General features: G+C 57.1%; 16 protein-coding genes across 26 annotated transcripts; 12 read left to right on the forward strand and 4 right to left on the reverse strand.

Annotated features, from left to right (window-relative positions):
- The first annotated feature begins 15,196 nt into the window (after window positions 1–15,196).
- TMPRSS5 (transmembrane serine protease 5) lies at window positions 15,197–17,963 on the forward strand. The gene is made up of 9 exons (XM_058856851.1): window positions 15,197–15,357; window positions 15,604–15,717; window positions 15,891–15,934; window positions 16,072–16,234; window positions 16,355–16,527; window positions 16,950–17,048; window positions 17,222–17,364; window positions 17,568–17,720; window positions 17,825–17,963. Exons 1-9 carry the CDS (start codon window positions 15,197–15,199, stop codon window positions 17,831–17,833), a joined length of 1,059 nt encoding a protein of 352 aa, XP_058712834.1. The 3' UTR covers window positions 17,834–17,963.
- ZW10 (zw10 kinetochore protein) lies at window positions 17,950–26,455 on the reverse strand. Its single transcript, XM_058857105.1, has 16 exons — window positions 26,298–26,455; window positions 25,833–25,967; window positions 25,383–25,484; window positions 25,174–25,251; window positions 24,915–25,074; window positions 24,584–24,733; window positions 23,977–24,168; window positions 23,626–23,789; window positions 23,264–23,446; window positions 22,845–23,083; window positions 21,997–22,068; window positions 20,849–21,018; window positions 20,166–20,296; window positions 19,783–19,914; window positions 19,376–19,578; window positions 17,950–19,195 (listed from the first exon to the last, which is right to left on the reverse strand). Exons 1-16 carry the CDS (start codon window positions 26,412–26,414, stop codon window positions 19,075–19,077), a joined length of 2,349 nt encoding a protein of 782 aa, XP_058713088.1. The 5' UTR covers window positions 26,415–26,455; the 3' UTR covers window positions 17,950–19,074.
- Window positions 26,456–26,808: 353 nt separating this feature from the next.
- On the forward strand, window positions 26,809–28,661 carry LOC131588320 (T-cell surface glycoprotein CD3 gamma chain-like). The gene is made up of 5 exons (XM_058857106.1): window positions 26,809–27,194; window positions 27,485–27,691; window positions 27,987–28,118; window positions 28,277–28,317; window positions 28,464–28,661. The coding sequence occupies exons 1-5, from the start codon at window positions 27,122–27,124 to the stop codon at window positions 28,524–28,526; spliced, it is 516 nt and encodes a 171-aa protein (XP_058713089.1). The 5' UTR covers window positions 26,809–27,121; the 3' UTR covers window positions 28,527–28,661.
- Window positions 28,662–29,703: 1,042 nt separating this feature from the next.
- LOC131588262 (T-cell surface glycoprotein CD3 epsilon chain) lies at window positions 29,704–33,030 on the reverse strand. Its single transcript, XM_058856996.1, has 7 exons — window positions 32,771–33,030; window positions 31,735–31,755; window positions 31,451–31,465; window positions 31,125–31,325; window positions 30,689–30,841; window positions 30,278–30,324; window positions 29,704–29,991 (listed from the first exon to the last, which is right to left on the reverse strand). Exons 1-7 carry the CDS (start codon window positions 32,817–32,819, stop codon window positions 29,935–29,937), a joined length of 543 nt encoding a protein of 180 aa, XP_058712979.1. The 5' UTR covers window positions 32,820–33,030; the 3' UTR covers window positions 29,704–29,934.
- A 1,994-nt stretch (window positions 33,031–35,024) lies between these two features.
- Window positions 35,025–39,628, forward strand: MPZL2 (myelin protein zero like 2). Its single transcript, XM_058856990.1, has 6 exons — window positions 35,025–35,358; window positions 36,721–36,887; window positions 37,221–37,431; window positions 37,645–37,789; window positions 38,201–38,288; window positions 38,762–39,628. The coding sequence occupies exons 1-5, from the start codon at window positions 35,304–35,306 to the stop codon at window positions 38,259–38,261; spliced, it is 639 nt and encodes a 212-aa protein (XP_058712973.1). The 5' UTR covers window positions 35,025–35,303; the 3' UTR covers window positions 38,262–38,288; window positions 38,762–39,628.
- Window positions 39,629–40,328: 700 nt separating this feature from the next.
- On the forward strand, window positions 40,329–46,443 carry MPZL3 (myelin protein zero like 3). 3 transcript variants are annotated; one of them, XM_058856983.1, is made up of 6 exons: window positions 40,329–40,440; window positions 41,232–41,398; window positions 41,802–42,012; window positions 42,713–42,878; window positions 43,563–43,626; window positions 45,438–46,442. In XM_058856983.1, the coding sequence occupies exons 1-6, from the start codon at window positions 40,383–40,385 to the stop codon at window positions 45,462–45,464; spliced, it is 693 nt and encodes a 230-aa protein (XP_058712966.1). In that variant the 5' UTR covers window positions 40,329–40,382; the 3' UTR covers window positions 45,465–46,442. The 3 variants fall into 3 exon arrangements, 2 of the variants coding, with proteins under 2 accessions (XP_058712966.1, XP_058712965.1); XR_009279542.1 differs by having other exon boundaries at window positions 40,330–40,548; window positions 42,727–42,878; window positions 45,438–46,443; XM_058856982.1 differs by having other exon boundaries at window positions 40,337–40,548.
- A 1,410-nt stretch (window positions 46,444–47,853) lies between these two features.
- On the forward strand, window positions 47,854–53,301 carry LOC131588286 (junctional adhesion molecule-like). Of its 3 annotated transcripts, none has more exons than XM_058857031.1 (8): window positions 47,854–47,988; window positions 49,730–49,778; window positions 51,032–51,189; window positions 51,497–51,719; window positions 51,871–52,000; window positions 52,317–52,377; window positions 52,561–52,656; window positions 52,822–53,301. In XM_058857031.1, the coding sequence occupies exons 2-8, from the start codon at window positions 49,736–49,738 to the stop codon at window positions 52,981–52,983; spliced, it is 873 nt and encodes a 290-aa protein (XP_058713014.1). In that variant the 5' UTR covers window positions 47,854–47,988; window positions 49,730–49,735; the 3' UTR covers window positions 52,984–53,301. The 3 variants fall into 3 exon arrangements, with proteins under 3 accessions (XP_058713014.1, XP_058713015.1, XP_058713013.1); XM_058857032.1 differs by having other exon boundaries at window positions 47,895–47,988; window positions 49,549–49,778; XM_058857030.1 differs by lacking the exons at window positions 47,854–47,988; window positions 49,730–49,778 and having other exon boundaries at window positions 49,796–51,189.
- A 134-nt stretch (window positions 53,302–53,435) lies between these two features.
- SCN2B (sodium voltage-gated channel beta subunit 2) lies at window positions 53,436–58,431 on the forward strand. Its single transcript, XM_058857033.1, has 4 exons — window positions 53,436–55,127; window positions 57,600–57,766; window positions 57,930–58,140; window positions 58,223–58,431. Exons 1-4 carry the CDS (start codon window positions 54,428–54,430, stop codon window positions 58,420–58,422), a joined length of 1,278 nt encoding a protein of 425 aa, XP_058713016.1. The 5' UTR covers window positions 53,436–54,427; the 3' UTR covers window positions 58,423–58,431.
- Window positions 58,432–60,526: 2,095 nt separating this feature from the next.
- On the forward strand, window positions 60,527–72,364 carry SCN4B (sodium voltage-gated channel beta subunit 4). Of its 4 annotated transcripts, none has more exons than XM_058857034.1 (5): window positions 60,527–61,439; window positions 68,585–68,748; window positions 69,393–69,618; window positions 69,833–69,962; window positions 70,043–72,364. In XM_058857034.1, the coding sequence occupies exons 1-5, from the start codon at window positions 61,373–61,375 to the stop codon at window positions 70,134–70,136; spliced, it is 681 nt and encodes a 226-aa protein (XP_058713017.1). In that variant the 5' UTR covers window positions 60,527–61,372; the 3' UTR covers window positions 70,137–72,364. The 4 variants fall into 4 exon arrangements, with proteins under 4 accessions (XP_058713017.1, XP_058713019.1, XP_058713021.1 ...); XM_058857036.1 differs by lacking the exon at window positions 60,527–61,439 and adding an exon at window positions 65,372–65,501; XM_058857038.1 differs by lacking the exon at window positions 60,527–61,439 and adding an exon at window positions 67,705–67,763 and having other exon boundaries at window positions 68,585–68,726.
- A 122-nt stretch (window positions 72,365–72,486) lies between these two features.
- On the reverse strand, window positions 72,487–79,894 carry TMPRSS4 (transmembrane serine protease 4). The gene is made up of 14 exons (XM_058857141.1): window positions 79,766–79,894; window positions 79,464–79,641; window positions 76,343–76,373; window positions 76,149–76,262; window positions 75,860–76,012; window positions 75,644–75,773; window positions 74,848–74,949; window positions 74,724–74,764; window positions 74,155–74,314; window positions 73,860–74,026; window positions 73,570–73,665; window positions 73,306–73,445; window positions 73,015–73,164; window positions 72,487–72,884 (listed from the first exon to the last, which is right to left on the reverse strand). Exons 2-14 carry the CDS (start codon window positions 79,470–79,472, stop codon window positions 72,873–72,875), a joined length of 1,305 nt encoding a protein of 434 aa, XP_058713124.1. The 5' UTR covers window positions 79,473–79,641; window positions 79,766–79,894; the 3' UTR covers window positions 72,487–72,872.
- An 833-nt stretch (window positions 79,895–80,727) lies between these two features.
- On the forward strand, window positions 80,728–83,947 carry LOC131588207 (uncharacterized). The gene is made up of 4 exons (XM_058856852.1): window positions 80,728–80,825; window positions 81,542–81,931; window positions 83,651–83,684; window positions 83,843–83,947. The coding sequence occupies exons 1-4, from the start codon at window positions 80,728–80,730 to the stop codon at window positions 83,945–83,947; spliced, it is 627 nt and encodes a 208-aa protein (XP_058712835.1).
- Window positions 83,948–84,165: 218 nt separating this feature from the next.
- Window positions 84,166–89,962, reverse strand: IL10RA (interleukin 10 receptor subunit alpha). Of its 2 annotated transcripts, XM_058857140.1 has the most exons (7): window positions 89,829–89,962; window positions 89,006–89,126; window positions 88,737–88,915; window positions 88,312–88,478; window positions 87,851–88,001; window positions 87,568–87,692; window positions 84,166–87,453 (listed from the first exon to the last, which is right to left on the reverse strand). In XM_058857140.1, the coding sequence occupies exons 1-7, from the start codon at window positions 89,890–89,892 to the stop codon at window positions 86,512–86,514; spliced, it is 1,749 nt and encodes a 582-aa protein (XP_058713123.1). In that variant the 5' UTR covers window positions 89,893–89,962; the 3' UTR covers window positions 84,166–86,511. The 2 variants fall into 2 exon arrangements, with proteins under 2 accessions (XP_058713123.1, XP_058713122.1); XM_058857139.1 differs by lacking the exon at window positions 89,829–89,962 and having other exon boundaries at window positions 89,006–89,438.
- A 2,861-nt stretch (window positions 89,963–92,823) lies between these two features.
- Window positions 92,824–101,939, forward strand: TMPRSS13 (transmembrane serine protease 13). Of its 2 annotated transcripts, none has more exons than XM_058856991.1 (13): window positions 92,824–93,012; window positions 97,417–97,591; window positions 97,834–97,935; window positions 98,543–98,665; window positions 98,744–98,873; window positions 99,088–99,180; window positions 99,265–99,308; window positions 99,561–99,720; window positions 99,804–99,976; window positions 100,320–100,418; window positions 100,651–100,793; window positions 100,877–101,029; window positions 101,134–101,939. In XM_058856991.1, exons 1-13 carry the CDS (start codon window positions 92,992–92,994, stop codon window positions 101,146–101,148), a joined length of 1,431 nt encoding a protein of 476 aa, XP_058712974.1. In that variant the 5' UTR covers window positions 92,824–92,991; the 3' UTR covers window positions 101,149–101,939. The 2 variants fall into 2 exon arrangements, with proteins under 2 accessions (XP_058712974.1, XP_058712975.1); XM_058856992.1 differs by having other exon boundaries at window positions 97,468–97,591.
- A 4,493-nt stretch (window positions 101,940–106,432) lies between these two features.
- Window positions 106,433–116,020, forward strand: FXYD6 (FXYD domain containing ion transport regulator 6). 2 transcript variants are annotated; one of them, XM_058857091.1, is made up of 8 exons: window positions 106,433–106,555; window positions 112,804–112,866; window positions 113,060–113,101; window positions 113,213–113,287; window positions 113,416–113,452; window positions 113,661–113,710; window positions 113,836–113,879; window positions 114,323–116,020. In XM_058857091.1, the coding sequence occupies exons 2-7, from the start codon at window positions 112,809–112,811 to the stop codon at window positions 113,862–113,864; spliced, it is 291 nt and encodes a 96-aa protein (XP_058713074.1). In that variant the 5' UTR covers window positions 106,433–106,555; window positions 112,804–112,808; the 3' UTR covers window positions 113,865–113,879; window positions 114,323–116,020. The 2 variants fall into 2 exon arrangements, with proteins under 2 accessions (XP_058713074.1, XP_058713073.1); XM_058857090.1 differs by lacking the exon at window positions 106,433–106,555 and adding an exon at window positions 112,320–112,556.
- Window positions 116,021–117,018: 998 nt separating this feature from the next.
- FXYD2 (FXYD domain containing ion transport regulator 2) lies at window positions 117,019–119,783 on the forward strand. The gene is made up of 6 exons (XM_058857092.1): window positions 117,019–117,135; window positions 117,755–117,793; window positions 117,933–118,007; window positions 118,569–118,605; window positions 118,728–118,758; window positions 118,884–119,783. Exons 1-5 carry the CDS (start codon window positions 117,042–117,044, stop codon window positions 118,750–118,752), a joined length of 270 nt encoding a protein of 89 aa, XP_058713075.1. The 5' UTR covers window positions 117,019–117,041; the 3' UTR covers window positions 118,753–118,758; window positions 118,884–119,783.
- A 7,083-nt stretch (window positions 119,784–126,866) lies between these two features.
- On the forward strand, window positions 126,867–219,382 carry DSCAML1 (DS cell adhesion molecule like 1). The gene is made up of 33 exons (XM_058856979.1): window positions 126,867–126,989; window positions 134,920–135,237; window positions 137,542–137,688; window positions 190,704–190,850; window positions 192,095–192,373; window positions 193,022–193,297; window positions 193,774–194,070; window positions 195,944–196,216; window positions 199,251–199,529; window positions 199,739–199,858; window positions 199,997–200,173; window positions 204,505–204,704; window positions 204,981–205,077; window positions 205,174–205,302; window positions 205,694–205,861; window positions 206,021–206,091; window positions 206,959–207,199; window positions 208,111–208,257; window positions 208,334–208,489; window positions 209,014–209,153; window positions 210,253–210,406; window positions 210,575–210,692; window positions 210,782–210,945; window positions 211,126–211,224; window positions 212,847–213,035; window positions 213,119–213,406; window positions 213,493–213,648; window positions 213,769–213,799; window positions 214,147–214,265; window positions 214,389–214,541; window positions 214,734–214,928; window positions 215,324–215,635; window positions 218,505–219,382. The coding sequence occupies exons 1-33, from the start codon at window positions 126,947–126,949 to the stop codon at window positions 218,960–218,962; spliced, it is 6,141 nt and encodes a 2,046-aa protein (XP_058712962.1). The 5' UTR covers window positions 126,867–126,946; the 3' UTR covers window positions 218,963–219,382.
- The last annotated feature ends 3,949 nt before the right edge of the window (window positions 219,383–223,331 follow it).

Genomic DNA, 223,331 nt, shown 5'->3' on the forward strand with positions numbered 1-223,331 from the left:
TGTGTCAGGAGTTGGTAAATGGGGTTTAAAAGGCAAACTGACACTGGGAGATTATCTCCACTCTCGTTTTTTCCCTTTTATTTTGAATTCATTTCAGGCTTACCCGCGGAGCCTGCAGGATGTATCAGCGCAGCAATCAGAATCCTTATTAAAAAAAGAGCGGGATTGAGCTGCTAATTCCACAGAGCCATTCTGCAGCTCGCAGCTCGCTTGTAATTCAGATTCAATCAGCAAATAAATATGATAACAGGCTGCTGTTTATTGAACCAATAGAGAAGAAAGCTCTGTCTTTAGGAGCTGGTGGCAATGCTGTGGGACTTGGCACGGCTCCTGTCTGGCTGCTGGAATTGGGGAAGCAGGAGATCCTTTTGCGGGGTGTATCCAGGGTGTTTCCGTCACCTCTTCTGCTGCCTGACCTTTCCACTGTGTTAACCAAACCACCAGCCCTGCTTTCGTCTGTCCTGTCCCCCTGAGCCCATTCAGACAGCCCCATCGATCCCAGTATTGATCCCCATCCCAATGTGATTGCCACAGAGCGTTCCCAGCGCGGCCGGTCCGTGGGGAGGCAGCTGATGGGAACAGACAGGGCTCTGTCTCCAGCTGATCCAGCAGGATCTGCCTGTTCCCAGCTGGGATCTCAGCAGCTCTGGAATGTCCCAGCACCGTCTCCTGCCTCGAGTCTCTGCTCCTGCACCGAGGGAGAACCTGGAGCATCCTCTGCTCCGAACAACCCCGTGTGCAAACGCCAGGCTGGGAGAGAGGAGCTGGAATTGCCTCAGAATTTTTTGAAGCTGTGCAATGTCAGTTTAACTCAGCCACCAGCAGCATCCGATCCATTCCTGTTTATTTACCTAACTCTCTTTAAAACATTAAATTTGTGCTTTTTTTTTCCCCCTGCAGAGCAGCCCCAGCAGTGCGAGAGCTGCACAAGGCATGTGTGCTCCTGCAGCTCATGACTCCAGCACTGTGAGTGACTTGTTCTGTTAGCATGATAAACACATGCTGGAGAGGAACAGCACTAATTATGACCCTGTCACCTTCATCAGCTCCCCACTAATTGTTTTGGCTTTTTTTAATCTCAGTGCTTGGAGATGAAACATGATGTTTGGTTCTGCAAAGGAGTTGAAAAGAAAAGAGAAGAAAGAATTGCATTTTAAAATAGAAGCATCAGGTAGATCTTTCTGTTGGATTTGAAATTCAAATGACAGAAATTATAACTTTTTTGTGTGTTATTAAAATAAGGCATGGGAGGTTTTTAGAGGACTTTTCTAGGACTGCCCAGGTCGAGTCTCAGTCCACTGCTTCACCTTGGCTTGTGCTCTCATGATGCTCCCAGCCCAGGATCAGGGTTCTCTGTGTCACAACACAATAAAACTTCCCTAAATCTCTCCAGGTGTTGCCAGACAACTCAGAAACCTGTGATAAATCTCTTCCTCATTTTTTTTTTGAGAATAAAGGGTGATATCTCCTTATTATGGGCTCTGTGGATCTTGGGAGAATAAGGATTAGGATTCAAGCCTGCAGCAAAAAAAAAGAAAACTCAAGCATCTTTTGTTCCTCTGGCTCTCCAAAACAGCAAGTAAATGGAGCAGAATCTGGATTTTCTGCTGGGCATTGCTTGAGAGTGATGTACAGGTGTGAAGAACTGCATCAGTCCTACATACAAAATACTGAATATTTCACAAAATGAGAACCAGGACTAAGGTTTGGGCAGGGGAAAAATCTCCCCAGGTGCTCCTTCACCCCCTCCCAAGAGACAGATTCGTGGCTGCACCAAGACCAGAATGAAACCTGGGAGCCACCATTGACTTCCAAGGCTCAGGAATGTTCTGACAATTCAGATTTGTATGAAAGAAGGGATCTCTGAAAACTCCTAGCAAAGCTTGCAGGGTGTTATTCCACCCGAGGAGAGCTCTTGAGATGGAGAAGATTTTCAGCCACCTGAGAATGTTCCATTTCCAATATTCCCAAAGCAGTGAGGGAGGCACAGCTCAGTCTGTGGCAGCTCAGGTCTTGTCACAGACCTTCACACAAACTGGTTTTGTTTTTTGTTTTACACCGGTCTCTAAAGGAATATTGGAGAAATCCGTGGATCTCTCCCAGTGCTCCATCCTGTCCTCTGTGTCCTCACCTTTGATCCTTGCTGAGAGCTGTTTTAGTGTCTAGATGTGCATCCCCTCATGCAAAGAGCAGCAGAGCAAAAAATATCAGTGCAAGGCAAGGCTCTGCCCACCCCCGGGAGATTTGGTGTGGAAAACGACTTAATTTGGTGTCCAGGCCTTGGTACAAACACATACATGATAAAACAGCCGAAGAAATGAAGCCAAATATATAAATATGAATGAAAGACAGAAGTGTGATCAGTCCAGGGTCTGATTTCCCATGGCTGCCCTGAGCAATTTCCACAAGCAGTTGTTTCAGCAGCCTGTGAGAGGAAATTGGCTGGGTGAGAGAGCTCAGGGTTATTCAGTTGTGCAGGTTTCTGTTCCACCACATGTTTATAATCAAGAGCAAATGTCCAGGTCTGCTGAGCTGGGCTTTGTAAACACCTCTCGCCGGCCACTTTTGGAAACATTCCCCTTTTGGTGGAGGATAAAGGAGAGGCTGTGTCCTTTCCCATCATGGTGATAAGGGGCACAAAGAAGGTGTTGTGTGAAATATGGAATCAGAGAACTGTTTGGGATGGAAGGACCTGAAATCCACCCAATTCCACCCCTTGCCATGGGCAGGGAACCTCCCACTGGCCCAGGCTGCTCCATCCAGCCTGGCCTGGAATCTCTGCTGTGTCACACTGGCTGCTTTCAGCTGTCCAAAGGAATCTCGGGCTGCTGACCAGGAATTAGGAGCTCCTCTGGATGTGGAGGGAGCATCAGCTCCCCCCGAGCCGGGTTGGGAGGCAGAGTCATGAATAAACATGATTTGCTCTGCGACTGACGCACGGCAATCAAAGGCAAACTCGTTTAGAGTTTGAAATCCGGACTTTAATTGCCAGCCCACGTTTACCTGGCTGTGTAGGCAGGAGGGAGAACTCTTCACCCAGCTGCATGGGGATGCTGGCTCTTGGGAGGGGAGGAATTGCTGGGAGCTCTTCTGGGAGCCTTCGTTTCATTTCCAGCTCAAAGCACAGGGACTGTCCTTCCTCTTGCTTGGCACACAGAGCTTTAAATAAAGAAAAGACCCTTTACATCTGTAGAGTAACCAAACAGCAGAGCTCAGCTCTCAGGCTTGTGGAGGGATGCTTGTCTTGGTCATTTTATTTCCCAGCTTGCAAATATTCAGATTATCCAGGGTAGTCCAGGAGTGGGGATGGAAAACTGTCATTCTTGGGTTTCTGGCTAATCCAGCCCAAACGGGTACAAATTCAGAAAGCAAAGTTCCAGCAGAGCACTTTCAAGGGATCAGGGAGTTGTTTTCACACAGCCTGGTTGGACACAGCTGCAGTAAATGAGAAAAAGGGCTTTTGCTCTGCATTGTATTTAATAAAATCGATCCTCGCTCTCAACAAAGATCAAAGAAATCGAAGCCGTATGGGGAGACACTGAGCCCTGTGGGCTCAGATTAATTCCACTCCCCTCATTCCCGTGGCACTGGCAGCACCACTCCATCCCCATGGAAAACCAGGCCTGCTGAAGCCATCTGCAGCTCTGGAACCTCATTAACCCCGCTGACAGCAGCCCAGTCCAGATTTCCTATATCTTCTTTTTCATTGCCCTTGGTGGCCAAGCAGCGAGGCAAACAGACTGTCCCTGAGTGATTCTGTGAGAATAACCCCTTGATGTGTCCCTGCCCAAATCCTGCACAGTGCTGGGAAACCACCCAGAGGTGCAGGAGCTGATCTGTGGGTTCAGGTGAGGGGGGCTCAGCACCATTTTCACACCCACACTGGCAATGTGTGGGGTTTTGGCCAAACTTTCTGCCCCATCTCGGTGTTCTCTGAGGCACCACTGACCTTCCTTCCCCCTCACCAGGGCTTGAGCTGGCCAAGCTTTAGGACCAACATTAATTTTGAGGTCACAGAGGAACGTCAGAGGTGTTGATCCTTATAAAATAACTCCTGAGAGCTATTAATGTGACAGCCAGTGAAAAATCAACTTTTAAAAAAAACTGTTTAGTCACAACCTGGACTTTTTTTCTCTTTGGCTTCTTGTTGATGTTCAGGCAAAACATCTGAGCTGCCTCTTCTCCCAGCTTGCTTCCCTCTCCCTGCTGGCTCCTGGAAAATTGCTGTGGATCAGTTCAGCACCACAGGCCAGCCTCGGGGAGGAGAGGGGAAGATTAATTGAAGACTTAATTTCTTCTCTTTTCATTGGATCAGCCAAGTGGGAGAGGTGCTCCTGGAGGCCTCGTGTGGGCCGTGAATCAGAGCCCCCAGGCTGGGTTTGTGTCAGGGTCAGGATGATTTTGGAGCAGGCAGAGCCCATCCGTCACAGGCAGGAGCAGCAGAGGGAAAAGCAGCTCTGGGAGGAGTGGGAAGGGTCAGGGGTTAGGAATGGCTCTGCAGGAGGGTGGGGACAGGGACAGGTCCCAGGGAAGTTCTCCAAGGGGCAGCAGCCAGCTGGAGCCAGACGAGCCAAACTCGCTGGCCAGACTGTCCTGGGTGCAGTAAATCAGCCAGGGAGAGCAGGGCATGGGGGAGATGAAACGTGCCTGCACGCTCCTGCAGCAAAGCTGGAAAATCCCAGAGCTGCAAATTTCTTTTTCAGTTGCTTAAATCTTTATGATATTTTCCCCTCAGGTTCTCCTGCAAACACACAGATCCATGTACAACAGGGTTTTAGTTTTCTCTGATAATGGCCCAGCAAATTCTGTTTATAAGTTGAGCAGATATTGTTATCCCAGCTGAAAGGATCCCAGGAAGGGTCAGGCTGGAAGGGACCACCTGGTCCCACCTCCCTGCTCATCCCAGAGCCCAGGATCGTGTCCAGATGGCTCTGGAAAATCTCCAGTGAGGGAGGTTTGATGAAAGCACTCCCCATCACTGTTCCTGCTGCAGGAATGTGCCTTTGGGAGAGCCTCACTCAGGCAAAGTCACATTTGCTGCATTAGCAGCACCGTGGATTTCAGAACTGCACAAAGAAACGGCTCAGTTGGGACCCCAGGTTTATTTGCTTGGCTGTGAGTAGTCTGAGTCGCTGGGATGGGATTTCCACGTGCCAGGGATGCTTTCAGCAGGCACATTTGGGATGGGATAGAACATTTGGAATGGGATAGGACATTTGGGATGGGATAGAACATTTGGGTATGGGATAACATATTTGGGTATGGGATAGAACATTTGGGATGGGATAGGACATTTGGGACGGGATAGGACATTTGGGATGGGATAGAACATTTGGGATGGGATAGAACATTTGGGATGGGATAGAACATTTGGGATGGGATAACACATTTGGAATGGGATAACACATTTGGGATGGGATAGAACATTTGGGATGGGATAGAACATTTGGGATGGGATAGCACATTCTGCAAGTAGAGGGGAGTTGGTGCCTCTGTCACAGCAGCTCCCACTCACCCTCCTCACCTGTCACTGCTCCCACCCCATAACTCTGTCCCTTCCCATTTCCAGCTCTGACCAGGGTGTTTTTCCTCTGAAAGGCTCTTTCAGGAGTGGCTCAGGATTCTCCCCAGGATTGTCTCTCTCCCCGTTTCCAGCTTTACCCAACGGGACAGATTTGCTGCCTCTGCCTGGTTGCCGTGTCCAGGCTGGGAGAAAACAAACCCATGGAAACCCAGAGGGGCTGAGGAGCTCCAGAAACACCAACCTAATGGGCTGGAAACTGCAGACAGACGCTGCCAAGCTCCAGATCGAATCATTTCACATAAACAAGGGCTCTGCCACAAGGGCTCCAAATCCCACGCAGAGAGGACTTGAGAAGATTTTTTTTTTTATCCTTTTTTGCTCAGTTTAACTCCTCCCCGGCGCTTTGGTAGCGGTGACATGGAGACAAGCAAGTGTTTTATCTCTTGGAAACCACTCACATCCTCCCTCACCTCCCTGCTCTGTCCACAGAGCTCCAGCCCCATTACACAGACGATTTATGTCTGTGCTTCTCAGCTTTAGGCTGCCGGCAACTTCGGGAGGGTTATTTGTCCTTAAGTACTTGTAATTCTTCCTCTGCAGGAGCATAATCAGTCATTATCAGCGGCAGTTGCAGACTCTAATCATAAAGCTGCTATTTCTGCTTAATCCTAACCTTGCTAAGTATTAATTTGATGTTTAATCCCCCTGGTATCTGGCAATATTGGCCTGTTATTATTGTCGTTGTTGCTGTTGTTTATGTGACAGTGAAAAATCAGCACTGTAGGAGTCATATCCTTAATTATTTACCATTTATTTGCCAAATCTCAGTTGTTCTCTTGTTGTACTGCTGTCTCTCAGGGCAGTGTCACCCCGAGGTGTCCCCACGGTAGAAGGGACAGGTGGCACTTTTAAGGAGGAGGGGACAGGAACAGCACAGCCTCACTCTGCTCTTTTTATCCCTCCACCATCCTTTAAAAAAAACAAACAAACGAAAGAAATAGCTGCAAACCTGTTAAGCTTTCAAACACGAGGTGACAATTTATCCGACACTGCAGAGCTCACCTCGCGAGAAGGAAGGAGCAATTATCAGGAATGCCATCATTAACCAGTAATGACCTGCTGGGATCAATAGAGCCACTTCACAGGCTGGCTCCGTCCCCGGCAAACGCTGCGATTTGTCCTAAATCACAGCAAAAAAGGCTCTTTTTGGTGCAGCGATGCTCTGGAGATGCGGCCTGATCTGTCCAGCTTGGCAAAGCGGGTGCTGAGCCTGGTGAGGAGCAAAATTCCATCCCCAGGGTCCTTTGGGGAGAAAATTCCATCCCCAGGGTCCTTTGGGGAGCAAAATTCCATCCCCAGGGTGCTTTGGGGAGAAAATTCCATCCCCAGGGTGCTTTGGGGAGCAAAATTCCATCCCCAGGGTCCTTTGGGGAGCAAAATTCCATCCCCAGGGTGCTTTGGGGAGAAAATTCCATCCCCAGGGTCCTTTGGGGAGCAAAATTCCATCCCCAGGGTCCTTTGGGGAGCAAAATTCCATCCCCAGGGTGCTTTGGGGAGAAAATTCCATCCCCAGGGTCCTTTGGGGAGCAAAATTCCATCCCCAGGGTCCTTTGGGGAGCAAAATTCCATCCCCAGGGTGCTTTGGGGAGCAAAATTCCATCCCCAGGGTCCTTTGGGGAGCAAAATTCCATCCCCAGGGTGCTTTGGGGAGCAAAATTCCATCCCCAGGGTCCTTTGGGGAGCAAAATTCCATCCCCAGGGTGCTTTGGGGAGCTGCTGCTCCAGCCCTGCCCCGCAGCATCCTCTCTGCTGCTGCTCCAGAATTCACAGAACTCACTGAATTCACAGAACTCACTGAATTCACAGAGTTTCAGCCCTGGGTGGCAGCCTGCCTCTCATTTTTATGGCCCCAACAATGAAAATTAAGGCAGGAAACGCCCGCGGGGACCTTCAGGTTAATTTGTACAGTAAAAGCGCACATTTATTTTTATTGTAAATCTGCGGTTTCTACCTGAGGCTGAGGGAGAGCAGCCAAGGCACACTGAGCTGGGCTCTGCTTTCACTGCTGGGCAGCAATTCCCGGTTTTTCTGGCAGAAGAAGGTGCCAGTTGTGATGTCCCACAGGGGCACAGAGAGCTGGACCTGCAAAGCAGAGAGCTCCAAGTCCCTTTGGATGGATTCTTGCAGCCTCTGTTCTGTTCCCACACGGGGGGGAAGAAAAATCCTTCACTGCCTAAATTTTCAATGTATAACTTTGAAAGCTTAATCATATTCTTTTCACAAAGCCTTATGGTTTATATATATTTGGGTTTTTGTTACTCTTTTGTATTCACCCTTTTCGCTGTCAATTTTAGCTTAATATTATTAAAATTGCTCTGGCTCGCTCTGCTTAAAATTCTGCAGTTACAGGATTTTTTGGGAAGAAGAAGTGCTAAGTCAAACGCTTTCTCCTATTTCTTGTTTGTCTTTAATGACTCATTAGATCATCACCTCTGAGGTGAGGGAAGCCTGGCAGGCAGCTCTGGGGGCTCAGGGCTGTGCTCTGCTTCCCTGGGATGGGATTTGGGGTTTTTGGGACACAAATCCCCTCCAGAGGTGGTTCCTGAGGAGGTTCCCAAAGGACGCGGGTCCCAGTGGGTTAAAAGCATCATCCTGCTGCAGGAAGGGGCAGAATTCTGCTTTCTTTGCAGGGTGGAGGGGGTGAATCAGCACTAGAGCCCCTCCACCCTGCCCAGGAGGGATCAAATCTGACTTTTAAAGGGAAAACTGGAGAGCAGCAAAGCGCTGCGGGTGGGAATGGGGAATGGGGCTTCCTGCACCCCTTTGGTGCAGAAATCCCTGTGAGCTGCGGCTTCTGGCCCCGAGGAAATGTCGTTATTTTATTTTATTTTATTTTATTTTATTTTATTTTATTTTATTTTATTTTATTTTATTTTATTTTATTTTATTTTATTTTATTTTATTTTATTTTATTTTATTTTATTTTATTTTATTTTATTTTATACTTTATTTTACATTTTTTATTTTATATTTTATTTCATTTTGTATTTTATTTATTTTTATTTTTTATTATTTTACTTTTATTTGTTTTAGTTTCTTCTTTCTATTTTATAGTTTATATTTTATATTTTTAGTTTATATTTTATATTTTATATTTTATATTTGATATTTTTAGTTTATATTTTATATTTTATATTTTACGTTTTATATTTTACCTTTTATATTTTATCTTTTATATGTTACATTTTATATTTTACATTTTACATTTTACATTTTACATTTTATATTTTATATTTTATATTTTATATTTTACATTTTACATTTTATATTTTATATTTTATATTTTATATTTTATATTTTATATTTTATATTTTATATTTTATATTTTACATTTTATATTTTATATTTTATATTTTATATTTCATTGGGGTTTTTTCCCAGAGGGTGGCAAGAGCAGCATCCCCGGAGCAGCAGCTGCTGCCCCCTCCCCGCGGAGCCGGGCAGGGAGAGGCTGCGGGGAGCAGGACAAACCTCGCAAGGTTTTGTTCTCTGCCTCCCCCACCCCAGGGTGAAAACCAAACCCCTCCCGGGGGCTGGGCAGGGGCAGCCCCGGAGCGGAACCGAGCCCACCCCGGCTGCCAAAAATGCCCCAAATTCCCTCTGTTCCCCGATCCCGCACTCCCCAAGGCAGATGAGGAGCGATGTTAAAGATAAAAGTGTTTTTCCCTCCCCTGCCTGCAAAGCCGGGGCTGACTCATCACCTCGCACGGGAGAAAAGCACCCAATTCCCTGCGGAAAATGAGATTTTTTCCACGTGCAAAGAGCATCTCCCGGCCGCGCTGGGCTGAGGAGCCGAGCCCTGGCCTTTGTCCCAGGGGTGATTTATTTAATAGCTGATTTATTTCATTGCTGATTTATTTCATTGCTGATTTATTTACTGCGATATCGCTGATGTGGGGAGGGGGCTGTGCTGGGGGGGTTTCACAGCACCCAAACCCATCCCGTTCTGTGCCCGCCGCTCCATCGCCTTTAAACGGGGCTGAGCCTGGGGCTGGGGCACTGCCCTGAGCCCTGCCGAGCTCCGGATGCTGCAAAATCCCAATTAACCAATTAACAATTAAACTTCAGCCACTTCCTTATAGGAGCGTCAGCTCTGGAGCTTTATGGACACGCCGAGAGTCGTACAACCCGCTGGTTCAAAAATGAAAAATAAAATAAAATATTAAAATAGAATAGAATAGAATAGAATAGAATAGAATAGAATAGAATAGAATAGAATAGAATAGAATAGAATAGAATAGAATAGAATAGAATAGAATAGAAAAATAAAATAAAATAAAATAAAATAAAATAAAATAAAATAAAATAAAATAAAATAAAATAAAATAAAATAAAATAAAATAAAATAAAATAAAATAAAATAAAATAAATTTGGGTTGCCGGGACCTCCTAAAAATATGTGGCGGCATAATATAAATAATATATTATGTATTACTGTATTAATATATATTATACATATATGTATTATTGTTATAATATATATTATATATATTATTTTTATAAAATATATTTTTATAATATAGATATAATCTTTTAAATAAGATTAAATTTATTTTTCAGTCACAGATGGCAATTCTGTTAGGCCAAGCATCTTCTTATCACCCCACAAAAACTCTGCTGGGCCACAGGGGGTGGCACAATCGGGCAGGTCCCGAGGGCTCAGGATGATCGTTCTCCCATTCAGGCACTTCCTAAATGAAATCCCTTTTATTTTTTCCCCCTTTTCCACTCGGTCCGGGCTGCTTTGCAAACCTGAGCATTCCCGAGCTGCGGGGAGCTGTGTGCCCCCAGGAATGCTCTGATTCCCAAACTGCTGCAGAAATGAAACACAAAAAGTGAAATATTATTTTATTTTTTTGAGCTTTAGGTGATCCTTCAGGGAGATGTTGAGGCCGCTGTTTTAAAGTGCTGAGGAACTCCCCTGTGTGAATTTACGGGAGGAAATAAATAAGAAATGTGGAGGAAATAATTAGGAAAGCTGAAGGAAAGGATACTTTGAACCTTCACTCCCCTAAATGTCGCGCCTTGCAGCATTGCTGCAGGTAAACACCAGCCCCAGGGGAGTTATTTCTCTCTCATTAAAGATGTTTCACTGTGTAGCCTGGAGAAATGCAGAGAATTGCAGGTGGGAAGGGGGTTCCTGGTGCTGAAGGAGGTGTCGGGGTGGGCAGGGGATGAGGCAGCGCTGCCCGGGCAGGGCTCTCTGAAGCGCTTTTCTCTTTAACCCAATCCATATTTCCTGATAGCTTTTCATAACTTTGTAATTGCAGGCGGCGTATTTATTTACATAAGTAGTGGCTGTAATTACAGAGAATGAAAATGTGTAATTATTTAATTAGGATCCATAATGAGGCTGTGTGAGGGAGCTCGGAGGCAGATGCTTTTGGTGAGCAGCGCTGGCCAAGACTTTGCTCTGTGTGGTGGAGGGGAGGAAAGTCGGGAGCCAGGAGGATGCAAACAGGAGCTGAGAGCAGGAAAAACGCTGCTGCTGGCTGGGGAAACCTTTATTTCTGTTCCGAAGGAGGAGGCTGGGCTGAGTAACCTCTCACTCGAATATCTCAAACCCTGGCAGGAATATTCTGCCGCTGCTGGATTCTTTTCCTTGCTGAGCTGAACAAGGACAGATCTCCCGGGAATGCTGGCGGCTTTAAGCGCCAGCCAAGTTCATTTTATCGGGTCTTTGGCAGCCTCTAAAGAGCGCCCAGAGGCCCGGAGGTCTCGGAAGGTGGATAACTTCTGGCAGGACGGTGATTTCAGCTCCGCTGGACACCTCGCAGAGGCAGAGCCCTGCCGGGGATGTGTCCCCAGGGAAGCGCTGGAAGCGTCTCCAAGGGCGAGCGCCGGACTGGGAAAACCCTGCGTGGATTTCAGTGCCCTCTCCAGGAGCAGGGAGTGACAAAACCCAGCCCAGCACCTGTTTCACTGCTGGGATGAGCTCCTGGGAGAAGCAGGACGGGGGTTCAGGGGTTCAGGGAGAGCATCTGCTGGAGATGCGGCCCCTGGAGCATCCCCCGGGCTCTGCCCGCCGTCCGTGGGCTGGGAGCTCTGTGTGCCGGCTCGGGGCTCTGCAGGGACTCCCGGCTGCTGGATTTGCTGAGCTGGAATGTTCCCTGCAGGGGTGGCACCGTCACACGCCTGGGTTCCTGCTCAGCCCTCTCAGCGAGGGTGGATTCACCCTCCGTGCCAGCGGAACCGCTCCAGGCTGGGGATTCCTGCCTCTGAAGGAGCACAGCAGCCCAGCTCCAGCGCAGGGGATGCTGCAGGGACCCTGCGGGCCCGGGGACATCAGCCAGGGAGGGCGAGTGGCCACAGCCCGGGGCTCCGCTCCCTCTCGGGCTGGCAAACTGCTCCCAGCTGCCGGCTGCCACCCCGGGACGGCTCCCCTGCACCTAAAACCTCTGCTTTCAACGCAGGGAGGGAGGGAAAAACAAAGCAGAAATGCCATCCCGCCCCCTGAAAAACCTTTTCCTTTTCCCTTTCTGGGATTTGGGTCCTCGGCAACTTGCAAGGGCAAAGGTTCAGCTGACAAGCGACAAATAAAGTGTTTGGAAATGGGAGGAAAAAGAGCCTAAAATTAATTTATCCTTAACAATTATTCTTTTTCTTTGACTCGTCTCCGAGAATAAATCCCTCGGGATATCTTTGTGCTGGAACATGATACAGAGAATGAAAAATTTCATCCCTGACATCCTTTAATTCTCTATTTACTGGGTGATGGATGAGAATCCAGGGCCCAGCCCTCTCCTGGCTGTCCACGCTCTGCAGAAACACGAACAGAGGGGCATCAAATCCCTGCCTCTCTCCTGTGATGAGGGAAGGTGGCAATGCCCTGCTCAGGGCGAGCACCGAGGTGTCCCCACCACAGTCACGGCACCAGTGGGGTCAGGACATTTCCCCCGGCTCCTCTGAGGCAGGAGAGGAGCGATGTGCCCATTCCGGCGAGGTTGGCACCATCCCTGCAGGGAATTGCCTCGAAATTGTCTCTGCTTCACACGGTGCCAGCTGCCTTTTAAACAAATTACTGTATCAGGCTGCGGCACTGCCTCCATCCAATTCCTGCCAGGGAGAAACCAGTTTTCCTGAAATTGCCTTCCCGACTCCATAATCATTACCCAGCAAATTATCTCTGAGTTTCTGGCAGATTCTGGGAGGGGAGACGACCTGAACGGGTCCAGCAGCGGCCCCGGGCTGGGAGGAGCAGCCTGGTGAGTCCCTCCCCTCCTCGGTGCCCAGAGGAGCTGTCAGAGGATGCTCGGGCTGGATTCCGGGCCTGGGCTCTTCCCTCCCTTCCCACTGGTGCTCCAGCACCATCTACAGTCCTCCCCAGGATGCTCCAGAGCCACAGGGAGCATCGCAGGCTCAGGAAAGGGTCAGACGCTGAGCCAGGGTGGATATTTGGGGGATATTTGCAGCCTTTCTGGCCTAAAGTCTAACTGGGACAGGGGGCTTGGAGAAAAAAATCCAAACCGACCCCAAACCCCCCCGTTTTCACAGCAGCTGCCCGGCACAGGGTGGGTTTGTGCCACAACACACCGGGTGTTGCTCAGAGAGAGCACAAACCCTCACCCTGAACCTGCAGGACAGGTCATGAAACATTCATGAGAGTTTAACATTAAAAATTCATTGGTGCTTGGAGCACGGAGCCACCAGCTGTGTCTGCCAGGGATGGAGAAGTATGGAAAAAAAGCTTTTATTCCATGGGACAGCTCTTCCAGCCTGTTCAGCTGCTCTTGGTTTTGGGGACTGGGGCAGAGGAGGATGATGCAGCAGCCCAAGGGATTTCTGTTCCACCAGAGCTCTGAAAAATCATCTCCTGCCCCAACACAGCCCAGCCACGGGTTTGAAACTCCTCTTTCAGCAACAAGAAATTACCTGGAGAATCAGGGGCCAGCTGAGAGTGGCTGCCAGACCTCTGCTGCTCCCTGAGTGCTCCAGAGAGGCAAAATCCAGCTCCTGGGGAGGTGGGGAGGATTCCCTGAGTGATGTGGGACAGTTCTCAGCTGTCCTTCACCTGTCCCAGCTCGGCTGGAGATGCAGGGATGGTAAAAAGCCGCTCCAGGCTTTTCGCTGATTTTTTTCCCCCACTTTAGGAAGTTTTGATCCCCAAAGGAGTCGGAGCCCGCTGCTGTCAGGGCTGGCTGGAGCTGCAGCCCCCTCAGCAGCTCCTGGGGCTTCTCATGTGGCAGGGAACGGGAGGGGCAAGGGGGCAGCAGGTGGGAGATGCTCTGGGGGCTGAGGCAGCCCCACAGCTGCTGCTCTGGCAGCCCCAGGGAGGGACAGCAGCGTCCCTTGGGACACCTGGGGCATGGAGGGGGAGCTGAGCCACCAGCCCAGCCCTGGCAGCAGGAGAAGGGGGGTCTGGGGACAGGGAGTGCCTTCAGCGCACGCACAGGAACCTGAGCTGGCTGCTGGGGACCTGAGCTGGCTCCGCTCCTCCTGCCATGGTGAGCGGGGATCCCACAGCTCATTCCCTTCCCGGGGACCCAGCCCTGGCCCTGAGCTGCTCTGGGCTCTGCTCCTGTGCCCAGCAGTGTCCCCAGAGCCTGCAGCACGCCGAGGATGCCGCGCACAGCCCCGGGATGGCCGAGCCCAGGAGGGGAGCAGCGGGGACACAGCCCTGCCCAGGGCACGGTGGGTGAGCTGCTCGTGGCCCTCGGGAGCAGGGTGGGCTCTGGGTGCTGAGCTCTGGGTGCTGAGCTCTGGCAGAGTCCATGGCTTAGCCCAGCCCCTCCTGCAGGGAAGGAGCAGGTGAGCCCTGGAAATCAGTGCACGACCTGCCAGGGGCTTCAGCAGGGGCTTGGGAGAGCTGGGAGAGCCACAGCAGCCACGCTGAGCCTCTCTGCCTCCCTTGCAGGTCCTGCTCAGGTGTCCTTTGGGGCTCTCTGCAGTGTCAGGAGGCTGCTCCTGCTGCTGGGGGTGGCCGGGCTGCTGGCAGGGACAGCGGCTGGGACGTGGCTGCTCGGTCAGTGTCCCCCCAGGACAGCCCTGAGAGCCGGTTTGGGGTGCCAGCAGCAGGCTGGGAGCGATGGGGGCTCCCTGCTCAGCCCTGGCTTGGGGTGGGGCACAGCTGTGCTCCTGGAGAGGTTCACTCACCTCTTGCAGTGGGCAGGACTGTCCCCAGTTCTGGCCACCTTTGGGTGCTGCCAGGCTGTGTCAGCCCAGCCTTGGCACCTTCTCTGTCTCCTGAAGTGAAGCACGTGAAGGAGCCCCAGGCAGGGCAGGGTCCCCCCCAGGAGCAGGATTTGGATGCGATCCCAGCGTGTGATGATGGTGAGGAGGAAGAGCCCGTGGTCCGGGGGGCTCCCAGCACAGGTTTGCACCTTTGATTGATGTCACAGCGGTGGGGAGAGGGGAGCCAGGCATGGCAAGGGCAGAGAAGAGGCTCTTTAGAAATCGATATCTGCTGCATTTTACAGTTTTGCTTTTCTCTTTAGTCCTGCTGAACCCCTCAGCACCGCAGCTTTATTGCACAGAGGGATCCCACAGCAAAGGCAACTCCTTCACGACTCCTTTGTCTGTGACCCCTCTCACTGGGCTCATTTAGAGTTTCTAATTCATCAAGTGTTTTTTTTCCTTGTGTTTAGGGTGGGTTTTTTCCTTCTCAGGCTGTGCATGACCCTGCACAGCTTGGCTTTAGTGTCTTTCAGGATCAGCACAGCGAATTCCTTGCTGGAAGCACGGCTGGAAGCACATCCCGGCTGGCTCCTGGTGTGCCACGGGCCCTGGGATCCCTCCCTGGGCACCCGGCTGTGCCAGCAGCTCGGGTACCTCAGGTGGGCACGGCACAGCTGCTGCCCTTTCCGGGGGGTGTTCGTGGCACAAACTGTCTGAGGGCTGGGGGTTTGTCGGGGCAGCAGAGCCAGGTCTCACCATTCCCTGGGGAAACTGCAGGAGCAGCTCCAGAGGGCCCTTCCAGCCAAAAGCTCATTCCCAGCTGCCAGAGCTGTGGGACTGTGCCGCTCCCACAGCAGGGTCCTGCTCCTGACCCCTTCCCGGGACATCTCCTCTTGCTCCTGCAGCGTGACCCGGCAGAAGGGGGTGAAGCTGGCCGATGTCCCGGTGGGTGCTGGGCAGCAGTTCCTGCAGGTGACACCCGGGCAGGAGGGCAGCCTGGAGGACACGTGGCAGGTCAGGTAAGGGCAGCTCCGGGGCGAGCAGGGTTTGCTGGAGCCTTTTCTCAGGCTCAGGCACAGAGATGTGCGGGTGCTGCACAACAAACCTCCCTTGGGAACGGCTGCAGCCGCCCTGGAGCTCCCCAGGGATCTTGGCTGAAGTTTATTCTGACCAGAGCCCTGCTCCCACACAGGAGCAGCTGCCAGTCCGGTCGAATTGTGGCTCTGCAGTGCTCAGGTGAGTGATTCCCTCCTCTCCTGAGTCCCCAGGATCTCTGCCTGGATGCAGAGGCTTTTTTCCGCCCTCTTCCCCTGCTCCCCTCGCCCTCCAGCAGGAAGGGCTGCAGCTGGAGCCTCTCCCCCTGTTCCTTACAGAGTGTGGGCTGCAGGCGGGGGCCCTGAGGGTGGTGGGGGGCACAGACGTGTCCCCTGGGCGCTGGCCCTGGCAGGTCAGTGTGTGCCAGGGCTCCCAGCACCGCTGTGGGGGCTCCGTGCTGGCCCCCGAGTGGATCCTCACAGCAGCTCACTGTGTGCACAGGTACCCCGGGCTCCCTGTGCTCCATCCCTGGGCTCCCTGTGCCCGTCCCTGTTCCCTGTGCCCGCTGCTAGCCCACACTCGGTGCTGGTTGCCCTGCATTCCGGTCTGGCTCGGTTGCAGGCAGCTCCCAGCCCCAGCCTGGCAGGTTTTTGCGGGCATTGTCACCCAGGGCTCACTGAAGCCCGAGGCGGGGGTGCCCGTCCGGGACATCGTTCCGCACCCGCTCTACAACGAGAGCAGCCTCGACTACGACATCGCCCTGATGAGGCTCCAAGTGCCCCTCAATTTCTCAGGTCAGAGTCCCGGTGCTGCCCGGTGCTGCCCGGTGCTGCCCAGTGCTGTCCCGGTTCTGCCCGGTTCTGCCCGGTGCTGCCCAGTGCTGTCCCGGTTTTGCCTGGTTCTGCCGTGTCCTCCCGTGGAGTTTTCTATCCTATCCCACAGGGAAAAGCTTCCCAACCCCAGCCTCTTCTGAGCCGCTCCAGGGCAGCTGTGGCAGAACCAGAATCCCAGCACGGTTTGGGTTGGAAGGGACCTTAAAGCTCACCCAGTTCCACCCCAGCGTGGCAGGGACACCTCCAAACCCCGTCCAGCCTGTCCCCAGGGCACGCAGGCTGGCACGGGGGGTACAGCGTGCCCAGAGCTCCCGGACCCATCACCGAGCCAGGCTGAGCTCCCTGCCGGAGCTGTCCCCTCGGAGCTGTCCCTGTCCCCGCAGGTGCCATCCGAGCCGTGTGCCTGCCGCCGTCCCCGCAGGACCTGCTGCCGGGCACGCAGTGCTGGGTGTCGGGCTGGGGCTACACCACCCCTGGCCAAGGTGAGCTGTCCCCGAGCCTCCCCCTGCCCTGCCCGGGCTGTCCATTCACTGCTCGCCCTGCCTTCATCCCAGCCCTGCTCCGGAGGGCCTGCATGCATCCCTTAATGCAGTCACCTTCCCCCGCTGTCCCCTCCCGCTCCCTTCGCTGTCCCTGTCTCTGTCCCTGTCCCCAGCACAGGTGGCCGGGACGCTGAAGGAGGCTCTGGTGCCCCTGATCGGCACCCGGAGGTGCAACAGCTCCTGCGGGTACAGGGGTGAGCTGACGGCCAGGATGCTCTGTGCAGGACACCTGCAGGGCCGTGTGGACGCCTGCCAGGTAGGGCTGGGAGCAGGGGGACACACCTGGGGGTGCCTGCAGCCACCCCGGGACACCCGGGGGGACACGGGCTGCCCTGAGCTTCACACCCGGAGAGCTCAGGGCCAGGTGGGACGGGGCTCGGGGGTGGCACCGGGCAAGGGGTGGCACTGGAGGAGCCCAGGGAGCCGAAGAAGGCTGAGATTCCCGGATCTGCCCCGCAGGGGGACAGCGGGGGCCCGCTGGTGTGCTGGGATGGAGCCATGTGGCGCCTGGTGGGAATTGTCAGCTGGGGCCGGGGCTGCGCTGAGCCCAACCACCCCGGGGTCTACACCAACGTGGCTCAGCTGCTGCCCTGGATCCACCAGGTCACCCAGGTAAGCCCAGCTCTGTGCCCAGACAAATCCCAGGGTCCCTTTAGGACAACCTCTCTTCTGGTACTGATGGCTTTTTTCGTTTCCTTTTTTATTGATTTTATTAGATCCCCTAGAAATCAGGCAAGGACAGACTCCACACAGCAACACTGCCCTTCCCACAAGTGAAGAACAGCCCAGGACTGGCTCCTCCCGTCTCTCTGTAACCCAAACAGACTCCCAGATGTGCTCAGTATAAATAGTTTATTAAAGAAAATAGCAAATTACAATTCTGTGAACAATCAACAGGGGAGAAGTGTTTTTCAAAATAGGTTTTTTGGATGACTGTGTTTGAAGGGGTAGGGGATCCCATGAGATGTCAGTGTTCTGGGAACACTCAGAGGGGGAAAAACAAAAACAGAGGGGTTCTGCAAGGACTGCAGTGACACGAAAGCCTCAGCCCCTGTAGAAATGCCTGGAAATGGGAACAGGAGTGGGACAAAAGTGCCAATGACAAGGAGACAACAGAATAAAACATTAAACTCTGTGACTGAAACTCTTCTAAGCACTACAGGGTAGGAAGGACTTTGCTCCACGTGTGCAGCACCTTGGTCTCTGGGCTAAGTTCAGTGAATGCTCTGAGTTTTTCAATTAAAATAAATGTACAATAACCCAAGTGTCAAACATAGCCTTTTGTGACTTCATGCTGTGAGTGCACCTTTCATTCCCTTTTTATTTTGGTTTACATTTCTCTCAGCATTCCTGAAGGACAGAAAACAGAACAGCAGAAAGACACCAGAGTTACACAGGTCACACCCAAGAGAAACCTAAAGGAAGGAGCTGAACTGGCTTCTACAGTTGGGAAAGTGACATTGGAAGGTTCTAAATCAGTTTGAAGATATTTTCTATGAAAAATAAGAGAATTTTCATACTTGTGAGAAATCCTGTGACCTGTTCATTCAGCACAGGATCTCCTTCCCCCACATCCCTCTCTAAAGTGTCTCTCCCTTGAGGTCTGCTCCTCAGGGGAAGCTGGGGTGGGAAAGTTTGGCACTTCTTGGAGGGATATCAAAAGCTCTCCAAGTCTGTGGGCTCCACGTATGGTTTGAGGGACAGAAGAGGTCACAGAGGGGCTGCAGGTCCCCTGATGTAGAACTGCATAGAAGAGTCCCAGCTGAGCACTGCAAACGCTCAGCCTGAGATGAGGTTACACAAACACCGAGCCAGGAAATGCTCCTTCCCCCCAGCCAAGCTCCAGGAAGCACCTCCCCAGTCCCAAAGTTTTTCAGACCAGTACAAGAAAGATGAAATAAAAAAAAAATGTTTGCAAGTGTCAGTTTGCTCTTGCTGTGCCACAAGAGGCAGGTGTAAACTGGAGTCACTTGATCTTGGCCAGGGCTGCTGCTCTCCTCTCTGTGTTCTGGAACAAGGCTCGGATCAGACTCTTCACCTCAGCTGCTGAAAACTCCTCTGCCAGAGGCCCCTTGCCATCTGCCCACCTGCATGGGAGACAGGGAGAGTTTATGTCACCAAGCTGCCCAGAAATGGCACCCCAAACAAGCCTCCAAGGACCTGTGCCAGGAGCTGGTCCTGACCCCTGTTAGCAGCTCCTGCCTTTCCTCTGAGCTCCAGCTCCCTGGCACAGGTCTGGAGAAGCAGCTGGAGAGGAGAACACCTACTGATCCACAATTTCTTGGAGGTTGGCCTGCAGGATGATCATCAGCTCCTTGAATGTCATCCACTTCTGCACATAGACTGGAACTTCCTCTTGGTACTTCTTATTTTTGTCTTCTTCAAGCAGAGGGGTGAAAACTTGGGGTCCCTCCTCCACCATGATCCTGCAGAGTGAGTACAGCCTGTCTGCATCCTCTGCAGAGATATCCTGGAAGGGTGAAAACATCAACAGAGAGAAGTGAGATTTATTTTCAGAGTGCCAAGTCAAATGAAAAATTGGGATTGTGAACATTTCCCATGGACACATGATTATAATTTCTGTGTGAATGAACTGCTCTCCCCTGAACTGGGATTTTGGGAAGAGCTTCTGGAGGTGACAAATGCTGTCCCCAGCACCCCCCATGGCTGTTACCTCCAGGGCAGCAATCCTGGTGACAATCTCTGCCAGGGCTGTGTTCAGTAAGGCCCCCATGGCCTTGCAGTACACGTTCACAGGGAGCACATCCTGCCACACCATGCCCAGCCTCCTCAGCTGGTGCAGCACCTGCAAGGCAACAGCTGAGTGTGACACCAGACACAACCCTGGGAAAGGCACCAGGGGGTCAGGTGAGTACAAATGGGCAGAAACCACGGAGCAATCCTGCTAAAGACACAGCCCAGGACAAAAAAACACAAACCATCACATCAGAAAATAGATGTTTTAGCAGTTCCACAGCTGCCAGGGCTGAGATGACACACTGGACCCTCCCCAGGATACCTGCAGGCACTGGGATGTTCTTTCTCTGCCTTCCTTACCTGCTTTATGGCTTTATTTGCTGCACAGTAATTCTCCTCGTCATCCATGTTGGAAAAATTCCTGGCACTCGAGAGCCTCTCCAGGATTTCTCCCTTCTGCACTCGCATCTGGGCCAGAAAACACTCTATCCCTTTAGGAGCAAAACAAGCAGAGAGAAGCAATTAAGCAATTATGAAATCTGCTCTGCCTATTTATGACTCTAAGTGCTGAATAATGAACTTGCTACAATGTTTTATTTTTAATCAAGTTTCCAGTCTCCAAACAGTCTCCCAGAGCCAGTTTAACCAGTGAGCTCTTGTGCAGCTTGCGTTGCTACAACACTGCTGGGAAAAAAGCAGAGTAGGAGAATGAATTGTGGACGACTCCTGCCAGCTCACACAAACTTATCTCTGAATTTATTTCTGTAGAATAACAAATGAAAAAGACAGAGCAGCAGATCCCAAAACACAGTGCTACATCTTGCTGGATACTGAACTGTTCTTGGGACTAAGAAAATAGAGGTTTCAAAGAGCCAAAACTTCCTAATTCAGGAAATGTTTTTGCCTCTTGTCGAAAAAATACCAATCCACTGCTGGCACTGAGTGAGCAGCCACACCTCCACGAAACCATTCAGCAGCAACTGCCAGGGTGAATTCCCACATGATCCACAAACACATTTCAAGAGGGGAAGGTGGGGAGTTACCCAGCCTCCTTATGCCAGGCACCAGGTCCACGAAGGTGGCAGCCCCGTTGCTGAGCACGCTGGTGCTGCGGAAGCGGAACTGGTGGCCCAGGGTGAGCAGGTGGTGGGCGATGTACATGCAGTTGTTGTGGTGGATGGCAGCCAGCTGGGGCAGCTTCTGCAGGTTCTCCCTGGCCCAGAAAGAAGGGAAAAGGAAGAAATGGGTTTATTTACAGCTGGTTCTGGTAAAAAAAGTGGTCGTGTCTATCCTAGAGAAACGCACGGTCTGTCAGCAGATGGTGCTGGCAAGGCCCGGCTGACATCACAGTAAAAACATTTGACCTCTCACATCCTCACAGGAACTGGCAGGAAAAGAGTCTGAAATGCCATTTGAACCCTGTGTTATCCTGTTGCACTGTATTAGGAACATGAAGCAGTAAAATACAGACTCTCTATCAGAGTGTCACAAGAGAGCAAGTTTTATTATTCCAGATCTTCTTTTATAGACAGTTCCAATAAGGTCTGAGAGGTAAAACTCTCATTGGTCATTAAACCAACACATCACTACTACTGGACAATTGAAAACTACACCCCTTGACTGTTTCTTGCAAGAAAACAACAAGGATCCAAATAGCACCTGCAAAAGTTGTCCTTCTCCAAGGACTGCTTGGATTCCTCCTTAAAATTCCTCAGGCCACACTTCCTCAGGCCAGTTTAAGAAAGTTATGTGACTTGGCTTCACACAGGCTCTGTGCTCCCTGCTTGCTTTCAGCATCCATATTATCCCACACTGTTTCCAGCCATGGACTTTCAAACAGGAGTAAATTTATTAGAGCAAAGTCACAGTGAGGAAAAGGGAGAGAAGTTCTCTGTCAGGCTTGTGAACTTTCCATCTTCATTGCTGTTCTTTTTTTTCACAGGAAAAACATCATGAAAAACCTGTGCATCAGATCTGAGGTCAAAGCTACATGGCTGGAAACAAACACAGCTGTGTGAGAACTTCACCCAGACCCTTGATAAGAAGACTGACAACACAGAAACTCTCAAGCACCTGCTTTGCACAGGTATGGTTTAAGAAGAGATTGAATAGTTGATTTTTGCTGCTGGAGTTCCACTTGTAGTGGAGAGGTGGGACTGTTGCAACAGGAGTATTGCCCCTCAGAACTCACCTGTGGTACGTGGGCACCACCTCGTAGAAGAGCTGGAAGATGTTCCTGACACAGTCGAAGAGCTGCACACAGCTACAAGGGAAGGAGGGCTCATGTCAGCCTGGCATTAATGTCCTGTTCACAGCTGACCCTCAACCTGCCCCACAACAAGGTTTTATGAGCAGAAGCACTGGCACAAAGAGGGGATTGTCAGGATCAATGACAGCACTGTCAACACTCTGGAAAAGTCACAAAGGCTGTGGTGACCTTGAGGTTCGGTGTGGAAGGGAGACACGTGAAAGCCCAGAACAAAGGGGACACTGTCCCTGCCCCTCCAGGTGTGCAGGAACACTCAGCCCTCTCTCTGCCCCTTGAGGGCAGCTGTTACCTGGGCAACTCTCCTGCTTCATGGCTGTGATCTGTGCTTGTTAAAGTTAAGTTTGTGTGGATTCTGTTTGTTTTTCCCCAAGAGCCCTGCCAACTGCAGGGCTGGAGCTCTCTGCTTTCATTGGCACAAAGTCAGCAAGAACTCTGCTCACAGTGAGGCCAGCACTTGGTTTTGGGAAGAGGAGATGGCTTTGATTTTTCTAAACAACTGACTTTTCTAAAAACCTGAACTCCAAGGGCTGCTGAACCTGAAGGACCAGCCTGCAGCGTGTCAGTCTCCTGCCCAAACCCAGGGATACATCCTCCAGCCAAAACAAGACTAACAACTGAGTCTAATTTTTTGGCCTTTTGTATCCTTTAAAGTTCTTTTAATCTATTACCAGATGTTTGGTGTTGCTAGAGGCTGACACACAAGTTATAAATAAATAAATCAATATGGATTTGACAAATAATGATAACTAATAATACCAAATAATTCCTACCAGAGATCTGTGCTGGCTGTGGCCTCCAGCAGGGTGTGATAGGCCAGCTCCACGAGCTGCTGCACCGAGGAGCTGATGCGGCAGGTGGGCAGGCACAGGGTGAACGGGCTCAGCCTGCTCTCACTCCCCAAATTCACTGTCCCACTCTGCAGGAGGCTGGAGGGTCTCTGCATTTTTAGGTGGTCTCCTGACCCAGGATCAGGGAGCTCTGGGAGGGCTAGGCTGGAATCAGGTGTGATCTAACGGAAAACAAGAGAGGGGGTAAAAAAATTTACAGCTCAGAAAGGAGAATCTGCCAAGATTAAAAAGCACTGATGGCAGAGATTGAAGACTCAAGTTAAACACAATACTGCCGCACTATTAAAAAATATTTAGACTGTTTTCCAGATGGAAAAACTGTGTGAGGCATCCCCAGTCACCTTCACAGTGTTGTGTATTTCTGAGGTCATCAGGTTCCTGGCTGCCATGATCACATCCTGGCACTTCTTGTTGGCAAAGTGGGAATCGACATTGCAGGCGTATTTCAGCAAGGCAGTCGTGTCTTCCTTCAAAAACTGCATCTTCTTCAGGGCTTTCTCAAATTCCTCTGTGGATTCAATCACCTGAGGAGAGCAGATGTTTGTTAGCACAGTCCCCTAAAGTCAGGGAACAAAGTAAAATTGGGTAGAAAAGCCAAAAGCAAAGGATGAACGAGGTTTTGGAGGGCATGAACCACTGCAGTGCCATCCCACTGGAGTGCCTGGGCTCTGTGCTCAAACCTGAGGAGGTTTTTGGGACCCACCTCTTTGTACTGCTCCAGTTTGCTGCTGTTGGTTGGGATGGAGTCCACCAGGCAGTTGTGGATGAGGCAGTCTGAGAGCTCCTCCCAGATGAGCTCCCCCAGCAGCTCTGCCAGGGTGACTCTGCCTTCCTTTCTGCCTTCCCCAGGCTGCTCCAGAGGCACATCTGCATCCCAGAGAAGAAAAACAGATTTTAATACAGCTGCTTCCTGGGCCAGACCCTCCATCAGCTCAAAAGCCTTCCCTCCATTTTCCTTGCACATAATGCTGACTAACAATCAAAATTCCAGAGAACACTCATTAAATGAACAATGTACTGCTCACAATAATTCCCAAAGAGAGGAACTACCTACTTAGCAGGTGTTTGTGCAGAACTTCAAAAACCAGCTTGATCTTGTCAAACACCTCCATAGGAGAGGACTCGTTCAAGACAAGCTCCTGGGACCTGAACCTCAGGATGAACACATCTGGCTGCTCCTCTGGGACTGGCTCCAGAGATGGGTGTGAGATCAGCGGCTTCAGGATATACTGCAGCAACAACTGGCCTGAGGAAAGGGAAAAACAGAGGTTTTCCAATAGCAGATTGCTCCAGGGAGGTCCAGCCCTGACTATTCTGGATTTGGAGACTGCAAGAAGTGGAAGGAATAATCCCTTCATCAGCTCTACCAGGGAATTACCAATGAGGTAAAACTCTTCAAGCATCAGGCTATGAAACCACACAGTCATAGATCAAAATGAACCCTGAATTGTCAGGAAAGGAGAAATAATTACAGGTAGATAATGGGATAAATATTTTCCTATTAATAAGAGCTACAGCATTCACCTCACTGCGAAACACCAGCCAGGAGAGGAAGAAGTTTTCCATTGTCCTGCTGGAGTGAAGTGGATCTCACTATCCATGTTAAAAAAGCCTCAGCTATCCCCCTGAGCTACTGGGGCTGTTTCTGGGGTCTGTCTTACCAAAATCTTTGAGCCTGGAGTGCAGCTCTCCCAGGACAGCCAAGGCCTGCAGCACAGCAGCCACGGGTGGGACAGCAGTGTCCTCGTCCTGAGGCAGCAGCGTGTGCAAGTGCAGCTCTGACAGCACCACGGCCTCCAGGCTGCTGCTTCCTGCACACAAACCACACCCAGGGCTGTCACAGGGTCACAGAGAGGCAAAGATCTACCCCTCCCCAGAGCAGGAGCTCGCTCAACCCCCTCAGCCCAACAGTTTTACTGCACGTCCCACCCTGCAGGTAAAAACAGGCACTTCAGTAGGGCAGAAAGGTGAAAAAAAAAACCCTGTGAGCACCTTTGGAAGGGGGAAGCTTCCACACAATGAGCTTCTGCCACTCCTGCCTGAGATGGTAGATCAAGTTCTGTGTCTGCACCGTGAGCTCCGTGCCCAGGGCCTTCAGGATCTTCAGCTCAAAGCCCCTGCGGGACTCCAGGCTCCTGAGGCTGCTCCGTGCCTGGTGGGGGAGAGCAAACACAGCCCTGAGCCCTGAGCCAAAGCATCCTCTGGAACTGACTCAGTGCATCCAGCACCACTGCCAAGGGCTCACTGGTACCTTCTCCAGCTGCTGAGCTGCTGCCACGTACTGCTCCTCCAGCAGGGCAGAGCTGCACTCCTTGATAGAGGAATCAATCTGCAAAGGCCAAGCACACGCAGGGGTCACTGCAGCTCTGCCCTCACCCAAACCTGTCAGCCACAGGCACTATCCAAAACAGAATAATGTCTCACACTGAGGAGCAGGATGCTTTTGCTCCCCCTCCTCACCTCCTGAAGCTTTTTCAGGATGCTCAGGACCAGCGTGTCCCTCTCCAGCTGCTGCTTCAGCTCTGTGAACTCAGCAACAGCAACGTTTAGATCTCGCTGAACCTAAATTAATGACATTTTTCAGTTCATTGACAGCATTTGTTAGCTCTTCTTAAATTTCATTTATCATTTATTTCCGCTCATAGAACAATTTGGTGAGGAATAAAAAAACTCCATCCTTTTATTCCTGTGTTACACCCCCTGCCACAGCCAAGGCTGGTCCCTCTCTCTGAAGGACAGTGTGACAAACTTTTCAACCCACATGAGTGACAATCCCTTAATGGCAGCTCCTAATGTACACCCTGGTGCCACCACAAGGCATTCTTTAGGGCTGACAGCACCCAGGGATCTTAGTCACAGAATCACTCCGGGTTTGGGATGAAATGGAGCAGAATGTCCCCTGGGAGTCACCTCGTTCTCGATGCCCGCCTTGAGCGAGTCGATGTTGTTGGCCAGCCCCTCCACCTGTGCCACCAGGTCCTCTGCGCTCTGCATGCTGGGCAGGAACTCGCTGTACTTCTTGTTGATCATGGTGCACACCTCTCCCTGAGGACAGCGAGCAGCAGGACAGCGTCACCCCGGGGGCAGAGGGACAGGGCCGGGGCAGCCGGGATGGAGCAGGGCTGGGCTCCTGGGGCAGAACCAGGGCTGGGTACCCTGATCCAGCTGATCTGGGCTGGGCTCCTGGGGCTGAACCAGGGCTGGGCACCCTGATCCAGCTGACCTGGGCTGCACACCCGGTCCAAAGCAGGGCTGGACACTCGAGCTGAGCCAGGGCTGGGCACCCAGTCCTGACCGGCTGCACCGCAGCGCCGGCCCCGCGTCTCTCCCCGCGCCCCCTCCGTTCCCCGTCCCTCCGCCGCTGCCGTCCCTTGCCTTGAGCTCCTCGACGCGGCGGGAGAGGCGCCCCACTCGGGCTCCCAGATGCTCCTTGTCCAGCCGGCCCGAGCGCGCCAGCACGGCCGCCACCAGCGAACCCTCCCGCGCCGCCATCGCTGCGCGCCCTACGGCGGCCGCGAGGGACACGGGACCGCGGCGCGGAGCAAGAGCGGGGGACCCGGGTTCGAGGCTGCGGGGGGACAGCCGGAACCGGGGGGGGATCGGGGACCGAGGGTTTGGGGACACGGGAATGCCGGGGGGGATCGGGGACCGAGGGTTTGGGGACACGGGGACCCAGCAGCAGTGGGTGCTGAAGGTTTATGGCTAGCAGAGGACACCAGTGGGTGCCGGGGCCGTGGCTATGGGGGACAAGTGACTGCAGGGGGACATGGAAATTCTGGGGGTTCCCTAGCTGCTGCAGGAGTCTCTGGATGCCGGGGGGCTCCATGGGTGCCGGGGGGGCTCCATGGGTGCCGGGACACCTGCGGATGCTGCTGGGTTCTGTGGCTGTGCAGGGACCTGGCGGTCCTTGTCGCTTGCGGGTCCGTGGCTGCTGGAAGCCCCTGGCTGCAGAGGGTCCCTGGCTGCCGGAGGACCCGAACCTCAGCCCGCCACATCCTCCCTGTCCTCCCACGGCTGTCAGGCTGTTCTGGGGTGAGCAGGCAGGCTCAGAGCCCCCCCTCCATCCATCCCCGGCTGCCGGGGAGGGAGGATCAGCCCCCGGCATCCGGTGCCTGGGGCAGCCCCGGGCGGGCGGTGCCGCGTGGTGAGCGGCTTTCCCCACGTCCTGCGAGCGGGGACAGAGCCAGCACCGCCGTGCCATGACCAGGGGAAAGGTCCCGAGTGCCTGGGCACTGCTGGCCGGGCTGGCCGTGGCCAGCTGGGGGGTCCGAGGTGAGTCCGCAGGTGTCGGGCCAGCGGCCGGATGCTCGCTGTGGTCCCTGGATGTGCTGGGAGGGCGCTGGGATGGAGCCCCAAGGCTGGGTGAGGTTTCCCAGCAGGGGAGGTTTGGGATGTCGATGGGGAAAAAGGAACCAGTGCAACAAGGATGGCGGAGCCTGCTTTGCCCAGGGTTTTTTTGGGACAGCCTGATGTGATGCTTCATCCCCGTGAAGGAGCTCTGAGCTCTGCACTGCTGTCAGTAACTCAGGGGTGAAGCTCTCTGCTCTCTTCTCCTTCCACAGGGCAGATATACGTGAAGGAATTCAGCGGGAAGGTGTTCCTGGAATGTGTGCGAGGCCAAGGCAACAAGAACATCACCTGGTGGAAAGATGGGAGCACTGTTGGGCACGAAGCACAGCTGGACCTGAGCGCGGTTTATGATGACCCCAGAGGCCTCTACGTGTGTGAAACGGGGGGCCAAAGGAAAAGCCTCCAGGTGCACTATCGCAGTAAGTGTTGCACATCTGCTTTTCCAGAGCCAGAACTGCTCGAGGTTTTCACCCAAGCCGAGTCTTGAGGGAATTTTTCCTCATCTGGGAGTGTCTCCACCGGTTTGCTGCGGGTTCCTTTGCGTGTGGTGGCACCATGACAGCTCTGCAGCCTTATTTAGTGCCCTGACCTGCTTCTGTGGCCCTGCCCTGGGTCACACAGCAAAGCCAGCTGCTCTCTGTTGGACTGGCAGAGCTGGCTGAGCACTCTGGGTGTGCCCCTGCCCTCAATGTCCACGTCCTTTTGGGCTTCCAGTGTGCCAGAACTGCATCGAGGTGGACGCTCCCACCATCTCGGGCATCGTCATCGCGGATGTCGTGGCCACGCTGTTCCTGGCAGTGGCCGTGTACTGCATCACTGGCCACGACAGGGGACACACGTCACGAGGTGAGGGGTGGCAGAGACCTGAGCGCTGGGCCTGGCACCTCTGGGAGCTGTGTGTGGCACCCAGGGGCTGCAGCCAGCTCTTGGGTTTGTGTGTAAATGTTCCCCACACTGCCCATGGCTCCCCTGATCCCTGACCTTGAGCTTCTCTCTTCCTTCAGCTTCTGACAGGCAGAACCTGATCGCCAATGAGCTCTACCAGGTGAGTGTGGGGACACCCCTGTGTGTGTGGGGACACCTTCAGCATCTCAGTGTGGAGAGAATCTTGCCAAAGGCTGATCCAGCTCGCCCTCCCAGGGCTGGGCAGGTACAGTTTTGGCTCATCTGCCCTTTTTTTCCTCCTCCCAGCCCCTCAGAGAGCGGGAGGATGAGCAGTACAGCCGGCTGGCTCCCACCCGTGCCCGCAAGTGAAGTGAGAAAACTCTGAGCCTCTGAGACTGCCTTCATCAACGAGCTGGTTTTGCTTGGAGGTCCCTCCAGGGTGGGCTGCTTGCAGCCCTGTGCTCATTCCTTGCACTTCTACATTCCTGCCATTAAAGATGAGCCTGCCCCACAGCCTCCCTGCTCCATCTGTTGTGTCCAGGTCCGGGGAAGGCACCCATGGGATGGGATCTGGTGTCTTGGAAGGTGCACATGGGATGGGATTTGGTCCCTGGGGAGGTGCACATGGGATGGGATTTGGTCCCTGCACGTGGGATGGGATTTGGTCACTGGCAAGGCCAGGTCTCCACTCCCCAGCCCCATGCAGGCACAGCTCATGTGGTCTGAGCCCCCAAAACAGGACACAGAGCCCAGACAGGGCCAGCCAGCATCACCTCAGCCTTGGAAGGACAAAGAAACATTGTCCTGGTGCAGGTAAGCACAGGGGCAGAGCTGTTGCCACTGCAGGGGTGCTGATCCTGCTGAGAATCAGGAATGTGTGGGATGGCACTGGCTGGGGCGAACACTGGGGCAATTGTACATTGATGTAACCCAAAAATGGTGGTAGAAGCACCGGGGTGTAGCAAAATTTAGGGGGTTTTGGAAGCAAAATTTAGGCCCTGTACACCCAGAGCCTGCTGGTGGGCTGAGCAGGCGTCTGTGCAGCAGCTCTGGCTTGCAGAAGGTGAGAAGGTGGCCCTGGGTGGTTTTGGAGCTGCTGGGGGTTGGTGCTGTGTGTATCTCCCCATCTTCCTGCTCGGGGTGCAGGGCCTGTTGTGGCAAAGGAGCCCAGCTGTGCCTCTGAACCACATCCTGGTGCTGCTGGGCTTCACCTCCCCTCCTGCAGCCCAACCACCCCCAGCCCTGCTCGCTGCTGCTTCCTCTGCTCAGGGGCAGAAACGGGGCTGGCTCGACCTGAAACAGGCATCAAAAGAACCCAGGGGCCCTGCTTCGCCTGTGCCATTGCTGCTGGGCCCTTTGGGGGTTTTACTGCCTGACTCTGCCGCGCTGGCAAATGGAGGTCGGGCTGTGAAGGGGAGAACAGGACGAGGTCAGAGGCAAATCCCCCTGAGAAGGATCTGCTCACAGCCCAGGGAACCACCAGAAACAAGTGGAGGCACTCAGGGCAGAAATTGAACTGGAGCAGAGAGAAGTGTGAGGGGAAAAGGAGACCAGGAGCCACTGGTGAGCCTGCAGTCCTTTAATGAGAATGAAATCTCTTGCCAGTGTGCTCATTTCTGTTCCCTGATGGCAAACCCAAACACAGCCCTGTCCGGTGGCCACCTGGCTTATCCCAAAATGCCAGAGCTTCAGCAGAGCTGCAGAGAGCTGGGAACAAGCTGGGCAGAAGCGTTTGGCCCCAGTGCTGCTGGCTTCCAGCCTGTCATCCCTGGGAATTTCAGATGCCTCTGGGCCCCAGGCCTGCATACACCTCCCGCTGGCCTTTCCTGATGGGCTGTGGGAACAGCAGAGATCTCGGTTCAGGAATCCTCACAGTTCGTGGAGAAAAGCACAACAGAGCAGGGGCAGTGCACAGGGAGCTGCAGTTCTGCTGCCAGAGAAATCCCTGTGGCAGCACCAGGAGCAGGGCCTGCACCCTCACCACCCTTTTTTCTCCACTGCCACAAAACCTTGGAGCTTGACTGGATGTTTCTTCAAGGATAAATGACCTGGCTATCAGCCCCAGCCCTGGCTATCCCTCCCCAGCCAGCAGGGATGGAAAGCTCAGGGACAATCCTCACCTCATAGTCCGGGTTTGGGACAGGGGGAGGACGCTGCATCTTCTGGCCTGAAACAGAGGCACAGAGAGGGTGAATCCTTGGGGATTCCTGCCATGAGGAACCTCCAGGCTGATCCCAGGGCCAGGCACACCATGGAGAAACTCCCATGGATTTATTCCCAGCTCTTGAAGAGGCAGCTGCTGCCAGGAGCTGGAGGGTTGGCTCCAGCACGAGGGCCTGGGAAATGGCTTTGGCACAGCATCCACTCCCATCCCTGCACATCTCCAGCCTGGAGGGTACACAGGGGAATCAGGAGCACTGACTGGGAGCTCATGGGGAGCAGAGGATGCCCCGTCATGCCCTGGGGAGGAGGGTTTCACTGGGTGCCCCGAGGCTGGCACAGGGAGAAGGGACATCTAGAATGGCTCTCACCTCGTGGTCGACTGTCCCCACCAGAGCTGGCTCGTCCCTTCCTGCCTTTGCTGAAGTAATAGACCAGGATCAGCACCCCCAGGGTGGTGAGGAGGTCTGCAGTGATGATCCCTGCCACGGTCAGGGCGTCCAGCTCCTCGCAGTTGGCACACACTGCAGGGGATGAGGGTGGGGAGATGCTCAGAGCCAGGGAGAGCCCAGGTCCCACTCACCTGAGCGCTGGCACAGGGCTACAGGCGGCTGGGAAGGGGAAAAGGGCAAACTGAGAGGAAAAGGGAGATTCCTTCTGCCAAAAAACGGCTCTGGGACTCTTTCACTGCCCACACAGAGGGAATGGCCCTGGCAGCACCACACTCACCCACCCCAACACTGCAAACCAAGTGTCAGCTCCCAAAATCTGCCATTGGCATGTGCAGGGTCAGGGCTCCGCGCTCACCTCTGGCATTCAGGTACAGCTGGCGCTTCTTATTACCCGAGGAGCAGCTCAGGTTGGCAGGAGTGCTGTCATGATCCTTTATAACAAACTTCCTCTCCGTGGTGTCCTCTGTTCTCCCAGACAGGTCCCACCGGATGCCCTCGTCCTCAAAGGGACACGTGATTGTCACCGTGGTGCCAGAAATCTCCACCAGGAACTCCTCTTGGGAAGAAACACCAATGAGAAGGGAAACCAAAGGCAAAACTCAAATATTTCTACTGTTTTTTCAGTCATCTACAGTCTTTGCATCCCACTAAATACTACAGAATGCAGTAAAATTCACTTACCCTCCAGTTCTTCATCTGCAAAACAGAAAATAAAGAGTGTTAAAAAATCATCCCACCATTGCCTCACTGCTTGGTCTTGTTGGAAATGCCCAACACTGTTGATAATTAGGGACCAATTTCTCCAATCAGTAAGATTACTGCCAGTAAATGAACAGTGACTATTTCTATCCTGCAATATTTACAAAATTCAGATATTTCTGTTTGACTCTTAGTCCTCACTTTTGAGGCATATTTGGGGGTTTTAACATGATAAATAGTTAAGGGTGGTGGAAAAATACACTTACCCTGTTGAGCTGTGGTGCCAACTGCAAAGAAATGAATAAGAAATATTAAGTAATTGAGCTTCAGATATCACACACCTTTCCTACTGCCAGGACATTATTTCTGAACTCAGCTGCTTGAAAGAGATGTTTCTAGTCCTACATTCGTGCTGAAGGCATCAGAAATATTCTGGTGGTGAGACAGGATGTTGTTCTGAACTTGGAAGCCATTTTTAACGCAGCTTAATGCAGAATGGAAACCTGAATCATTTTCCGACACAGCTCGGAAAAAGGGTTGTTATTGCAAGAGGTAAAACCCAAAATTCTGCTTTATTGTCATGGAGCAAGCACTGCTGGAAAACCCTGCTAAGAACCTCTGTCCTCTGCAAGAGAACTCGCTGCAGAGTGGGACCCTGATGTTGATTTAACGCTGTAAAACAGTTTATGTGTGTGGATTTTCTGCCTTGTAGGAAACAGCTTGCTCCGTGGAAAGCTCTGGAGAAAGAGTTTTTAGGAGCTGTGAATCAGATCTGTGATTTCCTTTAAAGACATTTGTCTTCCTGCAAAAAGTAACCCAAGTTAATGATTGCAGGTTTGAATTCCACAGACAGAGGACTTGGCTGGAGAGAAGGTGACCCGATGCTTTTTTATTTTACACAGATGAATTTAAACCCGAAAAAAGAACTGGCCACTGATAAACCACATTTTCTACCTTCACTAACATGGGTATTTGCAGCAGTTTGGCAGAGCAGTTCTAGTTTTATTGTAACAACTCTGAGTGGATTACCTTGCACGCTTATCTCTCCTCATTACTGGCTCCTTTAGAGCCTTTATGGGTGCTCTGCTCTTCATCCTAAACCAGCGGGGCATCCCAAAGCTCGGGTGGGAGCTGCCACCACACCCTGAGACCCCGCCAAGCCTCACGTTATTTACCCGGGATCGCAAAACGCTTTAAGAGGAGTGCTCAGATAAAGGATAAAACCAAAATGAAGAGTGCGGAACCTTTACGGTTCGCTCTGCACCGAGCTCCGACCCAGCTGCCTGAGGTTTGGGGACTCACCTGCACACAGCAGCAGCCCCAGGAGGGACAGGGACTGCTCCAGCCTCATCCTCGTGTTCCTCCTGCTGCTCCTCTCCACCACATCAGACCAGCGTGGCTGTGGCAGGAAAGAACACGGTGGCTTTCCTAGAAAGAGGCTCTGGATTGTTTTTCCCAGAATTGCTGCAGACCCGAGAGGGGCTGTGGGACTCACTCTTTCCAGAGCAGCCAAGGCAGACCCAGACACGCGAAATAAGTCCAGGTCAGGAAGTGCGGAGCTTCAAAATGTCTTCATGGGACGTCACCAGCAGCCAGGGGAGGCTGCTCTGCTCTGCAGGGCTCGGGACAGCTCCTGGAGCTGCCCTGGGAGCAGCAGGAGAGAGAAAAGAGCTGGAATCAGATTTGCCATCAGGACCTTCCCAACAGCTTCTCAAAGTGAGAGTTTGAGAGGTTCCAACTGTGGCAAACGACTTCACGTGGAATCAGGGCTGGGTTGGGTGGGAAGGGACCACAAAATCCATCCCATCCCTGCCATGAGCACCTTCCACTGTCCCAGGCTGCTCCAAGCCCCATCCAGCCTGGCCTTGGGCACTGCCAGGGATCCAGGGGCAGCCACAGAGGCTCTGGGCACCCTGTGCCAGGGCTCCCCACCCTCCCAGGAGCAATTCCTTCCCAATATCCCATCCATCCCTGCCCTCTGGCAGGCTGAACCCATTCCCCCTTGTTCTATTCCACAGCTGCTGACGAGCAGCCCCTCTCCATGTTCCCTGCAGGTCCCTTCCAGGCACGGGCAGGTGGGAACACAGGAGCATCACCCAGAGCTCAGCCCCCAGAGCCGCTGCACGGGCACAGAACCGGGGCCATCGCTCCCTGCGCATCCCCTGCGCTCAGCCCCTCTCCGCGGGCTCTCCGGAGATATCCCAGCAGCATTTTTGGGAGGTTCGGGCGCTCCCCTGAAGTGGCCTGGCCCCGCTAGAGGGGGCTCCTGTCCCGGCCAGCGCCGCACGCCGGGGCCGGTCCCTCCCAGCCGGGTTTGGGGCAGGACTGAGCCCCGTGGCACCGGGCCAGGGCACCCCAGGCTCTGCTGCCCTCGCCATGGACACAGAGGGAATGTTGCTGTGCCCCGTTTCCTTTATTGGGGCGCTCTCTTTGGCCGTCAGGGCTTTCTTTTCCTTATTTGTGTTTCCAAGTGGAACGTCACAGAGTTTAGGTTGCTGGTGAGTGTGCCAGGGACGTGTTCTTCTCTTAAAAGTTGGGAGTCCGCGTGTTTTGAAAGAAGATGAAGGTTAGCAAAAGTCTGCAGGCAAAGGTGGGAACAGGGGCTGCTCCCAGCCCTGGGCAGAAACAGGATTAGGAAGTTACAGCAAATTGGCTGATAAATTTTAAACACAACCTTAACAAAGCCCCAGAGTGATAAATATTCACTGTGGCAAGGGAACAAAATATGCTGGAATAGTAAGTGAAAGGAAATCTGGGGAGATGAAGTGATGAAGGGCTAACACGGGCCCAAATCACTCCCAGGAAAATGGAGATCCTTGGTGTCCGGGAGCTGTTAGCAGGGATGTGGTAGCACACACAGGATTCCCTGTCCTGTTCTGGGGACAATCCAGGGAGCTGGCAGCCTCAGAGCTGTTTTTCCATGGCCAAATGGCTGAAGAGAGCTCCCCAAACACCCAGGGGTTCGGACACTCTCCCCTTGCACCCCTGCAAAGGAAATCGGCACCAGCCGCAAGTGAGACCGGTAACCTGGGATGATTTCTTGGGACAGGATCGTGAACCGAACACAAACACTGCCACGGGCAGCGATTTATGGCCCTCGAATGCAAACATCCTCATTTTGCCAACACACAGGCTCCGATGGGTTTCGCACTCTCACAACTTCCAGGTGCCGCCTGCAGATTATTCTGTGTCCCACGGAATTCCTCCCTTGTGGAGCACCGTGGTGTTTCCCCAGCGGTGCCGGCCGGGCTGGACCCATTTTCCGCTTGATTCTCCCAAAAACTTCCCAAGCTCCAGGCTCCCAATCCTCGGCTGCAACCAAGGAACGTTCCAATCATTTTGGGGTAGGTGTCTGTGTTTGGTGGGACGTTCCCATCCTCTAGATGAGGGCCCGCTCTGCGGCCACCGCCGGTCAGCTTTGGGCTGCTCTTTTTCGGGTCGTTTGCAGGTTTTTTTGTCGAGAGAATGGCTCTCATTCCTTCGAGCCACCTATGAACACCTCCAGGCAAATGTTCTTTTACCTCCCACAAGAGGGGAGTGGTTTCGGGTGGCGGCTGGGAGGAGGAATGATTGCAACACAAAAGAACAGGGGAATATGGGAGGGAGAAGAAATTAATCTTACCTTGGGAATCTCGCTGATTTACGGCAGAGGTGAGCGGGGCTGGGCGCACCTTGGCAAGGAGCGCAGGGCGAGCGCTCCCCTTCCCTCGCCGGCAGAGCTGGGGGCAAGGAATCTTTCCCGTCGTGCTGGGAAGACTTTGAGAAACTCATCCTTCACCCGGTCCCGGAGAAGCCGGGGCGGATCTGTCCTTGCAGCCCCGGCCTGGTGTCCCCGATGCGCGGCCGCACCTGGCTGGGCGCTGCGCTCGTCCTTGGGGCGCAGCTCCCAGGTAAGGAACCCTGTCCCCTCTCCTCCTCCTGACCCCCTGAGCTGGCCCTAGGGCAGAGGATTCCCCCCGTGCTTGCTGCGGTTCTTTCCCTGCGGGGCTCGCTGGAAGTGGCACGAAGCGCTTGAGTTTCTTCCCCAACAGGTTTTGGTGTATTGGAGCGGAAGAACATCCATCTCCTCCTCTGATCTCCTCCTCTGCTCGGGTTTCAACCTTTCCTTTTTCTCTCCTGCCAGGAATCTGAACTTTACTCCCAGCCGGTTTGTTTTTTTTTTTTTATTTCCTTGCTACCTTTGTTCCTAAACAGTCTGGGATTGTCCAGGAGCCCCGGCTTCAGATCCTTTACACGGCAAAGGTTCCAGACACGAAAAACCCACTTGAATTTTCGGTGGTTTATATCAAAACACCTGGATTTTGAGAATAACACATCCTCCTTTCCCAAATGCGTCAGCACACGGATGTAATCTGCCTTGGGGAAAAAAAAAAAAAACAACCCACAAGTATTTTACTCTTATTTCTCGCTTAGTTCTTTTCAAGGAGTTTAAAATGAAAAGATTTGGCAGCGAATCCGTGTTTGACCCACGTGATCTCTGCCCGTGAGGTTTTCCACGTGCGAATACCTTCCATGTTTTGGCATTCCAAGTATTTTCCCTTTGAGATAATGAATTATGTGGAAGGAAGTATTTAGTCATAAATTATTTACAAATACGTCTTTATTATGAAGTTATATTTTACAACCCTAGATAAGCTTTCTTTTTTTTTTTTTTCGTGAATCACACTGGGGTGAGTTAACTTCCTGTGACAGGATATGGATATTTTCTATTTCCTTCACCAGAAAACCATTAATTTTTCTTATTTTTCACTTTCCTTCTCTCATTTCCTTGCTCTCCCTCCTGCTGGTTGTGCCTCTTCCAGGGGAGCATCGAGTGAGCAATGCTCAGTTATTTTTAATGCAGCAGTTGTGGGGATGTTTCTTGGAAAAACAAATCCACATTTACCTTGAGGATTTTCTCTGCAATTCTCCAACCTGACTGAATTTATCTGCAGCTGCCCAGCTGGGCTATGAAGCCTCTAAAACTGGCTCTGGATGTATCAGTGAGAGCAGTTTCATCATGGTGCACACGAGGTTGAGTAGAAGGTGTTTAAAGGGAAGTTCCAGCATGGGAAATAGCAATTTCTGAGTGGATTTCAGTCCCGTTTGGAAGGGTTTTTCTGAATAAATCTGCAGTAGCAGCCCACTGGAATGTGCCTGGGACACTCAGGTTATCCCTTGCCAGCTCAATAAGGCTCCCGGGAGCTCAGGCTGATAAGAGCAGTGCTGAGCTCAGCGCAGACAGTGATTTCCCCCCTGTGTTTGCCCTGCAGCGCTGTGGCTGGCAGCAGCCGTGGAGGTTCACACCGCCAAGGAGGTGGTGGCCGTGAACGGGACCAACCAGCGGCTGAAATGCACTTTTTCCAGCAGCAGCCCCGTGAGCCAGCAGCTCTCAGTGAGCTGGAACTTCCAGCCCGAGGACCTGAGCGCTCATGAGCCGGTGAGTGAGATCCCCGTGCTCCGTTTCAGGGCTCCCCCTGCCCCAGCCCCCAGCAGTGCCTGGGTACAGACACACCCAAAACCCACGAGTCCCTTTGGACCTTCGTCACTTGCAGTGATTAATCCACGTTTTGTTTATAAACCCTGCCTAAAAAACACGCTCATGTTTAATTTTGGGTGGTCAGGGTTAAAATGTTTGTGGCTTTCTGAAGCTGGATCTGCTGACACCGCAGCCGAGCCCTGTCTTAGGCGACATCCTGCACCTGACAAGACTTCAGGAATGTTCCAGGTGCCTTCCAACCCAGGCCATTCGATGTTTCTGTGGTTTTTATAGGTATTTTACTACCTGAAGGAGCCCTACAAGCCCCCCTCGGGAAGGTTTAAAGAGAGAGTCACCTGGGATGGGAACATCGAGCGTAACGACGTTTCCATCATCATCTGGAACCTGCAGCCCAGTGACAACGGGACCTTCACCTGCCAGGTGACAAACTGGCCAGATGTCTATGGCACCATCGGGGAGGTGCGACTCCGGGTTGTGCAGAAAGGTGAGAGGCCAAGAAACCCCCCAGAGCTGTGTGGATTTAACCAGAGTGACCTTCTTGCACATCTGGGAAAATTATGGGACAAAAGGGGTTGTCAGTAGAAGGCATGAGGGAAAAGGAGGAGCCCGAGGAAAGGTTTTATTCACAGATATGGGATCCCAGCCTCCTTCCTCCCGTGTGTCCCTCTGCTCCATTCCTGTGTCTCTCCCTGTGCAGTGAGTTTCTCAGAAATCCATTTCCTGGCCGTGGCCATCGGATCTGCCTCTGTCCTGATGATCATCGTGGTGATAGCTGTGATCATCTGTCGGCAGCATCGCAGGAAAGCGCGAGACAAGAGGCTGGAGGTGGCAGACACGGAGCGGTGAGGACAGGGCAGGGAGGGGGAGGCTCCTGGGAGGGCTTGACAAGTTTTATCACCACAGCCTTTCTGAACGATTGGCTCGGACCCTGCTCTGAGCATCTGCAATGCAAAACTGCCAAGCCAATTAGCGGTAATTGGCTGTGTGCAGGCAGAACAGAGCCCCAGGATGGACAAGCTCTGGAGTCCTCGTTTGGCTCTTGCCCTTCTCAGTGGCTCCTCGCTCAGAGAAGGACGCAGCTGCTGTGGTGGTGGGCAGCTGGCCACCCTGTCCCCTGAGCTGTGGTCACCACACAGGTGGCACACTCAGCATCTCACCTCAGCTGTGCTGTGTGTGACTCAGGACATCCTGCTGCTCAGAGTGACACTGATTTGGGCTTCTTTTCTCTCTTTTCTTCACCATTTTTATAACAGTAAAGAAAAGGAGAGCCTGAAGATGGGGGAGGAGAAAGAGCCCATTCCACTGGAAGATTAAAGACCTTCCCTGGTGTGCACAATGCAGGTACCCATCCAAACCTTCTCCAACAGAGATTCCCTCGGGTATTTCCCTGCCATGAACAGTCTGAGGCCACAGTCACACTTTGCTGCTGAGGATCCTTCAGAGAGATCTGAACAATCCCTGAACAATCACAGCCTCTTAAATGTACAAGAGATTTCTCCACCCTGGTGTTAAGGAGCATTTGTAGGAAAGCCATTGTTGCTGCTTTCCATGGCATTCCTGCTTTGTAGATGAAGAGGGATGAATTACTTCCCTTTTGTCAGTTTTGAATCTGCTTTTTGATTACTTTAACCTTTATTGTTTTAAAATTGCAGCAGGAAGACTGGCACTGTTTTCATATTCCCTGTCTTTGCTTAAGCGTGTCAGCATAAATTTTACCCACAGTTTCTGAGGTCAGCAGTTGCCTCTATTATTTTGGTTTTTGACAATAACCCTGAGTAATGGATGTTTGTTTTTCTTACAATCTTTCTTCTCAGGTGCTTCCAAAGCAGTTGGTGAAAGCTTGTAATTTGGGGTGTTAGAACAAAGCTGGATTACAGACGCCCCACGCTGCCTCTGCTCAACCTGAAAGTCTTGCACGGAAAGAGGGTGACTTTATATGAGTTGTAAATTCCCTCCAGTGAAGCAGAGCAGGAGGATCTTGCCCCATGAACAAAGAACTTTTCTTCATCTTCTCACCTGCGGAATGTGAGCACAGTTTCTCTGGAAGATGAAAGTGCCAAGACTGACTGAACCGAGGGCTGGGAGGTGTTTGAGCAGATGCACTCCTGCACCTTAGAAACCACAACGTGCCTTTGTGTTGCCCTGGGTTTATTCCCTGAGAATCCTCCCTGAGAAGGAAGACTGAGCAGTGAGGTCTCAGCTGGTACAACAAACATCCTTGGAATCCTTTTCTACATTAGATGGACAGTGTTAGAACTGGGCAAGGTGTGCTGTTTGTTATTAGGGGTAACATTCACCAGCCAGGCTGGTTTGCACATCCATCACTTGCAGCTTTTGGAGGGTTTGGGGGTTGAGAAGAGTTTTCTGTCTGGGTTCAGCAGCTCTCCCCATTCCCATTCCCACTGTCACTATCCCAGTGCTCCCCTCTGTTCCCCAAAACTGGAACCCATGGAGTTCTAACAGTGTCTAACCAGTCCTGTTACAGTATGTACCCATCCCCAAATCAAAGCCTTGGCCTGTTTGTTTGTAGAGTGTTTTTATGGCTTTATAATGTTCCAGCCACATTCCCTGGCTGTTCCCTGGCTGTTCCCTGGCTGTTCCCTGGCTGGCTGTTTTCATTTTCACTCACCTGTGTTGTAAATAAAGGCACCTTGCTGAGAGCTGTGCTGGTGTGGCAGGGAGCAGTGATCTGACACCTCAGATGAGCAGATTGTTCATCCCCAAAATCGGATTCATTACCTGGCGTGCAACAAACCAATAATTAAATACTTCAGGGAGATGTTGATTATTGGTTTCAGAAGAGCCCAAGCCTGGGTGCTTGGCAGTGTCCCACGAATCCAGCACATCCCACTGGACTTTTACCACCATTATTTATACACAGAATTCAGGGTTAGTGACTTTCCAAGTGCAGCCCCTCTCTGGGTTATTAATTCCCATACAAGTTGTGTCACCTCAGCCAATTCTGCCCCTGCTCTGGGGCAGGCTCGACACCTGGTCAGGGTCTTTTTGACCTGTAGGTGTGAATTTTGGTATTATAACAGATAGTTCAGCTCTAGGATATATAAACCTTGGCTGTTTTTCCCAGTTAGCAACGTACACACAGACACACATCAACATCTTGATTTATTACATCCCTAAAACTTGTCAGGGTGTCCTTGGCTGAGGGATGCAGCTGCTGTCTGTTCTCCTGATTAGGTCTTTTTTGCTGATTGAGCTTGAAAATCTACAAAGATCTCACAGAGAGGAACATCCTGGCTCGATATAATCCTGACACATTCCTCCTTTTGCGGAAGCACCCATTAAAAAAAAAAAAAAAAAAAAAAAAAAAGGAAAAAGGGAAAGTGCAGCGAGTGGGCTGGCGGTGACAGGAGCCGCTCGGGAATTTGGGGACAGCCGCTCGTCCCGGAGCCAGCACGGGCGCCCAGATGTGCCCAGATGTGCCCAGCCAGGCGCCGCGGCCATTTCGGGGCTGCCCCGCCCTCACCTGCGCCAGGTGAGCGCCATGTTCCGGGGCTGAGCCCGGCCGGGATGCGGCTCCCAGGGGCGGCCCGCGGCCGCCTCCTCCTCCTCTTCCTCCCGCGGGGGGCTCTGCTGCTGCTCGGTAACGGGGGGCTCCGGGCCGGGCTGGGATGGACGGGACGGGAGCGGCGGCGCCCGCGGGGGACCCGGGCCAGGAGCGCTCGGGATGCGGCTCCCGCCGCCCGGGATGGTCCCGGGGCAGCGGGAGGCTCGGGAAGGGTGGTTTCTGGTGCTCCATGCTCTGGGGGAGGTGGGAAGCTCGGGAAGAGCCGTCCGGGAGCGGCGGGAGGCTCGGATAAATGTCCTCCCGGGACGGAGGGAGCGGGAGCGGCCGGAGCACGAACGGGGCCGCAGCCGCTGGAAACGAGAGCTGGGAGCGCTCGGGGCTGCGGGAGACTTTTGGCCCGGTGCGTGCGAAATTCAGGCCACAAACACAGGGCAGAATTGCTCTGAAGTACCTAAAGCCGGTGTTTTGCAACCCCTCAGAGCCCCAGCTGATCCCATTTCTCAGCTCTTTGCCTCCACATCTAAAATCCTGCGCTGGTACTGCCCAGGTGCCTGATTTGGAGCCGGTTCCAGTCCCACGGAAAATCCGCCAGGGAAGTTTTCTGCTTTCCTGCGAATTTCAGTGTTGGGGAGGGACTCAGTGCTGTGCTTCAGTCTTTGAATCCGGCTGACCTGCACGCGTGTCGGTATTTTGGGGACAATTTCGCACCTCGCAGGTAACAAGAAATGAATCCCTGCCTTTTGTGCCCGTTCCATCAGGTGTCTGCAATGCTCTCTCCTTGGAAATTAAAGCCAGTCCTAAAGTCCGAGCTTATGTGGGAGAGCAAGTGCTGCTGAAATGCTCCTTCAAATCCAGCTCCCCCATCACGGAGAGCCTGCTGGTGGACTGGACCTACCGCCCCCTCGCTGGGGGCCACATGGAGCCAGTAGGTGGAACAGGGCCAGGCCCCTGGCCATGCTGAAAATCCGAATTTTCTGTTGGCTTCGCTTGCCTGCTGCCTCGCTTTGCGGTTTGGGAGTCTCGTTGTTGCCTTCTTTCCCCTGGAAAAATTCCTTTGGTGTTCTCTGGGTGAAAAGATATTCTAGGGAAACACAAAATAGCATAATAATGATAAAGTAGATAAATGTGGGGGTTTGTCACAAGTGCTGCATTGTGCAGTGCACGGAATGACTTTAAAGATTCAGCTGGTAGCTTTGTTTCCCTTAAATAGGAAATATTCATCCTGACTTCTTAATGTGTCATTTATTTTTGCAATGCAAAACCCAGTTCACTCTGCTTTCTTGGGTGAGTGTTTTATTGCCACAATTATTGCCTTTCTCTCCTTGCAGATTTTTCATTATCAGTCCGTCCCACACCCCACAACGGCGGGGAAGTTCAAAGACAGGATCTCCTGGGCTGGGAATGTTGCTAATGGTGATGCTTCCATCGCTATCCAAAGCCCAGAGCTCAGTGACAACGGCACTTTCATCTGCAGCGTGAAGAACCCTCCAGACGTTTATCACAACATTCCCCAGACGCTGCTGCTGGTTACAGAGAGGGGTAAGGCTCCCTGCCCAGAATTTGGCCTCACCCATGCCACAGAGCTGCTTTGTGGGATCCTGGAATTCTGAGAGTCACATGGGAAAGGCTCCCTGGGCTTCCCACGCTGGAGTTTCAGCAGAGGTTACCTCAGCCCTGCTCTCTGAGCGCAGTGCTTTGAGAACTCGTGAATTGATTTGGGGCAGGAAGGGACAGGGGGAGCTGTGGTGATAGCAGGAATCAAAAGTGTCTCTTTGTTCACAAGTTTCAGCCTCCGCAAATTGCGGCAGAACAAGTTAAACATTGAGGAAACGCTGGCCTAAAAATAATCTCCACATCACAAGAGCTGATTGTCAGTAATAATTTCCTCATCTGCCCTGCGTGCCAGCCCTGCCCCAAATTCCCAGCTCAGCCGTGCTGATAGAACTGTGTCGTGCCCTGCCTTCCTCTGCAGCTCCCTCCACCTGAGCCTGCCTGGGCTGGCTTTGGGGACAGCAGAGCCCTGCAGGTGTGGGGACAGGAGCCCCACAGGTTTGGGGAGCAGAGGTTTGGGGACAGGAGCCCCACAGGTTTGGGGAGCAGATGACAGGAGCCCCACAGGTTTGGGGACAGGCTGTCTCCAGCCTGCCAGCCCTGTGTTCCACGTGGAAGGGTCACCAAGCTGTGCCCTGGCTCAGTGTTTGTCCCAGGGGCTCAGCCAAGCTGTCTCACTGGGTTTCAGGTCTGGCCTTCCAGCTGACCTCAGCAGCTCTGCTGTCCATCCTGGTGTTCCTCCCTTCTGCCCTCGTGGTCATTCTGCTGCTGGTGAGGATGGGGAGGAAGTTCCGGGTGCTGAAGGAGAAAGGAAAATGTGGCTACAAGAAATCCTCCATCGAAGTGTCTGATGAGTAAGTCCTGGCTGGAGCCTGTATTTCCACTTTGGGGCGTTGCCCAGGCACGAGGGATGATTTCCCCACTGGCCTTCAGCACAAACCAACTGCAGTTTGGTCACTGGTGTCTGCTGTCAGAAAAGCTTTGGGAAATCTCCGTGCTGGAGCACAAACCGAGTGCTGCACATCCCCTTTTCTCTGTCCTTTGCGTGAGGAATGCCAGGGAACTGAAGCAGTTCAGGGTCAGACACATTTCACTTCTGTCATGAGGTTTGTTGGAGCCTGAGTCAGCAGCATGTTTTGAGTGTGTGAGCTTTGTGTGCTGCATTTTGGGGTGAAGGCCCCATAACAGCAAAATAAACCAAATAATGTGGTGGCATGAGCAGAGATGCCAGGTACTGAAGGAGCCTCAGAGACTGAACTCCCTTCTGCTCAATTCCCTGCAGAATGATTTTTTTTTATTGCAGTCTTTGAATGTTTCAATTGGTGAGGTGAGATTTGCCAGTCAAAAAGCAACTTTTGTTTTAATCTTTGTGGCACTTAAGTGCCACCTTCAAAATGAGGCATCTGGCAGCTTTCAGACCTTTTGGCTGTGCTGAAAAACTTCCAGTTCCTTGTGGAATGACCAGAATTCACAGTCCAGAGGAGGTACTGGGATGTCTGGGGGGAAAAGTCCAACCTGATCCCGTGCTTTTCCTGCAGGCCTGAGCACACAGACACAGGCTGCTGCGGGGGAAAAATCAAGGAGTGGTGCCTCAACTGTGTGGTAAGTGCAAGTTGGAGTTTGACACAGTTTGGGTGCTCAAAGAAGGTGCTAAGAGCAGCAGGTAGAGTGTCCTAACACCTCTGGGTGTCCAAAGTGTGCCCCAAAGGCTCCTCAGAGCTTCCCAGCTGTAGGGAGTGAGAGCTGCTGGTTGCACGGGTGGGGAAGCTGTCATGGGGTGCATCAAACTGAATTTTGATGTGCCTTGATTGGAATCAGAGCTGTCATTTTAAGCTGACAGATCAGGGCTGAAGTGCCAGCTGCTGTGGGGTTTCTTTAGGGGAAGTTTGGGGTTGGCAGTGCTGGGGAAGGCAGGCAGTGACCCCTCAGCCCTCTGTTTTTTCGCAGAGGTGGTGGAGATCTTCCTCCTTTCACCTCATTCCGACAGAGCATTGCTAAACCCTTGTGGTTTGTTTGTTTGTTTCTGCTTTTTGTTTGTTGTGCTCTCTGAAGTGGTGGCTGCCCTCTAATTCTGCTGCTTCCCTTCCCACCCCAGCAGCAGCTCCTGTTAATCAGGTGCCTCGTGCCCCAGCTCCTGGGTGGTTTTGCCCTTGCTCTGTGCGAGTCCTGTGTGCTGGGATCGGCATTCCAGAGTAATTCCAATTCGAGAGGGCTTCCCTTCTTTCCCAGTGTCCTACAGAGCTGATTTACCTCAGGGGCAGCTTTGCCTCTCATGCACGCAGTCAGGACGTGAGTTAAGGAGGATTTAAATATGTGTTGCACTCTCCTAATGCCGGTGATTTAAAATGTCCTAAATGCCCAAGCCTTCAGACAGGCGCGTGCTGATGGTTTCTATTAGATACAGGATGAAAAACAGGCAATTACGTAAGTTGTACATAAAATATTTACAGTTCTGCATTAGACGAGGCAGGCACAGAGCTGCAGGGTTGGGAAGGAGGTTTTGGAGAGGTGCAGGAAGCAGGAAATGCCTCCTGCCAAAGGCAGAGTTGCCTCGGGAGGTGGAAGGGCTGTTCCAGGTGACGTTCCAGGAATCTGGGAGGTGCCAGGAGGAGACACAGGGAAGGATGGAGCTCCAGTTTAGTGAGGAAATGCTGCCAGGACATGGGAGACCTCAAAAACTGAAAAATGACCTCTCATCCTTTGGGAGGAGTCAAATTGGAATGATAAAATCCTGCTGCTTTCATGTAGAGTGTTTTGTCAGGTTTGATCCTTTGCTGTCTGATGTTGAAATATTTATCTGCTGCCCTCTAAGGATTCTGCATTTTTGAGGTTTCTCTAATGCGCTTTCTCATGCTTCATATGTGACCAAACAATTAAAATTGCAAAGCCAATGGAAAATCTCTTTAGACTGGAGATGTCTGGAGCGTCAGTGAGATTTTGCTTGCAGAGCTGAGGAGTTTGGGTGAGCTCCCAGCTCGGAGCTGCAGAGCTGCTTGTGGGGACAGCACCAAACGAGAGCTGTGGTTACAGCAACCACGGCCTTCTGAAAGTGGGTGCTTGTCAGCCTGGCAAACAGTCATTTGTGCTGCTCACTGCTGTCTCTGCAGGGTAGTGCTGCACTTTCTGGTTCATCTTGAGCTGCTGCTTCTCTTAAAATGCATTTCACATGTGGGTTATGGAGTGGTGATTGTGTCTGGGAGAAGTCAAACAGATTTAGCGCTTTTATTTATGTGTATATTTACATTTATACCAGTGTTTTTGCAAGTCCCCTGGCTTGTTCAAGCACAGCAGCATTTTAGGGAAGCATTTAGGCTCTTGCCAGAACCCAACCCATGCTCAGCACTTGGCTGAACTCATGACTTGATTCTTTTCTTCACACATAATCTCAGTTTCTCCCCATGTTCCCTGCTCAGGACACGGATGAGGAGGATCCTTACTGATGGAAGACTGCAGCTGTGGAAGAAGACTAAAATTACAGCACTGAAAATCCTGGTTAGATCCTTCCAGAGGCTGCTGGATAACCAGTGCAGATTGACGGGCGTGCTCTGCTCTCGGTGGATTGGAAGAACAATGCTGATGGAATAATTCACTCCTATTTAAGCACAAAATAATGATTTTCTAAAAATCTTTCTAATTTATTGGGGAAAGGAAAATCTCTTGCCCTTAGATGTGCAGGGCCTACAGAAGCCCCAGTGCCTACAGTGCCAATGTGCCTTGGTTTTCCTACAAATTGGTTTGGTTTACTGGTTAGGGTTTGATTTTTTTGGTGACATCCCTCTTTTCCTGAGCCCTGCAAATCCAGCTTTTTGAAGTGAAGGCTTCTCCAGCTCTCTGGGCACTGACGAGGTTCATCCTCAGGTTTTTTGGAACTTACTGGCTCACACCAGTTTGATGAAGTGATACTTGGCATTCTCTGTCGTGGAGTGAAGAGAACCTACTGCTTTTGAAGTGTTTTTTTATTCAGCTGCATCACTGGGTGCCTCTCCTTCTTGGAGAAGTGAAGCACAATTCATAGAAAACGATTTTTTTTCCTTTTTTTAAATCAGAAATGCAAATGGGGACTCTGTTTCTGGGGACACACAACCCCATCTACCTCAGCCACGGACTCAAGCACTGCCCAAAGGAATGTTCTGTTTGCAGTAGTTGTTTTCTTCCTCCCTTCTTCTAGGACCCATTTTAGGGAAATGGTTAATTGTGCAACATTACTTCCCCTCGATGGAGGGCATTTCTTCTTTCACCAGCCTTATCCAACAATGAATGGCAGAGAGCAGTGGAATTCATTCACTCAATCCCTAAAAAGCTGTTTTCTTTCTGTATCAGTCAAATATTCTCCTTTTACATATGTGCTCCAGTTTTACTGTTGATTTTACTGTGCAATTACTAATAAATTGCATTATTCCATTCTGGGCTGTGTGTCTCTTTATTTGGTTAAATACAGCTGAACTCATAAAACTGCCTTCCTGAGGTGTGAAAATTGTCATGTGATGATGGGTAAAGGTTTTTAGGGAGCAGATTTAACCCAAAAGGGAACAGCTACGGTCCCCCTTCAGCATCTCTGCTGGCTGCAGCTTTCAGGTGTGGTGAAGCTCTCACTGAGAAGTAGGTCAGCTCTAGATCTGGGCTTCCAGATAAATGCATCTTTCTCCTGTCTACTATAAAGCAGTATTTAAAATGTTTGTGCTCCCTGGCGACACAACATCTGTCAGCCAAAACTTTCCTGGGAAAGGCTGGTGCTGGGATCATGCAGCCCGGGGGAAGTGGCTTTGCTGTTCCACTCCCAGCGCTCACACCCCACACGAGTCCCCCTGGGCGGTCAAAGGCTCTCTTTGTGCTGCAAAATGTGGATTTCAGCTCTGGCTCCTTGGCCATGGGCGTGCTGGATCCTGGGAAAATATTCCTGGTGAGCTGAAGCCTTGGAGCTGTGAATGGTGCTGAGCTTTCTCTCCTATGGAAACTTCTTGGTGTGCCCTCGAAGCCACTGCTCCTGGGATGGAGAGCAGAGGGATACTGGGATGGAGTGGGATACTGGGATGGAGAGCAGAGGGATACTGGGATGGAGAGCAGAGGGATACTGGGATGAAGACCAGTGGGATACTGGGATGGAGAGCAGAGGGATACTGGGATGGAGTGGGATACTGGGATGAAGACCAGTGGGATACTGGGATGGAGAGCAGTGGGATACTGGGATGGAGAGCAGAGGGATACTGGGATGGAGAGCAGAGGGATACTGGGATGGAGAGCAGTGGGATACTGGGATGGAGAGCAGTGGGATACTGGGATGGAGAGCAGAGGGATACTGGGATGGAGAACAGGAGCTGCTCTGGTGTTTCGAGGAAAGAGGAAGGATGAAAATGGGTGTTCAAAGTGGCCAGGGGGGTTGCACCAGAGGAAAATCAGCAGCTGGTGTGTGTTTCAGAAGGAGGCAGCTGCCCATGCTGCACCAGGCAGGTTCAGGGGCCCTGGCAGCAGCAGGAGGGAGGCACAGCCACGTCACCCAGTGCTGCTGCTGCTGCTGCCTCGCTGGGACAAGACCCAGGTGCAGCAGTGACAGTTCTCTCAGCAGCTCTGATCCCCAAAAACAAAGCAGGAGGGAGCACAGGGTGTGAGCCAGGAAGCTCAGTGTCCTGGACTGGTCATGGTGAGTGGTCAGGGCAGTCCCTCACAGGGACTGAGCCCCAGCTCATCCTGTCAGGTGCCTCCTGAAGCTGCCCCATCGCCCCTGCTTCAGGCAGATGCATCTGCAGTTGGTTTCCCCTCTCTGTTGCACATCCTGATTTGTTGTTCTTCTTTCTCTTGCGTGTGAAAGTGACCACCAGACTCAACCTTAGAGAAGGAACCAAAGGCTGCCAAGGAAGATCTTGCATATGCAACCTCAAGATGATTTAGCAGCTGATTCACGTACTCTGACCCAGTCGCTGAAGAGCCCTTCGTGCAAGACAAGCTGACCTCTCCAGGCCACGCTAGGTGAGTATTTTTTGCTGTAATACTTATTTCTGGATGTTTTTTTCATTTGCTTTTCCTGAGAAGAGGACCAGGGGAGCAGAAGTGCTGTCGACTCAGATGCCACGTGCAGAAGCAGGGAAGGGTGAAGGCCACGTGGTGTCTGTGCCCCTTTTCCCCCAGTGTGCTTGGGAAAGGCGATTTGGATGTGTCAGCACTGGCACACACAGAGCAGCCTGGTGAGTGGGTGCTGGTTCCAGCTGGTGCCTCCCAGCACCCTCTCACTGCTGTGTGTCACAGGGGGAGACCCTGCAAAAATGTGCTCCTGGGCAGGACCAGAAATCCTCCTCCAAACCAGGGCAATAACCCCAGCAAGGACTTGGTGGCAGCAAGGACTCTGGGCCCAGAGCCCCAGCTCAGCTCTTGGAGGTCCTGGGTATAGAAATCTCAGCTTCCCACAGCCAAACAGGACTGGGTTTTGAGCTGGCTGCTGCTTTGGCTGCTGCGCAGGGGTGCTCCTGGGAGGGTGCAGCTCTGCAGGTTTTGGCAGTGTCTCTGGGAAAGCAGGATGCTGTGCCTGCTGCCCTGAGCTACGCTGCCCTGAGCTGAGGGCCCTGGGGCTGAGCAGGAGCTGTGTTTGTAGGTCGGGTGTGCACCAGCACGGGCTGTGCAGCCAAGTGTGTCAGGGCAGAGCTGCACAGAGCACAGCAAACCACACAAAAACACAGCCCCAGAGGGGTCCTGGGCTTTGAGAGGCAGATGGGAGAGAATTCCAGAAGGTTTGCTGCCACTTCTCAGGATATGCTTGTGGAAAGGGCAGGGCGATGAAGGTACAAAGCTGTAGTGATTTTCTCAGCCTAGAACTGATCCAAGGGTCCCCAGCAGCTGATTCTGGGCCTGGAATCCCTGCCTGAGGCTGAGCTGGAGAGCCTATCACTTGCACAATGGAGCAAAAAGAGAGAAGCCACCAAAAATGCCAGAGATGATTCAGCTCTTGTCTTTCTATTTCTATTTAATTTCTGAGGTGTTGGAAAATACGTGCTGGTAATGGCAGCCTCAATTCCAGCTTCACATGAGGGTTCTCCAGACGGGACAGCTGCTCCCAGTAATTATTTACCCTTAAATGAATGGAACAGGGACAGGGCAGCAGGGAGGCTCTTGCCTTCCTTTGGACACTGGTTGGCACATTCCTGGTGGTGACAGCCAGTCCTTCCCTGGGCTGCAGGATAAATCTACGATGCACAGAAGGGAGATGTCAGCTTTATTCTGAGAGATGTGGAGCAGGTCAAGCTGAATTCAGAGACCAGATATGGTGCTGCTCCAGCAGAACTTCTCACCATGTGCAGCACCCAGGGGCAAGGATTTAGGTCTGGGGTAGGGGCTCTGTGTTTTAGGACCAAACTTCTCTGATTCTGTCATATTAAAACCATCTGATTGCTTTGGGGGCAGAGTCAACCTGCAAACATCTTGTCTCTCAGATGTCAGAGGCTCGACCCCCAAACCACCGGAAAGATTCATGACTTAGGGGAAATCATGAAGGGGTTTAGGCTGAGCTCTCTCCCCCACGTTCCTCTTCCTTTCCAGGCTCAGTGTGGTCTCACAAACCAGAGCCCCGGTCTCTGCCCTCTGTGCTGTGCTGACTTTCAGCCTCCCAGCCTCAGAGGCTGCACACCAGAGTCTTCCTCTGACCTTGAGCTGGCTGCCAGTCCTTGGTGTCCTGCCCCAGGGGACACTGGAGCACTGTCACCTCTGTTGTTCTTTTCAGAGGGAGATGAAGGTGCTGCTGAGCCTGACCCTGCTGCTGGCATGGCTGGGTAAGCTCTCAGTTTTATTCCCCTCTGCTTTCCCCTCTGCCTTTGCTCTAAGAGCCATCAGGGTCTCTGCTCCCGTGGTGAGAAGCTGCTCCTCTCTGGGGTGCCAGTCCCTCCTCTGGCCCTGCGTGTGCTGCATCTCCCCTTCCTGCAAACCCCCCTATACACAGGCTGCAAACTGCACTGGCACCCCTGGATGTGTCCTCTGTTGAGGCACCAAGGCTTCGAGAGAAGCAGAACTGCTTCACCAACTCTAAATACAGGGAGAGGTTTCCAAGGTATTGATTTTGGCTCTGCTCGAGGCAGGCAGCTCCCTTGGTCTTCTCTGCTGGCAAATATTTGTCATTTCCAACTCCTTGGCTGGTCAAGACCAACAGAACTTGTTTGGGAAGCTGCAGCACTTTGCATTCATTGTTTACAGGGTTTCAGAGGAGCACTTGGTGCTTGGCCAGGGCCCAGCCCTCGGTGGCTGTGGACAGGCTGAGCAGAGTGGCTCGGCCACGAGGATGAGCATACCTGTCTGAGCAGCTCCCCGCTGAATCAGCTCAGCAAAGAGCAGCCAGAGCCTCAGCCTCCCCTTGCAGTGCCACTGCAGGCTGAGGCAGGGCAGGTTGAGGAGCTCCCGTGACATTTTCTGCCCCAATCGTTTCAGAGAATCTTTTAGTTCAGATTTAGTTCCTTTAGTCCCCTTCCTCTGCATCCCAGCGAGCTGGCAGCCGCTTCGTGCCGGTTGTCAGCCCTGTGCTCTTTGATGTTCCCCTGGTTTGCTTTTTTTCCCACTGTCCAGCTTCTCTAGAAACCCCAAGCTGTGGTTATGTGGCCAGACAAGTACAAGCCCAGGTCTGGAGCCTGTGAGCAAAGGGGAAGGAAGCCAAATGGGCAGTGAGGGAGGAACTGAAATTCCTGTAAATTGCCCCTGGCCTGGCACAGATGAGAGCGGCACAGGTTCTCCCAGCCAGTGAGTCACAGGCACAGCCCTGCAGGAGCTGCAGGCTTTGGCTCCGAGGCGTGGAGGGCAGGGGTTGTGCTTCCCAACTCCCCTTCGGCTGGATCACACGGCAGCAGCCCTTGGTGTGGAGGATGTGCTGCCCCACATCCCGGGCACGCCACGAGCAGGGGTCAGGCACGGGCTCGGCCTCTGCACCGGTCAGGGCTGCGAGCCCCAGGCTTCCCCGGAGAGGAGATAGCGATGGGGACAGGCAGGCTGCACCTGGCCGTCCTCCCTGGGCTCATCGTGCTGTCCTTGTCCCCGGCAGAGCGCTGCAGCGGGGCTGCGGGGGTGTTCATGGAGCCTCAGCTCCGAGCTAGGGCTGGAGACTCTGTGCTGCTGCCGTGCCTCTTCCTAGACCCCGAGAGCAGGGGATGGACCCTGCACAAAGTGGACTGGCTGCACAAGGCAGGAGCCGGCGCTCAGGTGGGTCGGGACAGGGATGGCAAGGGAGGGGACACGCGGTCGGTGGCAGGGGAAGGAGGGTGAGGAAGCCGTGGGGAGGCTGTGGGGAAGCCCATCCGCCAGGCCACGAGGAGAGGAAGTTTCCATGAGTGGAAGAAGGGTCCCCGTGTGGGGCAGGACCCCTCGGCACGGCCGCTCTGGGTGCTGCGTCCCGGGAGAGCCGGGCTCCGTGCGAGGAGAACACCACGGGACAGGGAGAGAGCTGAGAGCTCCTGAGAAGGGACAAGCACCTGACACCCTTCACCCGCCGCCCTCTGTGCCCTGGCAGGAGGAGACGGTGTTTTTTTACTACAGCAACTACGCCGTCCCCGCGGGCCGCTTCAAGAAGCGGGTGCAGTGGCGGGGGAACATCTCCCGCTGGGACGGCTCCATCCTGCTGCAGGACCTGAGCGTCCACGACAGCGGCACCTACGAGTGCCAGCTGCGGCTGCTGCAGAACAGCAGCGTCTTCAAGAGCCGGACTGTGCTGCTCGTCAGCCCGGCCCCGAGAGGTGCGCCCCGCCGCTGCTCCCCGCTCCTCCCTCATCCTCCCGCATCCTCCCGCATCCTCCCGCATCCTCCCGCATCCTCCCGCATCCTCCCGCAGCTGCCCCGCGGCTCCGCGGCTCCCCGCGGTGCCATCCCTCGCTGTCTCCCCGGCAGGACGAGAAGCAGCGGCTGCCGAGGATGCCGCACAGCCCCCGAGAGACTCCGGGTTCTGGCCGGCCGTGGTGGGCTGTGGCTGCGTGGCCGTGGTGGTGGCGTTCCTGGCCGGGCTCTGCGTGAGGAAGAGGTACCAGCGCTGCCTCTGGGTTTGCGGGGGTGAGGAAGCACCTCCCTGCAGCCCTCCTGCGCTGCTCTCCCTGGCCCAGGTGCTCTCAGGTGTGAGGGTTCAGCTCCCCAGGTGTGGGGTGCAGCCTCCTGCCGCCATCTAGTGTCACCCTGGCCCGGCCGGCGTCCCCTCGGCTCCCAATCCCCCCGGGATGTGCCAGCAGCAGGGGTAGCCTGGCCCAGGCATGTGCAAAGGGATGTCCCGGGAGAGGGAGGGTGGGACACGAGAAGCAGGTGAAGCTCCTATGGAGGTGACACTGCTGCTGCCTTCCCTCAAGGTTTGCAACCATCACAGCCCTGGAGAGAATGGGGAACAGCAGCAGCAAGAACAAAGCAGAGGTGAGAGCTGAGGCTGGAGGGGTCCCTGGGTTGGGTGTGTGGGCTCAGGGCTGGGGAGGCCGAGGGAGGGGATCCTGGCCAGCTCCAGCCGTGGCTCTTGTTGCTTGCTCTGTGACTGGGGTCAGGCAGCCCCTGTATGTTTGGGGGCTGCTCGGTCCCAAACACCCTGCTCCGCCCCGGCAGGAAGCGATTTACTCCTCAATCCCTGGAGCTGAGGTACCCAAGGCTGAGCAGGAAGCAAAGAAGAAGAGGAGAGCTGAGGACACGTACATAACCATGGTGAGGAGCTGCAGCAGGTGTGGCGGGGCCCCCACATCACTGCCCCCCTCACCAGGGTCGCAGCATCCAGGGACTCACTCCCTGTGCCAGACCTGCATCCTGTGCCATCCAAACACACCCTGGTACCCATGCTGGGGCTCACACCCTGCCCCTTGCTCCCTGCAGCACCCCTCTCACGGCCGCGACAACGGCGTCTATGTGGAGCTGGCCAAGAGGGCGATCCCGACGGAATGGATGGCAGAGGGGACACAGGGAGATGGGCAGAGCCAGGAGCCCCACAGCAGGTCAGGGGAGGCACTCCCCCGACCTCCAGAGCAGCAGAAATAGCTGTGCTGCGGGATGGCAGCCCCTTGTCCAGGTGTGTCCGAAACACCTTTGTCCCTCTGAGGACTGAGAACCGGTGACATGTCACTGTGTGCCCTGTGCCAGGGCACTGCTGGGGCACAGCCCACCCCAGCTGTCTGCAGGGGACCAGGGGACACCGGTCCCTCCGGCTCTTGCCCTCTGGACTCTGGAGGGAGTGGGCACAGCCTCAGGCTCCAGCTTTGGTCCTGGCCCAGGATGAGGATCTCCAAGGGGGGAGATGCAGCGGGAGCCGTCATGGTATTTTTCTGTAGATAATAAAACTCAGGGAGTCTTCCATCAGTCTTCCCTGATCCTGTCTTCGTTTTACCTCCTGCCTAAGAATGTGATGTCCAAGTGTGCCAAAATCTGCCTGGCCCGGGGCCTGGGAGCCCCTGTACCCACGTACAGCCTCTCCCGGGGCGCCTGCCAGCTCCAGGTGGGAGCAAAGCCAAACGGGACAAAAGAGGGTTCCCTCGGGAGCAGGATGGGGACTGAGGGAAGCAGGACAAAGCCTGCTGGCCGTGGGGTCCCCCACGTGTGTCCCCCGGCCATGGGAGAGCAGCCGGGTGATGGGCAGCGCTGGCCGGGGGGAGCCCAGCCACCCCTCCCGGGCCCCCGGGGCAGCGTCTGGGCGGGCGCTGGCGCTGCTCCCGCTCTATCTCTGGCTGCTGGGCGCTATCTCTGGTGCCGGGCGCTATCTATAGATGTTTGACACCTCCAGGTGCGGAGGGAGCCGGGACCCTCCACCTCCCACCGCTGCCGGCACACTGCAGCGCGGCGCTGCGCTCCTTGGTTCTCGTTGACACCCTGCTCTCTTTTCCCGCAGGCAGCCGCGGGACGGCATTTAGGAGGAACCAGCCCCCGGAGCTGGATTTGGGGGCTCGGGGCATCCCACAGGGCCTCTGTGGGGTCGTGGCAGCCGTAGCAGCAGAGCAGAGCGGGCTTTGCCTGCCCAGGACGGGAGGGAAAGTGCTGAGCGTGCAGTGTTTGCAGAGCAGAGCTGCTGGGACGCTCCCCGTGCTTTCTCTCCCGGCTGTCCTGCCTCCCTCCTGACCCTGGCGAGGCAGCAGAGCCCCTCTGCATCCCTCCTGTCCCCCCCGGGCTCTGCTGCACGGGAACCAAGGTGTGCCCCGGCTCTGGGGCATCGCCCGCCTCTCTCCCCAGTGATGCTGTCCCAGCAAACGCCACCACCCCGTGTCCCGGGGCCTGAGCAGCTCTGTCGCTGCCTCTCTGGTCTCCAGGAGGTCACGCCTTGTCTTCCCTGCACCCATCTCTGCAGCTGGAATCCAGGTTTGGAGCCCAGGGCCCAAAGGCTTCCTTGACCGATGGTGCAAATGGGATCAAAGACTTTCTCCAGCCCTGTTACTGCTGGGCAGAGCCTCCCCATCCCAGAGCTGGGTGAGGAGAGGTGTTATCCTGGGAGAAGATGCTGCTGGAGAAGGGGAAGGAGCCTCCAGCAGTTTGGCAGCCCCGGGCAGTGATGGAGCTGTCCGGGAGCGGGCAGGTGACCAGGAACACCTCCACCTGCTGCAGCCTACCTGGGGCATCCCGGCTGGGCTGCTCGGGCCCCTCTGCTGTTCCCAGCCTGGAGCAGCCCCTCTGCTCTCTGCCTGCCTCTGAGAGGGCATTTCCAACCCTCCCGGGCCCCTCGGGGCTCTCCAGAACGGGAACAGCCGCCGCGGATGGTGCGAGCAGGGCTGGCCGCCAGCCAGCACAGGGGACACAGCTGCATGTCCCCACTGCCCCCGGGGGTCTGGGGGCCGCAGGAGCCCACCGTGTGCCACAGAGCGGGGAGCCGGCAGTGCCAGGAGCTGTCGCCTGCAGTTCAGGGGAAAATTTTTCCGCCCTCCCACTCCGGCGGCTGCAATCCACCAACCACAGCATTTACTGCTTTTTTTCGCCCCAGCACCGCTCCAGCCATATTGGGCTGTGGGGAGAAAGCGGCTCTAATGTTCTATGTCACCTGCAAATAACCCGGGCGTTCGAAAAAGCACCTCCACCACCTCCACAATCCACACCAACACCACGTCCTCTCCACACACAAAAGTCCGTCAAAATGAGCCCGGAAGCCTGGCTCCCGCAGCCCACCTTGTTCCTCACTGGCCTCACCTTGCTCCTCTCGCTGGGTAAGTGTCGGCTTGAGCCCCCTTGCATGTGCCCAGGTGGGGAGACACCCGTGTCCCCGGCCAGGACCCCCCGTGTCCCTGTGCCGGCCCCGGGAAGCGCCGTGCCGCAGGGATGGGGACGGAGGTGGTCTGGCGTGTGCCCTGACGAGAGCCACCAGCCAGGGTGACCTGCTTTCGTGCGGGGTGGGGGGTACGGTGCCACTGCCTCTCCTCCTAAACACGGCCCGCATCCTGCTGGCTGCCTGCGGAGCGCAGAGCCCTTTGCACGGAGGAGCGGGCTGCCGTGGGCACGGGGCTGGCGAGGTGCGGGCAGCTGGGCTGTGCCGGCTTGTGCCTGTCCTTTGGGGTGCTGGCAGGCGGGCTGTGCTGGCTTGTGGCTGTCCTGCGGGTGCTGGCAGGGGTGCTGTGGCTGTCCCTGTGGCTGTCCCTGGGCTGGTGGCCGCGCTGGGGGTCGCGGTCCGTGCGCGCTGCCCGGCCCCGCAGCAGCCGCGCTGTGTCAGCAGCTCCGCATCGATCGCGGCCGGGAGCGCACCGCTCCTTTGAAGTGCTGTCCTGGAGCTCCTGATGGGCTGCTTTTCCCCGAGGAGAGAGCCTGGGAAAGGAGGGTACAAAACCTAGTCAGGGCTGCTGTAGAGGCTGCTGTAACCGTACCCCCCCCAGCCTGGGTGCAGCGTGACGGAGCGATTGGGAGCCTGCGCAGCGCCGCAGGACGCGGCCTGGACGGTCCCTGGGGTTTCGGGGGTTTATTCCCCCACCTCTGTTGTCCCCCAGGGCTGAGTGCCCGGCCAGTGGCAAAGTTTGGACCCACACACATGGGTGCTCCCAGGTCCTGCCAGGCCGTGGTGTCCCAGGTTTGCTGCTGATGTCACCTCATCCCTCTGTAGAGCCCTGGGGAGCCCCAAGGACAGGGGACAAAGCCACTCACCCACCTGCAGGCTCACTGGACATCGTGTGAGGGGCACTCAGATTCCACACAGGGATCCCCACCAACCATTCTTGCAGGGACAAGCCGGCTCCTGCCTCTTCTCTCCCATCCCTGCAAGGTTTTCTTGGAGGCATCAGCGGTGGTGGCTGCCACTGGGCAGCAAGGCTGTGGCACTGGATCAGGACACCTCTTCCTTGGGTGCTGTGACTCGTCCCCAAGCACCAGCTGTGCCCACCCCTGTGTCCCTGAGCCCTCCCTGCACTGGGGAAGGATGGAGGTCGTTCCCCACGGCTGCCAGCAAAGCAAGGAGCCGTCCCCAGGGCTTGGCCATAGCCGAGGGCACTGCTCTGTCCCCAGGGAGCTTCAAAGTGCTGCTGGTTCACAGCTGGCAGTGGGAGCTGGGGCTCAGCACAGCTGTACCTGCAGCTTGGGAAGGGCTCTCGTCCCTGGCTGCAGAGCCTGGCCCCTTTCCTGCCCTGCTTGCAGGCGGAGCGCAGCGGCCAGCGGAGCAGCCCTGACATGCACCCAGCTTGGCCTCGGGAAGAAGGTTTGAGAGCAAAGAGCAGCAGCCCAAGGGGAGAGGTGAGGTGATCATAAAAGCACCTGGTGGCAGTGTCACTGTGCCTGCCCTGTAGGGTGTCACGGCCCCCCAGGACACTCTGTCCCTCCCAGGGCTCGCTGTCCCCACGTCCCTGTGCTTGTCAGGGCTCAGCCTCGTGTTTGCAGCCAGCCTGGCTGCACAGGAGCCTGCTCCCCTTGCCCAGCCTGGGGATAGGTGCTGGATGCAGGTGCTGGGTTTGGGTGCTGCTGTGGGGAGCTGCAGGGAAGGAGTGGAGGAGGGAGCAGGGCACACACACCCCATCCCTGCCCACTCCCCAGGTGATTCCTGCCCTGATAGCTGCACCAGGTAATGCCCCTCTGTATCAGCAAGGCCAGGGATCAGGGACTGGCCTCGTTTCCCCAGCAGCGACCAGGATCTTGCTCTGGTCATTCCCAGCTGGAGAATCCTTGCGTGGGCACTGCTGGCAGGGGAAAGCATCTGCATTCCCCCCGGAGCCCCTGGGGCCGGCCCTGGCAGATCCCAGCCCTCGCTGCTGCCGTAGCCGTGTCCTGCTGGGAATGAAATGTGATGAGCTCAGCCATAAATTTGCGTGTGGCTGTGGCGCCGGGCCCCGCTGCTGACGCTGCAGCCTCGCACAGCGCCATCGATCCCGCAGCAGCAGCACAGCCTCGGGGGACGGCCGGGAGCAGGGCTGGCCTGCAGGCAGCAGCGTTCGGCAGCAGGGATGCCACAGGAGGGTCACCAGCCCTGGCAGAGCAGGGACGGTGCTCTTCCTGTCCAGCCAAGGGACGATGCCAGGGCTGGGGCTGCTCCCCTTGTTCCTGCTGGGCAGGGACATTCCGGTCCTGGCTGGATGCAGAGTGCGTGGATGTGCCTGGAAGGCGATGCCAGGCCCCAGGGAGAGCTCTGTGCAGGCAGGGCAGCACGGGGACGTGGGCTCAGCTGCCAGGATGGCTGCCTGTGACACCCCCCAAATTCATCGCAGCACCCCCAAGACTGGGCATGGAGGTCATGGCCCCTGCCATCATCAATGCCTTGAATGGCTCCTCTGTGAAGCTCTCCTGCACCTTCAACTCCTGCTACAAGGTGGAGAACAAGCAGTTTTCCCTCAACTGGACGTACCAGGAGTGCAGTAACTGCTCGGAGGAGCTGGTGAGTCTCGCTGGGGATGTGCTGGGGGTGCTGGGACCAGCTCAGAGGGTGTTGCTCGGGGTTTCTTACAGGGCATCACATGCAGGGAGGGGGTGCCTGGCTGGGAAATGATTGCTCTGGGGTGTTGAACGCTGCCTCAGCTGCTGTCCCCGTGGCTGCCCAGTTCCTGCAGTTCCGCACCAAGATCATGAACAAGCAGCTGGACCGCTTCGGGAACCGCGTGGAGTTCACCGGCAACCCCGCCAAGTACGATGTGTCCTTCACCCTCAAAAACGTGCAGCTGGAGGACGAGGGCACCTACAACTGCTACGTGCTGAACCCCCCGGACCGGCACCGGGGCCACGGCAAGATCAGCCTGAAGGTGCTCACCAAAGGTCAGTGTTCCCCTGCGCCGCGGGGCACCCATGGGTGCGGGGCTTGCTCCCAGAGCCCTGAGCCCGTGCCCTGTGTCCCCAGAGCTCCCAAAGCACGACTCGACAGTGGCTGTGATCGTGGGTGCCTCCGTGGGCGGCTTCTTGGCCGTGGTGATCCTGGTGCTGATGGTGGTGAAATGCGTGCGCCGGAAAAAGCAGCAGAGGCTCAACACGGACGACCAGAAGACAGAGGAGGAAGGGAAGACGGATGGCGAAGGCAACCCCGACGAGGGCACCAAGTAATGCCCCCCTGCCCGCCCCTCCCTCCGCTCCCCTGTACAGCGTGACCCTCTTGATGTGCTTCCCAGAGCAAGGATTTCTGTCTCCCCAGAGCATCCCTCCTTCCATCCAAACACCCAACCCAGCCTGGAGCAGGGCGCAGAGAGAAGGTCCCCGGAGCCTGGCTGTGCTGGGCAGGGCTGGGGAACGGGGGCTGAAGCCCCTGAGGCTGAGCTGGGACCAGCCTGTTCCCTGCTCTGAGAGCTGTGAGGAGGTGCTGGGGACAGGCTGGGGCGGGTGAGGGGGGACCTGTGCGGTCCCCACGCACAGAGGGACTGGAGTAGGGGGTGCCAGGAGGGGCAGAGGGCTCTGGGCAGACCCGTGCCCTGTTGTCTGCTCACTGTCCCGGTAGAAAATGCAAGCAGGGGGCAGCAGTCTGCCCTTGGGGTCATCCCGAGGTGCTCCTGCTGTGCCTGGGCCACTGGCACTGGTGTTCCCATCCCGAGGGATCCCAATAGCTGCCGGTCTCCTCCTTGCAAGCTCGTGCTCCTCAGGGACTGTCCCAGGCTGCTCAGAAGTCAGTGGCCAGGGCCATGCACCCACCCAGTGTCTTGGAGCTTTGCGGTGCTTTGGAACCATTGACGGCTCTTGGTGCGCAAGGGATGGACCCTTCTGCTTCTCGGGCTGGTTTTGGGTCTGAGCATCTCAGCCCAAGGTGCTGGGCTGACTTTTTTGTGCTCATTTCCTTCTTGGGGAGGGTGATTGTGGTGGAAAATGTCCTGCTGATGAGCCAGACAGAGATGGTGGGGAGTGCTGGGGTGAGGTTGCTGGGGACAAGGAGCTGCTGAAAGGAGAAGGAGCTTTTGGGCACTTGCTGGGAAGGACTGGGCACAACAGCAGGCCCAGAGTTAGGACAGCTCAGCCACCCTGGAGCAGCCCTGTGATGCTGAGACTGCCTCCTCCGGGCTCCCTGCAGGGCACTGCACACTGTAACTGCCATGGAATGCACTGCCAGCGTGCCCAGCCCCGTGTGCCACCTGCCTCACCTGGCAGCTGAGCTGGGTTCAGGCAGGCAATGACCCAGGGCAGTGTCCCCCGTGGCACCGGGCTTGAGCTTTTCTTCTCCTGTGGCTGCCAGGAGCAGGACAGTGCACAGAGCCTCGGGGGACACTGCCCAGGGCCAGGTGATGGAGGTCCCGTCACAGCAGCACTGCCAGGGGAGAAGGGACACCTCTGCAGTGTCCCTGTGCAGAGAAGGGACACCTTTGCACGTCCCTGTGTAGGTGCCATGCCAGCAATGCCATCGGGCCCCAGGGATGGCGGGACAGCTGTGCCCTCCCTGCTCTGCCCCATCGCTTTCCACCCCGGCCCCACACGCCCTGTCCGTGCCACTCGACCCCGCTGGGCTCCACGCCGCTCCCCTCCCATCCGCAGCAGGAATGTGCCGTGTCCCACGCGTGGCTCCCTTCCCCTGGGCCCTGCTGCCCGGGGAGGGCCGGGCTGTCCCCACACCCCGCACAGTGCCAGCGGTGCCGCAGGGCTCCCGCACCGCCTTCTGCCAGAGCCGGGCTGTCCCCGGCTCCTGGTGGGACTGAGCCAGCACCTCGGGGGCACAGGGGCCTCTGAGTGTTGCACATGACCAGTCTTGCATCTGCCTTTCATTTCTTTTCGTGCACTACCCGTGGATTGCAACTTGCCAATGCATCTGTCTGTACGTAGCTGTGCACAGCAGCGAGCCGACAAATACAGATCTGTACACACAGGAGGGGCTGCTGTGCCTTGGGTGTGCGCCTTCCCCTGGGCTTCTCCTGCCAAGCGCTCTGCCGAGTGTGGGATGTTTTTATTGCTCTTTGTACAGTCAAACAAACAAAAGAACAACAAAACACCGACTTTGCCCTCGATGCTTTTGTGCCGCAGCCTGGAGGGGCGGGACAAGCCCCTCATCTGCTCTGCCTGGGGGGATGAGGCTGCTCCGGAGCGGAGCTTGGTCCTGCTGAGGTGCTTTGTGTGCTGAGGGAGCCCGGGGCACCCTGTGTGTCCACAGCTCTGTCCCTGGGAGCTGCCACAGAGCCAGGGCAGCGCTGGGGGTGCGAGCGTGGCCAGTGCTGCCCCTCCCTCCCACAGGGAGATTTCAGGGGTGCTCCACACCCACTGTGGGGCCTCCAGGACCCTGTCAGCTTCTCCACCTGTGCTTCTCAGAGAGCCGGGATTGATGGCTGCTCATGGCAGGTAAGGCTCAGCAGGCTCCGTCAGAGCCCAGGGCACACTCAGGGTGATGGACACCCGTACCCGGCTGTTCTCCCAGTCCAGCAGCGCCGTGGGGATGCTCCCGAGCAGCACGACACAACTGGGGCACAGTTAATAGGCACATCCATCAGTTCACCCACCGTGGAGACACGAGGGAAGCTCTGACAGCCGTGCTCCACCGTGCCTCTCCCTGCTGCCCTTCACTCCGGGCTGCCAAGCGCCGGCGCATCCCAATTCCTCACACAAGCACGGTCTGGCCACACACTGCCCCAGGGCACTGTCACCACCTCTTTCCACCTTCCAGCCCTGCCTTGCCCCCTCCCAGCCCCCTACTGCTCAGCCCATCGCTGTTCCCAGCAGCAGTGCCAGTGGGATGAGCTCTCCCGGTGTCCCTGCCCCTGCCCGCCCGGACACCGCGCCCTGGGCACCTCAGAGTGGGGTCAGCGCTGCGGAAAACTTCCAGCTTCCCACGGCACCTCTCCCTCCCTGAGGAAGGGCACCCAAATCACCTCCAGCGTCCTGCTGACAGTGCTGCAGCTCTGGGCTGCTGCCGGGGGGTGCAGCCAATCGATCCCTGGCCCGTGGCAGGGAACAACTTTGCCGTGCAGGGAGGAGCAGCTCCCCGGAGGAGGACGTGGGGTTATCCTCACCCAGCCTCTGGGGGTCAAATGCAGCCGTAGGCAGAGGGGATGGGGGACCCCTTGGCACTTGCGGGGTGCTTGTTAGAATGATGCTGGCAGAACCCTTGAGGAGAGCAGAGGATCACAGAGGAGACCCCGTGGGACACAACAAAGGTGAGTTCTCCTCACTGCAGGGGACTGAGGACAGTGACAGCAGCCCCCCAGCACTGGGGCTTCACGGATTCTCCAGAACCACGGACAGTCCTTGTTACAGAACACAAAAATTTCCTTGGACAGGTTGGGATTACAGGTGTTAAAGAGCAAGAGAGGGGAGTGGGAGCTGGCAGGGACCTCTGGCTGATCCTGTGCAGAGTCACAGGGAACTGCTGGGGTGTCTCAGGGAGAGACAGAGTCCCTGCAATGCTGCTCTGCTCCCGGGGCTGAGGAGTAAAGGGGAGCGCCGGGGAACAGAAGAGCCTGGGGCAGTGAGGGGTGTGAAGGGAAGCTCTGGAGGGACAGAATAGGGTGGGTTCGGTGGAGGCGGCCTCGGGCTGTGCCGGGTCAGGATCAAACTTTCTCCTGGGATACAGCAGGGTTGCCTCAGCGATCCTTGCAGATGCTCTGCAGTGGCTGCCGGGGGACACGGCCGCTCTTCCCCTGCGTGTTGGAAGGGGCTGAGGAACCTGTGCGCTCCGGAGGGCAGGCGGCTCCGCGGGCGGGGGCGAGCAGGCAGCGGCAGCGTAGGGAGAGGGGAAAGCATCGCTCCGAGGGAGAGCCGCAGGCAGCCGAGAGCTGGAATGACAAAAGCAGCCGGGTACTCACCCGCAGTCTGTGCCCGGGACCTCTCGCTCAGCTTCCAGCCCGGCGAGTCCGTCCCAGCCAGGACAGTCCTGCAGAGCCTGATCCCTGCGGTGCCTCCTGCCCACTGCCAGCTGCCGGGATGCCGGGCCACCTTGTCTTTTAAAGGTCACAGCCAGAGGACCTTGCAGTAAATAAAAGGTGCTGATGGGAAGCTCTGTTCCGGCGTTGCCACCTCCTCCTCCCCCTCCATCGGCAGGAGAGCTCTGCCTGCTCCGGGAGCGCAGCGTCGTCTGGCTCGGGCAGGTTTGGGAGGTGGCTGGGACTGTCCCCCAGGGGCAGCCCCTGGCAGGATGCTCCAGGGCAGCCGGGGCCAGCGCTGCGCCTGCTGCGTTCAGCTGGGAGCTGCAGCCCAGCTCCTCTGCTCAGCCCTACCTGGTCGGCACCCACGTGGAGGGAGGCAGGAGCCCTCCTCGGAGAGCAGCAACCTGGCATTTTAACCCTCTCAGCTCCGCCAGTGCAAGGTGAGAGGGACTGAGGGCACACAGGCAGCCCCCCGGCAGGCTGTGAGCCAGCTGGCAGCGCCCCTGTAGTGCTTTAGATTCATTTGAGCCCTCCTTCCTGTCCCCCAGGGAGGTGACAGCGTCCGAGCACGGGGTGCTCGCGTTCCCTGAAACCAGACTCAGCAGCCTGGTGCTGGGCTCAGCAGAACAAGTTTCCGCTGAGCCGCAGGAATCCCGGGTCCCACGCCGGACGTTTGAGTCCTGCCGAAATCCCAGGGCCAGCTGCTGCCAGTGCCCTTCCCCGGCCACCGGCCGGGCCGGGGGACAGCAGAGCCCTGTCCAGGCCCGCGGCAGTGGCAGATGTCCCACGGGATCAGTCGGCCGAGGAGACCGGCTGGAGCTGCCAAGTGTGACAGCTCCATCAGGCGCTGGTGACAGGCAGAGTCCCGCTCCCAGCCCCGGGGCTGAGCGGGCACAGCGGCCCCGGCGCGCAGGGGAGCGGGCACGGCGCCAGGCCATCACCTCTGCGGGATGCTCAGCAGGGCGATGTGGCTGCAGGGCCCCGCCAGCACGGAATAAGCTGGGTGCCCAGCTGCTGAGTGCACCCCGTTTGTGCCGGTGGCCACAGGAGCTCTGCCGTAGCCAGGTTTCCCAGCCTTCCTGCCTCCGGAAGGATTTAGGGCTCTGCTGGCAAGACTCTCAGCGGCAGTTTAGCCAAATGCATCCCAACTTGCATCCCAAATGCAAGTAAACTTGGCAGGCACCTGAGCATCCCGGGAGGGGCTCCTCCACGCCTCCCCCTGCACCAAGGGAGGGGTGCTGCTGTTCCAGGTCCGCACTGTGCGGGTCCTGTGTGCTGGATGCTGGCCTCAAAGTCACCTGCACCTGTGCCTCTGGCCCCAGAAGCCACCAGGCACCCCTGCAGGGGTGTCAGGCGTCCCTGCACCCCCTCGGATCTCTGCCTGTCCTCTCACAATTAGTGATGCTCCAGCAAACGCTGCGCTCCTCCTCCCGTCTCCACAGAGCGCCTGCGGCTCTGCTCCCCTCGCTGTATCCATCACCTCGCTCTATCCATCAGCTCCCTGAATCCATCCCCTCCCTGAATCTATCCCAGCCGCCCGCCAAGGCACCTTCTGCTGCATCAGCAGAGCCGTGCACGCCGCTCCCGCAGCGCCGGCTGTCAGCGCTGCCCTGCCCGCTCCGCCTGTATTTTTCCTGCCTCTCTTGCCAGCTCTGCAGCCCTAACGCCTCAACCCACAGGCACTGCTGGCATCCTCTCAGGCTCCCCCGGGATGTCCCCGTGCCCTGCAAAGCCTCCTGCTTTCCCTCCTCTCTGCTGCTTCAGCCGGGAGAGCTGCGAAGGGGGCTGGATGGGGATGGGGTGCCCTGGAGGTGACAGGCTGTGGCACCTTAGACATCCCTGCAGGTCAGCTGCTCTCACACCCAAAAACCAGTCAATGCAGCTCGGGGAGGCCATGCCTGGTCCCTGGGGTGAGCTTTGCCAGGACGTGTGCCCCGCATCACTGCAGCCCAGAGAAAAAACCAGCGCCGCTCCTGCTCCAGGAGTGCGGCAGCACCTCCTCCCCTTCCCACCATGGCTGTTTTGGGATGCGTCACCTCCCGCAAGCGCTGCTCTCCGCACGGGGCTCGTGTCTAATGGAGCTGGGCAGAGGTGAAGCTCTGCCTGCCCACACCACGCCCCGGGGGCTTCCATTAGGCGAGCCCCCACCGCCGCCTTCGGGATGCGGTGTGCCGAGCGCGGCCCTAATGGATGCGAGGCAAGGAAAAGGTTGCTGAGACGAGAACTTTTGTGCAGCCAATTATCCCGGAAAAGGATCACGGTGAGAAAAATGAGTTCTCAGAGTGTTCACTTTGGCGCCGGGTGGGTCCCTCTGCAGCCATCGGGGTCTGGCTTCGCATCCCACCCGTGTCTGCTTCTGTCTTGGGGATGGAGGGCAGGGACACCTGGTGTCACAGTGCTGAGGTGCCCCAAATGAGAGCTGAGCCCCTGCCTCGTCCTGTTTTGTTGTCCTGGGGAGCCACCGGCCTGAGTGGCGCTTTGGCCTCTACCCAAGGTAGCCCAGGACACCAGTCCAGTGTTTCCAGGCCACCACAGAATCACTGAGGTTGGAAAAAACCTCTAAGATCACGTCCAGCTATTAACCCATCACTAAACCATGTCCCCAAATGCCACAGCCATATGTTTTTGAACTCTTCCAGGTTTGGTGACTCCACCACTGCCCTGGGCAGCCTGTGCCAGGGCTGGACAATCCTTTCAGTGAAGAAATCTTCCCTGATATCCAACCTAAACCTCCCCTGGCACAGCTTTAGGCCTTTTCATTTTGTCCTGTCATTTGTTACCTGGGAGAAAAGCCCGACCCCCACCTGGCTCCACCCTCCTGTCAGGGAATTGACGAGAGCGAGAAGGTCCCCTCGAGCCTCCTTTTCTCCAGTTTAAACCCCCCTCAGCTCCCTCAGCTCTTCTCATCCAGCCGGTCCTGCAGCCCCTCCTCTGGACACACTCCAGCACCTCAATGTCCTTCTTTCGAGGGGTCCAAAACTGCACCCAGGGTTCGGGGTGCGGTTTCATCAGTGCCGAGCACAGGGGAACCATCACTGCCCTGCTCCAGGGAGCGCTCCCCGATGCCCCGGGCGGGCGGATGCGCGGGGCGGGAGCGCAGAGGGATGCGCGGGGGATGCGGAGGAGCTCGGAGGAGCTCGGAGGAGAGAGAAGGAGAGCGGAGGAGGGCTCAGCACAGCCCCGCCCGGCGCGGCCCCGCCCGGCGCCGCTCGCCCTCCGCGGGGGCGGCCAGAGCCGGGCGCTGCGGGCAGCAGGGACCGCTCCGCTCCGCACCGCCCCGCACCGCAGCCATGGCCCCGGGCTCGCCCGCCGCTCGCCGCCGCGCCGCGCCGCGCCTGCTGGCCGCGCTCCTGGGTAAGGGGCGCGGGGGGCTGCGGGGACCCCTCCGGGTACCGCCCGCGTCCTGTGTCCCCCCCACCCCGGCTCCCCGGCGGGGACCCTGCCCCGGGGAGCCGCGGCAGCCCGAGGCGGGGGTCCCCGCTCCTCGCCCAGCCCCCGCACCCCGCCCGCCGCGCCCGGGGATGCCGCCCGCGGGCGCTAACGCCGCTCTCCGCTCTGCAGACGGACGGTCCGGAGCGCCGGGGATAAGTCACTTGGCCAAGGTGACTTCGCAGCCGAGCCCCAGCTCCGAAGTCCCGGCTCCAGCCCCTGCCCTGCCCGCACCGGCGCTCCCGTGGCCAGCGCTTCTCCTGCGAGCACTGCGGCTGCACCCCGCTTTGCCCCGCTCCTGCGCTGCCCGGCCAGCGGGGACCGCGCTGCCTGCCTGCCCGGGACCGGGGGATGGCCGCGGGGAGGCCGTGCACTGCTTCAGCGCCAGCACGCCCGCCGACAGGTCATTGTCTTACGGTTCATTCGGTACAACCACCATCCGCATGTGCTTGTCCCTGGCGCGGGGACCGACCCGCGCTGCAGGGCCGCTGCTTGGAGCATGATGCCCAGCCCCGTGTCCGGGGATGCCCGAGATCCCCCGGCACAGGCTGCAGGGAGGGGCTGGCAGCCGTTCCCTCCCCACTGCACACCTGGGGCAGGCTCCAGCCGCCTGCATCAGCCTCACGCACCCGCCGCACTCCTCCTGCTCCCGTGGGTCATCCTCGCGTCAGCCCGGGACCGCGGGCTGGCTGTGCAGCGCTTGCTGCTGGGGCACTCCCGTGGGAGGCGTTTTAGAGGGCAAAGTTCTTAAGTTAAAGGATGCTGGAGACTCAAAAAAAGCATGTAAGTACCTGACCCCCTGCGAGGTTTGGGTGCCAGCACCTGAGCTGGCAGTGGGGTGGTAGGAGAGACTCGGAGATGCTTGAGACCACTCGGGGGTCTGGGGTCCAGGGTGTGGAGGTGGGAACCTGGTCCCACAAGTCGCTCAGGTGGGCTGGGAGCTGGAGAGGGCGCTGGGCAGGGGATGCAGGGCGGGTCTCTCTGTGCCTCCGTGGAGGTTTTGGGGATGCCGTGCTCCGCAGGGAGTGGCAGCGGGCTCCTGGCTGCAGCACGGAGCCGCGGCACAGCCCCTTCCACAGCAGAGGTGAGGGCCGTGTGTCCTGCCCCAGAGATCACTGCAGCCGGCTTTGGGCTGGCCACCGATCTCCTCTCTTTGAACCCCGCTGGAGAGGAGCCCGGCCAGCCTGCCAGGCATGGCTTGCTGCCTGCGCCAGGATGTCACGCTGACTTCTGTGGGCAGTGAAAGTTTTTCTGGAGCAGCTTTTCCACAGATGGCAGTCCGGGGTGAGCACAGTGCCCAGCGAGCCCCTCACTCGGGGGGCTCTCCCTCTGCAAGAGCAGAGCGCAGGCAGCCAAGGCTCCGGCAGCAGGGGTGGCTGCTCCCTGCTTTCCTGTCTCTGGGGAAAGACTGGTGCCTGCAGGCATGGGAGGGAGCCTGGAGCCCCCAGGGGAGTGGCCCTGAAGGTTGGGGGGCCGGTGGTGCAAAGCAGCTTTGGGAGGGTGTGGAAAAGCAGCGCTGGGAGCTGATGTGCGGCAGGTTCAGTCAGCGCTCCCACAGCGTGTTTTCCTCGGTGCTTTATTTAGTGGTGACATATCAATTTTGACTTCCTGAGAGCACAGGATGACAGGAAGAAGGTCAGCCTCGATTTACCCCACACACTCAATTCAGATTACATTCTAAGGGTGGCAGACAGGTTTTAAAGTGTTACAAGCTGCAAGGAATCATCTTTCCTGTGAGTGAGTGTCCGCTTGCAGCACGCTGCAGGCTCAGACTTACCTGCAGAGCCAGGCATCCCTCTGCCAACTCCTGCTCCAGAGGGACAGCTCCTGTCCCCTGGGACACTCCTGCCTGTGAAGTCCCCTCTGTAGCACCCCCAGGGCTGCTCTAGGAGCCTGACAGCTGCAGGAGATTCCATCTGCCTGGAACCACTCCCCGACGTTAGCTCCGGCCTCTCGAGCAAAATGAGGAGTGCTTCTGTGTAAAGTTAAATAACTCCTCGCCTGCAGTGCTTGCAATGCAGCACTGCAGCAGGGCCCGGAGCCCAGGATGCAGGGCTCTCAGGCTTGGCTCCGGCTGCGACGTGCCTGGGGAGTTGTTAGCACCGGCTTGTGTGGGAGAATAAATCAGCAGCTGAGGCGGCTGCAGGGAGAGGCGAACCCCGGACTGGGCAGTGTGTCCGAGTTAAGGTGTTGGGGCAGCTGGGGATCGGCTTGTAGCTGTAGGAATTTGTGGATTTTGTGCCCAGGGAAAGCTCTGCAGGGGTGGCTGAGGTCTGGGAAAGGGGAGGATGGTGCTTTGCTGGGCCATGTCACATCTCAGCCATGCCACATCACACACAAACGGGACAGGGCCGTGGTGGGATGGGGATGGGGAGCGGGGCTGCTCCTCTGGCCAGGACCAGAGCATCCCTGTGCTCCCAGAAAGGACCTGTGGTGGCCCAGCCCAGCGCAGTGCCAGTCCCTGCACCCCTGGAGCGCTCAGCTGCCCCTGGGCTCTTACTGCTCCTCTCACCCTGCTCACAGAGAGGCAAGGAGCGGGAGAGCTCATCCTGCAATTTGAAGGTCATCTGGCAGCTCCAGAGGGAGCCGGGGCTCTCACTGCTGGGCGTGAGGGGCTGCTCCGGAGGGCCTGGTGGGGCTGTGGGAGGTCGAGCGGGTGGCAGGCGGCCAGGACAGCCACGCTAATTACTGCTCCAGCTCCCGCCTGAAGAACAGAGCTCTGCTTCGCCTTGGCTTTCTTCTCCCCTTTTAAGGTCTAGCTGGAGGCCTGTGGATAACATGCAAATCAGGGCTCTCATTTGCACGCTTTGTTCGTGGGGATATTCTGGCTCCCTTTGAACCCACACTGTCTCTGTGGGTGACCCAGCCCCGGGTCCTGCAGGATCGGGTCCCCTCTGTCACCGAGCCGTTCTAGGGCTGGGGACAGGAGCATTTGACGCCTGGTATGCCAAAGGGGACGAGGGGTGACAAAGCCTTGGCCTCACTCTCTGCTCCCCTCTCCCTGCCAGGTTTGCACATCTTTGCCATCGCCTTCGCCTTGGAGGTGTCGGTGGGGAAGACCAGCACGGTGATGGCTCTGAATAACTCCAATATCCTGCTGCCCTGTACCTTCACCACCTGCATAGGCTTCCAGGACCTGGTCTTCACATGGTATTTCAACTCAACAGAGCTGGTGGGTGGCTCTCTGGGCTCTGCCTCTGCTTTCCTGGCAGGTCCTGTTGTGCTTCCCCAGTGCAGCTCAGCACTGCAGCTCTCGCAGTTCCCTTTCTCCCGGTGCAGGATGCCCTTCTCTCCAAGTGTCACCAGCTCTGGGGGAGCTGTGCAAACGGGGTGACTCAAATACCCCAGAACAACGTGCTTTTGGCACAAAGCTGTTCTAGATTTGCTGCTGCCCTCAGGCTCGTTTGTTTTCATAAATTTGCTGTTCAGGTGCAAATCTGCACTTAGGGCAAAATATGGTTCATTTCCTCCTCCTTCGCTTGCTCTGAAATATGAAAGGTTCTGTATAGATTTACTTCCTGCTGGGAATATTTGGTTCCCCACTTCCTCAGCAGGGGGGCTGTTTTGGAGCAGTTCTGGCCAGCAGAGGAGCTCACTTTCTCTGGGGATCTCTCATTTTTTGCATGGTCTGTTCCATCCTCTCAGGACAGGTTGGATCTGCTGCATCCCAGCAGGATGTTCATCTCCATGACCTGAATGGGGTGTTATGGGCCATTTGTTGGGGGTGCCTGTGTGTGCAGAGCTGAGCCTGGGCACCTTCAGGAGAATGTGAGCCTTTCCTTCACCCAGCTGATCCTGCTCCCCCTGCCTCTGCAGATTTACCACGGCAAGATAAAGAACAAAGCCACGGAGCCCACCCTCATCTGGCACAACCCGCGGGTGGAGTTTGTCGGCTCCACCACCAAGAAGGACAACAACATCTCCATCGTGCTGAACAACGTGGAGTTCAGCGATGCTGGCAAGTACACCTGCCATGTCAAGAACCCCAAGGAGAGGAACGCCCAGCACAACGCCACCATCATCCTCACTGTGGTCCATAAGAGTGAGTGCTGGCCGGGGCACTGGGGTGGCACTGGGCCAGGGGAAATGCCCACACACCATGACAGGCTCTGGTTCACTCTTTTGCTGGTGCATGGAGGTGGCTGACATCCCTGGAAGCCTGGGGTGGAGGAGGTTCTGGGGTTTTGGGGTGGGATGTGCAGCTGGGAGCTCCCTGCTCCCCTCCTGAGCTCCCCTCAGCACCTTCTCTCCCGCAGTGGTGGAGACAGACAACACTGTGACAGTCATCATCGTGAGCGTGGTGGGGGGGCTCATCGGCCTCCTCATCCTCTTCATGCTCATCAAGAGGGTGGTCCTGTTCATCATCAAGAAGACGCAGGACGGGAAGTGAGTGCGGGGTGCTGCGGTGGGTTGGCGGTGAGCGGGGTCGGGGGGCTGTCAGCTGCCCGTGCGCTCTCCCTGTGCAGGAAGGAGTGTCTGGTGAGCTCGTCAGGGAACGACAACACCGAGAACGGCCTGGCCGGCTCCAAGGCGGAACAAAAAGCACCACCAAAGGCATGAGCGAAGCAGCGGCGCCCCGCGCCCGCCCCGCTCCGCCGCGGGAGCCCGGGCACGGGACGAGCCTTCCCCTTTTGTTTTCTTTCCGAACTGCCAGCGCTTGAGACATGTTTCTATTACACACGTGCCTGCAACCTGCACTGCTTCTCGGAGAAGGCTGCGGCTGCCGGGGGGACTGGGAGCTTGTCGCGGACTCGGGCTGGGAGGCTGCTGGGGCGGAGGGAGCCGCCGGCTGCGCTCTGAGCGCGGTGCCGGGCAGGCAGGGCAGGGGGCCGGCTGTGGGCACCGGGGGGCCCGCTGGGGCGTGGGGTGGCACGCTGGGTGCTGAGCTGAGGTGGCTGGGAGCTGCCTGCTGCATCCAGGAGGTTTCTGGAGCGGGGCAGGGATGCTCAGAGCTGGCCGTGCAGATGGAGTGGCGCAGGAGGACGGGAGGAAGCAGGGTTGTGATAAGCACACTGGAGAACCAAATCAGTGACAGGCCCCTGGCTGTGCCTCGGTCCCCAGCAGGGCTGGGGGGGCTGGCCCAGGGTCACTGCTGGCCCGGGATGGGGTGAGGTGCCACATTTCACCCTGGCTTTGTCCCCGCGCATCCCTGGGAGCGGGGGCGCTTCTCCCCTGCAGCCATCCCGGGAGCGCTCCCTGGCTTTGTGCTGCCCCCTCCCCTCTCTCCGGAGCTCGGCACTCGCAGCAGCGATGCTTTTGATGCTGGTGCCAAGGCTGAACTCGCTACGCGGATGTTTTTGTACGAGATTCCAGGGGGAAAGCAGCCAATTGCGTTTCCCTTTCGCCGTGGCTTCCATGTCCACGCAGGGAGGGAGCACAGCCGAGCCCTGGCGAGGGGAGCCGGGCCAGGGCTGTGCCCGCTGGGCAACCCTGGGCAAGTTGCTCTGCCTCTCCATGCCTCAGTTTCCCCATCTGTAAAATGGGAATAATAATACTGCTCTACCTCACGGGGTGGGGGTGAGGTTTCCTTGGCTATGGTGAAGTGTTCTGGGATGAGGGGAGCTGCAGAAAGCCAGGGGGTCTTTGTGAGTGGACTCACAAGGATGTGGAGACACAAAGTGTCTATGAGCGACAATTCCTTTAAATTGTGATTTGTTCCCTGTTTCTGCAATTTGTGGGTGTGTGACAGTGAAGCTGCAGGACAGGCAGGTCCCCTGTCCCCACAGTAAACTGGGATTCACAGCTGAGCCATGACTTGCTGTGAGGACTTGTGCCCTGGCAGAGGTGCTGGAGTGGGAGGTAGGCGAGGATTTGGAGGCCAAGGTGAACAAGGAAAGGCTGGGTGCTACTTTCTCTGGAGATGCTGGTGCACAGTGGGCTGGTCACCCCCGGCTGGGCTCGGGGCACCCATTGGAGCAGGGCCGTGTGCTCGGGACAGGGGACAGGTACTGGCACCTGGCCCCAGGCAGGTTCCCTTGGCTGTTGATAGGACAGGCAAGTGGGAAACAGGATCCTGATCTTTTCTCTGAGGCTCTGGGGACCTCTGACCAATCATTTGACCTCTCTGTGCTCTGGTGTCCCCATCTGTGAGCTGGGGCCGGTGAGGCTGAGCTGCCTCTCAGGAGGTGTGAGGTGCCCTGCACGGCTCTGCCACAGTCCCGGGGTGGAAGGCACGCTGGTGCCAGGTGTTGTGACACGCCACTGCCACTTGTGAGAGCCCGGGAGGAGGGTGAGACCTCCCAGTCACCCCGAGAGACCCCCGGCCCGTCCTTGGAGGAGCCCTCCCGCGGGGGAGGACAGCGAGGCGAGGAAGGGAGTTTTTTAAAGAACTATTTTTAGCTGTCCTAACCTGTTGGCCTTTTTTAGCCGGCGAGTGGACGCAGCTCCACTTCCCGCCGGGTATGCAATGCTGCACTATGCATGGATTACTCCTCTGGCTTGATGGGAAAAGTCCACATAAGCAGTTTTAGGAACGTAACTCCATGTGCACACGGGTGCTCCGGGGGAGCGGGCTGCCTCGGGGGCTTGTGCCAGCTCCGCTGGGGTCCCTGCTGCCCCCGGGGCTTTGGGGGGGCTGCAGAGGCTTTCCGGGGCGTTTTGGGGAGGGGGCCCCCCCGGGGGAGTGTGCTGCCACAGACACGTGTGTGTCCAAGCAAATGTAAATCTGCGTGGGAGGAACCCGCGTGTAAGCACAGGGTGTGTGTGCCGGGCTGTGTGACGACTTACAGCACATCTTTGCACTGTAGAGGTTTAGTTAGCTTTGCCTTGAATGAAATAAAGTTTACGTTTACTAGAGAAACTCGCCGTGGTTTGGGGTTGCTGTGGGTGTCTGTTTAGGTCTGGGGGGGGGACTGGGTAAAGATAACCCCGTGAGGGAGCAGGAGAAAGGCTCGGGAGGCTGTGTGAAAAAACAAATCCTTTCCTTTAATGGGAATGGGGGATGCTCGAGAGCACAAACATCATTTCTCCCAGTACAACAGGAGTGAGCTGACAGCAGCTTGGCCCCCCAGGAGCCATCCTGCCACAGCGGGGTCAGCACAGGGCAATAAATTAATCTTTCTCCGGAAGGGAGTTTGAGCCGGTGAGATTCCTTCACGGGATCGGTGGCCGTCACTCCAAGTCACCCTCTGCCTGCTTGGCTGGGCTCTGGAGCCCTGAATCACAGCTGCCAGCGAGGGTTTGGGAGCCTCTGCTCACCTTCCGTGGCTGGGGATCCATGTCCCTGCTGCTGCCAGAGCAAGGGCAGAGGGATGGGGAGGGAGGCTCGGGGCGAGGAGCGACCTGTTCCGGCAGGTCTCAGAGCTCCGACTGCGAGGACAGAGAGGCACAGAAGGAATTGAGAGCTTTGAAAGGGCAGCCAGAAGCAAGAGGAATGCAGCTGTGTCCTTAGGGAGGCAGCTCAGCAGAAGGGAGCTGCCTGTCCCCCTCGGGCACTGACCCTGCGCACGGCGTAGATCCAGTCGAGGTAGGCACGGACGCTGGTGTAGACGCCGGGTGTGCTGGGGGTCCCGCAGCCCTGGCCCCAGCTGACGATGCCCACGACCTGCCAGTGCCCCCCCGAGTAGAGGAGGGGCCCGCCGCTGTCCCCCTGGGAAGGACAGAGCCTCAGGATGGCCCCGCAGAGTGACGGTGCCCGCAGCAGCCGTTCCCAGAACAGCTCTTCCCTCAGAGGAGCCGTGTCAGGGGTGGGTACAGACCCAGCCAGCCCTGTGCCCAGCCCAGGCCCCACCTGGCAGGTGTCCACGCCGCCCTGGGGCAGGCCGGCACACAGCATCCTGTCGGTGACATCGCCGTGGTAGGCGGCCAGGTTGCAGCTCTGTTCATCGATGAGTTCCACCTCAGCCTGTTGCAGGCGCTCCGACAGCTTCCCTGGGTGACACACGGCCTCTCAGAGGGACCCGGGGTGAGGAGGGAGCCCTCTGGCCCCTCTGCTCCTGCCAGCAGCGCTGGGGGCTGTGCCTGGTCCCCGTCACCCCCACGCTGTGCCACTCACCGTGCTCCTCTGTGTAGCCCCAGCCGATCACCCACAGGGGTGTGCCTGGCACCAGCTCCTCATCAAAGTAGGGCAGGCAGATGGGCTTGGTGCTGTCTGGAAAGGAGACGTGAGGGGGGGGCTCACAGGAACAGGGCCCAGACAGGCTGGGGACAGCCACCAGCTGGGCACCCCACTCCCTGCTCCAACACTCGGTGCCCACGGAACACTGCCACGCCGGGCACGGCCACCTCAGCGCCATCAGGGGACACCTGTGACTCCTGCCCCCAACAGGGCCCTGCCAGGCTCACCTGAGTCATGCACAGGGGAGCGCAGCTTCACCAGGGCGATGTCATTGTCCTTGGGGGACACAGGTGTCACCTCCGCCAGGAACACCTTCTCCACGGCGATGGTGGCAGCGCCTGACAGGAGGTCGGAGCCGGCTTTCACCCGCCAGCTCTGGATGATGGGGTTGTTCCTGCACACAGATAATGCTGTCACCACTTGTCCCCCCGCGGGGACAGGCACGGAGCCCCGTGCAAGCTGTTAATTGCGGGAGGTTTAAGCAGCACGCGGCTCCAAGCCGGCAGAGAGGCTCCCACTCACTTGAAGCAGTGCGCGGCAGTCAGCACCCAGCCGGGCCCGATGATGCTGCCCCCGCAGATGTGCTCCTTCCTGTACTGCAAACTGACCTGCCAGGGCCACGCCTCGATGGCAGCCGGGCTGCCCCCCAGCACCCGCGGGGTCCTCACGCTCTGCCCGCAGTCTGGGGACAGCAGAGGGGACAGGGACGGGAGGGACACAGCAATCGGAGGCTCCCAGGGACAGCAGTGTGGCCAGGCTGCTGTCACCCCTCATCCCCAGGCTTGCTGGAAGAGGTCCAGCCATCCCCTGCCTGCTCCAGGCCCCCAGGATTTAGTTTAATCAGGGTAATTCGCAGGTAAAAGTAAAGCCATTCAGGCAGCTGGGTAAACCTCCCTTAGGCGTTTCATTTCTGGGAGGTTTGTGCTGGCTTAACGAGGTTAACAGTAATTAAATCCATCTTTCCTCATGCAAACACTGTGGAATGGGCTTGGGATGGAGCCACACTCCCACGGGGCCGTGCCAGGAGCGAGGACCTGGAGCAGGATGAGGCCCCAGTGCCCACAAGGTCCGGCCACCATCATGGTACTTACTGGAACAAAAGAGTGACACAACCAGCCCCGAGAGGCATTTCCTGCAAGAGGAAGGAGAAGAGTTGGATTTGGCTCCTCTGCCAGGCACCACAGGCTCCAGCTCGGGGGTCCAGTCCCCACTCACCTGCCTGGCTCAAGCACATGGAGGCTCCCATTGCTCAGCACGACCTCACGGGGAGGCAGAGGCTGCCCCACGCTCACCTCCACACCCTGGAAAGTTGGGGTGCTGGAAAACATGGGAGGACAGGGCATCAGCTGTGGGGGAGAACAAGCACCTCGGGAGGCTGGATCCCACAGGAAAAAGGGGCTTCATTGGGACAGGGATGCCAAGGTGGGGATGTCACAACCCTGGAGGGCCAGGCCACAGGAACAGGGGCAGGAGCAGCTGAAGGAGGGGAGCATGTTCCCTGCTAGGCAGAGAGAGCAGCTGGCTCTGGGAGAACTCATGGGGGTCCTTGCTGTTGTGACATTTGGCACCTGTGTTCAAAGCCTCAATCACTGACTTTTTGGGCCTGGAAAACACCAGGTTTGATTCAGTCTGGGCCCCTACAGCGGCTCAAACACCAGAACCCATCTTCAAGGGGAAGTGCAGGGCCCTGAGCCTCCCTCCCAGGTGAGCTGTGCTGTCACTGAGAGCCTGCGCTGCTCTGGGGAGGGCAGGGCTGCAGTGGGGGGATGCAGGCAGAGCAGGAGCAGGCAGGGTGCCAGAGCAGGACACAGCAGGACACAGCACTCTGCTCTCATGGGATGCTGCCAGGACTCTGAGCCAGCTCCTGGGGACTCACAGAGTGCTCTGCGTGCTGAGGATGGACTGAAACCATTAGTGCAGAGCTCTGAGTGCTCCAGAGAGAAGCAGAGCCCCACTCCAGAAGAGCTTTCAAGGAAGAGGGAAGGTGAAGCAGGGGGAAGCAGCCGGGTACCTGCTGTATCCCATCTGCTCGCAGGCAGCTCTGGCCAGCGCCGGGGTGAAGTGGTCATGGCACACACAGGACCAGGCTCCGGTGTGGCTGTTGAGCACCTGCAGGATGGATCTGTCTTTGGAAACGCGGGCTGGAGGCAGACACAAAGTCAGTTTTGATGCAGGGTGGCCGCGGCAGCCCAGCCCCCGGAGCTCTGGCGGGGTGTCCTGCTCTCACCCCCGGCCGGTGGCCCCTCGGGGACCCACTGGGGACAGTTGGCCTCGTCCTCGCCCTGCAGACAGTCCAGCTGCCCATCACACACTTGCTTCAGCGGCACCAGCTTCAGGGGCTGCTTGCAGAACAGGTAGTGGTGGTCCAGGTAAATCTTCACTAGAGGGAGAGGGGGGCTCAGTGCAGAGCTCCAGCTCCTGGGCAGGCTCAGGGATGGCACAGGGGATCAGCAAGGAGCTGGGTCTGTGATTGCTGAGCCGGGGGAAGGATGGGGAAGAGAGATCAGGAGCTGTACCCAGGAATCCAATGGCAACCAGGCAGGCGAGGGTGAGCACCACGGCCAGGACAAGGATCCCAACCCGCTTGAAGGACTGTGCGTCCCTGGAGGATTTGGGTCTCGTGTAGGGACCTGCAACACGGGGGAATGTGGCCCTGCATGGCCAGCTCAGCCTGGCACAGCTCATCTCTCCCAGCTCCCACTGGTGTTACCTCTGCCGTTGAGCCGCTCCGAGGCTGAGTCCTGCAAACCAGAGAGGAAAACCAGATATGAGCTGAAAGTGCAGGTAAAAAGCATCAGGAAGGTGGGAGGGTCAGCTGTAGTGAGGGTGGCTGGCCCCGTGGTGAGCTCACAGCCCAGGGAGGGCAGCAGGGATGAGCAGGGAAACCGCCCAGCCTTCACCTGAGGTGGCTTTAGAGCTGCTGGGAATGGGGGTGGCATGTCCTGTCGTGACAACGCCCGGCTCTGCGGTCACCCAGGGTCACCTGCTGCCTTGTTCCCATAGACACCACCTGTGCAATTCCAGTAACCGGCTCTCCATGGTATAGAGTTACTGTCATTAACACACCAGAGGCTTAAAAAGTCACAGATGTTGCGAAAGAGGCTCTTTCCGATGTGCAGAGAAACCCTGAGTCAAAATACACACGCCTGCGGGGCTGTGGCACACGGGCATGTCAGGACGGGGGCTGTGTGTTGAGGAGGATGAGGAGCGGGGTGGCACAGCCCCAGTGCTCCCAGTGCACCGGAGGAACCAGCCCGAGCCAGGGGAACCAGCACTCCCAGGGCGGGGAGGGAGGGAGGGCTGTGCAGCTGCTAAGACACGGGGTAAACACAGCCAGGGCTGGAGAGGGGATGACTCAGGCATCGATCCACTTGAGCTCCTCCAAATTATCCTCCTGTAACAAATCCTTGTAGGAGAAAGCCCCGGCGAAGGGAGGGCAGGTGCTGTGAGCCTGTGCTCGGTGGGCGGGTGGGTTAAAGCCCCTTCAGGAGGGTTCAGCTGGGCACTGTCGGTGTCTGTTCCGTGTTTTCCAGCCCTGGCTGTGCTGTGCCATGGAGCAGCAGTTTGGAAAGGTGCTCCTGCTCCACTGAGCCTGGCCCTTTCCATGCTCTGCCAGCCCCAGTGAGCTCTTCTCTTTTGCTGCTGCTTCTGGACTCTGCCAGCACAGGTAAGACAAGATTTTTGCATGAACAGAGGTAAGGAAGGTTTAAACCCACTGTGATAAACCCACAGATCCAGGTGCACCATCCAGGAGGGTTTGGGCTGTGGAAGCCTTTGCTCCTAGAGCTGAACAGGTCTGCAGATGATGGTGTTTGTCAAACGAGAGCAGAGGTCCCTGTGCCATCCCAGGGCTCAGAGGTTGGACTCATCAGAGCGATGTGGGGGCACTGGGGATGTGGGACAGCTGAAGGGGGCTGTGCCATGGTCAGAGGAGAGCCCAGCCCTCCCTGCACGGGTCACTGTGCCAGGGCAAGTTTAGCCATGCACACACGCTCCTCCAGCAGGGTTTGACAGCAAGTGCCAAGCCATTATCCCTGGGTTAGCTCAAGAGGCAGGTTGGCTTCGTGAACCAGGAAGCGTTGCCTCCCTTGTCCTGTCCCTGCAGCATGGCTGGGGCTGCTGGTTTTGGGAACAAGAAGTGACCTGTGCAGGGGAGGACTGACCCTGCCTGGTGCCATGTGGCTGTGTCCCAGCATGTTGGTGTCTGGCTCTGTGGAAATGCCAGCAGCCTTTCTCCCACAGCCAGGCTCAGCTGGCACCCGAGTGAGGGCAGCTTGTGCCAAATTCCCCAGCCCTGGACGGGCTCTGCTCAGCTCCTGGGGTGCAGAGCCCGTTTCCTGGTGGCAGGGAGCTGCTGGGAGCTGCTGGGAGCAGGATGGGAAGGGGAACCTGGGTCCTGCATCTCCCTCCTCAGCTGCCCTTCCTGAGCTGCTTGCTGCAGAGAAGGGAAGAACTCCCGGAGGGAATTTTGTAACGCTGCACCAACATCTGCCAGCACAGGCAGCCCAGGGCACGTGGGGCCAGTCCTTCCTCATGCTGACCTCTTGTGTCACCATGGGCCTGGGCCGGGCACCACCTGGATAATGGGATCCTAACGGTTCCCTGTGGGAACGGTCCCAGCTGGGGATGGATCCTCCAGGCCCCACTGCAGCAGCACGGCCGCCCCTCTGTCCCCACGCTGCCCATACTTGTCCCCATCACGTCATCCGCTGCTGGGCTCCTTTCCAAGATGCCAGGTCTGGTGTGGATGCAGATGAGATGAGATTATTGGGTCTTTGGTTTGTTTTTTTTTCATTTTCTTCAGTCCATGAACCTCTTCTGTTTCCAAGGGATTCAGAGCTTGGAGATGCCTCTCCATGGCTCCTCTCAAACCCACACTAGGAGCAAGAGCTGCACTGGTTAAATCCAAAGCAAGGCAGGGCTGTGCCTGCTCCTGTGTGGAGTGGAGGCGCGTGATTTCCTGCAGAACTCAATGCTACCGGAACTAATTGAGCTCCCTTGCTGTGTTCTCCTCCGAGCACTTCATGTCACCACATTAAGTGACCACCTGGCTGTTCCAGGCTCCAGCTGAGTGCCAGCCCAAGAGCCGTGGAGTTCTGGGCTCTCCACCCCTTCCAACGTGGAATCCGTGCTGGGGGGCTGCAGGTGTGCAGAGCTGGCCTTTGTCCCTCCCTCAGGAGCAGGGGGGACGTTCCTTCACCAAACCAAGCTCCGCAGGGTGATCAGGTTCCGAGGTGACTCCTTGGCTGCGGGGATTTAACTCGTGGGTGTGTGTAGACATTGCAGGGAGTGAGTTCCCCACCCTGGAGGGGTTGATGTCTCGGTGTGCTGCTGCTGGAGGTTTTGCAGTGCCCAGCGAGCTTGGTCATACATGTCTGCCCTCTTGGGGAAGTGTCTCCCTCCCAGGGAGGGACTGCATGCCAGGCTGGGGTTTGGTGGCCGTGGCTTGTCTTGCGCAGGGTGCTGCAGGTGTGTCCCCTGAGGGAGCTGTGCTGGGGCTGGGAGGGCCTGGCTCTCACCCAGGCGGTGCCCAGGAGTGGGATAAGACCCTCCAGAAGGTCCTGTTCCCCCCTGGCATGGGGGACACCGCCTTGCTTGTGTGCTCCCGGGGCTGGGAGAGGGAAAGGCAGCCCCAGAACTGTGGGAGCAAGGGCTCACGGGGGTAGCCGAGTGCCGTATCCATCCACAGAGGGGTGTGAGGAGCAGGGGAAAACCCTTCCTCGGGCCTGGGCTGCCCCATCCGCTCTGCACCGCTCCGGGCTGGGAGCGCGGGCGGGCACGGGGGGTGCGGGGGCCGGGTGCCCATCGCGGGGGGATGCCCGGTGACTCACCATGTCCATCCGGCTCCGGCGTGCTTCTCCCTCCTGCGGAAAGCCGGCAAATGTGGCGCTGCGGGCCGCGGGGAGGCTGCGGCAGCCCCGGTGCCCTGGAGCCGGCCGGCGATGCTCCCGCACCCCTGTGCCTGTGCCCACGCCGTGCTCGCTCTGGGGCAGGACCGCCCCAGCCCTCCTTAAAACCCACAGGGGAGTTGTGAAACAGGAATTATGGTTTGTATTGTAATACAACACCGGTCTATCAGCAGCACCACCACCTGCGGTAATCTCCCGAGCATCTGCCACTGGAGGTGACTCACCTGGGGCTGCTGTCACCAAACAGCTTATCAGAGGTGAACGGACTAATTATTCCTGCTCCTCCTGATGATAAGAGGATCCATTGCCATCCCGCTCTTTGTCCGGCTCTTCCGCGTTGCGCTGGGCTGTCACAGCGGCGTTGGGGTAGGTGGAGGAGGAAAGGAGGAGAGTTTGAGCTCTCGGGTCACTCGGTCTGTGTGTCCCCGGCAGCCCCGGGTCACGGCTGGCAGTGCTGCCCAAGTTAAAGGGAAGGCAAGTGGGTGCCCATGGAAGAATACCCCAGGCTGCAAGGGGGGGACCACGGGGTCATCTCGGGGATGGCTGAGGCTCATGGATCTGTGATTATCCAGGAATAACAGATCCCTCCGGGAGGGTTTGCCTTAGTCTGGCAGGATGGGAGGAAGGCTGAGGTGTGCAGGAGCCAGTGCCCCAGCGGGGTGAGGATGGCCCAGGGAGCGGGCTGGGGTCAGGGACGCTGCTGGCTGCCCTCTGTACACTCGTGCTGGAGGTGCTGGGTGTGCAGGATGTGCCGAGCAGCTAATTACCCCCTTCTCCTGTGGAAATCCAGCTTTCCCAACGGTCCTGCTGCTGCCAGACTGTGGAGCACCCACGGCCTGAAACTCCTCAGGGAGCTGTGCCATCCTTGTGGCAGCTCAGCCCTGCCAGCAGGGATCCTGCCCGCTCCCACAGCCTGGCCAGGGATCCACCTGTGGCTCTGCAGGTAAGGGGCACCCTCCCCACACTCACACTGGGGATCCAGCCCCCTTGGGGGTGTGGGGACCTTGTCTGGCTGTGTCCTCAGCCCTCGTGCTCCATGTGATGCCCACAGAATGTGGGATGTAGGGTCCAGCCAGAGGCTGCCTGTGCTACTGTGGCAGATTTCGGCTTGAGCGATGTTTTGGGCTGCAGCAGGGGGAGCTGGGTCCCTGGTGCACCTGGCATGTCCTGGCAGCCTCCCCGGAGCATGCCAGAGCCAGCCCTGCTGCCATGGAAGGACGTGCTGCACGACAGGAGCAGCTCTTCCTCCTCTGAGGATCCGAAGGCTCTGAGGAAGCAGCTCAGGTCTGCAGATGTTCTGTCACAGCCCCGCGCCTCCGGGGCTTTGCTTCCTGGAGTGCAGCTTCGTTTGCAGCCAGTCACCCTTCCCTGCTCCCAGAGCCTGGCGTGACACAGGTTTCCGAGCATCCACTGGGGTCAGGCACAGGTCAGGCCGGGCTGAGCCAGGCCTCTGAGTGACCACCAGCATCCCTGAGCCACACGGACATCGAGCGGTCCCAGGCACTGGGGAACTGCAGTTCCCATTGTCCCCTCTGTGTTCTGCTGGCTCTGCAGCCCCGCAGGCCCCCGACATCGCCCCTGCTCTTGGCTCCGAGCTGCTCGCCCTGGGCAGGGCTGCTCAGGGCTTGGCTCCTGCCCTGGCCACCCACTGATGTGGGGCACGGCAGGGTCGGAGGCTGTGCCTGGGAAAGCAGCGCGGAGCAGGGAGGAGTTTTGCCCCGGATGCCCGGTTTCCAGCTGTTAAGGGTGATACCTGTTTGTCACTTTTCCCCGCAGCCACAGGAGGTGGATTTCCCCCTCTCTACAAACAGGAGCTGAGTCCCAAGTGACGCTCTGGTTTGGGGCTTGGAGAAGATGATCAAATAGAGCTGTAAGTGCATCCTTCTGGGACATCTGACTGGGGGCAGCTGGGGACAGTCACCCCTGTCCTTCCCTGTCCTCTGGGGTCCTGCCTGAGTCCCCAAGCCTGCGCCACATTCCTGGCTGCTGGTCTTTGCCAGGAGGTGGCAATGGGAGGACACGGCCACTCGGGCACCTTGCCAGGGCTGCACACACCCGTGTCCCGAGTGTCCCTGCTCCTCGGGCTCCCGGGACTCCCAGATCAGCCTCTTCCAGCAGCGGGAGGGCAGAGCTGCCCACGCAGGCGGGCTGGGCACGGCGATGTGCCGTCTGTCGTGTCTGCCGCAGCTCTTCCGCTTTCTCCCTCCAACCAGTTGGACCAGTGGGCCAGGACTGGTGCCCAGCCTCGCTGCAGTGTCACCAGGAGACGAGGGGACAGGCAGGACGTGCCAGGCTCCAGCACAGACAGGGCTCTGCAGCAGCAGCCTCCAGCCCGGGATAACCGGGGGCAGCTCCCGTGGCACAACAGCGGGACATGGACCCCCGGACAGGTGAGTGGTGGCCTTTTCCCCCCTCACGGGGCAGAGGTGGGGTGTTCACAGCACAGGCAGCACTTTGGTGACCTTCCTCCCCTCTGCCCCGCCAGCTGGGGCTGGGGCTCACCGCTGCTGCGGCTCTGTGAGCAGCGCTGCTCAGAACCATCCCCTGGGATGCGGGGATCCTGCTCCCGAGGGTGCCAGGGCAGGGATGCCTCCCACACACGGCACGGGGCAGGGCCTGGGCACGGCGCCGTCACCCTCCCACGGGCAGCGGGCGTGGGGACGGGGCAGTTTCGGCAGCCGGCTGATTCAGGGAGGCTGCTCCTCCTGCCCCGCAGCTCCTGCCGTGACTCACGGCTGCTGCAGCTCCCCGAGCTCGCCCACACCGGGGGTCCCGGGGCTGCAGCTCGCCCCTGCCCCTCGCTGAACCCTGCCGGGAGGGCTGGGTATAAGGGAGAGGGAGGCAGGGCTGGTTCCGCTCCCCTGCGATGCTCGGCGGCCCCCGGCTCTTTGCGCATCCCACCAGGTGGAGCGAGCGCTGCAGGACGCCCTGGGACCTTGCTCACGGTGTAAACACCGTGACCACAGGGGAAATGTTCTCACTCCGCTGGCATCTGCCTAAATTTAGCTGCTCTTAGGTCATCCCTTTCCGCTGTCTCCTCGCTCCCGGTGCCGCATCGAATCCGGTCCCTGTGCCCGGCGCTGGCCGTGCTGCGGGGCAGTGCCCAAAGCCCCCGTGCCCTCCCGGCACGGCCCCGGCACAGCTCTCAGCACAGGAACCGATGCTCAGCGGCGGTGCGGGGCACCTCGGTGTCCTGACCATCCCGGAAATATCCATTGGGGCTGGGTTTTGCCAGAGCCTGCGGCACGGAGGGGAGGGATGGAGCGGTGCCCAGCCCGCAGAGGTCCCGCGCTGCCCCGTCCGTGTCCCCGTGTCCCTCGAGCTGCTCGTCCTGACAAAAGCATCCTCTAGAGGGAACTGCCAGCCCAGAAATGGCTCTAGCGCCACCAGGAAAGGAGCATCACCCCACGAGGGCGTGAGCGGGACCAGGAGTTAAGGTAGAGCACGGTCAGGGTGGCCACCCCCCTTCCCAGTGACCGTCCCACCTGCCAGCTCACCTGGGGACAGCGGTGCTCTCCGTCATGCGGCTTTGGGGGCCGCAAGGATCTCCGTGCCCAGCCCTGGCAGCCCTGCCTGCCGTGGGGACAGCACTGGCGAGCTGTACCCCAGCTCCCAGGTGTCCTGTCCCCTGCAGGGGACACCCAGGACCCCAACCCTCCCAGACGGGTCTGTCTGCAGAGCCCCTCCTCGCTCTGCTTTCCAGGACAAGAGCCCATCAAGGTGATCGGGGTTGTCCTGGCCATCGGGCTGGCCCTGATGATCCTGGCGAGTTTTGGCTACAGCTGCATCCGGTGGTACCGGAGGGGCCACTCCCGGCTCCGTGAGTACGGGCAGGGGACAGGGGACAGGGGACAGGGGGAGAGGGGCTCAGAGCACGGGACTGCAGGGATTGGGGTGTGGGGAAGGTGGGAGATAGGGTTGGGGGGCTCTTGGCCAAGCTGGGAACCCCCTGAGGTGAGGAGGGGGATGCACAGTGATGTCCTGGTGGTGTCCTGCTGCCTGTCCTGCCTGTCCCCATCCTGCCACGCAGATTCACGGCAAAGCAAAGGTGGGTTCATGGCAACACATGGCTCTGACACCTCTCTCTCCTCTTCCTCCTGCCACCCCAGGGCCCGACTTTGTCTTCAACCTCTACCACTCACGGTGAGTGATGCCCTGGGGGGACCAGGGGCAGGAGGGCTCCCTTTGTGCAGTGCCAAGGTGTCACCCCCTGCTCCCCAGTCCCAAATCCACCCAGTTCTGCTGTTGGCAGGGGCTGGCAGGGGCTGGGCAGCTTGGTGACCTCTCTGCTTTCCCTGCAGTGGGCTGGGGTCGGTGGCACTGGAGCTGGTGCCACCATTCAGCATCAGTGGCTCACTGGGAACTTCCGGCTACGAGCCCTTCCACAACCAGGGGCCATGAGGTGAGAGCTGGGCTGGTGAGCAGCCAGGACATCCTCTTGTCCCCCTCTGCCCCCCCGTGCTGTGCCCCAAAGCCTCCGTGCTGCCTGTAGCCCCTGGGCATCACGGCTTTCCTCAGGACAGTCCCAGGGTTTTCCAGCAAAAGTCCTGCCTGTGGCTCTGGGGCTTCAGAGGCTTTCCCTGAGCTCTGGTTTTGGTTTCTCCCCACACAGGCTTTGGTTTGTATTTCCTTCCTTGCTGTCCCTGGGATGGGACGTGTGGCCAGGGACAGAGGGATGGGGAAAAGCTCTTGCAGCTCTTCCTCTCTCTGCCTCTCTCACTCACAGCCTGGCACCAACAGAAAAAGCAACCAAAACCAGCCGGGGAGGATTCCTGTGTTTTCACTTCTGCAAGAAACATCTCCTGAATTGGTTGGATTTCAACTGAAATGGCAATGGTGCAGTTTCTGTTGCTAAAAAAGCTTCACAGAATAACAGAATCGCTGGGACCTCTGCAGACCATCTGGGCCAACCTTACCCAAGGTCACCTGGAGCAGGGGACACAGGAACGCAGCCAGGTGGGTTTGGAATGTCTCCAGAGAGGGAAACTCCATGAATTCCCTGGGCATCTCCTCCATCTGCAGTTCTCCCTGGCTCTCTGCAGCCAGGGGTGCACAGGGGGGCCTGTGGCCAGGGAGAGGGGCCCTGCTTGGCCAGCGGGGGCTGGTGAGGCACGGGGGGCATTGGGACCATCTCTTTGCAAGTTTCTCCCAGAAGAAGAACAAAGGAAAACTCGAGAGAGCCACGTGGTTGTAGGGAAACCAGTGAGGATAGAGTGGGATTTCCAGAGAGTCAGAGGGACCATCTGTGCTCTCGGCTATCAAAGCTAAACCCTGTGGTCTGTGGCTTTCTCCTGGCTGAAAGGAGATCTCTGACTGCTCATGGCGAGGGGGAAATGCCCCCTCCTGGGGCCTGGGAGCCCTCTGTGATGAGCAGGATCCAGCAGAGCCCTGCATGACGCAGGATCCAGCCAGGGGCCTGACGTCAGCGGCGTTTAAAAGAACAACAAAAAAAGCCGTGTTTTTGACGACTCCGTTTTCCAGAGGAAGTTGAAAAAAATGAAGAAGAAAACAAGAAGCTCTAACCCCCAAAACACACAGAGGCAGAAGAGATGGGGCCAGTGGAGGGGCAGGAGGAGGATCCCAGTGCCCTCCACATCCCTGTGGGCTGCAGGGATGGATCTCAAACGTGAGCAGTGCCACGGGAGATGGAAGAGAAGGAAACACAGCAAGGATCAGCCCCCTTCTCCTGCCTGCACTGAAAAAACTGAAAATAAAACCAAAAACCGTTCACCTGAAAACCACATTTCCCAAGGAGGGTTTTTGCCAGCAGTTTTACTTCCCACCATGAAGGTTCCCAGAAATGAAGTGCCTTTTGGAAAAACTTCCCTGTGACCCAGATGACCCAGGCTGAGCTGTTCAGTCTCATCCTGTTTCCATTCTGATGACAACTGTTCACAGCATCACAGAATCAGTTTGTTTGGAAAAGATCTCTGAGGTGATCGAGCCCAGCCCATGACAGAACACCACGTTGCTGAGCAGAGCCCTGACTGCTGTCTTTCCTCCACCCCTGGGTTTGACTTGTTCTGCTCCTGTCCTTCCCTGGTGATGTCCCATGGGATGTGCATCCCTGTGGAATCACTGTGATCGGCCCAGCCCCTTTTCCCTGCTGCTCCTCTGGTGATTGTTCCCACAAATCTCCCAGGGACAACCACCCAGGAACTCAGGTGTGTGAGGAGCTCTTGGAGAGCTGGCTTGGTTCTCCCTTTTCCCAGCTGTGACATGGAAATGCTCCTCACCACGTGAGGCAAACTGCCTCCTGCTGATGGGGAATGTCCAAATCCAGAAACAGAAAGCTCAGCTTGGCCTTAGGAGAGGATGAACAAATGGACCAAATAAATAACAGCAAGTTTTTTCTGTATTTACAAATGAAATTTAATAAATAATGTCTGTAGACAGACCATAGTGTGGGTAGGACTGCCACGCTGGGCTCGTAGGTGCATCCCATATCCTGTGCTGGGGCTCTCCCACAGGGGCTGGATGCTGAAGGGTCTCTGCAGGGTCAGGAAAGTCTCTTGGTCCATCCCTGTGGGGTCAGGCAGGGCAGCAGCCCCGTGCTGCAGGGTGCTGATGTCAGGCTGACGTCTGCTTTCGGCCTCTGTGTTGTGAAAGGTTGGGAGGGCATCACAAGTGTGGGCATCAGCAGGAGGAGCCCAGCTGGCCCAGGAAAGGGGGAAGTGAAAGCACAGGACTGCCCCAGGCCCTGAGGATGGCCCTGAGCCCATGCTGGGCTGCTGAGGAGGGCAGACAAGGCAGAGGTGCCCGCTGTGTATCCCTGTTGGACTGGCTGGAGGGATCACTGGGGGTGCCCACAGCAGCACTGGGGCCAAAGCAGCCCCACCAGTGGCTGAGCTGGTGCTCCTGGGCCGTGCTGGGCCTGGCACTGTGAACATTCAGGGGTCGGGGGTAGCTTATCCAGTGGCACACGAGGTAGTTGGGTCAGAGCACAGGGCTGTGGTCCCCAGGGGATGGGTCACAGGCAGCTGTCCTTGCTGTCCCTGCTGAGCCAGCTCAGGGGCGTGATGGGCAGTGTGATCCAGCTGGAGCTGAGGCTGGACACAGCGGCAGTCCCCAGGAAGGCAGTGTTGTTGAAGATGTTCAGGTTGAAGGGAGTTTTCAGATCAGGACTGGCTTTGGAGGTCAGTGGAGCACCTGGAGCTGCCCAGCTCAGCAGAGTGGGGGCTTGGGGCCCCGCCTGGCTGGAGAAATCCCAGGCAGGGGCTCCCCGTGGAGCGAGGTCCTGTGTGAGGGGATGCTCGGGCAAGGGCTGCTTCAGGTACCCTTTGGACACAGCCAGCTCGGAGCACTCCACGTCCAGCACGGTGTCGGTGCTGCCCAGGCCCTGCACGGACCCTGCACAGCCCGAGAGGGGCACTGCCTTGCCCGGGGCCTGCTCTGGCTCCCTGCTGCCCTTGGACTGCTGCAGGTACCCCCGGAACTCCACATCTTCCTGGCAGAGCCCGGGCTCCCCTGGGCTGGCATTCCTGCTGCCAGAGGAGCAGCCAGGAGCAGGGCAGGGGCTCTCCAAGCCCACCCCGCTGTCCTCAGCCTTGGGCAGCTGCTGCCTGTAGCCCTGGGGCTCGGGGCCCGCGGAGCAGCTCAGGGACGAGGAGGAGGAGGAGGAGGAGGAGGAGGAGGAGGGGATGTGCAGGCAGATGCCGCTGTCGGTGCTGGTGCCGCTGCTGTCTCTGCTCCCCATGGGCCCCAGCAGGCACAGCTGGTCCTTGGGCCATGCTGGGAGCTTCCAGCCCTGCTCCAGGGGCAGCTGGGCTGTGCTGGTGCTGCTGTCGGGGCTGCTGTCCAGCCGGGGCTCCTTCTGGCACAGGAAGAGCTGCTGCGTGGGGTCTGCATCCAGGCTGCCCGAGGATGGGGGCTCCTGCTCCACCCAGAGCGAGCTCTGCTTCATGAAGGACTTCTGGGAGAGAGAGAAAGAGGGGAGTGAGCTGTGCTGCATGCCTGCCATCCCTGCCTGCCTCTCCCAGCACTCCCCAAGCCTGCACCCTTGCTCTGGCCCCAAAGGGTCCCTTACCAGGACTGACGGTGTCCTCACGGGTTTCCTTACATAGGTACAGGCCAGCAGAGCCCCCAGGAGGCCCAGCATAAACAGGGTGATGAAGGAGGAGCTGAGGATGCCCGGGAGAAGCTCTGCGCTCCCTGCAAGAGAGGACGTGACCAGGTGAGGGGGGAGAGGGGACTCCTCAGTGCACACAGCACTGAGAGGCTGCCCTGGCGTGGACCCCCACACCCCCAGGGCCAGAAGGCTGGGGGGGGTCGGCATGCCATGATTCCCCCCTTGCCTGGGTCCCACTTACTGTCCCTGTGGCCGGTGGTGACGCACTGCTCGTCGGTGCGCGTGGTGGGCACGGGCCTGTTGGCCATGCCGGGCTCCACGCTCAGGCAGTACTCTGTGAGCCACAGCAGCTCCCCCAGGGTGAACTCTGGGCTGCTCTTCACCACTGTGAACTGCAACAAACAACACGGGCTGGCACCTGCGAGCCCCCAGCTCCTGCTTCCCTCCCTCCTCCTCCTCTGCTGTCCCCGGGGGAAAGTCCCCAGGGTGTGACACGATAATGATGACAGCAGCTAGATCCAAAATCCCCACAAGAGCTGGAAACCTCCTCCATAAAGCACACAAAGAAACCCCTCTGTGCTGCTGTGGCTGTGAGAAAGGTCAGCATTTACTCCTACAGAAGACCATGCCTGAACAATCTGGTTCTTGAGCAGCACCGTGTGGGACAGACGGGGACAACACGAGAACAGCAGCTCCTCTCACCGTGTGGTTGTCCTGTGTCCTCCTGACATACACGTGGTACTGGGTCATTTTCTTCTGGAAGTCTGTGTACTCCACGGTGATGTTCCCGCGGTGCAGGAGCAGCTGCAGCCGCACCTGGATGGAGTTGCCCACCACGGAGAGGCTCTGGCTCGCCAGGCGCAGGCCAGCTGGAAGCAAATCAGTCACAACAGCAGGTCAGGGCTGTTTCCTGTTCACAGCTCTCAGCCTGTGCAGCACCAGACTGAGCCGTGACTGTCCCACCATCCTCAGGTTGTCCCATCGTCCTGCACAGCCCACCTGCTCTCCAGGGAGGTGTGGAGGGAAATATCCCTGCTCTCACTCATCCCACAGCTCTTTGCAGGCAGTTTGTCATCCTGAGCATCCCCAGCAACTCCAGCACAGGGTGGAGGCACAGCCCAACCCACCTTCCTGTGGGGAGAAGGCGCTGCTCCTCTCCCAGGGGGACGTGAGGTTCCCGGACACGGCCCTGACCCGCGCGAAGTAGCGCTGCTCCTGGTCCAGCGTGTAGTAGGTGAGGTCACAGGAGTGCTCCGAGCTCTTCCCACACTCTGGGATGGCTGTCCAGGGGACAACTGAGCCATAGCTGTGGGGAGAAGCACCAGGGGTGAGCAGAGAGCTGGAATCAGACTCCAGGCAGGGCAGGGCGCTCATGTTACCCCTCGCTGTTACTCACACTTTATACTCCACGTCGTAGCTGGCATTGCTGGGGCAGCCGTGCCCCGGCTCCCACCTCAGCAGGTGCCACGCCACCTCTGCAGCAAAGCGCACGGCCTGGGGCTTCTGCAGCTTCTCACCTGTGGGGCACACGGGGAGCTCAGGTGGGAGCACAGCCCTGGCCCTCCAGCCCCACTGCAGCCTCAGGCCGGCCAGGACAGCATCACCCGTGATGGGTGACGTAACAGCGCTGACCACCCGAAACATGCGAGCCTGTGCCCAGATTTCTCCTTCCAACTTCCAGGATTTGCTCAGCCCCCTGTTTTCCTTCCTCTTTCTTTGGGGACAGCTCAGCTGGGGCTGCTCGGTGCTTTCCTGCCCCAAAAGGGAGCTGTATTTGCATCCCTCATCCCCTGCCTCTGTTTGGACTCAGCTTTCCTGTTTTGCTCATCTGCTGCCTGGGTGAAACCAGACTTTTTCACACCTCCTGCCTGATCTCGGTGTTGTCACCTGGCAGAAAAGCCCCGCTGACAACATCTGCCACCTTTCCCTTGCAGGCTTCCTGGGCAGCTGCTGCCTGCCGGCAAGCACCCAGCGCTGTGTCCCCAGTGTCCCCTTGTGCTCACACCACTGGGGACAAGCGGGGCTGGAGCCTTTGGGCTCCCAACCAGCAGCGAAAGGCGAGCACCGAGCAGGGAGCCCCGGCTGTGCCCTGCTCCAGAGACACCAGTGAAGGTGTCCAGGCTGCAGCTCCAATCTCACCCCATCCCAAGGAACCCACCCGGAGCTGTGAGGCTCAGCCCCAGCCAGCAGGGAGGTGAAAAGCGTCCCGAGAGACTCACCGTGGGTCGGGCAGGGGAGGAGCAGTGCCAGGCACAGCGCCAGGGCGGTGGCAGAGGGGACCATGGCCCCTCAGCATCCTCCGTGGCAGCAGGGCGAGCGCTGTGCCCCGGCAGGAGCCGAGCACTCGGTTTTTCCCCCAGGGGCTGGCTCAGTGACGTCTCGGAGGCGTTCGAGCTGCACCAGGAAAGTCACTGAGCAGCCACTTCCACTTCTCTTCGCTGTCCACCCACTCACCCCCAGCCAAAGCCTCAGCCTGGGCTGGGCTTTTCCGACAGAGTTTACAAGGAAGAATTCTGGGGGCTTTTCTGAGCAAAGCGGGGCCGTGCTGAGAAAGGCAATTACGAGTACAGGAGTGATGTTTCTGCCTTTGCTGCTTTGCTGTTAAAGGAGATGTTAAAAACACAGCACAGGTGAGTGATAGCACCGAGGGTGACCTGTCCCAGGGGTTTTCCTGAGCACAGCACAGTGTCCTGTCCTGCCAGCAGCTGAATCCAGCCATGTTCTAACCAGCCCTGGAGTCCCAGGGGGGTTCTGGCTTTCCCTTCCTTTGGGCTCAGCCTCCTGCCTCAGCCTGCAGTGCCCCTTTCTCCATTTCTGGGGCTGAGTGACAAGCTCTGGGCTGTCCTGTGTCCTGCAAACACCCTCACACAGGGGTGACATTGGAAATCCAGCATCACACAGGGGCTGCCACTGTCCCCAGGGCTCTGGTAGCCCCCCAGGTGTGCCTGTGACCCCATGGCTGTGGGGTCTGGCCCCGCAGTGATGTCCTGCCTGTCTGGTGATGCTGGCAGCTGATTCATCACCCAGCACACTGTGTGTGAGTGCTCTGCTTCGCCTCAGAGCCTGCTTGAGGGCTTTCCTGGGGTCCTCATATGATGAAGAGTGATCTTCCACACAAAGAGGAATTTCCCACTGGGGAATTAGTGGAAAGGATGCAGATAAAAAGAAGAGAAACCAAAAGTGCTCTGAACAGACTCAGAGAGCATATAGGTGGGCACAAACATGCAGGCTCTTCTTTGAAGAACCATCTTAAAGGCCTGAAGTGGGAGATTTCTCCTGTTTTCATTGACTTATCCTTTCTGACAAAGGGCAAAGGCTTCCACAAACTTGCAGCCTGGCTGGAGTACCAGCAGCACATCCCCTCCCTGCCCTGGGTTTATTCCCATCCAGGGCAGAGCAGCTGATGTCCTGCCACTCTGCTCTTGGCCCCTAAGTCACATCAGAGCTGAGGAGTCCTGAGATGAAGCACAGCCAGTCCCACAAAAAGCCAGAGATTGTGTTTTGTGTAAGGCAACGACAATTAAAAGCAACGGGACCAAAACACAGGGAAGTGGAAGTTCTGTGGAAAAGCTTTCTGTGGAAAGGGGCTGGCCCTGTGGGTGAGGCAGTTCAGAGCCTTGGGAGAAGTGGTTGGCAATTTAAAGGAAAATGAAAGAGGCTGAGGAGGAACGAGAGTTCTGCAGAATGTTCGGATGGCGAGTGGGACTCGGGCTGGAAGCTGAGCTCTGCAGGGAGGGCACTGCCAGGTGCCACACGAGAGGCTGGTGAGGGGACAGTGTGAGCTGGGGGTGACGTGGCTGACCCTGAAATGCCTCCCTGTGAACACACCACAGAGAAACCCAGCCCAGGAGCGCCTGGGTCTGTGCATTTCCCTCCCTGCTGTCCCCCAGGAAGCTTTCCCAGGGTGACAGCAGGGTCAGACAGGTGATGCTGCACCGAGCAGGGCAGGGATGGGGCCCGAGGGCTGGCTCTGCACAGCCCTGCCGCAGGACAGAGCGGAGCAGAGTGATCCTCATCCCAATTCCCTCGTGCCTGGAGGTCAGAGCAGCTCTCCTGGGCTGGTGGAGCCGGCTCTGGCTGTGTGTTTTAGCTCCTGTTTAATGGCTGGGAGGGCAGGAGGGTGCAGGGAGGGCTCACAGCAGCGTTACCAGCAGGAGAGGTGAGGATTTCACCCGGGAGCTGTGTTCATGCTGACATTTACCATCAGGCTGCTGGGTTCAAGCCACACACCCTGTTCTCTGGAACCTGCTCTCTGTAGGTGTAGCTGTGAACAATTCCTGGAGCTGTTTCCTGAGAATCCCTTTCTGAAGAAGATGCAGCAGCTGAGGAGGGCATGCCTGGCTCAGGGGTGCAGCTTGGCCACCCCTGCAGAGCCTGCAGAGGCACAGGAAGCAAACAAAAAAACCCCAAAAAACATTCCTGCCTGTGACAACTACCGAGGAGTGCGCTGTGGAGCGAGGGCTGGCTCAGAGCCCCTCTGTGAGCTGGGATCCTGAGAGCAGGAGGGGTTGGAGGGATCCAGCCCAGCCTTTCCAGCCTCAAAAGGAAGGAGCTTTGCAGCAGGGCTCCTCCAAGCTTGGATGTCCCTGCTTGTCTCCTGCCCTTCTGATGAGCAGGTGTGGGTGGGGAGCTGGATGAATAAGGGACTTACACTATGAATAATGCCAGGAGAAATGTGTGGCACTGAGGGTCATGTCTCTGGCTATCAGAAAGCACAGAATGAAACTAGGCCCTTCTCCTTTAGTCCAGGTATTTTCACCTGTTTCTACCCGAGTTCTTGATTAAGCACAGCTTCCCCCAGCTTTTGCCTGCAGGGGAGGCAGGAGGCTCCTGGAAGAAGCATCATTCCATTAGCAAAGGAATTAAAAGGCCTCTAAAGAAACTAGAGGGAAATGGCATTTCATTTCCTTTGGAACAGAGAACTCTTGACTTCTGGGTCACACCAGAGAGGTTCTCCTGGGGCTGGGCATGTCTGTCCATCCCCTCCTGTGCGCTTGGCTGGGCAGGAGAGCTGTGGGTGAGTGCGTGGTGGGTACAGAGGGGAGGAAGGGGGGTTTGGGTGGGCAGAAGGGCAGCGGGGAACCCCGGGATGCTGCTGTTCCCTGGGGCCAGGTCTCACCTTGCAGATTCTCGGCGCTCGGCTGGCCCTGCCCCGCATCCCTGGGCCGGCACAGGGCAGGTGTTTTGCAGGCTGCGCCTGGAGCAGTTGGGAAACCGGCGGCGCCGGAGCCGGGCGGCAGGTCCGACAGGTTTGCTTCTGGCGCTGGCACTGACGTACGAACCCTCTCGCCAAACACCTCCTGGCCCGGCCCCTGCTCGGCACCGCGCTGCTGGCATGGCCGTGCCGCAGCTCTGAGCCCAGCCCAGCCCCGACCCCGGCCCATGGACGGCAAAACCTCCCCGGTAAGTGCGGGCGGCTCCGATGGACCCGCTCCCCTCGGGGTTCGGTGGAGGGACCGGGCTCTCCCTCGGCTCTCCGGGTGTTCCTTCGGAGCAGCCGGAGGGAGCAGGAGCCGGGGGAGCTGCCTGAGGAGCTGCTGCCTCCGGCACCTCCCTGGAGGGAGGGCAGCCGGCAGCATCCCTGCTGCTGCCCGGTGCTGGCAGAGGTGTCGAGGCTCTCGGGTGCTTTGCCACGCCGGAGCTGCGAACCGAGGGGACCGGCTGGTGCTGGCAGAGGGATCTGGTGCTGCTTGGCACATTCCCGAGCTCTCTGGCACTTTCCAGCAGCACTGCAGTGGTGGGCACGGCCCCGCCGCTCCCCTCGCCTGCTCTCCGGGCAGTTTTCCTGCGCCCTTTTTGGGCTGGGCTGACTGGGACCTGCTCAGCCCTGGATGTGGGGCTTTGCTGAGCATCCTGTCATGAGGAAAACATCCATCCCAGCCGGGCACCGGGCGAGGCAGCGAGTAATTACCGAGCCGAGCAGCGCCGGCCGTGCCAGCGACATCCGGAACGAAGGCGGCGGTGCCGGCGTGGATGGGGCTCCGGGGGAGGCAGAGCTGTGGGCTCCTGTTGGATGTCAGCTGGCTCTGAGGAGATGCAGAGTGGTCCCAGCTCTGGGCAGCCCCAAAGCAGGGTGGCATCACTGCATCTTGGTGATAGTGGGGCAGGAACTGGGATGGCCACACGCAGAGGCAATTGGCCAATACTGGACAACCCCACCGGGCCACCTTGGCATTGTCACTTGGGTTAAACAGGCCAAGTTTAATCAGGAGTGCCAGGAGCCTCCCCGGGCTCTGCAATGGCTGCAGCGTCTCTTTGTCTTTCCAGGCCTCTGTTTGCCCCTCTGTGGAGTGAGGTGAGCAGTGGTTACACAGCCCTGCAACATTTTGGGTCTGTGGCCAAAGGCTGCTCACAGTGGCACAGGATGACCTGTCCTGGCCACATCGGGCTGGCTCCATCGACAGTCGGGCACCTGCACTTGCAGTGACGCTGGCTGGCTTTGGGATTTCACTTTGCTGTGGGTATCAGGGTCTTGGCAGTGTCCTGACCCTGCTCTGGTGCTGGGCTCTGTCCCCTCCCAGGTAGGCCCCACTCAACAGTGGCACTTGAGCAGGACATTGTCACCCAGAGGGACTAGGGGCTCTCACAGGCTGGGGACATCTTTGTCCCTGGCGAGGACAATGTCTCCGTTGTGTGCTGGCTGAGCTGCCCTGCACGGACAATTCACAAGCAGGTGAAGGAGTTCCCAGGCTGGACACAGGGCTGTGAGCAGCTGGAGCCGTGCCGAGCTCAGCTGGGGAGGAGGATCTGAGGCAGCTCCTTCCAGCCAATTTAATCCAGGCTGCCTCGCTCTCTCTCCTCCTGATGCTCTGGATTTTTGGGAGTTCCTGTGTCCTTCCGCTCCCCCAAGACGTGGCTGGGCCCTGGGTCTGGTTGCAACACCCAGGTGTTCCCTGGCTTCCGCTTTCCCTCCCACTCCGAAACTGCGGGTGACTGCTGGCTGGTTTCCCTGCAAGCTGAGCCTCCAGCCCAGCCTGGGTTACCTTTCCCCCGGTGATTGTCCTCTGCTGCCGTGGGTTTGGGGGCCTTCCCTCCACACCAGGGTGCAAAGGGGATGGGCACCTCGGGGCTGCTGTCCTTGGTTTGGGTGCCTTGCCCAGCTCTGCTCCAAGCCTCGGAGCAGGGACAGGGAGTGAGGTGCTGCTTGCACTCCTGACAGGTTTAGCAAAGGGCTCGTGTTGCAGACAGGCAGTGTCCACTGCCTGCAAGGTGAGCAGAGCTGGCCAGGAGTCCCTGAGTGTCCCCAGTGTCCCTCCTGGGTGTCCTGTGGAAGCCATGGGTGCCCCAGACGGGGGCTGGCTGTGCCCCTCTCCCCACAGCTGCCTCTGGCACGCATCTCTCTCGTGGCTGGTGCAGCATTTGCAGAGAGGCCATCGGGGAAAGGGCTCAAACCGCAGCAGCACGTGTGATCCGGGCACGGCTCTGACTCTGACTTTTACTCAAAAGCCAGCAAAGGATGAGTAAAGGTTTTGTGGGCAGGAGCCATCACTTGTTCACCGGGGTCATGCACTTCTCTCAACAGAAACATCTCTGCAAAACCACCACTGTTTTCTCTGCTGCAGTGGCCCTACACTGCTTACCCATGGAAGGTGCTACCTTCTCTGCCAGGCCTCCAGAATTACTTAGACTTTTAAGGAAATAAGTAGCTGAAAGTTCACCTGCATGTAAGAAAGGGCATGTGCTTCCTGCTGAGGAGCAGTCTGACCTATGGCACATTTTGGTGTTAATTTGATATATTTGCACACTGGAGGTGGGAGTGCTGCTGCACCCAGCATTGCTGGCTCCCTGGGGAAGCTGGCTGTGGTTTCTGTGTGTGATGCAGGGGTTTCTCCTGTGCAGGATTGTAGTTCTGCTGGTCTGATAAGCAAAGGGTTACTGCTGCTGCAGGGTGAGATGTGACACATCAGATGTGTGGAGATAGCACACAAATGCCAGGGGAGAAGGGTATTTACAAAACCTTCATACAAAACCTACATAAGCAGGGGAAGTTCTTTGCCCAGGAAAGGTTCCTGGCATCCCCACTGCTCTGCTCAGGACCTGCCACAGCTCTGGCTGTCACCAACAGCGAGCACTGAGGGTACCCAGGGGTGCCCCACGATGTGAGAACTGAAATCCCATCAGTGTTGGGACCGCTCAGCTCATTAGGGGAGGGCACTGCAGGGCATCCTCCAGCCCTCTCAGCCCCGAGGAGAAAACTGAGGGGCCCTCCGGGGCTCCCCGGCACCTTTGGGAGAAGGAAAGGCTGGGAAATCCGGGTGTAGGGAAAGCTGGAGCGCGTTCCTGCTGTCCGGCAGAGAGGGGGTGACAGCGGGGCCGATGCAGCGGAACACAAAGTGCCTCTCTGCGCTCCTCCCCGTGCGCAGGAGCCCGGGGATCTCCACACGAGCCGGGAGGAGGCTCCCCATGGCCGGGGGACATTAGCGGTGCCCGTGGCACTCCCGCGGGGTGGGAGGAGGTTCGTGCCGGTGCTGGCCGGGAAGGCTCCCGGAGCCCGGGGGGCTGTGTCTGTGCCGGGATGAGCTCGGCAGGCCCGGGCAGGGCAGGGCAGGTGTGGCCCCGGTGCGGGGCTCGGGCCGTGTGCGGGACGCGCGGCCACGCCGGGACCGTGACTCACCCGTAATGGGCAGGAAGTCACCGCCAGCCAGGGCACAGCCGCCTTCCCAAAGCAGCAGCCTCAGCCACCTGCTCATTAGGGCTCCTGCTTCCCGGCAGGAAACACGGGGGGAGAGAAACGAGGGGAGAGAAACGCCAGCTGCAGCTCCTGTGCGTGTCCCCCTCCTCCAGAGCTGCGCTCCAGCCCGAGCGCTCCTCGCTGGCTTGGGCGGGGAAAGGGATGGTTTATGGGCATGGAGAAAGGGATGGTTTATGGGCATGGGGAAAGGGATGGTTTATGGGCATGGGGAAAGGCGATCTCCAGCAGTGCGGGGCCAAAAATCAGAGCCAGGCTCGCAGACGGATGTGTCAGAGCCCATCTCTGGGTGGTAAGTGGTCCCTGCAGGGCGGTGGCTCCACTTCCCCCGGGGCTCCCCTGCAGAAGTGCTGTGACAGAATCCCAGAATGATTTGGATGGAAGTGGACTGAAAGCTCACCCAGTTCCAGCCCCCTTCCATGGGCAGGGACACCTTCCGCTGGACCAGGTTGCTCCAAGCCCCATCCATCCTACAAAAGGTAGAGGAAGCAGCATTTATTTTGGGATTTGTTCCTCTCTGGAGGAAAATGAGAGGCTCTGGCTTCTGTCACCAAAGGAGCATTTGGAAGAGCGTATTCTGAGGAAAGGAAACAGATACATATTCTTTTGTGAATTCATGGATGAGGAGTGACACAACTGCAGAGCAGCATTCCAGGGTGCAGGACGTTTCAGGGCTTGGAAAACACCGATTATTAAGTATTACTAAATGACAGCTGGAAATTGCACTGTATTTTTCAAATGGCTAATTAAGGATAGATGCATAAATTGGGGCACTGGCCCCGTGGAACTGGGCCACAGCGTGACTGTCACGATGCCAAATACCCGGCTGATTGCTCGGCTCACAGTGATGGCTTTGGGAAGTTCAGGCACCTGGAGGGGAAAACCCAGTGACAATGAGTTTTTTTGCCATCCTGGGTGGGATATGGCTCAGGTTCTGGTACAGAGAGAGGCACTGGGGTGGTGACTCTCCATGGTTCTGTGGGGAACAGGCTCGTTGTGATGCTGGGGGAGCTCAGCTCCATCTCTGTGTTGCTCTCACCTTCACAGCTGGCAGGGTGGCAGCTGGGGGACTCTGGTGGGCAGCAGTCACTGCTGGTGACAGTCCCCTCTGCCCACAGAGCACTGCCTCGCCCAGCAGTGTCGCCCCCAGCCTCCTCCATGTCTCCAAGGTCAGCAGCATCTTCGGTGCCCGACCTCCGCAGCCTCGAGAGAACGTCCTGGGCATCAGCTTCAAACCCTACAGCCCCGAGTCCGGCCCGGCCCCCAGCCCCTGCTCAGCCTGTGAGAGCTCACGTAAGGACGGGGTCCAGGGTGACCCCTGGTCCCTCTCAGCATGGGGAGGGACGGAGGGAGGCAGGGATGTCACAGACAGCTGCAGGGGTGTGAGGGGTGTGGGGGCAAGGGACAGGACAGTGACCACAGGGCAGGCTGGGGTGTGCATGGCCCTGCTCTCCCACAGCCCAGAGGTGGGCAGCAGGGTCTGGGTGCCCCGAGGAGGCAGCTGCCCCCTGACCCTGCCTCTGCCCTGCTGCCAGGATCCTCCATGTTCAGATCTCCCTGCATGAGCCAGCGGCGGCTTGCGCTCATCTTCTGCGTCTCCGTCCTCATCGTGCTGCTCGTCGCCCTCATCCTGCTGTGTGAGTGGGGTCCTGGCCTGGCGTGGCTCCTGGAGGGGACCTCCGAGGAGATGGGGGTCAGCAGAGCCTGGGGATACCCACACTGGGAAGTGCCAGAGGAAAACTCCTGGCCGAGAGTGTGCTCTTCCCATTCCCTGAGTGTTCCTGACATCTGCTGGAGAGACAGGAGCTGGGGAAAGGAGAAAAGGAGATCTGCTGCCTGGGCCGGTGGCAGCATTTGAGGCTTGCTCTGGTGGACAGCAGGGAACCCAGCAGCATCCCCAGCTGCCCTCCCCAAGACAAATCATGGTCTGATGGAATCCCTTTAATCCTGGTGACATCCAGCTGCCACTCTGCAGCCAGTGGGCTTGAAGCACTCACAGGCTGAATGCATTTTCTGTGGGTGAAGGGAGAGGGGTTTGCAGCAGCTGGGCAGCACAGGGGGGTGTCAGAGTGGCCAGTCCTCTGTCCAGCAGCTCCTCACTTTGCCTCAAACACACCTCACACTCACACCCGGTGACTGGGAACACTCCTGTGCCTGGCACACCTCCAGACACCCGCCCAGGTGGGTCACAGCCCTTCACCCATGGCCAGCCCTGGCCTCAGCGTGGTGTTCTCCTGCTTCCAGTCATGTTCTGGCGGTCACAGACGGGCATCGTGTACAAGGAACCAGCAGAGAGCTGCAGGGACAGCGCCGTGCGCTGCGACGGCGTCGTCGACTGCTCCCAGAGGAGCGACGAGCTGGGCTGTGGTGAGGCACCGGGAGCTGGGATGGTGGGAATGAGGGGAGCCCCGGGAGCACCCCTGACCCTCCTGCTCCATCCCACAGTGCGCTTCTCATCCGAGGAGTCTTTGCTCCACGTCTACTCCAGCACAGAGAGCCAGTGGCTGCCGGTGTGCAGCAGCGACTGGGACGAGTCCTTCTCCAGGAAAACCTGCCGGCAGCTGGGATTTCAGAAGTAATTCCTGGAGGATGGGTTGTGCTGCTCGGGTCCTGGGGTCCTGCCAGACCCCTGCCCTGGCTGAGTGCAGGGTCTGCTGTGCTGTTTCCCCCATTGTTGTGTTTTCCTGCTGGAAGGTGGCGTGTCCAGCGCTGCTCTGGGCACAATGCAGGGACCAAGGGGTCAGTGCCTGGATGGGGGGACCCTCACTGCCTGTCCTCTCCCCTCCCAGTGCGTCACAGACCGAGTACATCCCCCTGCGTGTCTCTGGCAAGAGCCTCACGGTGACTGATGAGCGAGAGACCATCCAGCAGAGCCTCAACAGGTACCAGGGTCACCTCCTGCCCTGTCCCTGCCCCGGTGCCACAGGAATGGGGCTGAGCCTGGGTGTCCCTCCTCTCTCCTGCAGCTCCCAGTGTCTCACGGGAAAGTACGTCTCCCTGCGATGCACAAGTAAGGAGCTGGCCGGGACACAGCCGAGGGTGGGCCCCCTTTCCAGAGGCTTGGGAACACTTTTCCCCCTTCTCAGCACAGGCCTGGGCAAATGGGACATCTTCCAGCAAATTTTCTGGGTGGTAGAAAAGTACCAGCATTGCATTCCCTGCAATAAGTGTGGTTCCTGTGGGTGGTGGGGATGCTGTGTGTGTCCCCCTCCATGCTCCCTTTCCCCCTGAGCCTTTCCCCCAGCCCTGCTCTCCCCTCCAGCCTGTGGGCAGAGGATTTCTGGCCGGATCATCGGTGGGAAGGAGACCTCTGTGAACAAATGGCCCTGGCAGGTCAGCGTGCAGTACGGGCCCATCCACATCTGCGGTGGCACCATCATCGACGCTCAGTGGGTGCTCACGGCTGCCCACTGCTTCTTCATGTGAGTGCTGCTGCCAGCCTGGGCACCCAGCCCGGCCCCACACCCCGGCTCTCACTCCCTCCTGCCCCATCTCACCCTGCCAGGAACAGCATGAAGATCCTGGATGACTGGAAGGTGTACGGAGGGGTGTCGGACCTGAAGCAGCCCATGGATGGCATCCCTGTGTCCCAGGTCATCATCAACTCCAACTACAGCGACGACCATGACGACTACGACATCGCCCTCATGAAGCTCTCCAGGCCCCTGACACTCTCAGGTGAGGTGTCTCAGCTCACCTGGCCTTGGCTGGGTGGCGTTTGGGGGACAGGGAGATGGACAGGACCGAGAGGCTGCTCGGGAACCATGGGGTGCGTGGGGCTGCTGCCGGCTGGAGCATCCAACTCTGCTGTGGCCACATTGCTTGTCCCTTGGCCAGGAAGGGTCTGGCACTCGCAGCCGTGGGCTCAGCTGTGCCACCAGCCCCACACGGGGCCCGGGAGACCGTGCTGGGGTGTGCAGAGAGGAGAGCCTTTCCTGCGCCCCACGCTCCTCCCTGTGACATTTCTCTCCCGGTGACTCCTCCCTCGCTCCTCGCCCGGCTCCCGTCCCGTCTCCTCCAGCCCAGGTGCGCCCCGCCTGCCTGCCCATGTACGGCCAGCGCTTCCAGACCGGCCGGTCCTGCTTCATCACCGGCTTCGGCAAGACCAGGGAGAATGAAGGTGAGGGAGGACTGCGGCTCCCCGCGGGCAGCTCCTGCCCACCAGCACAGCCCTGCTGCGGCCCTCGAGGGCTTTCCCGCAGGGATAACCCTGGGGATCGCCCTCCCAGCCGCGAGGCTCGGCAGAAATGAGACCTATGAGAAACAGCCGCTTCCTCCCTCGCTGCGGAGGGGCCGGGGGCGCTGGGGGATGACGAGGCCCCCCCTGCCCCACAGCTTTTCCTGCCTTGCAGATAACACGTCCCCGAAGCTGCGGGAGGCTGAGGTGAAGCTGATCGACTACAAGATCTGCAACAGCGACAAGGTGTACGAGGGCTACCTGACCCCCCGCATGATGTGCGCCGGCTACCTGCAGGGAGGGAAGGACGCCTGCCAGGTGAGATGCGCTGCCCGATTTTGGGTACCCGCAGAGGGGCGTCCCCTGCCTCCCCTCCTCACCGCTCTGCTCCTCCGAGCCAGGGTGACAGCGGAGGGCCCCTGGTCTGCGAGGACGATGGCCGCTGGTATGTGGCCGGGGTGACGAGCTGGGGGACAGGATGTGGCCAGAAGAACAAGCCCGGAGTGTACACACGCGTGACAAAGCTCCTCAGCTGGATCTACAGCAAAATGGAGGTGAGGTGGCAGGGCTGTGCCTGGGCAGGGTGGCCCTGGAGAGGGGCTGTACCCCCAGCCCAGCCCCTGGCACCTCACCCTGCGCTCCTCTCTGTCCTTTGCAGAGCGAGAACGACTAAGAGCGGGATGGACACTCGCCTGGGCTGTGCCTCTCCGGCTGGCACGGCCCGCTGCCCCGGGCTGCTGCCAGGGCACGATGGCACAGCCAATCCCCCACCCCTCTCTGGGCTGTCCGTGCAGCCAGGGACCTGTGGCTGCCCCCGAACTCTGCAAACAGCACCTGCAAAGTGACCCTGCCCTCGCCTGGCGCCGGGGGTGACGCGGTGGTGACACCGGGGGGACACAGCCCGTGCCAGCGGCTGGCCGTGCTGGCTGGGGGACACCTCCTTGCCCCGTGTCTGTGGCTCTCCTGCTGTAAATAGACCTGTCCGGACGGGCTGTGCGAGTGCTTCCTGGCGGGGCCGGGGCGCACTCAGAGGCCGAGGGGCTGCCGGCAGAGCCCGTGGGGAGAGACAGAACTCTCTCCTTTTGCCAGGTCTGTGCCACCTCGGGGTGCAGGGTGTGCCAGCTGTGTCACAGCTCCGGGCCACGCTGCGGCCACGGGGACCCCCGGGGCGCGGATATTCCACCCTCCAGGAGCCCCGGGGTGCGGATATTCCACCCTCCAGGAGCCCCGGGGTGCGGATATTCCACCCTCCAGGAGCCCCGGGGTGCGGATATTCCACCCTCCAGAGGGGCCGGAGCCCCGGGGTGCGGATATTCCACCCTCCAGGAGCGCCGGGCGCCGCTCTCGTGTTTGCGGAGGGATTTAGGAAGTGCCTTTTACGAGCTGTGCCAGAGAAATGCCGCCTGTTTATTTTTCCGTGCCGTGGCTCTGGGCTGAGCCCGCTCCGGGGAGGGTTTGGCAGCTCTGTGCCCTGGGGTGGCTGCGGGAGCTGTGACAGGAGCCAGCGGCAGCCAAAGGCCACGCCGGAGGGTGGTTTGGAGCAATCACCCTCCCAATGTGAGGCAGCCCCGGATCTCCCTGCCCTGCCCGAGCGCTGCCTGCTGCCTGCAGGGATGGCACAGCCAGCCTCTGCTCCCTGCCCCAGCACGGACACATTTCCCTCGAGGAAACAAGTGCCTGCGTCTCCTGGGGGGATGCTGGGGCGCACAAGGAGATCCCCAGGGCGAGCAGAGGCTGCCTGCTCCCCTCCCCAGCCCTGTGGTCAGCTGCAGGAGCGTCCTTTGGAGCCTGGCCACCCCGCACTCTTGTAATAAATGTTTTGGTAGCGCCCCACGTGGAGATGGCTCTTTGGGATGGGCTGGAAAGGAAAGCAGCGATGTGCCGAGGATCCCTGGGGAGCGGGCGTGCGGGGCTTGTGATGGAGTGGCCCTTCCTGCCCGTCACTGCTCGTGGCTGGGAGAAAAGCGATGTTTTAGGTTGCTCAGGTGCTGGGAACGTCCTAGCACTGACCACTTCCCCTAGAAAAGGTTGTGGTTTGTGTTGGGATTTTGGGAGAGCGTGTCAGCTCCGGTTCTGGGTGTGCAGAAAGCACCTGCCTGTCCCTGGCAGCGGGGCTGCACCTGCCCGCTGCCGGGAAGGGCTGGCTGAGCTCCTGGCTGTGCTGCGCTTCTCCTGCACTTGGAGCAGCGCTGCCTGGCTGCCCCGGAGCTGAACCCAAACAAAGGGAGGGAGCCGGTGCTCCTCGGGCAGCACCAAATCAGCCTGACCTCAAATCCCTTTGCAGAGCTGCAGCCCAGAAACCTCCCACGGACACAGGGGCTGCCCGTGAAGGACGGAGTGTGCAGGGCCCAGGGGGCTGTTCCCACTTCAGAACGTGTGACAAGAGCCTCGGGCACCCTGCTGAATCCCAGGAGGAGTGGGGGGCTCTGCCCCACACACACTGAGGCTGAGGTGCTGCAGTCACTGCCCCGAGGCCACGATTGCAACACGATTTCCACAAACAGAAGCAGCAGCTTGAGTTAGAGACGGGCCCCTGACTTCCCTGTTTTGTTTTGGTCTGGTTAAAGTGGGAATTCCGTTAAATCACAGACCCAGCTTATGTTTGTCCAGAGGCGATCTGGGGGTTTCTGTGGATAAGTCAGAGTGAAGCAGCAGCTCATAGTGGTTTATTGCTGGAGAAATTGATCTTTTGAGAAGGAATAACCCAAAAATTGGAACCCAGTAGGAGCTGATCTTGCTGGAGCTGTGTTCCTGGGACCAGTCATGGTAACATTTCAGCACATGTGGGACCTTCTCCTCTGCTGTGGGTTTCTCCTCCTCAGGGGTTATTGCTCCTCTGAAAGTCTCTCCCAACAGAGAAATGCTTTCAGTCCCTAATACAGATTTAATTTATTTCTTCTAAACCTGCCAGCCAGCAGTGTCACCCCCCCAGGCCCACAGGCAGGTATGCTGTGTTTTCCCAAGGGATGAAGTTTTCTAAGCAGATTAGGAGTGATTATTTTCCCGTGAAGCCTGGCCACGGCTGTCGTGCTCTTCCCAAACACCGTGCAGACAAAACAGACGCCCTGGACACTGCCTTGCCTCCACTCCTGGGAGAGCAGAGTCTGGTGGGTGCCAGCCCAGCCCCGAGGAGCTCCTGGGACAGCCCAGACCATCACCTGTGGCTCTTGTAAAGCCCTTTGCTTGCTCAGTGTCCTGCTCCAGAGCATCTTCCGAGACAAGGGGTGCTGAGCACATCTGGCTGGGCTGTTCCCAAGTTCCTCTGTGCTCTGGAAATCGTAGGCCAGCATCCCAGGGGGATACAAATTACAAAAATACAGCCTGGCAGGCACCACGTGAATTACCGCCCATTAGCGGTGGTTTTCTCGATCTCTCCTTTTATAGCTCTTTGTTCTGCTGTGTCAAAACAGATTTGTTTATAGGGTTTCAGCGATGATGTTTCTCTGCAAAAATGCTTTTCCTCCAGTTGGGGATTGGTTCCTTTCCATGGTCAGTAACATCATCGCTTGGCACGGAGTCGCTGGACTTCAGCTGGAGCTGTGCTTGACGGGGCAGTGCAGGAGCCTCGGCTCCATCCCCACTCCTGCAGGGATCCAGGGCACAAGGAATGACTTGGACCTGATGGAAAATGATGTTATTGGGGTAAACGCAGCCTTATGGCTACACACAGCTTTTGTCACTGCTCCGCTCTCCCTGATGGGGCCAAGGGCTGCCTTGCCACTGAACAGGAAATTTCCAAGGTTGGCATTACAGAGAGTGACCTTAAAATCGGAGGGGAAAGTTCTGGAGAAGTGGATCCGTTCCTGCCCCAAGCCCACGGGGAGGAGACGCCTGCTCCAGGGTAAGGGACACAGGCTCAGATGAAATCATGCTCTGCTGGAGCAGGCAAAGCTCCTGTTCTCTCTCAGATAGCTGAGGAGAGCAGCCCAGCCCTGTTGCTAACACAGATCCTGCCTGGCCTCTGCATTACTTTTGTCCCAGTTTCTCCACAAAAGAAGTTGGAGCTCGGTACAGCCTCTCCAGCAGCACAGCTCTGGGGAGCAGATGTTTACCATGAGCGCCTGCTGGAGCTGCTTTTCCTCTTCCCTTCCCACATTCTCACTGGGGGCTCTATTCTACCTGAGTTTGCACAGGGAAAAAAAAACATATTTGCTGCTGATTTTTTTGATTCTATTCACTTTGGGCAGCTCCTTGGGAATTTGTAGATAAAGAACCAAGGGAAGGAGAGCACAGAGCAGATCCAGCCACATCCAGCTGTGTCCTGGCTGCTGCTGCATGGGGCATCTGTGTTTAGGGCTCTGCAGAGCCCTGCCGTGCTCACTGCAGCCCCCAGGGCATGGTCACACCTGAATGTTTTACTGTGTGCTGTGGACAATGACAGCCGAGCAGCAGATAAGGTCAGAGGAGCCCAAAACTTGATTATAAAGGCTTGATCCCTGCCTCCCTCCCTGCAGGGCAACTGACAGCCTTATCCTGTTATCCTTATGCATTAGAGGGACTTGATGTTTTCCAGCTCCTCAGTGTTGGTCTGTATCTCTTGACCCTTTGAATAATTGCCTTGAAATGCCAGTGCTGGTTTATTTTCTTTTTATGTTTTACTGGAAGCTGGGAGATGGCTGTGGAACGGTGCCGTCACTGCCTGATTTCTATCTCAGATGCATTGGAGTTAACAGGGGATGAGCCAGCCCGGTGGTGACAGCATTGCTGAGGTGTTTTTCCAAGAAGAAATGGCTTTCCAGGGCAGCAGCAGGAGGCAGGCAGGCAGAGGTTTGCCAGTCCCAGGATGGAGTGGTGCCCATGGCTCTCAGCTACTGCCTGGCAGTGCCCCCAGCACCCTGTTCCCATCTGACATCCTGAGCTGAACAAGGATCTGCCCATCCTGCTCCTCCCAACACGCCTGGCTGTCTGATGGGAGCGAACTGGGGCTTGCCACAAAGCTCTGTGACAGCGCTTCCAGAGCTTTCCACAGGGCTTTTTGTCCAGCCCTTCTGTCACACAGCGTTTTGCCCTGGCTGGCTGAAGCGTGTCCTGGTTCCTGACCTGCTCTGGGTAACCCCCAAAGGGTCTGGCTTCCTGCAGCTGCCAAATGCTGGTGGATTCAGGGCAGGCAATGCAGGTACCAGGTCCTGGCTGTGCCTGAAACTGAGCCAGGCCAGGCTGGAAGTGGCCATGCTGCCCACCCTGCCCTGGGTGGACCCTGAGAGTCCCTGAGTGATGTGACTGATGCCCCGTCAGCTGGCCACCTGCCTGGCAGCCTGCCAGTCCCTTTCCCAGCTCCCAGGAGCAGCAGAACAGCAGGGCTTCTGTTTGCCAACTTATCTCTGTGTGTTTTCTGCTGGTCCCAGAGGAGCTCCCGGTCTGTTCCTCGTTCCCCCCACGCCGGAGCACAGCTCAGGGCAGAGTCCAGGCTGTGGGGAGGGACGTGTCACAGCCAGGGGAGCGTTTCCCCTCCACACCTCAATGGTTTGGGTTGGAAGGGATCTTCAGGGCCATCGTTCCAAATCTCTGACACACCTTCCACTATCCCAGCTTGCTCCAAGCCCCATCCAACTTGGCCTTGGACACTTCCAGGGATGGGGCAGCCACAGCTTCTCTGGGCACCCTGTGCCAGAGCCTCGCCGCCCACATAGGGAAGAATTTCTTCCCCACATCCCATCCAACCCTGCCCTCTGGCAGTGGAAGCCAGAAATTCCCTCTTGTGTCTCCAATCCGTCCCTTGTCCAAAGTCCGTCTCCAGGTCTCTTGGAGTCCCTTTAGGCGCTGCAAGGGGCTCTAAGCTCTCCCTGGAGCTTCTCTTCTCCAGGCTGGACACCCTCAGCGGCCTCCGGAGCAGGGGGGCTCCATCCCCCTGAGTATCCCCGTGCCTTCCTCTGGGGGGATCTGGGAGCCGCCGGGGGCCGGGCCGTGCTGGCCGCGCCCCCGCCGCTGCCCGCGCCCCCCGCCCCGCAGGCGCCGCCCCCGCCCCGCCCGCCCGCTCCCCTTTGTGCGGCAGCCCCGCTCCGCGCTCCGCTCCGCTCCCCCGGCACCCCCGGAGCCGCGGGGCCAGCCCGGCTCTGCCCGGCTCCGCCCGGCCAGCTCAGGTGGGTCCGGCCGCAGAGGGGTCTCGGGGGGCCGCTGGGGAGGAAGGGAGGGATCGGGGGGCTCGGGGGGCTCGGGCTCCTCCCGGCAGCTCGCGGCTCGGGGTGCCCGCTCGGGGCTCCGTGCCCCGGTACCGGGGTGCGGTACCGAGCCCCAGCCCGCTCCCCCTGGGGAGGCGGCCCGGACCCCGCCCCGCTGCCCCGGGGCATCGCCCCTCGCCCCGACCCGCCCGCATCCCGGCCCCGGCGGCTGCCATGGCAACGGCGGGTACCGCGCTTTCCCTCATCCCAGCGTTGCCTGGTTACCAGCCCCCCGTGCTGGGGAGGATGCCCCGCGGGCCCCACCCGAGACCACCGCGGGGAGACCCCGAGCGCGGCCGGGGCTCCGCAGGCTGGCGGGGCTGTGCGGAGCGGGGGGATCCCGGGAGCGGGGGCATCCCGGGGAGCCGGGGGATCCCTCTCTCGCAGCCCTTGGCAGCGCTCTGGCTCCTGCTGTTCAATATTGTAGTAACACCGTGCGTAAACAGCCGAGCGCCTCATCCCGGGAAGGCGTACGGAGGAAGGGAAGAGCGTGTCTCTCGGGGTGTGTAATTAATGCTTCCAAAGAAACGGATTTTGGAGTCCATGTGGTGGAACTTGGATCTCGCAGGGATATTTCTGTGGGAGGGAAAGTGACAGGTGGTTTGTGTGGATGTGAATAAGCAGCGTGAAGGAGCAGCCTCTCGGGGAAAGCCGTGTGTGGATTAGAATGGAGCACCCATTTTGGCAAGCCCGCAGCGCTCCAAGATGCTGCTGGGTCCCGTTGGGATTTTCACTCCCGCTGGGTGGTTTTGCTCCCAGTTTGAAACAAAGACAAACCCGGAGAATCCCTGCTCATGCACAACTGGACCATGGTTGCAAGGCGGAGTGGAGAGCTGCCAGCATGAAGTGCCATGGCTGCCAAGCCAGGCCACCTGTTAGAGCGTGTTTGGGACCTGCTGGAGGATATCCTGTGCCTGCAAGGTGTGGATCAGCCTCCTGGCTCACGCTCACCTGGAAATTTTATCTGCTTTGTCTCAACGTACCCATTCAGGTAAAGCATGGTGGGAGAGCCACGGCTTTGCCAGGTATGAAGGGCACTCCCTGGCACAGCAAACCAGCAGCTCTGTGGCCAGCTGTTCCCCTGTGTTTGCCTTTCAGGCTGTTTGTGTGTTTGTAAAGAGGCTGCTGAGCTCTGCAGCTGTTGTGTCCCTGAGCATGGAGAAGGCACGGCTGGCACTGGCAGCTTGGAGCTGTCCTGTCCTGTCCTGTCCCACCCAGGGACCACCTGCCCATCACTCTGTGCCTGGGGCAGTGTTAGTGGGGACAAAAGCCGTGTTGCTGGGCACTGCTGTCTGCCTCGTGGTTGCAGCTGATGGTGACAGCAGAGGAGAGAAGGGAGAAAATGTCTGCTCTGATGTGCTGCGGAGCGTGGCAGTGCTGTGGTACCCGCCACACTCAGGAGCCTCAAACAGCTTCCTCCATGCTGCTCTGTCAGGGTGTTCTGATCATCTGGGGTACTCTCACCACCAGGATCCTCCAGGGAACCTCTCCTTTGTCTCACCTGTGGGATTCTGGTGGCTGATGCCCCTGCAGAGCCTGGCCTCATTCAGCCGATGTGTGGCCAAACAAGGGTGTGGAGGGAGGATGGGACGGTCCAGGCAGGTGCACGGTGAGGTTTACAGCCCCTGGTTATCTGTTAATCAAATAAGGAGGGATCAGGAGCAGCAGACTCCTGTGGGAGGTGGTGGTGATGATTACCCAGGCTGGGTTCCCTGGCCAGGCAGCCTTCAGCCCAGCAGGGTTTGCACTGGAGGTTTGCTCCAGTGAAGGATTGGCCTCGCTGCCTCTTTGGGGTGCCATCGGGGGGTTGGGGACTGTGCTGAGCCACACATGGCTGGACAGTCTTGGCTGAGGCTCCTCCTGAGGTTTAGGGTCAGTTCCATGAGGCTGGAAGAAGCCCTGCAGCAGCCAAGTGGAATTCTGGGGTACAGGTGAGAGGGATGGTGCGCTCAGAGACACCCCAAACCAGCAAAAGAGACAATGAGGCTGTAGTAAAGCCAGGTTTGTGTCTCCCATCCAGTCAGCCTCTGAATCAGCACTGGATTTGGGAAGGGCCATCCATACCAGAATGGCGAGGGCTGGAAATCTCCTCTCCTCTCTCATTTAGAAGCACGAGGCACAACAACAGGCACATTAATAGCCAGATTGATGCTGACGTGAAATGGCAGAAGAGCCCATCTATGCAGAGCTGGAAATGTCCATTCACACATGCACGCTTCTAAACGCCCAGGGCAACGGAGCGCTGCTGTCACGGTCTGGGGGGCTTTGCACAGAAACCAGAGATTTTAACTAGGTCTGATCTTCGGGAGATGCCCTGAGGACTCCTGACGGAAGGCGGAGGCTGCCCGGAATTGCTCTGTGATGGCTGAGACTTGACAGGGCAGATCTATGCAAAACAATGAAAAGGAAAAGGGGACTTGGAGATCCAACAGCAAAACGAATTTACCTGCCTTGCTCTGGCAGGATTTGCTGTGCTGCAGAGAGCTGAGCCAGGCAGGAGAGACTGGGTCTGTCTGCCCGGCTTTGCCCCCTCCTCTCCCTCGCCCGGGCTCCGTGCACGCACACACACCAAGCCAGTGGTGTGGAAATGGGTGAGGAGGGATTATCCAGGAGGAAGAGGCTGAGGAGGAGCTGTGGCTGTGCTCTGCATGGAGGGAGTGTTGGCTGTGCTCGTGGCAGGGCGGTGCCGGGGCTGTGAATCATCCGGCCGGCTCGCGTGGGCGCGGGTGGCTTCCAGCTCCTGTGCCAGGGTGGCCCTGCCGCTGTCACCCTGCCTCTGTCACCCTGCCGCTGTCACCCTGCCTCTGTCACCCTGCCGCTGTCACCCTGCCTCTGTCACCCTGCCTTGCTGCTGGCTGCGCTGGGCAGGGGGATGCCCCTCACCATGGGGCAGGTGCAGCCCTGGATGGCTCTGGCAGCTCGGGGTTAATCCCCCAACCCACTCCCATCCACATCCTCCCAGAAAACAGCAAACTCCATCTACTTCCTCACTCTGTGTCGCTGCTTCCTCCCCCTGAGCCTCTCACAAATTCCTGCTGCCTCCTCCTACCTCCGGCTCTTCTCTGGAGGTAGGGATGTTGGGAGGATACCTGGGTTCCATCACAAGGCAGCAGGTTGAGCTGGGATGAGAGGGAAGGGGAGTTCTGGACGCTGCTGCTCGGCTCCTGTGCCGCTCCGCCTCTCTCCGTGTTTTTTTAACAGGAAACCCTCATGTTTTGGTGCGAGTCACAGGCACTGCCACTGCCTGTGGTGTCCGGGGTGGTGACTCCAAACTTTGTGTCACCAGTGGGGAGAAAACAGGGAGAGATTTGGGCTGTGGGACGTGGCAGCTGCTGGATTTCCTCTCCTCTCCTGTGCCAAGGCACAGCTGGGTTCAGCACGGGGGAAGGCAGGAGCGGGGAGAATGGCAAACCCTCGGCAGTGCTCGCTCTTCTCACTTTATTTCAGCTTCAGGAAGAAGTGGGTGGGCCAGCTTGGAGCAACCCAAAAAAACCTGTGGCTCTTTGCAAGGCATATGCTTCCTTGGAGGAGAGCTGGGCTCGTTTGCACTGCAGAGCGCCGTGTTTGCCTTCGGAGCAGGGACACTGCCAATCCTGGCGGCTCACCCGTGCGGAGATAAGTTTGAGCGCGCGGAAGTGTGTGAATTCTAGGAACTGAGATAGAAAAACAAAGAGCATATGTGTGCTGCGTGCTTGGCTCGGCCCAGCAGTGAACTCTGCCGCGCTACGTGCGAGAAGCCAAACTCTGAGCAAAGGGTTGGAGGGTGTGTGTGTGGCTGGGCAGGGCCCAGCGCCACGTGGAGGGGCTCAGGGCAGGGAATGATGCAAAATTCCCTGATTGTGTTCTTCAGGGAATGATTCAGTAGCAAGAAAACAGCAGCAAAACAGTAAAAATCTGATGAATGATTTGTTTGAGAAATACGATATATTAATATTGATCACGGCACGAGAGCGTGAGCTGGGTCACAGCCCTTGTGCACACACTGAGCCCTCGCAGGGCTAAAATGACTGATTCTGCAGCCTCGTGGTGAAGAGATAAAGAACGTGAGAGAAAGGACGTGTGCAGCTCGAAGTGACTGTGTCACCAGCTGTGGGTTCTTTGTGTGTGCTTCTAAGACCTGGTAATTACCCCAAAATCTGCATCTCAGCAAACGAGGGGGTTTGTCTGGGCACACTCTGGTGCTCACAATGGCCCAGCAGCTGCAGCAGAGGGGGATGAAACCCTCCAGTGTTCGGGTAAACACATCGCCTTCGGAATGGCAAACCATGGAAGGGGAGGGAGGGAGGGGTGGGAGTTATCCTGGGCTTGCTGTGGTGAACAAGGCGGCTTCTGGGAACGGTGGTGGGCCCGGGGCTGCCTCCTCTGTGGGTGAAATGGAAGCTGGCCCCAAGGGCAGCACTGGGAGAGGCCACAGAGCCAAGCGCTGCTGGGGCCAGCACTGGTGGGCATTGCTGAGCCTGCTGCATGTGTGCACAAACTGGGAGCGTGGAGCACAAACTGGGAGAAGGGGCCGTGACAGGGTGTGGGGGGGACCTCAGTGTCCCAGGGAGCCAGCCTGGGGCAGCTGAGCTGCCTCCCCCGTGGCTGGCAGCAGGGCTGGGCTGCGATGGACGGTGCCTCGGAATCAGGTCAGGCTCTGGAGGGGCTGAAGAGCAGCACGCCGGGCTCTGCATCCGCCAGCGAGCTGAATTCCTGCTGTGTCGAGGGCCCCTTCCTTATCGGCACTAATCCAGAGCAGCAGCTGCAGCAGCTCTGTGGCACTCGGCGCTCTCGGGGCTCCCGATAACCCCGCTGGCAGCAGCGAGCCCTCTCTGTGCTCCCAGCCATGTATGGCCACACACGGGGCACGGGCTGGCACCGCTGACAGCAGCAGCAGAGCCCCACACAGGGAGCTGGCAGGACAGGGAGCAGCTCTCCCCTGTCCCCTGGTGTCCCCTGGTGTCCCCTGGTGTCCCCTGGGAGCTGGAGAAGGGATGCTGGTGGCAGGTTGTGGGTAGCAATGCCCTGCCTTCCAGCTTGGTCTCAGAGGCAAAGGTGCCCATCCCAAATGCAGCTGGGACATTCCCCCTGCCCGAGCTGGCAGGGAGCGTCACAGCCCGGCCACAGCGTCCTCACACCCAGGAGAAAGGTCTGAGGTGTTCCCAGGGAAGGGACAGGGACAGGCTCCGCTGGGAGGGGACACTGAGATTATTTCTGGTCTCTCCTTGATGCTGCAGGGACCCCGGAGGGCAAGAGTGTCTTTGAGCTCACGTCCCACCAGGGCCGCTGGCCTCATTGCAGGAGTGTAATTGCGATGCTAATTGGGACAAATCATCATCAGGAGCCGGGCCAGGGGCTGATGGCCTGGTGTCGTGCAGTGCCCTGCTGAGAGGAGCCCTGGGATGCTCAAAACCAATGAACTTCTAAGAACAGATGTAGAAAAAGCAAACTAAAATTGTTCTTCTTGCCTCTTCTTCTGTGGTGTCTCTTATATCTTCTTCAGAAAGTTTTTAATTGAAACGCACCACATTAAAAAAATAATCCCAAGTGCGAATGGAGTCTGTCCCAGTTTAGGAGGCTGGAAATATTCAGCAAACGGGTTAAGTTATGCCAACTTCTCCCAAAGACAGTGGGATTTAGGCTTGAGTTTTTTAGCAAACTAGGGTAACTGTAAATCCAGCCTCATTTTTTTTTTTTTGTCTCTGTGGAGGTTTGGGTTGAATATTAGGGAAAGGTTCTTCCCCCAGAGGGTGCTGGCACTGCCCAGGCTCCCCAGGGAAGGGGCACGAGGCTGCCAGAGCTCCAGGAGCCTTTGGACAGCGCTGCCAGGGATGCCCAGGGTTGAGGTGTTGGCCCCACTGCCTGCAGAGCAAACTCGATACTGCACTGAGGTTTATGCCAAGTGGAGATGGTCAAAAATACATCACAGAACCCCACAATAAAAGTATGTCTGGTGCTGAAACCCTTCCCTTCCTGCCTTTGAACTGCTGGGCTGGGCGCAGTGATGGCACCAGGTGCCCTGGGTGTTTCCTAGGAGCAGCCTGGCTCCTTCTCCCATGGCATGTGCTGGCCCTGCCTGCCCACACAGCCAGCCATGGGTCATCTGGAGCTCCCTCGAGCCCCCTGGCCTTGTCCCAGTGCCCTCCCTGGGGTATCTGGGTGCTGACACCCTCTTTTCCCCTCTCTCACAGTGGCCATGGAGGCAGTGCTCATCTTCCTGTGCTCCCTGCTGGTGCCAGCGGCCCTGGCAGACGGTAGGTGCCCGGTGCTTCCCACACCCACCTCAGGATAGCCTGGGGATCCCCAGCCTCCAGACAGACCCAAGGGGGCTGCAGTGGGTCGTGGGGCAGCAGCCATGAGAGCCCAGAGCCCCAGAGTTTGTGGGGAGCTGCCAGGGCTCAGCCAGGGGCTCCCTCACCTCACACCCCCTTGTCTGCTCATTTCCAGTGGCCACCCCGGAGAAGGAGGAGGAGGATCCCTTTAACTATGGTGAGTGAGCATGGGTGAGCGTGGGGGTGGGTGTGGGTGTGCCGTGGGTAGTGAAAGAGCCGCCCCCTCCCCTGGCCCCAGCAGCAATGAGCCCTGTGTCTCCCCTCCCAGATTACCAGAGCCTGAGGATCGGCGGGCTGGTGTTTGCCGTGGTCCTGTTCACCGTGGGCATTCTCCTCATCCTCAGTAAGTTGGGGATGTGGTGGGTGCTGGGCTGGCAGGCTGGGGCAGCAGGGGCTGTTCCTGTGCTGGGAGGGCACTGGGAAAGGTCTCATCCCCTTCTGGCCGTGCTCACAGTTTCTCTCCCCTTGCAGGCAGGAGGTGCAGGTGCAGTTTCAAGCAGAAGCCCAGGTGAGTGAGGGTGGTCTGGTGAGGAACAGCCCCTCTGCTGCGATCCTCCCAGGCTCCCTCTCACAGCTGACGCTGCTGCACTCTCTGGGTGTCCCTTTGGGGTGCCCAAATTTGGGGGAGCAGCTCTGCCTGCTCCCAGTGCACCTTCCCAGCCTTCCCACCCCCAGGATGGGGCACAGCTGCCCTCACCATGCTCCTCTCCTTGCAGGGCTCCAGGGGACGAGGAGGCTCAGGCAGAGAACCTGATCACCTCGAACGGTAAGGTCACCGTGCTGCAGTCCCCGTGTCACTGCCCCATGTCACTGCCCCATGTCACTGCCCCTCACAGTGACAGTGACAGTGCAGGGCTGGCACCACAAACTCCTCCGCTCTTCCCTTTGCAGCAACGGTGGCACAGAAAGCAGAGAACTGAGCAGGAGCCAATGCTGTGAGTCCCAGGCCAGGCTGGGTGGGAGCATCAGGATGGGGGGGACAGCTGGGGCTGTGTGTGGGGGTGACTGAGGGGCTCTGAGCACACCAGAGGGACTGGCCAGCTCTGCATCCCTGGGATGGGGTGGGGGTGAGCACTGGTGGGGTCCACAGCAAGGAAACTCAGTGCTGGTGAGGTCCTGAGTGTCCACAGGCAGCCCAGCAGGAAAAGGAAGCATCTGTCTGGATTTTCCCTTGTATTGCACTTCCTTCTCTTGTGCTCCCCCACCCCTGAGGGGTTTTAGGGTGTTCAGAAAGCTGGGTGTGAAGCCCTGGGGGTGTCCTGCTCTGAGCTCCCCAGCCTCCTGGGCTGCTTTGGAGCTCATGCTGGCAGTTTGTGCCACAAACCCACACATCCCCTGTGAGGGGAAAGCCTGACCCACTGCTCTGCTCCCCACGCAGAGCCAGAGACCCGAGGACAGATGCTCGGAGCGCAGATGGCCGCGGCCTGCGAGGAAACTGAAAGCCCAGCAGCAGGTCCCTCTCAGGAGACGCGGAGCTGCCGTGTCTGTGTCCCCCTCTGTGCTCCAGCACCGGTTCTCTGTTTCCTAACCCGACTAAACTCCGCTCACCGTCCTCTCTGCCTCCCGTGGTGTGTAATGTTGCTGTGAGATGATCATTACCTCTAGGGCTAGTTGTTGCTGATGTTGTAATCGTGACTTTCTCTTCACCTTTCTCGTGCTGTGCGTGTGGTTTGGGCTCTGTAGGACTGGCAGGCTGCTGCCCTTTGGGCTGCCCTCCAAGCTTGGGAACAGGGAGTGTGGGCTGTGGGACAGGGATCCACGGCTTGGGGACCTGCAGTGCCCTGGGGACCTGCCCAGCCATTTCAGGACCACCCGTCCCCATTTCAGCAATAACCCCCTGCATGTCCCCAGCCTGAAAACAGCCATGGTGGGGAGTGAGTCAGGCAGGGACATCCCATGGCTCAACCCTCCTCGCTGGGGTCACTGGGGTGCTGGATTCAAGGCTGAAGGGAGCTCTCCTGCCTCTCCTGCTTGGCAGTCCCCGTTTCTGTCCCTGGTTAAACCTGCGGGACGCTGTGTGAGGCAAGGCTGTGGTGGCAGAGAAGCCCGTGAGGTCCCCAGCATGGTGACACTGTGGATGAGGGCAGCAGCACAGCCGTGACCTCAGTAACCAGCACAAACCAGCTCCTGCCGCCAGCCAGAGCTGGGTGGGGGACACAGTCTGAGGGCTAAAGAGAAACAGAGATCCTGTCCGTGCTTGTCTCCGGCAGGGAAGGGGCAGCAGCGTCTCCTCCTGGTGCTCCCTGCCCCTCCTGACGCCTTGTCGCTCCCTGTGCCACCCGTGTCAGTGCTGTGTGTTGTCCCGTGGTGGTTCCATGTCACCCCCAGTGCCAGCTGTCCCCTCTCCCCGAGGAGCAGCAGTGAGTGGCACTGAGTCGGGGCTTTTGCACACCTGAGCTCGCAGTGTGACAATGTGCTGAGCCCAGAGACCATCATCACCCTGTGTCCCCTCATGGGTCAGAGACAAACCTGTGATTTTTGGCTCTTCCCCAAGTCCATGGGCAGACAAAACCTTGGCTGGGGCTAGAGACTGCCCGCTTGGGTGGGGACAGCAGTGGGGGGTCCCCAGAACTTCACGTCAGGTGCCATCCCCACACCGTGAAGGGGGTTTTGTCCTCCAGGATGGTTTTGAGAGGAGTTTCTGCTGTGTCCATCCCACTGTGGTGGCCCTGCCTCAGCGTGGGCTGTGTCCTTGCATGTTTGGCATCGCTTGGTGGCACCGGGAAGCTCTGTCCCAACTGTGCCAGGCAGAGGGACTGTGAATCTGGTGTTGTGTCCCTTCCCTCGGTCCTGGCTGCTGCAGAGAGCCCCGGGCAGAGCAGACCCCCGGGCCGGCCCCTGAGTGTCACGGTGTGTGTCCCGTCGGAGTGCCCGTGCTGTCCCTAGTGTGCCGTCGGTGTTACCACGAAACAAAGAGCTCCCTGTGGTGTGTAAAATGGCCAAACCCTGACTGTTGTAAAATAAACTGAGCTATTGTGTCTCCTTTTAAATAGGCGAGTGTGCTGCTGTGCTGGAGGGCTGGTGTGCTCTGTGCTGTGACCTAAGGGGAAAGGAATAAAATATCGTTTCTATCGGTGCCTGCCTGCGTTGTCTCGAGGGCCGTGGCGTTCCCAGGGCAGCCTGGCAGCTTCCCACGGCATCCCATTGTGGCCCGGCTGGGGCCAGGGCGGCAGGGGCAGCGCCCTGGGCAGCGCAGCCGGGCTTTGTGCCGGCCGAGCCCCCTGTGCTCCCTTGTGCAGCTCAGCAAGAGCCGGAGCCCGTGGGAAGGGAGCGCGGGGGCGCGGCCGCGGACACTTTTGTCCCTCGGCGCTTTGGGAGCCGCTGTGTCGGGCTCTGCTGGCGCGCCGCTCCGGCGATGCTGAGCGCTGCCAGGGCGCCGTGACAGCCGTGAGTGACAGCAGTGACAGCAGCGACAGCAGCGCCGGGACCCCGCAGCACCCTCCTGGGGCTTGGCTGCACCCCTGGCACCGGGGCCGGGGGTCTGCGCTCCGCAGCCCTGCCCAGGAGAGCGTCCCTGGGGCCCGGCTCCCCCCCGCCCCGGCCACCCCGGCGTTAATCGGCTTGTGCTCGTGACTGCCGCTCGCTGATGGCGAGATTAGAGCAAACTGGATCGCACAGCCCTCCTGGCAGCCGGCCCCGCCGGGCCCGGGGCTGGCACCGCCCGGGAGGGGCGCAGCATCCCGGTGCCCACTGCCGGCAGGGATGCGCCGGGGATATCTCCGGCTGCCGCCGGGCCCCCAGAGGGTTCGGCCCTGGCACGGAGGTGCTGACCCGGCCGAGGGGACACCCTCGGTGCCAGGCTGGGAGGACGGGGCGCGCTGCCCGCTCCTCTCCAGCAAAAGGCGGTCACAGCCTGTATTTGAGCCCAGCCCTCGGCTCGCAGCCGCCGCAGGAGGTGAAGCCCAGCAGGGCTGACAATGGGAAGGGGAGGAAGGGCTGGGACGAGGACACGCAGCTCGGGGTGCCCAGCCCTCCCCACCGGCTGGAACGGTGGGTGCTGCCCCTTCCCTCCCCTCCCTCTTTCCCAAAGGCGGGCGGGAGCCCTGTGCCTCCCCTCGTGACTGCGATAAACATTACACCGAGGCCATTAATGTTTAATGAGGTTTGTCTCCCAATTAATGCGCTTTCCCGTGGGTGCCCACTCGCAGAGCGAGGCGCCCGCAGGACGACACGCCGAGGCCATGGGTGACGGTAAGGACAGACGCCTCCACGGGGACATCTCCATGCGAGGAGCAGCGCTGGTCCCTCCCACCGCGGGGGAAGCTCTCGATGAGGATTTTGGGTGGGCAGAGGTGGGGATGGATCCCCAGAGCTCCACAGCCCTGTGGCACATCGGTGCCAGCTGGTCTTTGGCTTCTTGGGGCCATTTCTCCTCGCAAACTGCTCCCAGCAGAGGGCTGTGCACTCAGGTAAGGCTGCAGCGCTGGCACGGTGACAGCTCTCTGACATGGAAGGGACGTTTTGGGGTGCAGCCGGTGCGAGGTGTGAGCCTGAGGGGTTGTTCAGCCCTGTGCACCGAGGGGACAGAGCCCTTGGACAGAGTCCTGCGGGCAGCGGCACTTCCCGAGGGCGGTGGAGCTGGGTCCCTCCCTGCCTGCAGCTTCCCCTGCAGCTCGAAGGCTCCCGAGCATCCTGCAAATGCAGCCTGCAGCTGCATCCCGTGGATTTGGGGTGAGACGCAGGAGTGTCCTGGCTCAGCTGCGTGCCAAGGAAGTCCCAGCACTCTCGCTCGCATCCATCCTGGATCCTGCTCCCTCCCGCCTCCACATTGTGAGGACGTGGCTCTCACTGCAATTTCTCCTCTTTTCAGAGCAAGTGCCCGAGCAGGGCCAGGACAGGTTCAGCTACGGTGAGTGTGTGTCCCGGGCAGGCCGGGGGCTGCGGGCACGGGGACAGAGGGCAGCCCCTGCCGCTCTGCCACGGGCTCTGTGCTGCGGGCTCAGCCCCACTCTCGGGCTGGGCTGACACCTCCCGGCTCTCCTCCCCAGACTATGACACCATCCGCAACGGGGGGCTGATCTTCGCCGTCGTGGCTTTTGTGATCGGGCTCCTCATCATCCTCAGTAAGTGCCTGATACCCCTGGGCTCTGCTCCGCGCTCCTCCTCTGGCCGGGAGGGGGCTGGGGGTCACCAACGCTGCCCCCACAGCACCAGGGGTGGGCACAGCCTATCCCCGGCGCTGCCTGGGAACTTTCCATCCAGGCACGCTCCCAGCACAGGGCGAGTTGGGAGGGAGACCACGTAAATATTTAGTGTTTCCCTGCCAGCGCCAGGGCTTCGGAGGGAAGGTCACTCATTAAAAATAGCAGAGAAAACTCTGACGTTTCCAGAGAGAGGAACCAGCGTTCCCAGAGCGCTCGAACCTCAGCAGCTCCCAGACTGAGCCGATGCTAAGTGCGCCCTGTGACCCTGCCTGGCTCTGTACCGGCACCGCTTCATGCAGGGTGGCCGCGGTCACAGCTGCTGCAAGGATGGTGCCCACTAATTTTAGGGAGAAAACCATGGAAACCGACAGCATTTGCAATCACGGGGCAGCTTGAGCAGGAACCTGTGGCTGGGCGGTGCAGGGGTGGGTGTGATGGGGTGGGGGGAGGCTCAGCCTCAGTCGCTCCTCTCGCCCCCAGGCCAGCGGTTCCACTGCGGAGGGAGGAAGAAGAGGAGGTGGGTATTGCACGGTGCCTGTTCCAGTCCTGCCAGCTGACAGGACCAGCGCCCAGCCCATGTTCCTCTCCGCTCGGCCACGCTGCCCAGCCTAATGGCCACCTTTGCTTTTTGCTCCACAGACAAGGGAGTGAGGAAGAGCTGTAGGCGCAGGTAGGAGGCTGCAGCCGGCAGCCAGGCTCCCTGCTGCTTCGGGGAAGTGCTTCTGGGGAGCCTGTCCCGGGAGGAGAGGGGCTGGCACACGCCGCCCGTGTCACCCTCCGTCTCTCCGGTTCCAGAGCTGCAATGCCACCGTGGAAGCGGAGCTCCAGCCGAAGCCCAGGAGTCCTGGCCAGTGGCCACCCCTCAGCCCGCTCCAGTGGATCCATTACCCCGCAAGGCCACAACGCAAATTACCCTCGTGCTTCCCCCTCTCTCAGACACATCAAGAGTTCCTTGGCTAATAAAGTTCAAGCTCCGCGAGGTTAAACTGTGTGCCTGAGGCGTTTGAATCGCCCACTCTCCTGGCCCGGCGCCAATCACTTTTCTGCCCTGCTTTCCACCCCAGACCCAGGAAAGGTTCCCGCTGGCTCCTCCGCAGCCCGAGGCACGGAGCAGGCGGCTGCCTCCGCCTTGGCTTTGCTCCGGATGTTTCTTCTCCCAACTGCAGGTCCTGGATCCTGCGGCATTTGCCTTTCCCTTGGGATGCCCAGGCAGCCGCTGGCAGCACTGTGGGGCTCTTTGTGCGCGCGTGTCTGGCTGGGATGGGGTTAATTCTGTGCCTCGCAGCCCTGGCGGTGCTGGGTTGTGTGTTGGCAGCTAGGAAGGTGTTGGGAACACTCCAGTGCTGGCTCCTACAGCTCCCACAGCAGCAGCGCTGTCCCTTCACCATCCCCTCAGCAGCACTCCGGGGTGGGCAGGATCCTGGCAGGGGACACGGCCAGGACAGCCCCAAACTGGCCAAAGGGACATTCCAGACCAGGTGACACCTGCTCGGGTACAGAACAAAAGGGAAAGGAGGAGAAAAGGGGGGTGTTGGTGAGTTACAACTTTTGCCTTGCAGAGCGAACCTGACTTGCCGGGAAGGGGCTGGGCAGCGCCTGCGGATGGCAAGCGAAGAATTTCAGCCTTCTGGGTTTTTTCCTTTTCTTGTGCTCACGCTCCCTCTCCTTTCACTTTATAAACTGCCTTTATCTTGACCCGCGCGTTTGGGGGATTTTCCTTCTTTTTAATCCCTCCCTGCCCAGCTGGGGAGCAGCAGCTCAGTGGGCAACTGGTGTCCAGCCAAGGTCAGCCCAGCACAGCACCAGGGAGCGCGACCCAGGAGTCCTGCTCGGGCAGGAACGGCGCTGGGATGAAGCACGGAGCTCTGGGTGAGCTCTCGGCCTCTCTCAGCTTCGGATTCAGCCAGAAACGCCTCTTTTAAAAAAAAAAAAAAAAAAGAAAAAAAAAGAAAATAAAAAGAAAAAAAAATCAAAACTCTGCCGCGATTGGGCGGTGGGTGGAGGGAGGTTCGCTGTGTGTGCCGAGAGCCGGCCCGACACAGACACCTAGTGACGGCAGGGCACAGGGCTGCCTGTCCTGTCCCACCGCTGCCCCCCACCCTGCCCCAGCATCCTCGCCCCTTCCCCTGCCGGGCCGGGGCCACCGGGAGCCTCGGGGCACCCCAAACGAGCAGAGGAGGAGGGGTTCAGGGAGGGATGCAGCGAGGAGCTCACTCCAGTCTCATCAGTCTGGGGGTTACTTGACCAGGGAATGGTTTGGATGAGAAACCCAAACTCAGGGGGTTTCCTCCCCTCACCTGAAGCTGCTGTGGTTGTTCAGGTGTGCAAGGGGCTGCCTTCAGTGACCCCGACCATCCCAGCACAACCGGGATGGAGAAACCAACTCCCTGCGTCCGTTTGGGCTTCGACCGAGGTCAGACACTGACAGAAAAATAGGATTAGCTGTGGGAAGGTTATTAGGCAAAATCCGTGCAATTTGTCTAATCTGAAGTGCTTATTTAACACAGTAAGGAGATTATTTTGGAATATAATTTTGACTTGACAGTGACCCACTAATAAAGAAAGACCTGTTGTAGCTTTGCACAGCTCAAGCAGGGACAGGAGTCCTTCGACCGAGGGAGAAAATGGTTAATGGTTAAACTCAATAGTCTTAGAGGTGTTTTTCAAACTAAATGATCCTGAGACTCTATGAGAAGTGTTTAACAGCACAGAAAGGTTTGGCCACAGCAGAAGTGCCCTGCCCACACCTCGCTGAGTGTGGTGGGGCTGTGGCCCCCAGAAGCAGGAGCTGAAGGTCCCAGCAGGCAGGAAGGCAGCGGGGTGTGAAATGAGCCCGTCCTCAGCAAGGTCTCACAGCCCTGAGCCCCAGGGCTCCCCTCCTTCCCTCTCCCGAGCGTTCCGGGGCTGCAGCCGTGCCCTTCACTCCCCGTGAGCCCAGAAGACAGAGCCCCCGTGGCTCTGGGATTACGGGGAGGGAAAAGCCGTGTCTGGCTCTCATGCGGGATCTCCGTCTCGGCACCAGATGGCATTAATGGCATTATTCTGCACGGCTTGGGGACACCCACGTGTGCCCGCACCTGCACAGCCCGGACTGACGGGGGGTGCTGGCAGGGCACGCCCCAGCACCCAAACCCTTGCTGTGACATTTGGAGGGCAGGGGCTGATCCGAGCACAGCTGAGAGCAGCCCAGCCCAGTGCTCCTCCAGGATGGAGCCAGGAGCAGGGGACAGGCACAAACCAAGGACAGGATGCATGGGAAATGTGGCCTCTGAGCTGGGCTAGAGAGGCTGCCAGCAGCTCTCCAAGCCTTTGCAGTCATTTGTTTTGGATGTTGAGCCCTGGAGCTTCGGGAGAGAGAAGCTGGGGTCACCGTGTCTCCTTCCTCCTGCCACTGCCCCATGAGAGGGTCCTGTTCTCCCCAGGGTGAGTCATTGTCTCCATCAAAGGGTGTCCCACAGACAAGCCCAGCCCCTCAGCCCTTTCCTTGTGCTCCCTGTGCTCCGTGGCCGTGGCAGGGAGGTGTTTGCCTTCTCCCCTGAAGCAGGCAATCTCAGAGGATTTCTCTCACAGCCCCTTGAGCCATTAATCTTCTCAAAGTAAATCTTTTCTGCGGCACAAAGGAGATTGGGTAAATAATACAGTGGACAACTGGAGGGGCCTTTTCCTCTGGGAAGGCTTCCAGATCCAAACAGATCCTTCCCCTTGGCGCTGGTTATTCCCTGTTTGCTTCGTGGGTCTCTGGATGGGCAGGTAGGAGGAAGAAGCTGTGGCTTGGCCTGTGCCTGTGCTTCATCCCTGACTGAAGGTGAGGAGATGAGGCAGCAGGGCCAGAACCGGAGCAGCAGCAGCAGCAGCCAGGGAGGAGCTGCCAGCACTGCTCCGTGGTGCCAGGGACGCATTTCGCCCATGAGGAAACACGAATGCAAAATGTCTCCTCATTAGTTTAAAGAGGAGAGCAGCAAATGGTGACTCAGGGAGGCAGAGAGGAGCACTGGAGAGAGGAGAGATGGGCCGGGCTGGCGGGGAGCCAGCCACGTGCCTCGGCCTCCCTCTGCTCTGCTCCTGAAAAGGCAGCGCATCCAGCAGCGGCAGCACCTCTGCAAAAACAGCAGCGCTCCCCGGGCTGGAATTCTCCTCCAGCCCCAGGAAATGACATTCCAGCCCCCTTTTCCAGGTTGCACGTGCCCCAGAGGGGAGGCGATTGGGGAGTGACTGCTCACACGCCGGGGGCAGAGATGCTGTGGGAGCGCAGCCCAGGGATGGACGGGCTGGCTCCTCCCGGTGGGATTTACGGTGGGATTCACAGCGGGATGTGGCTGGAAGCAAAGGAGGGTCCCCACGAACCCAGCCCATGTGTCTCAGGACCGTGCCTTGGAATCACGGATGTTGGAAAATACCTCTAAGACCATTCAAGTCCATTAACCAACCCTGCCAGGGCCAGCACTAAACCACGTCCCCAGGGGTCACATCTGTACACATCTGTCTTCTAAATCCCTGCTTTAAATCCCTCCACCGCTGTCCTGGGCAGCCTATTTAGCCCCTGGAGCTCGCTAAAACTGTGCAGAGCCCCTGGAGCTGGCGAGGACAGGGATCCCGCTCTCCTCCCCTCGACGAAGTCCCCTCGTCCCTGTCCTCGCTCCCCCGGTCCCCGCTCAGCAACGGAGCGCGGCGACACTAGAGGGAACCAAATCCCAGCTTCTTGCCGGGAAAGAGGCTTTTCCTTGGGAAGCCGAGCATCCCGCCTGCCCGCCGAGAGATTCGGGCTGTGGGCACGGGGGACGCGGAGCCCTCCGCAGAGAACAGAACCACAGGATGGTTTGGGCTGGAAATTTCAAACTGTTCCCCCTTTTCGTGTCACTGGCCGTCCACAGGCGTAAGTGCCAGGGATCCCTTCTGGAAACGCAGCTGTTGCTGTAGTGCACGACCCAAAGGGCTCGAGTAGGATGGCGTTTTTGGGTACACTGACCTGCTGGCACCTGTTTGTCCAGGGCTTTGCAGCCTTTTACTGAGGCACAAGCCCCTCGCCACCTCCAGGGCGTTTTTCCTCCCACCACTCCATGTGGCAGCCGCTTGCTCCCCTCTGCCACTGGGGAAACTGAGGCAGTGGGAGGCTGCAGCCACAGGCGAGGTGGGGTCCTTCCCTCCTCAACACCCACACAGAGCCAGCCTTGGGGTTGGGGGCAACCGGGGAGGAGGGGCAGGGACAGGTTTTTCCGGAAGGAATCCTACGGTGCACGCCCAGCACTTTTCCACCCAGGTATATCCAACAATTAACTGCAAGCCATCCTGCAATTACCCCGCGGTGCTGGGGCTGGGCTGGCAGCGCTGGCTCTGCAGGACGCAGCTCCTGTCTTTGTCCCCGTGGGAGGCTCAGGGTGTCCGGAGAGGGGTCACAGCGGGCTGGCCCGGCTCGGAGAGGTGCTGCGAGGGTAAGTTGGCGATGCGTGGGAAGTGCTTTGCGGCAATCGGCTGGCGGCAGATAAGTAGCCCTGTTGTTTTAATGACCGCTTCCTCCGGGGATTTGTCTGCGAGGGCGGCCGAGGCCACGGGGCTGGGGCCCGGCGGGAGGTGAGGCGTGCCCTGGCCGGAGGGATGCGGGATGCAGAGCCTCTGCCCAGCCCGGGGCACAGCCCGGGACTGCGGGGCGCTGTGCGGACCCTGCTCTGAGCGCCTGCCTGGACAGTGCGGGTTTGGAGTATCAGTGGAAGAAATACCCCACAGGCTAACGGGGTGTGTGAGCGCGGGACGCTCACGGAATCCCCGGAGCTCTGGGGTAGCCCGGAGCTGAGTGTAATTCTGCCCAGAGGCACAACAAATGCCAGGGAAAGGGGAGATTGAAGTGGGGGCTGTTTTCAAAGGGCTGTGGGATGCCCCGTGCCCTCAGGAGAGGCAGTAAGACCCCTCCCTTGTGCGATTTCTGCTGCGGTGAAGCGCAGGGGGTCCCTCCTCCCGAAGCCTGTTGGGGCTCAGAGCTGTGCGTGGGCATGTGTTGCTATAATTTCTCCTGTGTCTTGTGCCGAGTTTGGGCCAGGGAATTAATTCCTCAGTGTGAGCTTCACCTTTGAACCGTGCAGCTGGGCTGGCTGCTGGCTCTGGCAGGCTGCTGGCCGCCGGGGAGCAGGGCAGTGGCTACAGGGAGTGTGAGACGGGCTCTACTCGCCAGTCTCCGCTGGCCTGGCATCCTGCGAGCCGCCTGTGCTGCCAAAGCGCAGGTCAGCGTCGCCCAAATAATGAGTGTGGAGATTTCCTGCCCTTCCTCAGCACAGCCATGTGAAGCACACGATGCGGTTCTGGTGGGCAGCCGGACACCGGCTTCCCGTGCGGAACGCGCCCAAAGGGGACACAGCAACGCTTCCGCTTCCTGTGCGCATCCAAAGCGGGGGCCCTGGAGATGCTCGTGTCCCCAGACGGGGGCTGGCTGCTGGGCAGGAGCTGAGCCCCAGGTGTGGGCTGGCAGGAGCTGCTGCTCCGGGAGCTCTGGCTGCCTGCCCGGCGCTGCCAGCCCCGCACGTGTGCCCGGGCTCAGTGAGCTGGCAGAGGGCCTGGGCTGAGCGCTCCGCCGAGGAGAAACGCGGCCGGAGCGAGCGGCACAGGCGGCTCAGGGACTCGCCAGGGCTCCCCGAGTGGGACCTGGCCGGAGCGCTCGCCCTGCCTGCCTTAAGTTTTGACTCTGGCGCTGCTTCTGCCTCGCCAGCAGCTCCTGTCCTGGAGGAAGGGGCCCTTGGTGGTGAAGGTCAGTGTGCTGGGTTGGTTCTCTGAGCTGGGGATGGTGAGGAAACTCACGAGAGCTGCTGAACAGCTAAGAGTGAGCTAAAAATGAACGGGTGAGTAGCATTTACTCCCCCTGCTCACATGCCTGTCACAGAGACCCGTGGGGCCCCGTGGGTGCGGTGCCAGCGAGTGCCCTGCCAGCCCACGCACCCCCACTCCATTCACCCCCAAGTGTAGGAGGGCACCAGTCACACCTGGGTCCGATGGGTTGTGTGCAGGTTTGCAAAGTGCTGTAGCAGGTTCCGGGGCTGGCAGCTCGCTGTGAGCAGGCTGGGCTGGGCTGTGCTGCCATCCTGCAGCAGCTGCCGGGGAGGGAAGGGGGCAGATGCCTGGCATGTGGCTGGGGCTCCCCAGAGCCCGGGCTTTGCTGGTTGCCTGGGTATGGGCCTGCATACCAATTTCCCTGCGAAGCATCGGCGAACATCTGCACGGCGATGTAGGTGGCGATTGAAATGCCCCTCGGTTCCTGGGGGGATGTGTGGGCACAGCTGCTGCCTGGCCGCCCCTCGGGACGCTGGTGGCGCGGCCGGGGCTGCCAGCGTGGGGCTGGCACATGCCCGCGTGGGACGGCTGTGACACCCACGAGCCGCTGAGGTGGCCTGGGAACCGACTGGGGAGGGGGTGGTGACGGCGCTACCGAGCTCGGCAGCACCGAGGAAGAGGAAGCACATCCTTAGGGAGGAGGAGGAGGAGGAGGAGGGAAGGCTGCGGTGTGTCCGACGCGCACGGCACGGGCACAGTGTTCACCCCTGTTTCTGCTGCTGGCACTGAGGGGTTCGGTGGCAGTGGCCTCGCTAAAATGACACTGTGCGGTGTGTGTGGCCCGGAGCAGGGAGGGGACACAGGGTGGGCGTGGAGCACTCTGCGCCCTCGCAGCTTCTCCGTGTGCTTTGGCCGTGTCCCCACGCTGGAATGGGAACCTCCCTCCCACGGGTACCCCCTCGGGGAGCTCTTCAGGGGACTTCTAGGTGGGAAGGCTTGCAGTGAATCCACGAGGGCTGCAAATGGCCAAGGGGCTGTTGTTTCCCCAATTTCCGTGACGAGAGTTGCGTTTTCAATTAAATCTAAACAGCGCTTTTTAAAAAATCCAAACGTAATGTTTTTCCTGCTGGTTGTTTTGTTTGAAATTTGAATGCTTTAATCTTTCTTTCTGTTTATTTTCCAACAAATTGGGCTTGTAAAGGCTGTTTTGGAAAGCAAAGAAAACCTGCTATAATCACTTCAAGAAAAGACACTCTGAATGCTCTAACGGTCCAGACAAATTGGCTTTGGTGCGACTAAGTCTTGGGGAGTACAAGCCTCGGCTTGAGCTAAGCCGTGGATAAATACACCCCAAAGTAAAGCATTAGCTGGTATTTGTTTGTTATTTGCTGGCTGGAGGGATGAATGTGTAATGAATCTGCTGGCCCTGTCTTGCTTGTGTCCCCTCTCATGGCAGCAGCACGGGCTGCCGAAACCCTGATCTCCCATCCTCAGAAGTGTCCAAAGCCAGGCTGGACAAGGCTTGGAGCAGCCCGGTCCAATGAAAGGTGTCCCTGCGGTCTGTAAGGTCTCTTCCAGCCCAAACCACGGTATTATTTTTGTCCCCCGAATGCTGGACGAGCGTGCGGGAGGCCCGGGGAGCAGGAGGAGCGCCAGCCGCGAGTCCCGGGCGGCCCGGCCGTGCTGCTGCACCCGCAGCGCTGCGCCCAGGACGGGGCTCACCGGGGCAAGGCTCGGCGGTGCCGCTTTGGGGACCGGGAGCGCTCCGGCCGCACCGGGGCCGATGGCCCGGGGGCGAGCGCAGCTAGGGAGCGGCCGGCGAGGGCCGGGGGCTCCGCCAGCCCTTGCGCACGCCGAGGAGGAGGAGGAGGAGGAGGAGGAAGGGGCTCGGCCGGCGGGGGCCGCAGCCGCCCCCAGCCCTGCGCGGCGCGGGGGGGGCGGGCGCGGGCGGGAGCCCGGCCCACGGGCGGGAGCGGAGCGGGGCGGAGCGGGAGCGGAGCTGGGCACCTCAGCCGGGCTGGCAGCGGCGGCAGGAGCGCGGCACGCCGGGGCACCGCACCTCCGCAATTGCGCCGCAGCCCGGGGCCAGAGCTGCTCTGTATGGCATGTGGCTGGTAACTTTTCTCCTGCTGTACTCTTTGCCGAAAGGTACGTGCGGACCGGGCCGGGGGGCGGCGGGGGTCCCCGGCAGCGGGACCGGGCGGGCGGCACGGGCTGCGCCCTCCCCGGGGCTCTCGGTGCTCCGTTTCTCGGTCCTACATCTCTCGGTGCGCCCTGCGTGGGGTCCCGGGGCTCTCGGTGCGCCTTCCTGGGCTCTCGGTGCGCCCTCCCCGGGGTCCCGAGGGTCTCGGTGAGCCCCGTTGGGATCTCGATGCGCCTTTCCCGGGGTCCCCGGGCGCTCAGCGCCACCTCCGCGGGGTCCCGGGGCTCTCGGTGCGCCCTCCCCGGGGTGCCGCGCTCTCGCTGCGCCCTCCCGAGTGCCCGGGGTTGTCGGTGCGCTCTCCCGGAGCGCTCTCCCGGACGGCGCGGCGGAGCTCGCGGAGCGGAGCGGGGCCGGTGCCTGCCGGCGCATCCCGGAGCGGCTCCGCCGCGGAGCCCCCGGGGCGGCGGTGGCAGCAGCGGCCGGGACCCCGCACCGACGGGCGCAGCATCCTCCGGAGGGGCCGCGCCGGCACCGAGCGCTCCGCGTCCCCCGAGCGCTTCTCGGTCTGATCCCGTCAGCAGGCGAAACCCAGCGATGCCTTAAAATTCGCATCCTTCCCCCTAGGAATGCTGTGTGAAGTGTAACCCAACGGCTTGACATCAATCAGATTATAGATAAATCATACATGTATGGGGGGGATGGGGAGAATCATGGAACGAGCGTGTCAAGGAGACACACGCTGGAAGATTACAGATTAATTTAAAGTTGGGCATTAAGTGGATGCTGCCCACATCCAGCGAGGTGATACTCTAAGCGAGTCTCTGCTCTAGATGCAATTAAAGAGAGGCAGGAGCTGCGTGGAGCACGGGCACTTAAATCCCACTGCGTTTGTTACAACAATCGATCCGTGTTACATAAAGGAATTGCCCATTTCCGGATCTGCGGGAATTTTTAATTATGTTTCTGTAATAAATTACCTCTTTGCCCACGACCCGACCTGCGGGTGCAATGCTGGAAGCGCCCACCTCTTGGAAAATTGTCTACTCGGAGGATGGCAAATGACATTTGCCCTAATTATCGTCTCTGACATTTGAGAACAGCAAGGGGGAAATTTTAGGAAATGAGGAAAGTGAAAGAAAGGGGACGGAGCTGCTTCCTTGCATGAGACCTCTCTTGCTGCCCATTACATTAGCCCGTTAGCTGAACGTTAATCCAATGAAAAATATTTACTGAGCTTTAATAGGGCACCCTGTCCAGTTGTGCGGTGATGATCAATTATTCCATCAATTATTAATTATGGAATTGCTGCTTTATTCGAGCTGGGGTGAAGCTGCTTTTGGGAGCTTTACCCAAAATCGCTATTGTGCTTCAGATCTGCTGAGCTGAACGTGCCAGCGTCTGCTTTGCTTACATTTGCATTTTTTCCTGTGCTAAAAGGAAAAAAACAAACCTGGAAACAAATAACCATCGAGGATACCATGATTCCTTCCGACCCCCAATAGTCAAAATAATAAAGAGCTGCACTGGGTTATTGCTTTTTGCATCTTCTCAACCCCAGCTTCTTGGAAAAGGGATCTCTTCCCACAGAGCTATCTCTTCGGAGAAGAGCAAATTAAAAGCCTCCATTAGCAGAACTCCTCGTGGCCTCGTTTTACATTTTATTTCTTAAAAAAAAAAAAAAAAAAAAAAAAAAAAGAGAGATCTTCAGCATCGAACAGTCCTGGTGATGCAAAGTGTTAACGTGAAGCGGTTCCAGAGAGAGGACAGCAATACAATGGAAGTTTCATTAGAATAATAGGATAAAAAAAAATGAATTGCTTAATGCATGATAAACCTTTCAGATACTTAATATTTCTGGGCATCGAAGCACATCCTTTTAACGTGCTCCTGCTGTAGAACAAGAGCTCAAGTAGAAACCAAAAGCAGATAAACATTTGATCCAAGGGACCCCTGAAGTTTAGAATTCCCTTGATGGGCTGTAGCTGCTTATTTCTGCCCCTGTTGATAAAATAAACAGAAATAGGTGGTTGGCAAGCTGAGAGTTGAGCAGCAAGATGGTCTGGCAGTGCGAGGGAGAGCAGCCAGGCAGAGGGGAGGCGAGCGGTGCGCTGAGGAACGGACTGGTCACAACTGAGAGGCTGGGAGCCAGGGAAGCGTCTCCCTGCGTGATGCTGCTGGATGGCTCTGCCGCCTGATTTATATTGGCATTATATTTACATGATGTTCCCGCGTTGGGCGCAGCGAACGGTGCAGCTCGCGGTTTCTAATCTCTCCCATCTCGGCCCCCCAGTGTGGCACAGCGCTCGTTTGTCTCTGAAATGAAACATGGAAACCTCATTAAATGCACGGAGGAGAAGCCTGCAGTGCTCAGCTCCTCGCCGTGCCCGGCGCTTGTTTATCCTGCCAAAATTTCCCAGCACCAGGAGGCACCATGGCGGCTCGCCCAGAGCCTTTACCTGCGCCTGGCGTGGCCTTTGGGCTGCTCCTGCCTTGGGATGGGGAGTGGATAAAGGCAAGCCTGATGTTCCTGGTGTTTGTCCTCTGCAGGAAGAGGCTGTGCCTTGCACGAGGGGCGAGTGCCAGGGATGTGCTGTGGAACAGCCCTTCCTGGAGCTGGGGGCTGCCTGGGAGCTTGGGGCACGGCTTGGGGCGGCCGCGGCTCCAGCACCTCGGTGTTGGGGTGCCGGGATCTCAGCCCCGTGCTGGGAGGGGATGGATGAGCAGCGCTCCGTCCTTCTCTGGAGCAGCTGGCGAGCCGAGGGCAAGAATAAAGCTGGAAGCGTTTGTGGCAGGAATTGTGACATGGCAGCGCGCGAGGCTGAGCCGCGCCTCGGATGCCACGGAGGCACCTGGCAGGCAGGCAGGCAGCACGGTAATAGGTGTGACTTCCATGGTGGGCACGAAGGAGGACGGCGCTCCGTCGCTGCAGCCGTCGCGATGCTGCTGTTCAGGGAGGACGTGCGGTGGCAGCTCTGGGTGCAGAGCGTTCCTTGCCTCTGAAATCTCGGTTATAGCCAGCGCTTCGTCTTTACATAATCCTGGGTTTGGGAGTCACCCTTTCCCCGCTCGTGGATCCCGCAGAAATATCCCCCAGCGCACGCAGGCTGCGTGTCGCCGCCATCATCCGCCAGCAGAGCTGTACCAAACATTCAGGAATTCCATTTCCAGGCTGGCGTTCCTGCCTGCTCCCAGCTGCGCCTGGAAGGGCTGCGGCGGCTCCTGGCCCTGAGAGGGGAGCGAGCACGGCTGGGAGGGGATGGGGAGGAGGTGAGGAGCTGGCAGAGCTGGCCCAGATGTGTTCTGCCATCGGCTGCATGCTGGGAACCCTGGTCTCCACCTTGCAAAGCCGCCCAGTGGGTTGTGATGCTTTGGGAGCATGGCCTGGCCATTGGGGAGGGAGCCTGGGGCCAGGCGTGCGTGGCCTCTGGTGTGTCCCCTTGCCCACCCCTCGTGCCCACTCGTTTGACCTCCCTGGGGACACGGTGCTGTCACTCTGGCTGGGAAATGTCACCAGATGTCCCCTTGGGACCTCGGGCGTTGTGTTCATCGTGGCCAAGGCACAGAGCTGGGCTCTGGAAGGGGAGGGAGAGGCCCTCACCTGTGGTCCCTGGGCTCGTTCCTCACCCCCAGAGCTGAGGGTCCCCAGGCTGGGGGGCTCGGGAGGTGGGGCAGGGCTGGGGGATGTCCAGCTCTGGGTTATCCCCTGTGTGGATGGTGTGGTGGGGCTGGTACCTGTCAGGAGCTGCTACGGGAGGTTCAGCAAGCAGGAATCCAGCCGGGAGAGCTTTTTTTTCCCAGGCAAGGGTTACAGCCTCAGCCTGGGTGCTGTCGTAATCGCTGGAGGTGGTTCAGGCCCTAATTTCCATGCAGATGCATTAAGGAGCAGGCGCTTGGAGCATGTTTGAGCCATGCCCTCACCCACAGAGGACCAGAGGCGGGTTCTCCTTTGCTCCCTCTTTGCTTTGTCGGGTCTGGAAGGACCGTGGTGCCCGAGCCAGAGGGGCTGTGCTGCCAGGGAGGGTGGGACTCGTGTGGCAGCCACATCGCAGTGCCAGGGCAGGGAAGATGCTCTGGCAGGTACCTGCCATCGTGCTGGGCACCAGCTGAGCGCCCCAGGCCCTGCCTGGCATTTCCTGACACGACTTCCACCCCCCTGAGGCGGGTTCCTGAAGGGCACAGAGTGAGGGAACCATGGCTTTAACCCTTTGGGTGGGGAGGTGACATCCCGGGAGGATGTGCTGCTCTCCCAGGCACCTCTGAGCTCCCCTTGGAAGGGACCAGCCTCGGCTGCTGCCCTCCTCATCCCTTCCATGGTGCTTGGAAGGGCCACGTCTCGCTCCACCAGCCCCAGGGTCACTCCCTTGGTTAGCAGAGGCTGCTGGGGGTGTCCTGGGATGAGGGTTTGGAGGAAGCTGGTTCCGGGGAGGCTGTTCCGAACGTGCAGGCAGCGTGTGATGGAGTTACTGTCCTCTCTTCAGCACGGAGGAGCGATCAGGACTTGCCACCTACCTGTGATTCCCAGCCCGGCGTGTGCCAAGCTTGGGTTCACTTTCTCCTTGAGCAGAGCAGGTGTCAAACACCCTTAATGAGAATAATAAATGAGCTGCGAGGTGGCCATTAGCCGGCTGCTGTGATCAGCATCCCCGCAGCCCGCCTCAGCCGGGGGCTGGGGAAACCCTGGCGGCTCCTCCAGCCCCTTTGGAGCCCCAGGGATGAGGATTTCCCTGGGGAGAGCCCTGGTGGCTCCTCACCAGCCTTGGAGGAGGGATAGGGTGGTCAGGTCAGACCACCAGCATCAGGGAGAGGGTCTCAGAAAAGCTGCTGCCAGTGGGGAGATGTGAGCTCCAGTCCGGTGCCTGCCCAGGGGATGGCATCAATCCCCTTGAAACACCAATTCTTCAGCATTTTCCCAGCTCTGTTTCCACCCAGCTAAAGGACCGTGCTCAGCTCTGAGGGACTTGCTGTCTTTGGGTGGGCTCGGGGCTGGCTGTGTGCTGCCAGCACAGGTGATGGACGTGCACGGAGAGCAGGAAAAGCCTCTTATCTCAGGAGGAAAAGCCCTGGCTGGCACGAAGCTGGTCCTTGTCTGAGACTGCTCCTAAATCTGCTCCTTCGAAAAGGATGGGCTCTTCCCTGGGGGGTTTTGTGCTGCTGGGCAGGACACACACCTGCACCTCTCCCAGAGAGGGTGACACATCCTGGGGACAGCTTGTGGCCCCTCTCTGGAGCAAGCAGCTGCTTGCAGAACAGCCCAGTGCTTTGCTGTGTCACTGGAGGTGCTGGAGTTTGGGAAGTCCAGCCACCGAGGCTTGTAAATATTCCACAGGGATGATAGCAAAATGACTTGCTTCTCCCAGCTCGAATAGAGATATTAATATTTCAATACCGCTAGGTTGTAATTTACCACAATTTAGGAAGATTGAGCTCTGATAACTTGAAGCAGAGCAGAGGCAGCCCGAGTGTCCAGCCCTGTGCTGGGCTCGGTGCAGCTCCCAGCTGGAGCCAGGCTGGGCTCCAGGCTGCATTCCCAGCAGAAACTCTTCCATCTCAGCTCCCCCAGCCTCCTCTCTTCAGGTTCATGTGAATTAATGCCCTCGATATGTAGGTTAGGGTCAGCACATCTGACCAGATGTGAGCAGTGATTTCTGGTTTAAAAATATTGCTGTGCTATTTCTAAATTTTTAATCTCTCCCAGTGATTTGGAGACAGTTTTATGAAACATGGAATTAGGATGGTGCTCAATGCTAAATGGTAAAGGAGATTATGGGGATTTAACTCTATACGTCTGTCACATAACTATTGCCAATCCCATAACCTCCATTTTCTATTAAAAATCCCTTTCCCCCTTTGACCTGAAAAAGCTTTATGGGTAATCTGAATTTCCCTGTTTATGAGGTATTTTTCCACTCCTCACCCCAGCCCCTCACCCGTCCAGCTCTGAATTCTCCTGGTGCTGCCAAGGATGAAGATGTTTCCCTGGCTCTGGGTGCTCCAGGAGCTTTCCCAAGCTGTAATGTGGGATCTGGGGAGAGATCCTGGATGGAGCACAGGGCACAGCCGGGTGTCCTTGGTCCAAAGCCAGGCTGAAGGTGGTTTTTGCTGTGCCCTGGCTCCAGCCATCTTCTGCTCAGCTCAGGCTTAGCCACAAATAGCTCCGTGCTGCTCGTGCAGGCTTTGTTTCCCTTCCTCTGCCTGCAAATGTGCGTTTTTTTCCCCTTTCATGTATTTGGGAGAAGCACTGCGCTGCTGGGATGAAGGGAAATGCTGATTCACGACGACAAACCAGCCTGGAGATGTCACAAAATGACATCTGCAGGGCCGAGCGGTGGCCCCGTGGCTCCGCAGAGGCTCGGCTGGAGCTCTGCTCCTCTGTCCGTCCGTCTTTGGTGCTTGTCAGCCAGGGAAGGAAAAATAAATGGCTTTGTCTCCTTCCACCTGTGTGTGGACACAGGGAATTGGTGAGTGGGGAGACAAGGAGATGATTTCATGACCTCTAAACTGGTTGTCTCATGTGGTGGCACAGCTGGACCTCACTGTCAGCTCATCCCTTCTGTGGCACAGAGGGCTCCCAGCGGGCACAGGAGGAAACCCGGACATTTTTGGGGATGATTCCGAGTGGCGCACACAGGGAGCAAGAGGAAGATGCTGGAAGAGGCACGAGGTTGTAATCCAGCTGGGAGAAGGATGGAGAGGACTCTGCTCCCAGAAGGGCTGAGGTGTCTCAGGGTGTCCCATCCTGAGCCAGTTGAGGATTGAGTTGGTGGCCCAGCTCTGAGGCAGGACAGACACTTGGCTGGAGAAGCTTGGCTTGGAGATGGAGCAACCATGGCCACTCAACCGGCTCTTCCCAGGGCGAGTGGCCGCCTCCGGAGCCGAGGCGTGCGGATGAGGCTTTCCTTCTCCCCCCTGCTGCCGTCCCCTCCTCCCCAAGTTAAGGAATCGAGGTCAGGGAGGGTCCCCCGTGGCTCGTTGTGAACCGGCGGCACGGTGCTGATCTGCTTATTGGCTCTGCGGCAGCACGGGCGTGCGCTCAGCCGCAGCTATTAATACACCCGCCGAGGGCCCTTCCCAGATCCCTGTCCTTCCGCCCACTTGGAAAGAGTGCAGCTAAAAAAAGAAAGCGGATCTAAGTGACTGGGGCCCTCCTCATCCTTATTTATAGCCAATTTCGCTGGCTTGGGTTGGGAAGGGGTGGTCCTGGAGAGCGGGAAGGAGGGACCGCAGGAGTTGGGTGCGGAGGTCCATTCTCTACTTCCCAAGAAGGGAAGTTCTGTTCTCCAGCGGTGAGAGCTGCTCCTGGACATGCAGGTGGCCACAAGCTCTGCCTGGACTGTGGCCAGAACCCACCTCAGGCCTGTGTGGATGGTGCAGGGATGCCCGGGAGCGGCTCAGGCTGAGGGCAGGGTGGGCCTGGGCTTCCCTCCCTGTGGCTCTGGGAGAGAGGAGCAGCTCTGACCCCGGTTTTCCAGCCCCTCTCCTGGTTGGGATGTGCTGGCAAGGGAGGCAGGGGAGGTGTCTGCCCTGCCTGGCAGTGATGTGCACTGGGTGTGCTGGCACTGCTGTGCTGGGGGTCCCGGGGCTGCTGGCTGGGGCTGCTCCGGGCTGGGAGCTCACGGAATGTCGAGGCTGGCAGGAGGAACAGCGCTGCTGCTCGTGTCCCCAGGGCTGTGGGTGCTCGGGGCCAGCCAGGCACCCCGGGGAAGGCTCGGGGTGTCCATGGGCCTGCACAGCCCCCGGCTGGCCACCGAGGTGCCTGTGATGTCTGATCCATGCTGGCAGCAGGAGCTCTGGGCTGTGAAGGTGGCCTGTGTGCTTCCAGCCGTGCAGCTCCTGCACTCCCCTGCTCCTCCACATGCAGGGCTCGGGGGGTCTGTGTGCCACCAGGTGATCCCTGCAGTGACCCCCCCGCCCTCGTGGCCTCTGCTTTGTCCACAGCACACGCTGAAGATGTTGGAACCAGCCTCTACTTTGTGAACGACTCCCTGCAGCAGGTCACCTTCTCCAGCACAGTGGGGGTGGTGATCCCCTGCCCGGCAGCAGGGTCACCCAGCGCCGTCCTTCGGTGGTACCTGGCCACAGGTGACGACATCTACGATGTGCCCCACATCCGGCATGTCCATGCCAATGGGACTTTGCAGCTCTACCCCTTCTCGCCATCAGCCTTCAATAGCTTTATCCACGACAACGACTACTTCTGCACCGCAGAGAACTCGGCTGGCAAAATCAGGAGCCCAAATATCCGTGTTAAAGCAGGTAGGAGCTCCCTGTGGGCGTTGCACCAGGGGCTGATTTCCCCCTGCTCTGCCCATCCAGTGCAGAACCAGGGCTGCTGTACTGGGTTCTTGCAGCAGGATGGAGCAGGGCAGAGCGTTGGGTGTCTGGAGAACACGGTGTGGCTGCAGCCTGGTGGCAGGAGAGTTCCTCTCCCCTTGAACCGGGATGGTCTCACCCAAGCACTTACAGAGGCTTTTTGCAGCTGTGGGAGGGGCTGGGCCACATCTGGCCATGCTGGGGTCCCCCTCAGTGTCCCACAGCCCAGTTCCCACTGCAGCACCCAGCCTCAGCTTGCCAAGGCTTATTAAGAATAAAAAAAAAAAAAAAAGAAAAAAAGAAAAATAAATAAAAAGGAGGAATATGGCAAAGAGCTGATTCCAAAAGCCATTATAGTAAATTATTGACCAGGCTGAGGAGGGCTAATAGCCCAGGAATGGCTTCATTATGTAACCTATTAAAAGTGGGGCTAGCAGAGGGAACGTGACAGAAGTGACTACAGGGTTTTTTATTTTAATGCCTTGTACTGTGGAGTAAATTGGTATTAACCCCCTTCTGCAGAGTGAATTATTTACCAGCACTCTCGGGTTACCTATAAACCACAGCATGGTGGAGGAGCAGATGGGGTGCAGTAAATGTGGAGCTGCTGCTCTCCTCATGTGGGCACAGCGGGGTTGGCTCTGCTGAGATCCCAGAGAGGGAATCCTGGCCCTCATCCCCTCTCCATCCAGGACTGAACTGTCCCTGCTGTTGGGCTGGGAGCTCAGCCTCTCTCTGTTAGCAGGAGATGTGGATCCAGTGGGGCCTCCAGGATGTCTCCAGCTCCTGGAGCTGCCCTGGCTTTCTGGCAGTGGCAATGGTTGTGGAACGTTCCCCAGCTGCTGCTCCCTCCTGGCCATCCCACATCCCAGTCACTCTCCAGTGCTTCCCAATGGCAGTGCAGCACAGAGAACCAGTTACAGCTGGAGGAAGCAAGCAATTAAATAAAATGCTGCAGAAACTGAAAATATGAGGGGGGAAAAAAAAAAATCTCTGGAAGTCTTGGGAAAGCTGTTGGCGACCACATGGAGCAGATTTCTCCAGCCAGGGGAGAGGTTTAAGTGGGCTGGGTGTGGTTGGGTGTTGCCCTCCTGGGGGTTATTTCCAGGCAGGAAAAGCCTGGAGCCCTGGCTGTGGGGCTGGCACAGGTCAGGGACACAGTGGGGCTGTGCCCAGGGTCTGCTCCCAGCTGCGGTGCTCGTGGTGGCAGGGAACATCCAGGATGCTCCTCGTGGTCCCTGCTGGCCTTTAAAGCCTGTGAATAAACCTCAGCTCCAGGTGATTAAGGAAGCTTTTGCTGGTTAATCTGCTTTGGCGCTGCAGCCCCTTTCCGCAGCGGCTTCTTGCCGTGCCCTGGTGGCACATCTCTGAGCAGGGAGCCCTGAGAGCGCAGGGAGCCAGGCTGGAAATGCTGCCACGCTCCCACTGCTGGCTCAGCTGTGCCAGGTGTGGGACACAATGCCCACAGCAACTTCCCACTCAGGGAAACACCTTCCTCTTGGGGCTGCTGAGGGCTTTGTTGAGCTGCTCCTGCTCTGGCCAGCTGTCAGATGACAAAGTGAGAGTGCATTTATCATGGTGGCAATCATGTCCGTGTCCTACAGGGCACAATTATTGTCACAGTAAAAAGGGAGCTTAAATGTCAGGAGTTTGTGGTCTCTGTCTTGCTGGAGCTGGTGACATCTCTTTGTCTTGCTGGAGAGGCTGAGGTGGGTCCAGCTCACCCAGCGGGTGCTCCTGGAGCATTGCTGCTGGTCCAGGGAGCAGCACGGAGCTGTCAGAGGGATGTGCATCTCCCTGGGAAATAGGCACACTCTGGGAACGTGTGGCACAGCTGGGAAATTTGTCATCTGTTTGCCTTAAACATGCCTGCAGTGGCTTTAGGAGGGTCCCAGGCTCTGCCTCATGGGCTGTCTCTCCCAGGATGTGTTTTCTGCATCCAGAGGTGAAATGCACATTACAGCTACAAAATGGCCTTGGTCCCCACACTGAGTCTGGCAAGCTCAGGTGGCGCTGGGGACTGGGGCAGGTCCCAGCAGCAGCACCTGGGCCAGATGTCCCTCTGTCCCAAGCCTGGCACCGCGTTCCCCTGTGGAGAATCCCTTCCTTTTCCCGGGAAGGTGTTTGGGAAGGAAGCAGCGTGTGGCTGGGTGGGCTGGTTTGTTTGGGAAACGTGGGATTCTAGCAAAAGGAAGTGTGTTTTCCTCCAGCACTGTCATGCTACCAACCATCTGCTTTCCTCCACAGTTTTCAGGGAACCGTACACCGTTCGGGTGGAGGACCAAAGGTCGATGCGTGGAAACGTGGCTGTTTTCAAGTGCCTCATCCCCTCTTCAGTGCAGGAATACGTTAGCGTTGTATCCTGGGAGAAAGACACTGTTTCTATCATCCCAGGTAAGAGATGAGCACCTGTTCTCTTGGAAATCTGACCTGCTTTGCCATGCGTGACATTTGCTGTCGTGGAGGGTCTGGTTTTGGCTTGTTCTCAGTGCCTGTGCTGCTCAGCAAAGGCTTTGATTGGTGATTTTGCAGCTCCAGGCTGGAGAGCGCTGCTGGTGTGAGCAGAAGTGTGGTGTCCAGGTCTCCTGGCTGCTCTGGCCATGTGTCCCTAGGGTGAGGGATGCTCTGTGTCATTTTGGCAGCACTCGTGCCTTGTCCTGGTTTCTGCAGGATGCACTGGGTACCTGGCACTGGTGCTTGGACAACATGGACAGCACCTGCCTGTGCCACCCGTGCCTGACTCCTGGGGCTGGTGTTTGTCTTGTCAGGATGATGCTCCAGTCAAAATTCCGCCTTTCCCTGTGAATTTTCGTAACTGATTTGACCACGGGGAAAGGAACTTGGTAAAAATGCCATGATCTCCCTTTTGCCTGTGATGGAACCTGCCTGGCCTGCCTGTCCCATGTCCCTGCCTCATAGCCTGCTCCACATCCCACTCAGAGCTGCCCCCCACGTGTGGATGGGCCAGGGACAGCATCGCTCACCTCTGCACAGGGACTCTGCAGGCCCAGGAGTTTTTCCCCAGGTATTTCCCTGTGATTTTTTGGCAGGTGTTCCTGCCTGGCTGTGGCAGGTTGTGGGCACAGCCTGGGGCCAGCTCCGTGTCCCCATGTTCCGGGGTGACCCCGTGGCTCCTCCGCGGAGCCGCTATCGATGGCAGCGCTGGCTGCCCGGCGCAGCGTGTGCGAGCTGCTGGCAAAGCAATCAATAACTGCTTCCCCCGGGGGATCCAGAGGGAATTAAAGGATTTTGCCCAAAGTGAGTGCTCTGCGCTTGATATTTGCTCACAGGTCAGAAAGTCCCAGTGCTCCTCCACATCTCATCACTGCCACGGGGAGCGGAGCCAGCGGGGCTGGGGCTGGCAGGAGGAGCTGGAGGAGCAAAGTGCTTCACCTGGAGGGGGTGGCCTGTTCTCCTGGGGGCTGTGGTGGCTCTTGCTGGTGGGGTGTGCCCCCTGAGTGAGGCCAGGGCACTGAGGCAGCACAGCCCATGTGCCTGGAGGTGGTACCTGGGCAGGCACCCTTGGGAGGGGACGGGCTGGCACGGTGCCCTTGCCAGCCTTTCTGTGGATGTGGGAACACGAGCTGGGGTTCTGTGCGCTGGGAGGGAGTGAGGAGATCCTGGTGCCCATCCCTGGGGCACTGAGCTGCTCTCCTGCTGCTCCTGATGCATTTTGGGCAATGCAGGTGATGCTCTCCCCGCTGTGGGCTGCTGCCTTTGTTGAGTGGGGCTGGAGGTCCATCAGCAGGACAGCCTGGGCTGTTGTTTCCTCTGTGGTTTGGGAATCCTTTGGTCTGGGATTCTGGAGCGTGGCGCCCGTGTGGCCGGCGGGCTCAGCAGCGGGTTTGCCAACTGAGCATCCGTGCACTCGCGTGATCTTAACCAGACTTGTTCCCAAGTTTGCTGTGGCAGTGGATTTTTTAATATGATGATTTAATTAGGGTGGAACGATTTTAACATTCTAAAACAATAATTACCCTAAAGACAGAACATATAAATTGTGTTACAGTGCAGAGTCAACACAAGCAAACATGTTTTGCCGTTGGATTACAAATATAGTATCTGCCTGAAGCTTTTTTTTGTTGTTGTTGCTGGTGTGTTAGAGCTAAAATTGGCTTTGCTGTTACCAAAAATATGTTTTTCCCTGACCTCTGCTGAACCTCTGCATCTGCCCTGATTCTGAGTGAGGAGGATGAGGGGAGGGAAGGGGGTGGAGGTGAGGAGGGCTGGGGTGTGGTGCTGCGGTCCCTGCTGCTCACAGCGCTGGTGTCTGCCTGGTGTGACACGGCCGTGCAGGAGGGCAGGGCTGTGCCAGGACTGCAGCACCTGAGCTGTGCTCACGGTGCCCTTCTCTGCTGTCTCCAGCACGCCAAACCCGTCGCTTTCCCCAAAACTTTGCTCTAGTGCTCCCAGTGGAAGGCTGGGCATCTTCCCAGCAGCTCGAGGTGCGGCAGGGGAGGAACAGTCCTGACGTGCAGAGCAGGGACAATCTCCATCCAGCTTCTTGGTGGCACAAAGCTCTTTTTAAGTGACTGTTGTCATAGTAAATGTCTTTCCCCCAACCAAACCTGCAGCTGAGAAATAGGGGCAGTGAGTGTTTCCCCTGGGGCTGCTCTTGTGGACTCAACCTCTGCCTCCATCCGTGGCTGGGGGGAACCTTTTGTGAGCTTTCTCAGGTTTTAGGAAGAAATTCTTCTCTGGCACAGGTTGTCCAGAGCAGCTGTGGCTGCCCCATCCCTGGCAGGGTCCAAGGCCAGCTTGGACAGGGCTTGGAGCAACTTGGGACAGTGGAAGGTGTCCCTGCCCATGGCAGGGGGAGGAACAAGATGGACTTTAAGGTCTCTTCCAAGACAAATTGTTCTTTAATTCTATGACTGAATCATCTTTTTTTTTATTAATTGGGATTACAGGGCTCTCAACCTCTCACATTTTTTCAGCCAAACCTTGTTGCTCTTTTGGTGGGTGCAGAATCTTGGTGGTGCCACGCTGGCAAGAGCCCAGCTGGAGCTGCTGCCTCCGTCACCGGGGCTTGGGTGATGAGTTGTGCTGTTTGGTTAACTTGGCAACACCGTAACCTACCCCAAAATCAAAGATAAGCTCTTTATGGCAGGTTATCCCGCACGTAAATCATCATTAGTGCAGCTCATTTTTGTTTAGTGCCCACCTGACTGTGCTGCCGTGTGTTTAGAGAAGTCAAGGGTTGCGGAGAAATTACAGGGTTTTCAAAAACCCATTTGCCTTGCTGGTGTTCACATCAGAATCAATCTTGCCTCGTGTTCCAGCCTTGCCACAGACACAGCTGTGACAAGAGCGGGCCTGGGGGGACAATCACACCTCAAACTCAGCTGCTCCTGGTGCATCTTGGTGTGTGTTTGAGGTGCTGGCTGGGAGCACAGCAGCCCAGCAGAGAGTTTTACACATCCTTCACCCCTTTTCCATGGAGTGAGAAAATCCTGCTGGAACATGCTTTAAGAACTTGGTGTTGTAAACAGCTTTATTTCCATTATTTTATTATTATTTCCTGTGGTGGTGGCAGTGTGCAGGTGTGTGGCACTCCTGGGGTGCCTGTCCAGCTGCAGTTTGCAAAAACAACACGGGGAGCTACTCCTGACACCACAAAGTGGGGTTTGAGCGGTTTCAGCCCCTCCTCAGCTGTTGCAAGGTGTTCATCTGGGCACTGCTTGGCTTTTGTGACCCTCTGAGCACACAGGTGCCCGTGGACCCGCACCCAGAGCGTCCCCCAGCTGCCTCAGGGATGTCACTGTGTCCAGCTGTGCCTTGCTGGGCACAGATGTCGCCTGTCCAGGCTGTGCCAGTGGGAAAAGCAGCCCTGGGGCTGGCGAGGGCAGTGGGATTTGGAGGCAGTGAGCCTTACCAGCCTGGAAAACCCAGAGCTGAGCTGTTATTTGCTGCTTCAGTGTTTTGTGCTTGATAGGCTGTGTTGGAAAAAATCTAAATGGAGCACTTGTCAAGGTACCAGCGTTTCTAAGGGTGCTGCCTTTGTCACCAGCCTAATACAAATCCTCTGAGGGCTCTGCAGATGAGGATGTACTTAGTCACTGGTTATCCACAAAGCCTTTTTTCTGGAAAGCAAAACGTAAAGCTTGCCAGAAGGAAGGAGCTGAAAAAAAAAAAAAAAAAAAAAATTGAGTTCTGTGAAGTTTTAGAGGTGTTTGTGTTGTGGGCTGAGCCTTTCAGGAGTTTCCAAAATATCTCTGCCTGAGTTAATCTGTTTGTGGTGCTGCAGCTGGGAGCTTCACTTGACCTGCCTGGACTTCTCTGTCCCATCCTCGGGTGTCCTCAGGGCTGGTTCTGGGGTCTTTAAACTCCTCTCAGCAGCTCTTTAGTGGTGTGGACAATGAAAGGGCAGCAGCTTCCCCTTGATCCCCCCAAAAATGTTCACTGTCCTCTGCTGCACCTCGCCACTGCTGAGCTTTTTTTCTCTGAAACTGCAGAAGTGGACCTGCACTCAAATCCCACTGTAATCCATCCTGGGACGTGGTGGGGACAGGGATGAGGCAGGAGGCTGGATTTCTGGGGTTTCTGGGGTTTCTGGGGTTTCTGGGGTTTCTGGGCACAGCATTTCCCCCTGGGTGAGTGCAGAGGGGCACGGGGGGGATGATCCAGGACCCAGATAATTGGCATTGTCCTTGTGTCAATGGGCTCATTCTGGGGAACATCAGGCTCCCGTTCCTGGGGAAAAGCTGGGAGCTGGGACAGAATAAACACGGCGAGGCCAGAGGCTGCCCTTGTTTGTGTGCTGGGCATGGCGGGGAGCTTTGGGGCAGAGAGGGCTTGCTGAAGGTCGGTGTTTTGGCTGGGTTCGGCCCGAGTGTGGGGTGGCCCCGGCTGGTTTATGGCAGGAGCCGTGAGCTGGAGCTTGCCTGGCCCGAGGCCACCCCGCTGCCGTGTCCCCGCTGTCACCTGCGGGCTGGGCTGGGAGCAGAGAGAGGAGGGAGCCGGCTGTCCCCGCCTGCCCTGCTCCCTCCCGGTGTGTGCAGGGAGCAATCCCCGCTCTGGCACTCCGGGAGGGACCGCTGGGCACAAGGCTCGTCCTTTTCACTCGGCTTTTGTCACTTGTGGCCGGGCAGAGCCGCAGCGCGGAGCCGCCTGATGTGATGGGAGCGAGCGGCGTCCTCTCCTTCCCTGGCTGCGGGGACAGCAAAACCTTTTCCCCTGTCGGCCTCGAGATCTCCAAAGGTGTCCTGGCTTCTCCCCCACCCCTTGCCACCCTCTCTGGCTGCGACATGTGCCCAGACCTGTTACAGAGGGAAGTAGCTCCAGGCGTTATTCTCACCAAGTGGGGTGAGATTCTGTCTGAAATCATTTCATCCTTCCCCAGAGACTTGGCGTGAATTTTATCTAATCGCCATGGCAACAGATAAAAAAAGGTGTGAGCACATCTCCTTTTGCTGTGATAATTCAGATTTATATATTCAGATCAGATTGGAGTTAGAGATTTTAAAAGGAGCAGATGCAGCAGAAGGTGTGACTGCAAATAATGTGGCGAGAACGTTTGATGATCCTGCCCTTTAAGAGGGGAGAGCGCTTTCCCGCAGGTTTTTTTGGAATATAATTATTCCATCAAATCCACTTTAACAAGGACTCATTATAGCCCTGATAATGCAGAGTCACGTTGGAGACAATCTCCACACGCATGCACACACGGCACACGCAGGGACCACAACAAGTAAACAGCAGCCTGCGAGCAGCCGGGCGCTGCCAGCACTGAGGTGGCACCTCCTGGAGCCCCGATCCCGCTGGCTCCGAGCCTCCCCAGCCCTGCAGCAGGGCCCAGCTGAGGATTTGGGGACACTGAGCTGTCCCAAGCTGTTGGCAGCTTTCGCTGCGCTGTGGCAGCGTCTGCAGGAAAGGGAAGATTTGGCTGAGAGCAGAGAAAGGGATCGCAGACTCATGGGATGGTTTGGGCTAGAAGGGACCTCAGACCATCTCATCCCACCCCTGCCACGGCCAGGGACACCTTCCACTGTCCCAGGTGGCTCCAAGCCCCGTCCATGCTGACACTTGCAGGATTCCTGGCACAGCTGTGCCCTGTGCCTTTAGTGCTCCTCCAGCCCCCAGGGAAGGGAGGAACGGCGAGCTGGGGATGGGATGGATGCCTGAGGGTCTGCAGATCCCACGGGAGGCAGGTGGGCTGTGAATCTCTTCCTGGAGTGCAGAGAGGAGGAGGAGGAGGAGATCAGCTGGAGGGGACACATGGAGGAAGGGTCTGCTGGCTCTCCTGAGTCCCAGGGTGACTCTGCCTGCTGGGATTCACTGTTCCTGTCACACTGAATGGCACACGGAGCTTTTCCAGGCAATGGCCAGGAAGCTGGAGAGAAGAGGGAGTTCTCCTTGAGCACCCCACTGGTGGCATGGGGAGAAGGGGAGTGGTGTGGGCAGGACCATGGGGCTGATGGACCTTAGAGCTGTCTGGGCTTCCCTGGAGTCCCTTGGGGACTCGTGGAGATTGTGCCACACATCCCTGTGAGAGGATTCTGTGCTGAGCACCTGCTCCTGGAGAGGGCTGCTGGGCACAGCTCACACTGGAGCTGAGCTCTGTAAGGAAACCTGGTGCCTCACATGCCTCGTGCACCCTGCTGAACCCAGGACCCTCCTACCTGCCCCCAAAACCCAGCCTGGAGCATCCAGGTCCTTGCAGAATCACAAGGACCATGCTCTTGTCTCCCTGGTCACAGGGCACTTGCTAAATTCTAATGCTTTTGTGCATTTTAAGGACTTGCCTGCTGGTGGAGAGCTGAAATCCTCTGGGATGGGAGTTTCTGTAAGGCACTGGAGCAGCTCAGGCTGAGGCTGGGCTCATGCACTGGGCAGGACAATGTGGCTGCTGGGCACAGGGGACTGGGGGGCTCTGCATGGGGGTGCAACCCACGATCAGCCGTGGGCCACCTCACCTGAGGGGTTCTTGGGAGTGACCCCTCTTTCCTGGAGTGCTCTGCAGGCTGCTACCAGCCTGATGGGCTTGGGATGCTCCAAAATCTGCTTGGAAATCCTAGAACAGAACAGAAACACAGAACATCCTGAGCTGGAAGGGATTCACTGAGATCCAGCTCGTTGCTCTGCACAGGACAGCCCTGAGAATCATCCCAATAAAATGCCAGAGCCAGCTCTGAGAAATGGGTTTGCTGGAACGTGCAGGCTCTCCACCCAGCCCCAATCTTTGTCCTTTTATACCTCTATTTAAATGTCATCCACGAGAGAGAAGCCGCTGCTGGCTCCTGCCCTGCTGCCCCAGGTCTCCCCTGGGAGCGCAGCCTGCCCGGGCAGTAATTGCTACAGCAAAGCCAAGTGATGTGAGAGCTGTACAGGTCAAACCTCTTCCCAAACCGCATGTTTGTGTGAGCCTGAGCCGCCTGCCCCCGGGGCCTGCGAGGGACAGGAGCTGCAGCCGAGCTGAAGTCACCACATCTTGTGGTGTGCGGGGCCAGCTCATCCCAAAGCGGGCTGGGGGCTCGTGGACAGGGCTGGGGGTGGTGTGGGTCTGCGTCTTCCTCCCCCTCCTCCCCGTGCAGCCGTGCACATCCCCAGATGCAGAAACAATCACGGTCATTATTCCTGCCATGGTGACAGTGACAGTGGCAGAGATGCCAGCTTCCTCACACAGACGGCTTTATTTCATCTCCTCTGTTTTTCAAAGCCTCTTTCATTTTGTATGAGGAGACAGATGTGAAGGGCTGCAGGCTGATAAATTCTGCTGTCTTATGAAAAGAGAGGGTGGGTTTTTGTTGTGGTTGCTGCTCTTCCTCCCTCCCTCCCTCCCCAGCTCCCTCCCAGCCACCTCTTGCTGTCGAGGATGCTCCCTGCTCCAGGCATGGCACACATGGCACACATGGCACACATGGCACACATGGCACACATGGCTGGGTCCCCAGGGCTGGGTTTTGGGTGCAGAACCCGGGGTTGTGGTGATGGGCACCTGGCTGGAAAAACCTGGTTGGAAGGAAAGGAAGCTGGTGGTGCAGCTGCCTCCCAAAACACCACAGCCATGGTGGGGAGGAGCTGCTCCTGGCTGTGGAGCCCGGGCTAAGCCTCCCCAGGGGGTACAACCCAAATCCTCGCCCTTCATGTGACAGCCCCGGGGTTGTGAGGTCAGGGATGTGCTGTGGGATGGGGAGGGAGCAGCCAGCACCCCTCTGTGGGGCTGTTGGAAGTCTCTGCCCTGTTCCTTCTTGGAGCAGCGTGGTTCCAGTGGCCAGTGGAATCTGCCCTGTGTGACACCAGGGGTCCCAGTGCAGCCCCCCTCCCTCCCCTCCTGCTCTGCTGACGATAGTTCAAGTTTAAAAATAAATTGCTCCATCTTTAATTGCGGTTTAAATAACTGCTTCATTTTTATTTAAATGTGGCTCTGCAAGGCTTGGAGAACAATTAGGAGAAAATACAGGGCATTGCTCTGGTGCATGTGTTCAAGCATATAATTAATTTTTTTTATTACACTGATGTTTGCCGAATCTGGAAAAAGATCTTATTGTTCCTCTTGATTCAGTCACGCAGAGGATCTACAAATACACCAGCCGTTTCAGGACTCCATTTCACAAGCCCTGGTGCTGACAGGCTCAGGGGAGGCTCCTGGGGTCCCTGCCCTCGGCCGTGGGGTCTGCAGCCCTAAAGAGGGGTGGGCTGCTCGGGGTCTGGAGCCTGCAGGGCCCCCCTGGTGCCAGCCTGGTGACTGCTGGATGTGTCCTCAGCCCCTTCTGGAGGATTTTGATGCTACCCCAGGGGCTCAGCAGGGTGAGGGTTTGTGCTTTTTGGCAATGAGTGGTGTTAAAAGGCGGCTCCATGGCTGGAGGATGTGGAGTGAAACCTGGAGAAGGCTCGGCGTGACCCAGGATCGAGCTGCCCATTCAGGACTGTAAATCTCATTCAGAGTCGATAGGGATTAGGTTCCTAAGTGCCCGACATTGCTAAAGTGCTTCTCAAAGTGCTGCTCGTTGAGGGCTGGGAGGAAGCTGCATGTGATCTGGCGGGCTCTAAGCTTATCAGTCAAAGGTGCTTTGCTTGGTGACAGAAGCCACTTGTGGTAAACAAGCTGCTGGCCCTTTGGACCCCTGACAATCTTTTAACCATTTATTAAAGCAGCTATGAGCTCTTCTTGGAAATGAAATCTTAATAGCGAGCGTGGCAGAGATTTTTCACAGATGGCAGCACTGCCAAAAGCAGGCATTCAAGAAAACATTCATCAAAAACATTCATTTCTTTCAAAAAGAAATTGACGTTTATAGCGTAGACAAATTTGGGACTCATTTGCTTTGCCTTTCAGTTTCGGGATTTTTAGAGGTCACGTTTTTCTGCACCTTCGAGGGTTAGAAACTGGTGTTATTTTTAACTGGAAACTGAGATTCTCGTGTGACATGTCACCAGGAAATGGGGCATGTGGAGAGGCTGGGCTATGGCAGGACCCGTACAGCCCCGGGGGATCTGCAGGGGATCACAGAATTGTGGAATATTCTGATTTGGAAGGGACCCACAAGGACCATCAAAGTCCTGGTCCTGCACAGACACCCCAACAATCCCACCCCGGGCCTGGGAGCGTTGTCCAAGCGCCCCTGGAGCTCTGGCAGCCTTGGGGCTGTGCCCACCCTCCCCTGGCTGTGCTGCAGGGGCTCCAGGCCGTGCCCTGAGCCGTGGGCTCTGTTTTTGCATGCAGACCCTCCCTGGGGTGGGATGGTGCCCAGCTGGCCCTCCCGGTGATGGTGAGGATGGCAGGGCCCAGTGGGAGCTGTGTTCCCTGGCAGGATGAGGCAGGGAGCTTCCACAGGCCCTGGAGAGCACCTCTGGCACCCCACCCCACCCTCACCCTTTGGGAAGGATGGGGGTGCCCTCCCTCCTTAAAAAGCCAGAAATTCCCTTAAGAGGGAGCAATTCATTCGCAGCTCATCTCCATTTCATCTGAAGGCTGCACCACGCTGGGTTTCAGCCTTGTTATGTTTTCTCTTGAGCAATACCTTTTATTTCTGCAGTGTTTAATATTCCTTTCCAGAGCCTCCGTTGCCTGTTCTGGGTCTTTCCACTGAAAGCAGCTTTAAAACTATAATTTTTCGTGGCTGAGCATGTCACAACCAGCTGGGTCCTCTTTGCTTGAGTGCTGTCGCCCCTCCCCATCCTCCCCGTGCCCGCTCTTCCCTCCGTGCCAGGCATCCCTAGCGAGGGGTACCCTTCACAGGCAGTCTCAGCTTGAGGAGAAGTGGTTTCTCTTGCCCAAGCCAGCCTGGTGCTCAGAGCTTGGCACTGTGCAGGGCTGTAAATGCTGTCATGGGGCTGGGGAAGCAGATGGTGGTGCAGGCACGGAGATCATCCCTGTGCTGGTCAAGGGGAAGGATGGGATGTGTTTCCCCATCCCTGGGGAGCAAGGGGAAGGACAGGTCTATGTTTCCCCATCCCTGGGGAGTTCTGGTGGTGGCTGAGATGAAAACTCCGTGCTGGTCACAGCTTTGCATTCACCAGACCCTGCTTCAGCCCGCGAGCGGTGGCTTGGAGCCGCTGCTCCCCACAAGCCAGCTCTCCTTTGCAGCGGGGAGGAGCAGGGTGCTGGGGGCAGCAGGAGCTGGGGGCAGGCTGCAGGTGCCCCTGGTGTGGGATTCCGTGTCCCTGGGACTCCGTGTGCCGTGTGGGGAGCTCGGGGTGCCGAGCCTGGCGCCGCAGCCGCCTTTGGCGCTGTGGTTTCACAGCCGCCTCCCGAGCGGCGCCGATGTTTCTACAGCTTGTTTCACACTCGTGCGGATCCCAGGAGCAAAGCTGTGCCACAGCACGAGCGCTCACAAGCAGCAGGGCTTGGGAAGCACCTCCTGGGCGAGGGCTGGCGATCAGGTGCCCTGCTGTGGGTGTCTGGGTGGGTTTTCCCCCTGCCAGGCACAGTTCAAGCCACACAGCTCCTTCCAGGGAGGCGATTGCTGCCTTCCCCAGGTGAACTCTCTCTGCACCTTGGACCATTTCCATGTGCTCAGCGCTGCTCCCTGCACTCGCTGTTGTATAATCGATCCGACATGCTGGCACGTCCCGGTGTTTGAACAGGAGCCGTGGCTGCTGCGCACGCTGGATGGACAACACGCGCCCGCCCGTGTCAAGAATTAACTTCATAATCATCTCCGTGATCTTTCTTGGCAGAGCTCTGGCATAACCTGTCGTGTCTTATCTGGGAACTGCCTGTGAGTTATGGTTAACTCCGGCCTGGCTCTGCGGGTGAGCCGGCTTTTGGCTCTTCCAGCGCTCTGGGCTCTGGCTGCAGTTTGCAGCTGCGTGACCACAGCTGGAAATCCAGCAGGGGATCTCCTGCCTGAGGCTGGGGAAGGGAAGGACCACACCCCTGTGTGCCCCCACTGGGCATCATTTCTGCACCTCAGCTCTGCAGATCTGCTGGTCTCATTTCCCAAAGCTGTTAAAAACACAGGCGTGTTTCTCTTTCCTGCAGAGTTCTTTGGAGATTGGGGTTCTGTTCAAGAGCAGGTTTAACCAAATGCACATCTTGCAATGCCAGGTCCTATGAAATGGGAATGCTGAGTTCCTTCTTTATTTATCCAAATATACACAATGCCCCAAACAAGCTAAAAATGATGAATTGTGGCTAATGCTGCTGCGTGATGGAGATAAGACCGTAATTATTTGTTTGGGCAGCTTAAATCGACACCAAAAGCCTGATGGAAAACAAAGTGATCATTTCAATCTCTTTGTGTGGGTCTGGTGGGCTGGGTGACCAAGCGTGGGCCTGCAGCAGGGGCTGTGAGTTCTGCACGTGGTTAAAGAGGTCACCGTGGTGTCACACTTCATGTGCCACCCTCCCAGCGTGCCTGTGCTCACAGACACACTCTGGGCTCCTTTCTGCCAGGGTTTAGCACCTCCGTGCTGCCTCACTTTGGGCAGTTTGCTCTTATTTAGGAGGGTTATTTGTGCTGCAGGTAACAGTGCAGCACATCCTGCCCCTTCCAGAGCGGGGTCCCGATCTCCCTCAACAGCCCAGCCTGCCCTGGCTTGTTAGGAGAGGAGATGGGTGGGCTGAGCTCCAGCTGCACCTGAACCCATGGCAGGGGCTGTAAATTTTTGCGTTCATTATGTTTGTTTTGCCTGGGTTTAATTAACTGATCGATGAAAGCCTATCGAGCTCTGACCTCTCCTGCAGCTGCCATAAATCAGCCCTGGCTGTGCTGGACTGGGGTTTATGCATGGTCCCAGCTCCTGAGCTGTGCTGTCCCATCCTCAGAGCTGGAATGGCCTGGGTGAGGGCCAGCACAGGCCACAGGGACACCTTCCACCACCCCAGGGTGCTCCAAGCCCATCCAATCTGGCCCTGGACACTCCCAGCCCCAGCTGCTCTGGGCACCCTGTGCCAGGGCCTCCCCAGCCTCACAGGGAAGGATTTCTTCCTTCTGTTTGGTTTTCCTGGTGACCCTGGGGACTCATCATTTCCTTGGAAGGGAGATTTGGAAGCCCCAGCCCCAGTTCCGTTCTGCCCTGCCAAGTCTTGCCTCTCCAGCTTCCGCACGCTCGTGTTCAGCTCCTTCTTTTCTGATCCTCTTTTCTTGCTTCAAACGCCCTCCCAGCGAGCTGAGCCAGGCTGAGCGAGGATGCTCCCAGTGCTCCAAGGGCTGTCCGTGGTTCTGTCCAGCTGGAAGTGGGAGGCAGAAGGACCCTGAGACATATTCCTGTCATTAGACCCCTCCTCACCACCATCCCTCTGCCAGGGCCACCCCAGCTCTGTCCCTTGGGGCTTTCCTTCCCTGCTGAATCCAGGGATTCAGCACCCAGGCCCTGGGCATTTCTCCTTTTTCAGGAACATTTTGCCAAAATCTGGAAAAATCGAACTATTCTGTCTTTAGAGTTGTTTCCTTATGATCCCAACTTTCATGATAATAACTTTTCCTGAAGGAAAGTGTTGGGGAGAGAGACAGTGAGGGTCAGATCAGAGGATCCGTGCTGGATCACTGAAGAGGAGGAAGAGCTTTTGCATCTTGCATTACCTCCGTGTATTTATATTCCAGTGTAAAGGGGGAAAAACGCACGTATTATCGAATGATGCACTTTTTTATCTTCTTTATGGCTTCTAATGCTATAGCTGGTTTTTTCAAACCACTAAAAGCATAAGCATTAAAGCAATTTTCCAGAGTAATATAGCAAGAGGTCTGCAGCAGCTCTGCAACATTTGATAATAGTTGCCATCTTCAGCTGAAGATAATGATGTTAACAAATGTAATGGGAGTAATGAGTGGAGATTCAAAAAAGCAGCTTTTGTTTAATTTTTTTGTAATGCAAATGAGTTGGGGAATAAAGAAGGAGAGCAGAAAATAATGAAAACTACATTGGAAATGAGTCTTAATCCTTGCAACCAAGTGCTGGAGGGTAGGAGGGAAGGAGAGGGATAGAAGTTGTGGATCCTCCTTCCCAGGAAGTGTTGGATGGGGCTTGAAGCAACCTGCTGTAGTGGAAGAGGGTGGAACTGGATGATTTTTGGGGTCCTTCCTAACCCAAAGCAGTCTCTGAGTCTCTGGGGGAGGCTGGGCTTTGTGTCATAGTGGAATAAGATGAAATCTGCTGTCCTGGCAGGGTGAGCAGGAGGAGTCAGCCACGTGCCAGGCTTTGCTCTGCTCTCACCTCTGGCACATGGATAAGGCTGTCCAGAGAGGTTTGGAGTGCCCCTCCCTGGAGGTGTCCGAGGAAGGACTGGATGTGGCACTCAGTGGGTGACCAGGTGGGGACAGGTCACAGATTGGACCCAGTGATCTCAGAGGGCTTTTCCAACCTCAGTGATCCTGGGATTTTGTGACTCCACAGCCCAGCTCCTCGCAGCCTGGGCCTGGGGCTGATGGTTTCTCCTGGCTCAGCTGCTTTCCAGCAAAGCAAAACTCCCTTCCTCTCGCTCCTGAGAGGCTGGAAACCCTCTGCTTTCTGCTCCTGCAGCACCTTCCACTTTAGAGTGATGCCAGCTGAGTTCAACCTTATGACAGCCCAGCAACTCCCTCTCCCCCTCAGAACAAGTGAATTTGCTTTATTTAGATTGACTCCCAGCCCAAGTGATAGGTACGAGGCTGGCAAATGAGCATCCTTGTGATGAGGACTGGCACTTATGCATGTGCAGAAGATTCAGGTCTGTCAGCTTGTGTCAGCTCGCCTTCCACGGAGTGTTTAATCTCCTCACCCTTGGCCAAGAAATGCATTAAGAGATCTGCAGAGGGTGGGAGCTCGGCGAGGGAGGGGTGCTGCTGCCTGCCCCGCTCCTGGAGCGCCCAGGAGCGAAGGGATGAGGGCAGCGAGAGGAGCACCAGTCAAACCAGCCTGCAGCAGAGCTGGGGGCAGCTGGAAATAGGGGGACAGGAGGAAACAACTCCTCTTGCTCCTCTCAGCGTGGTTTTAGGCGTGTTAAAGGTGGTTTCAGGGGGGGTGTTGGGAGCAGGGCTGACCCCGGTGCCTGTGCCCGGGCGATGCCGCGGCGCTGGAGCCGAGCTGGCCCGTGCTGCCAGCGAGCAGATGGTGGTCACGGCTGCGTGAGTGTCCTTGGGCACGGGGAGCAGTGTCCCCAGCCCTGGGGGGATGGCGTCTGTCCCCTCTCCGCAGCTGCGTGGGCGGTGGGGCTGGGCTGGCATGGCCCGGGCTGCAAGCAGAGCTCGCTCAGATGGAATTTCGGGGGGCTTTGGGGCTCCCCTCCTGCCCGGGGCCCCTCTGGCATCGCCTCTCCCTGTGCTCTGAGCGGCAGCAGCATCCCCAGCTGCGGTGGCACCGTGGTGGCACTGGGCAGGGACAGCTGGCTGTGTGTGTCCCTCCCTGCCAGGTGTCTCTGGGCACCCTGCCACGGTCACAGGGAGGAGGTCGGGACGTGGCTTTGGGCTGATCCCGTCTCAGGGGACAGCCACGCTATAAACCAAGAGATTTTCACACTTTCCTCATTTTCCTGGTTTTGGTTTTTTGGGGGTTTTTGTTGGTTTTTTTTTGAAGGGTGAAGATGTGAGTTATCGCATCTGGCTTTGCAATTTACAGCTTTTAATTAATCAGAAATTTCAACATAGAGTTTTACGATAAGCAGAGGCATCTCTGCAAGCTGGGGAGGAACCTTAACGATGATCCGAGATGAATCTGCAGGATGAGATATCAGTGCAATAAACAGGGCTATATAAAACAGAATTGTGAAGTAAAAAATGCTGAGATATCAAGGCAATGATCTACAAATGAGATTTCTTTCTGGAGCCTTTCCCTGTTTCAAGGGTTCTCCTTTCCTGTTGGCATTTGTCAGCTGTGCTCTGGTTGTTCCAGCACCTACTGATGATAAGTGGGCACTCAGAACATCACCAGAGCACCTTTAGGCCAAGGGAGGAGGGATATTTTGTGTAAGGATGGTCTGGCATGGCTTGGGTGAGGTGCTCCAGCCTGGAGAAGCATCCAGCTGGAGCATCCCCGTGTTTTGGGCCAGTCAAGGTGTCCGTGGCTTTTCTGTTCTTTCTTGGCACGAAGGGCCACAATCGCCCTCCTGCCCTGGATGCAGGAGCTGAGCTGGGTCTGCATGGTCAGTGCCCACCACGAGTCCATGGCCTGGTGTCACAGGCTTGCTTGGGCTTGCTTCTCTCCCAGTTTAACTTCCTGCAGCTTTCTGAGCTGTGCATTATCCTGTGTTTTCCCTCTGCAGCCACCTAAAGCCTGGAAAATTGCAATAATGAAGGGTAATGATACGGTATGGAGAGCAGGCTTCCATTTGAAGTCTCTCAAAGTTGGATAAACACAAGCAGGAAGCATTTGTTTACAAATATTTTCTTGTGAATGAGTGGGGGGGAGAGCAAGCTCCTTTTGTCTCTGGCAGACACATCCTTTCATTCCCTGAGCCTTCCTCCCTGCTCCCTCAGCTGGGCTGAATCCCTCAGGAGAGGGATGGGATGTTCCCCAGCCCCGGGGGTTTCTTATCCCACCCTGAGACCCCAGAGCAGTGCTGGTGGCATCGGTCCCTCCGTGTGTCCCTCCCCGGTGGCTCCTCAGGAACGTGGGTCCTCGTGGTGTGGAAATCCCTTTGGAGGTGCAGGCGTGGGGCAAGCCGGGAATTTGCTTTTAACATCAATATTCAGAAATAGTGTGTGTGAATAATTGATGGTCCTGTGAGCTGGGGCTTGTCTGTCTGTCACAGCAAAGCAGAGGTGACAGAGTGACAGCCTGGGCTGGGGGGGGACTCCCATCCCTCCTGGGGCTCCACCACTGGGATTTGCCTGGGTCTTGAGGCTGCTGGGCTGCTCTGGCTGCTGTCGGTGTGAGAGGGATCCCAGCGTGGGGCAGGGCTCTGCTCATGGTCCTGGGCAGGGACAGGGCTGTCCTGTCCCCCAGCCCGAGCCAGGGCACTTCCAGCAGCTCCTCCAGCTGCTCTCCAGGTCCTGCTGCGCTGCAGGGGCTGCGCCACCGATCTGAACGTTTTAGGTGAAAAATAATCTGTCAGCAGGATTTACCTGACCTTAAATTAGCTCTCACAAGAAGAGCTTAACCCTCTTTGCTGGGTCAGTGTCTTCTCCCTCCCCAAGTTCAACCTGGCTGTGTGCTGCTGTCCCCTCTCCTGTTTAATGTCAGTTTTCACTCTTCCTTTTGGGCATCCTTTGTCTTTAGCGTGATTCCACGGTTCTGTTCCGAGCACAGACTGCCATGTTTGCAGTGAACCACTGGCAATTAGACCAGAATAGCTGTCTCCCTAACGATGCTGTGCAGCATCGCTGCGGTGCCTGCCGCAGCAGGGACACCGTGCCCGGGAAATTTGGGTGCTGCAGGGCTGGGTTCTGCAGGGGTGGTGGTCCACGTGGTGGCCTGGGGATGGTCAGTGTGATGTTGGAGCCAGTCTGGGCCGTGCAAGGGCTGTGCTGCTGGTGCAGGTGGCTTCACCTGCCCCCCTGGAACAGGCAGGTCACTGGTGGGACTCAGCCTCCCGCCAGCCTGGGGCCACAGCAAAGCCTCACAGCTCCCCCTTCAAAGCCTCCAGCACTCACTGCACAGAGCAGGGGGGGAAAAGTCCTCCCCCAGCCAAAACTGCAAAGAAAGCCAGAGCCAGAGCCTTTACAGCTGGAACCCTGAGCAGGAGGGAGGAGCAGGGCTGAGCTCCCGCCGCTGCCTCTGAGCCGCTCTACAAAGCAGCTCCCAGCTTGGCGAGCGAGATACAGCGAGAGGTTCGCAAGTTGTGACCTCAGCAAATGTATTAGACGGGAGAAAAGAGCTTTTTTCCTTCCCCCTGTTCTGGTGTCAGCGTAGCCGTGGCTTTTAAACCACATTATACAGGCTTGTCATCCAAGATAAAATGTTATTAAGATAAAATGCTACACAGGGAGCAGTAGGGGACTTCCCACTGCCGTATTTCAGCGCTGCCGTAGGACCGCGCTCTGCCGCTGGCACGGAGCCGTCGCCTGAAGCTGGGGCTGCCAGGGACGGAGCGGGACGGGGATGTGGTGTCCCCCATGTGTGCCCAGGCCGGTGGGCACGGGGAGGTGCTCCCCAGAGTGTGCCACTGTGCCCGAGCATCGCCCTCCATCCCCGGCGGGCAGCCTGGCGAGGGGGAGGCGAAGGCATCAGGGCCGCGGCCTGTGTGGAGCTGACAGCGAGCATGTGGGTGGCCAAGGGGCCTTCCTGGGGCTGCTCCTTCACGGGTCAGGGCACTCACAGGCTGCCTCCCTCTCCTCCGGCCCCTCTGCCGTGTGTCCCCGCAGCCCAGCTCCCAAAGCCACCGTCTTTGTGTGCTGCCACTGCTCCCCTCCTGCCCAGCACCTCACGGTCCCCAGCACTCGCTGTCCTGTGTCCCCACACCGCTGTGGTGTCCCCACATCACTGTTGTGTCCCCACACTGCTGTCCTGTGTCCCCACACTGCTGTCCTGTGTCCCCACACCATTGTGGTGTCCCCACACCGCTGCAGTGCCTCCATCCCCTGCTCGGGGCTGGCACAGCCTCTTTAGCCTCGCTGACAGCCCGTCGATAATATTAATGTACTCCAGCCTCTGTTAATGTCCGTGCAAAGTCTCCTCCTGCCCTTTGCCATCACTTTTCCATCTGCAGACATTTGTGTGGCGTGGCAGTGACATTAATCTGCTGAGCTGTGCTGGCAGGCAGCGCCAGTGGCTCCGGAGCGCAGGTGCAGAATTTTTGGGGAGCCTTCCTGGCCCATCTGTCAGTAAGAGGAATGTTTAGGAGAATCCTTTAAAAGGACTTGAAAAGAGCGGTGGTGTGCGCCCCGCTCCTCGGCAGCTCCGAAAGGAGAGGGCAGGAGCATCTGAGCTGGGGCAGGTGTGTGATCTGCAGGCAGAGCACACAGCAAAACACGGAGAGGGAAGAGCTGTTTGACCTGACACCGAGGCAGAACAGAGAGAGGGAAGAAAGGGGAGAGGAGCGAGCTGTAGCTACAAGGCTGGGTAATCCCTCGGTTGAGCCTGGCGAGTGCTGTAGCTGGAACATGAACTTGTCCTGGCCATGTTCAGCTTGTAAGAGGGATGAATGTAAAAGCAATGCTGTTAGCTGCCTTATTAAAGGCTCGGGTCTGAGTCAATACGCGCATCCCAGGTGGCTCAGGGCTGTAATTCCTGAAGCTTCACACTTCCCTACCAGCCCTGTGTGCTTGGAGTTCTCCCTGTCCATTAAACCCTCCCACCTCTTTGCTGTCCTGGGTCTGCAGCCTGTGTGTGGGGAGAGGACTGACCTGGGGCTGGAGAGCTGAGCTGCCAGCACGTCTGGCCCTTGCCCTGAGACTCACCCCAGCCCCGGGTTGTCGCGTTCGGCAGGAGAAATGCAGCCCTCAATATGAATGATCAGCAAGTCTCATTTATTGGTGACTCTAAAACCACTTATATAGCATCAATAATTAGGCTCATACATAGTGCAAAAGCAAGCTCATTATTGGATATTTCATTTAAGGTCAACTCCACCTAATTCTACATTCCTGTGATCGCTCATCTATGCTGGATTCACATTCTTCTGATTACAGCGTCCTGTTCCCAGTTAACAGTTATCATCAAGGCCTTCCTGACTTTTGCAACATCTCACACCAACTGTACTCCATTGTCTAATTCTTTCCCAGCTAACTGCTGCATGGGAAAGTGACCTTTGCTCTCTAGCCATTCCTCTATTCTCTAGAGCGGGGAACGGTTCTAGAGTGGTTCTAGAGCGGTTCTAGAGCAGTTCTAGAGCGGGGAACGGTTCTAGAGTGGTTCTAGAGCGGTTCTAGAACGTACCTAGAACGGTTCTAGAGCGGTTCTAGAGTGGTTCTAGAACGTACCTAGAACGGTTCTAGAGCGGTTCTAGAGCGTACCTAGAACGGTTCTAGAGCGGTTCTAGAGCATACCTAGAACGGTTCTAGAGCGGTTCTAGATCGGTTCTAGGGCGGTTCCAGAGTGGGGAACGGTTAACGGTTAACGGGAAACCAAAAGAGTTAAGATTGTTAGGTTCAGCCCCTAGTAATTATTGTTTAATTTTTGTCAATCGGGCTAGGAACAATCATGCAAAAAGGTCTCATGGGCCAAATGGTACAAATGTTTCTCCCGCCGGACCCGACAGCGGGTGCTGCTGGAGGTGGCCGTGCCAGGTGCCCTGTGTTGTCACACCTGCTGAGACATCTCCAGGTCCTGCCCACAATGCCAGAGTCATTTCCAGCAGCGCTGCCTCCTGCTCTGCCTGTGTGTGTGAAAGGGGGCTGGGGCTCCTGCTCCTGACCCCGGAGTGTGGCACCCGTTGGATGGTGGCCACAAACAGGTGCCACAACCTCTGGCCATCACACGGCTGCTGGTGCCACTGGAGTGCGTGGGATTGAACGTGTAGGGCTGAACGTCTGAGCATCTGCTGTGTCTGCTCTGGTGAGCAAATGTGTGCAGGCAGAAGGAGACAGCCCCTGCTGGTACAGGTATTTTCCCACCCTGTGCAGCTCCTCTCTGCCTCCCTGAGTGCCAGCCTGAGCAGGGACCCTCCTGTGCTCATGATGCCAGAGAGGTCCCCAGATGAGGAATCTCAGAACTGCCACAGTCTGGGTGTTTTCCCTCTCCTGTTCTCCATACACTGGCAGAGGTTACCCAGAGAAGCTGTGGCCTCATCTTGGGAATCATTCCAGGCCAGGTTGGACAGGGCTTGGAGCACTATGGGATCGTGGAAGGTGTTCTTGCCCATGGCAGGGAGTGGAATCAGGTGATATTTAATGTCCAAACCATTCTGGGTGACTCTGTGATGCTCTGTGTGGGTCTGCTCCATCTCTCTGAGCCCTGGGGACCCGGCAGTGGGGTCTGGGGGGCACAGATGAGCTTTGTCGTGGGACACATTGCCCCATCAATACCTCTGGGTGCTCACAACGCAGGCAGCCAGCACCAGACACGCTGTTCTCCTAAGTAATGGGATTTGCTTTTAACCCAGGGACATCCCTTAAAGCTAATGAAAGCCGTGTCAGTGGAGATGCTCCCTCACCAGTGGGACCTGGGCTTGTCCTTGTGCCCGATTCACACGTGGGTGTCCAGGCCCTGCACCCGAGCACCCCCTGCCCCGGAGCTTTGGGGCCGGAGGCTGCGGGGGCAGCTGGGGCGGATGCAGCCTGATGGCTCTTAGGGCTGACTGCACACAGGCACAGCTGGTGCCAGGGAGCTGAACAATAAAGTAGCCACTCTGGGCTGATTGGGCTAATCCGTGCTGCAGACCAGGGCCTGTTCTCATTAGTTTTCCTCGATCAAATTAGATTGCCAGACGACAGATCCTATTAAAGCAGGGGAGACCTCCAGCACGGCGTGTCCTGCTGGTCCTGGGACGCCGGCCATCGCTGGCACCCGGAAGGGAGGAGGCTGCTGAGGATGCTGATGGTGCAGCTCCTGGGCACAGGGAAACCTTTGTCCTTGTCCTGGTAGTGCAGCAGGGACTGTCACTCCAGGGCACGTGGCTCTGACCCTGGCACAGCCCCGTGTCCTTCAGGAGAGAGCTGTCCTCTCTCACTCCCCACATCCCTCATTCTCAGCACCCTCCCTGAGCCTGCACTGAGCTGGCCCCTGGCCTGTATTAATTTAATTTAGTTCTGCTCCTCACAGGCAGGGCAGGCCCAGCTGTGAGCTCTGGCACGAGGCTGCTGTGCCAGAACAGCAGATGACACTGCCCCTCATCCGGCCACACCTCTGGGAACCCAGCACTGGGGCTGACCCAGGACACGAGTAATGGGATTTGGGCCTCCTTGGGGCACAGTTCAGAGCAGAGGTGACTGATTGCCCTATTGATGACCTGCTGTTGATTAGCCTTACTCTGAGACAGTCAGGCCCCAGCCTGCCCATAACCCATCAGTAATTACTTCATCCTGCCCTGAAATCCGTGCCCACAAAAAGATGTTTGTGGGGCAGGGGGTGCAGCTGTTTGTACTGACAAGAGCATGGCCGTGCCACCAGGCTTTGCCAAGAGCCACTGGCAGCTTTTCCTGGTCTTTGGGATGGGGGTGGGTCAGGCTCAATGTCTTTAGAAAGGGTTGGGTTTAATGGGAAAAATTTTGGGACCTCCTGTCCCTGTGAACCAAGTCCAAGCCATGGCCCTACAAGTGTTGAGGGTCTGGGACTTGCTGATTTGGGATGTGAACTTCTGGAACCTGATGGCTTCAACTTTGAAACTAATTTCTTGCCAGTGCTCAGGATGGGGTTTATTTTATGCAGCCAACATTTCTTCTCCGTGGGACAGAGTTCCCAGCAAAGCATAATTAATAGCAATTTTGCTGCCCTGCTTATTGATTCGCTGTGGAGTTACCTCTTCCAGGAGGATTTCCATGGAATTACCTCTTCCAGGAGGATTTCCATGGAATTACCTCTTCCAGGAGGGTTTCCACTGTTCCCTTCCCTGGCACACCGGCTAGTTCTGTGTAGGAATAAATGTTTCAGTTGCCCTATAAATAATGGAGCGAGTAAAGATGTTGTGTAAGCGGCGCTCTGGGTTTTGCCAGGAGGGACGTAGTTTGTTGTGAGGGCTTTTTGTTTTGTTTTGTTGTGGGATTTTCTGAGTTTGTGTTTTACCTTTTTCTCTCCCCATTTTGTTTTTATCCCTGGAGTCCAACACAGGAAGCTTCACAGGGGGGACTTGAGGGAAGGGAAGGAGATGAAACTGAGGGAATCCTTGTGGGTGTTCTGTGCAGAGGTGTGAAACCACTGGTGATGCTGGGGAGCACCCTGTGAAGGCTGGAGCAGCTGGGCTCCCAGGGGAGGCGTGCCTGGATGCAGGGAATGGCCACGGATTCAGGGAATATCGGCTTTACTCTCTGGAAGTGTTAAAGCTGCAAAGCTGTGCTTTAATCATGGATTTAAGGAAGGAGCGGAGGCAGCAGGTCTGGAGCTTGTGAGCCCATGGCATGTGCAGAAGTCGAAGCTTTCAGGCTGATTCCCAAACCCTGGCTTATTGAGACCCCCACTCGCACCGTGCCCAGGAGCAGGGCTGGATTTGGCACCTCCAGGCTGGCACGGGCAGGCGGCCACACCAGGCACCGAGTGATCCTGGGGCTTTTTGTTCTGCTTGAACACGCCTCAAGAGCATTAATGAGGGAGAGGATGCCCTGCAGGGGTGATGTGTGTGCCCTGTTCGGGATGTGGAAGCCAAAGGCACCTGAGTGCTCCGAGTGTGAGCAGCAGCTGGTTTGCAGGAGACCAGGGAAACTGGGGACGGGGTCTTCATTTGCTGTGCCTGAGGAGAGCCAGCAAGCTCCACCTGAGGTTTTATTTCTAATTCACCTGCATCTTTATTTCTCCTGGTCTGGCAGCAGTGCTGAGCAGCCCCGGGTTCCACAGGGGGTTCATGCCGGCAGCCTGTGGTGCCAGCCTGGCTTCCAGGGGCTGGCCAGGGCTGGTTCTGTGGCCCTGCTGCCTGGGCTGACCCGTTCAGCACCAAAGTGCTGCTGGGCAGGAGCTGGCTGGAGGATGCTCAGGGCAGCCGGGGGAACCGCAGGTTTCAAAGGAAACCCGGCTGGATGAGAGGGGCTCCCTGCAGCTCCCGCTGCTCCTCCTCCTCCTCCCGGGGGCAGCAGGCTGTCCTCCCCTCTTCTGGGGGCCACCCGGCAGCCCCACCTTCAGCGGGGGAGTGGATTAGGAAGGGGCTTTACTCCTCTGCTAGATGAGTGCTTTTAAGCACTCGTGTGTTGTTGTGTGTCCTGCTGAGAAGAAGCCAAATGTTCCGACAGCTGGCCAGACCCTGGATCAGGGGGACTTGAGCTGTAGGTGTTGCAAACAAGGTCTTAATTGATTTATCTGGACACACCACTTTTAATTTTATGGTGGAGTTAAGAGCTTTGCCCCAAATCAGGGGCAAGGGGAGAGAAATGATGAGGAATGAGAGAAATGAGCTGATGTGGTGTGTGTGCATTTGTATGGCAGGAATGCCCTGAACCCCCTGCTCCTCTGGGGTTTCCACTCTGCTTCAGGGTGGAGCTGAAAAGCCTAAAAGGTCCTGGGACAGCTGCTGGCACCTGGGTTCAAAGGGCACAGAGATGGCAGCGCTCCCTCCCTCCTTCCCTCCCTGATTCTGCTCCCAGGTGCTGGGGAGAGGAGGGAAGCGCTGAGGGAACTTTTCCTGTCAGTGGCAGAAACTCGAATATGTCACAGCTCTCCATGGGCCCGGTGGGAGCCGATGGATGTGGGGATATAATTTTGCTTGACAAGTGCCACGATCCCGGGGCCTCCACTCCCTGCTGCCCTCCCTGAACTGCCTGGAGAGGCAGAGCTGTCACCTGGGCATCCCCTGGCAGCGCGCAGGGCTTTCCCCAGTGCCCCGCTGGGCTTTTCCCAGCTCACAGAGAAGGGACTGAGGATGCTCAGGATGTCTGAGGGCTCTGGCGTGGTGCAGGGAGGGAGTTTAGAAGGAGAACAGCAGGGAGCTCTGCAGAAAAGCGTTTTTGCCCTGTTTTCTGATGCTCAGTTCGGACACAGCTTCCTTGGAGGCTGTCCAGGGGCTGTGGCACCTTGTGTCGTGCCCCAGCCAGGCACAGGACGCTGGCCTCTCTGCCAGCAGTGGCTCAGCGGGCACGGGGAGGGCTGAGGGGCTCATCAGGCCGAGACTCAGGTCTGGCCTCCATCACTTCTTGTAGGAAATCACTTCACTTAGGCAGATGTGAGCGTACAGCCGCGCTGCCCGCGGGCTGCCCCGCTCTCCCCGACAAGCCCCAGCCTCTTACGCAAATCGCTTTTCACGCTTCCTTAATTGAAACTGTCAGATGGGCTTTACCTTTTTTTTTTTTTCTCTTTTTTTTTGTGGTGATACAGACGTATTAATTCCACTATGGATATCCCGGCAGTGAGGAGGGATCAATAAAATGAGGTTGCATCTGTGACATATATATTACAGCAGCAGCACCAGCAGTATTTCATCGGGAAAGCCGAGCCAAACACACGTGTGCAGAGCTCTGGAGAGCACATTTGGCCATGCAGAAGGCAGAGTTGTCGCCTGGCTGCAGTGGCACTGCATTTCCATGCCCTCTTGCCACACACCTGGCATGGGAAGGGGGTGAGGAGCAGCTCCAAAGCCCTGACTTTGCTCGTGTCTCTGCACATCTCTTGTCCAGGGTCTCAGTGTGGGTTGGTTTTTTGGCGTGCTCTGAGTTCCTGTCACTCTGCACCTTTGGGTGCCCTGGCACAGTGTCTTGGTGCTGGTGGCACCAGCTCCTGCCACCTCCTGCCCCCCTCCAGAAATCCCCACGGCGGGGATTTGCGCTTTGATTATTTTCAAATACTGGTTTGTGTAAAATTTGATTTGAGGAAACATTTTTCTCCCACATGCTGTAGGATTGAGGGCGTGTAATCCCTCCTAAATCGCCCGGACGAGGTTTGTATTGCAATGCCAGTATCAGAGCTAACAAAAGGGGATTAGACGGGAAAATTCTGCGTGAAAACCTGCCGCTCTTTGAGGGCTTTTAGTACAAAGAAGATAAGATAGGTAGAGCAGAGCCATTTTTAACCCAGATTTTAATGCACTCAGTGCCTCTCCTTCCAAGGCAAAGGAGAGGGGAGATGGCATTCCTCTTAACCCTTTCCCTTCCTCTGGCTCTGAGGGGCAGCTGATGCTTCCTTGTAGGTGCAGCGGTGCAGGGCGAGTGCTCTGAGAGGTGCTGGGCAGGAAAAGCTGCCAGGGAATGGCCAGGGCAGGGGTTTATTCCCTTTCCAAGCAGATGGTGGGAAGTGTGGAGCCCCGTGGAGCTCCCAGTGCCGGGCTGGCTGCTGAGCTGCAAATCCTCACTGCGCCGCTCAGCCAGGGAGCGAAACACGTTCCCATCTCACCTGCCCGGAGCCAGGCACGGTGTCTGCGTGTCCTAGGGACAGCTTCCCGTCAGGAAGGGCTCTGTCCCGCCGGGGATGGATAACTGTCCTGTCTGGGCCGTGTCACACTGCCTGTCACATCGGTGTCAGTCAGGAGGCGGCATCGTAACGGAGACAGCTGTCAACCTTTGCGGGCAGCCATCCGCCCGCCAGCGCCTTCCAGGAGCTCAGCAAGTGCCAAGGCGCATCAGGCCAGGGGAAGAGATGCTCCAGGGGGAGTTGAAAGGATCCCTTCAGTGGAATTCATGTGGAATAAGCTTTCCACGGGAGATATTTCCCGCTAATCCTCCTTAGCGCTCAGCTGATGCCTTGAAGCATCAGGGGTTTATGTGCCTTTTAAAAATTCATTCTCTCTGCTCTAACAGCAGGTGTGTGTGTTATCAGCTGCCCTGCTGAGGCCCCTCCGATGCAGGGCTGCACCCTCAGACCTGCAGAGTGTCCTGTGACAGCGTTCCCCATGTCACCTGAGCCAGGTGCAGGCAGCTGTCTGCTGGCTCCCCTGGCAAGGTGGTGTGTGTCAGGTTACCACAACCATTGACGGTGAATTTGTGGGGGGGCAAATGGAAAAGCATCGAGGGCACTGAGCAGCTGGTGGGATGGGAAAACACCCGGGCTGCTGCCTCAGCCCCCATCCATCTGCCCCTGCTAATTGCAGCTGGACTTATAATATTCCACTTATCTGGTCAAGGGATCCATGTTAGTTATTACAATTGATTATCACTAAAACCTGTCTGATACCCAGATTTACAGCGTGGCTGGGGAGCCAGGATCTGGCACACTGCTCCTGCCAGAGCTGTCTCTCCACAGGTGTTTGGCCAAGGAGAAGCTGCTTTTCCCTTGCCACTCCTCTGCTCTCTGGGGAGCAGATCCCGCAGCTCCTGCACTGTGCAGTGTTTTACTGCCATGTTTTACAGTCCTGGGCAGGGTGAGGATGATGAAGCTGCGAGAGCTGCTGGTGCCAGGTTGTTTTTACTGTGCTGTCTGTGTGTGGGAGGTGGTGGCTGCCCCTATGCCGAGCCCTGTGGCGCAGTGAGGTCCTGCAGATGTTCTGCTCCCGGGCTGAGAGCGCTGCACTGGGACAACCATCATCAATCTGCTGCAGATTAATCATCACCAGCAGGTCAGGCTCTTGGAGGGGACTTTTCCGAGAGAGTTTCCCTGGTGTCTATGAGATTGAGCCCTCCCAAAGGCTCTGGGAGGTGTGTGGCCTCTCCTGCATCCAGCACGTGGCTGGAGCCGCAGGAAGGGAGTGTGATCTTGCTGGGATCCTCCTGTCGTGGCCAAGGAATGTTGCTGAGGGCCTGTTTGAGGCAGAGGGGAGGTTCTGCAGCACACCCAGAGCTCTCATGGTCCCTGTGGTGGGGTGGGAGGCAGAGAGGAGCCCCTGCGCCTCCTCAGCTTCACAACAGCTCCGTGGCTGCATGATAAACAACTTGACAAAGTGTTGAAATCCTGAAGGCGGGGCTGGCAGGGGAAGGAGAGGGAGGTCATAATTGCACGGGAAAATAATGAACAGCACTCTTCTTGGAATATGCAGCGGCCTAACAAGAATCGGAAAATTAATTATCTTCTGTAATTAGTGTAATGACCTACACTATTAGAGGTTATTTACAGCAGGAATAAAACTTCCCCCTGTAAATGTCAGGCTGTGCTGTTGGAATAGAGAGGCTGGATCAAACCTGTGCTGGGTGAGCAAGGGTCTGGAGGCAGGGCAGGGTGCTGGCCACCTCTGCTCAGCCAGCCCCTGGCCCTCACAGGACCCACCTGCCCCTGGTACGGGCCCTGCTGGCAGTGTCCCTTCATCCCTGCTGCTGGTTCTGTCATCCCCCTCGCTTTGTGCCACCTGGGCTTGGCTGCTGGCTCTGCTGCTCTGTGGGGCCTCATCCCCTGAGCTGGATCAGAGCCTGTCTCAGGTGGGCTCTCCCACCCCTCTCTTCTGAGCCACCCCTGCCAGTGGTTCCCATCTCCCTCCTCAGCGCTGCCCATGTCCAGATCTTTGCTATTCCCTCCCTGAGCACATCCTGCTTCCCACAGAATCCCCAGGCCGGCTCTGGAGAGGCCCTTTCCCTCCCGGAGGCAGGCGCCAGCTGCGTGTGCACGGCTCAAAATGGAGACATTAGCCAGCTATTGTTCCTCAGCCTGAAGCCTTGGTGGCTCCAAACCCGTCCCTTTTGGTGGCCAGGGTGCGTGGAACGGCTCCTTTGGCAGCGTGGGGCACAGGCAGGACACGTGCTCTCCCCACTGGGGGTGGGTTTGCAGAGGGGCCAAGCTCTGCTCATCCCTTCTCTCACTGGGCCACCTTCCTCCTGCCTCTCCCAGCAGCTGGGACCCGCTGGGGCCGTGCCCCGCAGCCAGGGCAGCGTGTCCGGGGTGCTGCTGGGGCACAGATGGGCGCTGGTGCCCAGCCCTGGGCGGCAGCGAGGACGGGCACGGTGGGGAAACATGGTCGGCGTGGCGAGGGCAACCTGAGAATTGCCTGACATTTCAGCGCCGAGGATCATGGCTCCTGCATTATTAAAGGAGCGGTGATAAAATGCCTTACCTGTCACTGAGAACCGACATCAATAATTTAGTTTGGCACCTGGTGATTAAAATGAAATAAGCACTGGTCCAACTCCCTTGCCGGTGCTGCGGCGTCCGTGGCTGTGCTGAAAGACAAGGGGAGGCTTTCCCTGGATCCTGGGCCTCGCCATCCAGGGGAACCAGGGCTGCTGAGCGCTGTTTTCCATGTGGGATCCACGTGGTGCCCGAGCTTTGAGTGAGGATGGGGACAGGGCTGCTGCTGCAGCATCTGATGTAAGCTCATTGTATAAACAGAACAGAGTGGGGCTCTTGAAACTTGAGAGTGTATTCCTTCCAACAGACCCTTAATGTAATTTGAATGTACAATTGAGAGTTTTTATAGCTTAATATTCCAGTGTTTGTGGTGCATCCTGGAATTTAAGTGTCTTAAACGTAATTATTGTTAATTGCTCACACGATTCTATAAACTCATCCAATTAAAAAAAAGTTATTAACTTTATAAAATATCGCAGGCATCCCACAGTGCAATATATTTGCAGGAAATAACGGCTGCAGCAGGCAGAGCTGAGCTGCAGCAAGGTAAATTGGTGACACCTTGTCTCCCTCCCTCTGCTGGAAGCCCTTTGGGAATGTGTTGTCTCCTTGGCTGGTGTTTGTGCAGGGATGTGAGGCCAGAAGCTCTGGGGTTGGAAAGGGAATTCAGTCTCTTTGCTATGGGGCTGAGCAGAACTCCACTCCCTGTTTGTGCTGAAACCACCCCAGGGAGCAGCTGGGGATGTTTGGGGGTCTTTGAGTGGGGCACAAAGTGAGCAGCAGCCCCTGGGGAGGGTGAGTGGGGCTGGGAGGCTCTCAGTGGAGCAGACCTCCCTCCCTCCTGGCCTGCTCCTCAAACTCCTTCTCCCCGAGCCAGGACCAGTTGTGGCCAGCCAGGGATGATGATTTTCATCTCAGTCTAGTGCCAGAATTTATAACCAGGGATTTATTGTCCCCTGATTGCTCTGTGCTGCCATTTAACTCATGCCCTGGAAGAGTTATTTAACACGGAGTGAGCGGAGTTGTGCTAACGGTGCCTTATGCACATACATCTTCTCCAGCCTCCTCTTCCTGTTTTCCTCCTGGGATTAGAATCCTGGGCACCCGTTCGTGTGGGCTCAAGCTCAGTCTGGCTCAGTGGGATTTCAGCTGGAGCTGCCTGGCTTTGGGAGGATTGACCAGTTCCATTCCTGGGTGCCCCCTGCGTCTCCCCAGCTCCCAAAACATCGCTCGGGTGGGAGCTGATGGAATCCTCCCGGACAGGGGGAAGCTGAAGGTGTGTATTGGGCAGAGTCCACCTGATCCCAGTGTCTTTTTCCCTTTCCATCTCACTGCTTTTCCAGTAGAGAAACAAACAGTCTGTGGGCAGGGGAGGTTTGAAGAAAGGAAACTTTCTCTCAGATGGAGACAAAATTGAATTCAGTGCGTGACTGAAATGAGAAGTTTGCACAAAAGCTTCATTTTGGCAAAGAAGTATTTCCTATGGGATTGCTTCTATACAAAAGCCTTGGTAAGGAGCTGTTACAGCTGGTCAAATGCTTTCTCTGAGAGCTGTTTGTGACGCTTGCCTTCCCCATCTCCCTCCGCATCCCTTGCTGGAGTCTCTGTCCCCTGTGCAGGGGTCCCAGCCCTGGGGCAGGAGCAGCAGCCACCATCCGGGACAGCTCCAGCTGCCACATGAGGATCAGTGGCAATTAATCCGTCCCCTAAGCAGCAGGGTTTGCAGGTAGATTTTCCATCTGAAGTAGCTGCTGATCTAGTGGCTTCTGGGACAGTGACGGGCTGACGGAGAGCACGCATGAAGCGGCATTTGTCAAATTAATGAGGCATTATAAATTATGTCCACAATTTTCTCTTCCATTTCCCGCCACCCCCTCCTGCCGCTGGCAGGGAGAGGGGACCTTGAGGAGCCACTCCCAAGGTCTGTGGGGGCCAGGGCTTTCTGGCAGAGCACCCACCTGGGTTTGGGATGCAGGCTCAGCCCACCTGGCTGGATCAGGAGGAGAAAAATGTCAGCACTTCCTTGTTTTCAGGAGGAAACTCGATGTAACTAGTATTGATCTCTCTATTACCTCTGTGAAGGGCAGCTTCATTTTTCAAGCAAAACAACCTTTGTATCTGAAATATAGAAATTGATTTTGAGTGGGGGCTGCTGGCACTGGCAGAAGGGGTTGGGCAGGAAGGATGAGGAGCAAAAGGAGGAGAGAGTCCATCCAAAGTCGGGAGACACATCAGGCTTGCCTGATCGTGTTACCTCGATCCAGCGTGGAAATAAAGGGGTTTGAAAGTCAGCAAATAAACTTTGCTGAAGGTGCTGGAAGTAGAGCGAGGAGGCAAAGAGCTGGTGGGAGGGGGGACAGGTTTGGGGAGAGCCTTATCCCGGCAGGGAGGTGGGAAGCGGCTCCTGGCCGATGGCTCGGGCAGTGGTGTCGTGTTCTGGGACGGACTGGGGCTGCTCCAGGAGCACCCACGGGGAGAGCACCCGCACCAGCTCCGCCAAATGCTCGGAACCCAACGAGGCACGGCTCTGTTTTCGGGTTGTTACAGTCCTGCTTAATTGGCTCTCGGGCTCCCTGTGCAAGGCGTCCAGTGCATCTTAATGAGGGATTCTCAAAGACTGGCTTTTTTTCCCTGGGACTAGAACGCGGTGGTGTTTAATATTCATGTGTAGCTCTGCTCATTTGAAAGGTAACAAGGGAGTTGGATTCCCTGCTGGCAATGAATCGTAATGGGATCTGGGCTCCTAAATCACCTGCGCATCGCGGAGTGGGCTGGGCTGGGGGCGGAGAGGTCTCCTCCAGAGGGGCAGCACGGGGCTCAGCACGGACAGGGGCGATTCCAGGCCAGCCCTGGCACCGGGAAATACTTTTCCACAGCACTTATAGTGGGGATCTGGAGTGTCTCGCCACAAGCAGTCACGGAGGTCGAGTTGTTAGCCAAAAGCAATTGGATGTTGACATGACAGGGAGACGCTGCGGAGCGAGAACAGTTCCTGACAGACGTTCTGACAGAGCTGTTAAAGCCTTGGCTACAGGCAGGGCTCGAGCTGATCTTTGACCATTCAGGGCTGGTCCACGTCTGCCAAGGCTGGGATTTTTTGTGCTTTTGTGCCTGGTGTCGGGTGCTGGATGGAGGAGAGGCGGAGGTGTTGAGAGGCTGGGTGCTGGCACCGTCCGGAACACAGATGGCCACAAATATCAGCATACGTGGGGGGGTCTGGAGTGTTTGCTGATGAAGGGGCCGGGGCTGGAGCTGCCTGGCAGTGTCCCCCACTGTCCCCCAGGCCTCTCCATGGTGTCAGCCGTTCCATCCCTGCTCCCTGGCAGCCCTCCCCTCGGCAAAGGAGGGCACTGCCCCCTCCCCGCACACTGCAGCAGTGTGGCCTTGGAGAGGAAGCATTTGTGATCCCTGCTTGCTGGGAAGAGACAGGAAATAGCCATGGGGAGCAGAGCTTTCAAGGGGTTTTTGCTTTCCATCTGCTCCCCTGCCTTGACTGCCACCCCCATCTCTCTGTGCTTGGGGACAGCAGGGAGGCTGTGCTGGGCGTGTGTCAGGGAGGAGCCCTGGGCATCTCCTGCTGGCCCAGAGGGTGTTGTACAGCAAAATGGTGGCTCCTGGAGCCTTCCTGGGGGTTAGTCCTGCTGGGGGGACCGCACCAATGTCACCTGCACGCCCTGGCACTGGGGGAGCCCCTCGCTTTCAGCCTGGCCAGGATCATCCCTGGACAAACCTTTGGAGCTGTGCTTGCAGTTCCCATGCCTGGCTTGTCAGAGAATCGCTCCTGTTTGTGGAAACGATGCTTTCCCCATTCTCCTCTTCCTCCCTCCCTCCCTCCTGCTTTTCCTCATTGTCATTTTAGCCTAGATTAAAGAAAATAGGGTGCAGCGCTGTGCGCATGTTCCGAGCAGTGTCTTTTCACAGCACTGTACTGATGCCAAGCAATAATGACAGGTTCAAGCTTTTCTGCATCACAAATGAACTGCATGCAAATGGCTAGTCCTGAATGGAGAATAATTGTCAGCACGGAGAGTCCTGCCTCCACCGAGCCAGCTCCACCTTGCTTCCGAGGGGAGAAGGCTTCAAACAGTTAACGGGGATGGAGACGTGGAAATAGCGGGGAGCTGCCTTTTCCACTCTGCTAGAGCCTAACCTGTTAGTGCAGAGCTGTGTGAAGAATGTCAGGGATTTGTTCCAAGCGTTATCGAGATGTGGCTTTACATCTGTAAATCCTTTTACGCATCGCAGCTCAGCCGTGAGGCTTCCCCACATGATGGGCAGCGCTGGCTGCCTGGCCCTGCCACACCGGCCAGGGGCCGTGCCAGTGCTGGACATGGCAGAGCTTTCAGGGCCTGTTTTGGGTGAAGCACCCACAGAATGTTGTGGTTTTCACCTCGTTCTGGCTGCAGATCGGCCACAATGTGATTGTTCTCCCGTGCAGAACTGTCTCTCTCTCTCTCTGAGCCTCTCCAGTGTTTTTACGTTTCCCATTTGTGCTGTCGCCCTGTCTTGTGCACCTTGATTATCCTCAGGATTCTGTCTGTGGAAATCCAAGGGTGGCAGACCCTCATCTGCTTTTGGCTGACCCTTGGGGAGCTTTTCCAGCTCATGCCAGCTGAGGATTTGACTTAGCGCCACTTTGCTCTCCTGCCACAGTGTTACCGGCAGAACCGGATTTAGCAAATGATTGTGACAATCTCCAGCACCATCAGGAAAACATGCTCCATCATTCACTGTGATGTGCGCTGATGAGGGGAAAAAAAAGGCTTGTTCATCCATCAGAAATTCACTGATGCTGTCTCTAGGTGAGCAATTTGCCAGCGTTACCTGGTGTCACTCATTAGACACAAGATGTAACAGTCTCATTTACTCTTCGGGCTTCCTGTCACTTACTTACTTTTGCATTTGACTTTGCACATGAAACTTAAGCTCGTTTTTAGCCTCTGTTGAAGTCGGCTTTCAAATTCGTGCTCATTAAGCCCAGTCCCAGTGTGTGGGCTGCATGCACAGGAGAGGGGTTTTGGAAGCCAGAAAAGTCCCCTGGTGCCTGTTGCCATTAGGCTTTGCAGAACAGTGTGTGTGTTTCAAAAAGCCAGCAGAGGAAGCAGTTTCTGCCCTCCCATCACTAGGTCTGAACTTCCCAAAACACCTGGGCTTTGGCTGTGTTTGAGTTGTATTTTTTTATGGACCTGTAACTTTTTAAGACACCTACATTTTTACATTGGATTTGATTGATGCTTGTAGCCCGTTTGGGGCTTTTTGTACTCAGACATAAAAGTGGGTCAGAAAGGGCCAGAATTTGGTTTCCTCTGAGGAAGCAGCACCAGGGCTTGAGCAGGTGTTCCATGGCCAGAGCTTTGCTGGTGTCTGGAGCAGAGACACCAGAAGATGCAGGTGGGGGGTATTTCAATACTGAACCCGAGTGTTTCCCTTCTGTTTGTCTCTGCTGCTGGATTTACAGTTTTGGCTGCTCCTCTTGCTGGACAGAAGGGCTGAGAGCAGGGGGAAGGTGAAGCTGTGGGTGCTGCTGACTCAGGGACTCAGGACATGCAGGGATGGGGCAGCTGCTGCCTTTCCCTGAGCTCCCAGAATTTCCTGCAGCCATCCAGGCGCGTTGTGCAGCTGTGGTGGGCACCGGAGTGGCCATCCCTCACAGCAGGGCTCGTTGGTGTCTGTCTCTTTCTACCCTGTTTCTGTGGACAGGAATGGCCCTCTTTGTTTTTAAGAGAGTCCCTCCCATTCGTCTGTCCCTCGCTGCGTCATCCAAACTTCATCCTATCCTCGTGGTTTGCACGCACTGGATGAATTTAGGATGAATTTCAGCCTTGACACAGGCAAGGGACCAAGTAAATCGGGTGATGCTGAACTGAACTGTGGGATGTAGAAGCAAAGGATTGGGAGTGATTCTGCACATGGCAGGCTGGGAAGCTGGCGTTTGAGAGGGCTTGGCTTTGTGCTGAGACAAAAACCCTGTTAGAAGCAGTGTTTATATCTCTGCATCACTGCTTTAGTTGTCACAGCTCAGCTCTTCGGGAGGCAGAGGGTGAGGAGCAGTTCTCTACAGCCTGATGGGAGGGAAGGCTGTAATCCCTGGGATGTCTCTGCACGTGGTGCTGGAAAATCATTGTCTCAGGCACCGTGGAAGGGGCTGATTTCTTTCCTGGTGTTGTTTAATGTGGTGTAGAGCTTGTGTGAACCACAGTGGAGGGACTGGTGTTGAGATATGCACTACAGTGATAATGCTGCAAATTCCAGAGCATTAGTGTTATTAAAATGTCAGGCATTTTAAATCTTCCTCAGCATTAAAACTCTTAATGTACTCTATCCTTTCAAACTCGTGGTGCTCCAAGTGAAAGCATGAGGGGGAAAAAAAGGTGGTTACAGAGCAGAGGATTAACAAGAAAGAAAAGGGGGATGCCCTGATGCAAGGCTGCCTGTGCAAATTGCTTCCTTGAGCACTTGTGCCCTTCAGTTGGGTTCAAATTCAGCAAGACGTGTTCACTTTTGTGACAACAGCCTGAAACTTGCTCGTGCTGCCCAAAGGGAGCATTAGCAGCAGTGCTGAGCTTTTAATGCTGATGGAAAAGAGCTGAAATGGCCACGGTGGGTGGGTAATCCCAGGTGCCTGCACAAAGTGGAGTGACAGGAGGGGACGTCCCCTGTCCCTGCAGGTACAGAGCTGGCCTGGGGCTTGTGGCCATTGCTGGGCTTCTGGAATCGTGGAATTGTTTCATTTGGAAGAGACATTTAAAAGCCATTTAGTCCAGCCCACCTCAGTGAGCAGGAACATCTTCAGCGAGGCCAGGCTGCTCAGAGCCCTGTCCAATCTGACCTTAAACATTTCCAGGGATGGGGCAGCTGCTGCCTCTCCCTGAGCAACCTGTGCTCAGCATCCTCATTGCAGAAAACGCCTCCTTGCATCTACTCTAAATTGTCCCTGCTCTGGTGTAAAACCTCTTCTCCTTGTCCTTTTGTGTATAGGCTGGTGGTAGCTCAGGGGAGAAGCTGTTTGGGGCAAGCGAGGAGCGTTGATCCCCTCACATCCCCGTGTTTTGGGAGGTTGTACGCTCCCCCGGGCCACCTTGGATGGCACTGCCTACTCCTCATGGAGAGGAGCTTCCCGGGGAAGTCACCGGATCCGTGGGTGGGACACAGCCGGCAGCTGAAAGGTTCCAGCGGGGAGGAGGAGATGGGGAGCGGAGCCTTCCTGCTCGGAGCCCACGGCCTGCCCAGACTGGGGGGCACCGAGCACCCGAGCCCCTGGGAAATAAATGAGCCACGTTTATTAATTAAACACGGCGATAAGCCCGGCTTTAGCGGGCAGGGCAGAGCAGGAGCCCGCGGCCGGGCCGAGCGCTGTCCGCGGTGCTGAGCAGCCCCAGAGGAGCCGCCTCACTTCCACAGCTCGGGGACAAGGGGAAACGAGCCTCGGGTTGTGCCAGAATAGCTTTAGATGGGGTATTAGGGGAAATCTCCTCATCAGAAAGGTTGTCAGGCACTGGCACAGCTGCCCAGGGCAGCGTTGGAGGCACAAATCTCTGGGAATGTTTGAAAGATGTGGCACTTGGGTACGTGGTTTGGGCTGGGCTTGGAACCGCTGGGTTGTTCCAGATGGTTTTGGATGGATTTTCCAACCTTAAAAACTCTATGATTCTACATTCTAAGCACAGTCCTGGGCTTTCCGCTGCCCTCAGTACATGCACTTTACACCAGGTTACAATTTTTCCCCTATTTTTCCAAAATGGAACAGGCTCTTCCCCAGTATAACTCATTTCCTGCTCAGTGCTTCTTCCAGTGCCTCTCCTCAAATGGCAGCGGAGAGGAATCCAGTCCCCAGGCAGTGAATTAGGAGGTGGTAGCTGCTCATTTTTCATCTCTGTGATAAAAAAAAATCAAAAAAAAATCTAATGCAATCATCAAAAAATAAAGCTGCGTTTTTCATGTCTTCACCATTAGGAATGTCTCTTGCTACTGCTCTCTTTTCCCTCCTACTCCCAAATTATTGAGGTCTCAGCAGTGTTTAAAATCTCGTGGAAATTTACTTTTGGATGCTAGCAAAGGGGTGGGAGTTTGAGTAATCTCTAGGGCAATAACATTCCAGAAGTGTTGTGTTCCCTTAATAAAAACACTTTTGATTCAGAAACATAAATGTTATTTTTCCAAAGGCACCCTCCTGAACGGGGCTATTCTTTCTTATCCTCTCACTTAAGGCATTACAACTCTTGGGAGATGTTTTGTTGCTTCAGTAGCCATAACCTTACATTTATTGCACGTGTGGCCACAGCAGCCCCCTCTGATAATTTTGTTTAGGGCTGTGAAATTTGCCTTCAGCCCCGAAATTGAATCCATTCTCTGCTCTCAGCAGCACGATGGGTTCCTGCATGTCTCTCTTTCCCAAGGATGTTTGTGGTTATTGATGCTGAGTGTGGCTATTTATCACAGACAATACAGAACAAAGAAGAATTTATTAATAAGTCTCCTGGTCCCATATGCTTCCCCGAGGAACCTGAAGCATGCTATTTTCTCCTTGCCCCATTTATATCTGGGAGGTTTTGCTGCTGTCCACTCCGATTAAACGCTGGCTGAGGAGAAGGAGTTGCTCCGTAGCGTATGGCCGGGTTAGAGCGAGCGCTCAGGGAAGGCTCTCTGGGTTATTGGATGGCAACAAACCGGGAAATAATGTGGGATTCCATGAGAATGGCACCAAGATGTGAGCCAGGGGTGGGGGTGAGGACGCTGCTGGTCCCAAGCAGCTCCAGGGCCGTCGAGGGTTGCTCCACTCGGCTTTTGGTGTGGGTCAGTTTGTGTCAAATGGGGACAATAGCCACAGGCAGGAGCCGTGCTGTGTCCTGCTGTGTGACAGGGACCATGTGGGGGCAAGCAGCACCTGCTGGCTGCCTGTGGCCCTTCTCCTGCCTCACAATAGGATCACAGAATCGTTCTGTTTGGAAAAGATCTCCAAGATCGAGTCCAACCTGTGACCAATCCCGAATTTATCACCCAGCCCACAGCACTGAGTGCCACATCCAGTCATTCCTGGGACATCTCCAGGGATGGGGACTCCAAATCTCCCTGGGCAGCCCTTCCCAATGTTTAACAACCCTTTCTTGAAGTCCTCCCTGAACCTCCCCAGTGCAGCTTGAGGCTGTGTCCTCTTGTCCTGTCAGTAGGTGCCTGGGAGAAGAGGCTTGACCCCAAGTTCCTGCAAGGAGATCCTGCAGGCAGCCCTGGTGGGAACCTGGGAGCTCTGTTTGCCCATCCCTCACCCTCCTCTTGGCCCTCCTGGGACACTGGCAGAGCAGGCAGAGATGGGGGGAATGTTCTGTGGGAGCTCCTGCCTGGAAAATCAGAGCCTCTGCTGTGGGGACGCAGAGATTCCTGCTGTGCTTGAGAAAGGGAAGGTGCCTAGGGAAGTTCTGGTGGCTCTTCCCCATCTTGTGCCTCCTTATGCACTAATTAAAGGTCACTCCCATTTGCATTCAGCGCGTTTCTCTCCTTCCCTGGGCATTTGCATTGGCAGAGGGTTGTTTTCCATTTGACCAAGCCGTGGCTGGAGCCATCGCCTGGGGGTGAGAGTCTCTGCCCCCACCTTTGGAAAGCCAGCAGAGCCCAGGGTGGCTGAGCCAGCATCTGCAGGAGAGAGGAACAGAGCCCCTCTTGTGCCGCTCCCTCTCCCCAGCCCCACAAGACGAGCATTAGGCATTTATAGGTTTTTCTCCATGGATACATAGCTGGGCACGTTGGTAAAAATATACCCGTGCACGAGTATATTTATGTGTAGTGCAGTGAAAGCAGCACAGGCTGCGAGCTGATTCCCTCGGGTGAAACACCAGCCTTCCCTCCGAGCGCTTTCAAAGGGGAGCTGTGCTGATAATTAGTGCAAATATTTTGAATACAGAACTCATCACGGGCCTTTGTCGCAGTGACAGGCAGTGACCTGAGATAGGTTTCTCCTTTCTTAATGCACCCGGAATATGTAATTAAGAGGTGACTAAAAGATTCTTTATCACTCTTTGTTTTCTAACGTGGCAGGCTGTTATGAAATGCTGCCCCCTCCTTCCGTGGCGTTCGGTTCCCCGTGACAAATGCAGGGATGGAGATTTGTTCTGCTCTTCAAATCACTCTGAGCTCCTCCACTTCCAAGGTGCTGTGCCTGCCCTCCGCCTGGCCCAGGGTTTCAAGAGTCAGAATTTGGAGAGAGGGGCAGTTGGCAGAGTAGGAACTTGCCTGAGAGGGTGCAGGGGTGCTGCTGGAGGGGCGCAGTGAGGGTGGGCACGGTGCTGCCGTCACAAGCGCCCAGCAGCTTTGGTGCTGCTGAGAGAAATTTGTGAAAAGAAGCCTGAAAAGAGGCTGGAGAACACCTCCAGTGCAGTCTCTCCAGGCCCTGACACCCCGAGCTGAGGGTGTCAGGGCCCAGGGCTGGCCCCACGCCGGCCCAGGCAGCAGGGCTGTGATACACTGCGGTAAATGCGGCGTGACAGCACCTGAGCGAGGCTACGTGCAGAACAGATGTCTCCTGGCTGGGCTGGGGCCGTGGCACAGCGTCACTTCATCAATTATAGATCGCTTCCCTCGCCAGCAGCAGGCACCCAGGAACGGGACTGTTAAAGGAGACATGAAAAGGGTTGAGAGCAGAAGGGAAACTTGTGAGGAGAGAGCTTGATCTTCAGGCTTGCTCCCCATCTGGGAGATGGTGGAGTGTTGGCAGGGCCTTCCGTGGCTCCTTGGCCAGCTGTGCTGTGCTCGTCACCTCTGTGCCCCCAGAATCCACAGAATTCCCTGACGGGGTCCTCAGCCCCCACATCAGTGATGGGAAGGGACCCAGGCTGCTCCTTCCCCTTGTCCTCCTCGCTGGGAAACTCCACCTGTGGGGCTGCAGCAGCCTGAAAAGCTCCCAACCCCACCAGGTTTCACTCGCCTGTTGACTTATTTGTTTGTTTAATTGTTCCAGCTCGCCGCCTTTACCTGGCAATCCCGCTTCATTACAGGAAACACGGGCTTTATTAGGGCTGTGGAGTGTCATCCAGTGTTTTCACTGAATGTATAATTTGCCATGTATGAAAACCATTTCCAGAATTAATTTACCTACTGCAAACAGTTTGTATTAATGAAAATGCATTTTTCATGTGGGTTTGCTGGCAAAGCTGGCTGGAGCTCAAGAGCTCACTTTATCCATCCGGCATGAGTAGGAGATGGAATTTGTTTAAAAATTAAATAAATAACACACCCACCCCCCATTTTTTAATACAATATGGCCCAGCAATAATCTCCGAGGCAGACTGCAAAGGCTGCAGAAAGCTCCATCTGTGGCATTTTAATATGCAGCATTGTCTCCTGTTTTAATATCCCCCCTTGCCCGGCTCGTGTTTGTGTAAGTGAGACGCGAGATGCTGTCATCTTCCCGGGTCACATTTTGCTGCTCAAAATGAACAGAAGTGGAGATGGATGCAGCCATGGAGCCCTTCCCATATTAACACGCATATTTTAGAATAATTGATGCTGAATTCATTTTGCAGCCTCGTTTCTCCTCAGCCTTCCCCCACCCCCTCTTTCATATTTGCATGGAAAAAAATCCTGTGATCCGTCCAGATGGCAGCTGGAGGCTCTCAGCTGAGCTGGGCCGTGCGCTGGCTTTCGGAGGCTCCTCCTGGCCAGGGTGGGATCAGGGGCTGGAGGTGGGATGCTGATGGCCATGGCAGTGTCTGGAGGGCAGGAAGAGGCTCTGGCTTCCTTGTCACCCCAAGGATGCTCAGATGGATTTGGGGTGTCCTTCTCTGCTCCTTGGCTAGAGCTGCTAAAGCCAAGCTTTGTCCCTGGCCAGGCCTGACCTCTCTCTCGGTGCAGGGGACATCAGGTAATAAAACCTGAGACAGCACACAGGGAGCAGCGTCTCTCTCGGCAGAAATGTGTTCATCAAACCTCTGGGGACAAGCAGAATGAGGGTTCTACAGATACTTTAAAATAAGAAGGTTTGGAATACATTGCAAGGCTAGATTAGGAAAACTTGCTCCTGTTTGGGGATTGTCTTCAATCACTGCGTGCTACCAGAAAACCCACACCAAGCTCTTTTCTGTAAGTGAAAATTCATACAGGCTTGTGGAATTTTTCTTGGGAGAACCAAGGAAAGCGTTTGAAAACGTGCAGATGTGTTTGAGCAGGAGATGGTCTGCAGTGCCCACAGTGTTCTCAGCCTTTGTAAGGAGCTCTGGACCAGCTCAGTGTCCAGCCTCAGTGACTGTCCCCATGCTCAGCTGTCATTTCGGTCACACCCCCCTTGCCGGGCTTGTCTCTGCCCTTTGTCCCAGGAGGTGACACTGAGCATCCCAACCCTGCGCCTGCTGAGCCCCTGGTGTGTGCAGCTGAGCCCACAAATAATCCTTTGGAGATCAGTGGACATTTCATGTGCTTAAAGTTAAGCCTGTGCTTAAATTTAAGCCTGTGCTTAAGCACAAGCAGGACTCAGGCTGGCGAGCTGGGCACCCATGGGTGGCGGTGGGTGCCAGGAAAGGGGGGACACCCCGGGCAGGGACAGCTGGGGTGAGGCTGCCTGGAGCAGTGGGCCCTCAGCAGAGGCTGCAGAGCCCGTGCTGGGTGTGCTCTGGTGCCCTGAGCCCTGCAGAGTGCAGCTTTTCAGCCATTCCCTGGTGCTCTCCCCGTGCTTGGGGACTCCCTAATCAAGGACATTCCTGAGCACACGTGTCACCTGCCACTCAGCACACAGCTTAACCTCATGCCATGTGTTTATCTCATTCCAGGACGACTGTCAGCAATGCCACTCTAAGCATAAACTTAATTATATCTCCTCGGGTAGCAGCAGGGAAGTGATTTATTGCTGCTTTTTGTTTCCTCCCTCCCCTCACCTCTCTGTGATTACGCTCCTGTTTGCTGCTGTGGAGATGCTGATGCTTGACTGCAACTTTGCTGCAGCCCAAGTCTAAAGTCAGGGTTGGCCAGAGGAGGCCTCTCAGTGGCCACAGAGCTCCCTCTTGGTGGCCCTGTCTTTACACCCACCAAATCAACGGGGTGAGAGCACATTGGGATTTTTGGATGTGTGGGAACTTCCAGGGCTAATTCTCTATCATGCCTTTTCAGAGGATAATTTTATTTTAAAATAATTGCTGCGCCAAGGCAGGAGTCCCCTGGCTGAAGTGGCTCCTTGGGAACAGATGTGCTGGCTCCTCAGTGCTCCTTCAGCTAAAAGCCTGAGGTTTCCCAGCCAGCCCTCTGCTGCTGGCTGCTTTTCCCTGGCTCCATCCCCCATTCTGGGGGTGCTGACGGGAGCATCCCCGCAGGAGGCTCCTGGCTGCTCTGCCCCACTCAGCCTCAGCTCCTGAGGAAAGCAGAGAACTTTGGGAAATGGTTTCTCTTCCCCGTGCCATCCACTAAGGCTCCTGCTCTCGTTCTCCAGGGAAAGGGAAGGTGCTTTAATTATTCCTGCCTTCTGGAAAGCTGTGGTAATTAGCAGCGCTGCAGAGAGCAAGGCCTGGCTGGGCTTCCGAGCACTCCGAGGAGGCAGGAGCTCCTCGGTGCTTTTTACAGACATTTCTCCTCGGAGGTGCGGCTGTGACAGCCCTGGAGCAGCTGGAAATGCCCTTGGCAGGGTGGGACAGGGGGGATTTGGGGGTGCATGGGAGCACTGGTCACACCGGGGTCCCTTTGGCGGGTGCCCCAGGTTTTTTACAGCATCACGTCAGCCCCAGGTTTCAGTATGCAGAGCACAGCCCTGCCATAACGCACTCGGAATTTCTCCATGTGGTTTTGAACAAATTGCTGATTATTTTTCCCCTCATTATTCACCTGACAGAGGAGCAGGTTGAGTAATTAGTGAACGCCCGTGAACTTTGCAGTGTTTTTATGAATAAAACATGTGTGAATTGGCTGGGAACTGGCCCTGCTGCTTTAGCCTGTGCACCCACTAATGTCTGTCAGTGAGGAGCATCCCTGGCCTGGCCTGTGCCACTGTCCCCGTGTCACCCTCCCTGGGACAGCTCAGCTTTTTGCAGTGGAAGCTCCTCCTGCCCTCTGCTGCACTCCTTGGGCAGACTGGGCAGCTTTCCTCGGCGCTGGGGGATGAGGATGTTCTTTGTGTGGCTGTGATGGATGCTGCGCTCACCCCTCCTTGCTCCCAAAATCACCCTGCGCCCGCCCTTCCCGCGGCTGCGTGCGAGAGAGCAGCTGCTCGGAGCGGTGGCCAGCAAGGCTTGAATAGCAGCTGAAAGGGAGGAATAATTTGCATCCCGTCAGTTTTGAGAGGCACTTGGAGGCGGGATCTGGCTGCAGTGCTGCAGGGACAGAGGGACCCGGGCTGGGGAGAAGTGTTGAGCGCTCCCGGGCTGGTGATGGGGGAGATCTGGACAGAAGGGCTGTATCCAGGGGGTCTGTCGCCTTGGGAGCTGGACATTTGAGGCTGGATGCTGCCTGCCAGCCAGGGAGGCGCTCCCCAGCCCGTGCCACGCCGTTCCTCGGTGTCCCTTCCCCTCTGTGCCTGCCCTCCGAGGGGACCCGGCCGTGGTGGCTCCCTGGGCTGCCCGGCCCTGAGCCCAGCCGTGCCCGCTGAGGCCTCGGGCTGTCCTGGCACGGCCGATGCTGTAAAGGCACCGCTGAACCGTGCAGAGCAGGAGGGAGCCCCGGGCAGGAGGCCAGGAGCTGAGGAGGTGTCCCCCAGGCTGGCCATGGCAGTGTCCGCACTGTCCCCGCTCCCCGTGCCCTGAGCCGGGCTCCCACCTGGCAGGGACACCTGGAGAGCCTTCAGTGCTTGCACGAGATGAGGAGAATTCATCCTGAATGGCTCTGCAGGGAAGCAGAGAGGAGGCAGCAGCAGCACACAGCGAGCTCAGGTCTCACACGAAGCTGCGAGACGGGGGAGCGAGATGCAGGTCACACTTTCTGCTTCACGGGGCAGTTGTGGAGTGCCAGCTCTCCCTGATCACCCCAAACTGAGTGGGTCACAGCGGGGGCTGTGTCCATGGCTGTGCTGACAAATGGATATTCCCCCTCCAAAAATAATGGGCAAGCTGGTGGCAATACCCAAGGGTGCCAAACCCTCGTGTTCTGCTGCGTTTTCCCCAGGCTAAGCCTGAGCAGACCAAGAGCAGTGCTGGGAGCTGGGGCAGCCCCCTCTGTCCCCTGGACACCTGGGAGGCAGGTGACAGCGGGGTGTGACAAGATCTCATCTCGTTTAAGGACTTGGAGCCCGCTCTCCTGGTGAGCTGCCCCAGCATCTCGTTGCTTGTTGCTAGGAAATCACATCTGATTGCAGGGCTGGATTTGCCTAAGTCGAGCTCCTGGGCCAGGGATGTTGTGCAGTGTCAGGAGGACACAGGATCTCTCCTCCCTGGGTCTCTGGTGTCCAGGGAGCTGCTCAGAGCTGGATCCAGGGGTTTCTACTGCATCCCACAGCATCTGAGTAATTCCTCTGTCCCAGAATGATTTTTGTGGTCGCGTTGTGAACTATCAGAGTACTTCCCTGCTGGCTTTGAAGCCTAAACTGCCGCTCACAAGTGCCCCAGTGCTCACACGATGCCGGGGGGGAATCATTTTGATGGGAAGGATCCGTGCCAGGCCTGCCTCCATCAGGACTGCCAGGTTGCTAAACAAAGCCACCGGGGCTGGCTTTCTTCTCGGACGTCTAACTAGGTCAACATACATTTGCCTTGTCTTAATAATTATTGATAAGCTGCCGGTGCAGCCCCTGCCCGTGGCAGATGCTCTGGAGTGGATTTGTGCCGTGGCTCTGATGGAACACCGGGGCTGTTTTCCCCCGGGAATGTGTGCAGCTCCCCAGTGGCTCCCCGAACCTTTCCCAGCCTGGAGCGTGGGTGAATGGGGAAGGCTCGTGGTGACACACCGGTGGTTTCTGTGGCTGCAGGGACCTTGCTCCCTTCTCACCCGTCTCCAGAGGGATGCTGTGGCTCAGCCCGTGTTTGGTGGTGCTCAGGGAGCGCACTGGAGGCGAGGACAGGGGTGCTGTCCCAGCCCGCGCCTCCCTCCTCCCCTAACACCGCCCCCCACCAGCGCTCCTGGCTGCAGGGAGAGCGCGGAGATGTGGTTTTCTTCTGGAGACACCCCTCTAGAGAGCGGGAGACAGGGAGGAAGGATCACAGTGTCCCCCAGGCTGGAGAGGGTCACTCTGAGCTGCCCCAAGCTGCCGGGTGCTGATGGGGCTGTCCCCACCCGTGTGGAATCCGTGTGCCCTCACAGGGAGCCACAACTCAGGGTGGGTTTGGGCTCCTTTCCTCGGCGTGGGCTCCTCTCTGTGCCTCCGTAATCAAAGCGTGCAGACCAACTCCGAGCGAGGTGAAAGGCAAAGAATAAACCCAGCCACCCTCTCCAAGCCGCTCAGACTTCAGAGCTGAAGAGGAGGTTATGTCCTGGGGATTTTTTTTTTCTGTTGCTTTTCCAGCACTAATGAGCAGGGAGGAAGTTCTACTCTTTGTTCGAGTGGCGTTGGCTGATTTTTTTTCCCCAGTGAGTAGCAGGGAGGGGAGGAGGGGATGGGAGGCACCGTGCGTGTCTCGTGGACGCGTTGGGAGCGCGGCAGCGAGCGGCGGTGCGGGATCGCTCCACTTCACCCCTGAGTTTCAGGTGACAGAATTTCTTTTGTGAGGCTTTTGGGCTTTCTCGTCAGATCAAAACAAGGTCTTGGCTTCAGCGGGATTCTTTCAGAGCTGGTGCAGGGCAGTGATGTGCAGCTCTCTTGCGGTTTTCCACGTGGCAGAGGGAGCTTCTGTCCTCGACTTCTTCCCACAGTCTCTGGGTAGCTTTTTCCTGGGGAGCCTGTACCAGCCTCGCTCTGTGTGCTGTCCTTGCCCTGCCAAGCACACTTGTGGCTGTGGAAACACGGGCTGTGAGAGGATGTGGATGTGGAAACACGGGCTGTGAGAGGATGTGGATGTGGGCTTGGGCTCCGCTCTCCCTTCCTTCCAAGCCAGTGTTTTTAAAAGCCAGTTCAGAGCGCCCTGCCTGTGAGAGCTGCTGGGAGGGAGGGTGGGGAGCTCGCCGGGTGCCCTCGCTCAGGTGAACGAACCTGGTGAAGCTTCCCCCAGCTCTCGCCTTCCTCCTGGGCCAGTGTGGGGCACTGGGGACACTGCCCGGGGGTGACAGTGCCACCCGCCCCTGGCCACCCCAGCGCCCGCTGCCCCTCCACGAGGGCTCGGCACGACTTTATCATAATGCAGCATGAATTTCATTAGCTCATTTTGCCTCTGAGCCCGGAGATAATTTAATCCCGGAGTGGCTTACGAGGCAAAGCGCGGTTTAGTCTGCGGAGCCCCACGGCCCCTCTGGCCGCCAGCCGAGCCGGGCTCAGGGCTCAGGGCTCAGGGCTGCCTGGGCTCCGTGGGGCTGTGCATGGGGAAGGGGATGTGCCACTCACACCCTTCCCATCTCGTTAGGCAGATTTTATAGCGTGAAATAACTGCGGGAGCCGCGGAGCGAGGGCTGCGCTGACCAGAGAGGGGGTCCCTCTCACGTGCCTCTGATTTTCCTTCCATCTCATCACGGGAAGGTTTACTTAGCAAGCTGAAAAAAATCATTACATATGCTGCTAGTGGCCTGGTTAATTAAGATCTACAGTTCTCTGGGTAGGAAAAGACGACCTATATTTACTGTATGTAGGAAGACATCTGTCAGCTCAAAGCGCTAGATATCCCAGCGCAGGTTTGTCCTGCTTTTGCAGGCTCTGAATTGCAACTGTTTTAAGCTCTGATGCAGACCAAGTTAATTTTAAGATGACTGTTACTATTCTAAACATAAGGAAGGGCATATTTAGCCTCTCAGTACTCAAGAAGGCAAAACCCCCTGCATGTTTCTAGTAATTTTTCCCTAACAGTTTGCACAAAACAACAACAACAAATCCTATTTGGTTTCTGCAAAAGAATATGTTCGAGGGTGATCGTAAAATAGATTATTTTTAAATCTGCAGATGGTTTCCACATATTCCTCCTCAGCTCACTGCAGCTTTCCACCTCAGTAAACTGGTTTGTAATTTAGCCGAGGGCTGTGGAGCAAGCGTTCTGTCGTCTTGTTTTTCTTGTTCGCCTCCTTTACCCCCCCACGCCCCCCTCTGCTTTCTGTCCCCTTTCTCTCCTCTCTCCTTGCTTGTCCCCTGCCGAGGGGCTGTCGGTGTTGGGATGGGTGTGAAGGGACAGCGAGCCGTGCCTGGCGCTCCCCACACTCCATGGGCAGCCCTTGTGGGGAGCTGCTGGCAGAGCTGGGGGCTGGGATTAGGGCTGGGGGGCGATGCCACGGAACCCAAACCCCGCTCCCCGCTCCGCTCCTCACTGGGGAAGCTGTGCCTCGCTGGGCAGGGGGGTGGCTGCTCCCATCCACACCACCCCCTGCAGCTGAGGGAGTTATCGGGGGGCTCGGGCCACGGGGAAAGGGATGCACAGCCCTGGAAAAGATAATTAGAGGAAGGATGCACTTCGAGTTCTGCAATGGCGGCTCCCCCCTCCCCCCGCTCCCTGGAAGAAAACACTGCTTTTTTTTATTTCTTTGTTCTTTCACGGTTCGGCATTATAATTATTGAGATTTCACTGCAGGGCAAAATGATCATTTGACAATGTAAGTGGGGAAAATAATTCTCGTGTTATCCAGCAGCCTCACTCTTATTATAATTATGGCGAAACTCCTGCAGACTGAAGTGGGGGCAAAGAATTTCCTCCTATGTGGTGTTTGGCTTTTCAAGATTTCTCAAGATTTGATTGCAGATGGGAGAATTTTTTTCCCCTCCCATCAATAATCCGAGGTTGGTGATGGATGGCGAAGGACCAGGGTACCTGTTGTTTTCCCCTTTGTTTTCATTAGGCATTTTCCATTTCTGTCATTCTCGGCGCTGGTGATGGATTTTTATGAGCAAATATCTTGGTTCAAGCCATTCGGAATTGTTTGCACAGTAATGTCTGCAGCGGCAGCAAAACCCAATTAAAAAATCAGAGGAAAATTGATGCAAAACTGCAAATCAGCCCCTCTCAAGATGGGGACAGCCACAGCTCGTTCCGTGCTGAGGGAGGCGGGGTGGTGGTGGGTTCACCCTGGCTTGGCTGGGCAGGTGGGGCAGGGGTGCTGCTCTCAGAGAATCTCCAGATGTGCTTCTTTGTGCGCTGTCCTTCCCAGCGCGGTGTGGCCACCACATTCCCTGTTCCACCCTCCATCCTGCTCCATCCTGTGCCATCCTGTGCCATCCTGTGCCATCCTGTGCCATCCTGTGCCATCCTCCATCCCATGTCATCCTCCATCCTGTTCCATCCTGCTCCATCCTGTGCCATCCTGTGCCATCCTATGCCATCCTCCATCCTGTTCCATCCTCCATCCCATGTTATCCTCCATCCTGCTCCGTCCTCCATCCCTCGCCATCCTCCATCCTGCTCCATCCTCCATCCCGTGCCACCCTCCATCCTGCTCCACTCTCCATCCCGTGCCACCCTCCATCCCGTGCTGCCATCCCGGTGCCCAGCTCCCCTCACCATCCCTCTCCGGGGCTGGGAGCCATGGCAGGGAATGACGGTGTGGTGGCAGGGAGGTCTGCTGTCCCCTGCCACCCCGGGGCTGATGGAAACGAGCTGACAGAACACAGGCAGCATTAGCCTAATTATGGCCATACCCGCTACCTCTGCGTGGATTTTCCTTTCTTAGCGACTTCCTGTTTTCCTCTTTGAGATGCAAATTTTTGCACAGTCCTCGATCCAGATTTTCTCCTCATTAGCATGAAATCTGACTAGTTCCGCGGTTTTTTAAATAGCAAATTATAAAAAAAAAAAAAAAAAAAAAAAAAAAAAAAATTAAATGCTGTGCACAAAGTAGCAGCGAAGCCCCCTCCCTGTGATTCTCGGGGGCAGGAGGTGGAGGGGCTGGTGAGGATTTTTGGGAATCACTCAGCCACAGCCGCGTTCTCCCACGCGTGGCTGCTCAGCTTTGCTCGTGCGTGGCTGAGCGGGATGCGGGAATCAGCACAGAGGGGCCGGTGGGCAGAGCCCCATCCCAGCCCTCCCATCCTGTGCTAGGGCACACACATGTTCAGCCTGCGTTTTGTTTTGCCTCCTCCAGGAAAACGAAACTCGTCGTAACAGGAGGTTAAAAAAAAAAAAAAAAAAAAAAGACGCTCCAAAAATCCCTTTTTGAATTGAGTGTTCTCTTGGTGGGGTTTATAGGTTTTTATGCCTGCCGTAATCGCAGCGCGCTGTAGCTCAGCGCTGGGAGAGGGCTGGTGATAGAGCCGGAGCAGACGGCACTATTTTGTGGTAAATGTCACTCTAGTAATACTCAGCTCTGCTCCGAAATAGAAATACAACCCTCGCTGGCGTGCGGCGTAGTGAGCCGGGCTCGGGAGCTGCTCCCCTGCCAGCCCCGTGTCCCGATGCTCGGGAATGCTTTTGCCTGGCATCTCCCTCCCCCTCCCCAGCCTCCCTGCCCAGCCCCTTCCCCCCCGCTTTCCTCCACATAATGAGTTTGATAAGAAATTGTCTCGTTAACAGGATTAGCCATGGAAATCTCTAGTCCCCTCCTATTCATTTTGTAATGCTCTTCATCCTGTTCTGTAATTTTCTGCTGGTATTAGGCGGCTCCGGACCACCTCGGGAGATTAATTCCTCCTCCTTTGGCAGTGCCAGCGTGGCTGGTGACAGGAGGCTGCTCCACGGGCAAGCCCCGGCCCCGTGGCCCCCACCCAGGGGATTCCTCCTCCTCTTCCTCCTCCTCCTCCTCCGTGCTCTGGTTCAGTGGAAGTGTGTCACTCCCAAAGTCGCTTATGCAAACAAACCCAAGTGTCCCCAAACACTGCTGGGTTTCACTGCCAAGCGCTCCGGTGACTCAGAGGTGGATTAAAACCCGGAGAGGCAAACTGTGCTCTCCCTCATACCCGTGTGAATCCATTTCCGTGGGCAGCATAATTCCGGATTTACTTCTAGGAACATGACTTGCAAGACTGGCCCTTGGGTAAATAATGACTCTTGATTTAATAACTCCTGCCAGCCCTGCAGGATACCTCACTTCCGAGGGAGCTAATAGAGAGAGATCTTTCCTAACATCTGTTTTCCCAATTTTGCCGACTCGTGAGCCTGGATCTGGGAAGCGGCATCCATGCAGCAGAAACTGCCCACTGCCAGTGAGTCCAGTGAGGATGGAAATCATCTGGAAAACACGGTGTTCCCAGTGCTCCGCTGGAGCCACGTGCTGCCTGCTCACACCCCGATGCAGGGAGCAGGACTGGCAGTGCCAGCTCCTGGTTATGCCCATCCCATGTTTCTTCTGGTGTGTGTTTTCCTAAGCCCTGACAAGAAAATCCCTGGTTTTCCCTCTCGGCTACCACATCGATCAGCACGCATTGTCCCGGGCACCCCCCAGGGCAGGGTGACAGTGTTCACTGACACGTGGCCCTGGTTGCCGTGCTGTTGCAAAAATTTGGTGCTCAGGAATCCCCTGCAGGGATTCCTTTTGGATTTTTTTGGCTTGTGAGATCCCTGGAGCGCCAGGAGTGGGGACCTGGCACAAGAGCTGCTGGACAGCAGTGTGACAGGGAGGTGACAGTGACACCCTCCTTGTAAACCTGTCCTGCTTTTTGCTTCTCTCTCTTGTTTCACGTCTCCCTCTCAGAAAAGCCATTTAAATGTAATTCTGTTCTTAAACCCTCTCCCTCATGCATGCCTAATGAGCAGCCGGCAGAGGTGCCGGAAACGGGCCGGGTAGGATTCAATCTCGCCGAGTGTCGACAAGTCATTTGGAAGGAGCCCTGGGAGCGCGCCCAGTTTTATTACAGCGTAATTAGAAATAAAATCTTGTTGCGGGAGGAGAATGAGAGATGGGTGTTAATCCTGTAACGGGAGGAGATGGAGCCATGCTTATAAAGGAGATTAGGGAGGGGAGGTGGAAAGCCCGTCATGACTCCCCGATTTCCACCCCTCCTGTGCTGCTCCCTCTGCTGTGACTCCCGCAGAAACTATTGGTCCTTTTGTCAGGAAAAGGAGGAGGATGAGGAGGAGAGGAGGATGAGGATGAGAGGAGGATGAGGAGGAGAGGAGGAGCCCCTCGGTGCAGAGCCCGAGCTGCTGGCTCAGCTGGCACCAGGTGGGAACCTTTGGCTGAGCTCACAGCTCTGCTGCCTTTGGAAGGGCTGGGAGCAGGGACGGCCCTACAGCTCCCCTGGGATCCCCACGGCAGGCAAACACGTAAATAAATCTGTCAGATTTGTGCAGGTGCTATGAAATTTGTATTGGGCTCAAGTTACAGCTCCTGTTTAGCATCTCCGCCAGGGAGGGATGCGGGGAGCTTTAATCTCAGCGCCCCCTCTGCTCTCAGAGCATTTGCTCTGGCACGGGCTGGGCTCAGCCTGCTGAGATAAAAGGCAGCTCTGGTGCTCGGATGGCAGCCCTGTGTCCTGTGTCCCCTGCCCCGCTGGGCAGGGCTCGGGCTGTACCAGGGGGCGGTGATCAGTGCCATGGGGCGGGCAGGAGTGTCCCTGCTGTCTGGGTTTCCTGTGGGTGTTCCTTGTCCCCAGGCGAGCTCCATGCCGGGCAAATGGCATCCAGGAACAGCAGCCACAGCAGAAAAGTGCCACTGTGGCAGCGGTGGAAAATTACAGGCTTTGCTCTTTGGGGCTTCCCCCTCCGTGCCTTCCCCCCGGGAGGCGTTTGTCACTTTAAACGTGGCCAGAAATAGCTTCGAACAGTTATTGGATTTGTCCGGGATGCCTTGGGATGCACATGCTTCCAGTATGGCTAATTCATAAACGCTGGCACCTATTGATTCTCCAGCAGTACCAGGGGAAAGTTATCTCATTAGTCTTATGAACTATAAAACGTGCTCCCTCCTGAAGCCCTGACCCCGATGTTTTGATAAATCTATACTGGATGGAGCAGGAGCTGCTAACCTGCATCGACTGTAATCTTTCTCTTGGAATTGGGAGGCCCTTGGGAATGATGCTGGTTTTCAGGGCCACCACTGGCAGCTGGATGTGGGAGAGGTGTGTGTGTGTGTGTGTGTACTCAGCGAGACCACGCAGGAGAGCCCCCCTCTCACCTTTATTCTTTTCCCCAAGTGAGGGGCCTGGGAATTTAGGTAGAATTTAGCTCATGGTGGGCTGTGTTTGATCCAAGGGCTTTGGTGAGCTATCTCCAAACTCAGCAGCTCAAGTCTAGCTGGAAGAGTTATTAGAGGCACGTTGCTCCAGCCTGGCCACGGATGTGCTTGATCCTCTGCTTCCTGTAAAGCCTTTCCACCTCCTGGCAGACAGAAAGATCTGATTTTACTTGGCGACCTTCGACGTTAATCTGCCTGGCAAACTCAGCAATAAGTCATAATAAGCCATAAGGGTGAGGTCTTTTGAAGCCACTTACATCAGTTAGAGCCCCACATCTCCCCTGAACCAGCAGAACGTTCCTCGACAGAGCCGCTTGTCCCCTCCCAGAGAAAATAACCAAAGGAAGCTGTGCTGTCAGCTTGGCTGGATCTCACACGTGATGGAACCGTGTCTCCACACCGTGCAAGGGGCAGATGCCTCCTGTCACTCCAGGGTGGAGATGTGGATCCTAAACCTGCAGGATTTCTGTCCCTTCCTGTCCCTGGGCTGGTTGTTATGGCTGGAGCCCCATCCCAGAGGCTTTGTTTCCAGCCCGGAGCACGGCAGCAAAGCCTGTGGATCCCCAGACACGGCCGCGTGTGAGGGTGTGGGCTGGGGCTGCCAGCACTTCGCAAAATACAGCCCCGTTACCATGGAAACCGGCTCCCCCCATCTCAAATTCCAGTGCAGCCAATGTTCTCCGCTTACTGGTTTGATGGGAGATGAAAAATTAATGTTTGATTTGCATGTTATTGCAGTGCTGTGGGACCACTCCCCCTGCCCCTCCGCGGGGGTCGTACAGATCCTGCTGGCGGTGCCGCACAGCGCCCACAGAACTGCACCTCTGGCCCCAGCTGCAGACCAGAGCGGGCCATGTGCTGCCACACCGCTGCTGACATGCCACAGCATGGAGGTTTTGGCTGAGCTTTTGGCCCAGAGCCCTCCAAGCAGGGCTGGAGTCACAGGGGTGTTGTGGAGATGTGGGGATGGGGCTGCCAGCTCGTGCTCCCGCTGCTTCCAGGGAGGATCAGCACAGGGTGCCAGCCTGGCAGGTGCCTGTGCCCCTGCTAACCACAGTTGACTGGCATTATGATGAATTATTTGCTGTTTCTTTGCTGTTTGGGGCCCCTCACTGTCTTGTATCGAGCAGTTGGAGTCAAACACGCACATCTGGCTGAGCCACAGCTGGAATGGGTAATGCCAGCACAGCTCGGCACTGCCGTTGTCTTGGCTCGTGCCAGGGACACTCCCTGGTTCCCTGGGTGAGGATCTCTGCTTTCTGCTGGTCTGTCACCTGCAATGCTTGCAGGGAACTGGGCCTGGTGTCCTGCCCAGGGTGTGGGGGCCAGAGTGCTCTGGGAGAATCTGCCTCTTGTCCTCTCACTCGTGCTTATTCCGCACTCCTGAGTTTGGCCACGGAGCTTTCTTCTTGTCTAAATTGAGAATATCCAGGTGCTTCCAAAAGGTGCTGGAAGTAAAATCAGTTGGTTGGCCTCATCAGCCATATCCTGGCTTAGCAGGCATTGTGCAGGACTTGAGGGAGCCATTTGCAGATGTTGCTGATTTACAGGCTGGGTTTAAAGGTTTTCACTCTGAGCATTCAGCTGCACTAAATTACCCTCTGCAGTCCTGGGGTCTGGTAGGGGGTGGTTTGGCTGGCAGCACGGCGCAGCCGAGCAGATGGAGCATCCCATCCCAGCTGAGACTGGCGCTGGAATAAACCCCAAAGCCTCACAGAGCTGGGGGTGAGAGCCTGGCTTGGCACGGAGGGGCAGGGCAAAGAGCTTTCCAGGTGGGCAGGGAGCCTCTCCAGAGCCTCGGCTTATCCTGCTCTCCATGTAGCCACTACATAGGCCTTTCTATTCGTGTTAATTACTGTTATAATTCATGATGAATTGCAGGGGTCAGGAGCCAGCCAAAGACTCCTTTCCCCTGTGCCAGGCTCCAAAACCTGCTGGCCTGAGGGGGCTGCTCCAGCAGCGCTGCCGGGTCTGTGCTGCCCTGGCTGCTCTCCCGCCACCTTCCTCCCGGGGCTCAAACATCAGCCCGAGCCCTTATTTGTTTTCACATGATTCTAAGTAAGTTAAGCTAATTATTAACACAGCGGGACGGATTCACTTTTAATTGCTGCGTTGCCATGGAGCGTGTGGCACCGCGGAGGAGCGGCGTGTGCCGGAGCTCTGTGCCACATGCTCTGCTCACCCTCCTCACCCCGAATCCGAGCTCTGGGAGTCCAGATGTGTGCAAAGACACCCCAAACCCACCGTTACACCTGGGCAGGTGTGTGTGCTTGGCCAGGGTGAGTGATGGAGGGAGGCCGTGCCCACAAACACCGGCGCTGCTGTTGCACACACAAGGTTCCTGTGGCTCACCCAACTTCACCAGCCTGCCTGAAACTTCAGCCGGAGCTGCACCCCGATGTGGTGGAGGTGGAGGAAGGTCTCTCTTTCCCTGCCGCAGCTCCGGTGCCAGCTCGGAGTGCAGGGGCTCTGCCTGACCCGGGTGCTCAGCCTGGGGCCAGGAGAGGCTCCTCACTCTTCTCCTCCCTTTGTGTCTCCAGAAAATAGGTTTTTTATTACTTCTTATGGAGGTTTGTACATATCGGACGTGCAGAAGGAAGATGCCTTGTCCACCTACAGGTGTATCACCAAGCACAAGTACAGCGGGGAGACGCGGCAGAGCAACGGCGCCCGCCTCTCCGTCTCAGGTGAGCCCGTGCGGCTGCCAGCGGGGGCGAGGGGGGTCCCGTACCCCGGGGGGGGGCCCAGCCGCGCCCCATGTCCGCTCTCCTGTTCGCTTCCCCGCCTGCCCACAGCAGCCATCCCGCACGGGGAGCGATGGCATCGCCACCTCGGGTCCCCGCAGCGAGGGGACATGCCGGTGCGGGGCTGGCAGTGCCCGGGGGGCTGGCAGTGCCCGGGGGGCTGGCAGTGCCCGGGCTGTGCCCCGCAGCCCCCCCGAGCCGGGCGCGGTGCCGCGCGTCACCCCGAGCGGGAGGCGACGGGGCGCACGGCGATGCGATGTGACAGCCCGCGATGTGAGCAGCCTGACGCGATGTGACGAAGATGCAAGCGATACTGCGGCGGAGGCAGTGCAGTCCGGAGTGCCGGGTGTCTCGGGGCGCTCCCGGCTCCGCTGACTGCCCAAATTACTCCGCTCGGCAGGGAGGGAGGGAGTTCGCCCGACTGGCGGCCGCCGCTCGGCGCAGCGCGCCCGCTCCCTGCCGTGCGCCGCTCCCATCCCCGGCTGCTCCCGCTCCGGCTCCCCGAATTAACGGCCCGGAGGGCAGGAGCAGAGGCAGGGCTTGCCCAGCCTCGCCTCTCGGGGACCCGCGGGTCCCAGCCGTGCCCGTCCTGCCACACGTCCCGGCTGTGCGTGGGTGTCGCCGGGTGTATCATCCCCAATCCGCGCGTTTCGAGCTGGCCCGGTCCCCTCCTGGTCGCTGTCATTATTTACACGTCACGGCGTTTTACTTCTGCTTGGGAGTAATGAAAGAGGTTTCTTTCCCCTGGAATTTAATTTCACGCCTGAGACTTAGTGATTAATTTTCTCCTTTCCCAGCTGCCTGATGGGCCCTTTTGCTTGTAAATTTTGAAATGTGCCACAAAATTTGTGTATTTTGCACCAATTAGGTGTCACCTTGAGTAATTCCTCCGGTGCTGAGTTTATTCCTCCCATCAGCTATTTAGGATGTGTTTTTCCTCCCACTTCCCCGGGTGCCTGTTGTCCTGGCTACCAAGGGCTGTGGTGGCCGGGTGGAACAGGGCACCCCGTGCTCCCCAAGGATAATGGGGTGCATCCTGCACTCCTGTATGGCAGAGCCACGGGCTCAGGGGAGCAGGGAGAGCCTCTCTCATGGATGATTCAGACTGGGTGCAGTGCTACCGGTGTCCCTGAGGCACCTCGCCTCATCCTCTTCCCCGGGTGAGCCCAACTCCTCTCCCAACCCAGACCCGGCAGAATCCATCCCCACGATGTTAGACAGCTTCCAGTCCAGGGAGGTGAAGGCGGGCCGGCTGGTGGAGCTGCCCTGCATCGCCTCGGGCTACCCCAACCCGGCCGTGCGGTGGATCAAGGACGGGCGGCCGCTCCCTGCCGACAGCCGCTGGACCAAGCGCATCACGGGGCTGACCATCAGCGACCTGCGCGTGGAGGACAGCGGCACCTACATCTGCGAGGTGACCAACACCTTCGGCTCCGCAGAGGTCACGGGGACCCTCACTGTCATAGGTGAGAGCCCGTGGCGAGGTTTAGTCCTGCTGCCTTCTGACATGTAAAGCTTTTACCCATATACAGCTTTAGGGGTTTGTACAGCTGTATAAACAACAGCCTTGTATTTTGGCACAGCGTTTGGCTCGCTGGAAGCCACTGTCTTGCACGTGTCCGACGTGTTGGGTGCTTCTGTGCTTTGCTTTGTTGATTTACATAAAATTTATGTCGATTTACATAAAATAAGCTCTAGCCAAACAGTAAATACCATCTGGGCAGGCCAAGTATTTATCACGTGCTGTTTTCCTGGGGGTTCCTCCTGTCACCGGGATCCTGGCAGCAGCAGAGCCACTGTGCCTGCCTTACCTGGAGCAGCACTGCTGAGCACGGTGCCAGCCAGCCTGCTGTGTCCCCAGCTCAGCACTGTCCCTGTCACATGGACCACATCATCATCCAGCCATCCTGCCACCTCCCCACAGCACCCCAGCCGGGGCCTGGGGCTGACGTTAAGAGCAGGGGCTGTCAGCAGCGGGGACGGTGGCAGTGCCACCTGCCCGATTGTGCGGTGACATTTAACGCGTAGCCGGGCAGGGGGAGCAGAGGGAGCGCAGCGGGGATGAGCTGCTTTCCGCTGCAGTGCCCGGCCAACGCCTCTCCCCTCTCTCACAGACCCTCTGCGTGTGACCCTCACACCAAAGAAGCTCAAAACAGGCATCGGCAGCACCGTCATCCTCTCTTGTGCCCTCAGCGGCTCCCCCGAGTACGTCATCCGCTGGTACCGCAACACGGACCTGGTGGCGGTGGATGACTACATCTCCATCCGGGGCATCAGCAACGAGACCCTCCTCATCACGGCCGCCCAGAAGAGCCACTCCGGGGCCTACCAGTGCTTCGCCACCCGCAAGTCCCAGACAGCACAGGACTTCTCCATCATCACGCTGGAGGGTGAGCCGGCTTCCCGGGCTGGGGGCTTCTTCCTCTGCCCCTCTCTGAGGGGATGCTTTGTGCATGGCTGGGGGGCACAGACACCCACTGGGTGGGGGTCCTGAGGCTGCTGCCAGCCTGTTCCTGGGCTCTGCGTGCAGGGACACAGCGTGGCACGGACGGGGAAGGACCAAAATAAGTGTTGACTTGCCATCCCCAGCCCCTGGGTTTGCCATTTTCACCAGGCAGCCCACCGAGTGTTTGGAGAAGGGATGGCCTCTGCTGAGGGAGGTGTCACCTCAAGCTGGCATCTGTATCAGCCACCGTGTCCCCTGTCTGCATCTCCCTGCCCCAGAGGGACACCGGCACAGCCATGTGTGTGTCACCAGCGGGGCTCCTGTCCCTGGGGTGGGAGCTCAGTGCCATCCTGCTGGCGGGTGACTGCTGCTGCCTGCGGCTGCCGCTCCCTGACCCCCGTCCCGCTGGGTGCCCCCCAGATGGGACCCCCCGCATCGTCTCCTCCTTCAGCGAGAAGGTGGTCAACCCCGGGGAGCAGTTCTCCCTGATGTGTGCCGCCAAGGGGGCCCCGCCACCCACCGTCACCTGGGCGCTGGACGACGAGCCCATCCCGCGGGACAGCGGCCACCGCTCCAACCAGTACACCATGTCCGATGGCACCACCGTCAGCCACATGAACGTCACCAGCCCGCAGATCAAGGACGGCGGCGTGTACCGGTGCACCGCGCGGAACTCGGTGGGCAGCGCCGAATACCAAGCGCGAATAAACGTAAGAGGTGCCTGTCTACTTTTAAATATCAGAATAGGACTTTTACTGGGCTTTTTGGTTTTGGTTCTGTTCCCTGATGGATCGCTCTTCCTCGCCTCTCCCTCTTCTTCCCGGCCGTGTGGGTCTCCCTGGCTACCCCAGCCTCGTTTCCTGAGCCCCGCCCCGCTCCTCGCACACCTGCAGGGTTGAGCTCCTCTGATGCTTTAAGCAGGGAGTTTAACAAAGTGGAAAGCAGTTCCAGGGTATTGGAGAACTGCTTGGCTTTGCAGGAGTCACAGGGCAGCTCTGAGGTCCGTTCACCCTGCCTTGGGGTCCACACAGGGTGGGCAGGCTCCCCCTGAGGGAACCCATGCATGGAGGAGGAGGTGGCAGGCCCAGAAGTGTCCCAGGTCCCCTGTGCTCTACCAGCTGCCCCCGTTCCCTACGGGAGCCCCACTCCTCAGCAGCCACCAAGGCACCAGGACCTCCGTGACAAACGATGATGAGGCAGCACATGAAATCGTGGAAAATGAGCTTTGATTTGTCATGTCTGCATTTTCTTTGTCTGCTAAAAGCCATGGCCGCGTTAATCACCGTGTTATTACGGCTGCAGCGCGCTGCTCGGTGTGTTCCGGGGAGCGCTCTCAGGCACGGGGTACGGTGTAAGCCCCTGCCCATTAATAATCCCCAATTAAAGCTCCCAGGCTTACAGGTGGGAGCGAGACAAGATAAGGGAGCGTTTATTTGTCTGCTGAGAATGAGGGTTGAAGGGCTGTGTTTGTCTGTGTCTCAGGTTTGAAATGGATCTAGTGGCTTTTTGGCTGGGATCCCAGGAGAGTCGGAATTTTGCTGCCGTTTACTGCTGAATTTGGAGGAAGTTCATCCCTCAGCCAGGAGAAGCCAGAGCAGCGTTTTCAATGAGGATGTTCCCTTGTCTCCCTCTTTCCCCTCTCTCAGCTCTTGATGGGCTGTCACTAGATAAGATTTGAGTTTTGTTTTCAGTGGCACAGAGCATGTCCCTCAGACAGGCCCAAGACATGGTTACAGAGCAAGATGCTAATTCCTTTCTTCCTGCTCCTTCTCTTAATGTGTCCTAGAATGAGGAACACCGTCCATCAGCTGATCCTGAGTGCCTGTTAAGCTGTTATCCTGCTACACCCTCAGGATGAGGAGTCAAGACAGGGTTAATCTTTAGATTACTTCGCTATTTTATGCAGCGGCTGGGAGAACAATGTAATTATTGATGCATGAAACCTCTCGTTTAAAGGCTCACCTGCAGCATTTTCCCAGTCCTCAGGCCTCTCCAAAGCCAGACACAAACTGGTGGCTGTCTGGCTTTTCAGTGACACACAGGTTGGCAGTGGGGGGCACAGAAATGTGGGGCTCAAGGAAGTGAAATGTTTTTGCCAGTGGAAGTCAGGTTCCCATGGAAGCTCTTGCCAAGGATGTTCAGCACAGTGCAGGCAGATTCCTCCTGGGAGAGGCAGAGAGGCTGTGATGGTGGGGGAGCTCTCCCCATCTCTGCCATATCTCTGGTGCCCAGTGCAGAAACACAGACACCACCCAACCTCCCGCAATGGGCAGCAGCGGTGCGTGGGCTCAGCTCCCCCAGGCTGGGGTGGGATTTGCTGTTTGAAGCATGGCTGTGCCCCAGGAGCACAGCCCTGCTGGTAGGTGAGGGAGAGTAGCTGGAGCTGGAGGTCGCAGCCGAGAGCGGCTGTCCCCACATGAGCTGAGAGGAGCCCGTGCCACCTCCTCACCCAAAGCAGGCTGGCTCCCGGCTGTCCTGGTCACCTCCTCTGCCTGGGAAGCTCGCTCCGGAGTAGCAGCAGATCTGCACGCAAGCAAGAGGCCCTTCGGAATTAACCTAGCCTGCCTCTCCCTTCCTCCCGAATATGTAGGTCCCCCGAGCATCCGCGCCATGAAGAACATAACAGCGGTCGCGGGTAGGGACACTTTCATCAACTGCAGGGTCATCGGGTACCCCTATTACTCCATCAAGTGGTACAAGGACTCCCTGCTGCTGCCCGATAACCACCGCCAAGTGGTGTTTGAGAACGGCACCCTGAAGCTGATGGATGTCCAGAAGGGCATGGATGAAGGGGAGTATCTGTGCAGCGTGCTGATCCAGCCCCAGCTCTCCATCAGCCAGAGCGTCCACGTCACCGTCAAAGGTGAGAGGCTGGGGACGCTGCCCCTGCATGGCAGGGAGAGCTCACCCAGGTGGCTTTTGGGATCTCCCTGCAGTGGGATGGAGGAGAAGGAGCACCACATGGGGAGCTGCGTGGCCAGGTGGTGGCTGTGCTCTGTAGTCACCAGGCCCACGGGAGCTGGCTTGGCTACCTGGTCCTGCCTGCCGCCGGCAGCTGCCCCGAGCCACGCCGTATCCATTTCCCCTTACAAGTGATGGAGCAAGGATTTATGGTGTAAACATAACGTATTAAAACATCTAACCTTTGCTTGGATCACCTTCACCAATGTTTTTCTGTGTGTGCTAGCTTTTAAAAAAATAATACTTTCAGTCTTCCGAGCACACAGAACATCTTAAAAGCTTCTCCAGGCCATCAATTATTCAGCCCCATTGAGGGAGCTATCAGTCCTAATGAATTGAGCCGGATGCATTCCCTCCCAGTGACTGGCTGAGATTGCGCCGGGAGCGCACGATGCTCCCGGATCTCCCGTCCTCAGGAGCTGTGGGGTCGCCTCCACCCATCGCCAGCTCGGTGTTTGCAGTAAATCATTCAGACAAACACGGCGGCGCTGGGGACAGAGCCGGCCAATTGTCATCCTGCCTCTCACCCAGCGGGGGATTCGTGCACTGGATTTACTCTGATCCCCCTCCCTCCCTTCCCAGCCACCATTTTCTTATTAGGAATCAGGTTAGAGAGAGAGAGAGCATCAAGCTGATTAGAGATGCTACCACTTGATTAGCTAATGCCCTTCTCCAAGGCTTCCAGAGGGGAGAGGAGGCTGTGGATAACCTGTCTGAGGGCGGTGCAGGGAGGTCTTCGTGCCCCTGGGGTCTGCAGGGCTTGGCCAGCCCTGCTTTCCTCACCTCACATAAATCTCTGTCCATGTGGAGCCCCTGGGCTTGGGAAGAGGCCAGAGAGGTTGGTCGTGTCTCAGGACAACTGGGACAGGCAGGGCTGATGTGGGGAGATCACCTCAGAGTGTTTGTGAGCAGTTAAATTGTGGGATTTGCTGGGAGGTGCCCTCAGAGAGTGCAGGGTGCTGAAGTTCAGCTGAGGATTTGTGTATCCTGGGCAGCAACTGCTGCTGAACCCTTCCCAGTGTGGATTTGCTGCCTCGATCAGTGGCCAGTGATGGGCTGAGGTAGGTGAGCAGGCTGGAGCATGGTGCAGCACGGGCCAGACATCTTCATTCCACTGCTGGAGATTTACACCCAGTCCTGCTGGCTGAATTCCTCATTTCCTCCGGCCCTTGGATAAAAGGCCAAAGCTTTCTTGGAAAAGAATAGCAAGGGGCCTAGAAGAGAGTCAGAGAGTGAATAAACATAACTGTGTAGCACAAGGAGCGTGGAGTGGCGTGGAGCACCATAAAGTTTTTACAGCCCCAAGTGCCTGGTGACCACATGAAATGCCACCAGTGAGTTATGCAGGTCCTTCCGACCATGCAGCAGTAAAAGCTTTACAATTCCCTCTGGCACTGCTCCCCCCAGGAACAGGGATGTGCAGGCAGCCCCAGCCCTGTTCATGAGGGATCATCCCCATCTTGTGCTGAGGGATACTCCTGCTGTTCCTGCTTAGCCAGGGAGCCCCAGGATCCCAGTTTCAAACCTTCCCCACTCTGTAGGGCTTTGCTGATGGGGGGTGCAGCTGAGGCTTCTTCCCTGCACTTCCCCAGCAGCACAATCCAAAATCCAGCCTCCCTCCTCCAAGGTGCCCTAACAGATCCTTATTCCTGCAGACATCTTGGAAGGTTTTAATTAATCCCATGTGGGTTGGTGCCATGCTGGGGCTCCCACACAGCTCTGCTCGGGTGGCTGCAGCGTTTTGGGGAGTGCAGGACTGACACAGTGCCGGGGCACTGTGGGGTGATGCTTCACCCCACGGGAAGGCAGAGGCTGCTGGCAGGGTCACCTCTGGATTGGAGCTGCTGGGATGGGCTCTGCCCTGGCACCGTGGGCAGGGTGCTCCGGGCTGTGGCCAAGCGAGAGCCTGGAAGCTCTGGAGAAAGGAGAATCACAGTGGGAAGCGATCTGGAAAGGAAAAGGGAGTTGTGAGCTCTGTTTGTGGGAAGCTGGAGCAGGGAGAGCTTGGCTGTCGGCCGGAGGGGCGTGTTTGGAGAGGCGCGGATCCACAAGCCCATCCCCGCTCTGCGATAGACTGCAGTGCATTCCCAATTAATTATTCATTAATTATGGAAAACAGGCAGCACTGGCTCCATGGCTCTGGCAGCTCAAGCCACGTTGCCGTTGCCGGCAGAGGGACAGGCCAGCCCTGCCTGTACCTGCCTGGCAGTGGCTCCCACCTGGGGACAGCGACAGACTCTGCTTGCCGTGCTCCAGAGCAGGCAGCAGTGCCAAGGCCTGAGTGATGGGATGGACACAGGGTGGAGGTGGGAGCCCAGGGAAGTGTGTGGGGGTCCAGGGAACTGCCCCGTGCCTGCATGAGAGGGCAGCTCCCTACTGCCGAAGGGACAATTGGCAGGCTGCTAATTTAATTATGGAGACTGCAGAACGAGGATCTCATCTACCAGGTGCTGAGCCTTGTTAAGCTAATTGTCTCCCTCTCTCCACTTTTTTCCCCCTCCCACATTGCCAGAGATGCTGCAGTTGCCTAATTAAGTTATCAGAAAGATAATGGCTGGTTCTGAATCCAGTGCCTTTAAGAAAAGCATCCATCTAATAATGGCTTTTCTGGGAATGGATAAATGCTGAGGTGGAATTTTGGGTGGCACGTGCTAGGGGTGGCTGGGGCTTTCCCCAGTGCAGGGTCAGCGTTTCTCCATCCCACTCTCAGCAGGGTGGCCCTGCCAGGTGGGAGAAGTCTTCCTGCTGTTCTCTGCTTGTTGGCACCTCCTGGTGACCCCTGGCCGTGTTCCCAGTGGAATCAAAAGCCTGTCTTAGTTCCTGGGCTGCTTCTCCTGCTGGGATATCTTCCCCAAGCCCCACTGCAGCCCATCCCCACTGAAGGAAGGCTTTCCTGGGCCGGGCTCTCCAGCATTCTCTGCCTCTCCTCTCCACAGTCCCTCCGCTGATCCAGCCCTTCGAGTTCCCACCAGCCTCCATCGGACAGCTCCTCTACATCCCCTGCGTGGTGTCCTCCGGGGACATGCCCATCCACATCACCTGGAGGAAGGACGGGCATGTCATCCTCTCTGGCTCTGGGGTCACCATCGAGAGCAAGGAGTTCATGAGCTCCCTGCAGATCTCCAGCGTCTCCCTCAAGCACAACGGGAACTACACCTGCATCGCCAGCAACGACGCCGCCACCGTCAGCCGGGAGCGGCAGCTCATTGTGCGGGGTGAGCCTGGGGGTGACCCCAACACCTGCATCCCTCCTGGACCCAGGGGGAAAGGGAGGGAGAGCAGCACAGCGGGGAGCTGAGGGAATTTGGGAGGGTGAGGAGCGAGGCTGAGCCACGGCACCCCCGTGGCCACAGGCAGTGGGGAGCTGTAGGGATCTGATGGGGATTTTCCTGCAGTGACCGTCCTTTCTCCCAAAACTCCTCAGTGCCTCCTCGTTTTGTGGTTCAACCCAACAACCAAGATGGCATTTATGGGAAAGCCGGGGTGCTGAACTGCTCTGTCGATGGGTACCCCCCTCCGAAAGTCATGTGGAAGCACGCTAAAGGTAGGGATGGGTCACGGCAGCGTGTGGGGATGTCAGTGCGGACTGGGGAGCGTCCCTTGGGCACGGCCACCCCAGCTCTGAGCCTCATGAGAGCTGCTCTGCCTCAGCTGAACTCTGTGTCTCTGTGTCCCCTCCTAGGAAGTGGCAACCCCCAGCAGTACCACCCCATCCCCCTGACGGGCCGCATCCAGATCCTGCCCAACAGCTCCCTGCTCATCCGCCACGTGCTGGAGGAGGACATCGGCTACTACCTCTGCCAGGCCAGCAACGGCGTGGGCACAGACATCAGCAAGTCCATGTTCCTCACCGTCAAGAGTGAGTGCCCAGGGCTGTGCTGCAGGGTTCTGTGGGGCAGGGACCTGCTCCTGGCATGGCCACGGTGGTGACCAGGGGAGCAGAGATGGGCAGGTGACGGTGGCTGTGGCAGAGCCTGGTCTGGTGCAGCCTCCTTCTCTGCTCTGAGGGTTCCAACCTCACCAGCCGTGCTCCAGCCTCGGCTCTGAGCATCCCCACGATCAATGCAGGGCACGGGAGGGCATTGATTCCTCCCCTCCAGGGACCCGCTTCCCTTTTGCTATTAAACACACTTTGTCTTTAATAAAACCAGGCAATCAATCTACATCATCCAGGAGGAAAGGAAATAGCTGGGCTGCTTTGACAGGGATGGGCTGGGAAGTGTTGTTAGACACCGTGTTTGAACTGTGTGTGTTATTGGATTGCTCTCCCGTTGCTATCAGCAGAATGTATAATTGCCAGCTCCGTGTTAGTTATTGGGCTCGTTGCTGCTGGGAGCATTCAAACCTCCAAAAGGAGGTGGTGGAGGGGGTCCAGAGCCATCACCCTCATTCCTGCTGCCTCCAGGCAGGCCCGGGGTCAGGATTGGCCTCAGAAGGGCTAAACTTTGCCTTGACCATGCTGGGAAAATGAGGCAGTGAGCATGCTGTGCCAGAGGGGATGGAGGCTGCTGGTGAAGCCGTGGGAGCCACCACCCCCTGCTCACCCACCCAGGATGCTGTGGGCAGAGGGGACGTGCAGCCTTTTCTGGTCACCACCATGCCCTGGCCTCCCCTCCCTTTCTTCCCCAACACCAGCAGCTGTTTCTCTCAGGGGCTTCTCCCCTCCCCAACCCAGCCTCTGCCTTCCCAGGTTCCTGTTCCCCTCCCTGTCAGCTGTTTAATTTATCCCTCCAACTGATGAATCAAACCCAGCGACTTCAAACAAGGCACTTCAATGAGGTGCAGGTACAAAGTCGAGGCGATTAATCCCGAGTGAGCATGCGAAGTCTGGGAGCCCGAACTGGTGCCGTGTCCCTGCTATCTCCTGTAATTGCATCCCAGGACAGGTTGCTTGCTGACTTGAATAGCACATAACCTTATTATGCGAGTGCTTTTGCATCTCCCGGAGCCCTCGCTGCCTTTGAAAAGGTTTGGATGAATAGGTAGACGAAGCGCCACAGCCAATTAAGCATTAGATGGGCTCTTTGTTTTGTTTCATTTCAGGGTTTTTGTTTGTTTAGTGAAATGTCAGCCCAATTAAAGGGAGATCAGCACTGGCTTTCCCTGAAAGTCAGGCCGCTGCGGACTGAGTTAAATGAGAGTTAATCAGAGCCCAAACAAAGCGTGCTGGCGGTCAGCAGGGGAGAGGGCAGTGCCACGGCCAGCTGGTGTCACACATCCCCTGCCCTGATACCACAGCAAGGGGCTGAGCTGGGACAGCCAGGTCACACTGGACACTGTGTGGCTGAGTTCCATGCACAGAGCCAGGAGCAGCTGGATGCTGCTTTTGCCAGGGGATGGTGGGTGGGGAAAGCCACCACATTTGCTTGGGGAATGTCATCCATGGAGCTGAGGCCACCCTGTCCCTGGGTGCCGTGGCCCTGGGCTCTCACAGCACGGCAGCCTGTCCCTCCTGCTGAAGGAGCTCAGCAGCATGCAGCGGGGTGCAGTGCTGGAGTGTCTGAGTGTGCCCGAGGGGACGGGCTGGGCGCAGGTGAGGGGCCCAGCAGCGCGTGATAAATGCCATTTAGCACATGGCTGCACACCTGCACGGGTGTCAGGAGCGTGTGGCATGGGGACAGTCACGTCCCCGAGGCTCCTGCCGGCTGTGCCGGAGCGGCAGCACCCTGGGCACTGGGGAGGGGGCTCCTCCTGCTCCGTGCCAGCACCCCCATGCCAGGGGTCCAGCCAGGGGCAGGTACAGGGGTCTCTGGCTGTGGTCATGGCACAGCCCTCTTTGGAAGTTCGCTGCCACACAGCACGAGCATAACTGATTGCTTCCATGCAATTTGAATTAATCTCATGCTTCAGGTGAAACTCAGCTAATCAGTGTAGAAAGGAAGCTGAGACGGGTGCAATCAAATTAACATCACAGAGCCAGCTCCAAACAAGAAAGAGGGGGGCGAGGGAGGCAGGCACAGCCCTTGTCACCCTTGTCAGTGTTCTCATTCAGTTGTCACCGGCGCTCTGCGAAGCGGCTCGTGCCCCAGCCAGCTGTGGGACGCCAGTGTGCTGGTGCCTGCTGGCTTCCTTTGTTCCCAGGCTTATCTGTGCCCAGCCAGCAGGACCAGCCTCTGGTTGTGGCCTTGTTAACAAGGCCGTGGGCACAGGGAGAGCCTGGCTGGGTGGCTGGGCCCTGGTGGGCACAGAGTGGAGAGCACAGGAGGCGTTGGAGGTGAGCTCTCCTCGAAGGAAGCGTGTCTGCTCAGAGTGCTGCTTGAGCTGTGGCTGATGGCACATTACTGATGCCCCTGCACCCAGAAAGGGATCACAGACTGGTCAGGAGCAGCCCCCAGCCACCCTTGGAGGTCCCTGCAGCCAGTCCCAAGCAATCTGGTCCCTCTGCAAGCTGCAGAGCTGCTCCAGGGCAGGTGTTGGGCACCAATGCCCCAATCTGTGCTATCCTCACAGCTGCTTGGGGTTTTCTTGGGGTTTGTTGTGCTCTTTTCCTGCTCTGGACTACGTGCAGCTCCCTTGGGACCCTGGCAATTGAGAGAAGTTGATATGTTTACATCCAAGGAGCTGCTTTTAATCAAACATCAATAAGTGCATTTCAGTGAAGCAGAGCCTGAAACGGAGCTCCTCTCCCGGGGCCTCTGCTCGCTGGGAAGGGGCCGGTGCTGCCGAGGCTGCTGCAGCCCTGTGGGGCTGTCCTGCCCCTTCAGCCCCATGGCCACACACCCTCTGCTGCTGTGCTGAGTGAGTGCAGGGACCACACACCCAGTGTCCCCATTTGCCACGTTGCAGGGTGGCCCCTTGATGGTTTTCCACGGCAGGAGCAGGGGACAGTGGGCCTGGCAAGGCCTGCCATGGTGCCAGGACTGGGTGCTGAGCCCCTCTTCCAGCTGTGCTGTGCCCCTGTGCTGTGCAGTCAGCCCTGCTTTGGGGCGAGTGCAAGAGCTGTCCCTGTGCTCTGTCCTCACCCCGATGGGACATAGGATGCTGGGGCTGGGACAGTCCTTCCCAGGCCTGCCTCTGTCCCTCTGTCTGTCAGGCAGAGGTGTCAGAGCACAGGCAGGCAGCTGGGGATGGGACAGGGCAGAGTTAGGAGAAGTCTTGAGCTGCTTCTTGTAACCCTTGGTGCCCCAGGCTGCACTGCCACAACATCCCTGCTCTTTGCCATCCCCTGCCAGCTCGGGGGTGCCATGCTCCCCTTGGGGCAGGATTGTCACACGGGCACCAGGCTGGGCACTGCACTGTCCTGCACCCCACACACTCCAGCAGCTCAGGAGGAAAGGTTTCCTTCGCTGTTAATTGAATTACATTGCCACAGAAAGCCGAGGAGTCGTAGCTCATTAGAGCCTCTTGTGTCCCATTAGAACAGTGTGTGTTGCCTTTGCGGATTGTCATTATCATACATTACTGCAGGACTCAGCACTGCTGTTTGTTTATGCATTACATTTTTTTCTGCTTACCCAGCCTGCCCTCGGTCCCCCAGCCCGTTCCTCCTGTGTGGTGCCTGCCACAGCCACTGCATGGCACTGGGGTGGCACAAAGGGCTTGGCTCTTGGAGCAGGGAAGAGCCAGGCCAGGGGTCTTTACAGCACACTCACAGCACGGATCAGCCTTCCCCATCCATGCTGCACCCACTGCTCGAGCACCTCTGTGTCCTGCACCCCAGCCAGGTGGTGACCACGGCACAGGGTGTCCCCACTGACCCCGTTTGCATATTGGGGTGACTGTGAAATAAAAAATCATCTCTGGCATCTGCAATGCAAAGGCAGCTTTGCTGATGGGAAATCACACTCTGTATTCTGCCCAGGTTTATACGAGTGAATTATGCAAATCCGTGATGGAAAACATTCTTCCTCTCATCCTCGGGAGTGTAAAACCTTAGTCAATAATTCATACCCGCACGTCTCAGACTGGAGGCTTTCTCTTCATTATAGTGTGCACTTGGTTATTTGTCTTTCACGTTTTATTGTCTACCCCGGTGTAATGCTATGCATTATAAAATTTATCTGCTTCATTATTTTATGATCCTGAGCTGTATAATGCAGCGAGACGGTTCCGCTTCGGGCTGCGGGGCCTCTCAGTGAGAGCCGCATGCGCCGTGTCCTCGGTGGGTCCGTGGGCTCAGTGGGGCCGGGCAGCCACAGGTGGCACCTGCCCATCCCCTGGGCACATGAGTGATGCTTTGTGTCCCCACAGTCCCTGCCATGATCACCTCCCACCCCAACACCACCATCGCCATCAAGGGCCAGACCAAGGAGCTGAACTGCACGGCGCGGGGCGAGCGGCCCATCATCATCCGCTGGGAGAAGGGGGACACCGTCATCGACCCCGACCGCAACATGCGCTACGCCATCACCACCAAGGACAACGGGGACGAGGTCATCTCCACCCTCAAGGTGAGGGCTGGGGGTCCTGCACCTGCCTGGGCTGCCGGGGGTCTCGCTGGGCGTTGGAGGGATGAAGGGAAGGTGTGGTGGTCCCCATGGGTGTCCCAGAGCCTGGCGCTGTGCTGGGCTTCCTGAGTGGCAGAGCTGAGCCCAGAGGGGTGGCGTGTTAGGGGTGCCAGGGGAGGGATGGCAGCTCCAGTGAGTGGCTCTGTGGTGGGAGCAGGCTGTGATGGCAGGGGACAGTAGCTCAGTCTGAACTGGCTCCTCTCCCTGGAAAACTGGCAGCTGAAACCAGCCGACCGTGGGGACTCCGTCTTCTTCTCCTGTCACGCCATCAACTCCTATGGCGAGGACAGAGGCTTGATCCAGCTCACTGTCCAAGGTACTCCATCCCCCCTGCCTGAGCCCTGCAGTGTAAAGCCCCTGCTCCTGGGGGCCTTCTCTGCCTGTGTCCCTAACCTGCCTGCGTGTTCCCAAGAGCCCCCTGACCCCCCGGAGCTGGAGATCCGTGAGGTGAAAGCCCGGAGTATGAATTTGCGATGGACACAGCGGTTCGATGGCAACAGCATCATCACCGGCTTCGATATCGAGTACAAGAACAAGTCAGGTAGGTGACAGTGATGTCCCCTCCCCAAGCCACAGTGGGGCTGGGGGCTGGCCTGCACAGACAGGTGTGGGACTGCCCCACCGGTGCCTCCAAGGGAATATTCTGCATCCCGGTTCCTTTGATGAAGAAAGGAGAGAGCGGCATTAATGAAATATGGTAATTTCTGCTGGATGGGAGCATTTGAAAGGGAATATGAAAAGAGACAATATTTGCAAAAAGTTGAACCCCAAGGCACAGCAGCGAGAGGGGGAAGCAGCAGCACCTCTCCAGGGGTGCAAGAGCTGGAGGTGCCTGGGGAACCTCACCTGTCTGAGCACGGCCCCCTCAGCACTGCCGGCCCTGGATGGGATTCAGGCTCTGACTCTTCTGCCTCGCTCCACCGCTCTTCCAGATTCCTGGGATTTCAAGCAGTCTACACGCAACATCTCCCCGACCATCAACCAGGCGAACATCGTGGACCTGCACCCCGCCTCCGTGTACAGCATCCGCATGTACTCCTTCAACAAGATCGGGCGCAGCGAGCCCAGCAAGGAGCTCACCATCAGCACCGAGGAAGCAGGTGCCACGCTGCGCTCCTGGTGGGGATGGTGGGCAGGGGGAACACGGGGGCTGCAGCCTGGGGGGAGGCTGGCTGAGGTGCAGCTCTCCTAAAGCCAGGGGTTTTCCTGCTGAGGGGCTCCTGAGCCTTCTCAACTGTTTTGTGTTTGTCTCTCGGCAGCTCCCGATGGCCCTCCGATGGATGTCACCTTGCAGCCCATCACGTCCCAGAGCATCCAGGTCACCTGGAAGGTGAGTGAGGCAGGGATGGTGTGGGGGCTTATTTTTTTGCCACGAGGGCTTGGCCAAATGCTGTCCCAGCTTGTCCTGAGACCCAGCATGTCACCAGTGTTACAAGAATCAGGAAGAATTCCCCAGGAAAAAGGAAAACCTGGAGGCTGGGAAAGCAGCTCACCTTATTGCCTGGGGTTCTTATCAATCATGTTTTACAACAAGCTTATTATCTCATAGGGTGTCCGTGGGGGACCATGGGGCAGAGAGGATAAATATGTAAAAACTGAGGTGCTGGGTTGCAAAGTGGTTGAGCGGAGATCAATAAAACTTAGAATTGGATTTATTTTTCCAAAGCTGCCTAATGAAAAATAAAATTGATTATAAAGTTAGAACTTGGGAATGAACTGCTAAGTCAATAAATTTAGGGTTCCAGCTTCTCCCCCCCCTCCCCTTAAGCACTGAAAAACAGATTAATGAAAAGTAAGATTCACTTGAAAGATAAGTCACTTCGTTTTAGGAGTATTTCAGCAAGATGGATCACCCTGGCATTGTAACATAAATTTGCAATCAACCCTATTGATTTCTTAATGCTTCAGAGAAATATTGTTAAGATTGATCTCAATCTGGCCTCTCAGGCTGCCAGACTTGGGATTTCTCCTGCTCCAGTTGGGGACTGCTGGTGGCCAGGCAGCACTTTCCTCTCTGGTGGCTCTGAGGACACGCTGGACCTTTTTTATCCCTATTTTTCCATTCAGTGAAAAGAGGGGAGGGAAAACAACTTGGAAGCCTTGAGAAAAGCCACTGGGGAGAGGTGGTTGGGGCACAGAGCCCTGTGAGCCTCCCATCCCTGTGACACCTCTCCGTCCTGCCCTCGTTGTCCCTCAGGCCCCGAAGAAGGAGCTGCAGAACGGGGTGATCCGTGGCTACCAGATTGGCTACCGGGAGAACAGCCCGGGCAGCAACGGGCAGTACAGCATCGTGGAGATGAAGGCCACGGGGGACAGCGAGGTCTACACGCTGGACAACCTCAAGAAGTTCGCGCAGTACGGGGTGGTGGTGCAGGCGTTCAACCGCGCGGGCACGGGGCCCTCGTCCAGCGAGATCAACGCCACCACGCTGGAGGACGGTGAGGATGGCCCAGTGACCAGCACAGGCCCCCTGGTCCCCAGGGCCAGGTCCCACCTGGGGGACCCTCAGTTGATCCCTGTTTGTCCCGCACACGGGATGTGGCTGTGTGTGCCCTCACAGCTCCCTGGGAAGGGACTGGGAGCACAGGGGTGCCAGGACACCTGTGGCACTGGGTTTGTGGCACAGCTGAAGGGTGCAGGGTGGATTTTGGCACTGCTGAAGTGCCAGGCAGGATTCCCTCTGGGACACGGTCGCTGATGGTCTCGGTCGTTTCAAAAACAATGAGGAAAAAGTTTTGCAGTGCGTTTGCTCAGCAGTTTTTCATACTTAATTAAGGCTCTCGTTAGCCTGTCAAACCGCAATCGTTTCCTGGCTGCATTAGCACTCCTCCCGGGGTATTCAAGGGCCCCTGTTTTAGCAATAGTGTCTTTTCCATAATTATATTACCTTCATTTTGTTCAAACGGACTATCTGTATTAGTTTATTATACTCTGTCCCTAATTACATGGTGCTTATATTTTTGCACCTAAGTAATATGAAACAATAATCATTTTCAAAGAGGATCGTTATGGTGATGTATTATCATTTAAATGCTCATAAAAATTAGAGTTACCTCTTGCGGGGCAATGGGATCTAATTACCTCGCATCCAGCCAGCTCTCCCACTCTCCCCTCGCTGGGAAGCATCCTCCCTGTCACCACCAGCACAGGGTTCTCAGCCACCTCGCTGGCCCAGGAGAAGGAGAACTGCATGTTGGAGGCACAGCTCTGCTGGGCAGGACTGGCTGAGGGCTTCCAGCAGCACAGCAGGCTCCGTGTGGGTGCAGTCAGGGTGCGGCTGTGTGGGACACGGCTCCTTCAGCCTGGCATCTCTGTCCTCCTGCTGATTGTCCTCCTCGTCCCTCCCCAGTTCCCAGCCAGCCCCCTGAGAACGTGCGGGCCATCTCCATCACCTCGGACGTGGCCGTGATCTCCTGGTCGGAGCCCCCACGCAGCACCCTCAACGGGGTGCTCAAGGGCTACCGGGTCATCTTCTGGTCCCTCTACATGGATGGAGGTGAGCACACGTGGGGAGCAGGTGACACGGGGGACGTGGGGCACAGGGAGGGGCTGACAGGCCCTGTCTCCTGCAGAGTGGGGCGAGATGCAGAACATCACGACCACGAGGGAGCGGGTGGAGCTGCGGGGAATGGAGAAATTCACCAACTACAGCGTGCAGGTGCTGGCTTACACCCAGGCGGGTGACGGTGTCCGCAGCAGCGTGCTCTACATCCAGACCAAGGAGGACAGTAAGTGGCACCTGCCCCTGCCAAAGGGCTGGAGAGGCTGCTGGGGCACGGGGGAAACCCCCCGTGTACAGCCATGGGCAGGGCATTCCCCTTTCCCTTTTTTTCCTTAAGTGCGGATATTTAAATATTTACACCCCGCCTGCCCTACTTTAATGCCATTAGCTCGCTAGCACAGCATCCCCGGGCCCGTGTCCTAGGAAGCGCCAGATGCTGGGAGGGAGGCCCAGCTGGGCAGGGCACGGCTGACAGATTAAGGAGATGGCCATTAAAAGCCAATCATGATTTCTAAAGCAGAGCTTGGGCTGCAATTAACCCTCCTGCCTCTGGCTCGTGTGGGGCCCAGAGCCACCCGTGGAGAGGTGTCCTGCAGGCAGACCTGTCCCTGCCTGTGTGTGACACCACCACTGCAGCTGCTCCCCAGGCTGTGGTTGGGATGCCAGCCCCAGGATGCTGTCACATCTCCCAGCTGGGCAGAGACCTTGGAGACCTCCTGGCACCAGCTCTGCCACGCTCTCCCTCCTCAGTTCCAGGTCCCCCAGCTGGGATCAAGGCTGTGCCGTCCTCTGCCAGCAGCGTGGTGGTGTCCTGGCTGCCGCCAGCCAAGCCCAATGGCATCATTCGGAAGTACACCATCTTCTGCTCCAGCCCCGGCTCGGGACAGCCGGTACGTGATGGGAATGGGGCTGGGAATCACCGCAGTGTGCCAGGGAATGCTGAGCTGGCCAAGCAGGAACGGGAGGGAGAGCTGATGCCAGGCAGCAGCCGCAGCAAAGACCTCTTGGGGTGCACTGCGGAATTGTCCAAGGGCATCCATGGGCACCGTGCTCCAGGGAATGGTCCCATCATCTCTCTGTTCCCATCATCTGGCATCTGCCCTGCTCAGCGCTTGCTCCAGAGGGGGAAACATGCCAGCAGCTGACTGAAAATGAAATAGAAATCCAACCTGGCCCCATCCTTCCTTGGTGAGGGAGAGGTTGATGGGAGGTCTGCAGACTAGTGCTTATCAAAAGCTCCTTCTCAAACTCATTTCACTATCTGAGCCTCTGGTTTCCAGGGCAACATAATCTTTTCATCAAAGCAACTGGTAAAACCGCTGGGATCCGATATTGTTTTCTTGGCATCTTGTCAAAACTGTCATTTGGGTAAAAAAAAAATAATTTATGTATACTATATGATATTCATATAGGTGTGTCTGCTTTGGGGTACACTGACATGCATGTCCCTGCAAGGGCACGTGGGTACCTGCCTGGTCACACTCGGATGCACAGGTCACACCCCTCCTGTGCCTCGGGGGCCTGGAGCCCCATCCCTGCCCTCTGCTGTGCCGGGCAGCCTTGCCCTGCTGCTCGGGGCAGGGTGACTGTCCCCTCCGCCATGGGGACTGGCCCCGGTGCTTGCACACAGCCAGCCCTGTCCGCAGGGCCACCGCGGGGCCGGTGACACGGTGACCCCACGAGGGCTTTGGGGACCCCTTGGCCTCTCGCTGTGACCGCAGAGGGTTTGGGCCAGCCCGGCTGGGGCTGCCTCCAGGCTGGCCCGGCTGCAGCTCGGAGAGTGCCAGGGCAGCGTCCTTTCCCAAGGATGTGTTTGTTCCTTGGGCTGCAGCCCGGCTCCCTGGAGGAATCACGACACCAGCCGGCTCTCCCCGGCATTGAGGGATGTGAGCGGGGCTGAGCCACTGCTGCTCGGGACAAACCCGGAGCACCACGAGGGCTGGGGGGGTCTCACAGAAACTTCAGCTTCTCCCGTGTCCCCCTCCGCAGGCTCCCAGCGAGTACGAGACCAGCCCGGACCAGCTCTTCTACCGCATCGCCCACCTGAACCGGGGGCAGCAGTACCTGCTCTGGGTGGCCGCCGTCACCTCCGCCGGCCGCGGCAACATCAGCGAGAAGGTGACCATCGAGCCTGCGGGCAAAGGTACGGGGGGCTGCCAGCCCGGGGGACACCTCCGTGCTGTGCCCTGCCCCATGGCTGCGTGACCCCAGGGCAGAGGAGGGGCAGCACTGGGGTCCCGGGTCTCCTTGCACCTCGGGGGGGTCTGCACACGGGCCCTGCCCCCAGGCTGATCTCTTCATTGCCCCCAAGCCCCTGCCAAGATCATCTCCTTCGGAGGCACCGTCACCACGCCGTGGATGAAGGACGTGAGGCTGCCGTGTAACTCGGTCGGGGAGCCGGTCCCTGCCATCAAGTGGACCAAGGACAGGTATGGAGGTGACTGCTGACTGCACTGGGGGCTGGTGCCAGCCCTGGCTGTGTCACACACGGCTGATGTGTCCCCTCTCGTCCCGGCAGCGAGGACTCTGCCATCCCGGTGACAGTGGACGGCCACCGCCTGATCCAGGCCAACGGGACGCTGGTGCTGCGCTCGGTGAAAGCCGAGGACTCCGGCTACTACACCTGCACTGCCACCAACACCTGGGGCTTCGACACCATCATCATCAACCTGCTGGTGCAAGGTGAGGGGTCCCACCTCCGTGTCCACCCTGCACGGACACGCTCCATCCCCACTGACCAGTGCCCGGGGTCTGTCCTGCCCCGGGGGCTCGTGCTGGCCCAGGATGGGTGCCACGTCTTGTGGGCACAGTTCGGGGCACTCTGCATGTGTGAGGTGCTCATGGGCTTTCCCTCCTCCCCAGTGCCCCCGGACCAGCCCCGCCTGACCGTCTCCAAGACCTCGGCATCGTCCATCACGCTGGCCTGGATCCCTGGGGACAATGGGGGCAGCTCCATCCGAGGTAGGGCTGCTGTGAGTGATGGGGCTGCTGCCAGCAGCTCGTCCCAGAGCCATGACTGGTTCCATTCTCATGGAACACGTTTTCAGGCACACTGTGCCGCGTCTTTGTGTCTGCACCTCAATTTGCCCCTCTCCAAAATGCCTCAGAAATGCTGCAGAATAAGGTTGATGCCTCTGAGCTCCTACCAGGGGCTGCCAGCCCTCATGAGGGATTTGTGAGGTGTTTTGGACAAGCTACTGGGGTAGCTAATGATGGGCACATCACTGGGTGCTGCAGTGCCGGTGGCCAGCCCCAGTGCTGCTCTGTGTATCCTGGCATTGGTGCCACTCTGAACCCACCAGAGCAGGAGTTGTCCCACATCCCTGACAGGCTGGGGGCTTTGGGAGGGCTCCAGGAGCATTCCAGCTTTCCCAAGTCTCCTTTCTGCTCTGATTCATCTCATGAATTATAGGTTGAAACAGCTGCGTGCGGAGGGGGGAGCAGGGAGCGAGGAAGGAGACCTCGCTTACAATTAATTAAAAGCATGAAAGTAATTACAAGCAAATCTCCCCAGCCAGCAGCCTTTCACTCCAGCGGACTCTGTTGATAAATTTGGTTATAATTGGATTAGAAATATTAAAAACACACCGCATGTACAAAATAAATAAATAAGCAGTGGCAGGCACCGGGGTGGGTGTGTGGGTGTGTCAGGGCTGGTGTTGGCACTGCTGGGAACCATGGCCTTGGGAAGCTCCTGGTGTCACATCCCAGAGGGAATCCTTGGCGGTGGGAAGGTGTGAGAAGTGTCCCCAGTGCTCTGCCTGGGCTGGAGCTGGGAGTTCACAGAGCTCCTTCACGTGAACCCTCTGGCACTGGTGGTACCTGGGTGGTGTTGGCACCGGGGCCATCCTGCCAGCTCTGCCTTGTGCAGCTCATTATGCACACAGCAAGGCAGGAAGCCTACTCTTCCCTACTATTTTTATTTGAGAATTGGCTAAACATCCTGCAAAAATAGCCAAACCTATCGGTGCACCGGGAAAGTTTGGTCGGCAGGGCCGGGGCAGCAGGGATGTGCTGTCCCCAGATGCCCTGATGCCCTTGGGGCTGTCCCCGTGTCCCTGTGCTCTCCCGGGAAGCCCAGACCAGCCATCTCCAGGCGCCTCGCTGACAGCAGCGTAACAGGTTTGCTCATCTAGGACACAGTGTGCTTCCTAATACTCTTCATCACGGGAGAGGAGGCGGTGTGCAATGACAGAAGCAACTTCCCTGCAGCCTCCCGAGGGAGCTGCTTAATTCCGGCTTTCCCTTTATAGCCTCGCACCAGTCAATCACAGCGTGCACTCCCAGGTGGAAATGAGCAGCAGGGCCATCCTGGGGGTGCTGGGGGCAGGCAAGGTGTGACCAGGGGTGCTGGCAGAGCTCTCAGGAGGTTCTGGGTGTGCCCACGCTCCTCTTGTCCGTGGCTCCCGTGCCGTGGGCAGAGCAGGCAGTTTCCACCGCTGCTCACGAGAGCGGAATAGTGCAGGAACTGGTGTGTGATGGCACTGCAAGGCTGTGCTGGGCTCGGGCACGGGCTCTGTGCCAGCCATAGCCCCTTCCCCTCGCCCATGTGCCCAGAGGTGACCCCCTCCTTGCTCCCACAGGCTTCGTGCTCCAGTACTCGGTGGACAACAGCGAGGAGTGGAAGGACGTGTTCATCAGCTCCTCCGAGCGCTCCTTCAAGCTGGAGAGCCTCAAGTGTGGCACCTGGTACAAGGTGAAGCTGGCAGCCAAGAACAGCGTGGGCGCCGGCCGCATCAGCGAGATCATCGAGGCCAAGACCCACGGCAGAGGTGAGCCTGGCCTGTGGTGTCCCCACCCCGCCGGGGGACACGGGGGTCCCCTCCCCAGTCTCCTGACAGCTCCTCTCCCGCAGAGCCCTCCTTCAGCAAGGACCAGCACCTCTTCACCCACATCAACTCCACGCACGCCAGGCTGAACCTGCAGGGCTGGAGCAGCGGGGGCTGCCCCATCACCGCCATCGTGCTGGAGTACCGGCCCAAGGGCAACTGGGTGTGGCAGAGCCTGCGCACCAACAGCTCCAGCGAGGTGTTCTTGACCGAGCTGCGCGAGGCCACCTGGTACGAGCTGCGCATGAAGGCCTGCAACAGCGCCGGCTGCGGCAACGAGACCACGCAGTTTGCCACGCTGGACTACGATGGCAGTGAGTGGGGATGAGGGCTGGGAAATGCCACCAGACCGGCGGGGTCCCGGTGCTCCAGGTGCCCACCCGCCCCTGCTCTGCCCTAGGCACCATCCCCCCGATCAAGTCTGCCCAAGGGGAAGGTGATGACGTGAAGAAGCTCTTCACCATCGCCTGCCCCGTGATCCTGGCCACACTGGGAGTGGCCCTACTCTTCATCATCCGCAAGAAGAGGAAGGAGAAGCGGCTGAAGAGGCTTCGAGGTGAGATGGGGCTCAGAGGCACAGCACACGGGATGTCAGGTTGTGTTCCTGGACTGCCTCATTGTGCCCTAAACTGCTCCCTTACAAAAAAACTTCCTGGTTTTTGTGTCTCCTGCACAGATGCGAAGAGTTTGGCAGAAATGCTGATCAGGTGAGTCTCACGTCTGCCTGTGGCTGGGACTGGGTGGGCAGGCAGGGGAATAGGTGGTCCTGGGGGTGGTCGTGGCTGCTTTTAAGCCCAGGTACAGCCCTCACTCAGTTTCAGACCTTCTCACGCTCACACCTGTGAAGGTTGTGGCAGTGACTCTGTAGCACAGCAGCCCAGAGCTCCTGGCTGCTCCTGCCTGCCCGAGGGTCCCAGCACTCACACTGGAGCTTGCCTGGGCAGAGCTGAGCCCCGGGTGGGCTGGCTGGTGGCAATCCCCAGCCCGTGCCAGGCCGGAGCCGCCGGGGCTCTGTCCGGTAATGGGCGGGTCTGCGTCCCCTCTCACCTCACAGCAAGAATAACCGCAGCTTTGACACGCCGGTGAAGGGGCCCCCACAGGGCCCCCGCCTGCACATCGACATCCCACGGGTGCAGCTCCTCATCGAGGACAAGGAGGGCATCAAGCAGCTGGGTAAGCACAGGCAAAGCTCCCATCCCCTGCTGCCCCAGAGAGCTGGGGTCCCATGGATGGGCTGAGTGTGGGCCAGCAGTTGCCTGGCCGGAGACAGGTCTGAGCTCCAGCTCCCTCCCACAGGGGATGACAAAGCCACGATCCCGGTGACCGACACGGAGTTCAGCCAGGCAGTGAACCCCCAGAGCTTCTGCACAGGTGTCTCTCTGCACCACCCAGCCCTGATCCAGAACACGGGGCCCCTCATCGACATGTCCGACATCCGCCCCGGCACCAGTGAGTGATGGGCTGGCTGTGCTGGGGGTTGTACACGGGGCAGGTGTGGGGAAACTGTCCTCCAGCACTGGCTGTGCCCTAAAGCAGCTGCTGGGAAGGCAGAAGGGGTAGGCAGTGTTCCGGGGAGAGGGGACAGCATCCTGGCTGTGAGTGGAAGGGACCCACCGTGACCTTGTCACCTTGGTGCCGTAGACCCCGTGTCGAGGAAGAGCGTGAAGTCTGCGCACAGCACCCGCAACCGCTACTCCAGCCAGTGGACACTCACCAAGTGCCAGGCGTCCACCCCTGCACGGACCCTCACCTCGGACTGGAGGACAGTGGGCTCCCAGCACGGCATCACGGTCACAGAGAGTGACAGCTACAGTGCCAGCCTCTCGCAGGACACAGGTATGCAGGGCCCCAGCCACCCTGGCGCTGCTGCTGGCAGGAGTCTGCTGCTTTGGGGCACACAGACCCCAAGCTGTGAGTTCAAGGTGACTGCAGAACTTACCAGTGGGATTGTGGAACCGTGACTTGGTGGTTCTGAGCAGCCAGGGCCGTGCCCAGCTATGGGGACAGATAGAATCATTAAAAACAAAGTGGTTTGGGTTGGAAGGGACCTCATTGCTCATCTTGTTCCACCCTTCCAACTGGACCGGGTTTCTCCATGTCCCATCCAACCTGGCCTTGAGGGTGGCCAGGTGTAGCCCATCAGGGACAGCCTGGGCATTCCCATGAGGTGGAAAAAGGCATTCCCGTGGCAGGGAGAACTCGCAGGTAGGTGACACATCCTCTCCCCACAGACAAGGGGCGGAACAGCATGGTGTCCACGGAGAGCGCCTCGTCCACCTACGAGGAGCTGGCGCGCGCCTACGAGCACGCCAAGCTGGAGGAGCAGCTGCAGCACGCCAAGTTCGAGATCACCGAGTGCTTCATCTCCGACAGCTCCTCGGACCAGATGACCACGGGCACCACGGACAACGCCGACAGCATGACCTCCATGAGCACCCCGTCCGAGCCCGGCATCTGCCGCTTCACCGCCTCCCCGCCCAAGCCCCAGGACAGCGAGCGGGGCAAGGGCGTGGCCGTGCCCATCCCACACCGCGCCAGCAAGAGTAGGTTCACATGGGCTCCCTGGGGGTCCTGCCCCGCCTCAGCACCCCAGAGCTTCCCAAAACCCTTAGGAGGCCTTCCCAGTCCTGTATTCCTTGGCATTCTTGGTATTTCTCCCCTTGCTGTAATGTTCTTCTCCGTTGCTTTATGTTGTTCTCCATTTCTTGGTATTTCATCCTTTCCTTGGTATTCCACCCAATCTTTGGGATTATTTTCCCCACTTCCTTGGTATTTCTCCCCATTCTTTAGTACTCTTTCCCATACCTCAGTGTTTTATCCCCTATACTTTACTGTTCCTGCCCATTTTTCAGTATTCCTTCCTATTGGTTATTATTCCTTACTGGTTTTTCCACATCTCTTGATATTTCCCTGTGTTTTTTTAAATTATTCTTTACCATTTTTCAGTATCCCTGCCTACTCCTTACTCTTTTTAGCATTCCTTACTGTTCTTTCCTCATTCCTTGATATTTTTCATGATTTTTTTTTGTTATTTTTAGTATTCTTTTCCATTCTTTAGTTTTCCATCCCATTTTTCAGTATCTCCAGATATTCTTTTCTGTTCCTTCCCATTTTCTAATATCCCTGACTATTCTTTACTCTTCCTTCCCCTTCCTTAGTATTTGTTATCATTTTTTAATATCCATCAGTATCCCTTGTTATCCCCTCCACCCATTTTTCAGCACTGCCCCGGACCCTCAGTTCTTTGGGGTTCTCAGTATTTTCCTGCCTTGTTTTTAGTATTCCTCAGTGTTTATCAGTATTTATCCCCCTGCTTTAGTGTTCATCAGTTTTCCTTGGTATTCCTTTCTTCCCCATCCTTAGTGCTAGAACCCCTAAAATCTCCCACCCCCCATGAGTTTTATTACCTCCAAATAGGACAATACCTGGAAGATATTAAAAAATACATAGGTGGGAATTGATAGTTAATTTATTTACTGATTATATAACACACAATATAACGGCATCATCTTTCTCTGCAAATTAGACCACATATTTTTATGGCATAGTTAAGTAGCATAGAGTGTACTCAGTATAACACCACTGTAATCTTAAAAAAAATGGAATTTACAGAACTTATTATAAAGCATACAGGATTTAAGGCATTAGTGCTATAATAACACAAATATAGCACTTGTAAGACACAATATAAGAATGTGGGGCCTTAAATATATATAAATATACATTTATATATAAAATATGTTGAAATAAATATATTTCTATTTATATATAAAATATACAAACTTTTATATATTTAACTATATAATTTTATATCTTTTAATGAGAATATATACATTTATATAAACATATTTATACATAAAATTTTATATTCTTGATATCGATTTTTATACATTGATATATAAATGTCTATATTTTATATAGCAATTTCTATATTTCCATATAAAAATTTCTACATTTATATATAGGTTTATGTATACTTATATGTAAATTTTAATGTATTTATAGAGATTTATGTATATATCTATATAGATTTTTTTAATATTTTAATATAAAAAGTATATGTATTTATATAGATTTATATACATTTTCATATACAAAGTTATATTTTTTATGTATAATTTTTTTATATATATATACACATAACCATAACTCCTTAAATTCAGGTACTAATACATATAATCCCATATATATATATATATGTACTGTATCCTATATTAACACCACAGATCCTGCAATACATTCCCTGCACATCCTGGGAAGAGAGGAGACTGCACAATATATACAATTAAAGGAGTAACGCTCTAGGTCTAGGGGTATTATATATTGCAAATATAAAAGGCAAACTAATAACAGGCTTTTACATCTATGGACATATAAATCCTTAAATTAAGGCCCTGCAGCTGGAGGTGATGCTGTAGAACACAAAGGGACCGGTGTAATAGTACAGAAATAAAACCCTATAACACCGATAACAGCCCATATAACAACACGGGGTCTTACCCATCCACAGACATAAAACCCTTAAATTAGGGCACTAACTATGGATGATGCCATAACAGCACACAGCAGAGTCTGTTGTTTATGGCAGCACAGCCACTCACCTGGGCAGAGTAAAGCTGGGTGTAGGACACACCACATCCCTGGGTGCTGGAGGCACACAGAGTACAGGGAACATTTCCCTTTACGGGACAGGATCTGTGCCTGTCACCTATCACAACTTCAGCATCTCATTGTTACTGTGACAATACCGTATTACCCTCTCCATTCAGTGTTACAGCACATTACAGTATTTATCACTGTACATTTATAGAATCACCACTCTTACATCATGATCCGTTACAGGACACCGTGTACAGCCTTGAACGCTGGAGCTTGGCGCATCCCAGGCGGCGCCTCGTGCGGAGCGGGACAATTTTGGGATGATGATGTGACACATTATTTATAGCACAACACATTCTCTCTCAGTAGAACAACACGTTCTCTGTAGCCCAACGCATCCTCCATAGCACAGGTTCTCCATCACAGGTTCTCCATCACAGGTTCTCCATCACAAGTTCTCCTTAGCACAGGTTCTCCATCACAGGTTCTCCATCACAGGTTCTCCATCACAGGTTCTCCATCACAAGTTCTCCTTAGCACAGGTTCTCCATCACAGGTTCTCCATCACAGGTTCTCCATCACAGGTTCTCCATCACAAGTTCTCCATCACAAGTTCTCCATAGCACAGGTTCTCCATCACAGGTTCTCCTTAGCACAGGTTCTCCGTAGTCCAACGCATTCTCCATCACAGGTTCCCCATCACAGGTTCTCCGTAGCCCAACACGTTCTCCATCACCCAATGCCAACGTGTCCAGAGGGTGGGGGGCAAGAGGGTCCCTGCAGAGCCTTACCTGCCTGCTCTTCCTTCGGCAGGTGACTACTGCAACCTCCCGCTGTACGTCAAGTCGGAGGCGTTTTTCCGCAAGCCGGACGCGCACGAGCCGTGCCCGGTGGTGCCGCCGCGGGAAGCCTCCATCCGCAACCTGGCCCGGGCGTACCACGCGCAGGCCCGCCACATGACGCTGGAACCCGGCGCCAAGCCCCTGGGGCTGCCTCCCCCAGCCTCCGCCGCAACCACCTTACCTCAGAGGACTCTCCCCATGCCCGGCCCGGCCGGCCCCGCGGCCGCGCCCGCCGCCAGCGCCGCCCCGGCTCCCCCCGTGGCCACCGAGCCCCCCGTGGCCGCCGCCGCCGCCGCCGAGGCGCGGGTGCCCACGCACTCCAAAGTGGGGGGCTCCAGGGACTCGCTGCTGGAGATGAGCACGTCAGGGGTAGGCAGGTCTCAAAAACAGGGTGCCGGAGCCTACTCCAAGTCCTACACGCTGGTGTAGGGCCGCCGCCGGATGCTGCTCGTTTCCCCACGCCGTTTATATTAAATTAACAAACTTGTACATAATGGACTCTTTTGTATAAATGAAGCTATTTTCTTCTTCTCCGAACAGAAAAAGAAACCAGGGCACAAAGAATTTGATGTTACAGATTTAAAAATATAATATATATGTAAACATATATATATATTTCACATCATTTTGAAAGGGGCACAAGGAAAGACTCAGCGACTTTTTTTTTTTTTTTTTTCTCTCCCTGATCTTGTCGGTGGTTTTAAAAAAAGGAACGTCTCCGAGACATTGCATGCTATTTTACTGTTCTGAAAACAGCAGGAGTTGCTTCAATTTGCAAATGCTTATGTGTTAATACCTTTTTCTATGAAAAAAAACCCAGCGCTGTGTGCAATAAAGGTTATGTTTATACGCGGGGCGTTTGTGAAGTGAGCAGGGAATTAGGCAGAGCAGGGCAGGGGCAGGAAGGGCAGGAGGATGGAGAAGGACAGCCCAGGGAAGGTACAGAAATACTAAAACAAGAGGTTAAATATTAAAGAATAATAAGGCAGGTACCCACCTGCAGAGCTGTGGGGTGGAGGAGGGTCAGGAACATGAGCAGGGTCCTGGGAATGGTTCCATGGAGCAGGACAGAGCAGTCATGAGCAGACTGTGCCACAGCAGTACCGAGTCCAGCTCCAAGGACAAACCGTGGTGCCAAACAGGAGCCCTGGTCCAGCTCGTCCAGAGGGGTGAACGGCTTCCCAAAGCCTCGCGAGGCACGGCACAGCTCGGGCAGCTCAGGTAAGTGCAGGGTGGCTGCAGCATCGGATCCAGCGTCCAGCGAGGCACAGCAACTCCTCCAGGCAGGGTCTGTTCCCTGGGATGTGCCACAGCCCCGCCTGGCAGCAGGAGAAGGAGCACCGCTGTCCTCAGCCACAGCTGGAACACGGCAGGGTGAATCCAGCACAGAGCTCTGACTCTTCTTCTTCTTCAGTCGTGGTGAATCGTGGCTCACAGCACTGCACAGGTGTCCCAGGACATGGGACAGCACAGAGAACCACAGGGAGACCCAGCACCGCCGCACCCCGTAATTTGTTCTTATTTTCCCCTTAGTTTTCACCACCAGCCACACCAATATCAGACCAAAAGAAATGCAGATTCTACTTTCCCCCTCTCATACAAGGTTGTGAAAGCAAGAGCATTTAAAGCCCTGGGGTTGCCAGCCCTCCTTACCTGCTCCAAAGGCAAAAATATAGCTCAGGCCATTATTAACTCTGGGTTTAGTTACCCAAAGTAGAACTTCACATTTCTGAGGAGCTCCTGGTGCTATCTGAGGTCTAATTAACTAACTGCACTTTCCTTTTTTTCCCTCTAATTTATAAGCTCAAGTTTTCATTACTTTCCCATTCATGCCTGCTACCAACTGGTTCCAGCCCTTTCCTTACAAACAGATACATTGCCTATTTTAGCTCAAAGCAGTTGGAGTATCTACACACAGATTTGTACAGTTCTCTTTTTTTTTTTTCACTCTTGACAGGGATTAATTCATCAGCTACAATCAAGCACTGCAGAGGTCATTTTTTCAACCTCTCTCTCTCCTTGATTTTTTTTTTTTTCTTTTTAATTGAAGTACCCAAATTAAAATGACATGCAAATACAGTGATGTTACTGCAGCTTCCCCGTGCAGCTCTGCAGTGCCCTTCCCAGCCTGCTGGCACACTGGTCAGCAGATCCTCCTTTGCCATCTGGTTCTTCCTAACTGAGGTAACTCCTGGAATCCTGCAGAGCTGGAAGCGCCTTGGCCAGAGCCTGGCAGCTGTTCACCTCTGGGGCTTGAGAAACAAGCTGCTAAGACAATTCCTTGCCCCAATTTTTTATGATTTTTGGCCATTATTCAGGTACCACTCAGAGCCAACCTCTGTCAAGGAATATTCCATATGGAGAGGGGCACCCTTCCCAGCCAGGCTGGTGGGAGGCATCAGAGCATATAGCATTTATAAACCATTACATAATACAGGTTTTAAAGGAAACCAAGTGCCCAACCACTAAACCAGGGTCACAGCCAGGCAGCACCTCTGAAATACCAACCCCAGGCTTAGAACAGAAATAGAGGGGGGAAATAGAATTAAAAATAGAAGAGGCAAGAAAAGGCAAGCATGTCCAGCCATGACAGTAAGAAGATTAGCAAGATAAAAAGAGGAACAGATTAACAGAGATTAACACAACTTTATTGGAATTGGCTAGTACAGATTTCCTTCTACATCCCAGCAAGGATTGCCCCCCTTCCCTTCCACAGCAGGAACAAGCCCTGGCCTTGCAGAGTTTAACACAGCCCAAGTTTCCAGCACTCCCCCGTGAGCCCCCACACCCCCCTGCCCTCAGGGAGCCCCCTGCCCCTCACCACAGCAGGATGTGAAGGAGAACAGCCCGTTCAGGCCATGCCAAGAGCAGAGAAGAGGCCATCAAGCCCAGAAATGCACCAGAAGAGAGGCCAGGGGGCTGGGTGGGCTCCAAGCCCAACAGCAGCAGCACCAGGGCTCAGCCTCAGGACACAGAGTCCCAGGGCCTGCTCTGGAACCAGGACACCCCAGCCAGTCCTCCCCAGGAAAAGGTAAGAGCAGCTCCCAGCTCAGCTCCTGCTCCCCTCACAGCCTGCAGCACATTCCCTTGGCAATGTCCCGCTCCTGGACACCGCACTGGTCACTCTGCTCCGGACACAGCAGGGGACAAAGGCAGCTTTTCCACCCAGCTCCAGAGGCAGAGTGGAGGAGGTGGAGGCACAGGGGAGAGTTCCTGGGGTGAAATAAGCCCCGGCTGGGCAGTGACCAGCCTGCACAACCAGCCTCTGCTGCACAGGACCCCCTCCCACAGCTGCTGGGGCTCACAGCATCACCCAAGGGCTGGCCAAGGCTCCCAAATGTGCTGTCACGCCTGTGCCCTGTCCCCAGCAGCCCCTCAGCAGCTGTAACCTGGCCCACAAGGTGATGCTGTCTGGGGAAGGACGGAGCAGGACAGAGAACTCCCTGTGAGCACCAACACAAGGGCAGAGAACCTACACCTGCACCAGGAGCTACGGATCAGGGGCACGGTCACAGCCACCACAGCCCCAAATGTCTCTGGGGGACAGAACAGACCAACAGGAGGAACAGTGCAGGCCACAGGGGGCTGCTGTGGCTACTTCTTCTCCTGCTTCTGCTGCTGGTACCTCCTGAAGTGGGTCTGGATGGTGATGGCTGCCCTCTCAGAAGGGTCAGTGACCTTGCTCTCCTTGCTGGCATCAGGGGTCACATCACCTGGAGGGGCAAGAGAGCATCACAGTGAGCACAGAGAGTGCCAGCAGCCCTGAACAGGCTCCATGGAGCAGGGCAGGGCTCTGGCATCACCCCCATGGGGTCAGTGGCCTCCCCATTCCTCAGACAGGACAGCTGTCCTTGCTGCAGAGCTCACAGCATGAAACCACAACTCCAGAGGCTCACAGGGACACCTCCAGGGCAGAAGGAGCAGGGAATGGGAGGCAAAGCAAAGCCCAGCCTCCCTGGCAGTGCTAAGCCCTCTATTTACACAGCTCCACTCCCCGAAGGCCGCAGCTTCCCCACGTTTAATCACCACGTATGATGCTCACTTACTTTCGCACACACAAATAAGATTAGAAAGAAAGCCCGGCCCCGCGCAGCAATAAAGCTCTCACGCTGACAAATGGGAGCCCTCCCCACTCCTGCTTAATGTGGCATTAGGGAAGTATTGTGAAATTCAACAGGAACTGCATCAAAGCCACTCAGCAGTGCTCCTCTAAGCCAGTGTGTCACTGCTAAGCACCCCCCGAGCAGCCATCAGCAATCCTGGGGCCAGATGCTGCTGTACAAACTCACCGCTGCCACCTGAACCCATCTCCCTTCACTGCCGAAAAGAAACTGCAGAGTGAAAAGATAAAAGGAGCGAGTGGGCTCTGCCCTGCCCTGCCCTGCCCTGCCCTGCCAGCTGTGAATCCTGCCCAAGGGCACAGGCTGAGGACAGGCACTGGCAGGGTGAGCAGCTCTGCACAACCCCACCTGCCCGAGGGGCTCAGCCCCTGGCATCCCCAGACCTGCACCCATTTGCAGTGGAAGCCCCAGCCCAGCACCCAGACAGGGCAGAGCAGCTGGGCCATGGGGAGGGATGGCACCCCCAGCCCCCACTGCCCATTATCCGCTTGGATAACCAGAATAGAACGGCTCAAATCCTCTTTGCTGAGCACTGCAGAGCCTTGGAGACAAGAGCAAAGAGAAGAGGGGGTGAATGCCAGGTGGTTTTCCCAGAATAAGGAGAAGGGGGCTGTTCTGTGGGACAGCATGACCCCACCTGAGTCAGTGGGGCAGCTTTCCTGGGATGAGCAGGGGTG

Source organism: Poecile atricapillus, chromosome 25 (assembly GCF_030490865.1).
Source record: "Poecile atricapillus isolate bPoeAtr1 chromosome 25, bPoeAtr1.hap1, whole genome shotgun sequence".
Classification (NCBI taxonomy): domain Eukaryota; kingdom Metazoa; phylum Chordata; class Aves; order Passeriformes; family Paridae; genus Poecile; species Poecile atricapillus.

Coding starts and splice junctions, on each gene's coding strand:
- TMPRSS5 (XM_058856851.1), top strand. CDS start 15,197: ATGACCCTGCACAGCTTGGCTTTAGTGTCTTTCAGGATCAGCACAGCG. Junction 16,235..16,354: donor GCAGCTCACTGTGTGCACAG/GTACCCCGGGCT, acceptor GCTCGGTTGCAG/GCAGCTCCCAGCCCCAGCCT. Junction 17,049..17,221: donor CTACACCACCCCTGGCCAAG/GTGAGCTGTCCC, acceptor CCCTGTCCCCAG/CACAGGTGGCCGGGACGCTG.
- ZW10 (XM_058857105.1), bottom strand. CDS start 26,414: ATGGCGGCGCGGGAGGGTTCGCTGGTGGCGGCCGTGCTGGCGCGCTCG. Junction 23,447..23,625: donor AACTGGAGCAGTACAAAGAG/GTGGGTCCCAAA, acceptor TGCTCTCCTCAG/GTGATTGAATCCACAGAGGA. Junction 21,019..21,996: donor GTGGTGCCCACGTACCACAG/GTGAGTTCTGAG, acceptor TTTCTGGGCCAG/GGAGAACCTGCAGAAGCTGC.
- LOC131588320 (XM_058857106.1), top strand. CDS start 27,122: ATGACCAGGGGAAAGGTCCCGAGTGCCTGGGCACTGCTGGCCGGGCTG. Junction 27,195..27,484: donor GGCCAGCTGGGGGGTCCGAG/GTGAGTCCGCAG, acceptor CTCCTTCCACAG/GGCAGATATACGTGAAGGAA. Junction 28,318..28,463: donor TCGCCAATGAGCTCTACCAG/GTGAGTGTGGGG, acceptor TCCTCCTCCCAG/CCCCTCAGAGAGCGGGAGGA.
- LOC131588262 (XM_058856996.1), bottom strand. CDS start 32,819: ATGAGGCTGGAGCAGTCCCTGTCCCTCCTGGGGCTGCTGCTGTGTGCA. Junction 31,756..32,770: donor GGGGCTGCTGCTGTGTGCAG/GTGAGTCCCCAA, acceptor ATTTCTTTGCAG/TTGGCACCACAGCTCAACAG. Junction 29,992..30,277: donor TCCCAAACCCGGACTATGAG/GTGAGGATTGTC, acceptor CTGTTCCCACAG/CCCATCAGGAAAGGCCAGCG.
- MPZL2 (XM_058856990.1), top strand. CDS start 35,304: ATGCGCGGCCGCACCTGGCTGGGCGCTGCGCTCGTCCTTGGGGCGCAG. Junction 36,888..37,220: donor ACCTGAGCGCTCATGAGCCG/GTGAGTGAGATC, acceptor TGGTTTTTATAG/GTATTTTACTACCTGAAGGA. Junction 37,790..38,200: donor GAGGTGGCAGACACGGAGCG/GTGAGGACAGGG, acceptor TTTTTATAACAG/TAAAGAAAAGGAGAGCCTGA.
- MPZL3 (XM_058856982.1), top strand. CDS start 40,383: ATGTGCCCAGCCAGGCGCCGCGGCCATTTCGGGGCTGCCCCGCCCTCA. Junction 40,549..41,231: donor GGGGGCTCTGCTGCTGCTCG/GTAACGGGGGGC, acceptor CCGTTCCATCAG/GTGTCTGCAATGCTCTCTCC. Junction 43,627..45,437: donor AGTGGTGCCTCAACTGTGTG/GTAAGTGCAAGT, acceptor TTCCCTGCTCAG/GACACGGATGAGGAGGATCC.
- LOC131588286 (XM_058857030.1), top strand. CDS start 50,965: ATGGGGACAGGCAGGCTGCACCTGGCCGTCCTCCCTGGGCTCATCGTG. Junction 52,378..52,560: donor GCAGCAAGAACAAAGCAGAG/GTGAGAGCTGAG, acceptor CCGCCCCGGCAG/GAAGCGATTTACTCCTCAAT. Junction 52,657..52,821: donor AGGACACGTACATAACCATG/GTGAGGAGCTGC, acceptor TGCTCCCTGCAG/CACCCCTCTCACGGCCGCGA.
- SCN2B (XM_058857033.1), top strand. CDS start 54,428: ATGCTGCTGGAGAAGGGGAAGGAGCCTCCAGCAGTTTGGCAGCCCCGG. Junction 55,128..57,599: donor CACCTTGCTCCTCTCGCTGG/GTAAGTGTCGGC, acceptor AATTCATCGCAG/CACCCCCAAGACTGGGCATG. Junction 58,141..58,222: donor CCTGAAGGTGCTCACCAAAG/GTCAGTGTTCCC, acceptor CTGTGTCCCCAG/AGCTCCCAAAGCACGACTCG.
- SCN4B (XM_058857034.1), top strand. CDS start 61,373: ATGATGCTGGCAGAACCCTTGAGGAGAGCAGAGGATCACAGAGGAGAC. Junction 61,440..68,584: donor CCCCGTGGGACACAACAAAG/GTGAGTTCTCCT, acceptor TCTCCCTGCCAG/GTTTGCACATCTTTGCCATC. Junction 69,619..69,832: donor CCTCACTGTGGTCCATAAGA/GTGAGTGCTGGC, acceptor TCTCTCCCGCAG/TGGTGGAGACAGACAACACT.
- TMPRSS4 (XM_058857141.1), bottom strand. Junction 76,013..76,148: donor GGTTGCCATTGGATTCCTGG/GTACAGCTCCTG, acceptor CTCTCCCTCTAG/TGAAGATTTACCTGGACCAC. Junction 73,666..73,859: donor CTCCCCTGTGCATGACTCAG/GTGAGCCTGGCA, acceptor TCTCCTTTCCAG/ACAGCACCAAGCCCATCTGC.
- LOC131588207 (XM_058856852.1), top strand. CDS start 80,728: ATGCCAGAGCCAGCCCTGCTGCCATGGAAGGACGTGCTGCACGACAGG. Junction 81,932..83,650: donor GGACATGGACCCCCGGACAG/GTGAGTGGTGGC, acceptor CTGCCACCCCAG/GGCCCGACTTTGTCTTCAAC. Junction 83,685..83,842: donor TTCAACCTCTACCACTCACG/GTGAGTGATGCC, acceptor CTTTCCCTGCAG/TGGGCTGGGGTCGGTGGCAC.
- IL10RA (XM_058857139.1), bottom strand. CDS start 89,253: ATGTTTCGGGTGGTCAGCGCTGTTACGTCACCCATCACGGGTGATGCT. Junction 88,479..88,736: donor CGCCTTCTCCCCACAGGAAG/GTGGGTTGGGCT, acceptor ATTTGCTTCCAG/CTGGCCTGCGCCTGGCGAGC. Junction 87,693..87,850: donor CACCACCGGCCACAGGGACA/GTAAGTGGGACC, acceptor CCTCTCTTGCAG/GGAGCGCAGAGCTTCTCCCG.
- TMPRSS13 (XM_058856991.1), top strand. CDS start 92,992: ATGGACGGCAAAACCTCCCCG. Junction 99,309..99,560: donor CGTCTCCCTGCGATGCACAA/GTAAGGAGCTGG, acceptor TCTCCCCTCCAG/CCTGTGGGCAGAGGATTTCT. Junction 100,419..100,650: donor CAAGACCAGGGAGAATGAAG/GTGAGGGAGGAC, acceptor CCTGCCTTGCAG/ATAACACGTCCCCGAAGCTG.
- FXYD6 (XM_058857090.1), top strand. CDS start 112,508: ATGCCAAGTGGAGATGGTCAAAAATACATCACAGAACCCCACAATAAA. Junction 113,288..113,415: donor GGGCATTCTCCTCATCCTCA/GTAAGTTGGGGA, acceptor CTCCCCTTGCAG/GCAGGAGGTGCAGGTGCAGT. Junction 113,711..113,835: donor GAACCTGATCACCTCGAACG/GTAAGGTCACCG, acceptor TTCCCTTTGCAG/CAACGGTGGCACAGAAAGCA.
- FXYD2 (XM_058857092.1), top strand. CDS start 117,042: ATGAGGTTTGTCTCCCAATTAATGCGCTTTCCCGTGGGTGCCCACTCG. Junction 117,136..117,754: donor CGCCGAGGCCATGGGTGACG/GTAAGGACAGAC, acceptor TCCTCTTTTCAG/AGCAAGTGCCCGAGCAGGGC. Junction 117,794..117,932: donor CCAGGACAGGTTCAGCTACG/GTGAGTGTGTGT, acceptor TCTCCTCCCCAG/ACTATGACACCATCCGCAAC.
- DSCAML1 (XM_058856979.1), top strand. CDS start 126,947: ATGTGGCTGGTAACTTTTCTCCTGCTGTACTCTTTGCCGAAAG. Junction 200,174..204,504: donor CATGTTCCTCACCGTCAAGA/GTGAGTGCCCAG, acceptor GTGTCCCCACAG/TCCCTGCCATGATCACCTCC. Junction 208,490..209,013: donor CATCCAGACCAAGGAGGACA/GTAAGTGGCACC, acceptor CTCCCTCCTCAG/TTCCAGGTCCCCCAGCTGGG.